At 39.5% G+C, this 288,358-nt stretch overlaps 5 protein-coding genes across 23 annotated transcripts; 3 read left to right on the forward strand and 2 right to left on the reverse strand.

Moving 5' to 3' along the window:
• Positions 1-3,986: 3,986 nt before the first annotated feature.
• On the reverse strand, positions 3,987-11,101 carry RPS7 (ribosomal protein S7). The gene is made up of 7 exons (XM_054819262.1): positions 11,029-11,101; positions 10,330-10,411; positions 9,938-10,009; positions 8,211-8,354; positions 6,580-6,644; positions 4,733-4,883; positions 3,987-4,104 (listed from the first exon to the last, which is right to left on the reverse strand). The coding sequence occupies exons 2-7, from the start codon at positions 10,402-10,404 to the stop codon at positions 4,027-4,029; spliced, it is 585 nt and encodes a 194-aa protein (XP_054675237.1). The 5' UTR covers positions 10,405-10,411; positions 11,029-11,101; the 3' UTR covers positions 3,987-4,026.
• A 7,075-nt stretch (positions 11,102-18,176) lies between these two features.
• On the forward strand, positions 18,177-27,144 carry RNASEH1 (ribonuclease H1). 4 transcript variants are annotated; one of them, XM_054819254.1, is made up of 9 exons: positions 18,177-18,234; positions 18,348-18,406; positions 18,490-18,614; positions 19,123-19,317; positions 19,895-19,994; positions 20,425-20,479; positions 21,577-21,661; positions 24,289-24,413; positions 26,687-27,144. In XM_054819254.1, the coding sequence occupies exons 2-9, from the start codon at positions 18,357-18,359 to the stop codon at positions 26,771-26,773; spliced, it is 822 nt and encodes a 273-aa protein (XP_054675229.1). In that variant the 5' UTR covers positions 18,177-18,234; positions 18,348-18,356; the 3' UTR covers positions 26,774-27,144. The 4 variants fall into 4 exon arrangements, with proteins under 4 accessions (XP_054675229.1, XP_054675227.1, XP_054675228.1 ...); XM_054819252.1 differs by lacking the exon at positions 18,177-18,234 and having other exon boundaries at positions 18,248-18,406; XM_054819253.1 differs by lacking the exon at positions 18,177-18,234 and having other exon boundaries at positions 18,248-18,406; positions 19,126-19,317.
• A 152-nt stretch (positions 27,145-27,296) lies between these two features.
• ADI1 (acireductone dioxygenase 1) lies at positions 27,297-35,178 on the forward strand. Of its 3 annotated transcripts, XR_008576265.1 has the most exons (5): positions 27,297-29,686; positions 30,167-30,286; positions 31,900-32,079; positions 32,250-32,570; positions 33,536-35,178. XR_008576265.1 is itself a non-coding variant. In XM_054819261.1 (4 exons), exons 1-4 carry the CDS (start codon positions 29,450-29,452, stop codon positions 32,280-32,282), a joined length of 570 nt encoding a protein of 189 aa, XP_054675236.1. In that variant the 5' UTR covers positions 27,297-29,449; the 3' UTR covers positions 32,283-35,178. The 3 variants fall into 3 exon arrangements, 2 of the variants coding, with proteins under 2 accessions (XP_054675236.1, XP_054675235.1); XM_054819261.1 differs by having other exon boundaries at positions 32,250-35,178; XM_054819260.1 differs by lacking the exon at positions 32,250-32,570 and having other exon boundaries at positions 33,800-35,178.
• Positions 35,179-47,781: 12,603 nt separating this feature from the next.
• TRAPPC12 (trafficking protein particle complex subunit 12) lies at positions 47,782-108,644 on the reverse strand. 3 transcript variants are annotated; one of them, XM_054819249.1, is made up of 12 exons: positions 108,563-108,644; positions 106,640-107,856; positions 102,080-102,196; positions 91,796-91,909; positions 90,812-90,950; positions 78,861-78,973; positions 70,968-71,040; positions 63,213-63,286; positions 55,813-55,911; positions 50,413-50,513; positions 49,523-49,610; positions 47,782-48,081 (listed from the first exon to the last, which is right to left on the reverse strand). In XM_054819249.1, exons 2-12 carry the CDS (start codon positions 107,849-107,851, stop codon positions 47,887-47,889), a joined length of 2,325 nt encoding a protein of 774 aa, XP_054675224.1. In that variant the 5' UTR covers positions 107,852-107,856; positions 108,563-108,644; the 3' UTR covers positions 47,782-47,886. The 3 variants fall into 3 exon arrangements, 2 of the variants coding, with proteins under 2 accessions (XP_054675224.1, XP_054675223.1); XM_054819248.1 differs by having other exon boundaries at positions 47,782-48,129; XR_008576253.1 differs by lacking the exons at positions 47,782-48,081; positions 63,213-63,286.
• Positions 108,631-235,329, forward strand: EIPR1 (EARP complex and GARP complex interacting protein 1). Of its 12 annotated transcripts, XR_008576261.1 has the most exons (13): positions 108,646-108,801; positions 122,188-122,271; positions 128,321-128,453; positions 156,072-156,228; positions 170,289-170,388; positions 181,328-181,464; positions 184,841-185,008; positions 186,228-186,395; positions 196,727-196,946; positions 201,688-202,448; positions 204,690-204,765; positions 205,261-205,410; positions 215,985-218,730. XR_008576261.1 is itself a non-coding variant. In XM_054819251.1 (10 exons), the coding sequence occupies exons 1-9, from the start codon at positions 108,760-108,762 to the stop codon at positions 196,899-196,901; spliced, it is 1,164 nt and encodes a 387-aa protein (XP_054675226.1). In that variant the 5' UTR covers positions 108,646-108,759; the 3' UTR covers positions 196,902-196,946; positions 201,688-206,743. The 12 variants fall into 12 exon arrangements, 2 of the variants coding, with proteins under 2 accessions (XP_054675225.1, XP_054675226.1); XR_008576258.1 differs by having other exon boundaries at positions 201,688-204,765; positions 215,985-218,737; XR_008576255.1 differs by having other exon boundaries at positions 204,690-205,410; positions 215,985-218,731.
• Positions 235,330-288,358: the final 53,029 nt, after the last annotated feature.

Here is a 288,358-nt window from a genome sequence, read left to right on the forward strand (position 1 = left end):
CACTAACCTTTTTTTGCATGGAATTTCTGAGCAGCATTCACTGCAGCAGCAGTACAGAAAATTCTTTTTCTGTTACTTCCCATCTCTAAAGTTGGCATAATCTCTTCAGTGCCTGGCTTTAATTTTATCTTTGCTGCTTCAGGGACAGATCAAAACTGAGCCAGACATGTCAGCACAATATCCAATGATGAAAAACATTAGCTATTAATCATTTAGCAACACCTAGCAGCAATTGCTCATTGCTAAGCCTACAAATCATTTTCCTGAAAAAGAGTAACTGGAGGGTAGAGGAGGGATACCTGCAGACTGTAACAAATCCAACAAACTTTCTCTGCTTGATCACAAGACATAAATAAGAACCTTTACATGTAACTCTCTGTAGGGAACAGAGCACTAGTACAAAGAGACACTTGTGTCACTTCTTTCTCTTGCTCTCAGCAGAGCACAGGTTTTCCACACAAGCACTCTTAAGGCAGGCAGCAAAGCCACTTCATTATAAAGGGGTCAGCCATTCACACTGATCAATGCTGCAACCAGGCCTGTGTGGAGGACGGGAAAACTCACGCTCCCTCAGCCTAACCATAAGACTTCTTTTTATGAGACTTCATGACTTTCTGTAATCAATATCTTTTTTTCTGTCATCATGATACACCTCTAGAGACCTAGAAAGCACATCCCACAAAGAGGAAAAGGTCTAGCCTTTTAGCATTGCTCTAGCTTTTTGATATAACAGAGAATCAAACTCAGGCCTCACACTTAGAATTTAGGAAAAATGAAGGCATAGGAAATAGATTTCTCCAGTCGGTAACACGGGAGTGATAGGATTTCCTTTTAACACTGCTCAGTATGAGGATCACTACATTAAAACTAGCCATGTATACTCAAGAGGGGCTAATCAGACATGACGTTATCATGCATCAAATTATCATATTAATACAAGACAGGTCAAGCACTTACCACCCAAAACTTTAAGCAAGTCCTGCCACACTAGAATTGTAACATATCTATACACCTTTTCAAAGGGAAATCAACAGGGAGCAGCCTTCCTCATTTAAAAAAAAAAAATGTATTTGAAGAAATTTGTGAAAGGATTCGTATGGAATAAACAACGAAAGCTCTAATATCAGGTGCAAGTCTCAAGAGCACCTAACAGATGTAAAGCCCTTGCTTCTTATTGTGGGCTACTGCAGGAAAAAATTGGTCTTTTCATACCCTTCAGTATGTGAGTGCCTCTTCACATTGACACTACCCACGTCCCTGACTGCACAGGGTCTTGGTACAGAATGCCCCATCACTTTTTTGCGGACCAGCTGGTAAACTCCTGAGGAACCACGTGTTCAGAGTTCAACTGCACCAGCACATGAAAGGCATAGGAAAAGTCTACCATCATCTCATATGGAGTCTGTTTAGGTTAAGGTAACTTTTGACACCAATATTCCTGCAGCCTCATTAGCACTTGACCAGATGGCATCAACTGACTTTCCAGATTGCAGGCATACACTTGATAGGCTTGTCAAGGGACAAAGGGAGTTGTCTGCCTGTATCCCTGACACTAACACACAAGGGAGCCTGTGAATAAAGGTAAACTAGGACTAAAGTCTTTTGCAAAGCACACAGCCTGGTATTTTTATGCCACAAAAATCCACCTTTACTTGCAGCTTAGTTGACATAAGAACCATAAATGGGTTTGACAGCATTATCCTTTCACTCAAAGAATTTGCTTATGGGGCCACCATGGGCCTTTGCATTTCATGTAGTTCAAAGGGCTCGCAACAAGAGCCAAGAAAAATCTATAGCCAGCTGGCAATGCCTGGGAACATTTGCAATCTTCACATTCAGTTTACTAGATCTCTCCTCCCCCGCTTACCCCCCTCCCAGCACTTCAAAACTAGAAACACTACTGACATTTTTATTACAATGAAGAAATCAAACCTGAGCTACTTTTTACCATGAAACAGGAAATGCTGTCTACTGAAGTCTGCTGTCTGAGCCTCACCTCTCCTTGCAGATGTTACACAGCCCCAGCAGACTCACCAACCTCTAACTAAAGGTAGTTAACATCTGGTAAGTCTCCAAATACTCCCCAGACTGCTTCTTCCAACACACACCAGCAAGTATCTATTTGCACAGGCTACCATCTGTGATTGTTGTAGCAGGAAGTTTACTAACATGTCTGACTTTAGACTAGTTATTTTGCAGGGGCTGGGGTGTATGTATGTGCTTCCAGCCTGAGTAATGCCCAGTTCTGGCGCTCCTTTTGCTATAAGATCTTTTGTGACTACTCTCCACACAAGCAGCCAGGGTTCAGGGTTACTAAATATCTACAACTCCCCTCATCTAACTCTAAGGGAAGTTGATGAATTCACTTCTGTTGAATCATCCAAGACGAACAATAAATCATCAAGGAATAAATAAGGAATGAAGTTATACTTCAGAGACAGAAATTTGAAAAGGAGAGAAATGGGCCTTAAGGTAAGCCAACTTCTTCAAAGATACAGCCTGATTTTTGTGCAAAAAACTGCACAAGTGTTGTCAGTAAGCAGCAGGAAATTAACTACTAATTGCAACAGGGCACATGTGTTTTCCTTGTTCTCTTTGCATTGCCTGCACCAAAACTAATGGCATACAGCTATCTGTCCTGCCCTACTAAACAGAAGTTATGGCATGACTTAAAAACCTTCCCTTTTTCAACGCAAAAACAATGCAGAACCTGTTTTAACCTTTTAGTTTTTCACAACTAAAGAAAAGAGCTATCAAATGGGAAGCAACTAAAACCACAGTAAATGGGAAAAGGAAGGTACAAAGACCCTCAATAAGTGGCACTTGTCCTTCATCTACTCTCCATTAGGAAGATGGAAGTTATCAAGAGCTCCTGGTACATAGGCTGTTACCTACTTAGCTCTCCACCTAATAGGCTGTCTCCATAATTAGATGCCTTTTACTGTATTAAGCACTTACTCCTAAGTAACAGAATAGCCTGTTCAGTACAGTGAAGTACTAAATTCATATAAATTGCTCAGAACATTTACATGCCCAACTCCATGCTCCTCCTCCCGAGCTGGAGAAAATATTACTTGCTTAAAGTGTTTCTAAACATAGATACCCAAGTCAAAAATGTAGTGTTTTCAGGACACAAACATGCAGCTGTGACACAGCTAGTCCTCCCCCACCTCTCCCCGTATCACCAAGCATGTACTGAAGTATGTTAAAACACCATCAGACAAAACCCCAAACATTCCAGCAGTCATTGCTTCACCCTGGCGTATCTATCCCTGCCTTCAGTTATTAACCATGAGGAAGGTTACCCCAACACTGATACAGACATACATACTGCTAATATACGGAGATACAAAAATTCATCATTTCTGAAAGCAAGATCAGTACCTAAAAAACTGTAGGTTTTGTCCAGCAAGGTAGGCAAGCACTCAGAAGTGAAAGTGTCCCCCCATTTCCTTCTGATAAACGTGAGACACTGTAGGACCTGCCTTTTGGTAAGAACTGGTATGTAATTTTGCCACCTAAAGAGCAAGAAAGTTACCTCAAATTCAAACTATACTTCCCCCAACATTTCCCCAAAATTCAAACCCCGTGTTCAGACGTCATTGCTCCATGTTTCAGAGGTCACACCACCTGCTATGTAGACTTCTTCCAGTGTCAGGAATACATAGGTGTCCAACTGGTATTCTTGTGGGCAAAACTTGGGAGTTCCACTGCTCTACAGTAATTCTCCACATTCTCCCCAAAAGGTGAGTCTCAGTACACTGCAGTTTATTTTTCAATGCCAATTCTTTTTGCAGACACTGGACTCTTTTGTCTAGTTGTGTTGCAACAGTGTCAAGAACAACCTAAGAGGGCAATCATTAAAACACTGGTGACTTAATACTTCAATACACAAATGTCACTCATCCAGACAGTGGAGTAGTCCCATGAACCAGTTAATCCCTACCTATATTTATGGAATTCAAAATTTAAATGAAATTACTCTGTTATATGAACAGTTGTTTATTCAGCCATTTTTTTTGCACTTTACAGCTGGAATTCTGGAAATTCAAACACCACATCTTTGCCTGTGAGCTTCTTGTAGACACCAGAAAATGTTTCCACCTGTGAAGACAAACAATCTTGTTTATACATTCTGTGTAAGGAAGTAAAATCTATGTTAACATACTCTAGGTACTACACTATTTCCCCCTGCATCTTCACTCTGAAGTGAACTCTGAGGCCAATTATTTTCTTCTAGATTAAGGTAGCTAAGCATTTACACAAAAGACACATTTTCTGGAGAATATTTGGAACCTCTTTGATTTGCAACTGTAGGAAACCCAGAGAGCTGAGCCGTCCTAAACATGTCCCCACAGAAAAAAACTAAGCAAAGTGATGGGGAACTTCTGGCTGTACCAAGCATATCTGTTTAAGGTCAACACTAAGTGCTTCACTTGCACAAAAAAACACCTCCAAACCCCCCAAGCAAGAAAACCCCAACAAAACTCTATCTGTTCCCATGAGGGAACCAATATAGCTACTTTACAATCCAGGGCTTTTGGCAAGTTGAACTAGAGTTGTAGTTCAAAACTGCCTTGCCTCATCTTCAGCATGTTACTCCAAGTGCAAACAGAAGCACCTACATCGCCACAAGCCAAAAGGCAGTGTTTGGCTGGATCACATAAGCAGCCACTTAGCTATGTCAGAATGCCACCCCATCCTGTTTGAGAAAGTAAAGTTTTTCGTTTACCTTGTGTTCAACATTGTTCTGTTGTGCTTTGTCCAAATGGACTTTTATGAGCCTGCTGCCGTCCAGTTTTACGCGGATTCTCTTACCCACGATTTCACTTGGGAAGACCAGGTCTTCAAGAATGGCATCGTGCACTGCAGTAAGTGTACGGCTGAAATACCACATTTCTATCATTAAAACATGTCCTCTAGCCAAGTTTTCCAGTTTGCCAAGGCTTAAACTTTCCACAGCATGCTTTAGCTGAAAATTCAGTGGTGTTTTGTTGTGGGGGTTTTTTTAATGCTGCAGTGTGACAATACCACACTTTTCACAGGTTATGCAAAAATAAAAGCTAAATTTTACACTGAGTGCAGAAACTTAATGACTGCACGAGGGCAAAAAGTCAGTAGCGAAGTTTCTGACCTTTTAGATCACATGTTGCTTTGCAGCAACGGCCCTGAAATATTCTCTTATTTCTAAACATTTAAGGAAGATTTTGTTTAAATCAGAACCAAGTTGTCCCATCTGCATTTTTGCCAGAGACACTTACTGGAAGAGTTTAAGTGTGTGAGTATCTTCAACTACGCAGACTATGTTCATAGGAGACACAGGTTTGAAAACAATCATTTGTTCATCTGCCTAAATCCAAGCAGCTTAAAACACCAATGTATTACAGGAAAAGTGTAGCTGGTAAGTTTAGTTCATGCTTAGAAGACTGATGTTTACATTTGTGTTCTTGAACTATCTGCAAGTGAGCCAAAATGAGAAATATTAATCCAGGTTATTTTGTGTATGAGTCTAGATGACCAGTAAGATTTCCAGCTTCCCAATCTGCAGTTTCAAGGCAGTATCACTAGTAACTAAGACCTGTGTCTACAGCAGCATTTCAAACTTGGAAACACTGGGATAGCTAAGGCAGACAAACATCAATCACATTTCTATGCTTTGCAGTTTTACAACACTATCTAGTCTCAGACTGAGAAAGGGATACTCCTGCACTTTCCTTCCCTCATGCTGGAAGCGGCAGCATGCTAATGACATACAGAGGTGCCACCTTCTCTATCCACTGTGCAATACTAATTTTAATATAACACAGAGTCCTCCAAAGGCAGGACTGCAGCTAGATGAGTACTATGAAACTGCACTTTTAAAATCCACATCTGAAGATTTCAAAATACAGTAATAGATATGACACAGGTATAATGCTGGGGCTGGAAGAAGTTACAGTAACATGCTACGTGTCATAAAGACAAACATTTAAGACGTGGACTACATAATGATACAGAAAGATAGAGAACGGTACGAAGAAGTATTGACATCCACATAGACGTAGTGTTGCATGTCTAGCAGTAAAGAGACTAGATGAGAGCAGGGAGGCCATTTAACATAAATGACTATACTACTGCTGTTAAATTCAAACCCAGAGGGACTACTCATACCCACCACCCCTCCTTAACCACTCTCTCCCTCATTGCACCCCTTCAGTGTGCCAGCCCTGCCTTCTGTACAGCCTAATGTGATGTGGCTCTTCCTACAGCTTAAAAAGAATAAAATAATTCTTATCAGCGCACTGTGGTAACAGAGACAGCGGGTTGGGGTTTCTTAAACCAGTATGGCTGGCTAGAAATTGGCTGCAGCTGGAAATAAAGATGGAGTTCTAAGAAATGCAACACAGTGCCCCAAGATGAGCTTTTTACTGCACCCTTTAGCAGTCAAACAGCAGACACTATTTCAAGCAGCATGAGAAAGGACAAGACCACCCAATCACTTGAATGACTTCTCAAAAACTCAACTGAGCATTACTTGACTAGACAGACTACCAAGTTACAAAAGAAGGCTGTCATATTCAATCAATATTATTTACTTACCTCCTGGGACGCTTTTGCTTGTTTTTTGTGCGACTTTTTCTTGTTGGCTTGGGTAGAATCCTTCTCTGTTAAGGGAGGAAAAAAAAGAAAAAAGACATTTCTCAGTATCTGGTGTTTACAATCATCTAAAGAAAAGAAAAAAAAAAAACAACAAAACAATGTATGCACTTTTTTCCCCACACTAGAAACAGATGCATGAAACACCAAAAAGGAAGACTTAAGTACGCCCAAAGCTACACCAGCATTAGAACCCAGTATTACTTGCAGAAGCTGAAGTACTGATATTGCTTTATATTTCATCTACTGACCCTGTATTAAGTGCACTGAAATAAAAGATTTGTATTTCATATCCCCCTCTCCCCCATGAATACAACCAGGGTAGTTTACTGTGTTGTATTAGCAATCTGAATACACTTCTTTGGGAACAGAAATCTCAAATTTTACAGTTTCTGTTAGATTGAGCCTCTGGTGTGAAGCAGAGTAGTACGCTATCTCAGTCCCACAGACAGCTAGGTGACATCCGAAATCAAAATGCTAGTTTCAATAATGAGCTCTATTACACAATCCAGATCAAACTTTATTTTAAATGCAATCTGTTCCAAAAGCAGCATATTTATATTTATTGGATCAGGAAAGCAGAAAATAAGTTTTACTATCTGCAACAGTAGATGTTTTAAAATATTGAGTTTTATATGCAGTTGTAGCCACATGCAGTATTTTCTACCAACACATCACAGCTACTCCATGACTGTACTCATGATGGGGTTACTGCAATCCAAACCGCGTTGTATCATATTCAAAAGCAACAACAATTTACCTACAGCAGAACTGCATGCATTCCCTTCTAAAATATGGATTACTAAACTGACAGGGAATTCTCAAGCACTTAAACTAAGTGAGCCAGAGGCACTTCATTAAAAGAAGTCTTCTTGGCCACATAAAGATTCAAGGTAAGGCACTCTGGCTCTTGAAATTATGTTACAAAGAATTTTCACTAAAAAGAGCTTCAGTCTAACAATTGTCCACTCTGCAGACAGATCTCCAGAGCTTGTCCACCCCTTAGTACTGCCCAGAGAGCCCTCTATCATCTTTTCATGGCTTAGCTCCTTCCATAAATTCAGAACTTGAGTCAGGTTTTTCTTCCTCTCCTATGAACTTGAATTTTAAGTGCTTAGATTATGTAAGGGTAGTAAAGCTCCTATTAATATCCGCTCAGTTTTACTTTCAAGCTTTGCTTCTCAAACTTCTGAACGACTAAGAGAGGCCAGAACAAGAAAGTTATATCCTCCTCCAAAAAGCTTCACATCTCACCAAGTTTACATAGCCTTGGCTGCTAGGTGAAATCATTTTAGCGTACATCCACGGAAGGACATTCAATTACATTTCCTGCTGGCACAAAAATATGCATTATATCATTGTTACCTTGAACAGAAAAGACAAGAAGGGTAGTGCAGCACTGGAACACGCTATCCAGAAGCTGTGGAATCTCCATCCTTGGATGTTTTCAAGCCTCAGCTAGACAAAACCATGACTGACCTGATCTAATGTTGGCAACGGTCCTGCTTCACGCGCAAGGCTGGACCTCCAGGAATCCCTTCAAATCGACATTTTTATGATTCTAAGTGTTTTACCTGAGCAATGAAGACCACATGCTTTCCGCTGAATTTCTTCTCCAGCTCACGAACTAGCCGCACCTGAATCTTCTGGAAGGATTTCAGCTGAGGAACTGGTACGAAGATAATGATGGCTTTTCTGCCACCACCCACTTCAATTTCCTGAAACAGAAGGTAAACATTATCTAGGGGTCGAGAAGCAATGTTTGGTTTGATCATGAATCCTCTGGACACAGGTATTTGGTAGTCTTGCTTAAAACTTTGGGAGGGGAAAAAAAATCATCAGAGAGCAGTACCTGTTTCAATGCATGTAAGAGCAAGCATTAAACACAAAAACCTCTGTCAGAGCACTTGTTTTGCCCTAAGGGAGTGATTGGGCAATAAATCCCACCACTCTTTTCAGAGTCTCATCCTCTGAATAGCAAAGCTCATTCTTTCTGCAGGATGGGACTCAGATGCTAGAATCCTAACTACACTGAATGCTTATCATCACATCTGCAGTGGTACTTACATGCTGACAGAAAGTTTCAAAAATTATTTGCCTCTAATGCAGAATATTGACAAATTTTACAATAATCAATCTCCTATTTTTAAGCTACTACTTCATAGAATTATCTTCTGTCCACCACTTGCCAAGGCCCACATCAGTGGCCAAACAAAACATTTCCTTCTCCTCCAAATGCCAGCAGGTTTACATTACACCAGCATGGATTACTTTTCCCCTGGTTTGCTTCTCCAACAGTTGATCAAAACCAAAGTCTGTAGAGGCTTACAAGGCACTTCTCCCATGAACCTAACTGCAGAGACATCCTCATTCTCCAACAGAATGGAAAACTGAATTGGTTTTCACTGACTACATTCCCACATGAGCTAACTCAGATGCCCACAAGATATTTCTCACAAGTAAAACCAAGTAGCCAAGTAAACAAGAGACACATTTTTAAAACCTCATCGAGAACAGTACGCATTGCTGTACTTCAGCAGTGAAGCAGTTCTCTGAAGGGTCCTCACCTCATCTAGTAAGCAGACTTCTGCATTCCCAGATTCTTTAAGCAGTCATGCAGCTGTGTCTGTATTGGTGGGCCTTGGCAAGAACCAAAAAGCAACCCAGTTCAGTTTTTGGTTGCAGCAACCAGTTTCAGAAGTTCCATCCACTCTCCAAGGCTGACAAATTCTAACACTGATTTTCTTCCTCTTTTTCCACTAATTTTCTTCTTGCTTTTCTGTCTTAAGGTTTCAGTCGCCTATATAAACTAAATTTCACAAACAGGGTAACCAACGTGTTCAAGTCAGTCTATTATCTCAATCCACCTCTTATCTATTACCTGGTACATAAAATTGGGTTATAAATCCTCTTTTACAAAGAGTATTACAGTTTACGTTCCTGACAAAGATTCTGCAACGCCTACGTTGCAAGCCAATATCCACACACAAAAGCTTCAGACCTCAAGCCCAGTTTGCAGAGACAGAAAGTACCATAAACACCAAACTGCTATTTGAGTTTTAACAATGACTTTTCAGTCCAGTTACTAAAAAAAACCCACCAAACAAACCAACAAACCCACTATTACAAAACTCTATGTGTTAACAGCAAATGCCAGAAGATAAACCACAACAGCATACAGTAAAACAACCACAGGCCATAAAAAACAGCTGAAGACACCATTCACCTAGTACGCTAACATTCACAAAAATTAAACACACAAGCAACTCATCAAGCAATTTTGCGTGGAGGTCTAGCCTACCTTAGCTGCTGTGATGTTCAACTCCCGCAGCTGAGCCTTTAAGTCAGAGTTCATTTCCAACTCCAGCAGAGCCTAGAAAAGTTGCAAAATAATCCATTACATACAGTTCAATTCATAAGAACTCTTGAGACTGAAGTCTGTCCACAGTGCCAGCGAGCAGCTATATACTTTTTTACCACAATCAATATCAAAGATTTAACTTCCTTTAAGTCACACTGACAAACATAACAAGTTCAACTGGTGGGAACACAGGCTAACTGCCCTGGTTCCTAAGTAAAACTCGGAAAGAGTACACATTCAGACAGCATCACCCTCGAAGTTTAAGCTCTGTCACAACACCGCTTCCATAACTTGCAGTCAGTTACCAAACACCAGAAGGAAAAGACACGTACCTGGGATATACCAGACTCGAACTCATCTGGCTTCTCGCCATTAGGCTTTACAATCTTTGCACTAGAGCTGAACATGGCCTTTCTGCAACGCAAAAGAACACCTCAGTTGCCACCAGGAACACGTCTTCTGCTACAAACACAGCGAGACTCTGCAATCCGGCTACTCGGCCACATGCTTCAAAGCGAAACCAGAGTGCCTGCCCCACGGGCCGCGCAAGACCCAGCACGTCGCTCCAGGGGATGCCGGCCACAAGGGAAAACCGTCCCGGGGAACGAGGGGCCTGCCCACCACGGCGCCCCGCGTGTGCGCTAAGGCGCCGGCAGCGGCGAGGCCCCAGGAGAACCGGGGACGCTGCCCGGCCGCTCACGGAGCTCCACGTGCCGCGGGCAGTCCCTCCCGGCTCGCGGGGCTCCGCGCCCGGCCCCGGCCCCCTCCTCCCGCCCGGCGACCTACTGCCCCACCGCAGCGGCCTCCCTCGGGGTGCCGCCAGGGGAGGGCGGAGGAAAACCCCGCCAGCTCCCCTCCCCCAGCACCGGGCGCCCCGGCGACCATCGGGCCTCGGACAGGCGGTAATCGGGGGTATCCCCACCCCAGGGCTGCCCCGGGGCGCGCCGCTCGGGGCTCGGCTCCGTATTGCGGCGGCGGCTGGGGAAAAGGCGGCGCCGCCACCGAGGCCCGCGCAGGGCCCGGGCACCCACCTCTCTCAGCGCCGGCCTAGGAAAAGGGAGAGCTCTCGCGAGCGCGGCTCAGATCGCGGCCCGGGAAGGCGCTCGCCCCGCCCACGCAGGGGTGAAGCCAGACCCGGAAGAAGGGCAGAACGGATACTTGCGTGCGCCGCGAGCCGACAGCAGCTTCCGCCAAAGCGAAGCCCGAGCGGATGCTGAGAGTCCTGGCACGGCGCACGCGGATGAAGTCATCACCAGCTGCAGGGCGCCGCGCCGCGGGGAGGGGGCAGGAGCCGCGGTATGGCACGTGGGCGTTGCCGGTGGCAGGGGGGTGGCGGGAGCTGCCCCCACGCGCTGCCCTCACGCGCTGCCCTCACGCGCTGCCTGCGGGACGGGCGCTCCTTTCCCGCCGCTGTCCCTCTCCCGAGGGAGCGCTGTCTGCGGCGGCGAGGGAAGGAGAAAGAAGGGCCCGCTCCGCTCTGGCCCTCGATGTTAGCCAAGACTTCGCCGCCACTTGCTTCTCCGTGGGCCCGGGTGGCATGAGGCAGGCCCTGCCACCCCGCTCACCTCAGGGGCTCCCGGCAGCTGCCCTCACAGGCTGAAGTTCTCAGCCTCTGGTGTCGAAATGCTTCTTCTGTAAATAGTCACCAGGATCTCGGCCGTGGCAGTGCAGCACGGCTTGGTTCGCTCCAGCAATGGCAGGGCCCATAGATGAAGCGTGTGTCTGCCTGTCTCTCTTGCGGAGCTCCCTCACCCACGCCGAGTGCCCTGTGAAACAGCAGCAGCCACCATCTTTAAAAACAGAGTAGGACAGTGGATGGTCTTTTTCCTCCCCTCTCTGTTTCATTTCTCCACATTAATTATTGGGCTGGGAGTTCACCCGTGATGTTCGGCCCTTTCCAGGCAGAAGAGACCTGCCTTGGCACACAGCCACCCCTGACCTGCGGCAAGGCGTTGTGCCAGAGATGCGGCCAAAACCACACCAGGGACCCTGCTGACAACCAGAGAGGACAGGCAATCGCGTGCCTGCTCAGATCCGCGCCTCAGCTTTGTTTTGTGTACCTCTATAAACATGACGTCTCACTTCTGCTGAGACAATGTCACAGCCATCAGAGTTACTAAGCTGTCATTAGACTATAAGTAATGTACGAGGCTTCAGCTGTGTTCAGCTACTAACTCCAGATACGAGAGTCCTGGGCTCCACATGTTCTCTCATCACTGGAAGAACTTTTTATTATATATTGTGTTACTATCTAACAAAGAAGGCACTATTAACACTTCATTTAGTTGCACGCGGATAAAAAGAACAAGCTGTACTCTAGTTTTGAAAGAAGTGACTTGCATGTTTATTCAGGTGAAAGTGCCTGTCTATGTGTCTAAAGTTTTTCCTGCCTTGACAAAACGTCTGCCCCTTGACATTTCCTGCTTGGCTAGTGTAGAGAGATTCCCTGTGCAAGGGAAAGTCCCACCCAGAGGCAGGTGTGCAGCTCTTGGCAAATGCTGGCCAGGGAGGCTCAGAGCACTGGTTCTGTGCTCAGATTCACTGAATAAGGGAATAAGCTCCTGTTGTAAAGAAAAAAACTGACAAGGACACCACACCCCACAACCTAAACAACCTTAGCATCTGCAGAAGGCAGCCTGTCATGTTTTCTAACATTTGTGGGCTTTTTGCTAAATTTATGACAACCAGAAAAGCAGATCAGTTTCCATTTTTCTCCCAAGTCTCTCCTCTTTCTTTGCATGAATTCAACGAATGGAAGAAACTGCTTAGCTCATCCTGATGGCTAAGACTAGTATTTGTAGAGATTTGAAATTATCTAAACAATAGTGATGAGGATCTGATTGAAGAGTAAAAAAAAAAAAGATAACAAGTAATTATCTCAGCAGTCTACTAGTCCCATTCAGTTTATAATGTGAAATCCTTTATGAGAGGGAGGAGGAATAGGTGGGGTGCAAGCAGATCAAAATTGGACTGTTCAGAGCGCTAATGAGGAAATAAAGATGCAATGTGACCATCTACAGCTTCCCATCCCCATGCTATTACTGCTACTGAATCGACCAGGTTGCTACATAAGAGCAACGAGAGAAGAAAATGTAGAGATATGTTTCCTTTCTGACACTGACCGTGCATTAGGGGAAGGATGCAGAGTGTTGAGATCTATGTGGGTTTTACCCAGTTGATAATGCCTGGTATCCAAAGCTGACAGGTTTTCAAGAATCACCGTGAACATGGGATCTTTAAAAGAAGTTATGTCATTACAAAGTAATATAACTAATCAGGTTCTTACGCCATGCAGACTCAGAATGGGCGGGGTGAAGAAGGGGAAGGAATACATTAGTTAGGTGTGTTACAAAAGTATACCAACAGCAAGAGAACAAGGTGTCATGATGCTATGAATAACATGATTTGATATAGTGGAAGAAACAGAGACAAAAGGCAAGACTTGTCAGGGTCATAGCTAACTCCAGAATCAGAAGCAAAACTGGGTCTATTACTAGTTCACTTCTCTGAAAGAGGCTTGTGTAACCCCACCAAAGTTTCAAAGCTCATGGGTAGGCTGTTCTTCTAAGGTCAACTGAAGCTAGGGGATTACTACTTTGTAGCTTCAGTGGCACACAGTTTTACACTGAAGGCAAGTTTTTTGTTCTACGAAATCTCAGTGCTGAGAAGGAAGATAAAACACCTCCTTTTCCTGTCTTATAATAAAGGTAATGAGATGGCAATAATTTACACTTGCAGGGTAAGCTAGATAAAGTGACTACCTAGTGAACTACCTATCTAAAAGCTCAGGTTTAAATGAGAAATGCTTGATTCAAGTCACATCAAATTTTGCTCTAACAGCTTATGTGGGGAACCACATTATGGTTAAACATGTTTCAAGCTGAAATGTTTATCAAAGAAGATTAAAATGCTTAGCTAATATGTACATTACATGCATTAATGTGAGACAAAGTAATCAGTTAACATTTACAGTGAGTTTAAGTAAAAATGTCCTACAGACACATGCCCTTACTTAAGTGATGACTGTACTTTTTGTATACATATGCTAAGTCCTAATGTTTTCTGCAGACTATCAGTTATAAATACAGAAATGGCTGCCAAGAAAATATATTAATAAATTAAGAAACAAATTTTGGTTTTAGTGGAGGGGAAACATGGGACCCCTTATAAGCTGAATATAGGCAGCAGTAAAACAGCTGAATTTATAGTACAACATGTTGAGAGGAGCGTTCACAATCAGGCCATGGCTCAATGACGACTCTCACAGAATCATAGAATCACAGACTGGTAGGGGTTGGAAGGGACCTCTGGGGATCATCTAGTCCATCCCCCCTGCTAGAGTAGGATCACCTAGAGCAGGTTGCACAGGATCGCATCCAGGTGGGTTTTGAATATCTCCAGAGAAGGAGAGTCCACAGCCTCTCTGGGGAGCCTGCTCCAGTGCTCGGTCAGCCTCAGAGTGAAGAACTTTTTCCTCATATGCAGCTGGAACTTCCTGTGTTCTAGTTTGTGCCTGTTGCCCCTTGTCCTGTCACTGGGCACCATTAAGAAGAGTCTGGGCCCCTCCTCTAGACACCCACCTATTTATAAGCATTGATAAGATCCCCTCTCAGTCTTCTCTTCTCCAGACTAAACAGACCCAGCTCTCTCAGCCTTTCCTCGTAAGAGAGATGCTCAAGTCCCCTAATCATCCTCGTAGCCATCTCATTCAACATGGTGCCACCATATTTCCACTGAAACAGGAGGGCTTGCTCTCCTCTTTTTTCCCCTAGCCGCTCACTCCCAATACCTCAGCTGTGGTAGCACAAGTGCTCATGCAAGCTTTGATTTGGCAAAAATTGGCCTGACCGGCTTATTCTATGGTGGCTACACAGGGTTACTGTGTGTCACTGTGGCATTGATTACAAGTATTAAATCATTTATGAAACCCCCTTAAAGTCCTATCCATATGTACATTTACATTATTCTGTCTTCAGATGAGAAGAACTTTTGTGACTGGATCCTTCAGCTTTGCAGGTGGGGACTAAATGGTTCACTTCATGGTGAGTCTTCACACTCACTCCACAAAACTGTGAGTTACGGACCCCAACATGTCCCCTCTGCCCTGGGCTGACTGAAAAACCCCACAAATCCGCTAGTACTACAGAACCAGAGGACAAGTACCACGAAGCAAGCACAGGTATCACTTAGCCTAGCCATGCTAAATGCCACAGTAGTAAAAATGCCAGCTGTCACATGAGGAAAGGGATCCGTCCGTCCCGCCACTGCAGCTCAACAGCACGGAAAAATCAGCAACGGAGATGCAGCAGTAAAGGTAGGGCTGGCTGATTATATGCGGCCTCAGTTTTATCAACTGGCAGAAGCAGCAATGAAGGTAATGTGTATGGTGCTCAGTGGACTTCAAAAGTAATTTTTTTTCTGAGCTCTGTATGTTGGTCATGACAGCAGGAGAGTTACTGTTCAGTCCTTGCATGTAAATTGGATATATGAATCTGTCTGTTCAGACAGAGAATTAATGAGCGTAATAGAAGGTCTTTTCTTTCCCCATCACTTACTGCTCATTGCTCTTTTGTTATGTCTTGCCCAAAGAAGACTATGAGTATTATAAATATGTAAACCTGTACGGAATAAGAAATCCATCTGCTATAGAAAACCATAATTAAAAGAAAAGCTAACCAAGAGCAATAAAATAAAAATACCATAGGCAGAAAGTAGTGAAAAGCCTGAGAGTCTCAGTGGAAACCTTTAGTGAGATAATTAATGTAAACAATCTTGATCTGAGGAAATCAGACATAAGCATTTTGTAAGTATGAGTAATATGTGGTCTCGTGAATATGTTGGAAGAAGCAAGAAAAATTCAGTAACTATATTCTGATACAACCCTGACCAAATTGTTTTTGTATTCCACCAAGGCCTGTCAAATGCAGAAGCTCTTTGTTTTGTTTTGTTTTGTTTTGTTTTGTTTTTAAAGAGAGGTGTCATATAAGTGTAATGTTGAACCTATCACTGCTTTTGCAATGGAAGGCAAAATTAATGTCAGTGTTTCACATTCTTGGCATTTTACTACGCTGCCCTTGTAAATCTGACTACAATGCTCTATGGCTCTGGCAGCTTGAGGTTGGTGTTGTCATAATACATCTGTATTAGAGCTACAAGGGAAATCCAGCGGCTGAAAATGCAGCAGCGTATATACATTGGTCTGTTTCTGGAGGCTGTCGTAGCTGTTCTCCCATCTTCTGTACTTCCATCTTATAGGAGTCTGAGTTGAGGCACTGAATTCAGCCATGCCTAGACCTCTCAGCTTTGGTCTCTCAGTACACGACACTCCTGATATGAAGATATGTGACAGTAGGTTGCGGCTGGCAACAATTTGGACTTTAGCCTGCTTGGGCCGTGTGGTCCTCATCACTTCAGAGGCCATCACGGTGGAGCAGTGTATTGGGTTTGCAAGGTTTTGGTAATGGGGAGCTACAGGGGTGGCTTCTGAGAGAAGCTGCTAGAAGCTTCCCCCATATCTGACAAAGCCAATACCTGCCGGCTCCAAAATGGACCCACTGCTGGCCAAGGCTGAATCCGTCAGCAATGGCGGTAGTGCCTCTGGGATATCATAGCTAAGAAGGAACAAAAACCCTAGGAGCAGCATTTTGCAGCCACAGAGAGGAATGAGAATATGTGAGAGGAGCAGCTCTGCAGACACTCAGGTCAGTGCAGAAGGAGGGGGAGGAGGTGCTCCAGGCATTGGAGCAGAGATTCCCCTGCAGCCCATGGAGAAGACCATGGTGAGGCAGGCTGTCCCCCTGCAGCACATGGAGGTTAACAGTGGAGCAGATATCCACCTGCAGCCCGTGGAGGACCCCACACCAGAGCAGGTGGAGGCACATGAAGGAGGCTGTGACCCCATGGGAAGCCCATGCTGGAGCAAGTTCCTGGCAGGACCTGTGGCCCCATGGAGAGAGGAGCCCATGCCAGAGCAGGTTTGCTGGCAGGACTTGTGACCCTGTAGGGGACCCATGCTGGAGCAGTCTGTTCCTGAAGGTCTGCACCCCGTGGAAGGCACCCATGCTGGAGCAGTTCGTGAAGGACTGTAGCCCGTGGGACGGACCCATGTTGGAGAAGTTGGTGGAGGACTGTCTCCTGTGGGAGAAGAGTGTGAGGAGTCCTCCCCCTGAGGAGGAAGGAGCGGCAGAGACGACGTGTGATGAACTGACCGCAACCCCCATTCCCCGTGCCCCTGTGCTACTGGCGGGGAGGAAGGAGAGAAATGGGGAGTGAAGTTGAGCCTGTGAAGAAGGGAGAGGTGGGAGGAGGTGTTTTAAGCTTTGGGTTTATTTCTCATTACTCTGATTTGTTTAGTAATAAATTAGATTAATTTTTCTTAGTTGTGTCTGTTTTGCCCGTGACAGTAACTGGTGAGTGATCTCTCCCTGTCCTTATCTCGACCCATGAACCTTTTGTTATATTTTCTCTGCCCTGCCCAGCTGAGGAGTGCAGTGATAGAGCAGCTTGGGTGGGCACCTGGCCTCCAGCCTGGGTCAGCCCACCACAGGCGTTCAGCTGGAACACGCTTACCAGCAGCCCTTGATTTAAATAGGAGTATGAGAACCAGTTTAATGACCTTCTTCAGCTCCGGACTTTTGGATGTATTAAATATGTGGATGCTCGCGCCATCTTTCAGTGACAATCCTTCCTCGGGTGCTCGCCAGGCGGAGGAGGGCAAGCAGGGACAGTGCAGCAGGTTGTAGGGTGCGTTCACTCCTGGGTGTGCTCTGTGCGTTTTAATCACTCGTCAGGAACCAAGAGGCCGCCAGAGCTGATCGCAGGGCCAGGACAGTTATTTGGGCTGGCAGGGGACAACTTTGGCTGGCGGGCACCTGTGAGATTTCATTTGTCTTTTAATAACTGGGGCTTTCAGAGCGAGGAGTTTGTGTAAACTGCTGTGATCTCATACATCATGTGCCCCCCAAAGCAAAAGCTGATTTAGATGGCTTTTAAAATACAATTATTGTGGGGAAAAAAATCGAAAACACCACCACAAAACAAAACAAAACAAAAAACAACAAAGACCCCCCAAACGCTGGACTTTTCCAGTACTTTTGTCCCCTCTCGCGGCTCGTACGGAAGCCCTCAGCGCGCCCCCGTTCCGTTACCCCGCCGGCCGCCACGCATGCGCAGGACGGGGCGGAGGCTGAGGGCGTGTGCCGGGCGCATGCGCGGCGGCGAGCGGCAGCGGCGGCGGGGTGTGGTGGCCGGGGCGGGGGGGGCCGCGGGGCGGCGGGGCGGATGGCGGCGGGGCTGCGCCATGTTGCGGTGGCTCGTGGCGGTGCTCAGTCACTCCTGTTTTGTCTCCAAGGGCGACAGCATGTTCTACGCGGTGCGCAGGGGCCGGCGGACGGGCGTCTACCGCACCTGGTAAGGGCCGCGGCCGGGGCAGCGCGGGGAGCCGCCGCTGGGCCGGCCTCGAGCCAGCCTCACCCCCGCCCCCTGTGTTGCAGGGCGGAGTGTCAGGAGCAGGTGAATAAGTTTCCCTCCGCCAGCTTCAAGAAGTTCGTCACCGAGAAGGACGCCTGGGCCTTCGTGGGCGCCGGCCTTCCGGGGCAGGAGCAGCCCGAGCCAGCAGGTAGCTCTTCCTCCCCTCGCCTCCCGCCTCGCCTCCGCCCGGGGAACGGGGGGGGGGGGCGGGAAGCGGCCGCGCTGTGCAGTGCAGTGCAATGCAGTGCACGGGCACAGCCTGCCTGGTTTCTGCGCGGTGTCTGTGTAAGCAGTGCGGATTCTGGCCAAACATGGGCAGCAGCTTCTGTTCATCCTCCGGTGGCCCTGCCCTCCGGACACAGCCGTGTCCGCGTCTCTGCAGTGAAAATATTTCTGCAGGTGCTTGGAGAACAGTGCTTGTACCGTGTCTGTTTTAAGGGCTGTTATGTGTGTGTCTCCACTTCGGTTTGATCTAGGATCAAGAATGACTGGTGCATGCTATAATGCTTTTTGCATAATAGCTTGAAGGATGTCAGTTTAACAGACTAGCATTGCTAGACTGCTGTCTTTAGAAATGGTAGTTTCAAATAAGATTTGATCTTGTATGTAGTTTTGTATGTAGTTGAACTTTTTTTTTTTTTTTTTTTTATTGGAAGAAGCACATGGTCCTCTAGCTGTAACAAAGGTAGATGATAGCCAGAAAGAGGAGCCGGAAATAAACATCTTATGTTGCAATACATGCAAAAGGCCGTACGAACAGTCTACAAATGAAGAACACATTGCAAAGCGTGTGAAACACGATGAAGTATACTCAGTGCCAACAGTCAGTCAAGATAAATTTTCATATATGGGTAAGCTCTTTTGTTAGTCCTGTAATTCTTTTCAATTCTTTGTAGCCTTTCCTAAATAACAAGTGTAATTATTAGAAAGTTTATGGGGACATTTGTGCGTGGCAGCACCAGGCCTAGTGTAACATTGTTTCTTTTTAAAATGGAAACGCGAGCCATGATGTACTTGTTCACATTGTCTTTCCGTGTAATATTAATTGGCTTTAGCTGGTATCAATGTGTAGCTGAATCTGGTTATTATAGGTGTGATTATATGTGTGTCCAGATTGGAGACTTTAAATACAGATGTAGCTGGGAAGTCTTAAAGTTGACTGAAGAAGGCAGGAACTGTAGTGAGAATACAGAACATGGGACGGAGATGCTTCTTGAGGCTGGCTGATTTGGGAGCAGTGAGGGTGTGAAGCTGCAGTGGGACTTCGGGTTTTCTGCATTACTAATTTACAGGGCATCTATAGTTAACATTTTGAAGAGCTGTCTCTCTTTGGGGGGTTAATGTGCTGGCAGACATTTCTTTCTGCTTGAGGAAACAATGTCCTTGAAAGGAGTGCTTGAACTTTTATTTTTGGTAATTCTTTTGTAGGCGACTTTGCAGTCGTTTATACAGATGGTTGTTGCTCGGGTAATGGACGTAACAGGGCACGTGCTGGAATAGGTGTCTACTGGGGACCAGGCCACCCTTTGTAAGTAACTGGGTGGATTCTTTTTTTAACATGTACTAATGTTTGGTTTATTTGAATTTACAATAACAGCCTCCTTTTGAATATGAAACCCTGCTATTGAGACTCTTAATGACTAGTGTGTTAGTGAGGGGAAAAGAGAAATCACCTTCTCTAGCAGCTAGAAATGTGGGGAAAATCAACTGGAAATAATATTTCTAGGGGCTGAACCTATAATTATTATAGGTATGCACAGAAGACAAGAAAAGCTGCATATTGTTGGCAGGTCCATATATGCAGGTTGCACTGTGCAGATGGAAGTTAGAGGTAGAATCTTCATTCATCCTCATTATAAAAACAAAATTAGCATTCTTTTATTTATTTTTCTAATATGTAGTCATTATGCATCACTCTGTTTTGAATTACTAATCTGCTATTCATTCCTTGGACACAGAAATACCAGTGAAAGACTTCCTGGACGGCAGACTAATCAACGAGCTGAAATACATGTAAGTAGTAAACATCTTAAACTGTTTCTGCATGTTAGACTGCAGTAGCACACTCATGATTATTTCAACTCTGGCTTTCAGAAACCAGTTATGGAGCTGTGAGGGAACAACATGAAATATCAGGAGTTATGACTTGAAATAAATTGTTCTTTTCAAGCTTATTGATCTTTATTGTTTTTGAACAAGGAGTAATTCACCTTGAGAATTCTCAAATATCATCAGGCTAAACACAGATATTTAAAACAGCCTTGCGTTAGGAAAGCCTGAATCTGTATAGTGTCCTTTGCATTTTTAATGTGTACATCTCAGACCTTGGGATGAGGGCTGCTGAGTTTAAGAGGAGAATCAGCTTCTTATTGCGATAGGATCAGAGTATTGTAAATATAACAAACAATTCTAGGCTCTCAGAGGTAACTTCTGTTGCTTTTGAAGTAAACTTCTGTTAGCAACAGCAGATTTAGTCTTCCCTTCTCACCCCATCTTAATTCTGGTACTGCTGCTATCCTGCACTGTGTTTGGAGATAAACTGAAATGGGGAATTGATCTGCTTAAAAACTACAGGAAGTTCTTTTCAGTGATGGACAAGCAGAGGTGATGCTGATGCGCCAAGGTCAAACTTGTCCCTAAAGAGCTTTTCAGCTCTATGACCAGACCCAGCCACTTCTGCCTCTTATTATATATCATAGCACAAAAAAATCCCAAAACCCTTTTAGGGGTTCCAGACTGTTGGAATTGATATGAATCCTTCCTCCTCAAAGTTGTGGAGAAAATGCCTAAAACTTGATGTGCAGTTGATAGAGGCTTTGATAGTTAGGAAATTGGGCAGAGAGCTGCTCCTGCAGTACAGAATTGAGCATCAGAATGTGGGTTTTGTTACCAGTGAAACTTAAGTGGTTTCCTGTTTGCCTGATTCATTAGGTGGTTGTCTGCGTGCATGATTTTGGGAACCTCTGCTCTCAGGCATGTTCATACTCATTGATGGAGAGATTACAGTAATGTTCTTTGCAGTTCTGTGTTGGCATCAGATACTTTGGTATTTTAATTGCATGTATTCAAAATCCTGTTCTTAACTGTGATTCTATTGAAATGTCCCTAAGGCAGCCTGCAAAGCAATAGAGCAAGCAAAGAGTCAAAACATCAAGAAACTAATTATCTACACTGATAGCAAGTTCACTATTAATGGTAAGTTAATGATTTTAGTTTTCCTGATTCTTAAAGACATACTGCACACTATTTCATTACATAAGGCGCACGGAACTTACTGAGGCTTGGGGAGAGGGTTATAAGGAAGAGAATGTGTAACTTTTTTCAGTACTCATGACTGCTTGGGGAAAAACTTCAGTATATTGCAGGGATTACCTGCTAGCCAGAGAAAGTACAAGGAGATACAAAGTGCCTACCACAGTAAAGAATGACAGAAGCAACTAAAGGATTTTTATCTTAAGCCATTCATGACACAAAGTCTAGAAAAAATGTTGTTTGTGTATACTCTGTTAAGGATGTAGGTGGGAAAGTACTTGGAAGTTGGTGTAGTGACCCTGTAGGGGTTTGTTTGGATTGGAGAGGCTGTCTTAATACACAAAGTTGAAGTATATTCAAGTTTCCTTACTTTTTACATGTAGGCCACACTTCCAAACTTTCAGGCTGGACTAGAAGACTAGCCAGAGATGATACATGCTCAGAGCGTGTATTGAAGGTTTCATCTTCATCCAAAGATTTGCAAAATTTAATTTTATTTCCTAGAAATACCATGTAAAGCAGCAAGTAGGACTTAATTTCTGAATACTTCTTCCCCTTTCCCCCAGATCTTTAGATCTTACTCCTGTGATAATTCTGAACTGCATAAGTATTTCTTTGTATTTCACACTTTTTTACAAAGGGAGTAGATGTTAGATATTTCCAAACCACTTTGAAGGGTTTTTTGAAATGACATTAAACAAAAACTTACTGAAACTTTTGATAATTAAATGTTGCTCTTTCATGCTTCAGCAATTTTTTTTTTGGGGGGGGGGGGGGGGGGGTGGGGAGATGTATCTTGCTTTTAGGATAACTTTCTATACTTGAGCGCTAACACTGAAAGTAGTTATTTGTTTCATGACTTGTTATTAATAAAGCAAATAAATGGTTTGTATGTTAAAAATCTGTATCTTTTACTCCAAATAAGCCATTCTGCTTTCCAGAAGCCCCCTCCTGATTTCTGAAAATGGAGGAGTATGGAGGAAGAGCATCAGTTTTTTGTTTTCTTTTTTCAAGTGGCTCATGTTTAGAAGTAAAATAAAACTTACCTTGAAAAACTCTGATGTCATCTTCGATAGCAATACCCTAGAAAGGACAGAAAGCTACTGAGAGGAACAAGTGACTGCTAGTCAAGGAAGGAGTTGCTGGAGTTGTCGCTTGCTGTTTGTTTCAAGTTCTGTTAGCTTGCATGTGCATGAAAGAGGTTCTGTCCAGAAGTGAAAAGTGTCAAGGACTTGTGCTCTGTCCTCCTGATTCTAGCTTGTAAGTTGAGGAAGAGACAGTAAATGTTAAGAAACAACTTAAAGGAATTTTCCATTGTTTCTCCCTAAGGACCATCTTGTAAATCTCTCCTTTTAGTAGCTTATTTTCCCCAAAAGATTTAGGTATAGCATTTCCTGTGGGAGCAGAAAGTGTGTGTTTTGGGTTTTCTTTTCTCGGTTTTTTTTTTTTTTTTTTAGTCTGTGCCGGAAGCATTCTGAAAAAGGGAAGAGTAAATGGAAGAGACTACTCAGGACTAGATGTTGCATGCTGATCAGTAGAATCCAAGTGCATAATTTGTTGCAAGAAGCAAGTTGTTTGAAGCATTAAAAAGCAAAGGAACATCTCTGCAATTCTTAGCTTTCTGGGAGAAAAGTCATACTGTCTTTTCTGTGGAAACTGATGTTATGAAGGAGGAAAAAACACTGTGTGGAATAAAACTCCTGTTAAATTTAGGTATGAGACTTAAGCATGAGGGAGGAAAATAAGAACCTTTAGGTGCAGTGTCTTACTGTGTTTTTGCTTGCAGTTTGCTCTTGAATTTTGGGTCACTGAGGTGCAGGTTCCGCTCTTGTTTCTGAAAATGTGTCTAGAAGTTATTTTTTAAAATACCAGAGAAGGAGGCTTGCAGTTAAGTACACATGGATATGGTTTGGTTTGCTTTTAGGAGGTTTTGTGTGCAAGATTGGCGATTCTGTATTCAGGTCGGGTCTGCGTGTCATGATATCAGTAAGGATGTCTTACACTGTTGAGACCAGCAAAGATTTTTCTTTTTTTTTTTTTTTTTAAATAACTATTTAAGGAGTAATATAGTGAACTTTCTGGCCAGAAAGGGATGGCCACTATGTTAAATCTTGTTCTGTAGAAATCTGCTTATGCGGTCTTTATCTGAAGGATTCTGTTTAGTGTGCAAAGTCATAAGACAGGTGGCCATCTGGTTTTCCTCTATGCATGTGTGTCTCCTCAATTTCTCAAAACAAATAAATAGATTTGTTCTGGCTTTGTGTATCATCAGGCAAATCCTTAGCTTCAGGTTATTGAAGTTCATGTTGTAATTTTGCATGTAATGAGTATATAAGATTGTAATCTTTAAATACTTGTTCAGGAAAACATGGTTGGGTAATTCAAGTAATAATGGAAGAATACAGTCCTGAAAGACAGCAGTAGAGAACCAAACAAGAATATCTTCTATCTCCATGTCTTTGCCTGAGACTTTGTACAGAGTTAATGTCTTGTTAAAAGGTCTTTTACTCCATCTTGATCCTTGCTGGCTTTTTTAATAGTGTTTTTATGGTAATGCTCCCTTTGCATAGGTATTACAAGCTGGGTTGACAACTGGAAAACAAATGGCTGGAGAACAAGTTCAGGAGGAAGCGTAATAAATAAAGAAGATTTTCAAAGACTTGATAATCTATCAAAAGGCATAGAAATTCAGTGGGTGAGCACCTTGTTTCTTACTCTTAATGACATCTTAAACATGCTTCTTGTAAAAACTTACAAGTGTGACCACAACTGAGACTTCTATAGAGCATAATGTTATTGTATATCCATAAATAAAACCATAAATGCAGACAAGCAGCTTGTTTTATTTAAAGCAAATAAGCAATGTAACGTAAGCTCTTGGAACCAGTATTTAATTTATTAAAATACATGTTTATATTGGTTTGCTGCCTCTTGTTACTACTTAAAAAATACCTGCAATAATTATTTTTAGTTTGTTAGTACTGTTAGTAGATGGAATTTCTGTTCCTGGAAATCTAAGCGTAAAACATGACTGTATCTTTTTGAGTCATAGCTCAGTTTCAGGATTTGCTTTTCAGGCCTCTTAAGATGCTGGTTCGTTAGTATAACTTAATCATATGAGTGTCTTTAAACTGGGAAAACTAAGACAGTATAACCTCATGTAAACTACTGGTAGTTTTCTGTACCAGAACTGTGTTTCTTACAAGAAAACTGGGCACAGAAAGGTCTTTACCCATTTTTAAATTGTTTAGCTCTCCAGTAAAGAAGTAAAAAAACCTTCTATTCAGGTATTCGTGGTAAAATGTCTTTTTCTGTAACATCAGTGCTAAACATTGTAGAGGATATCTTGCCTCCTCCCTTCTAAATTTTACTGTAATAGTGGTATAAGACTACTGTTTCTAGAAATAAATCTCTGTACCATTGAGTTTGTGGCTGCTAATGGCATATTTGCCATATTATATGCCACATGGCATATAATGGCACATGGTCTAGTGGAGGGTGTCCCTGCCCGTAGCAGGGGGGTTGGAACTAGATGATCTTTGAGGTCCCTTCCAACCCAAACCATTCTATGATTCTATGATTTATGGGGCTTCTGTCTTCACTGTAGAAAACAGGATGGTGTAGATCTTTTAATGTGCACTGTTTGGGAAATCTATTGCAGATATTCTTCTATTCATGTTGTTCTGTGTTCCAGAGTTGGCAACTCTACTTTAAAGGCTGGCTAGATTTTGTATAACTACTCCTCTTGTCTATTGAGAGGAAGAAAGTGTAAAAATTTAAAACTAAGACCAAAGTTCAGCTGTCCTTAGAGTATTTTGCATAATTTAAAAAAAAATATATATTGTTGCTTTATGCGCACTTATTACATCTGAATCTCTTACACTTGGGAAGATGTTTTACTCCAGGAGGAGAAATGTATGCAGGCACTTTATTATGGTAATCTGCCTGCTGATGTGTGGGGTCCTCCATGGGCTGCAGGGGGACAGCCTGCCTCGCCATGATCTTGTCCCCAGGCTGCAGGGGAATCTCTGCTCTGGTGCCTGGAGCACCTCCTCCCCCTCCTTCTGCAATGACCTTGGTGTCTGCAGAGCTGTTCCTCTCACATATTCTCACTCCTCTCTCTCACAGCTGCTGTGCAGCATTTTTGACCCTTTCTTAAATATGTTATCATAGAGGAGCTGCCAGCTTTGCTGATGGGCTCAGCTGTGTCCTGCAGTGGGTCCGTTTCGGAGCCGGCTGGAATTGGTTCTTTCTGACGCGGGGGCAGCCCCTGGTGTCTTCTCACAGAGACCACCTCTGCAGCCCCTGACCCAGTACCAAGATCTTGCCATGTAAGCCTAATACCATCTCGCATGCACTTCGTGCTTCTCCCCTCTCAGATCTTGTCATATAGCAAGCTTGATTTTCTTCCTCCCTCCCCCACACTCCTCCATCCTTGCTTCTGACAAGAAAGGGCTTAGAGTTGAAAGTGCTTTCAGTTACTAATTGTTGAAGGATGGATAGTCAAGACATCTGAAAATCAAGAGACTCCTTTCATACCCTGTTCTTGTATCCTAAGTGAGTGCTATAACCACCAAGGCTGTTAATGGCAGAGAATTTTCTGGCTTTCTGGGAAAAGATTAACTTAGTTTAAGCACTGAATGCAGAGAGGTTTTTCTCTGCCCTCTGAAAGTGGGAATTTTGAGTTGGAGCTGTTCTTTTTATTTCTCAAAGGCTGGGTTAGGTGGTCCTTAGCCAGTTCACTACTTCTTATAAAGATGATTTTCACAATTTGGCAAGACTTTCCTAGAGGAAGGGAGACTATAGACGCTCCTAGGAAGAAGACATAAGGACTAAATGTGAAGAGGGTGCCTCTACGGAGGTGCTGCTGTACTATGAATGAAAGGGTGCTGCATGATCAGACTTCGTGTAGGTACTTTTTTCTTGATTTCTTGCATATCTAACACTGCTATGCTTTTGTCCTAACAGATGCATATTCCCGGTCATGCTGGCTTCCAAGGAAATGAAGAAGCCGATAGACTAGCAAGAGAAGGAGCTTGTAAACAAAAGTCTTGACATACTGGGACTAGAGACTGTTGCAGTGGGAGGAAAAGGACTTGACAACTTGAACTGCTGTAATTGTTTCGGAGTTGAACTTTGAACTGTACTTCTGTCTGGCCTGAAGTGTTAAACATATACCAACTTCTGGGGAGAAAAAACCCACATTTTCTTCTATAGCATTTCTTTTACAATCAAGTCAATATTTAGTTGATCATAGTGTTTGCTTTTTGTCCATCTTACTGAAGGGCCGTGGTCAGTGGTTTTAGCTGTCTTGTAGACTTCTGAATTCACCGTAAAGACAGGCTTCTGAAGAAGTAATATTAGATCTTTATCCTAAGTGTTCTGTATTTTCCTCTTAGTGAAATAAATTAAATTTTTGTACAGAGGTATATGTTAACAGCCCAAAATAGTTGGGGTGTGGTTGGTTTGGTAAGAGGTCGGTGACCTAATGTGGAGGTGTCCATTAACATGCTTTGGCATTCTGGTACTAGCAATAACCGCTCTATAGATGGGCTTGTGACGCTCGCCTGTGCCTCACAGTATCATCAGTTACAGCATCTGTAGATTTCTTTGTAATGTTACTTACTTTGCAAGGGAGAACAAACTAGCTAAAAAGCCTGGTCACAAGAAAATTTGAACAATGAATTTTTACCGTTTCCCTCTCTCTAGCTGCCTAATGTCCAAGCTCTTTGTTTCTGGCTTCCTGTTGCCATTAATTTTTTATGCATACTGGTTCTCATTAGCATTGTTAGTTCCTCTTCAGTGTTGTCCCAAAGGTAATAATTGGCCATTTTATCTGAAATGGAACTAGAAGATGATCAGCTTCTCCAGTTCTTCCGGATGTCAAGTGTTTGACTTCATTTTTTCCAGTCAATGATGAGATTAATGGCATGGCTAATGTGCACTTGAATTAGAGAGTAATTACCAGTAATCAACAGAGTTTTATTTTCTATGCTTCTGTATAGGAAGTGCAAACAGGTTTGGTGTGTTATCTTTGTCAACTTCTTTGTAAGATACCTTCATACCATTGAATAGTAGGGCTTAAGCCTAGAAGTCACTGAATTGTTTTTGTATTTGTTAATGGCTATACAGAGTTGTAGAGCTGCTGAAGCTTGATTTCTTAATGCATTTCTTCATGCATTAGAATACCTTTACTGAGGCAAAGTATGAGCTCGTATGTATTTAGTTACATGAATTGTGATAGAATGAGAAAACTGGCTAGCTAGTAGTTAATAGATGAGTGAGGTTTTTTATTTTTCTGTCACCCAAACCTGCACAGTAAAGCTCACCTCAGGGGTAGGGTAGTGCACTGGTCAGATTTTCCCCTCCGCTTCTTTAGTATATATGCACACAATTATCCATCCATTTATTTTAGAAGTTTGGCTTGAAGGAAAACACCCCATTGTCCCCAATCGGATTCTGTAGTTGAGGCAGAACAGTGTGACAAACAATGCACTGAGGAGGTGGCATCTAATAATATGCCTATCCTACATCTCCAGTTAAACACGTAGATCCTATTTACTGTAGGCAAATCTGTATATTTTCTTCAAGCAGCAGCTTTGAGGGGAAAAAAAGCATAGATAATAGGTAAATCATAACTTCAGTGTAATACTGAATTTAAGCAACTTTGCTACCTGAATCTAATAGGTAGATTATGATAGGAAATCTTGTAGGAGTAAGAGTTTTAAGTTAATTTGATGTGTTTGTCATTCTTACTCTGGAAATTCAGGACAAAAGAAAGCTGAGAGGACAGTTAGAAGATTAAGGCTGATTAAAGGATGGAAAGCAAATAATACTTCTCAGCAGGACTTACAGGGGTTTGAGGACCCACAGAGGACGTTTGCTGCCTGAGTCGTCATTGTCAGGGAACTGACACTTCAGGAGGGTGTTGGCGTTGAGCAGACATGATGCTCAGTGGAGAGGGGCATTGAACTTCTGGCTGGGTTTGTATGTGCTTCCAAAAATGTGGGCAATACCAGTGTTAGACTGGCTTACCTGTAATGTTATGGGACTTGCAATTAAATTTTATCCAGAATCGATGACCAGTAGTGCTTATAAACTGAACACTGTACATTAAAGGGATCTGGTAACATTGCTAAGAATCTGAGAAATAGTGGTTAAGACATTTGGTAAGTATAAAACACTTCTTAGGAAGGAAAAACTTCCAAGGAGGGTTTGTTTTTCAGTTGTTTCTCCATCCTTACATTATGTGTAGCTGGCTGTTGGTTTATTTACTGTATAGAATCACAGAACTGGAGGCAGGAGGGGACCGCTGGAGTTGATCTTCTCCACCGCAGCTAGGCAGGTCACCTGGAGCAGGTCGCACAGGATGTGACCACAGGCAGTGAGTGTCTCCATGGATGAAGACAACACAAGCTTTCTGGGCAGCATGTTTTATCACCTTTTTTCCCCCCCCCCACCTAATTTATTTTTTATTTCTCCGTATTGTGGTGTTGCAATGCAGGTCTTTGAGGCTGAGACTTGTCGGTAAATTCAGCCAGATCATTACTGCCACGGCAAACTCGGTGTAAACACAACTGCTGTGAGGTTTGGTGTAAGGAGGGCTATAACCAGCTTGTAGCCAAGAGGGCCAGTGCGAAGCCCCTTCGCCAGCAGCTCTCATTACCTCTGCCGTTACCTACACGCTAAGCCGAAAGCTGTGTGTGCTGCACAGTACGCCCTGTTCGGCACATGGCGGGTTGCAAACCGTGCCCCTTTAAGCCTCTCCCCACAGGCCGCCTCTGCGGGGCTGATCCCCGGCCCCTCCCGCCCCGCCTGGCCCAGCGCTGCGGAGCGCCCGGCGGCGGCATGGTGGAGGCCTGGTACATGGACGAGTCCCAGGAGGACCAGCGGGCCCCCCACCGCCTGCGGCCCAACCGCGCCGTCGGCCTGGAGCAGCTGCGCCGCCTCGGCGTCATCTACCGCAAAGTAAGCGGCGGGGGTCGGGGGGCGGGCGGAGCCGCCACGGGCGGTCTGAGTCGCGGCAGGCCTCGCCGCTCGGCAGGGCCCGGCGCCGGCAGGGGCCGTGCGGGGCCTCGGGGGGCCTGGAGGCGGCGGCGGCTCGGGCCTGCCGCGACTTCCGGCGGGACGGGGAGAGCCTTGCGGGGCGTGAGCAGCGCCGGGGCGGTGCTGGCCCCAGGAGCCTGGCGGCTGGTGCCGGCCATGTCCGTGCCTGCCGGCGCTGCCGAGCGCGGAGAGGGGGAGGCAGCAGGGGGGCCCAGGCAGTGTCAGTGCGGGTAGATCTAGCGAGGCTGGCGCACCTAGTGCACCTGTGGCAGCTGACTGAGCGACCTGCCCCTCCACCCGCTCCCCTGACAGCTCAGGCTTTTCCTCCGTAGTGCCCTGAATTGCGTCTTAAGCAATTGTGCCTGAATACCTTTTTTTTTTCCCCCCATGCCTAATTTTTAGTTGGATGCTGATAACTATGAGACTGATCCATGTCTGAAAGAGATTCGGAGAGCAGAAAATTATTCTTGGATGGATATAGTAACCATACATAAAGACAAGCTTCCAAATTACGAGGAAAAGGTATGTGAGTCTTTTGCTTTAAATAAGGATCTACACGCAGAAGTCTACCGCTAGAGTGTGCAGCTGGCTTCTCAACACCTGCACACCCTGAGATGTGATTTCCATGTGTAAAATACATCCTGTACTGAAGTCCTTAACGTTAAAAAAGCAGTTTTGATATTATTTTAAAAATAGCAGAGGCCTTTTGCTTCTGTAGGTTGTCTTCAAAGGTTTTAAGGATAGTTTCCATTACTGTGTCACTTCAAATCTAAGATTCCTGCCAGCAGAGCCCTGCCGATGCTGACCTGTCCTCGGAGAGCCTCCCCGGGATGAAGGCAGGCGGTTGCCAGCTGGGCACGGGCTTTGAAGGCTGGAACATCCTAATGGCTGCTTGCAAAATATGTCTTTTCAAAGCAAATGTTAACCTCGTGGAATCAGAGGGGTGCGTTCCCCGTACGAGAAGGTTGGTTTTTTTTGGTTTTTTTTTTTTACCTTGGGAAGCTGGCACCTTGGCTGTTTCGTAACAGCTGAATGCAAATGGTGCCAGGCTCTCAGATTAGCCTCCTAGAAGGAATTTTCTCCTCCTGGCCTCCAGGTGCTGGTGTGCTGCTCTGACCTGAGGACAGCAGCCCAGTGGCACTTCCATATTTTCGTTAAATTTCCATTTACCAGTTTGTTTTAAGCCCATTGTGTTATATTGGTTTTAAACTGATGATAAGGTGAATCAGGCAGTAACTCCAGTTGCCTGGGTGGGCTCTGCCGGACACAGAGACAGGCTGTTATTGACAGGACATACGGACTTTTGCTCATCGTGCTGTGCTGCCTCAGCACTGGCTGAGGGACACCTGCGCTAGCATGGCTGAACAGTATCCAGGCCTGAGCAGGTGACAGTAGCTGGCATCACACTACTCTCTGTGTGCTAACCGGCTCAGTTCTCTGCTAATTGAACCTTTAAAGCATGTTTTGTTCTGTGCTGTGAAACGTACAAAGAATTCACCGTTCTGGAAAAAATGAGCACCTTGCTGCTGCTGCTCGGGAGGAGAGAGCCCGGAGCTGGGGCTTACTGTGTGGGGGCAGGCATGGCATGCTGTTTACATCAGATTGCTGTAGATGGGCCATGTTTGGCAATAACTGCATTTTCACATGGAGTTGTAGTAGCCTGTGGGGCTAATTCAACTCTACACCAGCGTAAAAGAGGGGAGATAATCCGTAGCTCTATTTTGTTTTTTTATTTATTTTATTTTTACATGTCAGGGAAAAAAAAGGGCACAAAATGATTAAACTGCACAACTGTGAGGACCAAATCCTGCAGTGGGAAGCTTTACGTGCCCCTCTCTCAAACAGGTGTAAGCATTACCATTATTCAGAGACTGGTTACGTGCAGCTATAGCTGCTGTTTCTCATCAGAGAAATTCCTGTCTTCCAAAGGAAATGTAGCAGCCTGCTTAGAAGTGTCCTGAGATAGGGTCTGGCTGGCTGTATTGGCCATTTTAACCACTTTGGTCTCATCTGTTAGTTAAATCACTGCGCAGTTACCCTTTGAAAGCCTTTGTCTGCTTTGCCACGTGTTTGTACCAGATTTCTTTGCAGTTTTTCTGTGCTCAGTAGTTTCAAGAGATACTTGCTCTTTCTAGATAAAAACATTTTATGAAGAACATTTACACCTAGATGATGAAATACGCTACATCTTGGATGGATCTGGCTATTTTGATGTTCGAGACAAGGATGACAAATGGATCCGGATTTCCATGGAAAAAGGAGACATGATAACCCTCCCTGCCGGCATTTATCACCGATTTACTCTGGATGAGAACGTATGTTGTTATAGATTACTAAAATTTTGATGACAAATCCATGTGAGTATATATCACATTAGTAGCTACATGCCCTGAGACTTGCAGTTCATTAGCAAAACATATTAAATATGAAGTAGGAATATGAAAAATACTAAATAATTCACAGCATCTGAACCTTTCATCTCCAGGTCACAAATCCAGCTTCCTCTCGTCAGCTCTAACTGCAAGTCATTGCCACATGATATCCATAGCACCTCTTCTGTGACAGCTGCGTGAGAGCCAAGCCCTGCAGCTGTCCCTCACGGAATTGCCCCCACCGTCGGTTGAGGTGGAGATGGATCCTTCCGTGTTGCCTTACTGTGTATCTTCGTGGTGATAGAGCATATCTGTGTCCAGCAGTGGCATTTTTCATGGGGGCTTAATTCACCTTCAGGGAAAGAAGGATTTAAGGGTCCAGAGCCACTACTTGCATCTAGTGTGTGCTAGACTGGATGCTGGCTTCACAGGAGGTGACCTGCTTTTGGAGGGTGTTTTTGGCAATGGGATTGTGAGACTGGCATGTGGAGTCCTGATCTGTGTGTCCATCCTCGTGGGCTTTTATAAATATGTTTGTAACCTCAGTGTTACCCCTGGAAAATGGGGAAATGTGTGCTGTGTCCTGTGTGGCAAAATCCCATCTCTGGCATAGTCTTGAGAATGGTATGATTTTGAATCAGCTGTCCAGATAGCAGTTACTGGATCTGTAAAAAAGGGATATGCTGCTTTGGTGAAAAACGTGACTTTTCATGTCTGCATTTTGAGATCCAGAGTGAATCAGCTACAATTGCTAGTTTAAGACTTTTTCTTTTCATAGACAAAATGTCAGGGGCTATGGGTTGAATCCACAAGAAGTCTTATCTTTGCCCACTTCAGGAACTTTAGTACAGAAGTGCCATCTTCAAAGTAAAATCTTTAGGTTATCCTAGACCCTTGCATTTTGCAGCTACGTTCTTAAGGTACCTAACTTTTTCTTGACATTGCTGAGCACCTGTGTGCAAGGTAAGCACTTGGCAGTGTTTACAAAATAGGCAGGGTCTAAACCTGTAGCATAGTTGACAGGAGAGGAGAGTTCCCCGTAACTCAGTGGTTGGAGCATTTCTGCAGGATGCAAAATCCCATTCTCTGCTGCCACAGCTGGACCTTTGCACTTGGTTTTCTTTTGGTTAGCTGGTGGCAGGGCCTGTTCCTTTTCAAATCTGGGGACGTTTAGTTTGCCATAGCATTATTTTTTGGCTAGTTTATGCACGTACAGCTTTTATGGCTCTCACTTTGATGCCTCTGGTATTCCTCAAAAGCACTTTGTAGCCATCTTGGGTATTCTGATTGCTCTTGTTTAACTAAGCAAGTAGGAATTAGATGCTGCATTGCTTGGTATTGTGGATCCAGTGCAAAATGATTTGCATAAGACAGGATTTTGTTGGTTTCTTTGAAACAGGGAGAAGTACTGTCTCTGCCTGACCTGGAGGCATGGGTTGTGACACAATATATCACTGCATAGGTGCAGAATCTCCCACTGCAGTAGCTGGGAGCAGGAACAACAGCGCAGTGGTACAATTTTCTGGAACATGTGAAGCTGTCAGTCCATTTTGAAATAGTTTCAAAAATTGCTACAGAAGTGCAAATAAAACCATGAACATCGGAATTAAGATCCAATGGAAAGGAGCTCTTAAATTACTTGTGACTTCTTATTCTTTGACAGAATTATGTGAAGGCCATGAGGCTATTCGTTGGAGAACCCGTCTGGACAGCATACAACAGGCCGGCTGATGATTTTCCTGCTCGGAAACAGTATGTGAAGTTTTTGGCTGAAGAAGCACAGTAATGATGTCTAAGACCTGACAGGTGGAACAGCCCAGAGCCCTGTCAGAATAAATGTGACTGGCGGCTTTTCACTGATTGTGTATATTTACATATAGGCTTAGAATCACAGAATCATAGAAGAATTTACGTTGAAAGGTCATTTGGAGGTCACCTACTCAAACCCCCTGTGAAGTACCAGGCCAACTTTGAAGCTAGACAGTTACTCGAGACCTTGAGGTTTGGAAGCCTCCAGTGGTAAAGGTTGCACAGCCTGTCTGGGTGCCCATTCCAGCACTTAGCTGCTCTCATGGCCAAGCATTTGTTCTTCATGGCCAAATCCCTGGTCGCAGCTTGCAGTTGTTGTCTCTTGCCCTTTCAGTGAATGCCTGAGAAGAGTCTGGCTCTGTCTTCTCCACAGTCCCTTCTGTAGTAGAAACTGCAGTTCGGTCTCCTTTCAGCCTTCTCTTCTCCAGGATAGACAAACTGGTGTCCTTATCTGGGCTCTCTGCACCCCAAGTTGTTAAGGAAGATGTTCAACATGACTACTAAGGAATGTCACTTGTGACCACTTGACAGTTAGCCTTGAACCACTGACTGTTTTGAGCCGATGGTCCACAAGGTTTTCCACCCGCGTTGTAGTTCACCTCCTCAGTCCGAATACGAGGCTAGTGTGGGGGACACTGTTGAAAGCCTTGCTGTGCTGAGGGTGAATGACATCTGCTGGGTGTTCCCCATCACCTGGTGTTTCATGTGCCTGGAATGGCTTCTATGATAGCTTATTCCATAATTTTCCTGGGGACTGAAGTGAGGCTGGCCAGCCTGTAGTTCCCCAGATTCTCTTTCTTGCCTTTTTGAAGGTGGCTGTATTGTTTGCCTTTTTCTGGTCAAAAAGATTTCCTTGATCACTGTGACCTTTCAAAGATGCCAGCAGCCTTACAGTGACTTTAGCCACTTGCCTTTACAGTTGCTCAGGAATCCATTTTCTAACCCTTTTTTCCTTGATATTTCTGGCAGGTAGAATTGGGAGAGGTGGGCTACATTAATATTCATTCTGCTCTGAATCCATGCTAATGAACTACGTAGGATTCTGTTTTTAATTAAAGAAAATAAACCTTGCTTCATTCTTGTCTAAAAATGTTCATAAGATAAATTTGCATAATCGGCATTTTAGTATGCATCTTCCCTAGTTCTGCCCTCGTACATAAAGCTCTGGTTTTCTTTCACTAAAATGTAGCAATTTGCTCTTGTGAGTTATTAATAAAATTACTTTGACTTGGGTGTGGGCTTTTTTTTTCTTGTGCTGACATTAAGGACATGTTGAACAATAGTGTTACTGTAATTGTTAATCAGCTTTTATTCCTTGTGCTGCAATGACTTTGTAACACAGGAAAAATCGTTAACTGTGTGCCTCGGTTTCTTTAGCCGTGAGATGCAGAAGAGTAGACTTAGACACGCTGGTCCAGTTTCAGTAAACGCCTTGCGGTTACGCAGGACAAGCAGCTCCCCAGCAATGGGCACTGAAGCATTTTGGTATGAATTTGCTCTTTACAATGACAAAGGTGTCAGCAGGGCCGATGTACTGTGTGCTCCATGGATGATGAGAGCGTGGGCTCTATGCTGGCTGCAGCCTGTGTGCTGATTGCAGCCAGATACAATACAAGCTCCTGCCTTGCAGTTTCCCGAATAAACATGACTCTAGAAAGAAGTTAAAACTGGGCTTACACAAACTTTCCTAATATAGCAGATGGTGGATGATCGAACTTTCGCACCGTCCTTCCCTGTGGGTGGGCGCATGTCCCTTCTTCAGCAGGCAACAATGTTTTCCTCGCATTGTGGCAGCATTACTTCTAACCATTTCGAGATGCTTTAGTTCTTTAAGTGTTTCCGAAAACAAAGTTACAATTTTGAACTGAAGTTGTACTAGCCTTTATCTTAAAAGTTGGAAGGGGTGAATAAAAAAGGCGCATGTTTCCTGCCTTAGGGTCTTGGGCTGCAAGCGAGCTGAGATGCAGGGACACAGCTGACCCTTCGTTCTGCCAGCGGGGGCTCGATTTGTGGGAGGGGGTGCAGGCACAACCCACACTCACAAAATGCAAGCCCAGCTGGCGCTCCATTCAGCCTGTACTGGCTTTTGTGCAGTGGCTGAAAAATCACTGCTGCTAGCAAATACGAAGTTTAACTATGTCCAGACACGCCTCGGGCAGGCTCGCACAGACGCTGTGCTGTGTCATGTGCCTCATCGGTTCAGGGATTTGTGCGCCACTTGCCTGGAAGGGGCACTTGAGTGTCCTCTTGCACAGCACACTGGGGCATCCTGGTCCCGGAATAAACTTTGGGGATTTTTCAAGGTACAGCTACCGGAATAAATGACAGTTACTGCCTGCGGCAAGTTTTATTCCTTTGACTTATGTGCCACAGAAAATTGTGTTTCCGAATGTAAAGTAAAATGACTGCTTTCTCCTGGTGCTGGCATCAGTCCCTGGTATCCAATCTAATTCATCCTCTTTCTGCTTTTGTTTTCTTTTTTTTTTTTTTTTTTAAGCAGAAGTCACCATGAAACTGTGCATTTCTCCTATGGGCCTTTCTGTTTTTCTCTCGCTCTCTCTCTCTGCAGAAGAAGTGGATGCAGCAGCGTGGGCTCTCAGGAACCCCCGTTCACAGCACAGCCATCCCGTAGCAGACTGGGGGAGCAGCTGGGGAGAGAGAGCAGGTAACGCACTCTCCTCGGGAGAGATTTACAGTTTGGAGACAGTGATGAGGGACGGACAGTAAAGCAGCTGCCCGCAGCGATCGCTTTCAACAGCTCACTGATGTAGGATGTGACCTGGGAAGCAGGACTGAACCACCTTGTTTTGTTGCCTCTCTGGAGGAATATATACACCTGGTACAGCTCCCATCTCCTGGCTGTCAAGAATAACACACGATCGCCTTGCTGAAGATCGTTCATCATTTTCATAGCACAATGCATTCTGCCACTGAGAGGTGGTGGGGGCTGTGGGGGTCTTACTGTCAGCGCTTTTGAGTCCATGCCCTTTAGGTGTCTTTGAAAGGGTGAAAGCTTTGCTCCCCAAAAGTAGTTTAGTTTTTTTTGGGGGGGGTTGTTGGTTTTTTGGGGTTTTTTTGTCAGGTAGGAAAAAAGCAATTTGGGGCTGTTATAAAGATTCTACACCTGTGAAGAGATTGCATGGGAGATTACACAGGGAGGAAACAGCTGGGCAGAAAAAAACATTAATATTAATAGAAAACACTCCAGAGAGTGAAGAGGAGGGAGGGAGGACATACCATTCCTTCAGATGAAAAACGCAGTTTATTTTCATGGTGATTTTTTGTGTTTGGGGGTGGGGTGGGGGGGTGTTTCTCCCTCACATACCATGTATCTAAAAGTGCAAAGTGAGATTGATTTTTGGTCCAAAAACATGAGTCTGTTTTACTGCAGCTAGTGGAAAATCTTGGTGCATTGATGTAGTATGAAAATTTATGTAAGTGGTTCCAGTAACATCATGTTGGCAGCATTAACTCAGGCAAGGGGAATATTTCAAGTCCTGCAGGATTAAAGTTTAAAAAAGAGGTAGGAGAAATGGTACTGAATTGAGGGCTTGGAAAATAGTTTTTTTGGTACCTATGTATTATTTTCCACTTTAATCCAAACTTTTCCCATGTGGTGCATACCTGTTTCTTCACAGCCAGCTTAAGAGAGCAGTGGCCTTGTTTTCTGCAAGACTCCGAGCAAACTGTGCATGGTCAGTGGGCTTTCTAATAAATTAGGTGGGCAACCAGATGGCTGCAAAATCTGTGATGCTGCCTTCCCTTGTTATGTGTCCTTTGGCTGGATATCTTAATGCAAAGACATTTCACAGCCAGTTAGTAGTTAACTAATAACATCCGCACCAGGCACTTTGGGGTGCCTACAAATCAAGGGAAGTGCGGATGGTGAGGGGGGGTCTCGCCCTGGGCTGCGGAGAGCAGGGGCTGTGCTGCTTCCCAGTGGCTGCAGGAGCTGGTAGCTGTCCGTCCTGGTTGCTGAACTTGACAAGTACAAAATCTTCATGTGCTCAGAGCATCAGGTCCTACTGGCAGAACAGGTACTGTCCTGCCTGGTTTCTGACTCCAGGATTTAGCCTGAACTAGGAACGTACGAGAAGGGGGAGTTTCCTGACAAAGGCAATCGTTCCCCAGCAGCCAGCAGACGCCACTGCACATAAAGACTGTGGTGGCAGCTGAGCACTGCTTTGAAGAATACCCCTAGTAGCCAAACAGTGGATTTAGATACTTGGCCAGGCAGAGGCTGTGGGCCTGACCTGTGCTATGCTCAAAAATGACATCATCTTTTTGGGAGTCTTCCCTGTGAAAATGATAGAAATTCTCAGGTTCCCTTCCCTCTCCCTGAAATAGGGTCAACGCCAGCTGTCTTCTATTTCCCGAAGCCAAATAAATATATCAGCTCACTGGGGGATGAATTAGTGTTACAATTTAAATATTCCTGGCTGAAAGGTCCAGAATTGATCTGATTTGCTGCACTTTTTGTGACTTTACAGCTTGATTCCCAGAACATTTTGTATGTTTGCAAAAAGGTACTCCGCTATACTTGCAATTTGAAAAAAACTATTTTTTCTGCAACTGAGTCACTACCTTTCATTTTTTATTAACTGTATAAATATTCAGATAAGACAAGAAGCAACGTTTCAAAACCCCAAATGCTTGGGGAAAGATTCAGTATTTAAAAGGCTGTGGATCTCTTCCAATGCTGGTTTCCCTTACTGCAGTTCTCGCTGGGATACCTGCACTAATTTTGAAAAGTGCCCCTGTGTTTTGTTGCCTTCTATGATGCTTCTCAGGGTACCGATTAATAACTGTTGTGCCTGTGAACGAGCCGCATGGGCCGATAGAAAACTGGGCTGGGTGTGCTCCGTGCCCCTGTGATGCTCCGGGGTTGCCGGTGTTGGCAGACACGTCCCTCAGCAGCCAGGCTGAGCTCTGGGCTCTGGTTTCCCCTGTGCTCACAGGCATTTGAGATGGAGAATTTGATTTGGGTCCACCCTCAGGTTTTTTGTTTGTTTGTTTGTTTGTTTTTTCCCCCCAAATGATTCAGGCAAGTTAAAGCTGACCCAGTGTTGGTGGGAAAGAGGGAAGCTGTTCTCGGTGATGCTCCAGCAAGGGGACACAAAGCGGTGGCTGGGTTAGGCACAGGCTGCTACTGCAGCGCCGGGCTGGGGCTCAGTCCTGCTGCCTGCCACTGCAGCATGTGCCAGCGTCTGAAGTACTTGCTCATGCCCTGTGCTGCAAATAGTGGATTATTTTATAAACAGCTCTGGTAATTCTATTCTGCAGCTTTTTACTTCAGTAGTTTCAGCTTAGCACTGACAGTTTTGACAGTTTTTCAAAGCCAGAGAGGAACCTTCTCCCTCCTTCCTTCCCTGTGTCAAGCAGGTAACATCCCATTTTTTCCCCCTCTTTGTGGGTAAATTACAAGCCATTATTGCTGGCTTTCAGTGGATTCATTTTAATTACTCTCCTTTATAATAAACATCTGCAAATGGCTGCCCAGAGCTAGGACAGGATCGGATGTTGATCCAGAACAACTTGGATAAGGCGGCACCTGTGTCCTCCTCCCCACCCCAGCTTTCTGTTCCTCCCTACCACCAAGGTTAGATTGTGTCACACACCCCTTGAAGATGAGAATCTCTAAATCTGTAATTCCTAAGCTGACTAGGAGAACTAAGGAGGAAGGCAGCTTTCCACTATTGTTGCCTGAAAGTTAGTGCTGGAACTAGTTTGCATTCAGTGCTACTGAGCTACTGTTCATATGCTAAAAACTCTGTGCAAGTTCCTGCAATGTTACGTACCTGACTGCTAAAATACATTTTTCCCGGATGTTTTATTAAGTGGCTAGAAAGCAGGGTGGAAGGGGTGTACAGCATCTTCCTTTGAGCTTGCATTATAGGTATGAGCTGACAGATAAAATCCACCTAACAAATCCACCACAAACAGAGATGTTCTAACATCTTTGGTTTCCCCAGCCTTGGCTCAGGACACCAGCAATCGGGGTTGCTACCGGAGCAGCCTCAGGGAGGTTGACTCTGGCTGCTGTGGTTCTACCTATCTGGCATAAATTTAAATCTGTATTTGATGCTTTAGTCCTGTTTTCACACATTTCTTGATTACAAATTGAAGCGGAGAGGGAATATATGCTTCTCACTACAGCTGAATATGACTGGACATGGGAGTACCATGTATCTTGCAATCTTCCGTTGGATGACTACAAGGCGTGCAGTTGATTAAGTGCATCAGCTGCTACACAAATAAGAGCGACGTGACTTAGCTATGCACGCAGACTATACCCCGCTTATTCGCTTCCCCAGTTTGATTTGCAAGACACCCACAGCAAAGGCTTCAGAAAAGGATCGTCTGTCTACCACTTCTCAGGCCACCGCAGCACAGACAAGCCAGCAGCCTACCCAGGCGGGTGGTTGTTCCCAGCACACCCTTCTGTTGAAAGCCTCAGGATGAAGATGGATCTGAAGAGGGTTGTTTGCTGGCTCGGTGAGTTTTTCTGGTGGGTCAGTGAGCTCATCCAGCTTGCGCACGGCTGCATGAGTGCTCTTGCTGACATGAAGGATGGGGTAGGTGAAGGAATGATCATCCTTTCCAGTACGCCGGCTGAAGCCTGCTGTGGAGTCTCAGGAAAGTCTGCACATGCCTTTTGGGGGACATTTAATGGGTCCAGTCCAAAACTGCGGCCCCAGGAAAATAGAAATGACCAGCTGGTTAGGGGATGCCATTATCACCTGAACTGCAGTTAGGTACTAGAAATGGCAGAGAGATGCTTAAGTCCTTTTGAGGATCAGGGTCTCTGTGCATAATGTGATTATCTGAATGTCTGAAGTACAGCTTCTTTGCTCCTCTTTTAATAAAAGAGGAAATTTAAATGCAAAACTTCTGTTAAGGCACATTAAGCTTTAAGACTTGAATACAACAATCAGCTCATCCAGGCTATACTTTCCACAGCTTTTCTCACTTAGCCAGATGACACATGCATGCTGTGTTTTAGAGCTGAGCTCTGCCCTCATTTACACCAGGAACCCTCATTAAATTCAGCTGAATTCATTGAATTTAACAGGATTGCCTGGTGTAATTAATGTTTTAAGGACAAATTTTGTCCTAAGCTTTAATGCTTTAACACCATATACAGCATTCAGATGTGTAACTGGCCGCATATAGGAAATTCAAACACTCCACTTGTATATATCTTACATCCAAACCATCAAGTGACATTGACACTCTTTCTTGCATTTTATAAACAGTTAACAATTTGCATACATCCAGCAGTGATAATATGCCTTTGCATTTAAATTTTAATTATTCTGCAAGTCTACCAGGATGTCACTTGTTTAATGGCTCACTGAGCTTAGAGGTCACCCAGTCCAAGTCTCTCCTCTACCGGCGTTTTTATCCAACTCAAAGCTTCTACTAGTAAGAACGCAGCAAACATAGTGAAGTGAGACCTGTGTAGTAATACATATGAATTAGAATTTAGAGAAACTTGGAGAACAGGGGATTATGTTTTCAGAGTGTTTCTTTTTTAATGGTTGACTCTGACTGGGATCATAAATTTTTATTCTCTGCTGATCAGAATGCAGGCTGTTGTTTACACGTGCAGTGAATATACGGCATTACTGATCAAAAAAGGAAGCATTTTACTCCTCAGTTGTAAAGAGGCAAGTGGCTTCAGCATGCTGGATGGTGATGGATCATGCTACTTGCACTTAGAAATGGACCCGGAGCGTGGTGAACAGACCGGGCAAACAGAGCGTGGCGCGTCAGCCAGGGCGTGGCGCGGCAGTTTGCGCGGCAGTTTGCACGGCAGTTCGCGCAGCAGTTCGCGCAGGCAGGGCACGTGAGTAGGGCGTAGTCAGTCTACCTGCTTGAGGGGAGTCCACTGGTGGTCATCACTCTCTCACAGAAGGAGTTCAGCCATGGCACCCACCAGGCAGAAAGCCCTAAGCTCTGTGCTCGCCAGAAGGCACGTGGCAACACAGACGGAGCTGCCGCAGAAGCATGCAGCCGCCCGGCTCTCAGGCTGCTGGGAGTGTCTGAGCTTGGCACTGGCAGGGGAAGGCACTAGTGAGATTGGCTGCCTGAGGTGTGACCAGGTGGACGATCTGCTCAGTCTGGTGGCAGAATTATGTGAAGAAGTGGAGAGGTTAAGGAGCATCAGAGAGGCTGACAGAGAGATAGACTGGTGGAGCCAAGCTCTACCCTCCCTGAGGCAGAAACAGGGACAGCTAACAGATCAAAGCTAAAGTGAAGGGGACCCTGGATCCTCCCCTTGCCAGGCAGAAGGCAGCAGCCTCAAAGAGGGGAGTGAATGGAAACAAGTCCACGCTCAGCATGGCAGGCGAACCTTCTCCTCCTCACCCACCTCGCCTTCCCACGTACCCCTGTGCAACAGGTACGAGGCTCTGGCTGTGGAAGGCCACTCGAGCAAGGATATGGATGACAGTCAAGCTACACCAGAGGTAGCACCTAAGCCCAAAAGGCCCATGCCTCGGGTCATGACCACCCCCACAAAGAAGAAAAGGAGGGTTATAGTTGTAGGGGACTCCCTTCTGAAGGGTACAGAGGGCCCAATATGCAAGGCAGACTCTCCTCTCAGAGAAGTCTGCTTCCTCCCCAGGGCCCACGTCAAGGACATCACTAGGAAACTCCCCAGCCTGGTACAGCCCTCTGACTATTACCCACTGCTTCTCCTACATGTGGGTGGGGATGAAGCAGAGACATGCACCATGAAAGCAATCAAAAGGGACTTTAGGCTCTTAGGACAGTCACTGAAGGATTCGGGGGCACAGGTAATATTCTCCTCCCTCCTTCCAGTTAAGGGCAGCAATGTTGGGTGGAACAGGTGGACGCAGTCCATAAATGCATGGCTCCGTGGCTGGTGTCAATGCCACAACTTTGGGTTCTTTGACAATGGGGCGGCCTACATGGCACCAGACCTGATGAACCCTGATGGGATTCATCTCTCTCAAAGGGGGAAGAGGATCTTTGCCCAGGAACTAGCGGGGCTCATGGATAGAGCTTTAAACTAGGCTCAAAGGGGGAGGGGGATAACATCAGGCTTGCCAGCGACATGTTGTGGGATGATGTGCCCAGGTTGGAGGGACGGTGAGCTGACGAGGGCCCTCAGCCTACTGTTCAGAGACGTGCTGGATGCATTACAGCACACTCGAAGCCTAGAGGAGATGAGCCAGGGGCTCTGGATGCAACAGGAACCAATGGGGTAACACTAGGAAGATACATCAAAAGAATCCCAGCCACCCCAGCCAATAAGTCAGCCTCATCGGGGGCACAACTGAAATGCCTCTACGCGAATGCACGGAGCATGGGGAATAAACAAGAGGAGCTGGAGACGTGTGTGCACCTGCAAGGCTATGACATTATTGGCATTACAGAGACGTGGTGGGATAGCTCCTATGACTGGAGTGTTGGGACGGAAGGGTACAGGCTCTTTAGGAAGGACAGGCAGGGCAGGCAAGGAGGGGGCGTTGCCCTCTACATCAGTGACCAGCTGGAGTACATGGAGCTCCACCTGGGGATGGATGAGGAGCTGACTGAGAGCCTATGGGTCAGGATTAAAGGGAGCACTGGGGCAGGGGACATCACAGCGGGGGTCTGCTACAGGCCACCTGACCAGGGGGACTGAGCAGATGAAGCCCTCTATAGGAAGATAGGAGCAGCCTCACACTCACAAGCCCTGGTCCTTATGGGGGACTTCAGCCACCCCAACATCTGTTAGAGAGACAATGCGGCTGAGTGCAAGCAATCCAGGAAGTTCCTGGAATGTGTTGATGACAACTTTGTCTTCCAAGTGACAGAGGAGCTCATGAGGAAAGGTGCCATGCTGGACCTTATTCTCACCAATAAGGAGGGCCTGGTAGGGGATGTCAAGCTCAAGGGCAGCCTTGGCTGCAGTGACCACAAAATGGTGGAGTTCAAGATCCTCAGGGCAGCGAGGAGGGCGCGCAGCAAGCTCACTACCCTGGACTTCAGCAGAGCAGACTTTGGCCTCTTCAGGGATCTGCTTGCTAGAATACCATGGGACAAAGCCCTGGAAGGAAGAGGGGCCCAAGGCAGCTGGCTAATATTCAAGGGTCACCTCCTCCAAGCTCAGGAGCGATGCATCCCAACAAAGAGCAAGTCAAGCAAAAACACCAAGAGGCCCCCGTGGATGAACAAGGAGCTCCTGGGCAAAGTCAAACACAGAAAGGAAGCCTACAGAGGGTGGAAGCAAGGACAGGTAGCCTGGGAAGAATACAGAGAAACTGTCCGAGCAGCCAGGGAGCAGGTTAGGAAAGCCCAAGCCCTGATAGAAATTAGTCTGGCCAGGGATGTTAAGGACAAGAAGAAAAGCTTCTACAGGGATGTTAGTGATAAAAGGAGGATGAGGGAAAATGTGGGTCCCCTCCGGAATGAAACGGGTGACCTGGTTACCCAGGATGTGGAGAAGGCTGAGGGACTCAATGACTTCTTTGCCTCAGTCTTCACTGAAAAATGCTTGAGCCACACTGCCCAGGGCACAGAAGGCAGGGACTGGGAGAATGCAGAACTGCCCACTGCAGGAGAAGATCAGGTTGGAGAATATCTAAGGAACCTGAAGGTGCACAAGGCCATGGGACCTGATGAGATGCATCTGCGGGTCTTGAGGGAACTGCCGGATGAAGTGGCCAGGCCACTCGCCATCATATTTGAGAAGTCCTGGCAGTCCGGTGAAGTTCCCACCAACTGGAAAAGGGGAAACAGAACCCCCATTTTTAAGAAGGGTAAAAAGGAAGACCCAGGGAGCTACAGGCCGGTCAGTCTCACCTCCATGCCTGGCAAGATTATGGAGCAGACTCTCCTGGAGACTATGCTCAGGCACATGGAAAATAAGGAGATAATTGGTGACAGCCAACACGGCTTCACTAAGGGCAAATTGTGCCTGACAAATTTGGTGGCCTTCTATGATGGGGTTGCAGCGTTGCTGGATAAGGGAAGAGTGACAGATGTCATCTACCTGGACTTGTGCAAAGCATTTGATACTGTCCCACATGACATCCTTGTCTCTAAATTGGAGAGACATGGATTAGATGGATGGACCACTCAGTGGATAAGGAATTGGCTGGATGGTCACACTCAAAGAGTTGTGTCAATGGCTCAATGGCCAAGTGGAGAACAGTGACGAGTGGCGTTCTATGATTCTATAAAAGACAAATCAAGCTTCCTGAAAGTGTAGATGATAGTGCAACAATATAACATGACACCTGACCTTCAGCTAAATGCATGGGAATCTTTGTTATAACATTAATTTACATATCATTGTAAAATTTAACTAGAATCCTAGAATCACAGAACGGTTTGGGTTGGAAGGGACCTCAAATATCATCTAGTTCCAACCCCCCTGCCATGGGCAGGGACACCCTCCACTAGACCAGGTTGCCCAAAGCCTCATCCAACCTGGCCTTGAACAATTCCAGGGAGGGGGCATCCACAACCTCTCTGGGCAACCTCCTCCAGTGCCTCACCACCCTCATAGTGAAGAATTTCTTCACAATATCCAATCTAAATCTACCCTCATTTAGTTTAAACCCATTGCCCCTTGTCCTATCACTACATGCCCTGGTAAATTGTTCAGTGCTCTCAAAGTCTTTGAGAACAACAGTGGTTACATACCAGGATTTCTATCTCCTAAGAAACCCCATGCACAAGAAAAGTGACCTGTGCCGGAGAAAACATACTACTAAAATGACTTACAGTGAGTACAGTGAGTATCATACAAGATCAGATTAATAGTTGTGACAAACTGAAAACTACACTGATTTCAATTCAAGTTATGACAACGTAAACTGAGAATTTGTCCAATTACTGTTAAATCCCATCTAAAATCATAGCAATATTTAAAGCAAATGTAAAGCCTCATAAAGAGTAACTACTTTTATTTCACTCTGTTTTAATATTCACTAAAGATACGTAAATGGTGCTTAAATCCAACTGAAGCAGGTGGTGCTGAATCTTTGATTTTTTAGTTCAGTAGTGGTACCTTAGGACAAGTTGCTGCACAAGTTTAATTCAGACACAGCTGCGGAACCTAGAAATACCAAATGATTTAATTTTTTCAGTTCATTGGTACATACCTAGCCTTTGTTTCAGTGCACAAGTATGACCCATAAAACCATACATATCCTGTAAAAATGGAACAAATTCTGTCTTTGTATGAGAAAAGCTGGAGGCTTACGTCTTTAGAGGTGACTAGTGAGTTTTAGTCATAATTTTTTTTTGCATGTCCAGCTTGCAGCAGTTTTCAAACCACGTGATTTTTGAGGACAATTCTTTGGTCCCTGTACAGTATCTCCAGCTGGACAAGCATAAGAGTTATTAATCACTTAAAACTACAGGTGGAGGTATTTAAAGACAGTGAGAATTAACTGATGGATGTGGTATAAAAGATGTAACAAATACAGTTACAGAATTGTCCCATGGCAGTGATTTATGACAAGAAGCTACTCCAATTGCTAAACATTAAATCTCAAAACAACAAAACTCCCACAATAAACAGGTGTGTATGTTCTATTTGTGTACAAGGAATGGGAGTATCTGTATAGAATCTTTTCAGTACAGATGAAGGGAGGAACGTGGGCAGAGAAGTAAAACAGACTGATACCACAGTGGTACTGTGATTCCAAAAATCTCTGTTCCAAGGGATGCCAAAATCACTGTCGCATCAATGATACCTGCCCTGTGTCCTGCTCTGCATCACCCCCTTTGCTTCCACTCTGGCCTAACCCTCAGATACCTCTGCCTCAGTCTCTCCATCCTTTTGTCTGGGAAATATTTTCTTCTGCATGGTGTTTTCACGTGATAACGGGGAGGAACTGAGCTGAAATGGGTTGTGTTTCCATTCTGCCTAACTAGCCGTGCTCCTTTCTCTACCCAGCAGAACACCAGCATGGAGCAGCTATGCCTGTCTACACTGAGAGGGATCCACAGGCTCTAGGGTAGGCACGAGGAAGACAACTGTAGTATAACAAGAGTTGAAATACACACACACAAGTTAAGGGAGTCCTAAAACAACCTTGTGGCATCTGCTGGTGACATCCAAGTGGACATGTTGGCCAGAGCATGGGATAGAGCAAGTATTGGTTTGGGAATAGAGAAATCCTCTACTCCCTCCCACAGCTTTCCCAAATCCAAATGCTTTAATCTGAAAGATTTAATGGCATCACAAACCCAAGAAAGTATACAGAACATTTAGTATTGTTCTGATGATACAGTCCCTCATACTGTGGGGGATGGTATGACTGCCTCAGGTGCCATCTGGACATGGTCCTGGGTAACCTGCTGTAGGTGGCCCTGCTTGACTGGAGGGTTGGAGCAGATGACCTCCAGCGGTCCCTTCCAACCTCAGCCATGTTGTGATTCTGTACGGTGGTTACCAAGCAGCCGCTTTCGAGAGCAGTGGACATGCAGAGGTATAATACTTAATAGACTCATGGGGGCAAAATGAGACACACGCAGTAGGAGCAAGTGAAGAGAAGTGCATTCAGAATTTCATTTCTGTAATACACATACTGACATTCTGTCAATAATTCTTAGCTTATGAAATCAGCTCATGTGATTTGCTCACTAATTACTGAAAAACTGTAACAATTATCAAAACAATACAAGGTCAAATTCAGTTTTTCTTATAAAAAGAATGTGAGTAATTGACTGTATATATAGAGAGAGTACACTGTAATGAAGAATAACTGAACAGTAATAGACTTGTAGGGACGAAGCTGGCTCTAGGTCAGCACAAAGCCTTCACAATGGTCGGGCTGTTAGAGACAACAGATTCTGTAGTAATGCCACTGAATATTCATAATTGAATAGATTTTATTTCACATTTACACATTAGCAAGAATATATACAATTTAAAAAAATCAGCCTTGCTGGAAAAAATCAGTTGGAAATGATCTATCCTAACTTGAGACACTGAGTATTAAAGCTATCGCCCTCTTTGATAGCTACAGCCTCTAAAAGTGCCTGCTTCTTCTGCATACTGCGAGATGACTCCAGTTCATACATAGTTGTCAAGTTGAAGAGAACACTCTCATGTAGGTAGTGTTTCGGGTCCTGCTGAACCATTCCTTCCAATTGCCGGAGGGAATCCTTCAGTTTTCCCAGATAAAGAAGACAAACAGCAGCATTGTTATTAGCCTAGAGAAAAATATATTGTAAATAAGTAACTAAATAAGTATATATATATGTATGTATGTATGTATTTACAAGTGATGAGAGAGAAGGGAAAAAAAAAGAAGTCTAGCATCTGGAGTTAGAAGAGATTTACTACACTAAGAATTACCATTTTGTGTGTGTGTGCAACTAAAATACATTATCAATCATACAATCCAATCCTTTTCTTGTTATTCTCAAGATTTATCCCATGCCAGTAGGACCTGCTGACTTCTAAGAGCTGACACTCTAAAAGACAGAGTCTAAAATGAAATAATAAATAGTATAGGACATTAGTCAGTTAATTTTGAAAGGCAATTGAAACAGATTTCAGAAACTATATGAGCCTCTGCATGCTGTCATTTTCATAGGGGTTTTTTAATGACTTCACTATAATTTCAGAAGTGTTTTTCTCTAGGGCTTACATATAGAAGATCCACATAAGCAACAGGAAGAAATTATCTTATTGCAAAGGCATCAACAACTGACCAGGTAAATTCAGCAGATAGGGCAGTCTAAATACATCATAAATGATCAAGTCAGGTCCATTTTCTTTTCCACACAAACCAGGTTTTTATGAGTTACCGAAAGATTCCCACAGTACAAAGTCATATAACACGTTTAGCAGCAGAAACTTTCACACTTTCTGAAAGCTGCAGATAAAGGAAGAACACAGCCTTTTTTAACAAATTCTTTTTCTCTCCCTTCAGGAAACCTTACTGATCTCGTGTGATTTATAATACACACTGTTTTACTACCTACAAAATGATGCAATTGATGTATTTCTTAAACTCAGTCCCCTCAGTCTTTAAATGGCCTTGGATCAGGCTATTGGGGGTAAGCTGTCTCTGTTCTCAGGAACATTTTTATATGACCATGCACTGAAAGCTGCCAAATGTAGAAACCCCAAAAGCAAGTGAAAAAGCTCTTCTTTGATCTCTTCTTGTGATGGGAATCCAAGGCTCTGATACGCAACGTGTTAAAAACATCATGTTTAAAATTACAATATCCCTTCAATGTTGTGTGAAATCAAGTTAATCTTATATACGTTGGCAGCTGCCACTTCTTTTTCTGACATGCACGTCTACACTAAAAACAGTGAATGCAAAAGAAAGTGCTTTTGCGAAGATCCTGTAAAACATAATGTTTTGGAATTTCTACATGCATGCCTAAGTATTCATGCCCTTCATACAGACTGGCTCTTAATTTCCCATCCCATTTTGTATCTTATCCTTACTAAAACCCCTTTGGCACACATGCCACATCCAATTTTTCTATAAAGCTCTAAGCATACTCTGGGTACTAATTAAATCCACGCATGAAGCATTACGAGAATAATTTAGGTGTTCATTATAAATGTAGCAATTTGGAGATTTACCACAGCATTTGATGAGTCGATCCTTAAAATTTCTGTGAAAAATCGATGAGCTTCTGCAAAATTATTCTGACCAAGGTGGAGAAATGCTCTAGAAAGTAAGTGACATATGAATGAGTTCTCCTCAAAAACCCAAGGTGATAATATATTTTAAAAAGAATGGATACCATTTTTTATTTTTCCTGTTATAGATGTGAGAGTTTCTGACATTTGCTCTTCACGGTGTAATTACAACCAGCAAGGAGACACTGATTTACAGACAAATGGAATGACAACTTGGATCATTTGGCTATTATATATTCTGCCTACCAAAGCAACAGTCTTCACTGTGTTCTTATTAATTTAAATGCAGATACTCTCTTCCCAGAATTATTTCTCTTCATGAAATTAGCCACGCTATATAATTTTCAGAGCACTTTTGAATAGTATTTTCTAAATATATTAAGCCAATGTGCTAACCATTACAAACTGAGTCCCCCATCATGCAGCTCGATTTACTACAATGTATTCCAGCATTTTTTGAAACTACCAGGTGGTAACTTTACTAGCAGATCTGATTGTAGGGTGAGGGCCCAAAATAGCTTCTCCTCTCCTAAGAGTTATTTATGCAAATGTGTATTGAAAAAGCAGAGTGAAAATACACAATGCCTGGAAGAATGAGAAAAAGCTTTGTAAAATCAACTGAAGGATCACAATTTCAATCCAGGATAATACGACTGTACCAAGTAATACGGATCTCCTGGGTCTATATGCCATTCAGTCTCACTTATGACAGATGTAGTTACATAAAAGAGAGAAAGAGAACAGGATTGTCTCAAGGGTAGTTTAATGCTCACAATGCATACTTTGCAAAAATGTATTTTAAAGTTTCATTTAGCTATTAAATTATCTACCTGTTCATTAAAACCATAATTTGGCTCTGTAGTCCATCCAATTTGTGAGTCACTTTCTCAACGTCTTGAAAATATTTTTCTGCGGTTTTTATGTCTCCAATCTAGACAGTAAAATCATAAGAAAGTTAGCACAATAAAAAGAAAAGACCTCCAGCCTGATTATATCTGTTAGAAAGGATAAGAACATGAAAACATATCAAAGTCTACTATCTAATTGTTTGGCACGAAGCTGAGTGGGTAACATCTGTTATCAAACAAGGTATTTGAAGAGCCATGTTAAGGTCATGAAAAGATCCCCAAAGGCAGGTGCAGTTTTATCTAAAGGCAGTGTTTCTCAGCTGTGGGTTGTGGAGCAGTCATGGATTGGATGGCAGGGCTGCCCCACCTCCTCATTTTGTTGTAACTCACTCCAGAGTTTATAAAAATTCGCTGAAAAGGAGAAAAGGTCAAAATTACTTCCAGTGAGACAGGGCGTTACTCTGCAGGAAGCAGAGAGACACTGCCCACAGGCAGGAGAACTGGAATACAGTAGCTGGTAGCTAGCGTAGGACCCATACTTGGTTAACCCACAGCTTACGGGTCATAGCCAGGGACCACAGGATGACTTCAGCGCATGAGAGCGAAACATGTCAAAAAACAATCCCCATGCAATGGGTCACTGAGGATACCGGGGAGACCATCCATTTGCAGACTGGAAGTGGCAAGTGGATCGTGCAGGCTGAAGGAACAGGGGATTTGAAAGCTGGCGTAAAGAGGAACAGATTTTATGGGAGAGGGGGGACGGGGAAGAGGATTCCTAGAAAGGAAAGGATATTTCACCTAAGGGTATGGCACATACATTGCTATTTGAGATGGAAAAAAAAAATCTTTGAAGAAGGCCCCTTTGGTAAATAAGTTTGGTTACATTTGGTAAATGTATGTTTCACAGAAGGATACGCTCATACTTTTGGTAAGATTTCACAGTAATTTCAGGCTGGAGAGATGGAAGGAGAAGAAAACTTATTACTGGGTAAAATAAATCTATCAAAAGGAGTAAACCTAAACTAGTTCAGGAGTGTAAAGCCATGGAAACCAGGCAGCCCTCAGGTGGGGAGATTCAGGGGACCCTCAAGAGATCACCTGTTTGTTCAAGGAGAGGATCAACATGACCAAAAATGTTTGTGACAAACGTGTTGAAGTCTTCTTAAAGCTCTCAGATAGGAAACTTATTCCAGAATTCTTACACACCCATAGTATTAAAAAATACACTCTAAGACTATCTTGCTGCATTTTTTACCCCAACTTTTTGTCCTAGCCATAGTGGTCAGCAAGAATACTACAACCCCTGTTTTTTAACAGCTTCTTACATACTTGAAAATTTTTATTGCACTTTCTCCTATGTTTCTTCTTCTAGAATGAGAATCAATTTTCAAGCGAATCAGTGTTCACCCCTTTCTCATAGCTAATGCTTTCTGGATTCTCTGATCATTCATGCTGTTCTTCTCTGAACTCTCTCCTGTTACTTCACATCCTCCCCAAGTGCCTGCTGATCTCCAACTAATCTCTCACCACCAGTGAGAATGGAAGAGTTACTTTATGTTTCACATATGAATATGAGGTTTGCTTTTATGACACAGTATTTTGGAAGTGTGATTTGTTTACCCATGTGTAGTTTGCTTACCCTTAGCCTAATTCCTTTCTACAGAACAGTATCTCGTTAGTTGCTTCCCATTTTATATTTGTGTATTACTCCCAGTCTTTGGTAGTATTTTGCCTTTGCTGTTTGAATCACAGCCAATTTAACATTTCAGTTTCTCAACTTGTCAAGATTATTTTGCATTCTGATCCTGCCCTTCATAGTGTCTGTACCACTCCCAGCTCGGTACATTTTACAAGCACATTTCTAATTTCATCGTACAAGCACCTAACTGAAAAATAAAAACACTGCAAACCCCAAAGGGATCCTTGTGGAAAAGATCATCTAGCAAGTCTTTCTAGGCTTCCAGTGAATGACTTTCCCAGTGCACTTTTCAGACACGGCAAACGTCCATTTTAAAGTTTCATTTAGATTTCTTCCCAATTTGCTTATGGGAGTATCATAGTGGCAGTATCCTGGTACTGCTTTACCTCTAACCACAAGACCACTTCCTTGATAACATAAAGAAATTATTATTCTTTACATTTAGGGGATGATTAAAATTGCACTCAAAGATGCAACTGTCTACCAAAGCATTTATGGAATACCCACTAATACTCCAGCTAATTAAACAGATGCATTTCTCCCATATGTACATAACTGGACTCAAACAAAACAAACATTTTTCATTGTAAAAACTTATACATTCAGTTATAATGACACAAGTTACAATCTTTCCATACATAAAGGTGTAAACCACCAAGAAAATAGTTCCTTTTAGCTACAGGATAATGCTGGCTCAAGCGCAAATTAATCTGACCTTGAATATTTTTAGCCTGGAAACTAGAAGGAAGCCCCTAACCATGAGAATAATCCACTTCTAAAGCAAACTACCAGTTTGCTCCACTGGGAGCTTGATGAGTCTAAATCTAATATGCTTTGAAATTAACCACACCCTATTTGTGACCATGAAGAGTTCTCATTTCTTAGCAGCATCTTGTATCTTCTCAGCAAAGATGCCAAACTTCTAATTCTCATTTTTCCCACTAAGGGGAAACCGTTTACATTTTTTTTTGGCAGAACATTTAAAAGAAATAATTAGTTTTAATTAGTCATTAAAATATTAAATATTTAAAGTGGTGGTCTTCACTTAATTTTATTTAACTTAGTTCAGAAAACATGACTTCAGTATCTAACAATAATTAGCACTTTGAACAGAAATGAAAATTCCTCTGTTAACCTCAAATAATCATATCTTCTAACAAGGACCCTCCAATATTATATGTGCTTTATTTTACTGTTTGTCTGGCAACCAAAATTATTTTTCTTAAGTACTCCTAGGGTTTATTTATTGCTTTTAATTCTTTTTTTGCAGCAATCTATTGCAGAGGGTAACGTCAGACAGCTTTCCGCTTTCTAAATTCTTTGATGTAGTTATTTAAATGGTGATTTTAGATAGGTCAGCCAGCAAGCAGAGTCTATTAGCAACATACAATAATATCCTCCAGACTAAACTGTATTCATTGTTTTCCCATTTCATGTGAATTTCTGTTTTACAGGTCAGGTGATTGCTGACAGAATTACAGGGCTTCTGAAAATTTATCTGCGATAAACTCTGTCTTTTCCTGCATTCTCCATTTCTCTCACCCTCATTTCCCACTTACGTTAAGGTAACAGCTAAAGGCCGTACATCAGATCTAGGCCTTTTTATGTCCCACTATACGTGAAGATAAAGAAGACCTGGTGTCTTAAAATAGTAAGCTCAATTTAACTAAGAAAAATATCACATACAAAGTAAGGTTTTATATGTTGAAAAAGGGTACCTTTTTTTCTATTTAACTCCTGAACTTACACTTCATTCTACATTATTGCCGTGTTTCATATGCATGATGTCTATTGTCAAACAGTATCTGTGACTGATAAGCAGCTAAAACCTGGCTCCTGTGTGCCTCTCTTGGATAATGTTCAAAGTTAAGAGAACAGTCTGTGATTATTTGGGAACCACTACCTCTTTTTGAGAAGCTGTGACATTTGAATACGAGAAAATTGCTTTCCCATTTTACCTGGTTTATTTTTTTCAGAGCGCCTCATCAACAGTGCACACATACCGCACAGTGGTCTTACCGAAATGATGATGCCCTGCCCTACAACACATTTCTCTTTCTTTGATTTGAACTTCTTGGTTCTGTTTGCCTGCACAGTGATTATTTCTCTTAATACATCAAAATGGTGCATCTATTGCAACAGTACCATCCAGACAGAGCTGAAGATTTGTCACAAAAAAAAGACAATGTGCCAGACAATAAAAATTTATCTACTTAAGGTGCTAGAGGAAAGGAAAACATTTGAATTTAGAAGTGACGCTTTTTAGTAACTACTATCTAGGATCACATGAAAATATCAAGGGCTCCTCATACTCCCTTTTTCTATGTCCGGTTCTGACAGTAAAACCACTAAATACTAAAGTCCTGTTGTCACAGCCAACACTGTGGAGGTCAATGACTTCAAATGACTCTGAACGGAGCCTGCAAACACCACTTTTGAAATTGGGTGGACGTAATTCTTTCCAAAGTTAGGAGAAGCTTTCCTCCTGAGAGTGAAAATTTTTCTATAGCAAACTGAGCTACTAACAGACTGGAGAGTGCAACACTAGGGCAGACACCCTTGTCAGCAAGGCAGTACCAGTAACGTACCCAGTCATTTTCCCAGTAAGACCAGAACTATTAATAACTTGTATTTCCAATAGTATGATGCATCTTTACAGTACCATTCTTTAATATGCATTATTGCTAGCTTGCCTATTTAGGAAATAATTAATGCACATAGCCAATATCAGAAAATTGCTCTACAGTGATGGAGATCCGCTTTAAATCAGAGACTTTCGAAGACAAACATCTCTACCACACCATGGAAACACATTCCTGCTGAGAACCAAAAATCCATAACTGAGTTTGAATGACATTCTATGATTTCAAGCAAACAATATTAATGATTTAATTATCTATCAAGAGTAAATTATTCCATTTCAATATAATTTTATAACATGAATGCCATAAATAAGATTGTTTATAAATACTTGACAACTCAAAATTAGATTTATAATAAATAATAAAAGGAAGTAGATAAAAAAGGAAAAGTTTGAAATAACAGTATCAGAAATATGAACTGCAAAAAACTGAGATACTAAAAATTAAAACAAGCAGATACTAATTATTTAGAAGCATCATTTTCTGATAAAGTTTTACTGTACTTTTTTACTTAATGTGGTAAGTATATAGCTACATGGAAATATATTATACTTGTGCAGTCCTGTTTTTTCTTTTAATGTGCCCTCCCCTGTCTTCTTGGGGATATAACCTGGACAAAAGAAGGAAACTCTCAATTTTTTTCAAGATGAAGATGGCAGACATACAGTGTGACTGAGAGCTGCATGCAGTTTGAGGCAGTGGGAAATGAGATTTTTAGTGAAATTCTGGCTCACTGAAGTCAATGGCAGCTTTACCATTAGTTTTAGAGAAAGCAGAATGTTGCTCTTTGATTAAATCATTAGCATAATTTTCTACGGCATGTTCTTTGTTCGCTAATGTAAATGCAAGTACTTTTAATATTATAGGTGCTTTATATCCTAACTTTATCTAGTATCACGTGGAACAAAGGGGTTTTTTATGACCATTGCCTCTACAGTTTGATACATGCCCTACAAAAACAGCTATAGTTTTAAATGCAACAATTATTCACTACATAGCTGTCAATATTACCTAGCAGATATAGAATAAAATGCATACCTGAAGGAAAATCCTTCCAATTCCACTCAACAGCTGAGGCTCTTGCTGTGGGTAATATTTGATGACGGTGTGATAAGCATCTACAGCAAGCACGTAGTCCTAAGGGGTGAAAAGAACGTGTCCAGATATTTAAGCTCAGCATTCCTCAGCCTATAGATTGCTTTCTTTTTAAAGACATATTCAAGCAGAATTAAAGTAATTGCAACTTGTCAATGGGACAGAATTTCTACCTATCACCCTAGGCACTAGTAGCTGACTATATTGGTCTTTTCTCAGTTATACTGGAACTGCATACACAGGGAATCTTCCTTTTTTTTTTTTTCTTGCAAACTAGATCATATTCTGTTTGTAGCTAAATGCCAAGAACAAAAAATGTGAACACTTACTCTTTAGCACAGATTATAAAAGCCTTCTGTGTGACTGGGGTATACATACTTGAGAAGCATCTCATGTTTCAAATATTGTATCATTTACTTGGTTTAACAAACTATGTTCTGAAGCTTGTGCACATGCTCTTAATATGTGAAAAATACAGTGTGTCAGAAGCTGCAATTCATGCACGTTTTCAGATGACAAACTAGCACTACTGCCAAGGGAAGCACCACCTTTTCCATCCTTCCACCCAAACCCTCATTCCCTTCTACCATACCGCATAAAAGCAAAATGAACAGGTAATCTAAATAGAAAACTGATTTGGGCTAAAACTAAGTAAGGGGTGGGCTGGTTCTGAACTCCAGGAAGCTTTGCAAGTGATCTTCCCCCCCCCTCCGCCCTCCCCCCCCCCCCCCCCCAAAGATCGTGCTGGCAAGTGGCAGCTCTGAGATCTGCCTGCTCAAGATGCAGTGCAACCGTACCCTCCAGATACTGACCAGTGACAGAGGATTAAACAAAATCACGGTCTCATTTCTCACAGGAAAGGAATGCCTATGTGAGTGGTTACTGCAGTTGAGCTGTTAAACAGCAATAATTCAATGACTTTTAGAGCCTGGCTACATGGCGTTTGGCAGGCATACAGGAGAAACTCTGCCCGTGCTGTAAGCTGAGTGGCAGACAGGCAGTACGGACATTCACAGGGCACAGGGTTGCGCCAGCCTCAGCTATACTGTCTGGGAGCGATCCAGGGCAGAGGCAGAGAAAGCTTGCATTTCCTTGTAAAAGCCAGGCGAAGACAGAAGACTCTCTGTGCTGTACTTATTTGGTGATTCCTGACAGTCCTGCCCTTCAGCTTAACAGAAGAATTTGTGGTGGGTGTTAGGAAGCAAAAGACATCAAAGAATAATCTTTCAAAACTGCACAGACACCTTGGGATACTCTCTACCCTACCATTTTTCTTGGTCAAATTACAGTACTCATTTAATTTGTCACTAATGTGATCACAGCTACTGGTAAAGGTACTTTTTCTTCATCTCCTGCTTAGTCTGAGGCAGCAATGTGCCCCAGGTACAATTAATTTCTTTTCCTGAGGTCACACTTAAAACGATTGAACCCTACTTGACCTGCGCACCAGGTCCCCATTTAGAACATACTAATTGTTTCATATGCACAAAAAAATCCAGAGGTGTCTTTGGAGTCTGATCTGTATATGAGAAAATTACATGTCCTATAATAGTAGAGGCCGACTTACACAGCCTGGGAGGCACCCTGCAAGACCCTTCTTTTGCAAACAACTTGTATACTGTGGGTATAATGATTAATTCTGAACAGTTAATGATTAACATTTAGAGTTTATTCCAATTCTAATATGCCATGCCATGCCATGCTCATGCTTATTATTGGTAATGGAAAGAGTTGAGAGCAAAGACAACAGACCATATACACAAAAATATATTTATTTAAATTCCGATTTATTTAGCATTCAGAACTCAAATGTGAGGAAATTTATGCTACCAAAATTTTTCATAAATTTAAGATTTAGGAAAATTTCACTTTTCACTGTAACAGTTCTCACTAAAGGACTTCACTGATCATGGAGTCTCACTGTGTTAGGCAGGCATAAAAAACTTGGAATAGGGACCCTCTGAACTGGGTCCTTAGAGGAAGCCCAGCCACACTTGTATTAGCTATTAATACCTGCAAGAATGTCATTTATAAAATCTGAAGGATTGTCTATGACTGTGAATTTTATCGCTTTAAGCATAAAATGTGCTCACTGGAGAAATATTTTTTTTATATTAAATTCTAGCTTTTGTGCTCAGTATCTTCCATTCTGTGGTCTAAAGCTGCCCCTTACCCAGCGCTCAGTCTCATGCTACACAACAAGGATGTGTAGCACAACCACGAGGGATGGAGGCTTTAGTCGCATCCCCAAACTGATGTAGAAACAACTCCCAGGAGATCATGCAGTTAAGCTGATAGAAAAGTGCTTCTGTCAGCTTAGTTTACAGCTTAGCATGATTTGACTGCAGAAAAGTCTCGGCCAGAAGCAGCTGCACGAGGGGGCACTGTTTGCACAATTATAACACCACGAGCTCCCTAGTGCAGGTAGTAGCCAGCCTTGGTAGGAACAAGCAGCCAAATAATGTCTTGGAGGTCCACTTCAGAGGGGCTTCATGCCTAGTCAGGCAAACATACCCTCCTCCCCTTTTGCATTCCTATCAAGTGACTGTACATCACCATATGCGTTGTAACTAGGAGTATGTAAACATTCACACCTCCTAAAATGTGAGAGTGGAGGTGAAGCATTAAGAGTACACACTGTATTCGTGGATATGGCACCCTGTTTCCATATGACAGCACAGTACATAGCATCTGTGCTCATCTACCCCATGCCTTGCAGTACCTATCACAGGAATGGGACCCATTTCTTCCAGATGACGACAAGAGACTAAGTTACAGACGTCCAAAGCCACCCTAAGCATAGGCAAGGATGGCCCCAGGATGAAACTGTAAAACATCATCACAATATCCAGGCTTGCTTCTAAATACAACCTCATTTTGTAGTTACTCCAGGATCCCACAGTGAGTTTTATATGCATTTACTCTTCCCCTCACACTATCATGGAAGCAGTAGTAGACTTCTAGAGTATCCTACATGTGATACAGAATGATACTATGCCATAATAGGTTATGAAAGCATCTTATCTGACAGTTTCTTCTGAAGGAGCATATTGTAAAGTAGATGAAATTTGCTCTCATTTACTAAAGACTTTGTTTTCATTCCCAGCTTTGCTAATGTGACACGGTAAAGAAAAATTGTCTGCGAAAATGATAAATAGGCACTCTCCCAGAGGAGCAAAGTCTTGGTTGACAGAGGTTGTGGTTGTGAGGAGTAAGACATATTAGGTACTGCCAGTAAAAACCCAGCTTTGGGTTTACAGCTTGTGATCTTAAGACTTAAAGGATGGGGTTGATGTATTGTCTTGGTCTTTAATTTCTAAAGATTGCGAGCCTTCAGATTTTCCACAACTTCACAAAAAAATCCCAAAAGAAGGACTGAAGTTACACAATCCAGGATATGAATAAGAGTTGGTCCATTGTTTTATAATTCAGTATCTCTTTTACTAGGAAAATTTGGAGCTAACATTAAATATATTCATCCAAAATACTTCTAGTAAGACATTGGATCTACCTGCACAACAATGGCAAGTGGGGTTTGTTTTTCCTTTGCTGCACTGCAGTATAACTGTATTTCCCTTAATAATCACTGCATTATACATCTTCATGTTTCACTCACCACCACCTTAAGTACTTAAAATATTAATTATGAGATATTTAGAAATAAGCATAAATGACCATGATGTATAGAATGCTGGGAGTAGGTTCAATAAATCCTAGAGTAAAATCAGCTATAGTTACACAAAGTGTATAGCTCGTAAATACTGTATTTTGGGAAGAGAGGACAGAGATATCTAGTGCACTTGTGGAATGGTTACGAAAGCAGAGATTCACAGTGTTACGAATCCATAAGAGCAGTACTGCAGCACAGTTAGGCAAAGGACAGGATGATTCATGCAGCCTTTCTCCTTTAAATTATAGTGGAACCAAAGTCCTTAGGCATCAGTCGCTTGCTTCATTAGCACAAGCTGTTGCCTCCTTCTTTGTACAGTTTTAATTGTATTAGACCTAAATTAAAATAAATTCTAATGCTTTTGTTTTTACAAAGGACAAGTTCTACAAAAGCTAAGACAACACTGAAAAAAGAAAAATCTAAAAAGTGCAAAATGTGCCTTTAATTAGAGTGCATTTATAATATATATGGAAAGTACTTAAGTGTTTATTCCTCAGAGAGGTAAAAGTCTGGTAAGATAATGTCAAAAGCGATTTTAGCTCAGATGAAAAGAACTTAAAAAGTTTTCAAGACACTTCCATGGTGATTTAGTAAAATGACAGACATTTTGCAATTAGATTGCTGAAATGAAGCAATGCACATCATCAGTTGCATTTTAAATGAATATTCATTCCCTCATGCTGCTATATTCAGGGTACGCTTCCACAGTGACTTAAGCCCACAGTTCTTGTAAATAGAAGTCTACAGTGACACATTACGTGGTCTCCCCTTCCCTTCCTGCTGTATTTCCACCTCCTCCCTCAAGTTGTCCTTGTTCACGTGAAATGGGAAAAGCCGATACAGTTGATATGACTGAGATCCACCATTTCTTTGTTTCTGTCACTTGGTTAAGTCCAAAAGTGGTACACAGAAGGAAACTAGAATACATTTAAGAAAGGTTGCACAAAGAAAAGACCATATAATAAGACTGCCTTAAACTGCAACTGAACTGTGTCATCGCTCACACAGATAAAGGGACACAGCAGGCAGGATTCTGTACCTAGGAAAGATAGTCCCTGGGTAAATGAGATGTGTGATTAATTTCCTGTTCCACTATATGCTTCCTGTGCAAGTCTGGGTGAATCACTTCTTTGCACCTCACTCACTACCTCCAAAACAATATACCCTTCTACCTCAAAAATGTAATGAGATGTTTAGTTATGAAACTAGTGAGGCCATATTTAAAAAGACAAAAATCACTGAGCTACATAAACAGAATTCCTTGAGTCGGAGAAGTAATGCAGAGGAGAGATGACATGGAATAAACCTAATTAGAGTTGAGGATAACTGAAGTAGATTTAAATAGTTATAGGCCCAACATCTAATCAAAGTCCTTTTTATTTTCAAGAGTCAATCCTGACAAGATTGTTCCCTATTAAATACTACTGAAGTTTTTTGGCCAAAGAGAGAGGTTAGTAAAAATAAGATTAACAGTTCTTCTTTTTTTATACCAATGTCACACAGTTTTACTTTAATCAATGATTATTATTATTTACTAATAGCACAAGCTATTATTCCATTCACCTAATAGTACTTGGGGACCAAATATGACCATATTGCAATATTGTAAATGTTCACTAGATGGCAACAGATGGCACTGACTTAGAGAATGAAATCAGCTGGGTTTTTTTTTAAAATTACATACACTTGAAATACTTGAATAAAAACAAATGCAGTTTTAAAAGTGTATTACACAACAGCAAAAAATTATAAATATGTGGAATTCTGTTCAGTTAATATAATTGTTGGTAGGAGAATTAACAAAAGTGTGTTTTAAAAATTATTTGAAGAAATAGTTTCATACTGAATACTCTAGAAGGTGGAGAAGATAATTATAGCATTGCTGCATGTTAGAACAGTCTTAAAATTTATTAAATTTATAAATAACCAATATAACTCTCTCACAGATGATCTGTCACATAAGCAGAAAAATTAACTTCATGTACTACTCTGATTTTACTGCAACATGACTATGTTTGATAAATCTTTCTTAAAAACTCTCTACTCCTCCATATAGGGATATTTCTGAAAACTGAGACTCACAACTACACCATAGCCAATGCACTGAAATGCAAATTTCAGATGGAAGTAATTACGCATTAACATGCAGTTGTGAGTAACCTGGAAGTTATTGTGAACTATATATTTCTAACTTAACAGCTCTGAGACCGGCTCTAAATACAATTGGTCTTAAGAAATATCTGAGCTGCAGTATTTCTGAAGTACCATTTCCAAAAAGGTGATAATCTCTATACACAAATCTATTACTAGAAGAAAATAGCACTAAGAGGACCAAACCAAAAGAAAGGTGAGAACTGTGCACGCGTGTGGATTTGTGTGTACACGACAAGAAAAACACTGAAAGTGTTAGAAGTGAACTTCTTGGAAAAAATATATTGCCAGCATTTTTTAATTTATATATTCTACTTTGTGTGGGATGGCAACTCATGCTTTTCTCCACTTGCTTTTGGAAAAAGAAAGTTCCTTAAAAACTGAACCTACATCAAGTACCTACTTTAAAACACAAATGCTAATACTAATTCTTAAAAATACCTCATAATTTAATGGACAACTATTTCTATTCAAGACAGAAATGTTCTGATCGCAGTATCACTATGAATAAAAATTTCTGTTTTCCCTAATTCTCATAAAAAGGATATTCCATTTCATGTAAAGCAGTATTTGGATAACGATCTTATCTAAAAAATGCATGCTTTTTCAGGTATTGTAATATTAAAAATGGAGCCCCATTTGGGAAGTAGCTTAGGGAACATCAGAGGGTCAGGTTTGTCATGACCTTGGGCAAAGAGCAGGGAGGAGGGAGTGCAAATCTGCACTGGCCTGTGCAGATTATACTGCTGGCAGCTCTGCTCTGTGGCTGTTGCTACTAATTGATTTGTGAAGTACAGTTAAGCTCAGGCTAACAGCAGTTTGTTGCAAGCTCAGAATGGCAATACCCCTATTTCCCTGACCGTGAGGTGAACGGCAGAAGTTTTATTTCTACTTCCTGAACACAAGGAGAAGCTAAGACTGTTGCACCAAAATGGAGTAGGATTGCTTAAAAAGCAAGGAGGAAACAAGGGAAAAAAAATCAACAGTGGAAGCTAGTTACTTTTGCTTTTATTCCTTTATCTTCCCCCCCCTACCCACTAGTGAGGATTTAAACTTGAAAGATGGTATCTTACAATTGAGATAAGTTGACAAGGGAGGATGTATTTAGATGTTCTGGATCTTCATCATATACAAAGGCTACAGTATTATTAATCCTCAGAAACAGAGCAACATTTCTAGTGCACAGTTTGAAAAAGACAGAGCACATAATTGCTTTTAATTACAGCATTTAGTTAAGTGTTTGAAAAATTCAATTTAAAAATGCAAATTCTGTATTGTTATTGCATGTTCTCCAGGATGATTTGGGGAGAAATAAGTACAGATATGTTCCCAAAGAACATTACTGCAAATGGTTATCTATTAAATAAGACATTATTAAGTCTAATTAATTCTTCACTAAGCAAAACCTCCATGTACAGTCAGGTAGTCTTCCCTTATCTATGCACCAGTAATTCTCTTGCACTTTCTCTGACATTCTATTCTGAAATATACGGTACCTCTGCAGTTGCTGCCACCCACGTACCTTCATCATTAGCAGACAGTTTGCCATGGAGTACATCACCCGGCCCAGACGTGACCTCCACAGCTGAACAGAGGCTGCAAAATAAGAGCAGCTTGTGAATTTGCACAAATAAATTAGAGGTTCGTTCTTGCCACCAATTATTGGTCCTATGAATTACGATTTTGAAAGATCCCCCTCGTTAACACCACCGGGTTTTAGCCCAGAATTTTTAATTCTCAGCCATGCTGCACCATGAGACAGAAAATTCTGCATCTCTCTGAGGGAACTGCTTGAACAGCTCTAGGGACCATACACGATGCAACAACGCAGAGAAATAGACAGCCACTCAGCTTTGAGCTCAGGCCAAATATTAAATGCTAAAAGAAGCCACACATTTTCCAATATCAGAACAAAAGGTGCATAAAAAGATTCAAGTGATAACAAGCATCAGTTTAAAAACATGTAATCTACAGCATTAAATGTGATAAACTCAAAAAAATCAAACATAGCTAAAATGTCATTTCAGAGCCAAAACATGCAGGGTGAGAACTGTCTGAGCCTGGGACTGTTCGTGCTTGCCTCTGGCTTAGAGATACGCTGGAAAAATCTGCCAAGCCTGTCTGCTTTCCCCATGCTCCTGGAGCTTGCAGGCATTAAAAGCTGCAGCAGCAGATCTCTCTCTTGCTTTGCAGACAGACTCCTGATGTTGTAAGAGAATGGTTCACACAGATCCTTATTTCCTCTTGCGTTACAGTACCATAGATCAGAGCTAGAAATATTCCTCTAATCCTCAAAAGTAAACATTAGGAGTATTAATTTAATACATTTGGAAAATAAATGTATCTCAGTCAATCAGCTGTCAAGGTCAGTGTAATGATTTGAGAAGGGGAGAGAAAAGGGAGAAGAGGCAATTTCAATGAGATTGTGATAACTGAGACCACTTATTTGTATCAATAATGTAGTCTCTGATGAAAGCATGGCAGGTCACATAGGTAATACTTTCAGCACACTAAAGGCCATTACAAGTAAGAGAGCTTGGTGAAATGTCTACTCCCCTTCCTAAAAAGAAAAAACCCTTCAATCCTCTCCAACAACAAAAAATAAAAAGCAAAAGTCCTTCAATCCTCTCCAACAACAAAACAAAAAATATTTGGGAATATTCCCAAATTATCTTTGCCAAAAGAGGGGCATAATGTGGGGCCCAAGACTGAACCCAGTATCTCATACACCGTACGTTAAAATCATTCATTACTTCTAGCTTTTGTTTTAAAATTTCCCCCTTGACCACACATCCCTACTGCTATTAATGGAGAGGATGATGTAAACCATGGGCAAATATGTTATGATACTTTTCTGTTTTTCTTTGTGGGTGTCTGTAAAACCTGGACATAATTATAGAGAATGATAGAATTGTTTAGCTTGGAAAAGACCTTTAAGATCATCAAGTCCAACCGTTAACCTGGCACTGCCAACTCCACCACTAAACCATGTCCCTAAGCACCACATCTACACATCTTTTAAATACCTCCCAGGGATGGTAACTCAACCACTTCCCTGGGCAGCCTGTTCCAGTGACTGACAATCCTAATATCCAATCTAAACCTCCCCTGGCATAACTTGAGGCCATTTCCTCTTGTCCTGTCGCTTGTTACTTGAGAGAAGAGACCAACACCCACCTGGCTACAACCTCCTTTCAGGTAGTTGTAGAGGGCGATAAGGTCTCCCCTCAGCCTCCTCTTCTCCAGGCTAAACAACCCCAGTTCCCTCAGACGCTCCTCATAAGACTTGTGCTCTAGACCCTTCACCAACTTCATTGCCCTTCTCTTGGACACGCTCCAGCACCTCAATGTCCTTCTTGTAGTGAGGGGCCCAAAACTGAACACAGCACTCAAGGTGTGGCCTCACCAGTGCCGAGTACAGGGGGACAATCACTTCCCTAGTCCTGCTGGCCACACTATTGCTGATACAAGCCAGGATGCTGCTGGCCTTCTTGGCCACCTGGGCACACTGCTGGCTCATATTCATCCGGCTGTCAACCAGCACCCCCAGGTCCTTTTCTGCCAGGCAGCTTTCCAGCCACTCATCCCCAAGCCTGTAGCGTTGCCTGGGGTTGTTGTGACCCAAGTGCAGGACCCGGCACTTGACCTCGTTGAACCTCATACCGTTGGCTTCGGCCCATCGATCCAGCCTGTGCAGATCCCTCTGTAGACCCTTCCTACTCTCAAGCAGATCAACACTCCCACCCAACTTGGTGTTGCCTACAAACTTACTGAGGCTGCACTCAACCCCCTTGTCCAGATCACTGATGAAGATATCAAAGATAACTGGCCCCAGTACTGAGCCCTGGGGAACACGACTTGTGACTGGCTGCCAACTGGATTTAACTCCATTCACCACAACTCTTTGGGCCTGGCTATCCAGCCAGTTTCTACAGGACAGTGCTGTGGGAAACAGTGTCAAAGGCTTTACTAAAGTCTGGGTAGACAACATCCAGAGCCTTTCCCTCACCTTGTCATAGAAGGAGATCAGGCTAGTCAAGCAGGACCTGCCCTTCATGAACCCATGCTGACTGGGTCTGACCCCCTGCTTGTCCCGTACATGCCACATGATGGCACTCAAGATGATCTGCTCCATAACCTTCCCTGGCACCGAGGTCAGACTGACAGACCTGCAGTTCCCCAGATCCTCCTTCTGGCCCTTCTTGCGGATGGACAACACATTGGCTAACCTCCAGTCAACTGAGACCTCCCTGGTTAGCCAGGACTGCTGGTAAATGATGGAAAGTGGCTTGGTGAGCTCTTCTCCCAGCTCCCTCAGTACCCTTGGGTGGATCCCATCTGGTCCCATAGATCTGTGTGTGTCTGAGTGGTGTAGCAGGTCACTAACCAGTTCTCCTTGGATTATAGGGGCTTCATTCTACTCCCTTTCCCTGTCTTCCAGTGCAGGGAGTTGGGTATCCAGAGAACAACTGGTCTTACTGCTAAAGACTGAGGCAAAGAAGGCATCAAGTACATCAGCACTTTCCTCAGCCTTTGTCACTATGTTTCCCCCCCACATCCAATAAAGGAAGGAGATTCTCCTTAGTCCTCCTTTTGCTGCTAATGTATTTATAGAAACATTTATTATTGTCTTTTATGACAGTAGCCAGATTAAGTTTCAGCTGGACTTCTAATTTTCTCCCTGCATAATCTCATGACATCCTTGTAGTCCTCCTGAGTTGCCCACCCTTTCTTCCAAAGTCCATAAGCTCTCCTTTTTTTCCCGAGTTCCAGCCAAACCTCTCTGTTCAGCCAGGCCAGTGGTCTTCCCTGCTGGCTCATCTTTTGGCGCATGGGAACGGTCTGCTCCTGCGCCTTTAAGATTGCTTTCTTTAAGAATGTCCATCCTTCCTGGACTCCTTTGCCCTTCAGCACTGCCTCCCATGGCACTCTGTCAACCAGGCTCCTGAACAGGTTAAAGTCTGCCCTCCAGAGGTCCAAGGTGGCAGTTCTGCTGACCCCCCCTCCTTACTTCTCCAAGAATCAAAAACTATTGTTTCATGATAACTATGCCCAAGACAGCCCCCAACCATCACATCACCCACAAGTCCTTCCCTCTTCGTGAACAAAAGGTCCAGCAGGACGCCTTCCTTAGTTGACTCACACACTCTTATCTTCCTCACACTCCAGCAAGCTGGAACCTGCCACATGGATCTCCATCCCCTATCTCCACTGAGACAGCAGACTGAAGGACCTCACTAGCACACCATCCTTCACACATTGGTGTCCTGCCCCCATGCTTATCTCTAGCAGCCTGGTTTTACCCCTTTCCTCCTTCAAATCTAGTTTAAAGCTCTTTCAATAAGCACTGCTAACTCCTGTGCAAAGATCTTTTTCCCTCTTTGAAACAGTTGTACCCTGGCAACCTGGCTGCCAGCAGGCCTGGTGTCATGTACACCAATCCATGATCAAAAACCCCAAAATTCTGCCAGTGACACCAGGCTCAGAGCCAGATATTGAACTGCTAGCTCTTCTTGTTTCTCCCTTCATCATTCCCTGCAACTGGAAGGACAGAGGAGAACACTACTTGTGCTCCTGATCCTTTAACCAGTCGTCCCAAGGCCCTGAAGTCTCTCTTGATTGCTCTGACTTCTTGTTGCAACTTCATCACTGCCTAAATAACTCTCCTGTATTATTTCACTTATGTTAATCTCTCCTTTTTGCATGTACTTATAGTTTGGTAACCACGTTCAGCTTTTTAAGACTTAGGTGACAACAAATTAGATGCTGATTTCTGAAGTGGAGACATCTAGGTTTCCTGTTAACAATCCAATAGCACCAGCTACGGTTCTGAAAAAGGACTGCAAAGATGACAGACGTGATGTCTTCAGTCTGTGCTATAAACTGAACAGGAACCTGAACTGGAAATTGGGTAGCCCTGTGGGATGAAGCTTCTTAGCACTGGCAGAAAAGGGTTAAAGAAAAACTGCAAGGCAGTAAACCAAATCGAAAACCCAGCAGCTGATCACTGTATGTTACTGAAATGCCTGAAACTCACTCTGCAGGCCAACACAGCTATGCTTCCGCTCTAAGCATTTGTTTTCCCTTGTTATTTATCAAGGACTCCATACTCCACACCGCTATTCATTTCAATAGGAGCTCTGTGCACTGAGAAGTTGCAAATTTGGCATCTTATAGAATGCATTACCAGGCAAGTGGTGCAATGCTAAACCTCTCTGCCTATTGAAAAACTGGCAAATGAGGCACTCTGTTCCAGACTAAAGGAGATGTACATGATAAGTCGATCAGTGTGGCACCTTCTTACACCGGCAATAAGGAAATTACATACTAAGCATAATCCCCATAATGAATTAAGGCTGTCTTCACATAAAGTTAATAAGGTTTGCTTCAGCTAGTCTAACATGAAAAAAAACCCAACAAACCCATTATCAGCCTCCTGGAGCTCCAAATGCAGCGAAGACGCAGACAGGGAGCAGACCTGGCTGACCTCCACAGACAATAGCAGTCAACAGTCTGCAAAAGTCCCACAGGCTTTTTGGCAGTCTTAAACCTACAGGCAGCTGCACAGTAGACATATGAAGATCTCTCCAAATTTTCAGCAGCCTTGTTCCTTGGTAACTACTAGCTGCTGCTTTTCTAACTACGCCTCCTCCTGAGCTCAGCTCAGCTCTAAAGCAGCAGCAGAGAGGAAAAGCAAGGAGCCATAAACACGAGTGAGGCAGACTGCAGGACACAGGATTATGACAGCTAGGAAAAAGTCCTTGTACCTTAAAGGAGAATCAGTGTCTTGGTTTTAAAGGGGTAAAAAGAATGTGGGGATAATAAAGACAAAAATGAGGGTAGAAAGGGGATAACAGGGTATGTTGGGTTTGCATGGCAAGGTTTTGGTAGCGGGGGGCAGGGAGGGCCTACAGGGGTGGCTTCTGTGAGAAGCTGCTAGAAGCTCCCCCTGTGTCTGATAGAGCCAATGCCAGCCGGCTCCAAGACGGACCTGCCGCTGGCCAAGGCCAAGCCAATCAGCACCTCTGTGATAACATATTTAAGAAGAAGAAAAAACCAGTTAGAGAGAGCTTTTGCAGCCGGAGAGAGGAGTGAGAAGATGTGAGAAACTCTGCAGACACCAAGGTCAGTGAAGATGGAGGGGGAGGAGGAGCTCCAGGTGCCGGAGCAGAGATCCCCCTGCAGCCCGTGGTGAAGGCCATGGTGAAGCAGGCTGTCCCCCTGCAGCCCATGGAGGAAGGATGAGGGGGTGTAGAGATTCCACCTGCAGCCCATGGAGGACCCCACACCAGAGCAGGTGGAGGCACCTGGAGGAGGCTGTGGCCTGTGGGAAGCCCATGCTGGAGCAAGCTCATGGCGGGACCTGTGGACCCATGGAGAGAGGAGCCCACACCAGAGCAGGTTTGCTGGCAGGACTTGTGACCCCGTGGGGGACCCACACTGGAGCAGTTTGCTCCTGAAGGTCTGCACCCCATGGAAGAGACCACGCTGGAGCAGTTCGTGAAGGACTGTAGCCCGTGGGAGAGACTCACGTTGCAGAAGTTCATGAAGGACTGTCTCCCATGAGAGGGACTCCATGCTGGAGCAGGGGAACCCTCCCCCTGAGGATGAAGAAGCGGCAGAAACACCGTGTGATGAACTGACCATAACCCCCATTCCCCGTCCCCCTGTGCTGCTGAGGGGGGGCAGAGGTTGAAGCTGGGAGTGAAGTTGAGCCTGGGAAGATGGGAGGGGTGGGGGGAGGTGTTTTAAGAGTTGATTTTATTTCTCATTCCTCTACTTTGTTTTGCTTAGTAATAAATTAGATGAATTCCCTCTCTAAGTTCGGTCTGTTTTGCTCGTGACGATAATTAGTGAGTGATCTCTCCCTGTCCTTATCTCGACCCACAAGCTTTTCGTTACACTTTTTCTCCCCTGTCTAGTGAATGAGGGGAGTGAGAGAGCGGCTCTGGTGGGCACCTGGCCCCCAGCCAGGGTCAACCCACCACACAGGGAAAAGTAGGTAGGAGAACAGAAGCAAGAAAAATAGTAGATAGAAGGACAGAAGAACAGAAACTCCTGGAACGCTGTGGATAAATCTTCAATATCAGATTATTTATCTTCTTCCTAACGCCTTTGAGAAAAGCAGTAAATGAATTCATTTAATTGTATTTGCAAATGCCTTTATGGTATATGCTGCTCACACGTGTGTAAATTTTTTAGGTCCTATCTAGATGGTGTATTAAGTAAAGTACAATAACACATTAAAGTTGCTTTACATCCTGTTAATTTGAAGATCAAGCAGAAGAGTTCAGACAGATGTGCATCCTTCCATATAGACGCTGTTTTAGGGAATTGTTTATAAAAACTTTTTAACTCTGCTAACAACTCTACCCAGCCTTTTCCTACCTCAGAGGCAGACTCTTACTTCCCACAGGCTCTAGGTTACTGTTATCCTAGAAAAAAGTTGGCAAGATTTCCTTAGAGTGTTAGCTGATGCTGAAAGGTTTTTGTTTTCTTGGTGTGATGTTTTTAACTTGCTAGGCACCATGAGTGGTTCATATAATCCATAACAATGCAATCACCTCTTCTCCAATTCTTAAGTGTACTCAAATGACCTCATTAGTATAAATTTCATTAAAAAAATAAAAAAAGACGCTTGGACAACTAATTTGTCCTGATGACCCTTCTTTATGCAGTAATGTATCCTATAGTATTGAAGTTAAACAACTACGGTAGAAGGAACAGGAAAAAAACAGAATTGCATATAAAATCATGAAAATGATGAATATAATTTAAATCTTATTCTAAAAAGTGACTTAGGTATTTCAGGAGTCTAAGTACCATGCAGCTACAGCAAGACTCAGCCATCTATGTAGAAGGATCCTAGGCCAGCGTAGCCCTTGCATGATGGCAGTTCAATCTAAAGAAAGTTAGTGTATTTTACATGTGAGGACTGAGAGGAGCCAGTGAGCCAAGGCTTAAGATGAAACATCCATCTAGCTGCAACAGCAATACACTTATATATTCGTCATTACAGGATAGCAGCCATGTTCTTTGTTTCTTCTAAGTAGGAAAAAAAAATGATTTAGTGCATCAGTTTGATCAAGGGCAAAACTGTGAAATTAATTCCAGCCAATAAAAGTACAAGGTATATCATTTCAGAGGCTGAGTAGGCTATGAGATTACAAAAATACTGTTTTAACAACTCTGGGGCAGTCTTGTGAAAACTTCTGGCATACTTAGGCAAGCGATAAAAACACACTGCCTGTGAAAAAAATGTTTAAAGAATACCTACCTTGTCTGTTCTCCTGTGTAATGTTAGTCATACTTCCATCTTCAGCTAAGCCTTGTTCCAAATTTTCTAGTATCTGTAGTAAATTTTTTAAAGTAACCAACATGAGTTTAAACAGCACTACACATTAAATGCAAATTATCTACAACTGACAGTTTATATGAAAACCATTTCAGGCAGGAATGCTTCACCTAGGTACAGTTCAAAATTACTGATTATCACCATAGCTAGATCAATTGCATAAAGTAAGAAAGCCATTGTAGGGTAGAAGGATGTTAGAGTTCAGGTTTATGATACTTACAGAACATTAAATGTCAGCACACTCTAGGGACATACACATTTTGTTAAGCAAAACATGAAATATGCTTCACCAGGGAATGAATGTTAATGAGCACAAAGAAAGTCAAACTGATTTTTCATTGAAAGCCACTGCCTCTTGACTCTCCCACCCTAAGTATGGGCTCTGGTTTCATCCTTTTGTCCTTAATGAAGTACTCCTCCTAGTCTTACTGCTATTTCCTTCTCAAAGTTTGGGGTTTATTGCTTCTTTTTATTTATTATAGATTTTAAATCATGTAAATTGTTGACTAAATGAAACCTTTGTTGTATTATTGGAAAAATGAAAATGTATATTTAATGAAGCTTGTGTCTTAAGCACTTTTAAAATATGTATGTAAGGCTCCATCTGAAATGGAAGTAAACTTTTCTTTTTCTAATCCCATTACAGTTTCTCCAAATTTGTTTTCTGATTCCCACAGATCACCCTATTTTTCCTGTTAGAGATTTATAAATTTGGTTGTAGAACACTGCTTGAGATTTCCTTCCAAAAACCATTAATGCCACTTGCTCTTTAATCAGCTGCTGTGGTTAGCCAATTAGGGAAATACAAGGTGCTTCCTCTTCCGGGGACTGAGTGCACTGCCGAACACAGAGCTCTCAGCTTCTGTCAGTATAAGAAGAATTATTTTTTTTCCTACACCAGCAAAGCATTCCAACTGTGCTCAGTGCTTTGTAAGCAAACACTTAAAAAACAACACACGAAATCCTCCAAAGCAAAGACAAGTAGAATTAAACTGGCCTCAGACAGCATGCTGGTGCCTTCTACAGCCAATGAAGAGCAATCAGTACCTCCAGGAAGCAAGTTCATGCCACCTATTTCAGACATCCTAAGGTGGAAGGAATTGCCCTAAGAGATACCAATCTCTTTTCACAGACTACAGTGAAAGCCTGAAGTTACGTGCCATAAATTTTGCTATAAGGAACGTAAGAGCAAGGAGAGACGTATGATGAAATGACTGCAGTTACCACATGCCAGCTGAGTCAGGGTAATTTTCCTGATAAGAATTGTTAGCCATGACGAATACAAGGTAATATGATTTAGTGTAAACCTTGTTCACAGAGGGCTAGGCTAAGTTGCCTTACCTCAAATTCTGAGAGGTTGTGAGCGTACACCATAGATACTGCAGCTTAGTTGATAGGTGGCCATTAATGAGATCGCAGTGGCATGCCTGCAAGACTGAATCTCAGTTCCACTTTCAAAAGCAGTGTAGCCACTTAGCAATCCCTTAGAAACCAAAGCATCACACTGAAGTGTTAAATGCCCGGTGTATAATGAGGCACCTTGTCCAAGGAAAAAACAAACTCTGCTCTCTCAGAAACACCTTAATGTCTATTTTCTCTACAGTCTAAAAACCATGACCTTTTTCTTCCCTGGAAAACACCTAATGATCACTTCTCATTCTCAATAAGGCTGAGTTCTTACTCTTGAAATGGTCTAAACGCAAGGTGCCTTCACCAATGAGACATGCGGTTTTGTTTAAAAAGTCAACACATTTGTTTGACAAAGTCGTTCTCTGAAAATGTGTTCACTAACATCATCAACAAAAGAATGAATTAGATATTAGCATACAATTAGAGTATTACAGTAACCATTCTGTGACATTACTTGGGGCTATCTAGCCATCACCTCAAGCTCAACGTAATTAAAATAGAACTTGGTGCTGATTTGAGGCTAATTGTTTTATTCCCTAGGTTTATCTCCTTTTGCTCTTCTTAAGTATAGGAACATCGTCTGCAGTTTTTCAGTATTTGGGCATTTTCCCAGTTTTCCAAGAATTGTTTAATAATAACATCAATGATTCAGGTAGTTCCTCAGTGTAAGCTAACTAACTGGGTTAGTTGACATGAAATGTTTAATTTTAGCAAATTCCCTCATCCCACTTTTCTACAGATGGTAAACTGTTTATTGTAGTAGTATCACACAGAATAGCTCTAAACATCCTAGTTTCTATTATAAAGAGAAATATGATTGAACACTTCTACCATTCACTTAAACATGCTTTACATATTACTTATGCTTTTTCATTTAGCATATTTAAAAATGCACACTCATGAGTTTCACTGACTAGTATTACTTCACTGATTCATTCCCTACCAATCAGTTTCATTCCCTATCAATCGCCTGTATACTGTAATTACTAACCTATGCACACCACCATTTGCATTCCTAGTTTCCTATCCTTACATATCTCTTTTTACTACTTTATTTCTTCTTCCACAACTTTTCACCAGCATTAGCTTCTTACTCAAAATAACCTTTTTTGGTGCTTCTGGAATTGTGGCTTTTTGGGTACTCAGACTGGTGCAGGGTCAGCATCATTTCTACAAACTCATCAAACAAGGTGTCGGGACAAATACTCCCTAGACTGAAGTAACATATGAGAAACAGAATACTTATGTGACCTTAGTAACTGAGCCAGAACTGGAAGTTGAATGAAAATAAAAACCAAAACCAATCAGTCGTTGAGAGACTGAAAAGTTCATCAATTTGGAAGTAAAACAGAAGACCAGGAGATGAAGAGTGTGTATGGAAGGGCCGGGGAGGAACGTAACTACTCATGAAGAAGCATGGTGGAACTACAGAGGGAGTGGCTGATGGACAAACAGCACAAAGTATTTTTAGAAAAGTTTTGCAGACATAACACTTGCAGAGGCTTTTTTAGGAAGCAAGACTGTTAACCCACTTGCCACTGCTCCACCCACCTCGTAGAAGAGCCCAATACAGCTCTGCCACTTGACGGATCAGGGTTAAAAAGTGAAATAAACTGCACTATGAGATGTGTGCATTTCCAGGAGCGCTGCCTCAATCAGCTAGGAAGCTTTGGTACAAACAAGAGAGGAGTTCAGTTTAAGCCTGTGTGTTGGGTTTGCATGGCAAGGTTTTGGTGGCGGGGGGGCTACAGGGGTGGCTTCTGTGAGAAGCTGCTAGAAGCTCCCCCTGTGTCTGACAGAGCCAATGCCAGCCAGCTCTAAGACGGGCCCGCCGCTGGCCAAGGCCAAGCCAATCAGCGCCTCTGTGATAACATATTTAAGAAGTAGAAAAACACTTAGAGAGAGAGAGCTTTTGCAGCCGGAGAGAGGAGTGAGAAGATGTAAGAAACTCTGCAGACACCAAGGTCAGTGCAGAAGGAGGGGCAGGAGGAGCTCCAGGCGCCGGAGCAGAGATCCCCCTGCAGCCCGTGGTGAAGACCATGGTGAAGCAGGCTGTCCCCCTGCAGCCCATGGAGGAAGGATGAGGGGGTGTAGAGATTCCACCTGCAGCCTGTGGAGGACCCCACGCCGGAGCAGGTGGAGGCACCTGAAGGAGGCTGTGGCCCGTGGGAAGCCCATGCTGGAGCAAGTTCCTGGCCGGACCGGTGGACCCGTGAAGAGGGGAGCCCACGCCAGGGCAGGTTTGCTGGCAGGACTTGTGACCCCGTGGGGGACCCCACGCTGGAGCAGTTTGCTCCTGAAGGTCTGCACCCCGTGAGAGGGACTCCATGCTGGAGCAGGGGAACGATGAGAGGAGTCCTCCCCCTGAGGATGAAGAGGCGGCAGAAACAACGTGTGATGAACTGACCGTAACCCCCATTCCCCGTCCCCCTGTGCCGCTGAGGGGGGGAAGGTTGAAGCCGGGAGTGAAGTTGAGCCCGGGAAGATGGGAGGGGTGAGGGGAAGTGTTTTAAGAGTTGATTTTATTTTCTCATTCCTCTACTCTGTTTTGCCTAGTAATAAATTAGATGAATCTCCTCTCTAAGTTTGGTCTGTTTTGCTCGTGACAACAATTAGAGAGTGATCTCTCCCTGTCCTTATCTCGACTTACAATCATTTCATTATGCCTTTTCTCCCCTGTTTAGTGAATAAGGGGAGTGAGAGAGCGGCTCTGGTGGGCACCTGGCCTCCAGCCAGGGTCAACCCACCACAGCCTGACTGTTGTTCTTTTCACATTTTGGTCTCCAGGTAAGCATTTATTAGCGTGTCCTCAGCATTATTAGCACTAAAGTGATCACGCTTGTTTTAAATGAATACTTGAACAAACACTTTTGTGATTTGAATCACTCTTACTGTTTGGAGACCATTTATTTCAAGGGAGACTTATAAGGGCAACAACTCATTGAGGCAATTCATGTTAGGAAGACCAGCAATAACACAGAGACAGTAACAATTTCATTGGATTCCTCCCCCCAAGCTACAATAGGCATTTAGCACTACAGATTATTTCTTTCCCAAATGTTGTACCTATAGACAGAGATGTAAAATACCTGACTAGATCTTGATCACAAATTTGCAGGAATACTGGAAAATGTAAAAACATTATTGCCTATACAGGGAAAATGAAAACTATGGTTTTGCCCTGAACCTCCATTCCTGCTTCAGGTACCAGAAATATGTAAGTAGATAGAGGATGAAGAGCCTGAGTTACCAAAACAGTGACAAAGTAAACATGGTTAGATCTTTAAGTAGAATGGCTAATCCAAAGTTGACAAGTGTCTGGAGAATGCATACAACAAAAAGCAAGAGGGAATTTAGCAGGTTAAAAGGAGATATCAGATAGGAAAAAAACCCACAATTACATTAAGGAAGAGAAACAAAACAGGAAGACAAATTTTCATGTGATAAGAATGCATTAGCATTAGCCTGGAATAGCCTCCCAGGGGATGTGGCCCCAGCTCCATAGGCTGGCTCATTAAAAACTAGAAAACAACCTCGCGTTGCAGAGACAGACTAGGTGAGCTAATAGGTCTTTTCTCTCTTCTAGCTTTTATGATTCCAAGATCATCTCATTTACATAATGACTATTCGTATGCCCTTCTGTAAATATGAATGACCAAAGATTATTTTCCCACTTTTTAAAATAGGGAAGTAAAACACTAGAGGCTTTTGGTTGAAAGCTCCCCAATTAATTCTGTTATAAATAAAATGGTTCCCAAGTGTCATACAAATATTAAGACTAATGACTGTACATCCTTTATGTTATTTTCATGGTTATGCCATGAGTTTTCATAAGTAGTATGTACTTTATTCTTGAACATTCCAGGTAAGATCGAGATTAGTAGACTAACAGCATTCTATACAAAAAATTAAAACATATCTAAACAATGTTTCTGTCAGCCAACCCTGACTTCAAATGGTTAAATTATCACCAATTTACAACTATCTTTTAAAAACATATTTATCTTTACAAGCTATCCTTTTTCACACTCCTGTTTCTATAGTTGTCTTTGAATTGCTCCAAAAGACAAGGTATTTAATTGAATGCAAACAAATGAAGTAATCTGCAATAAGGTGTCTAGAATAACTAATCAGAAATACTCCCTTGAGAAGGATGGTATGTTTTATGTGTTAGTTTGTAGTTTTCTGTGTACTTTAAAAAGGAACTTTAAAATGGTACTTGAAAAAGGAACATCCATCCGCACAGACAACAGCTTGTCCTCGCTACTGTATCCTGGCTCTGGTGGAAGCCGTCAGAAGCAAAGGGAGACCGTTTTCTTTCTGACCTCAAGTGAACATACTAATCCAGAAGAACCTTTGCCAATTCAACACAGAAGGGCAGAGTGAAAGAGATGGCGATCTGTGAACCAACAGCAAGTGCAGAGAACGGGGTACTCCTCAGAAGAGCTAGGCCCAGATGTACAGCCAGCCTCAAAGAAACTTTCCCCAAGGGATCACACAGAATTTGCAGTGATCTAAGCCACTGGAGGCTGAAGGAGTGAGAACATGAGTAAACAGACCTGTTCTTTCAGAACTTGCAGGGAAATATGTGTATTTTAATTTGTAAATCTCCTTTATTTCTATTTCATCTTCTCCAGCAGAAGTTTCCCTTATTTAAAGAAATAATCAGCCTAGTTCATGTTCAAAAAAAATCTTGCATTAGAGTTTAAAAGCTTCCTTGGTAGACTGGATATGCTTTAAGGATATGCACTTCAAGGAAAAGAACGCAGGGAGAGCCACCTCAAGGTTGTAGATGACTTAAAGGTCTTGTAAAGGAGGGGGAGTTAATTTCCTTTTCTTTCATTCCTCTATTGACCGATAATCTTTAATCTGTGGAGAATCGCGGCTGATCACACTGTAACTGAGGTATGGCCATTTCAATAAAGTTAGCCACATGGCTGATGAACGCCCTGCTCGGCCGTCACTTTGTCATTCACATTCATACAATTTTCTCCCTCTATTACAAGAAAAAGCAACTTAGAAACCAGTTAAGTTTTTTGGAATCTAGTGGCACCTTCATGACTGAGAGCAGACAACGCAGCCCTTAATACTGGATCACATAAAAACAAGATATGAAACAGCTGATTTGCTGCAGACCAGCGTAGGCAAATGTCAGTAGAAGCACTGTGAAATCCTGCAACAGCAGAGTATGACATTTCCTAGAAGAAAAAAAATTACTTCAAATTAAGGAGGACTGTTTATGAAGGAAAAGGCTGGAGAGAACAGTCTGGCAGTAATATTATTAGATGAGATGATCATGAACAGGTAATAGCATTTGTGAAGTGCTAAAAAGTAGCACTTCTTGGCCAAATTAGGTATATCTCTCAACTATTTCCAAATCAAATCTTTCCAACTCTGTAACAAATGCCACATTCATCTCTTACTACCTAAACCTTTCATCTTTTTCCCTCATAATACGAAGAACTTTTTTTTTCCTGTAAACGTTTGGTTATCCCAGTAACTACTCTGCTAGAAGCAAGGTGATTTTATACACATAAGCCCATTATAGCTATACAATTGGCAATATCAAATCTTTTCATTTCTGTTATCCAAGTTATTTTCAGGAGTAAATACAGGAAACTTTCAAGGAATACTGAAAATAAAAATTAATCACACTTATTTATCTTATATACAGTTTTGAACTTTCAAAGGTCACAGATAAAACAATAACGCTGCATTTCTTCTAGAGTTTACCACATTGTAACATTCATAGTCACTGTTGCAATAGACTACTTGGGAAAGATTTCTGTAAAAAACATTTAAAGATGAATGCTTAACAGTCAGGGTGTTGGATTTAGTGGATAAGGTTAGTATTCACAACCCCATCACTCAGCAATGACAAATCCCATATTATAATTTAGGCCATGATTTTGTATTATGGCACTTGACAAAACAAAACAAAAACTCCGAAGCAAACTCAGCAAGTTGTATTTATATTCCCAAATGACCGCTGTTTCCAAAACCAGCTATTCAGACTATTTCTGAAGGTTCGAGACTACTTTTGAAGGATCAAGACCATTAAGAACTGTGTTTTGAGCTAGCTGGATGCAGCTGAGCGAGGGAAGAAAGCTCTCCTACTTGCCCTGAAACACATCCGCTTACTGTCCTCTGTGACTTGTCTGCAAAAGCATGAAAGCAAGAGAAGTATGCTGTCCACTGTTCTATTCATTTAGTCAGAGCTACCACAGAGGAGAGACGGATGGATCCTAAAATAGAAGAGGCACTTAATTACTTCTTTTAGTGAGTTCCTTACAGGTATCAAGATGGAGTAAAAAATGTCATCGTTGAAACTTAGATTTCTTTATAAGGACAGTAAAATTTATTTCTTAAACATTAAGAAATGTTAGTGCACAGAGAAGCTGTTACCTTGGTGCATATTATCTTCATATTATGCAGTCTGTCAAGTGATTCCTGAGGATTACCTAAGTACTGAGGAAGTTCAGCATGTAAAATCCGCATGGAGAAAGGCACCATGGAACCTAGAAACAGAATTAATTTTATTAAATGTGTTTGCTATAATGATCAGTTTGTGATTTGCCTACATTACACAAGGTATTTCTCACTAATATATATAACACAAAAGCCCATTTTACCTTGGTATCTTTTTCTTCTCCTCCTGAAAGATGTGAAAGATGAGAAAACAGCAAACTTTTTCTCAGTTATAACATGTAACATATTGTAAAAGGTTTTAAATAGGTAAACATATGTAACCATAACCAAGAAGGCAAGAAAAAGGTGCACCTCATTCAAATGTTCAAAAAAAAGTTGTGCATGGAAGGACAACGTTGCATTAAAGATTTTTAATAACTAATTAAAATGAAGGATTAAAAAAATGGCGGTTGCAGCTACAACATTACTCCTAACATTTAATAATTATGCATATTTTACAATAAATGCAGAAGAAATAATATGAAATTATTGGCTTTGAAAGCATGCTTGTGAAAAAGTTAAATAACCAGGGCATGCAAAACCACTTCTATGTAATCCTTTTCCAAATAAGCAGAAAGTTGATATGAAGGGCCCCTATACTACAGAAAAAAAAAAAAAAGTAAGAACAGAAAACCAGCATGAGTCGAAAGAAATAAAAAATAAAAACGGTGTAATGGAGAACAAAAATAATACTATAACAGACACATTAAATCTAAAAATATTTTAAGTCCTCCAGGAAATTAAAATATACAAAATATTTTATTTCTTTTTTTCTATCAATATCCATAGGTTTGTGTAAAGGTCTGAGTCCATTATGCTGATCAGAGACCATTCCATTGCTCTGAAGATGACGTTTAGTCCGAGTTACTTCATTAATGTTAGCTCTTCCACAGAGAGTTACTACATGACTCTCTACTGAGACTGACTCTTCATAAAGACTGTGTATTTTGTGTACTTTCTGGTTTACTGAAAATATCAAAGAATAAGGAAAGAATTTTGATCAATATTTGGGGAGAAAAAAATGTCTTCTTTTTCATATTAGTTTATTTGTATGTATATTATTATTATATTTACCAAAGACCCGATCCTCTAAGATTATGAGCATCCTGGCTGACTTCAAGGGCAGTTTCAGGAACCTTAGGGAATCCTAGGGTGTGCAACATCTTGCTTTCAGATAACTGCATATCCTGATATATAGACAATAATACTGAACATAAACTAAATGCTATTATTAAAACCAAATCAGATCTAGCATAATGGATACATAGGCCTTGCAAAACACCATGCTATGGTTCCAATATTTTAATATAATATATTTGCTTACTTTAGACATATTCTGAGGAGATATTCCTCTCAAGTCACCTCTTGATTCATCTTATCTCAAAAATAGGACTCAGAAGCTTTTTAGACAGATTTTTTGCACCTGTTCTTAACACGCTCATATGTCAACGAGGTAAATGCTATATACAATGAGTCACTGCCTCTAGACTTTTTTTTAAAGGTTGACAAAATTTTAATCACAAAACTCACTAATTATGACCTTCAGAGTAAGCCACTTACATCTACATAAATTCTTTTTTGCCAATGCTAACTATTCCCCATGGCTTCCATGACTGCTATGTTCCCGTAACGGATGTACACACAAGTTTCATGCATCATCATATGTGGAATAGAGATTAACAGAAAACCCCCTGCCTTTGAAATTCTATTAAGAGAAGCGTAAAAGGTTATTTTGACAGTAACAAAAGATGTGAAATATTTTATGCATGCATCCTGACTAGTATCTAGCATGACACAAGTGAAGATACACAGTCAGAGCGCTGGGGGTGAACAACAATGAAAAGGACGGCGAAAATAATTTAAGAGTAAATTCTGTGCAGAACACTACAGAAAAATTGCTTTGTAGACACACTGTGAATTTAAAAATCGGCACTGCAAACCTATGGAAGCAAATGTGACCTGCCCACACCTATGGTGACCAAGTTCTAACTCCACCATCCAATGGTAATCCTGCCAAAAAAAGCAGTTCCTAAAAACAGCTAGTTTGGTACTATTCTTTTGGAGAAAGTGGTCTTAATTTACTGCTAATACATAAACCACGCACCTACTGCTGCACTCAACAGGGTTTCTGAGGCAAAGGTAAAAAAAGGAAGAGTTTTGTTCATGACTAAAGCTTTGGAAAATCTGAGATATAAAGCAAAAGGAGTCTAAAGTTTTAGCAATATTTTCGGTTAATGACTGTGTTCTGGCATTTTCAAGTCTGTATCATTACATTCTCTTGTAAAATGCGGCAAAAGGTCAACTCAATAAATACTCATACAGAATATCTGAATTGGTAACAGGACAACTCAACATACAGATAGACGGGTATTTAATGGAGCGCAGATGAAATGTCTCACGTTATCCATTTTTATAAAATTTATATAATGTTTTGTAAAACACTTTTTGGGATTGCATATTGTATAAAGTATTGATTTATATATTGCTGAATTACACTATTACAATCCATGTGAGGGGAAGGAATAACCCATTACCAATCTATATAATCAGAAGTGGTGTCAGAAGATGTCAGAATGATGAACGTGACTCCCGGCCAACTTAGACTCCATAAAAATCTGATTTATTTCCTATCACAACTAAGACCTCATTGTAATAGGCATTCAGAACTATATGACTTCAAAATGTACTTTATTAATGTATTATTTCTCAACCACTTAGTACTTCCTTCATAGCATGTGCCAGTGTGATGACAGATCTCTTGAACAAAACCAGAAGTAAGTTGACCCACGGTGTAAGGGTAGTCAGTGTAATGACTTTTCAAACCAGAATTGTTATTACTGTTTCACACAGGACTATCTAAAACTCTAGCATCTGTTTCTCCTCTTTCATTATGAAACTCATCACATAACTAGTATCCTGCAAGAAATTTTACTGTAAACATCCAGCAAAGCCATCCAGTGAATTTCTGCTACTTCTGTTATTTTCTGTTACTTACTGCTTATTAAACAGGCTGCTAACTTTATTTAAGATCTCAGAAACATCAACTGTTTCTGCCCTCTTCCTCAGTTTCCCTGTAATCCTTCTGAATACCAGAAGATTTTTTTTTTTTTGAAGAAAGCACAAAACCTTACACATGCTCTCACACAAATGTGGCAACAGGGGAAAACAGAAAAGAGCTTTTACCACTGATAAAGCTGTCTTACCACTCCATGTAAACAGTATTTTGTAACTTCAAGTCAAATCGGATGAGCAAATTGCTCATAAAAAACCTGCAGCACTTATCCAAGCCACTCATTCAAACATATTCCTTAAATACTCTGTTTATAAAAAAAAACCCACTGTGATTTTTGTTAAGTACATGTTCCTGTCTCCAAGTAAGCTTCTTTTTAGTTAAATGATATGAGGTATGGATAATATATCTAATTCAGCTCCTACATTAATAAACTGATTTTCTGGTTAAAAAAAAGACCATAAATTTACTTTAGATTTGGTAAAGCTTTCAATGAGTGCTACTTATATGAAGTGCTAATACAATTTACATACACTTCTCAGGAAGCAACATATGGCAGTAATAGAAAATGCATGTGAAAAGATCTTTTCACCAAAATAATTCTGTAACTCCTGGTTAACAAGCGTGTAAAATCTGATGCCCCCCCGCCCCCAGTTCTCTATTACTGTATTGTCTCCAGCATCCAAAATCTGAATCTATAATTTTCTCAATCTAAGAAAATGGAACAATCATCTTTGAACTTGTCTGAAACAAAAATGTCAAGAGTGAGCCTGAGAGAAGGAACAAGTTACTAGAAGTCTTTTCACAGGGTGGATGGTTACAAGGCTTTGTTCTCACAGGACTCAGCAAGGTGACCTGCATACACACCATGGTGGAAGAGAACATTGTGAGCACAATGGGTTTGAAATTCAGCCCAGCTGAGCTTCATGGGGTGAACGGGAGATGAAAAAGGCAAAGGCAAACCGTAATATAACACTTGTGAATCTTCATCAAAGCCACATCAGTTCAGTGATAAAAAGGTAAAAAGCAAAAAATAAAAGAATCACAGAAAGTGCTGTCTTGGAACAGTTAACTCTGAGCTCACTACAAATTTTGGTCTGCACAACACGACATGGATTTGTTGTTCTAGGACATTACCATATCATGTTGCATCAAAGGCTCACCATTCAGCCTTTTTCAGCTGAAAGAACAACGGTGCGGAGGAGCCCATTCCTGTTGTTAAAGATGTATGACAAAAAAAGAAACTCCACAGAAATATACAATAACACAGCTTCCACTCTGTCTTGCAAAGCACAGAAGTTGAGCCTTCTGATAAGATGGAGATGGTGACAAATGAAAAAGAGTTGAGACCTAAAAAAGGCACGCCTGAGATTTTTAGAAAACACTGTAATTTTTATTTCACGTTGCCTAGGTTAACAAGAAAACAATTGGGAAGAGGTAAATGACATCTGTTGATGACTCTAGCAGATCAATAATAGTAGTGTTATGAAGCTCTGAAAGGCAGGTTGTAGAATTCAGAGTACAAAATTTAATTAAAAAGCAGATTAACAGCAGGGAAATAACTATACTTGCCTCAATAAACACAGTTACATTGGGGAAAAAAAACAAAACAAGAAAGTCAGATTGACTACATTAACACTAAACTGTAACCGAAATACATGTGCTTGTTAGATTAAGAATGACATCATATCATCTGAAAGGTTTCATCTACTTGTTTACACTTAGGGCACATATTTAAGGCACACAGTGTAACACACATTTCTTTGTAATAGGTTCCCATACAAGTGGGCATATATATTCCTGTGATATCCCACTAGGGATAAGAGAATATTATATAAACACTGGATTTTGGCATGTGCTGCCTTCTGCAAAGCTGTTTGGAATCAAACCCATAGTCCTCTATTGTGTTTCACTCACTACTGAATCTAACAAGGCAACATGTCAAGGAAATGTTTAAAACAAGCAGCATATCCTGTAATTAAAATATTTACTTAAGAGCACAGGAGAATGGATTTTGCTCTCTACTTCATGCTTCAGATTTCTAAAGAAGTAATGCTATCTTACACAGCAAAACCATGTCAACTAAACTTAGATGATTTCAAAAAAAGGCAATACCCTACAATTACTGCTATATATTGAAATTTTATTAAGTCTTATTGTAGCTTGATGTTTTACAGTTTACTTCTGTTGCTCCTCTTTAGGAGTTTCATAAGAATTTTATCTATTAAAAATTCATAATGGAAAAAAGGTTTAAATTTAAGACAATTATTTTCTTAGCTATAGCTTTTAAATGCAGTGGAGAATTTTTTTCAAACAATATGATTTTTGATTGTCACTTTGGCATGAAATAATCTCATTCATATATATATTATCAGCATACAAACGGCAAAACTACAAAGTGAAAAAAGGTTTGCTGAAAGGAAAATGAATACTCCAAAAGCATGGGAACAGATGGAATAAATAGTAAGATCAGGTAGAATTTTCTAAGACTACAGATTTCAATTTCTATTTCTTTATGAACAGCTGCACATTTTCATAACTGTCATAATATAAACATCACCTCATGTCAATCAAATTCAAACTGCAGCCCTCATCTGCAGCCCTCTTAGAGCAGAAAAAAGAGGATTCCAATGGCTAAACATTTTAACTTTGTATTTTCTTGTTGCAAAATTAGTAACCAGAATTGCCTTCTGATCTGCCTTCTACAGCTTATTCAACAAATCTTAAATACCAAAAAGTAGTAGTAGGGCAAATTATCATTTATTGAAAGTATAAAGTGGGATCTTAATGACAGTAAAAAAACCCAACAAAAAAAAGAAACAAACGTTTCCTTCACTGGGTGAAATAGAAATACAGAGAATCTAGTTTCAGAAAGATACTCTGCTTTATACATACATATACACAAAGAGATGTATATCTTTGCATTTATATGCACGCACACAATTCTACATACCTCTACAACCGCATATTTGTATAATTTATAAAAGCGATGATGTAGTAACTTTGAATCCTAGTCTATCAGTTAAAAGCACACTTAAAAATCCAGATTCAACAGACTAGTTTCCAAGCTTTTGTTTATTACTTTCATTCCAGAGAGACTGAAGAAGAGATAGGAGCCTAAATGTTTGTAACCATTGAAAGAAAAGGTTTTGAATTTTTTTTCTGATACTGCACATTTCCATATACTTCACAATTTATTGCCCGGGACCTAAGAACACAGATATTCTGATTTAAGATCTGGTTTTGAAAGGTTTCAAAAATACTTTTTCAGTCATTTGGAGTTATTTGCATTGAAGCAAGGAAAACGTAAGAGAAAGAATGCAGAAAAATCCAACAATTGCCCTACCACAAAGAGATCACCATAAATCTTACCTACTGATAACTTTAAAATTAGACATACATTTCTTAACTAAAATATCTGTATTATTTTAGAAAAATTTGTATTTGCAAGTCTGACTACTCTGAATAGCCAGCTGGCACCACAACACTTGAGTGGTATTTATTCAAGTTGTATTAGCTGATTTCATAGGTAGAAGGTAGCTCTGAAGCAACAGAACAGATAGTGAATTTAGAGACACAATAGAGATGTACACAGTGTTATAAATAAAGTAATTGGCAAACCAGTTCCTCTAGAGGCTTTAATATGTTTTTTACTGTCAACATGAGCTTGATTGAAGAACTCTTTTGAGCAACTGCCAAGACTGAAGCAGCCTGACATGGGAGCGTAAGTTCAGGCACAGCAGTATTTGTGGTAACATATGAGAAAACCAATACCACATATAACAATGATTGGAGTCTTTTTTTCTTCTGTTTCCCTGCAAAATCTATTAACAGATAGCAACACTCCATATGGTACAATTTCTTTAGCCTGTACATTTCTTCTCTTATGTATGTTTTCACCTTGATTAGTCCCTTTTGCCTCCCCACCCATCACAACTGTTTTTTTTTCTTCCCCACACCACTTCCCATTCTGCTACAGTTCTCCCACTAACCAGAAGTTGAAGAGGATGAAAAAAAAAAAAAAAAAGGACATTTCATTTAGAGTATCATCCAAAACTATGCTGAGAAAAAAGGAAAGGAAGCTTCAGCAAGGCTGCCTCCTACTAGCCTAGACGAGGAGAGAAGAGAAGAAGAAAGGAAGATGGTAAACTTAAAATGGTCAAATGTCACTGTAGAGGCATCGCTACGTTTAACTGTGAAAGCTTATAGGAGATAATTTTGCAAATCCCTGCCTGTCCTTCCTTATGGCATAGGCTGACATTCAGAAGCAGGACCAAGCTTGAGAGAGCAGGTAGACCCTGGAGCTGTACACAGTCCTCTGCACTACATACAGTCCAGTTGCCTGTAAAATGCCTTCTGTGGGTATTAGGGAAAAATTCTGGATGTTTTCACAGTAAGTGTAATGTCTCTGTGTCAACAGACATATGACACGTAACAAGTTTCCTATTACAACTTCTATTGCTCTTTACAACTACCTGAAAGGAGGTTGTAGCCAGGTGGGTGTTGGTCTCTTCTCCCAAGTAACAAGCGACAGGACAAGAGGAAATGGCCTCAAGTTGTGCCAGGGGAGGTTTAGATTGGATATTAGGAAACGTTTATTCACCAAAAGGATTGTCAGTCACTGGAACAGGCTGCCCAGGGAAGTGGTTGTGTTACCATCCCTGGGAGGTATTTAAAAGACGTGTAGATGTGGTGCTTAGGGACATGGTTTAGTGGTGAACTTGGCAATGCTAGGTTAATGGTTGGACCTGATGACCTTAAAGGTCTTTTCCAACCAAAACAATTCTATGACTCTAAATATAATAATTTATTACATTTCACCTTAGACATCAGCACTGAAAACTTGTTTACAACTTGAGTTTGAATGACAGTTCTAGACCACATATTATAGGATTCCTTTTGGGGGATCTGAATTTCAAAACTGAATAAAAGAAACAAATTAAGAGCACTGCTTGAGTAAATAAAGACATCTAAAAAAAAAAAGAAATCTCACACAGCCAACTATTTTTTATATCAGTTTTTTCATGTATTTCTGCTAAAAATTCTAACTACAGTAGATATTAGTGAAGTCACAAAAGTCATATAGACTTAGTGAAATATGCTAAAACAATAGCTGTGATGTCTAGACTCAAACTACTTTGAGAGAAATATTTTTTTTTTTAATCTGTCACTTTCCATCTGAAAGTGTCATCATACTGCAGCACACAATAATGTATCCCTATGGTCACAACACAGCCACACTGTTTTTAGCAATGTTACTTATTTAGGTACTTTCCACCAGACAACACAAGACTGATTTCATGTTAGAGGAATACAGATGCTGCTGTATCATCACAAGGAGAACGAAAAGAGGAAAGGGAAAAAACCGCCCCTATCTGTATAAACTTCTGGTTAGGGGAATAGAAGTCCTATTTTTACTTGTGCATTTTGTCCCCCCTTCTTTGTAATTCAAAATAAATTATTCTCAATTATTGTAGCTTTAGAACACTGATTTTGGTAGCATTAACTTTTCTGTAACTTACTGGTCTATTAACCAGAAACAAGATCAATTGTCTCATAAAAGACTGAAATAGCATTTTAATGTTCCATTTTAATTGTTGGCTCTCACTTTTTCAGAAACACATAGGAATTACCAATGGAAAGTATATCTCTGGATAGCCAATCTAGCATAGGAGAGAGTTTATGAAGTATCATGAGGAACACAAAAACACTATGAATAGAAGTGGGTCAGACTGTGTAAATATAAAATCAAAACCCTAAAAAGAAAAAAAAAATCCTGAAATTTATTAGTCATGAGAATGATGACCAAAAAATCAGCCTTGTATACCCCACAGACTACAATGGAGATGTGCAGGAAGCAATCTGTAACAGAGCTCCTGACCTAAGTACCTACCTATTAAAAACCAAAAAAATTATATATTAAATTGGATTTTTTGGCTCCACAGATGAATTTAGAAGAAATAAATCCATAACAGAATAATTTTAAGATTTTAGTAGAAAATGAGAATGGTTTGCTCTCTGTCTCTTATCAAACGGGAATGATCAAAGAGTGACTTAACTAATTTCACTGGCTGATACAAGGATCCCAGCAGATTCCACCTCCTAGATGGTGCGCACCTACAAGTAATGGAGATGACCGACAAAAGAGATAGCAGAAAGCAGGAAAGGAAGATTTCAGAAAGCTTAGATCTTACAGCCACTATGAAGACAACACTAATGGGATCCATGCACAGCATGGCTGCAAACGCTATACAAAATCTCAAGATTAAACAGAGATTAGTAGCGTTACCGAGAGGGAAAGAGCCTTGGGAAAGCTTCAGAGGAACATTAAGATGACTGGATTGGCCATGTTAAGTTAAATTAATTGAAAAAACATCTTCCACTCCTCATACATTCACTTGGAATTTAAATTATTTGAGGTACATTTCTCAGAGATTAATGGATGATAGACTATCCTCACTGCTGTAAAAAGCTCAAGTATAGAAACTTTCCTTACTTCAAGCATAGAAAACACAGAAAACTTTCTATTTATTACATTTCTTCTTATGAATATTTTGAATACAAAGAAATGATGCAAAATATTATATGTATTACAATTAATGTGTACATTATTTATATCTATACTCTCATTTCTTAAATTGATTTTTAAGTGCTTCCTCCATTTATATACCATGAATCAAAATTAAAATGTTGAAACAAAACTCTTCCTTTTATGCTTGTTACACCACAAAATGATACGTAAAATTACCAAACAGCAATGGATTCTGGATTCATACTAATACATTTCAACCAAAATCTACAAATGATTTATATCTATTTTATTATTTAAATTAGCTGGCTAACGCATGTATACTAAATTTCTTTATCCATAATACAACACTGCGTAGTTTAATGGTAGCAAGAAGAGAATTGCTTGTTCTCTCCTATATGCCTGCAAATAGCATATCTCTCTCTCCCTCTCCTCAAAACTACATAAGGAAGGTTTGATAGCTGTTCCCAGATCTTCATCACACTGTATTTATATGAAATATCTACACTCAGGAGGTCAGCTCCATTCAACTTTGATCTTATTTTCCTTACAGATAATCAGATTGTGGTCCCGGTTGGTATGTTCAGCTGTTAAAAATGAACTGAGGCATATAATCACGAAATAGAATATTTTTCTTATGCTCACCTTTTTACCATAAATACCTTCATAATTTGTATGAAATAACTGCAGCGGTTGAATGGTTGCTGCAAAGAGTTTGGATCCAAAGTTCAGTCACAGGACTGGTGCCTGCAACAGCTGGCCAGACTGTCCAGAACTGTTGCTACCTGTATGCTCTGTAGCACGAGGACTGAAATGCCTCAAATATTGACATGACCTGCAAGGATTCTTTCCTTGGGCAAAATAACTTATTTTTAATACTGGAAAAAGGTGTGGAAACATACATATGGCCTGGGGAAGACTAGTACTCCTGTGCAGCACTGCATCATGTGAAAAGCTGTCAAAATATAACCAGATCCAAAGAGCTGTCCAGCCTGATGGCCAAAACATCTCTCACTCTTAAAAATAACACAGTTACTTCTCAGTGGATTGAATATATTCAAGGCAAACCAGGAATTTTTTGCCTGTGATTGCCTGAAAGATGATGAGTAAGGCCAGAGGGACTTGTTCTAGGCAGTCCACCTTGGCCCTGCTGGGCTACAACTGATCCTTTGCCTCACTGAACAGACGAAACAATCTTCTGCAAAAGATCCTTTCTTGATACCAACTTCCCTTCTTCAGCAACCTCAAAATCTCTGTGTCTTTCTAGATTTCCTCATTGAAACTACCAGCACCTTATGTAAAATGGACTATATTTTTTCAGAGAGTCGCACTGCCTACTACAACTGTTACAAGCATTTTATTATACATTGTGGTTCAAATAGGAAAGCCAAAGAACAGCAAGATCGTTCAACAGTGTACTTGCACCAGAGAGTTATTTACTTGTAAATAACAGATTTGGAAAAAAAATAAAAATTTCAAAACAGTCTGAACAGGAGTGATATTGCTTTTAAAAATAGCTGTTTTTCAAATCCAGACTCCTGGAGGACTAGACTACCCTGGGTAGTGGAACTATTTGGTTAACCTATGGGCTATTGGGAGCAGTGGGAAAAGGGTAGAGATAAACTGCTTATAAAGAATTGAGGCTGGTGGTGTCTGTCTTCCTCTTCAACAATGGGATACACAGTAAATTACTGATTTTTATTTAGTTTCAACTACTAAGCAAATAATATTACACTGAACCAGTAAATTTTTTATTAAGGAAAATTATCAAATTAGCTCTAAATTTAATTTTTTTAAAAAATTCCTAGAAACCAGGAAACCTAAGAAAATAACACCTGCATTAGCACGTGTGCATGGACATGCAAGTGTTAAAAACAGCATATTGATAGTACTTGGATGAATTTAAGAGGAAAAGCTTATAGATTCTGTTTCTACAAACTCTCTTATCACCTTTCACAGCCTGTTTCTAGCTAAAATGAACTATTAAAGTTTGGGGTTTTTTAATTTCAATACCCTAGAACTAAACTATTACATTTACTTGTTAAAAATGTTCCTCTTTCAAATGAATGCTGTATCAGCATCAGAAAATACATTGCCTACCTATATTGTGATGGACTAGTTTTATCCCTTATTGTTATCCCTTATCACTACCTCTATAATGCAAACAATACTTTAACCATAGTTAATGCTTTAACCATAATTAATCATATTATTCTATGGGTGGGAAAAAAAAAGAAATAATCCAAAGTTCACCAATGCTTCAGAATTACAAAAAAATGAATCCATTATTTTATAGTGACTGGTAAAAATGGCAAAAATAAAAAGCATTTTATAAAACAAGTACCTTACCTTTTCGTCCAGGGTATACATGAGGATAATATTCATAATAAAGATCAGGCTGGTCTAAATTTCCAAATGGTTCAAATTCCACTTCTGCATTTTGGAATAGATTCAGTTTTACCAGCAGTGCTAGTCTCACAAACCACAGCTAAAAATTAATACATACACAAAAAGAAAGGAAAAGACAAGATCTGTTATTAGTTTCAATCACAAGCCACATGCAAATACAACTGCAACTTTCTAAGTTTTTCTGACAAAGTTGAGTAAAGAGTTTCTATGTTACTTACTAATAAGAATATAGAATATTTTTCATAAGATCATCTAAAGAAAACACAGATGACTGATGTTTTAATTGTTTGTAAAGGTATTGAGATTTTGAAGATAAAATTTAAAAACTAGCCTGCTTCGGAATTATAACATCTCTCTTTAAATTGAGTTAGCATGCAATAATCCTTAATACCATTTAAATTGTTTTTCCAATTTTATGCAATTCATAAAATCTGTTATGATTTTGGTGAAATTCCATGACCTTTACAGTTACTAGGGCCAGAACCATGCGTCGTCATCTGGTCACACTTTGTTCAGTAAAATACTTGTAATGTTTCACAAGCCTTGTTAATTTGGGTTCTTATTTTCTTATCATCATGAAACACACTTCTAACATGTGAAATCCTACTACAAAGTTCACATTCTAGATAGTAGTGTCCATGAACTTTAGCACAGTGAGTCTTCCAAGATAGGAAGACATTCCTTTTTACTACTGTGATTACCTTTAATAACATACAATTAAGACAGAATTTTACTTTTAAAAAAATATTTTGTTTTAAATGAAGACCTACTTTACATAAGCAAACAGAAAATGTGACTTGATACAATGCTTTAATAAGCTTAGTTTTTAGGTAACAATTGGGAAAAGAAGTTTGATTGTGTTAAAAAAATTGCCACAGTGAATACTGTTGGAAAAAAGTGACAAGGTTGTATCTTTAAACATACTTGTAAAGAATCTGTTGTATGGTTAGTAGGTAGTCCACTTTTTTTATAGCCTTGACCATGTGCAGTTAGAAGCCGCCCACACAAGTCAACTGCTGCCCTCCAGTTTTTACTGCTCTGGGAAGAAGAAAAGAGTAAGTAGCAAAATCATAAAGTCCCTAAAACGCACACCTGCTTATTTTGCCTGAAGCAGCTACATCTACCCATCAGTAACAATGACAAGGTCAGGACAGCTGGCCGGTGAGCAGCAGAGTGTCATTTGTCAAAGCTGCACATCTAATTAGAGGCAGAAAGTGAAATCAAGCATTAATATTATCAGATCACTAAAACAGAAGAATATACACCCCCATATGGGATTCTAAGCTTAAAGTTGTACCATGTTTGCTAATATACTTGAATATACTACAATATTCAAAATTTTGTTTTCTCCTCAAAAGGACAAAAAAATTGCCAGCCATATTTCAATAATCACATCCAAGTTACTCTACTGTTGTAAAAGTATTTAATGCCTATTCCTACCTCACTGACTTCAGTATTTCCCATTATTGCCCCTAGTGCAGTTCATTTAATGGAAACAGACTTTCTTAATATTGCCCAGAAAACAGAATTCCTATCAATTAAGAACAAAGGACAAGAAACAATGCAATGCATAAAATTCTAAATTCAGAACAACATTGTTTCACCTATACAATGTAAACATCTGAATTTCCATTGCATGGCTAACTTCAAAATATTCTTAAATATATATTTTCTATTCATAAAACAAAATCATTCCTAGTTAGCAAGTCAAAATGCCTTGTCATTCTGTCATCCTATTAATGTTTCTGCCTTCTATACACTAATGCAGCCACGTCAATAGCTAACACTACCAAAAACTTGACACACAGACTAATGCTTCACAGGTTTTAAGCTATTATACTTTTCTATAGAGGGTTTTTCAAGACACATGTATCCAGCAGGTCATTATAAAACAAATACATCTTGTTCCTGAAAATCTTTTTTCAAATAGTTTCTTAAATACATAAAAAAATAATGATAAATATAATAGAAAACTGGCATGTCATCTAATGAAACGTAAAGGAATAGAATATATCTATATCAATGCTTGCAAAGTTCATGTACTCACCCTGAATTAGCATTTTATTAAATTCTCTCCAAAGTTTAGGCTTTAGAAAACATGTCAATACAGCAAACAGTTACATAGAAAAACTAGTAGTAACAGCTGAAGTGTTTTCATACTCTCTAGTCCCCATTTTGCAGTGATATAGTTCAAATGGGCACTACAGAGATCACCGTGCACTGACCGCCTCATCTCTTTCCCCTGCATTGTCAAAATCCAGGTAAAAATTTGATTTCCACTGGAAATACAGAAGTTGGCTGACAGCAAGACCACGAAGCAACATAGCTGCTTCTGAGAAGTCTACGCTCTCATGGAAGAGAAGGAATTGATAATGCATTTATAACATCTTTCAACATATATCTGTATCAATTTAGAAAAGCAGAAAGATGCTGACATGGATTACCTGAAATGTATTCCTGTTGTGCCGAGACGAATTAATTTCTTATTATCCTTAGAACAGAAGCGGACACAGACTCTAAAAACCACACAACTCTGCCCAAGTGAGAGTTAGGATCCAAAAATAATAACGGAACATTTATGACAAACTTAGGTGCTACAATTTTTAAAATTCTATTTCAGGCATGGACAAAAAATACTTTATAGAACAAGACAGCCAGGAAAAGCAAGTCTGATAACCACTGTAAAAACAGTCTTTGCTGGAAAATGAAACATAATATTCATCATGATTTCAAAATTAGAGCTGCCTGCTGGTCACGGAGCAGAATACTCTGCAGAAGCTTAATATAAGGCTGCTGGCAGTGTAACTCAATTTGAAATTCGCAGGACACATTACTGTCTCTGGCAAATTGTACCAGACTTACAGTTGCCAGAGTTGCCAGTCCACCAGAAATCTTTATCCAGTTACCTCAAACACCCCCCAAAACCTTGCAGGTCAGTCTCTTTCACATTTTCTGTAGTCTACAGCCACACAGTCCTTACAACCCGGGTCCCTTGTTCCTGAAAGTAATAGAGATGAATTTTGTTTGTAAGTCCTAAGTAGAGGCTTAAAGCAAATGTGGATACCACAGCTTTGATTATAGCATCAAAAATACTGAAAAATATTCTCAAAGAATAAAATAATTTTTCTACGATGATCAGGACTTCGTCCTCCAGCAGCAATTGTGTGAAAACATTTTCTCCTAGAGAAAATACTGTCAAGCAATTATTATTGCCAAATAGTGCACTAACACAGTATCGGCCTGGCAGAAGAGAACTTCTCATCTGATAATCAGAAGGCTGGAGCACCTCTCCTATGAGGACATGCTGCAAGAGTTGGGCTTGTTCAGCTTGGAGAAGGCAGCAGCTCCAGGGAGACCTAATGTCAGCGTTCCAGTGCCTGAAGGGGGCCTACAGGAAAGCTGGAGAGGGACTGTTTACAAGGGCATGGAGTGACAGGACAAGGGGCAATGGCTTTAAACTAAGAGGGTAGATTTAGATTAGATATTGCGAAGAAATTCTTCACGATGAGGGTGGTGAGGCACTGGAACAGGTTGCTCAGAGAAGATGTGGATGCCCCATCTCTGAAAGCGTTCAAGGCCAGGTTGGATGGGGCTTTGGGCAACCTGGTCTAGTGGAGGGTGTCCCTGCCTATGGCAGGGGGGTTAGAACTAGATGATCTTTTAAGGTCCCTTCCAACCCAACCCATTCTGTGATTTTGTCCACACATGACCTTAGCAAATCTTTTTTTCACAAAAGAATATTAAGCTGTTGTTCTTTTAATGAAAGCTACCAGTTTGTATGATTTATGTGCTTTTTACACACTACTGGCCCAGATGTTTAACTTATGAAGGGATTTTTTTTGTGCATATAACATAACCAAAAATTAAAAAAACCCAAAACGTGTCAGTACTGACTGCTGTACATGCACCACAAGCAGATTAGCCACCCAACAATGTGATTGCATTATTCCTTGCAGAACTCCTCTGTTCTTTGCAAAATCAGAAGAGGTCCTGAGGGAGGTTTACATACAGATGGGGAAACTGCATAGTAAACCAGATTTCAAATAAAAAGGAATTATTTTTTTCTTTAAGAAAGACAGAACCAGACCAATATTTTTTTCTTTTCATTGAACTTCTTAAGTTGTCTGAGATTTGAATACAATGACTCTAGGTTTAAATTAAAAAAAAAAAAAAAGTAGACAGTAGTGCCAGGATTTTGTCAAGCCACTACCCCAGAGGTAGGAACTGAAAGTTTTATGCAGCTTGACGTGATAGTCTTGTGTGCTACAGAGCACCCCCTCCACCTACTCTTTTTTTTCCCCCCTCTCTTCAATGCAAGCTTACCTTGCACAAAAATCTAACATGCTTGTTTTTGAAAAAAAATACCAGATGTTTATTGTCCTATGGCTTCTTTTGATTGCACCTCCAACCTAATTAAATACTGTATCTGCAGCTTTAAGAGATAAAAATAACAGTGTAAGGTGACCACCTCTCCACTCCTCATTTTACTGACTTACATTCCACTGTTTTCGAAATAAGAACCCAAAAAAGGCTATCATGATCCCCTTTTATTAAAAGCAATAAAAGGAAACAGCCTAAAAACCCATCTGAAATGGAGTCAACAATGTGAGTTATAAACTCTGATAAATCCACATCTAAAGATCTGGTAATGCTTCTAGTCCATTTGGTCAAAGTTAAAAGTAACTGAGATATTCTGTACATCCCAGTTTTCAATAAGCCTAGTTTCTGCAAAGAGCAATGAAGTAATGGGATGTAAGGTAGAAAAGAATTCCAGTGACTAAAATTAGAATGTTATTAGTTCAAATACAAGAATAGTACTGAAGATGACGTATTTTTTAGATTCAGAAACGAAGAAAACTTCCAATTAAGTAAAATGACCCAATACAAGCCAAAACTGTAGTCTGTCTGGAAAAACATTTTTTACATTTCTTCCTTTTATAATAAAGTGTCATAAGAACTTTAATTATCAGAATTTTCACTGTATCTGAAAGACTTTTGTCTGAAAGAATTTTCATTCTATTATGAAGATATTTACTGATTTTGACAGAGAAAGTAGTACTAAATAACAGTACCGCAGTCTCTCATAAATAACTTCCTTTGAAGTCTCCTTGTGCAGGTCAATTTTGCTTGATTTTTTAATTATGGTTGAACAAAGACCGTAGACATATGACTGCAGAAGTGTTCGTGTTTCTCCTTTGAATACAATCTTAGATGTTGTTTTCCTGAATGAAAGCAGTGAAGCTCAGGTGATGCAACAAATACAGCTAATACCCAGGTGGAATTCTTCTGTCAAGCAAAGAGATGCATGCAGACTGGACGTCTACAGAAAACATGTTCAATGAAAAGGGAACTCATCTGACATGTGAAGACAATTTATAACATTATTCAGTCTCTCAGGAAAACAATTTTGGTTCAGAGGTAAGACACTGAAATTTTATCCAATAAATTGATGCTTTTTGGTGTAGAAATGCAACTTCCCCCACAAGTTTCAATTACTGTTTGTGCTACTTGTGTCTCCCATCCTCTCTCAAATCAGCTACAAAAATGTTGGAAATTGCTCACTGATTTAGAAATAAAGGAACACTCCCCCCATATTTTTAAGGATAATTTCTAAAGTGAGTATGTATTCCATACCACTGTGCCCAAGTTTGTTATATTCGAAAATATATGCAAGAACACAACATTAATCATGTGCAAAAGTAACAGTATATGATTTTTTTTTTAAATAGACTCAAAGGGAGTCATTAACTCTACATGTAACACTATTAAAGTGATTAAAATGTCCTCCTCCACTAGCTATGACATTCTTCTCCCCTGTAAATTACATTGGTAGAGCACTTTCACATCAGTTAAGAAAATGTAGTTAGTAACCCTTTCCTGGTCTAGGAGCTTGAAGAAATGATCACATACTTAGAGCAAACATTACTTATTTATAGTGGCAAGATACAATAGTCATCTTTTATAGGTATAACAACTATCAAAGACATAATTTTCCTATGGCTGCAAACACCTTACAACTCAAAATATCAGAAAGTCTCCAGTAAGAAATATTGTGCTATTTGTCCAAATGAGGGAAAACAATTAATCTAAAATATGGAATAACAGGAACTAACATAATTGCAGCTTGCACCTTGCATTTACAATTTTTATTTGCTGCTGTAGAACAAAGCAATGCTGTGAAGACAAGCCTCCGCTTACATTTATTTGCTCTAGAGGTAAATGCACGTCCCTATACCAGATTAACAGAACTTTTCAGAAACCGAAAACTCAGATTTTCTGTTTCCAGTTGAAACATATAAACTGTTAGCCTCTACAGATGTGAAACTCTATTTACAAGTTATCTCAATGATAAGCACAGACTTATAGCTTTACTTTGCTCCAGCACTCCTATAGCTCTTAAAAGCCTCAAAGTTGTACAACTGCACAACCTCCCCATCACTATCTTACTAGTAAAGCATTTCCAATTCACTGTTACCCATTCCATAGCAGAAATTTAAATTGTGAAAGTGCAGTTGTTCAATAAACCATCTTTGGGTTATCAGTACAAATCTCACTCAAATCAACTAGTGACCACATTCATGCTGAACAAACAATATTGTTAGCTGAGTTTAACAATCTGAGTTCAGTTCCCAGTCAACAAGTATTTGTCTTAGAAGTGACATTGCTATTGGTGAACCTTTGGAAGTTCAGCTTACTACCTTCTTGATAACATTTGTCTTCTGACAACTAATTGTATTTGAGGAAACTTTTGCAGACTGTTTGCACTATGATCCCCCAAAAAGGACTTCAGTCTCCAACATTCTTTGCTGCAAGCACTAACTTCATCTTATTCACAGAACTGTCTTTTAATTTGTATAAGTAAATGATTTTTACTGGAACTTTTATAAGGAAGGTGAGAAGTTACTACTCAAGGATGTACACTGAAATCAATCCAATTTAAGATATTCTTTTGTGACCTTGGTGACCAGAGCTGGTATCTGCAGTTATAGATGTAATCTAGGAAGTATTGTCAATATATGTAAGGACCACATCACCAAGCAAAAAAATCAGATTATTTAGAATATCAGAATAATAGAAAAGGTAAAATACAATCATTAACATGGAAGGTTATGTAACTTAGAATATAATGTGTTGAGTCCTAGACAGTGAAAATAAAAAGATGTTAGCTTAAATTGGAACAAATTCTGAGTAGAGCTACTAGGATGATTATGAAGACATCCATGATGAGATGACTAGAAGAGTTATTTTTGCCTTTAAAAAGAAGATCTGGGAAGTGGAAATATCACTGCTATCTACCCATACAAAGCAGAAGGCGAGAGGAAGCAAATATTGAGAAAAGAAAATGACTTAAAAAGCAACGTAAGATCAAAACATTTAAATCATTGTAAAAAACTTTATTTTTGATTAGAAAGAAGATTTTGAGAGAGGACTGATTAGCATTCCTTTGATTAGCCACCAAAGGAAGGAAAGTTCTGGAATAGCCTTTGAAAATAGTAGCAATGTATCTATATTTGTTAAAATAGCCAAATAAGCTAAGAAAAGCAATTGCATGGTAGAATAAAGGAGCTCCAGAGTTGCAGGTGAAGACCTGTCTATGAAGATTTGGGATACCATGAGCCGATTGGTGTGCTTTTCCCATCTACACAGGATTAAAACAGCAACCAGATACAAATGAAGCATTTTCTTCTGGAGCAGACAGGCTTGGAACACTGCTCCCCCCGCCTTTTCTTCCTTCCTTCCCTCCCATAATAAGATGGAGTTTACCCGTCTGAGAATTTTAACCTAACAAATTTCTTCATAACAGGACTTAACATTCACTTTTGGTTTCAGCTGCCACTGGTGCCTTCCTACAGCCTGTGATAGTTCTTGAGACTTTTAGATGGGATCCCAGATTTATACATCTAAATTTAGATGTGATCAGTAACTGTACTGATTAGATTTCTTTTGACTTGAGAGTTCAGACAGCAGCTCATGTGTAAACACCTAAATAATAGGTATCACTCTGAAGCTGAAGTTTATCCTAATTCTATGTATTTCTCTTCTGTACTGTGGACCCCTTTGAAATAGACTCTTTTAAGTGGTTGTCCATTGCTGAAAGGGATAGAATTGGGTGACTGAAATTATCTTATTAATGCTCATGTTCACATGGATACCAAACAAGGAAAAAAAATCTTAACTTCACAGAAACTGCATAGCAACACTCGCAACTTTCATCAGTTTTTGTCTATATGTTAATGAAAATATTCCCTCTAAGTGGCCCTCTGCATGAAAAAAATATATTCACTGAATATATTTGGTCAGGACTTCACTCAAAGAAAGCAGAATTGATGGTTGGTAACTGAGCACTTATTATACGTTATTCTGGCCTACTGTGTATGTAAAAAGCACACTTTTTAATTAATATAATCTATCATAGGATTGTAATGTTTAAGTCTGAAATACCTTTTAAGACTGTTGACAATCAGAAAAAAATTCTCCACATTAAGAAATTCAGAAAAAAACAAAATCAAAAAACTAATTCTTATCATAGAATGGTTTGGGTTGGAAGGGACCTTAAAGATCATCTAGTTCCAACCCCCCTGCTGTGGGCCTCCACTAGACCAGGTTGCCCAAAGCCCCATCCAACCTGGCCTTCAACACTTCCAGGGAGGAGACATCCACAACCTCTCTGGGCAACCTGTGCCAGTGCCTCACCACTCTCACGGTGAAGAATTTCTTTCTAACATCTAATTTAAATCGACCCTCCTTCAGCTTAAACCCATTACCCCTTGTCCTGTCCCGTCACTCCCTGATAAACAGTCCCTCTCCAGCTTTCCTGTAGGTCCCTTCAGGTACTGGAAGGCCACAATTAGATCTCCCTGGAGCCTTCTCTTCTCCAGGCTGAACAATCCCAACTGTCTCAGCCTGTCCTCATAGGAGAGGTGCTCCAGCCCTCTGATCAGCTTCGTGGCTGTCCTCTGGACTCACTCCAACAGCTCCATGTCTCTCCTGTACTGGGGCCCCCAGAGCTGGACGCAGTACTCCAGGTGGGGTCTCACAAGAGCCAAGTAGAGGGGCAGGATCACCTCCCTCGACCTGCTGGTCACACCTCTTTTGATGCAGCCCAGGACATGGTTGGCTTTCTGGGCTGGAAGTGCACACTGCCAGCTCATGTTGAGCTTCTCATCAATCAATACTCCCAAGTCCTTCTCCTCAGAGCTGCTCTCAATCCATTCCTCGCCCAGCCTATAGTCGTGCTTGGGATTGCGCTGACCCATGTGCAGGACGTTGCACTTGGCCTTGCTGAACTTCATGTGGTTCGCACGGACCCACTTCTCAAGCCTGTCAAGGTCCCTCTGGATGGCTTCCCTTCCCTCCAGCGTGTCAACCACACCACACAGCTTGGTGTCATCGGCAAACTTGCTGAGGGTGCACTCGATCCCATTGTCCACGTTGCCGACAAAGATGTTAAACAGTGGCGGTCCCAGTAACGATCCCTGAGGAACGCCACTCGTCACCATTCTCCACTTGGACATTGAGCCGTTGACCACAACTCTTTGACTGTGACCATCCAGCCAATTCCTTATCCACCGAGTGGTCCATCCATTGAATCCATGTCTCTCTAGGGATATGGATGTCATGCGGGACAGTGTCAAATGCCTTGCACAAGTCCCGGTAGATGACGTCTGTCGCTCTTCCCTTGTCCACCAATGCCGTAACCCCATCATAGAAGGCCACCAAGTTTGTCAGGCATGATTTGCCCTTAGTGAAGCCATGTTGGCTGTCACCGGTCACATAACCATTTCTCAGTTTTGTGAGTTATCTTGCATACTCATGACTGGAAGAATTGAAAGCTGAAGAACATCCTGACTTCTAGCTGAATGGTTGCAATTTTACCAAAAAAAGTCACTTTCTAATAAGACAAATTTAAAAAAAAAAATCTGCTACAGTTAGAAAAAAAGCTGACGGCTGCAGATTGCCTACTATCTTCTCTGCTTTGATCCTAAAAGCCTGAACACTGCTCTTCTAGAGCTTAAGAGCACCCTCAAAGCTAAAACAGTATCAGTGGCAGCATTGTATTTAAGGAACAAGATGGTCTGCAGCACAGAACATTTTGCACGGATGCAGCTACCAGAGCAAACAGAAAAAGATTTCCCATATGTCAAAGCTCCTCTTCTGGAAGAGGGAAAGGAAGTGCTGAAAAAGGCTTTTTCTACTTAGACACTCATGGGGACAAGATTTTTAGTAAGATTTTTTTTTTCCTCTCCAAGTTAAGTAAAACATTGAGACTAATAGAAAAATATCTATTTTCAGGATGGAGATCACCATCTTTTTTTTCACATTTAATTTCAAAAATTACATCTCAACTCCTTTAACAAGACTTGAGGAGACCACCTAGAGTTTTCCCGACACGACAAAAAGCCTGTTTTGGAGCTTTACATGTAACGTAACACAATTAAATTAAAATATGTTAAATACTAAATACAGACTGTCCTAACACTTATAATTCTTCACTGCTTTTCCTCAGTAATTTTTCATCCATTGTTTTCAAAAATAAAATAAGCCTAAAATATTTTGACATTTCAACAGATTAAGTAAACCCCAGTCATGTAATAGTAATGAGTTTCATACAGGAACACAATGGTTGAAAGAAGGCGGCGAGATTCATAAGGCTGGTAGATGCAACTATTTCCAGGTCTGAAATATTTACATTAAGGAAAGGATTTTAACTTAGAGAAAATTAAGCTTTCATTTGGAAGTAATTTAGTTTAGTTTTCCTGCACTGAAATAAAAAAATTAAAACAGTTGAAATTACCTCATCAGCTTTGCTTACCATTTACAACAACTGGTATGTCTTATCTTTTGTAAAACACTAAGGTGAAAACATAAACAATACGTATGCAGATAAAAAAAAAGCTATTAAAATCTGTTTTGCAACCATTTACATTACATAAAATTAACAGCTGATAAAATTTACAGTAACTTAAAATTACCTTTTTCCTAACTTTTGCATATAAAAAAATGTTTACTACGTCATTTAAAACCCAATATTTGAAACCTAGTGTCACTCCCACTAAGAGCCAGTGTACTTTGGCTAGTACTTTTGCAAGATCATGAACAGACTGATATGCAGACTTTTTTTTTTTCTCCTCACAGTTAGTAGCTCCCAGTTATCTTGAGGGAAGCATGGTATTTAATATATATTGAATTACAAAGATTGTTACTTACGATTAGCTGTTTCAAGCCTACAAATGACTGTTCTACAGAGTTGGCATTTAAAACTTGTCTCTTCACTGCAGCTTGCTCCCCCAAGAAGCGAAGCATTAAATCTTTTACTGCATCTCCCTTGGTGTTCATGGAACAGAAAAAGAAGAAACATAACAAGACACTTTTAAACATTATTTTAGCAAAATAAAATGCTGAATTAAAGCTGAGCAACATAGTTTTTTTCCCCCTTGAGAAATGCTTATTTTCCAGTATTTTTTGTGTGAAATGAATATAAATGCATATATATTTATAGCATTTTAATAAAAATGTCTAGATTTACTCCATATTATTTGCTATATTATTTTTTTCAATGTTTAGGCTTCAGTTAGCATGGAAACATTCAGGCTTATTTGCTTCTCGTATTATTACCCTTCAAAGATCTTACAAAACACAGTTAAGTTTTAATATCCATTATGAAAATTGAAAAACATTGAAAGGTGCAATCTACTTATTGAAGATAAACGTGCACATGATAAGCTAGACTTAAGTATCCACAGAAAATAAACTTTGAGAGATCATAAAACCAGGTAAACAGCAGCCCTTCAACAAGTACTCTTAATTTCAAAAGAATTAACTGCCAAAATCAGTCAGAGAAATTGATTTATCTGAGCTCAGTAATTTGAAGACTAGTTGAGACATAGATACTTGAAATAGATTTCTCAAGTTAGACAAGATGAATTCTGCATTTTATGACATGGAGCAGCTAAGAGAAAGAGCGTCCAAATCCAGGTTCTAGTTCCAGCTTTGCTAGTAATAAACTGAATAAGTCTGTATATGGCATCCTCTGTGCCTCAATTCCCCCTTCTAATCTTTGTTCAACTATCGATTTCTGTGCTTCCCATCTGTCAGCTGTCATTCTTGTGGTTCTGTGTACCAGAGATTTTCAACAGGTAATTAAGCAATTCAAGCTTAACATCAAGCAGCTACTGAAAACCTGTGGACCACACATCAGCAGACGTTGAAAACTCTGCTACTACTGTCTGCACACTCTTCAGGTACCACGTCTGCCAATACAGAGTGTAGGACAGGGCTCCGGAGGGGTCCTAGTTGTTGGGCCTGTACACATTACTACATACAGGAGAATTCACCATAGAATTCACCACATGCCACAAGCACATACAGAAATTACTTCTGTAAGATTTTTGCCAATCTTATGTTTTTATACATATGTAATCTAGAAAAGTAAACATCTGAAAAGGAAAATTATCAGCAATATATTAACAATATATTTATATTTTTGTTTTTAAACAGAAAGCAACTTATAACCCACATTCAGCCAGGGTAAAGATCTGTCTGGTTCACTATCCTGTCGGTGAATAGCAGATGTTTGCAGAAACAGTGTAAGAAACAGAATATGCTCATAGTAGTTTTTCCCAATTTAAGGCAGCCAGAACTTTATGGTCCACCTGTGCCAGGGGACATATTTGCCTACCATTTTTAAACACCCACTAACAGACATACCCCCATGACATTTCTCTTGTTCATTTTTCAGTCTGTTTTTCTCAACGAAAGTACATCTGAGGGCAATGAATTCTATAACTTTAAATCAGTTACATGAGTTGCAGAACAGTAACTCCTTTTGTTATGCTTATTACTCAACAGTTCCTTTGCCATAAAACCCAGCAAATAATAATCCTCTATTTACCTTAGTTCTTTTATGAATTTTAGATCATTATTGTTCTTGCAAGCCAAAAAGGTTCTCTTCATTTTAGCATGCAATATTTAAGATGTTAAAGCAGAAAGTGACTATGCAAAAATGTAAGCATACAAAGGATTATTTCCCAAAATCCCTCTAAAGGAACGTGAAAGCATTCACTTGAAGAACTGAGGTAGGAAGGTATTAGCACAGAGAGCTGGAAGCAAGCCACAAAGCCTTTGCCTAAAAAAAGGTGAACTGCATAAAATACAGTAAAGCTTAGCTATGATAAAGATAATTGTTATTAAATGTTTTCACTTTCCCCATGGACACTGATGGGAAATATGTTTGTGTTTTCTGTCTAGTTTCTTGAGGAACGAGACTGCAACTACTGTTTTACTACAAGGAAAATTTTTTACTTCTAATGCTGTCACCTATTGTATGAGTAAACAAGATTTCCATCTTTCGGACGGAAAAGTCTGAAGGATTAAGAAAAGAGAGTGTGTGTAAAATTACATAAATACAAAAGAATTTTTAATCCCTCTCAACAGTACTTTGGAGGAGGAAATATTACATATGAACGTAATGAAACAAAGGACTTCATGACAGTAGACAGTAACTGATGAAGAAAGGCATAATGGAAAGAGCGTAAAAAGCAGTATTCCAACTTGTTCCCAAAATCAGAGAGCACAGGTACAGATAATCTGTACCATATGTAATCCAAGACAGTTTAAAAAATAATGTTTCTTGAACAATCAGCAAAATGTAGCACACAGTTGGAAATGAGAACATCGAGTATTTTTCTTTGTGTGACTTACCCATTTAATTTTTAAGACAACACACTTGTAATCAGAACAAACACTTTCTGAGTGAGCAGGGAAAAAAAAATGAGTGCCAAACTCTTCAATACTGGTCCTACAAAATTTCAGTCCTTTCCTGAAGGATGCTTATAGTTCACTTTTCAACTAACTTCAGCAACCGCACGCAGCCAGGTTTAACATCTTGCATTAACACTTAGCATTAGCAAATTGTTCATATCAGTGCTTTAATGAACATTGTTAGAAGCTGATTTAGCATTGAAAACATGCCTCCCACAACATTTCAGTTGACATTTCAAGTACTCTACAATTATAGTTTCAGTTAAATACACAATTTGCAGTACTAGAAGCACATGGAACAATGATACCAAACTAGGGGATGTCAGGTCAGTCAAGATGTGCACTCAGGCCACTGAAAAGCAGTAACTGGAAGTGAGGAAAGTTGTATAAACATAAAGCACTTCAAAACTTGTCCCTGCTGACATGCCTTTGTGACTGCTTATAAATTACAATCAATGAAGAAAGCAGCAGGAACCCTCTTTAATTCCACTGATGATTGTACATCAGGTCTTACTGTAGAAATATATCACATGGACATTGCCATAATGTCATTTTCAATTACGTGCTAAATGGTAGATCTGCATACATGCACGTGCCCAGATTCAGGGAACCATCAGCACAAACAAGCCTTTAATCCTTGACTGGACTGAGGAAGATCAGAGAACTATTGTAAAAAAGGAGGTTCACAATAAGGAGGACCTCATCCTTGGGGCCTGCAGAAGGGATCGTTCCTTCTGTCCATCCCATTAGCTGTCAGGAGAGAAATACTACACACTCTGGAATTACTCATCAAGGTCTAAGGGAATTTTTGGGGAAGGTAGGAAGGAGCCTTCCATTTTTTTTGGAAGGAGTGGAGAAGGAGTAGCTTCCTACTACAGTGTTTTCTTTCATGCTAATTATTGGGCTCTGTGACGACAAACAAATGTTTTAAAAAGTGGCAGCAGCATGGTGTATGTCTAAAACCAGTATAATTTGTTGTTTGTGACAGAAACCTAAAATTTGTCAGATAATTCAGCTACAAATCTGGACCTGCTTAATTCCAGAAACTATTCTGATAGTTCCTGCAGATTGGGAAGTTATTGCAGACTGCTCTCTGCTTGTATTTGACTATTGACTGATAATCTTTGCTATGCTGCAATTAAGGATTAAAGTATCCAAATCCTCAACACCATCTCTCTAGACAAAAATTCTATCATCCAGAGAAAGACATGAAAGAGTAGGATAAGCCTATTTCAAGAAAAAAAACCCATTATGCTCGTTAGCCTTAGCTGAGCAGCCAGGATAAAATTGCTTCATGAGAAATACTGCATAGATCTGAGTGAAATTTCTCAAATTCTGAAAAAGGTGCTTTACGCCTTCTCACCAGTTGGGAACTCTCATAGAAGAGAAGGAAATGAGTTTCCACTACTATGTCTTTCTCTTCATGATCTCATCTGCAGTTTTCTCTTTAATTTTAGTGTTATCCCGTCCCAGTAGTTTGTTCCAGCACTCAATCTTTCCTACAGGTTATACCTTTCCACTGCTTAGGGAAGACACAAAAGACGCATTTCAGTCAGTGTTAACATTATTAAGAGCACTGTGAACATCAGTGAAAAATGTTATTACCCACTTGCTTGCAACAGTGAATTCCACAAGCAAAGCTGTCCGCTTTCAGACCTTGTAGTACAGAATATTGATTTTGTATATATTCCAAATACGAGCACTATCTTTCTAACTAGAAGGACCAGAAACTAAGCGAAACTACTTAAAAATACAACAAGCTTTGGATTCTATGGAAACTATCAACACTGTTTTCAACATACCCAACAAATTTCACTATGAATAAATCAGATCTGGTTTTAGCCCCTTCACAAATGAGTAGGCAGTGACATTAAATTTTCTAATAAGGACTGAGGGAATACATACAAAGTGACCATCAGCAACAACATGAAGCACTATGATATACGGATTATTGGACAATATTTATAAAATATAATCATACACTAAGATAGAATAACAGACTCTTACCTGGATATTGTCAAATTTTAATCCAGGCATTGTGAGATTCTCTTTATCTATGAACACGGTGCTGTATTGTTGTGTGGCAACCGAAATTAGAACATTTCTGGTTTCCTCACTAGGAAGCCAAGCATCATTTCTTCTATCTAGTTCACTCATATTTAAGGCTGTGGCAAAAGGGTCATCACTCCCAGCAAAAACAGCCTGGATTTGTGAGAATGGCTTGGGGGACTGAGTTATTCCTAGAGATGATGGAGAACCACCTGCTTCAGGTCTCCCATTTCCCACAGAGAAAGTAGGATTAGATGAAGCAGAAGAACTGTCTCCACCATTGGAAAGAGAGGACATTTGTTCTGGAACTGAAGAGCTTGCATTGGGATTACTAACAGAAATAAAATTAGACGTGGTAAATGAATCAAAAAAATCAGAAGCTAAAGTATTAGTGTTAACAGTGTCACCAAAGAACTTGCTTAGACTAGGACTTGGTTGAACCACCTGTGGATTAGACTTCACAGGAGTCTCAATTATACTACTAAAACTGGGAGATTTTACCATCTGAGGCTCAAAACCGTCAGGTAGGAACAACTGTGGCTGGGTATTAACATTGTTTGCTTGGCTGAAAATGGTACACACAGGAATAGGCTCAGCCTCAGAAGAAGGTTTGCTAGTACTAGGTGATGACATCTGGTCCTTAGGTTTGGTTTCATCAATATTATTTGGTTTTGTTTCAACAGGAATATTGTTTCCCAACTTTGGTTCCTCCTTCACTGCTTCCTGAATTGATTCTTCTTTTAAAGATGCCTGATCATCTGTTCCAATCTCAGAAACGTCTTTGGGTGTTTCTTCATGTTCAGTTTCACTCTCATTACTTAAAAACTCTTCTTTATCCACTTCTGCTTGTGTTTTTTGATTATCTTTAGCTTCTATTTGTTCTACAATCTCTTGCAGACAACCAAGTTCACCTGTGTCATCTTCACTGTTGTTTGGAGAATCTGAAATAATGACGCTCTCCATCATTTGTTCGTTAAGTTTATCTACAAAATTATTTGAATCTTCTGATACAGTTTCATTCCCTTCAGATTCAAATTCATCTCCACCGAGATCAATGGTTTCCTCATGAAAGAGAATTTCTTCCTGAGCTTTCTGTTGAACTATGTCTCCACTGTCATCTTCATCTGAGGTGCTCTTCGCATCCTTAGCATTACTTGCATTATTCTCCATGGTAGCTGAAGAGGGAAAAATCCCCACCAGAACAAGTATCAGTTTTATTACTCAGGTATTGCTCAAGTGCCCAAGTACCACGCAAATACTGAAAATCTTACTTTAAAAATATAGCCATTTCACTATTTGACATCTTTCATTTAACATCCACCCACAAAATAAATTAATTCTGAAAAAAAGCCTATCTGTTTTGCAAGTCACAAAAATATTGGGATTAAGGAGCAACTGCCTCCCAGTAAACACAGACAAATGGGTATTTGCTTTCCTGCTCGCAAAGACCACCTCGGGGCCCATTTAAGAAAAGGAACGGGTGGGTTCAATCCCACGCAGTCACGCTGTCACCAGCGCAGGCTGTAGAGCCGGAGGTCGGTCGCGCAGGAGGAGCGCCCGGCGGCGCCCGCGCAAAGTGCGAGGCGGCTACGCTGCTTCCGTCTCCCCCAGCCGCCGCCCGTCCCGCAGCCACGGCCCCGAGCTCCCGGAGATCGGCCCTGCCTCCAGCGGCACCGCAGGGCCCCGCGACCCTGACTGCCCCGCAGTGGGGTGGGTGCGGCCTCCCCCCACAGCCTCCGCCTGGCGCAACCCAGAGGGGCCCTGCCACCCTCCCTCAGGGCCGGGGCCGCACGGCCGCCTCAGCGCCCGCCCACCCGGACCCCCCCTCGACCGGCGCAAAAGCCGCAAAGGCCGCCCTCGGCGTGCCTCTCCTCTCCTCACCTCCGCGCCGCGACACCGACCCCCCCCCCGGCTCCGCCACCGCACCAAGCACCGCTCCCCACTGCGCCTGCGCCGCAGGCCGGGGCGGGCGGGAGTGCGCATGCGCAAACTCACATCCCGGAAGCGGCAAGCGACGGACAGCACCGAGGGTCAGAAAGGCCGGCAGGCAGCAGGCTGTGTTGGGCTGTGCGGCCGCGATGGAGGACGATGCGCCGGTGATTTACGGGCTGGAGTTCCAGGTGGGGTGCTGAAGGAGACTGAAGAAGAGCTGGCAGGTGTCGGTTCTGTCTTCAGGAAGGCAGTAGCTGTGGGGCTGGGGGTGTGTGTAGTGTGGTAGGGGAGTGCTGGGGCGGGCTGTGGGGCTTGCTCATGGGGAGACCCTCGTCCCTCTGGGTCGGTACCGGTGGCACCGCTGGCTTTTGGTGGTTCTGGGTACATGCCTGTCGCGTTGGGCTTTTTAAAGGTGGGTGAGCACGGGGCAGGAGTTTGTCCCTGCTCCAAAACTTGCTGTTTCCAGGGCAGATGTGCCAGTGAGAGTGCAGGGGCTGAGGACAGGGCTTGTTTCCCTCATGGGCAGCCTGGCTGGTAGGGCTCCTGCACTGTCACTGCTCCCTGGTCCAACCCTGGAGAACTCTTTGCCTTGCTCTGGAGTGGCAGGAAAATGCCATCAGTCTCAAAGAAATTCCTGTAGTTGTTTCTTCCTTTCCTCGTTTTTTTTTAATAATATTTTTGTGAGGAGATGGTGTGAAACTGTTTCTGATATATTGCAAATTTTAGTTGGTTATACCCAACTGTAAAGCTACTTGATGTTTGTGGGGTCTCTTGCTGTGGGTTCCATGTCTGCATTTGTCCCATAAGACAGATCTGTCCATCTTATTGGTGTTTATGGCTATAAGGAAATGGGAATGTTATTGGACTGTCTGTTTTAAGAACTTATTGATCATCTTCATAGAGGAATGCAGGGCTGGCGTTTAATAAAGTTTTTACAAGTTCTGGGAAAATAAACAGCTAGGTAGCTGGATGGGTGAAAGGGACTGTAATTTATAATTCTTTACCACAATAAGGGTTTTACTCAGCTGTTATGTGTTCACTTTGGCAACAGCTGGCTTATCATCGTTGCCATTATAGCAGTAATAGGAGGTGCTATGTTTCTTCTGCAGCTCACAGAACAATGTTTTCATTCTACAGTAGATGTAGTAATATAAATATATACATATGCACTTTTTCTTAGGCACCTTTACCGAAGTGCGTATGAAAAGTAATATATGGAAGTTCTTTGTAATAGGTTTGGGTGTCCTGACTACTGAGTTGTGTGCTCTGTAACCCTCACTATACCAATAGATCTCCTTAGCAAATTGTGTATATGTTTGGTTTTCCTCTTGTATAGGAGCTGGTGTGTAATATTCACCTGTACTAAATGTTAAATCTATGGAAGTCTGATAATATGCTATCATTTTATGATTGACTAGAGATGGCTGTAATGTACTTCAAAATTAATAAAACTTAAACTTACACAAATCTTTTGCAGAATAGAATATACGTCCTGTACTTAATAGAATTCATAGTTTCTTTCTAGTAGGTCATGTATAATAAGTCTTCCAGAAATCCTGGAAAGCTAGCCTGTGTGTTGTCTGGGACCCCCATGGACCTGTGCCCCTCACCTCCCCAAATCATACATCTCCTATGGACCTTTTCTCTTCTTCTCTAAAGTATGTAACATGGCTGTCTGGCAGAAGGATAAAGCAAAAGGACTAAGAAGCTGGCTGCAATCAAAGGGAATTACAGTTAATACAGATTACTTAGAAGGTAGGGAAAGAAAAGATGATTTATGGCTAAATTGAAAAAGGAGCGTAGAGGTGAAGGTTCTATTTCTGATCTCCATTAAGTGCCAGTATGGCTTTAAAACAAAATGCATCTCTGAGCTTTTTTTCTTTTTCTCAGAAAGCTCTGATGGAGAGACTTAAACCTAAAACTGGTATGGTTTTTCCAACTTGCACCTCCAGGTATAAAATAAGAAAGATTATTCTTCTTTTTAAGCCTGGTATCTTCTATGTTGCTAGATAATAATGGCTAGCTGCATCATCACAACTACAGTTTCTTTCCAGCATGTGTCAGAAGCACTGTGACTGAAAGCATCTCTTCAGACAAATTTTTCATCCCGGTTTAAAGAATTTTGTTGTTGTTTCTTTTGTGTGGGTTTGTTTTTTTCTTTGTTATTTCCAATCTTCAACTCTGTGACAAGTTTATTCAAAGTTGAGATTTGAAATTATAAAGTATTAAAAGGAGGGAGGGATCTTCTTACTCTTGTTTTGAATAAAAAATATATGTCATGAACCCATGACATCTGGAAGCTACACAAGGGATTGCAGACTAAGAAGTTACATGTGGCTCCAGCAATCAGTAAGAATCTGTCTTTGACCACTGCCAGAGAAAATGTAGTTGTGCAGATAAGCCTTTCATCCAATCCAATGTGGCCAGGTTTATAAGAAAATAAAGCTGATTTCTCCTAGGGTGTTATCCATCAACTAACTTAAAATTGTTTCTGCACAATTTATGTTCATTTTTATGTGCAAAATGTGTTTTGATGTATAGGCATAAGTAAGGTAACTTTGAATAATGAACAAATATGTATTTCTCTTTTTTGAATCTAGTTTTCATCAAAAAAAGGCTTAGTGGAACAGGGAAGTCTTACTTGGAACTGCAACATTACTCACAGTTCTGACACATGAGGATGGACACTAAAGATATGATACAAATCCTGAGCCCTTATACAACTGTGTGTAGTTACTTAGCATGTGTGATAACTGCAAAAAGTTTTACCAAGTCACAGTGAGAAATAGTAGTTTGTTTTTTTTTCTGGGGTGGAGGGGGAAAGGTAAACATCTAGCAGCAAAACAAGATTAAAACTAGTGAGGAATTCAGTTTTCTGCATGATTAGTTAAATTTTTGACCAGATTAGTTCCCTCTGATTTACTAGACTCTTTCTTTTTGTGTTGTTTATGATGTTCATGTAACCTAAAAAGTGTCACTTCCCAGAGTGGGTTTTTTGTCTCTTCAGGCTGTGTGATTCTTTTTGTGACTCCTTTTTTAAGACAAAAATCCCACCATAGTTGCTCTGATCATCATTTCAGTATGGAAAAGTTGTTCTTCTAAAAGGAACCTTGGTAGACTTCACCAATACTCTGAATTATGAGAATGGGGTCTCAAGGGTATCGCTAAGTGCTACTTTTTTGTCAGTGAAATTATGTGCTTCTTACTTGTCCAGGGTAGAGTTAACCTATGTTTACTTTCTAGGCTGGATGTGCACCTGGTATGTTTACTCTGTGTTGAATAGGCTTAATTTTCAGGGATTCACAATTTTCCCCATCCTACTCTTTGAGCGTTTACACCTACTCAAACCACCATTGTTTATAAGCACTACTGAATGTCTCGAAATACTCTGTTGGCCTTAGTTTAAAGTTGACTTGATGATGCTTATACCCCTGGAAATGAGCTGTGTGGAGGGGTGCTTTTCCAGGATAGGTATTTGGCTCAGATGCAATGCCAGCTGTGATTCTTGGGGGGACAGCCTACATCTCGCTTGTTTAAAAGTATGCAGAAACTAGCCAGCATCACGGAGGGAGGGAGGAGGAACGTTATTTTGTGTCAGATAGTGGTAATTATGGAGCGTGTGTTTGGCACATTTGAATGGATTTTGGGGAATACCACAATACTAAGCTGAATTTCAGCATGCCAGATACAACTACTGCATGTTACATGTCAAAAGTACATAGACTTACAAGGGAGAAGCATAATGGGCAGGAGGGAAGGACAGTAGAAAGCCTGCTGGCTGACTGCAGGGCTGTACTACACAAGGGCAACTCCAGCTGCATACTGAGATGGGGTTTGGTTGAAGCAGGCTTAAAAAAGTGCATTACTGCTTTTTCAGAGTTTGTGTACTGCATTGTGGTCCTGTTGTGCTTCTTGAATAAGCAATACTTTGCCCATGTTTATTGTCAGTTTTTAACGGATTTTATGGATCTGAACAGAGACTAATAATTTTTAGAACTCTTGCCTGTTTGCAACAGTAGGATGAAACTTAATTTCCCTAGAGCCAAATGTTGTTACTTAGAATAAGACTCTTAAAGCAGTGCAAAATACCAACTGAAATAGACTGGTCACAGGTCTCTTACAATGTGTGTATATGTATATCAGTAGGTATTGAGACTAGCTCAACTGACTTTCCTTTGATGGAGTAGAAGGCGGGTGTAGATTTATTAGAGGGAGGAGGAAAGGGGACTTTTTAGGAAGATGTGTGTCGCTTGTGCAGTACCCAGGGAAACTTGTGCTGACTCTCAGGCTCTGCTGTGCTCCCACTATGGAAGTGGAGCAGGTACGGAGCCTATAGCTCCGATTGGCAGTGGAGTTCTCTTGCCTGGGAGAGCTTTTGTGGTCTCTTGTGGGATGAGAGAATGGCCTAAACAGAATGTAGATAATAACTTTGATACAGGTTTAGAGATGTTTTTGGAGGATTTATTTTGAAAACTGAATCAGTTCAGGAAACTGCATGATAATGTTGTAGTGAAATTCCTAGTTTTTGTCTCAGGCCTCTTTCTTTTCTAAAATTACTTGCCTTATGAGTGCCAATCCTGTATGTTTAGTCCAGACTGAATGTGTCTTCTCTCACTTGTTTTGCTATCTCCGTTTCCCTTCAAGACCCTTCTTGAGAGCAGCATTTCAGTTCGCAGAATCACAGATTGGTAGGTGTTGGAAGGGACCTCTGGGGATCATCTAGTCCAACCCCCCTGCTAGAGCAGGATCACCTAGAGCAGGTTGCGCAGGATCGCATCCAGGCGAGTTTTGAATATCTCCAGAGAAGGAGAGTCCACAACCTCTCTGGGGAGCCTGCTCCAGTGCTCGGTCACCCTCAGAGTGAAGAACTTTTTCCTCATATGCAGATGGAACTTCCCGTGTTCTAGTTTGTGCCCATTGCCCCTTGTCCTGTCACTGGGCACCATTGAGAAGAGTCTGGCCTCATCCTCTTGTTATCTGCTCTTTAGATATTTATAAGCATTGATCAGATCCCCTCTCAGTCTTCTCTTCTCCAGACTAAACAGACCCAGCTCTCTCAGCCTTTCCTCATACGAGAGATGCTCCAGTCCCCTTATGATCCTTGTAGCCCTCCGCTGGACTCTTTGCAGTAGTTCCCTGTCTTTCTTGGGCTGGGGAGCCCAGAACTGGACATGATATTCCAGATGTGGCCTTCACCAGGGCAGAGTAGAGGGGGAGGATAACCTCCCTCAACATGCTGGCCATGCTCTTCTGAATGCACCCCAGGATACTGTTGGCCACAAGGGCACAAGTTGGGAGGACTTCTTGTGGAACTTCAATCTAACATACTGGTAGGTTTAAAGTTTTGCTGGGGGGGAGGGGGCGGAAGTAGGTAAGTGGCAAAACTCTCTTTACTAATCCCACAAAGATCTTCATAATGCATGAACTGGATCAGGTGGAAACTATTTGTTTTAGGTTAGCAAGGTTTTGATAATATTGAGTATAGTACAGACTAATGGCTATGAACATAGAGTTATGTGAACTTGAAGGAACTATTAAAAGATGAATTACCATTATGGTTCATGATAAATCAACAGTTACAGCATGAAAGCGGGATTTCTAAGGATGATTGTGCTATGCAAGGCTTTGTGTGAGGGTTGCTTTTGTTGTTGTGAGGGTTCACAGAATCTGTCAGTTTTTGGAGTAGGGTCAATGCACGAAATACGTCAGTGGTGGGAATTCTTGTGCTGTGAAAGACTTGGAGAGAGCAGCTGAGAGCACTAAAGGTCACCTGGGCATGTGTGCTGCTAGCCTCTTCATTGATAGAGTCACTGCAGCTTATCACAGTTGAGGATAGAGGGTCTTCTACTGTGGTGGGGAAACAAGGCTGTCCTAACTAAATAAAGATCAAACTGTACCTACTTGAAAATTGAAATTATGCCAGAATGCAGAAATAATATTCATGACATTATCAGCCTAGGGCTTCTCTAGGGGGGGGGGGGGGGGAAGCTTTGTATTTTGCCTCCAGAATGAGTCATCAGTAAAGCAAGCCCTCTCCCACTTCCCTTCTCTGTTCCCATCCTCCCAAGTAGCAGTATAGTATTACTGGTTTTGGGCATAAGCAGATGACCAAATAACTTTAAATTCAGATTTGGGGACCGTAAGCCAAATACGGTGTCCTTTATATTTTTGTATTGCAAGTTCAGTGCCTGTTAGTACAGATTGATTGTATGAATTTCAAATGACACATGGTTGCAGAAATTCTTTTGATTGTATTACACTTAATGCAAATACTCAAATGTTGGGGTCAGTGTGTGTTTTCTTGTTTGCTGACACCAAACCAGTGCAGTGCATCAGCAAGACAAAATATATGTTGAAGAAGTACTGATCCTTTTTTCTTTGCTCATTAATGCCCTAAATAGTAACAGTCTAATTAAAAAGGTAATTTTGTGTATTTGGCTGGTATTTCAAAAGACATGGAGAAGAGAGTGTTTCAGGAGAAACTCAAAGTTGAATAAGATAGGTAATTTATTAAGGTGACAGATATGAAAAGTTTGGAATTACCATTGATAAATACACTTATGCGGTAGTGCTAATATATGGTGATACTGCTAGCAAAATGCTGTCCTGGGTATTTTTCACCGGAAGTTGAAGGCTCAGTGCTTACCCAGAAGGTGTCCCCATCTTGGGTGGAGGAGAAGGAGCACAGCCCGTTTGACTGCCTCTTCTGGGTCTTCAATCTCCTCTCTCCCCCTGGCGGAGTATGTTCCTCAATATCCTTTCTACTGTAACCTTAGCTGTTCCCCTCCCCGGGGTGATGTTTAACGTGACTTGGGTGGACAGTCAAGTATTATAGTCGTATATGTTTAGCATGTACTGCTTTTAGCTTATTATCATATTTAGGGATGGCAACTTTAATATTCATTTCACAGATAATTAAACAAAAGGCACCATGGCCTTCAAGATTCTGTATAGAAACTGTTTATCTGTTTATTCCGCATTCTTTAGCCAAAATGGGAGACCATCCTGCTGCTGTAAGACTGCCTCTTTCGACTGCTTCTCTTGCTGACCTTGTGGATCTCCATCCACAGTGTTTGCACAAGAGCTAAGTGGACACCAGTGTTTTTAACCTCTTACGTGTACGTCTCACAAGAACTTATGAACACAGCGTAGAGATTCAGTCCATTACGGTTCCACAAAGCACTTAGTTTAAACCAACCTTCTTTATCTTTTTGAGATTTGTCATTGTGATCCTCTGGATCATCTCTTGCTGTTGTCAAGGTCCATTCTCTCTGCAGGCTCTGTTCTATTTCTTTCCCTCAGAGGCTTTTATTATTCTGCAGATGGTCTAAATTGTCATGGTAAGGTAAAAGGTGGTCTTTGCCCAACATCACACCGAGCTTGGTGTAGGCATGGACAGCATGCGCAGTGTCCAGTTAGTGTGTTCTGCATTCTGGCACAATGATTGCCGTTTCTCCTGCTTTATCTTTACACTGCTGTTTGTCACACTTGCATTCTAAGTTTTTGCATGCCCTTTGCATTGCATTAATAAATATATCTTTTTGCAGTGGATTTGCAGTTTCAGTCGTTGTTGTCCTTTTCCTTTACATGTAATGCGTTTTGGGATCTGTTTCTAAGACAAGGGAGCAACTAGCTTACATGGTGGCAAAGCTGCGTCTTAATTCAGGGTGAGCCTGTTAGTCTGTTGACCATAATTACTATGTATGCAGTGGAATCTGTTAAGCATGTGTGCCTGAATGCAGCAGTACACAGTCATGTTTCCATATCTCGAATTAATCCCTCAATGCATTTAGTAAAGGAAGGACCTGTCTTCTGGCAATGGGGTAGGTGATGTTTGCTTTCTAGTTACATGTGCACTAGCTACAGTTTCCATGATAGGAGTAGTGCTAGGATAGAAAGTTTTCTATATCATTTATTACTTAAATATTTGCATATGGAGAGGTGGTGTGAAGTCTTAAATCTGAAATGTTCTATCTCCAGTGGGAAATGCTAACACAGGATTTCAATCATGTATAAAACTAAAAAAAAATTTATGTTTTTGCTTTCTTCTCTAGTAAAACCTCCTACACTCAGCTTTAAATGACTCATTACCACCCCCACCCTGTCTTTTTGATCTCTGTTCCTCCAAGGTGGTGGTGGTCTTCACTATGGGCTTAGTTTTACTTTTTCTGCTGTGGTAGAAGTATAGCATGTTCAAAGTTCATGCAGAATTTGTGGTTCTGCTACTTAAAGTGTAGCAGCTGTATTACCTTAGGAACAGATGATGCATTATGAACGCTTTTATAATTTTTATTTTTGCACACATGCATATGGTTATTCCACTCCAGGTGTGTAATTTATGGCTCTCTGGGGTACTTCAGGATGCAGTAAATGAAAATGCCAGTTTGCTAGGTTTGCTGAACTAGATTCTGTCTCCCTGACCAGTATTGAACTTCAGTGTGACTGTTGCCATAGGCTATTCAGTTTTATACTTCTGCTTAAGTATGAATTCACACCTTGTTTTAGAAAATTAAAAAAAGGAGTATATGAGTTTTAACTGTACTATAGGAGGCTACAATGCTCTCTTTAAAAAAAAAAAAAGAAAAAAGTCTCGAATATGGCATGTGGAACCTAGTTTTTATCATTAACACTTTAAATAATGTATTTAAGTACCTGCAATATTCCTTACACTGGAGTCCTAAGATTGATTTTTTTTTTTTGTTTTGTTTTTTTGTTTTCCTCTCCTTTCTACCTCAGCCTTACTTTTCCTCCAAATTGATTTTGGCACCTTGAAAGATTCTGGGTGGGCACGAGTGCCTAGCCCTGTGATGCACAGAGTACTAGTCAGGAATGCCTTTGGAGCGTGCTGATGCCATTCCCTTCATCTCTGTAAGAGTTGCTCAGCCATACAGAATTTTTTTTTCCCCTCTCTGAAAATGCAGGGATAAATTGATAATTGTTACATTCCTTTGGTTTTCTGTTTTGTGATTGTGTGCAACCCTTAATTTAGTGGAATAAATGAGAATTAGGGAGGCTACAGACTACTATGCAAAATAAATGCATAGACTTTGAAAAGCCTCTAAGGAGGGATGGTTCGTTCAGGTTCCTTGGCAGACTTGCGTGACATTGAGAAGTCTTTGGTGTTTGCTTTCCAAAGGCAGGATCTCCTTTGTGTTAGCTGAGTGGAATTTTGACTGCATATTTATAAACTTCCTTCTAGACTGTTAAAATACTTGGTTAGAGCGTCTATCACAAGCAAGTTGCCTCTATATCACCTCTGTTTTATAAATCTTTACCTGCTTTAAACCATGCACATTTCTTCATAGAGCTGTTGGTGAATATGAAGTTTGGACATGTAACCAAAAGGTTCTTTGTGGTTCATGATGGTTTAATCTTTGCTTGATAACAATTTTTTCCTAGTCTTAGGCCTTCTTTAAAAATGAAATGATCCAATTATATATGTTGTTGCATTGTCTAGAAGCATCAGTTAGGTGTAGCTTTGCTGTGACAGTGTGTGAAAGGATGACTTGTTTTCTCACTGTTTGCATCTTTCAGTTTTGTGTTCTGGGTATTTTCCATGCAACGTGGCAATTTTCTTAGTAAATAATACTTTAATATCTTAGGTAGTAAACTCTTTGGGGCTATATACAGTTTAGTGTTCTGTGGATGCTGACTTCATAAAAATAATAAGCTCTATTGGTTTAGGTTACAGAATCACAGATTGGTAGGTGTTGGAAGGGACCTCTGGGGATCATCTAGTCCAACCCCCCTGCTAGAGCAGGATCACCTAGAGCAGGTTGCGCAGGATCGCATCCAGGCGGGTTTTGAATATCTCCAGAGAAGGAGAGTCCACAACCTCTCTGGGGAGCCTGCTCCAGTGCTCAGTCACCCTCAGAGTGAAGAACTTTTTCCTCATATGCAGATGGAACTTCCCGTGTTCTAGTTTGTGCCCATTGCCCCTTGTCCTGTCACTGGGCACCATTGAGAAGAGTCTGGCCTCATCCTCTTGTTATCTGCTCTTTAGATATTTATAAGCATTGATCAGATCCCCTCTCAGTCTTCTCTTCTCCAGACTAAACAGACCCAGCTCTCTCAGCCTTTCCTCATACGAGAGATGCTCCAGTCCCCTTATGATCCTTGTAGCCCTCCGCTGGACTCTTTGCAGTAGTTCCCTGTCTTTCTTGGGCTGGGGAGCCCAGAACTGGACATGATATTCCAGATGTGGCCTTCACCAGGGCAGAGTAGACGGAAAGGATAACCTCCCTCAACATGCTGGCCATACTCTTCTTAGGGCAGCCCAGGACACCATTGGCCTTCTTGGCCACAAGGGCACATTGCTGGTTCATGCTTAACTTGTTGTCCACCAGCACTCCCAGGTCCTTCTCAGCAGTGCTGCTTCCCAGCAGGTCTACCCCCTAGCCTGGACTGGTGCATGGGGTTATTCCTCCCTACGTGCAGGACCCTACACTTGCGATTGTTGAATTTCATTTGGTTCCTCTCTGCACAACTCTCCAGCCTGTCCGGGTCTTGCTGAATGGCAGCGCAGCCTTCTGGTGTGTCGGCCACTCCTCCCAGTTTTGTTTCATCAGCAAACTTGCTGAGGGTACACTCTGTGCCCTCATCCAGGTCATGGATGAATATGTTGAACAAGACTGGACCCAATACTGACCCCTGGGGCACACCACTAGCTACAGGCCTCCAACTAGACTCTGTGCCACTTATCACAACCCTCTGAGTCCTGCCATTCAGCCAGTTCTTAACCCACCTCACTGACCCCTCATGAAACCCACGCTTCCTAAGCTTGCTTATGAGGATGTTATGAGAGACAGTGCCAAAAGCCTCACCGAAGTCAAGGCAGACAACACCCACTGCTGTCCCCTCATCTACCCGGCCAGTCATGCCATCATAGAAGGCTATCAGATTGGTCAAGCATGATTTCCCCTTGGTGAACCCATGTTGACCACTCTCGATAACCTGCTTTTCCTCCATATGCTTATTAATGACCCTCAGAATGAGCTGTTCCATCGCCTTTCCAGGGATGAAGGAGAGGCTGACTTGGCCTGTAGTTTCACGGGTCCTCTTGCCCTTTTTGAAGACCACAGTGATGTTGGCTTTCCTCCAGATTAATTGATATTAATTATATTATGCTTTTTGTTTATTTTCTATCTAGTAGTTGCAGTCATGAGGCAGGATGCTTTTGTGAAAGATGTTATTCGCAACCTGCTCTGACAGGTTACAGTGCAATATGACAAACTTAAGGCACTCTTCTTGATCTTGACAGCACTCCAAATTCAGTTATGTTGTTCATCACAAGGGTTTCTCAGTGTCTTCATCATCTGTTGAAATAACTTTTGTTTCTCTAAAAATAACTCAGAGTAGACAAAATTAGACATATCTTTGTGCAGGCGAGAACTAAAACTCCATTGTATTGTTATTTCTGTTATGAATCAGATCTTCCTGATTTTTGAATGATTGATGAATTTGAACCTTGCATTCTATGAATGTTGTAGTCTTTTATGACAGAGAATAAACAGTACTGAATTTCTTGTTGTGAAATGTATTTAAATATTTTTCTCAGGCCTTTTTATTTCTGCAAAACAGGAAATAATTTAAAAATATTTTGAAGAAGGGATAGAGAAGCTGATGACAAATGTTACCATCTATTGACATAATTTTATTTTGGGCACTTTGTGTCTAACCTCATGCATTTTTGAAAGCAGCATAATAAGACATACTCAAAAGGCTTTAAAAGGGGTGAAAACCCCTCTTTATTTTATTGAAGATCTTGGAGGGATCTTCTTCTGTTTGACTTACAGAAAGAACAGAAGCTTGCTTGATTGAAAGAGATACATAGCTGTTGGCTTATTTCTAGTGTTTTCTTCAAAATAATTGAAAACAGATCTGAAATGAAAAGGAGCTCTTGCCAAAGATCTGCAAATGTAAATTCTGTTCAAGACAAAAGGAAAGCTTCTCTGCAATCTTCTTGGTGAACTTTAGTCGTTTCTGTCAATCAGAAACACTGTCTAGGCTTGTTGTAGGTAAGTGCTGCGTAAATAGGAGAGTACAAACATTGGTATGGATTCACACTGATCTCTGATCTGCATTTGAGTATGTTTTGAACACAAGCTACTCACTGGATCATATTCTCTAGTGCTTTATATAGAAAGAAATGTTACACTACTAGCGTATACTTATGAAGCTCATTGCATTTTTTAACTTTTTATGCTCAATCTTAAGCAAAATATTATACTAAATCACACATTTTAGATGCAAGATAAGAAGTATCTACTCAGTAGGAGTTCAGGGCTTATTCTGAAAAATGAGTTGGTTCTTATTGTGCCTGCCAGACAAGGGCTAGTATTGTTTTGCCTTATTTAAGAAAAATCAAATCTCTTCAAGTTGCTATTCTAGAATTCAATTATTCTAAGTTTATATATTGTGATATAATGTTATTTTAAATATTCCCTTCTAAACCTCTAGGCATCTTTCTGATAGTAATTTAAAAATAAGTTTTAAACAGGACTATATTGAAGCTAAGTGTTCCTGAATCCAGAATGTAATCATTAGGTAGTTGCACAAGGGGATGGCAGAAGGAAGGGCCATTCAGCAGTTAATTGAATCCTTCTGAAGTATTAGTTTGCAATACAGGCTTTAGAAGAGATTAAGAGACTATTTTATGCCAAATGCGATGTGAATTGTAAAGGTTTGTTTTTCTGTTTTGACAAAAAAATCATATTGAACAATATTATTAGAGTATCTTCTGCATGGCAAGTAGTGGGTATTCCTCACAGTTTACTTATGGTTGCTGAAAGTGCCTTTGACTTTAGTTTACTTTCCATTTCCTCAAAATTAGCTAGGAGAGTCTCCACTAATGACTAGTGCAAACTGGCAATTGTGGTTTTAGTTCAAGCTATACGTTATTTCTCAATGTTTCCCATAGCTCTTAACTGTTTTGTTTTCCTTCCTCCAAGACTGTGGTTGGTGCAAGTTGAAGTAAGGCAGAGAGTCTAGCAGTCTCATCAGCAGTAATACAACAATAAGATTATGACAAAATTTTAATAGGTAAATAGCAAATTATTTCTCCTATGATTCAGACAGTTCTTATCTCTAGTGGCCTGGAGTGGAAAAGAAGGGCTTTGTTTTTTAACTTTCTTCTAAACTTGGTGGTTAATGGTGAAAAAGGAATTCATTTTTATGCAGGCATCTTCAGTCTGAATGGTTTGAAAACTTCTGCGAGAACAACCTCTTTCTTAGATATTGTAGCTAACATATTTAAGAATTGTCCATTGTTCTATAAAATTTTTTCAATTGATACAGAAGAATTAGTTTGGAAAAGCTGCTATAATATTGATTATTATCTGGCCTTCACTGTAACAGCGATAATGTATTTAACACTTGTATGTTACACACTTCTCTCAAATGTGAGAAACTGCACAAAAAATGCATCAACCAAAATAGACATAAAGGGCAGGAAAGTCTGCAGATTGTAAGAATGTAATGCTTAAAATTATAATTGATATGTAAGCTTCAAACTTTTTCATGAAATTAATGTATTGCATTAATTGGACTTTTCTAATGGCTTTCTTCTTCCCTAGGCACGAGCTTTAACACCTCAGACAGCAGAAACAGATGCAATCAGATTCTTGGTTGGAACACAGTCTCTTAGATATGATAATCAGGTAATTTTTCTGTCAAATGTCAGTTGTAATTTTTTTCCTTTTTTTTAACATTGTTCCAATATCGTTTATCTTCCTTTTTCCCTCTGTTGAATTTGAACATTAAGTGATAGTCAAGTTGAAGACTTATGTGAGTAGAATGTGAAGATATTGGTAAGAAATGTAGGTGAATGAAAACTGTGTAAGTTTTCTGAAAATTAAATTACTCTTCTAAATTGTATGACTAAGACTAGTAAAGGAACTGCCATATTGTTGTTAATTGAAATCTATAGATTCTCTGGAGCCATCTTTAAACCACAGAAGAGATGCAAAGTAAAACAAAAGTCTTTAAGCCTTGATTGCCTCTAATGGGACTCGTGGTTCATGCACAATTCTGTGTACGTGAAGCTTCATAAACTGGATTTTTCATTATTAATTATTGGCAATCGGCTATATCCTTTCTTATAATAAATTTAAAAGCAGTTTAAACTAAAATTTGAGTGACTTTCATGGCTCAATTTCTATTGGGCTGTTTCCTCTGCAGTTAAGAGTACGATACTTGTGATTGTACAGCCATTTTAATTTTTGTGACTGAATTTCAGTAAATGCCTTCATTCTGAAAGAAGATCTTGAGGCTCGAAGAATTAAAAGCTGTACTGAGTGCAAGTGGCAAGGCTTTGGTAGCAGGGGAACTGCAGTGGTGACTTCTGTGAGAAGAGGCCAGGGGTTGCCCGTGCTAGACATGGCAGGTTCCAGTGAACCCACCACAGGACACAGCTAAGCTGGGCAGCCTGGTGGCACCTCTGTTAAAATACTTAGGAAAGGAGAGAGAATGCTGGATGGAAAGAGCAGGAAGGAACAAAGACTGAGAAACAGCAGAGGTAAGACCAAGGTCAGGAGGAACAGAAGGTGCTCCATAGTGGAGCAGGTATCCACTGCAGCCTGTGGAGCACCTGTGCCACAGCAGGTGCATGTTCTTGAAGGAACCATGACCCATGAAGACCCTGTGCTGGAACAGAGTGAAAGCATATCAGAGAGAAAATGCTATGTACTGACCATAACCACTATTGCCCCACACCCCCCTGTGCTGCTTGAAGGGAGTTAGAGCAGTCTGGAGTGAAGTTAAGCCTGGGAAAGGGGGGGAAAGAATGGGCCAGTTTAAGTTTTATCTTTTTCTTTCCCACTACCCAAATTAGTAATTACATTTTAATTTTAATTGGCAATAAATTTAATTAGTTTACCCAAGTCAAGTTTGTTTATTACACTTACCAATTACTGCAGCAGTGATCTCCCTGTCTTTAGCTTGGCCCACGAGCTTTCTCATTCTTATTCTTCCTATTTTCTCCCCCTGTCCTGCTTGCAGAGAGGAAGCGGCTGGGTGGGAATCTGGCTGTTAGCCAAGGCTGACACCCCACAGAAACTCCTAGTATGGAGACAGTCACCAACTCTTCTGGAAGTGGTCTGTAATGCACTGTACAAAACCAACTTGGAACCATAGCTCTGGAAGATGTGAGCTGTCAATTCCCAGTGAGGTTTTGAGTTTGTTACTCAATGATAATACTGGATAAAGTTAAAGGAAAAAATATTCAAACATATAAGGGGGATGGAGCATTCAATTTCTTTACATTGTGGGTAATGCTTGTGAGACCAGTAACAAAAGAAGTGGCAGGACAAACTTAGTTAAAAATAAATACACAAAATCATTTTTCATTGTGCTGTCTCAGATGGTCTTCGTACATTTGGTTATAATGTGTTCTCTATGTTATTTTTTACTTTTTGGTTCAACTAATTAAATCCTGATACAAAATTGTAGTTGGAGAATGATTCTCACTTGTCAATTGATATCCAGCAGATATTCAGTAATTTAAATGTTTTGATTCAGGTAAGTTGATTGGGCATATACTCTGTATTTTAGAAATATCTCTATATACACATATTTCAACTTTATTGAGTATACTTTTCTTTTTCCAATGAATAACACTAATAATGGAAATGCAGGATGCTTCCTAGGGTATTAACAAATGTTTAGGGGTTAGTGGCCTTTAGCTGTGCCTCAGGCCATCAGCTTCTCTCAGCTAGTTGCTAATCCCCAAGAAGTGCCCTAGGCCTCAAGTCATTATTGCTTAATTCAGCACTAGGCTCTCTAGATTTGCTTAAAAACTTTTTTTTTAGTTACCTAACCTAACTTACAAGCTGTCTTGCAACCTCTAGTGCTTGAGCAAGTGCAGCACAGTGAGAGGTTTCTTATGCAGTGCCATTATGTGCAGAATATTTCTTCCCTTCTGGTCATGGACAGGTGTAGTGCGAATAAAAGAGCAGTAGTTGTACAGCTGGCATGGCAACTTCTGCCTCATAGAGGTTTATTGCTGTATGAAGCAATTTAGGCATTCATAGGAGATCTGGTGAAAATATTTTGCTATTAATACTGCTATTTCAAAGCAAAGGAAAATGTTTGTAAGACTTTGTATTCTGTCAATATTTGATATATTAACAGTGTGTAGTCCTTAGCATTTGGTCCTCATAACTTGCTGGAAATTGTTTAAGCAGTTTTTTTGATGCAAGAGATGTGTTCTACACAGTGTAGTTTTAGAACTTTTGTCCTCAGTACTGGCTTTTTATTCTGTTCTTTGATGCATTTACTGTATGCTTTGGAAGCATAAAAAGGAAGTATACATCACTTATTCTTTTCTGATCTCTCTCAGAACTCTCCAAGTTATTTCAGTCTTGTGTTTTAGAACCTAAAATACTTATTTTTGTGGGTTACCTTAATGCATGGTGTCATGTAGTCACAAAGCAGGGCATTGGCCGAACTAAAACAGTTCCCCAGTCTCTCATGACCATGAGTGCCTGATGAAAGAAAATGAATTATGGAGATTGCATAATTGAAGAAAAAGAGATATTTTGAGTTGAAATTAGTTAGTTTTAGTCTCCCTTCCTTGGCAATTTCCTTAGCAATTAATAATTCCTCCAGATTTTGAGAAGAACTAAATAGTTATTTGTTCTCATTCAAATCTCACTACTTTTTTCCTCAATACTTAGATTTGTATTCAGTGGGAATTTTTCCCAGTGTAATTACAGCAGATTAGTAACTCGTGTGTGTAGTTACTGGTAGTAGAATCAGTCACTTCTAAGAGGTGTTTTCCACAAGGATCGTGTTCCACAAGAGCTATGATTACACTTACCATTAACCATTACACTACAGTCATGTTTAGAAAGTTCTCTATATGGACTTAGATGTTTTCTGTTTCCTCATCTATGGTGTCCATATGCTGCACTAACTCATCCATGGTAAAGCTCATTTCCACACTCCAACAAGAAAAGTTAGAAAGATCATGATTCAAGAAATGAAGGATAACACCCCACAGAACTGAAGCTTGTCCAGGTCTGTCAGTTATTATAGGTGATGATTTCTTCAAATATTTGTCTTCATGGCACCACACTGGTACAGTATTTGGTACTAGTACATTTTCTATGAAAATTCTTTTGTCCTTAGGATTTAGCAAAATCACTGTTCTATATGATAAATACTATTTAGCATGTATTCAAATCAACATGATTAAGAAGATCATTAGCAGAAAAACATTGGGGGAACTTTTGCAGTCCTTTCTGTTAAGCTGATCAACTTTTTCTGGTAGATTGTGTTGCTTGGCATAGCTGTGAAAGATGTAATTTTTCAACTCAAAAGGGTATAAACAATATTCTTGCATAAGAATTAAATTTCAGATTTCCTAAAAGTCTCAGTCTGGACCTTTAATCGGTTAACTGTGTGTTCCAACAGAGTTTCCAGCTATCCGTGATGTCAGCTGAAGCTGAAACATAACAGCAGAGGAGAAATTGGTTATTTGTGCCTTCAAAGGGCTTCACACGGGGTAAAGAGTGCTCCCTTAGCTTATGTGCTGAGTGACCCTGTTAACCTGGTTACTGTGGGTAAAGAATGTGTGTGACTGCGGTAAATGGGATTTAGATTTGTGGTTTACCTGCAGGGACTTGGGTTGAGCTGCCAGAGGAGGCTCCAGTGACCCCAAGGGAAGGTTGCCTTCCCCTGCTATTCTTTTTTTTTTTTTTTTTTTTTTTGAGACAGCTGAAAACAAGCACATTTAGCAGGTCTGATTGTGCCTTACATGGGAATAACTTATATAATACAATAACTTTTAATTTTTGAACTATGACACATCTTCACATATTTCACACTGTTTCTCTGTTAAATACCCGATTCAGTAAACTTCAGAGATCCTCTTCTTTATGCTAAAGTCAATTACCAGTATTTTGCTGTATAAAATTAACAACTTCTTGCCATGAGTCTGTTGAAAATGTTTTACCTTAGAGTTGTGAATATGTTGCTGTTCTTTACCTTCCAGTTCTGTGCTTGTAAAGTAGCTGTTAAACTTACAACTCAAACTGTTGACAAGTCAATTCAGAAAATCAAAATGTATCTGATTAGAGTAGCATAGAAGGCTGAATAGATGAGGTCTTTCAATTTTTATTTAAAAAAACCCCAACAAACCAAGGGATGAGATTAAACTGATCTTTAATGATGAAATGAGCAAGAGCTTTCTGTTAGACAGAAGCTCTTGAATCGAGATACAGAGAGTAGATCAGAGAAAGCATGTACAGAAAGGCAAAGTAAAGTGAAATGATAGATAAGTCTAAGTGATATTACTCTGGGGAGTTTTGAAAGGCAAGAGGGTCACTCTTTAGGTTGGACTTGAAGGTGGTTATGCAGTTGGTGGGACAGATGGATTGTGTCCTGATTCCTAGGTAGATTTCTAGGTTCAGGGCAACAAATGAAGTCTGAAAAGACAACTTGCTAATCAGCTGCAGAGGTGCTTACATGCCTTGGATGATAGAGTGGAAGAACAATACGATGAGTGTCCAGCATTATATTTGAAGGAGGAGTTGCTGATGACGGTGTTTGGAAGAGAAAGGAAAAGGTAACATGTAAATTCAGCCCTTTGAAAAAAACAAAAGTATATAATATTACCAATTTAGACTAAGTTGAGACCTATTTAGCAGCTTCTGTATTTGAAGAAAATTTCCTGTAGTATTGTGTAGCTAAGATTTTTGCAGTGATTCAGTAGTTAATTCAGTAGACAGACTGAATTCAGTCATTATGATAGGATGTCTCTTCTTTCTCTTTGTTGTTCACCCAACTTTGCTAATGAATTTTTAATGAGAATACAATTCTCTAAAAATTGTGGGTCTTCTACAATTTATTTTTTCACTGTTGAGCTTAGTAGAATTGGTCCCATGAGTAAAGTTACTTGTGTATGTTGTGCCAGGCTAGAATCTTTCTCAATTTCTTCTATTTCTGAGGCAACTGTAGAAGAACAACTAACTAAAAATAGGGAGGAAAAATGAGAGTAATGTAGGCCTATTGAAAAAACTAAAACCAAACCAAAAACCAAACAAAAACCTTGGAACAAACAAAAATCAAAATCACAAAAAGCAAACCTAGCTGTATGTCTTTTAAAAGTCTTATCTATATATTTAAAAATTACTGTTTTTCTTCATCTTTCAGTTCAACACTTTCCATGTAGTATAAGAAGTATTGTAGATTTATATATTGGTACAGATACGTGATTGCTGAAGTGAACTCTCAAAAATTTCTTACTGAATTTACAGTATTTGTTTCAAATGAGAGTCCTTTCCCTCTCTCCCCTTCTTTCTTTGTAGGATGTTTGCATTCAATGATTTGGATACAAAATTGGTGCAGACATTTAGACTAAGGATAGTAATGTTGTTTCTGTTTATTGCTATCAGAAATGTTGAATTGCAATACAAGTGGCTTATTTACTATTTGCCATAAAATGAAAAATCACCTTCAAGCTTTAAGCTGTAAAATTGAGAAGAATAAACATGGTGTTTCCTCAAAACAGGGCAATTGCTTGTGTTTTTCTAGAAAATTATATCCTGCATGAAATCAATGATATACTAAATTGTTAGTATAACAATTAATTAAAGTAGATATCGGTTATAAAATTCTCATTAAATTGTTCTGTGCAGTCATCGTGTATAATTAAGACCCACAGGAAAACATTTGAAACTCTAATGTTCTCTTTTATTGTATTTGCAGATTCACATCATAGATTTTGATGATGAAAATAACATTATAAACAAAAACGTTCTCCTTCATCAAGTGGGTGAAATTTGGCACATTAGTACCAGTCCTGCAGATAAAGGTGTACTAGCAACCTGCTACAATAAAAGTAAGTCCTTTCTAACCTTGTTAAACTTGTTTAAGTGTTTTGATATTTTTGAATGTGCAAAGACTATCTAGCTATGTGTAAACACTCTAAGTTGGAGTGTTACAACTTACACAGGTATTTTTCAAAAAATCTTCTGTACCTTTACCTGTTCCTCATTTGTCTCTCATCCTTAGGTCATCTTGGTTAGAAGTCTACTTTTTCATTCATGTCAAGGAAAGCAGCAAAATAAAAGCATTGCTTGCCTGATTAATGCAAAGCACGGCAAATAAAACGTATTCCTGTTATTTTAGGCTTCATTCTTTTTATTGTTTTATATGTTTGCTTTTGACAGTGGAAGTAAATGTCTTTCAAAACAGCATCAGGTCAGCATCAAGCTCTCTTTAAAAATGCAGGTGAAGTTTATATACAATGTTATTTGTTATATGTTTAATGCAGATATGCCCACAAAGAACTATAAATTCTTATTTAAATATCTCATCAGAAACAGTAGGAATGCCCCTTGTGTAACCTAACACAAAGGGCACAGCTATTGAAATTAAGGATCTGTGTGCATTTCCTAGGTGAGACAGGTGTGAAGATTCTCTGTATAAGGCTTGAAAAATCCACTTGCATCACTTGGGAAAGGGAGTACTTTTCTCTCTGACAAGCAAGAAATTGGAATAAATATTATTTCTTCTGGGAAATATTAGTCCATTCTTTCATGGAAATACAGTCCAAGAATATGAGAATAAGGTAGTGATTTTCAGATTTTGTGCATGTGTGGACAGCTGTAGAGATGTGAATTCCTGCTGCTCAACCTTGTGCCTCTGTTAGAGAGAAGGTTCCAGGATTGCTCAGTTCTCCTAGTTCTTCTGGATTGAAATAAAAGCACTAAAATTTTAATTTCCTTCACAAATTTTATGTGAATATTTTAAAAACAATTCTAGAAGATAGAGTAATAAAGAGCTTTTTCTGTTTTCTAAACTGAAAATGATTATATTTTGATTAAAAGAGAACACTAAAATGGTATTGGCCTGTTCTTTGATTACTTTTTACTCTCTGGTTGACTTACTAGAGGTAACTTCCTCACCTTGCCAGTGATCTGTGGAGAAAATGAGAAAGCAGTAATCGGTCCTGAAATTCTAAAGTCGTCTTAGTAATTTTGTGGCTAGTTTCAGAGGAGAATCTGAGAAAGTTGTCTGAAGTCTCCTTTAAAGAAAATTAAAACAAGTTTCTAATTTTGTTTCTCTAGCCTTTGAGTTGATTGCAGGTTTTTTTTCTTAAATAATATTGTACTGCATGGAATAGTGTGAAATATTTTAAAGAATTTACCTCTTTTCCCCTACATAATTGAATAGCAAGGTGATACGAGATAGCTTATCAAGTCCAGTATTTCATGTATGTACTGTACCATTTAATGTTAACCAGTCTTAATTTATTCAATTTGTATCTATTTTTGAGCTGAAGTGCTGTTCTAGAAAGTATGGTTAAAACAAATAATTTTATACTCTCTTCTCAAAGGTCTATATTTTAAGTTTTCTGTTCCTGATAGCATGTTATAGCAATATGCGTATTAATTGAAAATCCTCTTTGGAAGAGAGCTTACTGAGATTGTTTGGATGGATGCTCAATTCTGTCTCTGTGAGGTTTCTGATTTTCATTATTGGACCTATTAATTCATATGCATGTTTTCTATTCTAGCTTCTTTGTGTTCTAGATTTAGTTTACCTAGTTTCTGAACACCAAGCTTTATTGTTTGTACTTCATGCATCTTCACTTAGAATCATCAGTCATAAACTTTCTGCAGAAGACAAGATCTGATTCTTAAATGATTATTGACAACTCTAACAGCGTATAGAACAGAAAGCACACAGCATGGGGTTCTAATAAGGAATACTAAGTTTAGCAGACAACTTATTTCAAGTAGTAATGCAACCAAATTAAGCAATCGAAACCTTTAAAACACTTTTATGTATTGCATTTGTTTTGTTATTTTAAAAAGACTCTTAACTATTTTCCTCATTGAAGTACCAGTCAAATGAGATGATGCTGTCAGGAACAGTCATAGATATTGTGACCGTCTCTTGTGTCTGAGCCCGGTATTTCTGGCAAATCTTGACTGTTGTTGAACTGGAAGATTGAAGAAATGTGATGTGTGTCCATTATAAATAGCTATTTTTTAAAAAAGTTGCTGAAGTGGTGAAATGTGGCATTGAAGAAAAGTGGAATCATGCATTTTACGTTTCATAGCTCATTGAGGTAAGCTGATGGAATAGGGTGAAGCACTCACAAAAAAAACTTGGAAATTTCTTCTTTTATGTAGGGAGAGATACTGAGTTTTCTGCTACTTTCTCACACTTACAGATCATTAGCATAACCAAGATATGAATAAGGTCTTATGTTGCTTCATGAAAAAAAGATGTAGTAGGTGCAAACAGAAGAGCGCTATTTTCACAGCTCTCTTGTTCTTTGTTTTTTGTCTAAGAGGAGAAGTATGCCTTTCATATAGGAAGTCTGGGGAATATAATAATGGTTGAACTGAAAGAGTACCACTGTGTACCTACTTTGAAGAGAGAGGCTTCGTTAACTTTTTAAAAGCATTTTGCAGCTAGTGATAGAGAAAAATATTGATTCCTGAATAATTTCCTTGTTTGTTTTAGCGTTTCAGTCATCTGGACTTGCTGTTCTTCAGAGTGCATATTAATTCTTTTTCTAGAGCTGACATGCAAGATACAAGATTTCTTTTTAAACATACTTACCCTAGATTTTATCTACTCTTCCTTTTTTGAAATCATACCATATTTTTAAAATGCAGTGAAAAATCTTTCTGCAGTTGTTATCTCCTGTAATATTATTGAGAAATTAAAACTCTTTTTTTACTTGAATACTTGACAGTTAATACTACTGCCTCAAAAAGTCAAAGATGACGCTAGCAGTCTTGCTGTATGTTTTGAAATACAAGGGATCTGATGTGACTTGCTTCTCTCTTCTCTTGTAGTGATAAAACTTAGCAAAATAATGTAATACGCCTAGTTTTTTGTTAATATCTGCTGTGTGCTAAGAATGGCATGAAGGGAACCAATACTCATATTCAGCTGGTAACGGTACATTATTTGTGGGGTCAAGAATGAAATGGACAGTTGCAAGCTCTCTGTGTGTGTTTGAGAAGTATGCTGATATAATAATGTTCTGAAGTTTTTACTTTTCTGGTTGAGAGAGGCCTTGAATTGGTGTAACAAGGCTCTTAATCAAAAGTTGAACAATCCTCTTGGATGGGAAAGTTCCTATGTTTGGGTTTTGGTTTTTTTGGTTGGCTGTTTTTTTTCTTTCTTCAAAGAAGGCATTTTAGCTACTTCTAAGCATGATGGTGTGGGATTTTACAGATCTGAAGCTTTTTTCATGCGTGTTGGATATGTATGTATGTTTGGGGGTTTTTTTGGTTTGTGGTTGTTTTCTGTTTGGCTTTTTGTTTGTTTTTTTCCTGTAATGTATATACATCATCTGCCTGCAAAGTCATAGTTATGAGACTTTTTTCCCTGAATCATATGGGTAGGAAACCTCCTTCAAAAGGAATGATACTAATGTAGAAACAATCCACCCCCATCACTCTCTGGGGGGTTTACAAATATGTTTTTTTCCTGCTTCATGGATATGTGAAATCTTTTTACTTGTCCTTGACACGTGTAAATGAAAGAGGCATAAGGAGGTAGATCTTCAAATGTAGATGACGATGATGATGATTACACCTACTGAAAAGTCATGTGAAAAGCATTAACATAATAGCTAGGCTTCCATGTCAGTGAAAATTAATTTCCTTGTTGTCCACTAGGTTATTTTTTTAAGTGCTGACTCCTGATAAATTCAGGGTTTGTTTTTTTTTTTTTTTTTCCCCATGAATGGCTAAACTTGCAAGTGACCACAATTCAATCATCATTTTGAAATGAGCTTCTATTTTTTAGAAACTCTAGGTAAGATCTGCCAAAAGTGCCAAATACAGTGTACTTCAACAATTGGAGACAGACTCTCAACTCTTATTTTTAGCAGACAGGTCAAATAAGAGTTACTGCCCTTTTACATGAACCCCATCAGAATATTTACTGGTATATTGATTCTGCAATCTCTTTAAATTCATATGCTTTCGAGAAAAGTAACTTCCCTAAAAAGTAAAATAAGGTGGCTTAGATAACTTTCTTCTCAAGAAGTCACAGAGAAATTTAAATCCTTGCTGAATATGCAGTTTGGGAGCTATGTTCTCTAAATAATGAATAAAATTAATTTAAATGCTCTGTATTCTTTTGTTCAAGGTATTTTACTAGGGTATTGTTATATAAGTAGGTTTTAAAAAGAAAAAAAAAATTCCTTTCAAGTCAAAACCCAGGAAAACTCATTTTCTTGTTAGCATCAGTATTTACTACTCTGATTTCTAATTTTGACATTGCATCATTAATAAAGACTTGTATCTTTTCATTCTGGATGGTGGTATCAACTAGAATAATACTGGTTCCAATGGCATTGGAACAAATACATCTTTGGATATTAACCAGAAATTTCATGTTCTGGGCCATTTTGTCTTAAAATAAAGACAAAACTGTGTAACTGTCTTCCACCCCTCCCCATGCACACACATTAAAAATACCGATTTAGAAAAATTACATAATTGCCAAGGGAAAACTTACTCTACTCAGTTCCTGTCTTGATTGCAGTGGTCCCCCCTCCCACCAATAACGGATATATCACTTAGGGAATTTTATACTATTACTACTGATGTTATAGGAAGATGATTTTATTATCAAGTGATAGACTTACTAGTTATATGTAATCTGATCTTTGCTGAAAGTTAGGCAAGAAATTTACTATGCTGGAGGCATAGTACTGGCCTATACTACACGTTTCCAGTATACTTGGCACTGTTGTATGCTAGAAATGTATTAAGGCCATTTCTGTGTAACTGGCATTGCTACAAGATGTGTAGTTGGTAGACCTAGTAATTGATCAGAGGTAATGTTGTTCTCTGCTTTTTTGTCGTTAATTGCTACCTTTGCCATTAAAAACTGCTTGTTTCATATTCAAATGGTAGTCTGGATATAGCCAAAGCATGATAAAACAACAAATGTTTTTTGATATACATTAAAACCAATTTAGTAACAGGTAACACTTTGTAAGTTTAATTTTGCATCTCTGTTTTAATAAATAAGTAAGATTTCTAGGGTTTTTAAACATGGTGGTGGTGAAGGAGAGAACAGTATAGTAACCTGTGAACCTAGTGGCTTTCTTATGTTTTAGAAACACAACTGGATCCTTCAGATCCACGGTTTAAAATAAATAAATGAAAATCCCTGACATGAGCTACCTATTTTGGGCAGTCATTACACCAATAGGTAACTTTTTGGGGGGGCAACTGTATTTGGCAGACATTTGGTATTGTGAGCTTTGTAAGAATTAGGAATGCTGTATTTTATCCCAGATTCCCTAACTGAAGGGAGAAAAATAAATAAATATGTGAAAGAAGCTAGGTAGAAGACGGGATTAAAATATTAATATCTTGGGGACAAGGGAAGAAGCCTTTGTAAAATTAATCCTTGAAATAGCTAGATGAATTTATGCATTATTAGTCAGTTTTGGGACATATTGATGCATCATTTTTCCGCTCTATTAAGGCAAGTCAACTGAATTAAAATAAGGGGTGGGCTTTTTTCTTGATCAGGCTGAGATTGCTACTGATAGCTTTAAAGTAGGTAAGAATTAAGGGGAAAAATTAATTTGCTAGTCTTCTAGCTTTAGAAGTTAAATTAGATTGTTAAAGTTCAGTATGGTACAGATTAGGTTAAAAAAAAGCTACAAGGATGGATTGTTGAGGGAAGGGTGCAATGTACAGAGGGGTTTGGGTGATGATAATAAAGGTGGCAATAAGCTAGAGTGCTACAGTTGCATTTTAATTGGATAATGCTTAATTTCTGAAAAGTTACATTGGCTTATTTGCCTCTGATATTTATTAATATCTTAAAGTTATGTTCAACAAAGCAGAAATCAAATAACTTGCTTCACAGTGGTCCAGAAATAAAAAGGAGAATGCTGTATTTAGTGGAAAATCCCTGTCAGAACAATTCTACCTTCCTTTTTGCTATTCTGACTAGCTGTAGTCAATTGACTATTCATTTTTTACTTTCTTTAAAATGTGACAGGAGTGACACTTTTAAAAATGTGAATAAGAAAGGTGACAATGTAATTAAGGAGATTATAGCATCTTAGTAGAAATGCACTTTTAAATAGCAGAATAGAATAATGATGGGGTGGGGTGAGGGTCAAGAATGTACGCTCCAAATAATGATAGAAACCAATGAGAATAATGGTACTCTAAATATAATAATAAGTTTAAAAATGAAGATAAATTAGTCTTCAAATGTGCAAGAAATTGGTAGCCATCCAAGAGCTCTATTCACCTGTTAAGGGGAAAGTTATTTCACATGTGTATCACTACTTAAAGTTTGAAAGAAGCCTTGCTTCACTATTCAAAAGAGCATCCTAGCCAACCCAGGATAAATGTTTCATTGTGATGAGGTGAAATGCTAAAGCCCTGTAGATTGAGCTAGAGCGGAGTCTCTCAGAAACCAGAACAATGAAAACCTGACAAAGCCTCCGGACTATGTCCCGTATACCATCTTGGTATTGCTTAAAGTTTCAGACTACAGGAAGGGAAATAGGAAAGCCATTTGAATGGACTTCTGAGGCAGGGAGAAATACCAACAGATTAGAAGGTGTCTAGCTTCATTTTTGTATGTCAAGTAGGTGATGGAAGCCTCAGATCTAGGGTTGGCTGAAAAAAGTGGGATCCCTGTGTGAAGACCTTAACCCAGGGAATACTTGGAAATATGTCAATTCCTGAATGATGCTGTCATTGTCAGTCCGGTTTGTAATACACTGTCAGTGGGTGATTGAAAAATTTACAGATTAGGTGGATGCACGGGGATGAGTACAGGTCCTATGTGGTTTTTGTGAGTGTGTGTCTTGCAGATGCTTTGTTTCCTATAGAACTTCATTTTGATCTGCTCTCCTGTTTATACATCCCTCCCCTCCTCTGACCTGCCGTTTCAGAATACTGTTAAAATGGAGGCGGACTATTTCCTAAGGACTTAAAGTACTGTAGAAAGTAAATTTCAGCTACACTATTAAAGGAAGAGGGAATGCAGAGGGATTTTTCTGTAGGCCATTTGAAGAGTTTTGCATCCATGCCAGTTTTGCCAACAATGGATGGCTCCTTGCTGAATGGCTTGGATGTCATCTCTGCATGGCAGAGTATTTGTAAAGGGGGTGAATGGTCATGATGATGTGTTTGGGGAAAACTATAATTCTAAAATAATAATTTTGACAAGTATAAAGGGAATTCTTAGTCCAATAGTTTCTTCTTATATTTAGGTTTTGCAGAGAATAAACTTTGGTTGTATCCCGTAAGCTAGAATAAAAGCTCAGATGTATGCATTGGTCTGCTCTCATCTCTTTAGAATGCCAGTGAGAAAGTAGTGGTTTGTTTAAATTTTGATACTATGTAATGGCTAGTTACTTGTGTAGTTACTGTGTTCTGATAAGTGTTCTACAGAAGCTTAGAAGAGATGTTAAAACTGAGAAGTCAAGGGCGTAAGGCAAACTGGTGGGTTTACATGAAGTGATGGGGAGATACAGGGGAGGAAATAGAGAAGTGATCCAGACTAAGAATTCTGCATTGGTGGAAAATACAGTTTGCCTGCTGAACCCCTAGTTGGATCTAGGTAGTTATCTCCGTTCCTGTAAAAGTGAGTCTTGAAGTGATTAAAAGCAGCTACTTTGGTGTTTCTCCTGCATGCAGGTGAAGTATGTACTTTGGGGGACTACAGTAGATGACCATATCTCAGGAGCATAACTATAGGCAATGCCAATGTACTGTTAACTGTCACACATCTGATAGGAAAACGCTTGCTGAAAGGTGAAGGAGTGAAGGAAATGTTAAAATTGAAGAAATAAGGAAATCTTGAAGGAAGGAGTTCTCAAAAGTAAAATAGGGATATGTCATTTAAAGGACAAGTGTATGCCTGCACTGTTTGCGAGAAAGCAAGAAGGTACAAAGTCATATGCAGCCTTGGGACGATCGGTTCTGTGGAAGGCTGTAGAAATGTTAACAAAGTAAGATAGGGCCCCTAGATGTTAGCATTTTGTGTTTTCTTTACCATTTAGTGTCTGTCAGTGGAAAAATCGATTATTGTGACTTACTGTCTGCCTCTTCTTTTGGGTTTTGTGTTTTGTTTTGTTTTTTGATTAGTGGTTTCTATTTTGCATTTTCTTTCCTCTTTACCTATGGCAACTCCCTCTACTTTCCTGAGACCTTATGTTCGTCTTCCTTTCCATGCTACCTACTGAAATGATTGTGAAATAATTTGTTGATTCATAAGTTGTTGAGTCTAATTTGTAGCTTTGATCCCACTATAAGATGAACTGCGGTCTGGAGACTTCGACTTCTCCTTTTATTGTTTCAAACTGTGCTGGCAAACTAAACAAGATGTTTATGCTGATTGTTTATGCAAGTGTGAATTGGGTTGCAAGAGTATTTTCTCAGCTGCAAGAGTACCTTTATGTAATTGAAAACATGAAAATTAGAATGTGACATAACAGGCCACAAAAAATAACAGCATTAAAGTCTGATGTTTGGAATGACTTACTTTAATGATGTCAAGCAGGATGGGAGCAGGTGTGGAAAGTGTGTGTGCATGAGCTATATCAACACTGAAAATGATTTAGGAACAAAACAACTGTTACCTGCTAGCTTGTGAGGGATAAAACCTGCTGACTGTAAGAATTTTAACATTGAATAATCAGATTTTGATATCAGACAGCTGGCTGATCTTGGTCTTACTGATTTCATCAGTATTGCTATAATGATGATTTTTTTTTTTTTTGAAACTGTAACTCCTAGAGTAAAATAAATAGTCTCAGGATATTAGACTGACATTTTTAAGGTTATGTATGTATTCCAGTAATCTGAACAGAGCCATGGCATCGACATAGGGACTGACTTGCAATAGTGCATACTGTTAAAACTGCTAGGGTGCTCCCTGCACAGTTTTGGTGTGGGCCACCTAGCCCTTTCAGGCAATGATGCCCAGAGGTAGTCCAAGAACATCATGAGCAGTTTGAGTGTAGCCTGAGTTTAATTACTAGGTATTAGGTGCACACATTCATTGAGGCAAGATATTTGTCTAACAATGATAGTTGTCTAATTTATCTTGGAGTTCTTGCTTCTGAAAAGGGTACTTCTTTTCTAGCTGCTTTCAGATGCCAAATTCTGAATTAGACAGTGGACCAGAGCTCTTTGCCAGCATGGTAATTTCTGAATTTATAGAAAGGTTCTGAGTAATCTGAGGTCTAAGAAATGTTCATGACTTGACTAATTAAAATGGAATAATTCAAACTCTTAAATATAAATTTCAACAAATTATATAGACTATACTGAAAAATTGCTTTTGGAGTTGCTTGTGATTCTCTCACCAACACTTTTGAGAATTGAATGATTGTCAGCAGAACTTCAAGAGAAATAGTTCTTTTTTTTTTTTTTTTTTAAACCACTGACATCTCTTGTTTGAGACATATGTCTGAATACAGACGTATCTTACCAAGCATTTGACTTAGGATTTTTATTCCTAGCTTTCCCTGTCTTGCATTTGTAATACTTATTCTACCTGTATTTGTTATAATTTACTAAAAAAAAAAAAGTAATATCTTCTGAAACATTTTTATTTCTGAATTTACATAAGATTAGTTTATTCCTATGGAGCTCTAGAAATGTATTAAATTTTTTATTTGTTAAACTTTTATTACCAATTTTAGCAGTTTAAACAACCAAAAAGCATTAGTGATTTTAAATTCAATTTTCTGACTTGTGAAATAAAATTGTTTACAACCAAGAAAATGACTTCCCAAGAAGGCCTAAGCCCTGATGTTATAAGGCCGAGGGTTTTGATATATTCAGCACTGCAAATAAGAGTTCCTTCAAACTTGGTGCATCTTGGTTATATCCCATTTTCACCGATGTGAAGCAAATTACTTCAATTATTTTGAAATTTTTAAAAAATATGAAGTAGGCAAGCCATATGATCATTTTTTTATTCATTTGTACTTTGAGCAGTAGACATGTATGCTTATGTAAATGAAAATTTATTACATACTATTGCAGATTTTTAGGGCAGACGTGTTACATTGATAAGCATCTATTGTCCTGATGGCATCAGTATGTGCCATTGTATCTGTTCTGACTGCTGTTTATTACTAATGAATCAGAGATTTCTTTCAAAGGAGGGAAATGTGATTGCAGTCATCAACTGCAGAACTGTTTAAAATCTAAAACAGCTGTCTGAAGGTCTCATATCTATAAATGCAAAAAACTTGAAAATCAGTTTGTGAAAGGAAAAAGAGGGTCATCATTTTTTTTTTCCCCTTCCATTCCCTTCACAAATGCAAGCAACCCAAATATATGTTTTGCTCATATCCTTTCAACATTTCCTCCCGACATCAGATCTTCTTATCTTGATTACTAGATAACCGGTGACACTGGCATCCCAGGATTCGTGTGCTGATGAAGGAAGGGCTATTGATCAGTCTGTTTTCAGACTTCCATTTTTATTGAGCAGCTATTTAGCTTCAATGACTAAAAAAAACTTGGAGGAATTTTAATTAAAGTACACTTTTCCATAAAAATTTGCAGTTTGCAGTGCACGGGCAATATTCTCCATCTTGCGCTCCTCCATAATAATGGGATTATTTGCTGTTCACCTGAATGTAGTAATAAGATTACTTGAACTGTTGGGAAAGGTAAGAATGTCTTTGGTGTTATAAATTAATCCCTGTGTGTCTCATTCCCTGTCTGTGTCTTCCTTTTGTTTTGAAATATGGCTCATTTAAGAATTGGTTATCACAAAACCTAGTACTAATTCCTGACAATTTCTGCTTTGGGGGTTGAGAGGAGCAGATGAAGAGATACTGAGCTACCATTCCTACTTATTTCCCAAATAGATCAGGAGGAAAGGGAACCTAGTTGTCCTGATTTGATTTTTCAGGACAACCTTTGCCTGTATAGAATTAAAAGTTTTCTTGGACATAACTATCAGTTCTGGTGGAAAACCTATAGAGGTGGGGTAAAAAAAGGAATGACACAACCTTCTCTTGTTTGTTAGTGTGAACTGATGTTGGTATGGAGTGGATTGGTGAGATGCAGCAAGGCATTTTATCTTCACGCTGCTATTTCTGTGAAAATTAACCTTAGAGGTAGTTCTTATGTACTTATCTTTTCCTTCCAAATGGAATAGTGCCAACCTGTTGATCAGACCAATGATTGGTTCATCTGTACCAGTATCATGACTCCTGCAGCAGCAACAGGAGATCCTACGTAGAACAGTGTAGACAGGCTTATAGACAGGTCACTAATCCTTTTTTTGAACTAGTTGAGACTGCCTTCTGCCACAGACTTTTGTAACATCAATTTTCAGTCTGCTACTCACTGGCCAAACTCCCCACCCTTTCTTTTTAAACTTAGCTTGTAGTATTTCAGTGAGTGCCACTTAGTTCTAAGATTGCAAAATTTGGCTTGTAATAGCAATTCTTTCACCTTGCCACTGCTTTTCTGTTTCTGTAAACTTAGGTCATGTTCTTCCTAAGTTGTTTTCCTTCTAAATTAAATAGTCTCAATCTTTTGAACATCTAAGAAGAGAGTTGTTCCGTCATTTTCATTTAAGTTGCCCTTCTCCAACTCTGCTATGCCCTTCTTTAGATGCAAACACCAGAATTGCACTCTCCATTTGAGATAAGGGCCTATCAAGTTTTTATGGGGCTGTGAAACAATTCCTTCTATTTTATTCTCAGTGCCCTTTGTAAGGATGCCTAATGTTTTGCTGACTTCCATAGCTACTGCTGTGCATTAGGTCAAGAGAACTGTCAGTCTTGACACACAGAGCTTTTTTCTGAGTTATAACTGCTGGTTCTGACTGCAGCATCACATTGGGATGGCTTAAATTATTTTTCTCTACATGTATTAACTAACCTTTGTATACAGAGAAGCTCATCTGTCACTTTTTTTGACCACCAAGTTTTCTGGGGTCCTTCAGTTGTTCTCACCTTTGGCATGGCATGGAATTACCTGAAAATGTCAGCTCCTATAAGACTAGGAGTTGACACTGTGACACTAATAACAGTATTTGGGGAGCTCACAGTAGAATGCCTCTTCTGTTTTTAACTTTAGGCTTTCAGATAAATCCTTGGTTTAAATCCATGGGATAAAGCCAGATGAATTCTTCTCACTAGGAAGAGGAAAAATGAAATTTAAAAGCAAAATGTCTATCAAGCGTAACAATATTGAGATTTTTTTTAAGTCAGGTTGTTACCACTGCAACAAAAATAGATTCTATGTGTAAAATGGGTGACTAATGAAAGCAGCACTCAAAGTTGGTTAAAAAGGTTTTCCCAGACCATCTTGAAATTAAATACTCGAAAAATAATTTCCTATGTTGCTGTCTTGTGTGTTTGTGCTTGCCACTGCTTCTCTTAAGAATTCAATTTCTTATTCACATCCATTGAAATATATGTGGAAACCGATTTATTTTCCCAGTGCAAATGTGTTTTTCAACTCCTACAAAAATAGGTTCTGCACTTCCATTATGCCACTAGAGGGCAAAAGAAAGTGCGGATGGAGAAGCCTGTTATTCGCAACTTCACGCAGGCTGGCAGGCACTTGTGCAAACACCTATCTTGGTTTTCTGTTTTCTTTTTCCAGACAAGATGGGTGCCACTGCGCAGCGGTTCTGAAGACTCAGTATAAGTAGCTTGGGTTTGTAGATCCAGAACATCAGGACATACAAGCACAAAACTGTTGTTTAATTTTGATGAAAAGGAAAAGAAAGTTTGTATTTAAAATCCATTAATTTAAAACATTAAATCTGCTGTGAGTTATGGCTGTCTAGTGCATTGCACTTATCACACAGTAAACTTGTGTATTAAAAAACTTCCTGCAGAGAAAATTAATCAATAAGAGTATTGGAAATAATGCTGCTGGTGATGCTCTCAACTGCTTAATATTGAAGACAGCAGGTGACACTTCACTGGTTTCACTTTCCTTTGCTCTAGTGAAAACATTCCATGTAGGGTAATCATATAGAATGGTTTGGGTTCGAAGGGACCTTAAAAATCATCTGGTTCCAACCCCTCTGCCATGGGCAGAGACACCGTCCACTAGACCAGGTTGTTCAAAGCCCCTCAAATCATTGGCACAGCCATGTGATATGCTGCAGTCATCAAAATGGGGAGGGAAGTTGAATGCATCTCTTGAAATATTCCCCAGTGTTCTTCTTAGGAGAAATGGCAGGATGTACAGAAGAAAGGTTATTCCCATAGTTGGCGGGAAGAAGTAAATGTGCTTGGTGTTCTCCTTGTGTTCTTTGTAGGTTGTACCTGTTGTTTTTCTAGCAGTTCTAGCTGCTACGTGTAACTTGTAGCATTCCTTTCAAATTACTCTTCAATAAGGTTTTAAGTGAGATGATTGACTATCTAATCCATGTGATGGAAAATCACTACAAAAGTGGTGAGGGGCTTGAGAAATTGTTCCATGTTGATTGCTGTTCAAGTTTGAAGGCCTCTGTGTGTAAATGTATGTTGAGTTTGGTCCAAATGAAAAGTAACATAGCTGTATTTTCTTAGCGTGTGCTACAATCTTATTCATATGTTAGACTGCTGTAGGAGTCAAGCTCAGTAGTATCTCAGCCAATGTGTAGGAGCAGATACATAGGGAAAAGTATAAGAATTGGGAGAGCGTATATAATATAATTAACTTGAAGCACAGATGCTTGTTATCCCTTGATTTAGGATTTCATCTTTATTTGACAACTGTTATCAGGATAATTGTAACGTTTGTCCTATGAAGCAAAATAGAACTAATGTCAGAAAAAAGAGGGAGGAGAGAGAATGATTGAAATTGAAGTATTACAGGATGGTCATGATATTGAAAAGAATGCTTCTGAAATACAGCAAGTGGATACAATGCTTCTGAATTAGAACTGTCACTGGGAGAGAATCTGTAGAATTATCAGGCTGCTCTATCCTTCAGCGTTAGAAGGTTTCATTCTCCTCCTCCCTTTTTCTGAGATTAGAACAAGAAAAATGTTTTTTTCTTCAATTTCAAATAGCTTTCTAACTCAAAAATTTCAAATATTGAACTGAACTAGCATAATAAACTGAAAGAAAATGTATTCTTTCTCCACCTCCAGTCAATGCTACTGTTGCAGTAAATAACATTTTGCAGATACACATAAGGTCTTACAGTATGTGTTTAGGCATTCTGGTCCAACTAGCTTGTTAAATAAGTGAAATTTAGAAGCTTGCTTTTCTTTGGTTTTTATTAGACTTCAGAGTTATTCACGAATCATGTTAAGTGAAATCAAGTATAGTGTGCAAGTTCCTTCCAGTAAACATTTAGACATTTTGGAACTCTACCTTTTTCACATTCCATTTTCTGTGACACTCTTTCCACCACAGAAAGATAGCCTGCTTTAGCTTCCCTGTTTTGCATCTTGGAAAGCTGGAGAGGTTGAAGGAGAGTCATTTGCTTGATTCTCAAAGGCAATTTATTTATGTATTTATTTATTTTTTCTTCTGCTGACTTATATCCATACCCCAATGCAAGTCCAAACCATGTCTTAAATGTTTAGCCAGTTAATAATTTTTTGATAATGCAGGAGATCTAGAGTTCAATCTAGTCATCTGATAAGACTAAATCTGTACTCTATTCTCTACAGTCCTTATATGAAAATATGTTAAAATGTTTTGAAATATTATAATTTGAGGGTTTTTTCCTAATTTTAGGTAATAGTTTAAAACCTCAATTATTGTAACTTATGTGGGTGTTTAGAAGGAAGCTGTTCTCCAGCTGGTCAGCCCCCACAGTGTACTGGAGCATAAGGTTATTCTTCCCCAGGTGCAAGGCCTTGCATTTCATTCTGTTGAACTTCATAAGGTTCCTGTTGGTCCATTTCTTTAGACTGCTGCGGTTCATCTGAGGTACCCTGAGGTCATTAATGAAGATGCCAAACAGTATTGGCCCCACTGTCAGTCCCTGGGATACACCTCATGCCACTGATTGCAACCCTTTAAGAGTGGCAGTTCAGCCACTTTTCAGCCCACCATGTTGTTGGCTTATATGTAGTCTGTACTTCATCAGCTTGTCTGTGAGGATGTTATGGGAGGCTGCACCAAAGGCTTGTTAAAGTGAAGATACATATCAACTACTCTCCCCATGTTTACTGAGCCTGTATTTTCAATTTAATTTTCATTGCAGAATGCAATCGTATTGGTCAGGTATGATGTTCCCTTCATAAATCTATGCTGAGTACTCCCAGTCATCTTATGTTTGGAAGTGTTTTCCAGGTTCACTTAATCTATCACCTTCCTAGGGACTGAGGGGAGGCTGTAGATCTTCCTTCTTGTCCATCTTATAGATAGATATGACATTTACTTTCTTAAAGTCCTCAGGAACCTCTCCCCATCACTATGATCTTTCAAAGATAATTGAAAGTGGCTTCATAATTACATTGGCCAGGTTCCTCAGCTCTTGTGGATGCATCCACTCAGGTCCCATTTGTTTAAATACTCCCTAACGTCTCTATGGAGAGTGAGTCTTTATTGCTCCAGACTTTCCCACTGGTCTTGGGGACCTGGGATCCCTGAATCTCGTGGACAGTAAAAAAACCAGGGGGAAGAAAACATTCAGTACTTTGGATTTTTCTGTGTTCTGTTATCACGTCCCCTGCCCCATTCAGCAGTGGGCCCACATTTTCTCTGGTCTTCCCTTTGCTGCTGATGTATCTGTAGAAGCCCTTCTTGTTGACCTTTGGCTCTTGCCAGATTCAACTCCAGATGAGCTTTAGTTTCCTTAGCACATGCTTGTGTGGGGACATACTGTTCCTTCCAAGTCACCTGTCCCTTCTTTGACCTCTTGTACACTTTCTTTTTATTTTCGAATTTAGTCAGGAAGTCCTTGTTCACCTGTGCAAACCTCCTGCCACTTTTTTTGCTTCCTGCTCATCTGGATGTACCATTCTTGAGCTTGGAGGAGCTAAACCTTGAAAATCAGCCTGCTCCCCTGGATCCCTTTTCTCTCCAGGACTGTCTTCTGTGGGATTCTTCAGAGCTGATCCATGATGAGGCCAGCGTCTGCTCTCCTTAAGCCCAGGCATGTGTGATTCTGCTATTTGCCTTGTTTCTTCATGTCAAGGAATAAGATGAACTCCTCCGTCTCATGATCTTTGTAGCCCAGGCTTCCCCCAGCCTTCACATCTCTGACTGGTTCTTTGATATTTGTAACTGTGAGGTGCAGGGGAACAAGGTATCTCATGGATCACCAGTGTTAGTTATTATCAATGCATTGTAGAAACCTGCTGTATCCTACTACATTTACCTTCAGTAGACATTGAGGTGGTTAAAAGTCCCACATGAAGAGCAGGACCTATGAATATGAAGCTCCTTATTGTTGTTTGAAGGTTGTCTTATCTTTTACTTTATCCTTCCTGTAGCAGATACCCACTGCAATATTGCCATGTTGGTCTACCTGCTAATCCTAAACCATAAACTCTCAGTTGGCTCTTATCCGTCCCTCCACAGAGCTCCATACATTTTAGTTGCAGTCATTCATAAAGACAATTCTTCCCTTTCACCTTCCTCATCCGTCCTTCCTAAAGAGTCTGTATTCATCCATGCCTCTGATCCCAGTGAGATCGTACGTCCCAATAAGACTGTACATTTGGAATAAACTTAAGGCATATTTCGTCGATACTAGCAAAGAGATTGTGTCCTATCTCTGAGCAGAAGATTTCACTGTGGGATGGCTTAGGGCTTAAAAAAACCCCCACAACCAAGGCTTTTATGATTCTATTTGATTATATTTTAATGTTTTTTCTTTTTAGATTTTAAGCTTTTAGGGAAGAGCTATATGTCTTTCTGTACTCTAGTTCAATAAAAAACTTATGATGGGGTTTCTGTCCTATGAGCACTTCTGAGCTGTAAACAAATGAGAACTGAATTAGTCATTAGCAGCTGACTGCCAACAACATGTATTGTTTGAATGCCCCAAGCTGAGAAAACTGGTGACTAGTATAGGGCAATATTCATTCTTTTTCTTTCTCTGGACTTCTGGGTGTACCAGCTATTGACACCTCAAGATACCAGGTAAGTGGAATTCAACTTAAAAAAAAAAATGAGTAACTTACATTTCTTCTATTAGTAAAACCAGCTTTCTTATCATAGCATTTGTAACTGACTTCATGAACAGAACAAGAAACGGTATTGTATCTACCTACTAATTGTTTATAATTATTATTTTCTTCCATTAATTATTTGTGGTTGATGTGCTCACACATCTGAAAGTTAGCAACCCAAATTGACCAGATAATGTAAAGATTTAAGCAGTTTATGACTCAGATCTAAGCTCTGAATCACAAGTCACTGCTGGAAGAAAGTTTGTTTGTCAATAGAGTGGCCACACATCTGTGCGTCTGTTGAGGTAAAGTACAAAGTGGAGACTTATCAGGGGGAGCGAACCCATCTTTTCAAATCAAGCTAGTAGTTAGAACTTGACCCAGTAAACTTGGGGCAGCCACATAAGCTGCTCAAGTTGGGTATAGTGACATTTGTCCTGTTTGAAGTAGACTTCTGTGAGCTGTCAAGTCATTATATTTGTCTTTGGAACTCCCATGGAGGAGAATGGGAATGCTAAAGGTTATTTAAATAGAACATTGAATGTGCGACTGTCTAGTGAGGTGCCTGACGCAATTGGGGGTAAGTGCTTTGCAACTCCCATGAAGTTCTTAAGGAGTATAGTGGTTTAATATCTCGTGGAACATCAAGTGGGAACCTTAGTGCATTGCTGTTGTCGATCCCTACTTAAGTGACAGCTGCCATGGCTTTCTTGGTGATGGAAGTGAGTGCCTCCATGAGACTCCTGCTTTCTCTTTGCCCTTTTTTTGTGTGTATTATCAATGTTGATAATGGTGTTCAGCTTCACTAGCCTGAGTGATGATGGAAGCCAACATGTAAATATGGTTCATTGGCTTTTATTGGTGTATTGTGCCGTTCTTCTCAGCACAGGGTTAAATCTCACTATGTTTTTTATGTGGCCAGCTGATACCTTGCTTTTTGTATGGCTCCCACTGTTGCACTTACAGTGTGCTGGTAGTAACAATAGAAGGAAGATTACCACAAACAAACAAAAGCATATAGTTAGTGTCTCCATTCTTTTCTATTCTGTTAAAATACCTAGAGAGATATATCTGAAGTATCAAACAAGCCATAAGTCATTGTTGTGACTTATGAGATCTGGTCACATGAAGTGTCAGAAAGAAAGCATGCCTATTTATGCTGCTGAGCAGCTTTTACAGTGTTGCAGCCAAATTCTGCAAATTATTGAAGAGCAAAGTTCAGCTCATCAATATAGTGATGGTTGCAGTTCTTCACTTGGGCTGTCCCCATGTGGCAGAGTTCCAGACATGCAGTCAGTAAATTTTGAGCTCCCTCAAATAGGTATATATCTGCAGAGCATATCCCCCCCAAAAAAGTATGTGCTAGAACATTGTCTCAAATCATCTCTGGATAGCATAAGAAACATCAGACTATAAAAAAGTGCAATTTATGCCTTCTCCAGTTTTTCAGCCTGCTGACTGCCTGCTTTCTATGGGTTCTGTCTCCTGTTTCCATACAACATGATGGGTTTACCTGTCTCTCCATGTCATACCCCATGGCTTTGCACAATCTTAGATTGTTATTCTCTCTGTGTTACTGTTCAGCATGCAAGGTTTTTAAAACCTCCTTAAACATCTGTATATACAATGCAAACATAGGAACCTGTTGTCTAGAGACATAAGCCGTATGTGTGTTGTATCAGTGTGCAGTAAATGTGAATTTATGGTCACCTATGATCTGCATGCTAACAAGAAGGCTGCTGTTTATGCAGTGCTTTCCACATAGTTGGAGTAATGAGACAACAGTTAAGTATGGAAGATGTCCTGTGTATGAATACGTCTGGACTGTTGCATGTTACTGTTTTTCTACTAATTATTTCTACTTTCAGCTCCCCTTGAAAATGTACTTCTATTAGGATACAGAGTGAGCTGCTGTGTTACATTTCTGCCCTGTTTCCATATTTATCTTTTTTCAAAAAATTCAAAGGCTGTCTTTTGATAGCTAAAAAGTGTATCTAAGTGATGGAAAGAAACATTAAACTGCCTACAACTCTTTATTTCTACATATATCTCACCCCATGTATTTCAGAAAAATGTAAAATGAAAGACTATGCAGGCTTTAAGCACAAAAAATTAAATTCTTAACCCAGAAAAATGTGTTGTTTCCCCCCCTTCTTTTTTAGCCTGTGAAGGACATGTTGTCAAATAAATGGAATACACTTTATCTCTTTATGAATTGACTAAAAAGGTTACAAGGTTATTCTTTTAAAAAAGATGAATACTTGTTTCAGTTTTTATTTCTTAATTTTATTAAACTAGGAGAAGCATGTTTACATTCATTAATAAGGAAGAGTGATAACTCTGTTTGTCAATAGTAAGAAGGAGGCTTCTGAACACTAGCTGCTTGTTCCTGTCATACCGAGAGCATTAATGGGCACCAGCTGGGCTGTAGCTATAGCAGCTTCACCACTTCAGCCTTGCACAGCAAGAACTGCTGTGGCAATGCTGCAGAAGGGCCTCCTGTGCAGATTTAGGAAGTATACACTTCAGTTGTTGTTCCCTGGGCAACAGAGTAACTGCAGCCAGCTGGCTTTGCACCACCTGAGCTGATCAAAGAGCAAACCCTGTCAGGCACTGATACTTCAGCTCCTCCGGCTTCAGTGTGAATGTCTGCATGCAGTGATGTAGGAAGCATTGTCATTCAGGTTTCAAGGTTAAACACTGGGGAATGAAGCAGAGTGACAGCAGAAAGTAACATGAAAACATTGTTCCTGTAGATTCTACCATCTGATGTGTATAGCTGTTGATTATAGAAAACTAATTTAAAAATACTGAATTATTAGCGTACAGATAAAATGTGTTTCAAAATGATGCAAAAAGAGAACAGGAGACTAGCAGTAACTGGCTTGAATATATTCTGTTGGGAGAAGAAAAAACAATCAAGAATGATTTATCATATGTGTTTAGTTAAGAGACTGTAAAGAATGATTGGAGACAAAGATTAAAATGCTTTGTAAAATGATATAATTAGTTAGGACTGAGTAGAGGTGGATCTAAGTCTGCTTTGGGTAACTGCTGTAAGCTTCTGACAGGTCAAGGCTGCAGTTGTTATATGTGTCAGAACATACTTCGGTGGTATGGGAGGTTTTATTCAGCAAGTGGCGCCAGAAGAATGAAAAGTAGATGATTGAACAGCAACGAACTGTAATGTTGGCTGATGTGGACTCATGTAATTGGGATCAGAATCCACTTGAGTCTGGGGGTGGGAGGGGCAGGTGATAATATTTCTTGTATGTCTATTCTTGCACTTTTCCCTTTATATTATGGCAACACCTACTTAACGCTTTGCTTAAGAGGGGGGGTTAATGTCTTAAAATCCTGTTTTAAACTTTGTTATCAAATAAATAAAAATTGATATTATTTTTAATAACTCCTCTTAAAATTTCTCCTTTATTTTTTCTAATGTTTCTATTTACAACCTGTAAAAGGTACTAACCTCACTTTTGGAGAAATTACTCCAGTGGGTGAACTGGTGGCAGGCAGAACATGGATAAGTTATAGTATTTACTGGTTTTATCAAGTTCAGGGTGTGCCTCAATCCACACCTGAAAGAGGAAGGCAAATGGAGCTCGTGGGTTTCTGCATGTACTCAGACCTCTTATTTGCTCAAACTGCAGGTTATTGATTAGTATCCACACTTCTGATGAGGATTTGGTTTTTATATTCCATATATTCGTTTGGTTTTTCTATTTCATATTTGGTTTAGTTATATTTGACTGATGGAAGTGTCTTCAAAGTAGTTGCAGGTGTTTTGTTTGTTTGGTTTGTTAAAACTGAAACCATTAAGCTTTTAAGTAGAATAGTTTCTTTCTCTAGCTCACTTCCAAAAAAACATATTTGGGGAGGGAGAATTTCAGTAAAGGGATTCAGTCTGAGAAAACAATGAAATTACTGGGTTGTTTTCAATTGGAAAATCACTTACAGCTCCAACATTACAAGTATGGCTTTTTGTTCTCAATAATATAAAACCAAATAGAGGTCTAAGTGAGAACACTTAGTCTCTACAGTGACAAACTAGACTGCATCTTTCTTGTACATCTATTCTGATTTATTGCATCAGTTGTCCAGATACCAATTGGTTTCTTAGTATGTTTACTGGAGTCGCATGTGTCCTTCTTAAAGCTGTTATTTATTAAAGAGAATAAACTGTGTCTTTCAAGAAGTCTGTATAAACAGATTTTTATGACACCTGATGTTCTGTTGAATTCTTTGTAGTTTTTCAGTCTATGGCATTTTCTGAAGGAATCTTTATAATAATTCTGAATTACTTAAAATTTTAGGTTCTTTTCTCTAAATCTGGATGCGTGTCAGAGCTCACTTCTTTCATTATGTAAGTCTTTAACTGTAAGAGTTGCTGAAGCAAACTCAAGGGTTGTATGAAGTGCATAGACAAACCCTTCTAGCTTAAAAATCTGTAAATTCATTAAAAATTGTAATTTTCCACAAGGGCAGGAATGACTTTCAGTGTCCTGAGCAAATGTATTGCATCTGGAATCAGCAGTCTGGTTTCTTATATCCACATTTTTCTTTTTGCATCTAGTTCTGAAATGATTGTATAGTTGTTAAGGAATGTCTGCTGGCTACTGCGTTCCAGCAGCAACAGTACAGTGAATTGATCTGTTGGAGTGACATAACTCTATAAAGGAGTAACAAGTACTTGTAGTTAATGTTACATATGTGTTTCTTTCCAAATTCTCATTAATAATTTCCTCTTATGTTTACCTTTCAGGCAAACTGGTGTGTGGTTTTGTTTTTTTTTTTTCCCAGGCTATTTCTTTCTCAGAGGCTATTGCTATAAGCTGGAGCAACTCTCCAAGGGCAACAGTGTTTGGAGGAAGACAAACAGGATGCTTTGCCTGTCTACAACTTTTACTTTTTTTTTTTCTGTTGAAACAGTTGGTAGTGGAAAGCTGAAAACTGTCATGGAAATAGCCCTCATTGAGAAGTCCTTTTGAGTGCTGCAGTGAAAATTGCTATTGATCTGACCAAGTTGTGACCCTTTGCAAATTGCACACTCTGCATGCAGAGAGTTTTCTCACTTGCTCAACTTGTAAAGTAGGCATCTAAAGATGGCCTTGTACTCACTAGCTGTGGTTATCTCTCTTAGGCTTTGGCTGGACTTGCCACAGTTTATTTCCTGTGGTTGGTTACTGCACCCTGATTGCTGCCAGCATCATGTGTGGTTGCTTCCTATCTCAGTGTTGTCAAAATGTGGGATTATTTGCTTATTCCTTGAATTTTAGTTTGCTTATTTCTAGGCCTGGATCATTTCAGCAGAACCAGGTAGATGAAATTGTGTACAGTCACTTTAATAGACGGTATCCTCTGCCCACAAGATAGTATTGATGACTCTGGGGAAACAGTGCCTACCAGGGACTTGTTGCAGTTGGAATAGTATGTCTAGCTCCATCCTTAGCAAAAGGTATACTGAAGATGGGTGATGAATTTGACAAGGGATTTCTCCTCAATGAGGAGGAACAAATGTGACAAAGATTAAGCAGTTCATTGTTTCATTCCTGGATAATTTTATGTGAACAGTGCTTTAAGAATACACTGGGACTCCCTTCTGCAAACCTTTCACTTGTTCTCTATGAAAGTGTAACATTCAGGTTCACAAGACAGGTTCAACAGTGCTTAAACCCACTAACATTTTTCTTAATGTGCTCAGTGGTGGGGGTACAACAGAGACTCACGTAACCTTATCCATTCTCTTCTGCATTGGTGCTGTGACATAAGTAAAAATTTTTGTTTCAATATGAGGTAGGGATGGAAAACTGGTTTCCAACTATGTAAATAGCTTTAAGAAAGGTGTAGAAGCATGACTTAAATAGACACTATGTGTTTTGCTTGCTTTTTTTGCTTTTATAGAATAATTGGCAATGTCATTTAAATATTGCATTCATATTAGTCCCTTAATATTTTTAAGAGATAATACCAGAGGTGGTAGATACAAATACAAAATGACTATGTTTTTATGTGCAGTAGGGTGATGTGAAGATAGTAAAAGAAGGGAAAATCTGGAGTTTCTCTTTGCCTGTAGGTATTATAGGTAAGCAATGGCACTGCAGAGGTGGTAGTGAAATTACTTAGTATTACTGGCTTTTTAAATTTTAATGTGATCACTTGGGAAATAAGGCTATATGGGTAATTCAATAAATACTGTGTACTGCTAGTGAGCTTGTCATACAGCTGTGAGAAGCTTGTTGTGGGACTTGGATTTCTATGCAATGAGAATTATCATGTGTCTGTGGGTTCCTGTAGGTTTGTTGCTAGAGGTTATTTGATTAAGAGGAATCATGACCCACAGAAAAGCTCCACTTCATGTGTCCTAACAGCGACACTTTCACTCAGCACTAGCATCTGCCCTCTCTTTTACCAGGGAGAAAATGGTATCTTTTAAGAAGTTCCTTATATAAAGGGAAATTAAGCCTTGCTTAAGGCCACCCATATCTCAAATTACTTCCATGGGAGGCCATGGCAATTCCATTTTGGTTTCACGCATCTGGGAATTAATAAAGTGTCAGAACTGTAGATAGGTACATAAAAAGTGCAAGGAGAAATTAATAGTGCTCTAAATCAAGTCTCTGCTCTACAGATTTCAGCCATGTATCTAATTCCAGAATTTGTCCAAAGTTTAAAATTAGAATCTGAAGATTTGCAATGCACATACGGTTGTTGATGATGGATGGTCATTCAACAGCTGGAAAGGGATCTGTCATTTTCCATGAGCATCTTCAAACCCAGCTGAAAGCAGAGGAGAATGTCTGTTCTGAGCGTTGAGAGGTTTTGTGTCTGTTGGCTTTTAGTGTTGTCCCTTTCTGATGCACAATGAATTTTATCTACGCTGCTAGTCCCAATGAAGTGAAGCAGACATGGAATGGCACAGAATTCTACATGTGTAATTCTGCACCAACCTGCATTTCAGACCCTTTTACTGTTACCAGTTGCTTACAGGAATATAAATGTTATGAGGAAGCAGAGGTAATAAACTTATTTTATACATGCATGATGGTAATGTGAGAAGAAACTTTTAGTAAATACCAAAATGTAATTAATGTAGTCATGAGAAGGAAGTAAATTTTTTTTGAGTGAAAAGAAGTGACAGCTCCCTCACTGAGTCTTTCTTAATGTTAATTAAAAATAGGTATCTATTTTTGTATTTCTCTTTCTGTAAACATGGATAGAAGAAAATAGCTAATTCTACTATTTGAGAAAGAATGAATAACTACTGTGATGTTGGGATCCCTATTAAGTTTGATAGATATTTTTAAGTTTAGAATTGTATTTTAAAGATATGTGCTAATATAGAAAACAGAGCAGATTTTTTTAATGAGAAAAGTTTAATATTGAAAAAATAATTGCCTAACACACTCAATAATAACAGCCAGTCATACAACAATCTACTGTGGTCAAATTACATTTCAAAAAGATAAGCTTCTGTCACGTTCTGGAAGAGCAAATGGCATCTGATACACATCGTATCATCAGAGCGGCTGAACAGCTTTCCTGAGAGGACATTATATGCTGGACTCCAAGGAATGGCATAGATAGGTCTGCAAAATGTGGAAATCTGATAAACTTGTTTTCACTACTCAAGCAAATCTCTTCTGCCTGGAGTATCAAGATACATTTCAATCTTGCTCCCTAGCAGCATTTGTAATAATAATTTGAAAACAACTATAAAATCTATGTGGAATTGCTGCACACATTAAAAATTCAAGCAGATTCATTTCAATGGTGGCTTTTGACAATTTACAAAACACCAAAGTGTTATAGGAGGCTGGGTCACATCAAGTTTCAGAGGGACTTCAATATAGATATATACACACACATGCTTTTTTTTTTTTTTTTTTTTTTTTTTTTTTTTTTTCCCCTCTTCCTTCAGCCTCCCTCAATCTTCAAACCAGTGCTTGTTTCAGATTTTTGATCTGGAAATCTGATTGTGTAAGAAACTAAATCTTTTTTTAAAAAAGTTATTCATAGGAACATACCATCAGAATTTCTAATTGTTCCAGTTTTAAGAAGTTAAAATGACATATTAAGGCTGTCTTAAGACTCATGGTGCTGTGCTAAGAGGAAGGATGGTTTGAGAAATGTGTCTTTGTTTTCCATTATTTGCTTTTCTGGTTGTCTGTATAGATCTTGATGATAGTGGAAAAGCCAGCACTTGATATGCATGGTACAGACCTTTCAGTAATTAACATCTACCAGAAACTTCTCTGTGGTGTTCTTTGATGTTCTGTCACATATTGATATTGAGGCAAAACATTTGATAAATCTCACCTTCTTGAACTATATTGCATTTTCAGTATAGGTTATTTATTATTTGTATGGTGTACAATGTATGCTGTGTGTTGATTTGCCCTTTGCTAAAGAAAGGTAGCCATCTGCTGCTGCTTCCTTCTCTTCTTTCAGTGGCATGTGGATTTAGAGTAAAGAGCTTGCCCCAAATGATTTGGAAATAGCTGTTTAGTTAGCATGCACTACAACTAGTAAAAGTTCAATTAAGTGTTAATAAATAAGGGATTATCCATCATCTTTAGATGTATGGTCTTCTGATACCGTATTCAACTTGTATATGCCGAATTACTGTAGAACAGTTATCTGCATCATACACATTTTATATTTAGTACAATCTATCAAATACCCAGTGCTTGTGTGTTCTGAATTCTGTGCTTGAATTTAAAATCATCTTCCTACCCTTGTCTCCTTCTCACGGAAATGGCCTTTTTCTCTTATTGGTTTGACCTAACCACCCAGGGGTTTTATTTCATATGGCTACTTTCTAAACATATCTGCATTCTTGCATTTTGGGTTTATTTACTATGTATTGCTATATATCAATTGGGTTTTGTCCTATTCTCTGTTGTTTGGGTGCCTTTTTTGCATATAGAATATCCTGATTGGCAACCTTTATAACAGAGACTTTTTTTCACTGCTGTTAATGTCATTTTAGCCTAAGAAGGCCTTTTTCAGGGTTACCATCCTTCCTCTTGAAAATACTCTCATTACAATTGTTCCTGTTTTCTTTCCACTGATGGAAGTTGGTCATGTCTGCTCATGGCTCTGTAATCAGGCATTCTGCATTAAAATCAACTAATATATATATGGAGTCAGAACTGTGAGGAAGAGGCATGCAAAATGACCTCAGAACAGAAAATGGTGTTCATTACTGCTTGTCCTCTGGACTTCTTGTTTAACACATCCTCCAGCAGGTAGTTGCAACCCCTGTTTTTGCCTCGCATCACTGTGGCCCGTTTATTTGTTCCTACTGTAGTGGATCATAGAATGGTTTGGGTTGGAAGGGACCTTAAAGATCATCCAGTTCCAACCCCCCTGCTGAGGGCAAGGACACCCTCCACTAGACCAGGTTGCCCAAAGCCCCGTCCAACCTGGCCTTGAACACTTCCAGGGAGGGGGCATCCACAGCTTCTCTGGGCAACCTGTTCCAGTGCCTCATCACCCTCACAGTGAAGAATTTCTTCCTAACATCTAATCTAAATTGACCCTCCTTCAGCTTAAACCCATTACCCCTTGTCCTGTCACTACACTCCCTGATCAACAGTCCCTGTCCAGCTTTTTCTGTAGGCCCCTGACCTATTCATCTTCTGTGAATCCTGGACCAGCGGCTGGAGCAACATGAACACATGCAATGCTGCTCTGATCTCCTCCCATTTTGCACTGCTACAAAATGCTATAGTGGGTGATGGGCGATGCCATATGTACATAGACCATATAGTGTTTTCTCCTCAATCTACAGTTGGCTTGTTCATGCATTGTAATACTTTGCTATATGTGTCTAAGTTCAGTTTGTCTTTCAGAAGGTGGTTTTATTTGGTAGAGTTAGACAAGTGTACTTACATGGCAAACTTAATTTTGCAATAAACAGTTACTGGTAGTAAAGGATATGACATAATGCTATAGATTCAACTGAAGATAGCCCTGAAAAGGAAAATGTTAAAACAATGTTTGAATCCTTATTGTTAACAAATTGAGCAATGTAACTTATGAGTTCATGTCTTCATTAACATCAATATGGGGAATGAAGCTTGGAAAACTTGCCTCCCCAAGAGTTACGTTTTCATGAGCACTGAATTTTGCCTTTAGACAGGGAGAAGCACATTAAATGTGTACTAATTATGAGTTTTGCAGCAACTTGACTGCGAACTTGAGGTCTGTGCCTGTATCCATATTCTGCATTCTTTGAATTCATCTTGGTATAATATTTTTAAATATTTTAAACAGCAGATGTGCATTGCTTATAGATTTGTGTAAATGTTGATGCACTGTATACAAAATATGTCTCCCATACAATGATCTGTTGACATTATTCTCTGTTGCTTAGCTTCAGACAGTAAAGTCATGACATGTGCTGCTGTTTGGAGGATGCCGAAGGAATTGGAATCAGGCAGTCATGAATCCCCTGATGATTCATCAAGCAACACTCAAACCCTGGAGCTACTCTGTCACCTTGACAACACAGCCCATGGCAATATGGCCTGGTAGGATTCTGCATATTTTATACTCCTAGAAAAAGCCTAAAGGATAGACCTGTGCTGTTAGATTTGTGCAGATTTATATTATAGAAGCTATGCTATACACTTTTAAAAACTATTCCATCTTTAAAAAAAAAAAGGTACAAATTGGATTTTTAGTTCCAGATGTTTCATAGATTAAAAACATTTATTATAGTCCTGCAAACACATATGGAGTAACAGCCTGTGTACTGTTTTAATGTGTTTCTGCCCACCTGCCCCCATCTAAAACCTTTGTTGCTCAAAGGTATAATACTTAGCATTTCAATATTTTATAGAATATAAATTTGATGGTGCACTGCAGTCTTTGTTTTTCAGTCTTAACTGATTTGGCATAAATACAAGTAATTTATTATTTGTTAAGGATAAGAATTCATTACATTATATGATGCCCGTTTAACTACTCTTCTGTTGCCTAAGAAAAGACAAGGAGAGCTGCAGTACTGCAGAGGGTATTACAGAGGTTTGTTTCCCCTTCCCCTCTGTTATTTAAAAGAAAGTTAGATTTGTTGGTTGTGTATTTGCAAGTTCTTTGCTTTGTGGGTATATACATGACATGTTCCCACTGCTGCTGAACAGATGCAGGGCAAAGAAATGTTAATACACTCAGTCTATATTTTAGCAAGTACAATGTTGTTTGACATAATTTTGGAACCACCTGACCATCTTCCACTGGCAGGAAAAGTTGAAACCATAAGAATATGGTCTGCTGTAGTCCCAGGAATGTCTGTCTGTCAGAAAGAGTGCAGAGTAGGAGGTGATCATGCAAGTTGTACAGTCCCTTTCACAATTGTCAGAGAACTTTAAGAAAAAAATGTGGAATAAACCAGCAGATTTTTGTAAATGAAATGTGACAACTCTGAACTGAAACTGAACAAGGATAATGCAACATCAATGTCGGATATTGCTGTAAGTGTCTTAGATGAGAGTGGAAAAGGCCTTGTTGGTTTCTGTATTCAGACACCTGCTGTGGAAGGTATCCATCATAATCTCATTATACTTAAATATATTCTAGTAGGAGTAATTTTAAATTATATCAAAAGGGAACAATACTTAAAATCAGTCTCAGTTCCTTTTCAAAATCTGGCCACATAAAAATTTCTATTCATTAGCTAGCTAGTAAAAACTTGAGAAGTGATAGTTAATTCAGTTGATTTTAAATTGTCATATGTTGTACCGTAAGTTTTAAGCATCTGTTTCTAGCCATTGATTTCTAGTTTAAGCCTTGTAGATTAAATCTTGACTTAAAAAAAAAAAAGTAAATAGAAGGTAATATTTATGAGGTGCTTCTTGGACAAGATTGCACATATCTGTGTATTCAAACGTGTGTTGTCTAGGCTATTTTTTTTCTCTAAAATCTCTACTTCCTGAGTGTTAAATTTCTTCATGGTAGTATCTTTTAGTTCTTTGCTACTCATTTTCATATGAATACTTCTCTTTATAACTCTTTGATTATATTAAACAATTTCCTTTTTATTGTTGAAACGTTTTGATAATTAGTTTCCGATATAGTTGGGAATATTATTTTTTGTTTGTTTTAATCTTCACCTTTTACCCCTTAAGATTTGTACTTTTTGTCTTTGAATTTTCCATAATCTGTTTCTGTGTAATGCTGGGATGCCAGAACTCTGTGTGGTAGCCTGATCACTAGAGCAGGAATAGGGGGCATATCACTGCTTTATATCAGGATGTGAATTTATGTGAATGCCAAAAATCATTTTTTTCCTCAAATATAGCTTGTAGCAAGCTGATGTGCAATTTTCTGTCTCCTGTTGTCTGATTTTGTTCAGTACTAGTCCTCACAAATATCTACTACCACATAATACCCATTATCTATGTATGTGTATATATATGTACAAGTAAAGATTTCAAAATGTCCTGTGTTATAGAGGGATAAAAGGTATACATGGAATACTTGGCATTAGTATCCCTCATGTCATCTCAGGCAAGCACAGCTGACTTAGAGGATCTTGTTCTAGAGCAGGCGTTTCTATTTCTGCCTCAATCATAGTGGAAACAGCTCACATGAATGAGTAAAATAAATGTTTTATTACAAATGTGTGTCACTTAACAGGCCATGTCCCACTGAGTGTTGTGCTGACTATGAATAGCAACTTAAATATTCTTTTCTTTACACATTTCAGATGTTTAGAAAAATATGAAACTACTTGAGACTCTTCTGGTACAATTGTTGTTAGAACCAACCGCAAATCAGAAAAGCAATTTTCCTCAATGCAAAGTGTCAATACTTTTCAAACTTCAATGTAATAACAACATTCTGGTGTACACAATTGCTTTGTATGAGATCAGTGGTGGTCTGGCATCATACACTCACCGTAAGAAGCGCAAGGCTTATTCTGGCTCTGTCACTTGCTTTGCCGTTAGAGCATACTCTTGTGCACTTTACTTGCAAAACACAGGTCGAACAGTGAACCCGGGGGTTCAATGTGACGATGTGCACTTTAAGCAGGCTGTTTAATCCACAGAGCACAGTAGAGCAATGTACCACAAGCACCACCCTCGTTGAGGGTGTGTCCTGGTTTTGGCTGAGATAAAGATAATTTTCTTTCTAGTAGGTGGTATAGTGCTGTGTTTTGGATTTAGGGTGAGACTAATGTTGATAACACTCTGATGGTTTTAGTTGTTGCTAGGTAGTTGTAGGGTTTACACTAAGTCAAGGACTTTTCAGCTTCTCACTGTGCCCTGTCAGGTGCACAAGAAGCTGGGAGAGCACAGCCAGGACACCTGGCCCAGACTGGCCAAAGGGACATTCCCTGCCATAGAACGTCGTGCTCCACATAGAACTGGGGAAGCTGCCTGGGAGGTGGGATCACTGCTTGGAAACAGACTGGGCATCAAGTTATTTGGGTCTTTTTTCTTCCCCCTTTTGCATGTGGTGAGCAATTGCATTTGTGCATCACTTGGTTTATTAATTATTGTTATTACTATTGTAATAATCTTCCTTTGTTATCCTATTAACTGTGTTTATCTCAGCCTACGAGTTTTTTTTTCCATTTTCCTCCTCGTCCCCTTGGGGGAGGTGTGAGTGAGCAACTGCGTGGTGCTCAGTTACCAGCTGAGGTTAAATCACGACAGGGTGGAAGAGTTTTTAAGTCCCGATAGCTTTTGAAATGATACAGTTTTAGATTTGATAAAGACTTAATTTTTAAAAATTAATTTTGAAAATAATTAGTCAGAATACATGCTTAAAATAATAGTAAAAAACCCAGTAAAAACATGAACTGGGCTTTCATCACAGCTTCACATGCTAAACAGAAAAAGTGCCATAGTTGACAGCAGAGTTTAGAGATGCAGGGTTTAATGGTGATCTTGGCCTTTGTGGCACTTAGTGTGAACTTCTGTGATTCCATATAGTAGCTCACAGGAAGGTATTCTGTGTGTCTTGGCATCCATAGCACAGGTGCTTCACAATATTCATGAATCTGGGTTGCAGATCATAAGTAATTGAGATTTGACTGTAAAAGAAAAAAAAAAACCACCAAAACTATTGAAAATGCAACTGGTTATGCACTCTGGCATCACTGCCTGCATCAAGGCTTTTTTTGCTTGTACATTTGTTTGTATTTCCCCTGCTCTGCTTTATTTCTTAACTTCTTTTCATTAAGGTTTATCCTCTTGCATTGTTTTTCTTTTCCATTAAGATAGACTTATAATTGAAAATTTACCTCACAGATTTTTCTGTTTCTAGTGTCATGCACTAGGGAATGCAAGGGAACGTTTTTTCCAAGTTTGGTGTGTCAGGTATTGGTTTTGCTCAATTGTTTACTGGTGTTAAGAACTAATCCTGTGTTTTGTTACGTTTATCTCATCTCCTTTAGTGAATTCTGTTCTCAAATGTCTCTGAAATTTCTTATTAAAACCAAGCAGGGACATATTTAATACCAGTTCTCTTCTGTGAACCAAGACCAAAAGAACATTTCCAATCAATTGTGACTAAAATCCTAAACTTTCTTCACTTGTGTCTGAACACTGTGCCCCTCATGTTCAAGATCTTCTGAAATAATTTCCTAGTCTTGACAAAACCTTTGACAAAAGTCTGATATCCAGGACATCACAGGCAAGTGAAAAAGATGTGATTTTCTACAGTTTATTTTGTCTCAATTGCATGAGTTACTGTGTTTAAAACTTAAGCATAACTATTCACTTTCAGTTACTGAGATGTGTTTACTGCCTTTAAGCTTTGATTCTGGGACCCATCAGAATTTTTACTCAAACTCTTGTATGGCATAGAGTTCAGAAAATTAAGCAGATGCTTAACTTAGGCAAACAAATAGGACTGTTAATTGCTCTATTTGGTTTAAGACTAAGACTTTTTTCATCCTCTACCGACTGTTTCTCATGTGAGCCAAAATGCAAATATTTCAAGTGCAAAATTCCCAAGTGAATTAATTCCAGAGTGAAAAACTTGAGATACATGGGAATTTGTGTGTGGGTGGTTTTTTTTTTTTTTTTTTTTTTAAAAAAAAACCTTTTCCATAAACTCATTTTGTAGATAAATGTATGTATTCACACAGCGTACACATACATAACCATAGGTATGTTGCTCTACGGAATCATTTATGATTCAGTAATTTAAGGAACTTGCCATTGAATATCTTGCAAGAAGTAGTCTAAGGTACGGTCTGGATAGGAGAGGCAAAGGAAATAGGTCAGCAATTAATGACCACAGCTTGAAGGAATCCCTAAAAATGTGTCAGTTAAAATCCTGAAGACTTATGTTTTAGGAGTAACTGGCTGTTTCACTTCTTCCTCAGTTTTCCTACAGAGTATTTTGATAGAAGACTTGATAGAATAGTCCTCAGAGAAGGAGGCCATGAGAGAAAGTGTAATCTGTGAGATCTTGAATTTGGACCTCAGCAGAGACTTTTTTTTTTCTTTTGTCAGAAGTGCAAAGCCAGAGTTTCTCCCCTGACATCTGCTGGAAGCAGGCTTGCCTATATCTGCTTAACATCCTACTTTTTGCTTTCTAAATCTGGCAGGTATAAAAAATAGGGTAGATGCTGCTTGATAGCAAGCTGTGTGCTTCTAAATAGAGAGGAGGAACAAGTGAACTGTGTTGGATAGGGGTCCATGGAGTAAATTTGGAATAAGATGAAAGCAAAACAAATAAGGGGAAAGTGTTAGATAGACAAGGTAGGTACACCTGTAAAGGCAAAATGGATGGAGATCAGACAAGAAAAGTGGGAGCTCAATTGTGGGACGCCTGAAAGGTGAGGAATGAAGAATTCACATTTTATATGGAAAACAATAGTCAGCTGCTAAAACAAGTTGGAAAGGGATAAATATATTAGGAATAATGATAGATTACTTCATTAAGCTTCTCTCCTTGCTGAATTTGAATTGTTTTGTGTATCCCACTCAATCCTACATATGGACTTGCAGATATTACCCAATCTAAGAGAAATTAGGAAGACAAATTATAATTTTTTTTATAAAGTTACAGATGTTTCAAGAACTCAGGGATGTTTCTCACTACAATATTAAACTTGAATTTTGAATTAACAAAGGAGAAAGTTACTATAAATGAGCTATTCCCACAGACTTTTTTTTAAGTATTTTAGTGTTTTATTTGGTATTTAATCTAAAGTCTCCCAACAGAGTACTGACATCTCTTCTTTGGCTGTGATTACGCAGTGTGGGGCAACGTCATTAAGGTCTGCTTTCTACAAAAGTACAAAGTTGCTTTAACTTTCATTCAACTTGAATGGAAGTTTACTTTAAGATATATAAGATACTATATGTAATATATTATTGCTTTGATTTCATCATGTCACTGCATTAATGAACACAGTCACCTGACAAAAGTTAAGCACATTTGTAATGTGCTGAAGACAGGTGAGTAAGTGCATTCTGGAAGTAAGATCCAGAAGTGTTTTACTTATTCTTTTTGGTCTTTAAAATAGCTTTAAGAAAACCCACAACAAACCATGCCAACATTGTCTCAAGGAAAAAAGCCAAGAAGTAAGAGAATCTGAAACTCAAAAGAAAAGTGAAAATGGTGGTTTTAATAGCTCTGACACTTTCACGTTGCATTCAGGTAGCACTTCTGTTTCCTGTCATAATGTTGGTAAAGTTAATTCTTCTATAATATCCCTCTATGTTAGGAAGCAGGATATACATGTTAAAATTCTACCTTAGTGTTTCATTAAAAAAACCCCAAACAATTTAATGATCTATATCTAATGAATTTAAACCCAAAAGTAACACTTCTTTTAGGAGGATCATATAGTCTTGAATATATGGTATATTAACTGTTATATGTGCTTTACAGCAAAGGCATGTAATAAATGCAATCATAACTTTTTTTGGTATGAAAACCTTATCTTATTTTAACACTTCATATGTCCCAGTACCAGAAATATAGTTGTGAGGAAGGCGTTCCCTCTGCTATTTGTATAGCAGCTCCTTTGAGAGCATCAGGAGTGCCAGTTGCATGGGCTGGGGAAAGAACTGAACTCCAGGGTGTTTTAGGTTTTTTGTAACAGCTGCCCAGCTGATATGAATTGTTTGTATCATAGGCCTTTCAATTTCTTCACGTATTGCACAAAATTTCAGAGCTATCAGGAGACAAGTATCGGTGAAGCTGATTAATTACAGACAGATTCAAAAAATTATCAACATTTAAGAATAATTTTTCCACATCTGGTTTATTCCACACATTTGCATTCTCCATCACCCACCTCTGATATTACAAAGATGAAGGATAGAGAAAGTTGGGTTTTTTTAAAAAACTTACTATATGATGAGTGTTTTCATTGGGAATGTAACTTACAGCTGCTTTTCAGTACTGTTACTTTCCCCTTTGTATTCTGATCCTTTATAAGTGATAAAAATTTAACTGTATTTTATGTTCTACTTCTCTCTCCCTTCTTCCTTAATTCCGTGTGATATCCTGAATTCCTTACAGGATTTTGGTCTCTTGAATCTTTGATTATTCTTTATTGTAAATAAACCCATGTATTATATATAAATCCAAATGTTCAATCATTTTTTCTTTCTCGCATTTTCTCTCTCATTTTCCGCTTTTCTCATCCTCTAAAACGTGTCCAGAACCAGTATAGTACTTCATAACACTCAAGACTCTCTTTCATTCCTTTGAATGGTTTTTGGTAATTTTGAGTGTTAGTATTGTGCAAGTTTAAAACTTTATATGCTTACATTGAATAGCTTATATTAGGGAATAATTGTGATTCATCAATTGGATAGTGAAATAAAAAACCATTGTGTTATGTGCCCAGTTTATTATGTTAATTTTTGATCAGAATTTATTTGACTCCAGTATTGTAAAGCTGAGGGAAACTTAATGAAAGTAAAATCTTACATTGAAGCAAATACTAAGGGAAAGATATGCCCTTATGTATGTGAACTTGCTCCAGATATTCAGTTAACTTACAACCACTTCTGATAACTTCAATAGATGTTATCTGCTTAAAATGCAAATTAGTTTTGCCAAAGTCTTTGCAGTTGTTTGTGTTTACCTTGGATTTGTAAATCATGATACAGAAGGTAGTACGGAAATTGTGTTACTCTGCAAGTAAAAAGTGATGGGTGTGTAGAGTACTATTTCACTTCTTCCCAACTTGAAAGTAGGTTTTTGCTTCAGTTCTCACTCTGCTGTCATATTCCCTAGTTTTACTGCCAAATTGGTTGAGATTTTTCCCCACTGAAAGAAAATTAAGATATTTTTTAAAGGAGTTTTTTTCCTATTTATAATGCCACTTTAGCTATTCTTAGTGCTAAAAAAATTAGGGTTGTAGTCTGCCCCAACTGGTTTTGCAGATTAAATAGATACCAGGTGGTTTTATTTTCAGGTTTTATTGAATTGCTTAAAAGGTTGGGTTAAAAAAAAATGATGTTGCAGAACTGGAGAAGAAATTAGTTATGCAGGAGAACTTTAAATGTTCATGAGGAACTAGCTTTGAACAGGTGTCCCTGGTTTCTTGGTCTCAGACTCTAGTTTGCTCTCCAAAAGCCCATTAAGCATTTACTATTTAGAATATTTGTTTGTCAAAATAGAATTCTTTCCTAACACAATATTTTGGGATGATTATGGAAGAAGTGCTGACCCTTGCTTACACAGTAGTTAAAAATTCAGGGCTTTGAAATGTCTTGAATGTCTGTTGGATGAAAAAATGGGTCCTTGTACACTTGTAATTAAGCGCATCTATTTGGTAAAAGGTATGTGAGAACTTAAGGGGTGCCCTGTAGCCTCAAACAGTCCATCCAGCCCAGTGTTTAGTCTCAGGCAACGGTGATGGAGAGGTTATTTAGTGAGAGAACACAAGCTTGAGTCTCACCGCTTCTTGCAGTTTATCACCTCAAATTCCTCCACCCCATTGGATTAGGGGTGTTAGAGGGTACATCTATGTCAGGTCTGTGTAAAACTTTATCATCCTTGTGTTTGCTGTCCTTTTGAACAGGAGGAGTGGTGATTTTCCTCAACTATCAATGCAGATTCTAGGCAATCATAATCTTCTTGGGCACATGTTTCAAATCATTGGAGAAATGTACTCAGATGAATATGCTGTTTTGTTGGGGTTTTTCCCCCGTCCAACCATACAGATGGCCTGTCCGTTACAAGCAGCGATAAATTAGCAAGGATATGCTATAAGCATGTTGCCATATTTTGAAAAATCCCACATGAAAATACTCAAATTCTGTGCCCCCCGAAAGTAGATGCGTGTTTCCTCGAAAATGAGTCTGCAGAGATTGCTTTTGCCCATTCCAGCTGTTTCACAAATAAGCTTGTTTCAGCCCTTAATCTTTACATTAGTACATGGAAAAAAATGTTGGCATTGTGTGGCCTCCAGAGGCCAGGCAGGACTTTTACCTGACAGCTCCCTATGTGCTTTCCTGCCAGGCATTCATACTATTAAAAAGTTTTTTCCTAGCTTGACCACCTTACTGATCTTTGACATACAGACAAGCTAGTTATTTGTCGCTTTCATCACATATTACATATTTATAATATTCATTTTGAGGGTTTTTAAGCCCTGTTCAAGCAACAGGTATTGATTCCCATCTATAACGATTCATGACTTGAAATGTTACCAGTGACAGTTTTTGTCAGTTTAGTTCATATATAGAGTCTGTATAATCAATTTGCATGATTTTGCTTTGCTGTTTTAAGTGTTACTAATATGTAAGGCCATGGCCAAACAGACAGAAGTCCGAGATTGTTAATGAATGATGGAGGTGTTCACCTGTTGGTCATCACTTTAAATCATGAATAGCTCAACCGGAATTTAATAGTTGTTTCTACAAAATGGATATTTAGGAGCTCCTACTCAAAATCAATGAGTCCTCTATCTTGCTTTCACGTAACAAATTCACTAGCGTGGTTTCTGTTAGATTGTGAACTCCTAGGATGCAATCTGGCTTTGTTATATTTATATGTACATAAATACCTTTTCAATGATGAAGTTGATTAGGCCCATAAAGCAAGAATTATTTTTTTTCTCACTTGTTTAATTGCAGCTGCAGTAGACAAGGGGATGCAGTGAAGTAAATACAGATATTAAGGATGACCCTTTATTATTTTGCATTCTGCATTATTTTTTCAAAAAGACTTTGAGGTTTCCAACACTGTAGTGTGAAAATTTAAGAAAAAAACATTAAAAACATGTTAGAGTCAAGCGCTTTTTCTGTGTCACCTCTTTGTTGGGATATTCTTGTATTCATTTGTACAACAGTTATTTGTTTTTTCCGAATGTAAAAATAATTTAAAAGCCAGAATAAAGCCCAGCTGTATGTGGGATTCTTGTCCAAAATAATCTTTAATTTCATTTCTCATTCTTCTCAGCAGCTTCTTAGCCAAAAAGGCACCTAAAATAAATTCACCTTGTCTTAACTTTCAGGTTTTTTAGGAAGCTATGGTTCTTGTTTTACTATGTCTTGAAGAGTTGAACACCAAAACATATTTCAGTGGCTGAGAATTTTGAGAAACAGCATAACTTACGTGTGCTTCCAACAGCATGCACTTCAATACACTACAAAATAGCCAGAACTGTTTTGATTCAGAAATGTGACCACTCTGTAGAGCACTTGGGTAAGGAGTAAGAATTGTGGGGTCCAGACTGTTCTCAGTCTGATCTCCTTACTCTTAGAATAATGTCCTAATCACCAGATTAACAGAGTTGTCTTTAAATTTGAATCACTTTACTACAAAGAAGGCAGGATATTTGGGCTCATAACACATGAGTTTTTCTGATGGGCTTCACTGAGGCTGCAGGATGTTCTGCTGAGTTACCAAACGTTTGGGTGTATTTTCTGTTTTGCAGTGTACGAGAGTTTTCAGTCTAGCAAAATTTTTCCACTTATAGAAATAAATGGTTGTCACTTCTGTAATTATGGGGAAGCAGTAGTTAATGCTTGCTTTGTCCAACACGTTGTGGCTGACTGCAGTTCACATCTATGCAAGTGTTTGCATGTTGCTTTATTCTTATTTAGTCTATCATGGAGAACTTTGAATTGTTCATTTATAAATGCTCGGTACATTAATAAATGGTGTTAACTATCTTTTCAGCATAAACCACAGATAATAGAGTCCTTTCATGTGCATTTGAGTGAATATTTTACATTTTCTTTTTTTCTTCACTAGGAAAACATTCTCTGTAGGATTTAATTTTTTTACCAAAAACTACTAGCTAGAAGCTAATTTTGAAGCATCAGGAGTCAGATGATAACAAAATAGGGTAAAAGGCAACAAATATAATTGCTTGTCTGCTGTTTATAGATTATCTAAAGAGCAGCCCTGAAGTTGACACTCAGTTTCTGAGTGGCAGCTGTGAATTTGACAATTATCTTGTCCGTTTCTGAAAACTGTAAGCATCAGCAACTGTTGGCACACTCAGGAAAATGGTATTGCCTGGTTTATCTGTTTTCCTTTTTAAAGATTATCACCACCTCTGCTGTGTCTGAAAATTGTTCTTAGTAAAAACTTCAGTTTTTCTAAAATTTATATCTTCGAAAGTCAGTTTTTCACTCAGCAATATTTTTTCCTCCTTCAAGTTATTTCATATTTAACATTCAGTCATGACTACAGAACACAACTGAATGTTACAAGGAGTGATTTGAGTAACCTTTGCTTAGATTATAAAATCTGAATAATCACTACAACCACACCCATAAAACAATGAACTTTCATAAAAGATAAATTCAATAGAAGGAAAATGGGCATCTCACAAGCACAGCATGAATGTGGAGAGACCTTTTCCTTCCCAGGTATGTCAGCTGGGTTATAATTGGCTTTAATTAGCACACTGTATTCAGCTGTAAAAATTCTTTACCTTGAAGCTTAGTGACACTCAAAGATGTGAAATTTCTTCCTACCTTTGAAAACATCAGAGAAAGTGCTTCCAATCTAGCTTTTACAACTGAAAGTTCAGTGATCAGTGCAGGAAAGGGGCAAATATATCAACAGGCATAAAGAATATTGATCTCTGGCTGGAAGAACTCTTAAAGAGTTAATTGGTCCAACCATATTTCATTGTCTATAATTAAAAATATGTCTACATATATCAATACCAAATGCCAGTTATACTTTCAGCAATATGTAAGAAAAACGATGGACTTAAATAAATGTGATCAGAATCAATTTGAAGATTTCTTAGTTACCCATTCAGTTGTGTGATCATCCTGATGTCTTTCACTTTGGAAAACTGGATTGTGGAAGGTTAGCTGTGATCGCATGCAGGTTATAGTGCATTAACTTTTTAATCCTATTATATGTGTTCATAAAATATTTTCATCTCTTTGAAGGATCTAATTGACATATCTGTGCAGCAGAACTGTATGAAAATCTGAAATACCCATGCTAGTGCCAGTTGGTTACTTCTCGTTATTATGGGCAAAATGATGGTCAAGCGTGTAATTAAAACTGCTTCATAATTTTTATTATCAACACTCATTTTCAGTTGCTTATAAGATTTTCCAAGTTGTACCATACAATTTTAATAAGAAACACTTTTGAAAATAAAATTGGCAATACTACAGTCAAAACAACCTAATTTAAAGCAAATCATGGAATCATTCTAGTTCGATGTCCTTGTTAAAACACATTTAGAAGCACGATGGTAGCTTAATGTGATAAATGAAGTGATTTTGTCCTAATACAAGAGACCTCATTACAAATGAACTTTTTAAAGTAGTTAATTTCCATGGATTGACAACATAATAAGGATGTGGGTCATGGTTCCAGCGGAAGCTAGATGCAGAAGCTAGTCCTTTCGTTGATCTGCTAGGTTTCCTTAGGGAAAAGTTCAGTGGTTGAGGAGTCAGCCAACACACCTTTTTAGTTACAGTTCCAGCTTTTTCATCTATTTGGTGTTAATTTTATTTTTTGGCTTAGTTCTATTTTCTCTGCATAGTCTGGCTTCTCTATAACAGCAAACACGTGCAGTCATCTGCCTGTATCTAATGTTTGTTTTGCTAAAAGTGCAGAGTGAAAAGCAATGAAACTATTCACGGAAGAAGCAAGAGGATTTTGAGAGGAAGGTATCAGCTGAGAATAACTGAGGTTGTGTTTCACTTATGTTGTGAAAAAATGACACTGTGTCACTACTTTGTTACTTACAACTTCCTATTTTCTTTTCCTTGTGTTTTATACCATAAGATTAGATGGAGTTCCATGGCTTAGATCTGGGGCCAACCAGGTCATATCCACTGTCGTAGAAAGGCAGGAGTAATGCAAAACTGGGGGTAAAATAGGAGCACGCATAGCGTGCAGCGCTGAGTTAGGAAGGTAGCTAGTGGCTGCCTAATGTAGGGCTCACTTGCTCAAGGCTACATCTACTTATTCAACCTTCTTTTGTCTCTTCAATCCAGATACTGAATTGATTCATGCAAAAAGCTAAACAGACTAGAAAACTTATGTCTAGCGATGGACTCTTGACAAGCCTCAAGAGGTACTCTTCATATATGCACTAAGGATGAGAACAGCATAGCGAATGCCTTTGAATAACTGAAGTTTTTGTCTAGAGATGGGAAGAAGTTTCCTCATGTAGCTATTGATACTAAAGTTGTGATCTCTGCCTTCAGCTATATTGTGTCACTATAAGATGATTGGGAGGTTGCACAACTTTCTTTTCAAAGTGTTGGGTAAGGAAGCCTATTCTCATCAAATGATACATATTATTCTTTTAACCTTACTCTTATCTCCAGCAAATTTATTAGGGTCACAGTGCATATACGTAGCTGTGCTGCCCATACTGACTAGCATGAATATGCTGCTTCTCACAGGCAGAACTAGAGATGAGGACTGATTTCTTGTATTCCTTCATGTATAGCACGAAAGTGGGGAATCACAGGTAAAAAGTATATGTTGATTGAGTCATGATGACAGCTGCTGAACTCGAAGAGGTTTGCATCAAAGCTCTGAGGCTTATGATTTTTGGTGCATCTTCAAAAAGGATGCACATCACTACATATGAAAAACTTTCTGGTTTCAAGCTAAAGCACTGAAAATGTATGTCAAGGTCTCTGTTTTGTTCTTTTTCTGTGTATGTATGCAGAATGACTGCTACAATGACATAATCACTGTTTTGCATGATGGCTGTATGATTCAATATGCAGAATGGACAACAAATGGAGTAAGGATTTCGAGAGGTCTCTTTTTAAAGTTAGGCTAGCATCTAGGGAAGCTGAATGACTTTCCTTTTTCTGACAGATTTGGATGGGATGTCAAAGGGCAAAAGAAAAGGATGTGTACATTAGCACTGACTAAAAGATTCCATAAGCCAGCCTAAGTTTGGTATCACATAGCTTTTAAGTAACTGATGCTGCAATAATGTTCATCTAGTATGTGTAAAAGTTGCCGGGTTGCTAGTTAATGGCAGATTTTGCATCTAAAATATGGGAGGAATTTCAGCTGAAGGAAACCATAAGGAATATGGTTTAATATGTTTTGGAATAGATTAGATCCACAGAGTTAAAACGGCTTTCTAGTGCAAATTCTGATTGGTTTTAATGTTAGGTTGTTGTTTTCACTTTCTTTTTCTGTTTTACAGTGTTATGTGGGAACCAATGGGAGATGGTAAAAAGATTATTTCGCTGGCTGATAATAACATATTATTGTGGGATTTGCAGGAAAGTTCAGCCAAAGCTGCGGTAAGAAATTTTTTTTAACAAATCATGATATACTTGAATATAGTACAAACAGCATTCCCTAGCCTAGAATTTGCTAATCTTTTAACTACTCAGAAATGCCTTGTTGCCTTTAATGTGGGTGGGGGAATGAATACTCAATCGGTTGTCTTGAATACAAGTGTTTAAGAGTAGGCAACTTGGTGGTTTTGGATCTGTTGCTAGTGGTTAAATATTTTCCTTATTCTAGAGTTGCCGTTACTTTCCTACTGGTTTTATGGTGAATAATCTAAACTAAAGCAATGCTAATTTGATAAATGTGTACGAGAGAAAAATTGGTGATCAGTAAAGCCAAAGATTATTGAATTCAGATAATAGTATATTAACTCATCTTGGTTAATACCATGCAGCCCTCTAATTGATAACCCTTGTTGTATGTATATATGTCTCTATTTACCATGCGCTGCTTTGAGTCCTCAGTATTAATTCAATCTACTACCATACTGTCTATTCAGATTATTACACTCATTATTAGAACTATCTTATTAAGAAACATATATAAAAAGGTGCCATTGCCATAGATTTCTATCTGATTATGCTACCTATTATAGACAAACAAGTCTTATTTAGGTATAATGACATAGATAGCATATAGAAAACTTTGAATGTTTCTGGATAGAGTCATTTAGGTCAGTGTCTGTCCTTAAAAATGGAAACTGATTATGTCAAGGACATTATTATTCAGTTGATCTGTTGCTACTTCTTGAATTAACTCCTCAGTTTGAGTTGTTCAGGGTTAGTTTCTTTTCTTGGATGCTACAGAATCAGATTTTTCATTTGGCAAATGCTTAAAGAGTCAAGACGTTGTGTCTATAAACTCTTCCCTGTTGTACCATCTGACTGTGTGCAAATAGATGAAGTATTGAGTTACTATTTTGCTAGATTTTGTGTAGTATCAACATAATGTAATATAGTTTAATCCTTTATGTTCATAATTAAGCCCTTTGAGTTCCTTCACTACACGAGGAAACTTCAGGTTTTTTTCACCTGGAACTTCAATCAGTGAAGTTTTTTTTTATTACCTTCCAAGGCTTCTTCAGCGTAGTGTTTATTTTTATCAAACTGATGATGAGAGTTTCTGCAGGCTGGCCTCCAGGAACTTGTCTGTAGCCTTGTATCCGCTGGATTTGCATTACTCTTATGTTAGTATTTCTTTTCTAATGCCCACATAACACACGGACTTTTTTGGAATGCCTTCTTTAAACCTGTGAAAAAACTACCTTTTGGGGGTAGTTCTACTTCCATGCTATAGGTCTTCATGTCTCTTTGAAGTGCTGGGGCTACCAGACTACTTAGCATTTTCCCCTTCTCCTTTCTTTGGGCAGCTCTGTCCTCTCTTGCTAAAGTTTTTTTGAATAGTTTTTTCACTGTCCCAGCCACTTTCTCATAACTGTTTCAAATTTCTTCCTTATCCTAATCTCTCTGAAATTTTATTTCCTTTGGGAGGCTGTCTAGTGTGTTACCAGTCTCTCTATGTGTGTGAATCTGATAATGAATGGCCAACTCTTTTTTTTTTTTTTTTTCCCCCTCATTTTATTTTTCTTGGGATTTATTTACTAAAATTTTGCATGTTGTGTCTTCCTTTTCCTTTCCTGAAAACTACCCCCCTCACTGTCACTCAAATATTTGTGAATATAACGATGATTTCCATTTTCTTTTCCTTCCATTGCTAGAATTGGATCTGCATAGTTTTGGAGAGGGCTAGACTCTTCAATAAGCTATATAATTTCAGCATGGTTTTGGAAATCAGTATTTCTGTTCTCCAAGCACTATTCAGCTTGCTGATCCCTTCAGTATTTCAATTAGTGTTCCTTCCTTAGAATATCTTTTTTTTCTGTTACTTTTAAAATATGCCTGTACTGTATCAAATATTGATGGCAAAATAAGGACTCCAGAAGGCAAAATGATAGATGAACTAAGGGGATTTAACCTGTGACATTTATTGTATGCTTATATCTGATAAAAGAAAACAAGAAAAATGAAAAGTGAAGTTCTGCATGAAAAACCTGCTTCATCTAATGAAGCTAAGACTATGAAAGTAGGTAGATCAACTTTGACTGACATCTTCAGATAGGACCATTTTGAAATGTCTGTTAAAAACCTTAGTTTGCAGAAGTTAGGAGTGTCATTTAGATTTTACACTCGGGCTCTCAGGAGACCTGATGTAGAATTTGCCTGATCCTCTATATTTCTGTTTATAATCATCTAGTATCTCATCTGAGTGCACTGTAAATTAGAACTGCTTGTGATTAAAATATTACCTAGAAATAACTGTTTACCATTATCAGTCTTCTCCCCCATCAATTTTGAGTTACTTTTAGATGATATTGGCTTCATCACTGAGTCAATGACCACTTTTAAAGTGAAGTTTATTAGTGTAAGTCTATGGAAACTTGACTCTAAGAAAACACATTTCCAGGCATCTAAATCTTAAGCCAGGTGAATCTTTTCTAAGATGACTCGTATTGTTGTATTGCTGTTGATTTTTTGTCTGCAACAGATTTGTCTCAAACATGTCTGTGGGCTCCTGAGTTAACCAGAGTCCAGCTGAACAAGATTCTGTAGAAAGAATAAGCATCTGTTTAAAATGCCTACCATAGACTTTCTAGTAATTAAAATGATGACAACTTAAAGTCCAGAATCATAGGCTTTTTCAGGCCTAGAATCAACTGCTGTGTATTTCTGAAATCTTTGAAGATTAACCTTTTTCCTAAGAGGTTAACTCTCTGTTAGAATCTGTGGAAGATTGAAAAACTGTAACTGTTATTCTGTGGCAATTTTATATTTACAAAAAATTACATAGGACTGACAGTTACAGGGAGGAATGAGGAAAAATAAGAAATGTTGCATTACTGAGGTGGCTTTCTGTTTAAAAAAACAAGCAAAACCAAAAAATTAACATCCCATCCTATCTTTTGCTGCTGTAGTATATAGAATGTGAGAGAGAAATCTGTGAGAACAAGTTGGTTAGAAGACAGATGGCGTTGGTAGGGGTAAACAATAAATATGTTTTCCATTTGGTTATCATCATGTACAAGGAGTGTTTGTAGGCCAATAACCTGTGGGTGAAATAGTGATTTCTTTCTGTGTATATCCTGTTTGTAAGGGGTTGTTGAATGCAAAATATGTTGTAACCCTAAAAAGCACATGATTTGTATTTTAATGCGTTTTGGTCAGAGTGTAAAAACAGGCTTTTCTGGGATATTAATAAAAAGAGGTTTTTGGACCTTGAAAACAGGTGCAGAATAGCCTACAGTAAAAAAAAAAAAAAAAATCAACTCTCACCAGCATTAAAAAGGGGGCACATATTTAAAAAAAAAAAAAAAAAAGGAGGCGGGGAGGCTCTGAACAGAAACTGTAGAAACCGTTCACAGGTCCTTTGGAGGTTATAGCTGATTATACAAGGAGTCACTTGGAGCCATGTTGCCAGGAAGTCCACATTTGGTTTATATGCAGATAAACAGGGAGATTATTTAAAAAATAAGAAACATTATGTTTATTGTTCCTTAGAATAAAAGGTTGCCCAGTTTTGGCATGTCTTATGACCTAACATACTGTTTCGTTCTAGCAGACCGTGACAAAGCAGTAAGTAGCTAGTAAACTTATATATTCTGTAGGGACTCTTGAAGGGAAAAAAATCTTTATAAAATATTCCCGTTATATTGACTTGTAAGTGAAATAACCATGTACATGGGTGTGTACATTATTTTAACTGAATAAATCAATAGTCTAGAATTAAGATAATAAAAATGTCAATGTGTTTGAATCTTTTTCCTTTTTTTCAAAAGCATGATGATATTCCAGTTGAATGACATCATCATAATTAACTGAAAGTAAGATCTGGTCCACTGTATCTATATCAGGTAATAGAAGTAAAGAGGTATTCAGTACACTGGTGCAGCGCTGGTCTTCCTGTTTTGAGAACACGTTTCAATTGTTTCCTTTTTGGATAGGTATGCATTATAGGTAAAATTAATTTTGATGGCAAGAGGTAAACCCAATGCTACTCTTTATGGACTTTTTATGTTTGTGAAAAAGTTCATCTAAAACTCAGGTGTAATATTGGTGAAAACCTGAAAATGTACATGTCTGCATAGGCCAAAATTTCTGCTTGCCTATACTGATCAAAAATTCAGTCTTTTATTGGGTGCATCTCCTCTGTCTGCCTGGGAGTTACAAGTCACATTGTCTGCTTAGAATTAGCCTGAAGAATTTTAGGGTTTCTAATATTTTCAGAACTTCTTTATAATAAAATGACTTGTATGTTCATTCTCTGAATTATCTGGTCAACCTGTCATAGGAAACATTTAACCTTAATAGTTAACCATAACTTACTATACTGTTCTGTGGGTTTGGGGTGTTTTTTCCCCTTTCAACATTTTTTGCTAACTTGTTTCTTCATTACAGTATTTAATACAGGAATATTTGCCTGTATTTGCATTAAGACAAGCTTCTCCTGTCCTTTTGATCACTCCCTTTATTATTGTTTTGAGGACATTACCTTCTGGGGTGAAACTAATCTTAAACTCACTGCATCATTACCTTTTGCAATTAAATTAGCTATTCTTTGCCATTTATAATCATTAGCTGAACCCAAGAGAAGCCCAACTAATCCACAAGGTCTGGGTAGATCCTGCTGAAAAGATGACAGTTAATATTTCTGTGTACAGACTTCGGGTCAGATGTCACCAAATCACTAAAACTCTTCCTTGGGCAAATGCAGTATGTTTGGAATGGCAGATAATTGCAAGAGAATGAAATGGAGATGTTAGAAAAATATATTTTTCTGTTTACCTTATGTTTTCACAAAGGGGGGAAGCAGAGGTGTGGCTTCGATAATTTTTATCCAAATCTTTAATTTAGATTCCTTTTAGATTTCTCGGCCCTTCTAGGTTCTTTAATAGCATTTTAACATATAGGTGATCTTAATTCAGAACAATAGAAAATATTTGGCAGTGGCATTCCAGGCAAGAAGGAAGATTTGTGGGGAAGATTTCACAGTCAATCTGGGTAAAAGAAACCTATCCAAATATAAAAGGATGTTAGGAATAAGCATGAGATGCTTTCTTGGCAAGAGGGCTGCTGTTCCTCAAGGCAGGAGATACATTGTGGACTTTAGTGGAGAACTTTGTAGTGTGCCCCATAATTACTGCAACTAGAATAAACATAGATTAATTAAAGGAGGGCAAAAAAACTGTCTGAAGAAAAATGAAAGAGAAATTACTGGATCAGATTATAGAAGACCAGTTCTTAAAGAGTTGATGTTAGAATCAATTTTGTTTAATGATCTCCTTAACAATAGCATAGAATTAGGAGGGAAATGATGAAAATAGCTAATGACAGAAACTTGGAACATATCATCAGTATATAGGAGTAACAATATATTTCAGAGGATGAACTAGCTGCTCTTGATGCTTCGTTTAATTTTTGTAATATAAAGCAGAAAACTTGTATTTAAGGAATAAAATATTTTCGTGCTGTGAGGTAGAAACTCAGCATATAAAAATATGTAGATTCTGTTACTTAGTTATTCTGAGAATGACTGAGCTGCCAGTATGATGAGGCTTTTTCAAAAGGCAAATGATTGTAAGATAGTTCAGGAGAAAAGAACAGTTATGAGAGGACTATGGGATGTGGTTGTCTACAACAGGAGGAATTGAACTCAATGAATTTAGTCCTCATCAGTATTTCTGTTTCTGTCAATAACAAGCCAGAGCAACACTCATCCCTTCTTAATGTGCATCTCAAAATAGTCTTTCAATGTCTTTGTTACTGTTGTTATTACAAGGATGTCTTCTTGAGATCTCCACACAACCTTGAGCATGCACAAAATTGTGGCCCATTTCCAGTTGATGAGGGTATGGTTAAAAAGCAAAAAGATTACATCGTGTGTGATTTATCTCAATGAGTTTAGTAATCGCTACCATGAGTTAACTTCTTTCAGTTGATATTCTTTCGAAATTCTAAATATTTATGGATTTAATTGTTTAAGATGTCTTCACTGAGGAGACAGTCAAGATCAAATAAGCATGTGCAGCGTAAGCCTATGAATAATTCATAAATGGAATAATGGCTTCTCTAGTGGTTTTGTCTAGAATGTGCTTGAAGATCCATCAGATTTTTAGTCTTACGATCTCTCGACTAAGATGTGAGAGTTCCTTAATGTTCACTTCTTCTATGGGTTTTTTTGTGATTTATTCTGTTTAAAGCACAGCTGCTGCTGTAGGGGTAAGAAAACTAAAGTTACTAAATAAACATTTATTTAAAAAAACATTCAGAAGTCAAAAGGCATGTTTTCTCATTTATCAAGTAAAAGATTTCTGTTTTTTATCTTTCCAGTAATTTCTGTGTTTAAAAAAACCCCACAACTTAATATATTTTACGTACTTCAAATTGCAAAGGGTATTTTTGTCAAGAAAGAAAAACAAGGTGATTTTCTTAAAGAAAATGCAGGATATCAATGTATTGATAACTATTTAGTAGATTGCTGCACTTGTTAAGCCTTACATAGAAATTCACATCTTTTGCTCTCCCTATGTATGACTGATAAACCCGTTTTTTCAAATGAGAAAATTCTGAAACTAAGATAGTAATCTGCGTGCCAATATTACACACTCTATCAAGTGGATTGATTTTAATTAACAGAAAAGAACACTTCATAATTCTAACATTTTTATGCTAGCCTTTGTTTTCTTATAAGAATATTGCTTGAGTGTCACTGGTAACCACTCACACATACTAAGAAATGTAGCATTTACTTTAATTTGGTACTTTTTTTGTGAACCAGAAACATGTATGTATTTCTAAATTAATCATATAGAGCATTGGAACATTCTCTGTTTTAGGAGATATTTTCTAATGGTTTGTGTCAAAGTCTGTTTGAGGGGAAAAATCCCTGATGTTCCAGATGGATGACGTATTTATTAATTTTTAGTCATTCTACCTTAGAATTAGTTCATACATTAACAAAAAGCCAACAAAGTTGTGCATATAAAAACTTATTTATTAGATGAATATAGCATAGTAAGGGAACAGAATTGCATGTTTCCAGGTACCATTTAATTCAAAAGTTTATAGAACTTCAGAACTGATAATCTCAAATTGTTTTTCAGAATATGTTGTGAGAGAGGAAAAGTATAGCCCCCTCAGCAGCAAAGTTGATAAACTCTGCCATTTATCTGCTTCATGCTGCTCAGTTCTAAGAGTGGTTAGACTGGTCCACATCTGACTCCACCCAGCCTCAGTATTCTGCTTGAAACAGTGGCCGTAGCAGACTCCAAGGAAAATTTCAGTGGAGCAAATGTATTGGATACTTTACCCTTTAACACTCGGACAGTCTTCTACACTTTTCAGTCCAAGGATTTTTCTGAGCCTTGTTGGGTTTATCTACTTAGTAACCCTCAATAGATCTTTCTGCCAAGTGCTTTCCTATTCTGTTCTTGGACATAAGTAAGCTTTATGTATTCAAGTGTCTTTTATCAAGGAGTCTATTGGATGGAGAGCCACTTTCTTGTTTACTGTTGAATCTGACTTCTACGGGCTTCATTTGATGGCCCATAGCTCTTGTTTTAGAAGAGAGCATGAACAATTGGTTCACTTCTCCATGCTGCTTGTGATTTTTCTAGATAACTTCCATGCCTCCCTAGAGGTTAATATATGATAGGAGTTGTTTTTAAGGATACTGCCCACCCTTTCTTCTTTCTAGGTCAGTCCTTATGAGATCAAAATTCGAAGCAGAAAGAGGCATTTCGGTCCCTAACTGATGTTGTGATACAAATAAGTTGGACTAATGGATGTTTTCATTTGAATACACAGAAATTAATCCTTCAAAGCTAGGATAGACTTTTTCATATTTCAGATACTTTTGCAAAGCCCATTCCTTCACTGAGGATAATAACATCTGATCATACTACATTGCTTAATTTTTTTCAGAACTTTTTATTTTGATTTCAAATCATTGCTCTCATGCAATTCTGGTATGTTACCATACTGCTATTTTACTATTGTTCTTATGTCATCAGCTTTAGGCACTGATCCGCTTAACCACTTGTGAACAGTGTTAAATCCATCCATATTCTGATAACCATTTTACACTGTAAAAGATTTCATTTTGTCCAGACTTTTTTTTTTTAAGTCAATGTGTGGGTTTTGCACAAAGGCAGAACAATAGCTCGTTCTATTGTCTAAAAGTAGACATTGGATCTTACTCCCTTTTTTTTATTTCCCCCCTCCTCTTTTCTCCTTACTGTAAGTCACATTTTGTGTTTATAAAATATTGCCATGAATTGTTTTCCTTCAGTATTTCATGAGCCCCTCAGAGCTGTGTGTCTTCATCTGGGCAGCACAAATCGAAATCCTTATGTGAGATTCATCCCTACAATATGCCTTCATCCTGTTTTCCTTTCCTTTTGCAGTCCACTTCTCTGCCTTTAAAGGAGTGAAAGGAAGAGTTCAAGATTAAAAAAAAAATCAAAACACCAAAAAACAAACCACTGAACAAAAAGCTTGCCTACCTACCTGTCCATATAATTAGGTATCAATTAAAGCTAGAAGTTTTTTTGGTTTGTTTGGTTGGTTTTTTTAACCTGCATTTCTGATGCCAAACTGCCAGCTTTGTTTTCTTTAAGCTCATTTCTTGGATTTCCAGGAAGGAGACTTGCAGACTTCCTTCTGTTACATCAGGATTCCTTCTTCTCTATGAACATTTCCCTCCCTTACCTCTGAGCTGTCCTTTAAATCCATGCAGTTCCTTTCTGGCTCATAGAAGACATGCACAAGAACATTGAACAAAACTTATTCAGTAACTTCTGGGATTTCATTTTATTAACAGAAGTCTACCATGAGTTGATTGGGAACTTGGCTGTATACATAGTTGGACATCCGTAGGAGGAAAGATGTCATTTAATTCCTGCAAATACTTAAGGATTGCTTGAGAAGGCAAGGATGACTTGGCCAATCTTACATGTATGTGATTTTTTTTTTCCATATGTGTTATTAAGAAATAGTTCAGGATGTGCGTGCTGGCCTCACCCCTAAACTTATGGCTGAAAAGAAAAAAATGTTTATCTTTTTATAATAGTTTAAATGATAAAAGTTGAACTAAAGACTTAAAAAATAAATGGCTTGAATGCTGGAGGAAGTATTATCTAGTGCTGACAAACACCACCTACCCTGAGTCTTATTCTGGATCTGTAATGCTTTCTGTCTCAAGAACAGATTTTGAAAATACTTAATAAGATAGACTCTTCTTGTTGGTATTCTCTTACTGTCAGTGTTAACATTTGCTTCTCTCCTCTTTCCCGACTCTGAGCTTTGTTTGGCCAAGGCTGCTTACTAAAGCAACTTAGTTTAATTTTTTAAATGACCCACTCAAGCTCTGCATATTCTCTTCTGCTTGGAATCTAGTATGCGTCAAAAAATAAACCTTGCAGTTTAGTTTATTATCCTGCGTCCAGTATCCTGTGCAGTGTTTTTCTTTATATTAATAACCTGGAAGTTGTAGAAAGGCTTTCAGACAGTATTTGTGCTTGAGGAGGAATGGTACTAACAGTGTTGTTTTGCTTATTCACACATGAGAAATATATGACCTTGCATGCTAGGAATGCTACGTTGTTTAAAAAAAAAAATCTGAGAAGTTTTTGGAAGACAACACATCATGGGTAGCACAGACTTCAGTGATGGAAGAGTTGTAACTTCTAGATTGTTAATCTGAACGCTAAATAAATATATTCTTGGTGGAATTGTAATAGTGAAAAAGTTAGCAAAATACAGAAATGGACATTGGTGTCATATACAAATAGATTTAAGCAGTCTTGTTTTAACAGCATCTTTTTCTATTGATGTCACTTAAAGTTTACGTACGCAGTATGTATGTTTGAGTCTTTTTTTCATCCATCAAAGTGTAATATTTCTGCTGAGAAATCTTCTATTTAACGGAATATTTTATGATATGTTAGGATTTAGGTAAAGGAGAAAAGTGATCCAACAAGATCCAGCACAGTAATCTGTTTTTGTGAAATCCCTCTTAATGAAATATTTTGAAATGACAAAATAAGTCCACTGTCTTCCTAGCCGCTTGAAAACTGTATAAATTTTATATCTGATTAAAATGCAAGTGTTTTGGTTTTCCTCCCCCCCTTTAGATATTAAACAATCAGTTTCAATAAGTGATTAGAAGTAAAAGCAATTTGCAGTGTCTGCAGCTTCATTTTTCCCGATGTTCATGTAGAATTGGAGGATAACTGTACAACTTCAAAGGGAAAGTTGATTACTTTGTGCCTTCTTTTCATTAACTATTGAGATGCAGAGCTGTCTGCTCAATGACGTGCAAGCCTGGTTTTGGAACTGAAACCTTTAATTCTTCCAGACTGTAGATTACTGATCTAGTACCTGCTGTTATTTTAATAGGCATGTATGTGGGGCACCTGGGCCTTGATTTTTTTTTTCAATTATTTTTAAAAGCTGCTATACATTTATTGAAGAGTCTTTGACACTATAATTCTGTTTCTGCAGATAAAATTTGGCATTTTGACATGGAAAAACAGTCTTGTAAGGCTGTTCGTGAAATGGGTGTGTTTATTTGTCTGAGGCAGCTACAATATGTGCATATTGTCTATCTACTGTTTCAACAAATGATCTGAAACTGTGTTTATGTTAGTTTATAAAGTAGTATAGTACCTCTAATATTTCTGAATACATTACACTGCATAAGCCTTTCTAAAAATTACTTTGTGAGACACAAAATCAGCTCTAGCTTTTAATTTTTTCCAATTTTTATCCTAGGATTTTGGTAGTCTGTTACACTTGGAACAGTAGACCGTTGTGCAGTTCTTGTCTTCAGTGGAACTAATTTCATTTGAGCTTTACATTTAGAAACATTGCTAGCTTTGTTTCATTATTTTAGCTCTCTAGTTCTGCAGCCTTGGAAGGGAAAGGACAATTAAAATTTACTTCTGGAAGATGGAGTCCACACCACAATTGTACACAGATTGCAACAGCCAATGATACCACTGTTCGAGGATGGGATACACGAAGCATGAGGTAATGAGAAATTGCAGTCTTGTTCTCTAAAAAAGACAATCTCCTTTGGAGATGGATTTTTCATCGCTCCTAACATAATTTTCTTTTCTTTTTTTTTTTTTTTTAAAGATTAGAAATGTGGCAAAGCTATCGCTTACAAAAGGAATGATTGCGCTTGCATAGCTGATATACGCACAATTTAGTAAAAGGTTTTCTGTTTTTTCCCCTCTGTTTCAATTCTAACTTATGTATTGAGTTTTACTGAACTATGTACTAGCCTCACAATGATTTGTTCAATACATAGGCATTACCTCAATTAAACTGTTCTGTATTTCAACCTGAAAATGATTTAACATCAGTCCTGACTATGCTATGAACTGTCTTCATAGCATACCATTTAAAGGTAACTTTAATCTCAGAAGGTAATTCATAGGGTAAGTTCACTCTTCACTTTTCTGTTTTTAGCAAATATTATACCATACCATATTAAAGATTGTAGCATGCTAGTTGTGTGAAACTACTGAATTTATCAAAATCATTTCCGAATCAATTAAGGCTTTGAATATACCTAATAAGGTGTTTTCCCCCCTGCTCAGTTGTGATTTTGATAAGCAAAGGAGTGATGTTGTGCACATCTGTTGCCATGACTACTAAAGCCTGTGCAAGCTTTTTTAAGATACGCTTTATCCCCTTAGCACACAGTAATTTATCACTAAACCGAGAAGACTGATGTCTTGTAATAACTTTTGTTGCCTTAAAGGGGGATGACTTTAAATTTAGTTCTATGGTTCCTGCCAGCTCAGGGGTGTAGCAATAAATCCCCATGTTTGCCAGCCTTGTGTGTTTTTGCCAAAAAGATTTATTTAATTTAATAAAAGCTAAAAATACAAATATAATAATTAAAAGTTACTTCCTGTATGTTTGTCATCAGATTTGAAACTCCTGTTCTTTGTGGTCTAAAAAGATGTATAAAAATCTAACTTCATATATATGTGTATACTTTCATTTATGAAGATTCATTTAAATGAATCATACAAGAGAGGAAAGAAAGGTCAATGGAGAAAGGGTTTTTTATGTTGCTGCTTTTTTTGCAATGTTTTTGTAAACATCCTGTTTTTAACATATAGCATGGAGGCTTTAAGATTAAAGCCTGCTTCTAAGTAAAAAATGTTAAATATTGTGAAGTCTGCTTCATTCTCTGTCTCATTGGAAAAAGCCTTTCTATGTTGCATTAAATGAATACTCTGAGTAACTTTTATGAAAGATAGATGGTCCAGATATTAATAAGATCCTCAATGAAAGGGTAGCTTGGTTAACAAAAGCAAACCCCACAATTCTAATTACTTCAAGTGAAGCTCAAATTAGATGGTCCTTGAACCAATTTACGAGTACTAGACTATGCCAAAGAGCTGTTTGCAATGTACTTGAAAAATATGTGCAAGAATAAGTCTCATCTGCAATTACACTGTAAATATGTCTAGAATGATGTGAATATTTGATAATGACTAGTTAGGCTACAGGTAGGAGTTTAAAGTCAGGGTAGTATAAACTATGGCAGTATAAGAAGCCAAAAAAGGGGGAGGAGGGCGCGCAGAATTAAGGACAGACAACTGCTATACCAGCAAAGAATAAGAGAGGAGAGATAGTAAAGAAGTAGCTAGAGTAGCTAATTCCGCAAAGTGTGATTATGATAGGTGTAACATAGAGGGAGTGAATAAGTCTCTTCTCAGCCTGGAGAAGAGAAGGCTCCAGGGAGACCTAATTGCGGCCTTCCAGTACCTGAAGGGGCCTACAGGAAAGCTGGCGAGGGACTGTTTATCAGGGAGTGTAGTGATAGGACAAGGGGTAATGGGTTTAGACTGAAGGATGGTCGATTTAGATGAGATGTTAGAAAGAAATTCTTGACTTTGTGGGTGGTGGGGCACTGGAACAGGTTGCCCAGAGAAACTGTGGATGCCCCCTCCCTGGAAGTGTTCAAGGCCAGGTTGGATGGGGCTTTGGGCAACCTGGTCTAGTGGAGGGTGTCCCTGCCAATGGCAGAGGGGTTGGATCTTTGACGTCCCTTCCAACCCAAACCATTCTATGATTTTGGACACAGCAAACAAAGAAGCGGTAAAGAGATTGGCAGGAAGGTTCCTAGACTGGACTAGGAAGCAATCTTAGAAAAGAGCTTGTGAAGCAGAGAAGACAGACACTAGGCTGAATGGATTTAGAGAGAGAATTGTATCAGAAAAATTCGGACTCCAAGAATAAATTCTAAAAAACATGAAAGAAAAAGAATATGAGAAGGTGGAGCCAGTAGCTTGAGAAAATGTTCACGTGGTCTGGCCTCAATCTATCATGTAAGTGGGAAATTCAGTGTAGGTAATAATGTTGTAGGTAGGATGATAGAGTGAAAGAAAGGAATATTCATATTTGGGCAGGAAAGAGATCAAGTGGTCAGAATAATAGTGAAGTTGTTATACTACTAAACCACAGTATTTTCAGATAAGAGTGGACAGTGTATTTCTTTTTAAGCCCATATATATACATCTCCTTGAGCAATGCAAAAACTGCAAGAAAAGTGAAAGGTGCAATAAGGAAGTGTTTTATTGCTGCAAGCATGCTTGAGATTTAAAAATTTTCACATAAAGTTTTTTCAAGAAATTAAGAGGAAATGTTGAATTCAGATCCCAGAATTTTGGTAGGTGGTGGCTTTGAGAATGGACATGGGAACAGATACAGCCTTTTCTTAAAAGTGGTAATGCAATAGCGGAAACAAACAAAAATCCCAAGTTTAAGAGGCAAGGTAGGGAGACAAACTGATGGAGCATGATGTTTTGAATAAGGATGCTAGGTTGTTAGCAGTACTACAGATGTTTTCTGAAGTGGTCCAGGTGGATGAGTAGTTTAAGGGTCGCATGTAAATTAATGAGAAATGCCAGAGCTCAATAAGGTAAGTTCAAAATATAGCAATAATAAGCTGTTGTTCATATCTACTGCCTTCCTTTCATCTCAGCTTTTTCATATAGGGAGAACTAGATGTCAAAAATACAGAACTGGTATAACTACTTAGGGGTGAAGAAGCTCTTACCTGAAAATGTTGTGGTTTAGTAGCAGACATTTCATAACAGTTGGTAGGGAGCTGAGCTAGAATCATCTGGAACTACTATTTCCTTTTAGTTCCAGATGATCCTAATGCAAACAAGGAAAGAGCAAAGCTTCAAAGCAAGCTGAGAAATCTATGCAAGTCACTGTTGTTAACAGCTGGGATTTTCCTAAACTATGCACTAGCAATGGGAACTCTTGGTCTGTGGGTGCTAAGGGGATTATGCAAGTTTCCAGGGAAACAGATTCCTGTCAGTGGAATGCAGTTAGCTTTTTATAGACCATTTAATTTTTTTAATGTGTTTTACAGACAGATATATTGCATAGAAAATGCACACGGACAGCTGGTACGAGACCTAGACTTTAATCCCAATAAACAGTACTACCTGGCTAGCTGTGGAGATGACTGCAAGGTGAAATTCTGGGACACAAGAAATGTCACTGAACCAGTGAAGACGCTAGAGGAGCATTCCCACTGGTAGAACAAATTATCTGCATGCTGTTTTGTGGGTGGATGGCTTATGTAATTTATTCAGCTAATTATTTTACTGTTTAGGAACAATGCAAACTAACTATGTTTGTGCTACTGTGAATAATCATTTTTCTGCACCGAGGAAAGGTTTCAACATGTGAATGTTCCTTGTGTGATTGTAAATTAAGATTTTAGACAATGTTAGTCTAATTGCTGAGAAATTGTTGTTAACATTGTTGGGAGATAGGGTACACCTTTGAGAAGCACAACACAGAACTTGGCTTGTAGGGGCCAGCTGGGACACAGGTGTGCATTCCCAAATGGAGCCTGATCTGCTGCACCTGATGTGCAGAAAAGCCCTTGAGCTGTTTTGGTTACAGCAGCTGCCATCTATCCTTCTGTTGTCCAATGGTGGAAGTGCTCGATAATTCAGCCCCACTTTTTTCATGCTCTTCACAGCCCTTAAGCCAGAATATGCAAGTGAGTCATTTTATTCTCTGAGAGACTCTTTAGAGCCTGTATCTACTGCTCTGGCCTGTGGCTGGAGCAAGGAGAGAATCTTGTCTGACATTTGCAGACTTCAGTGGTAAGAAAACATGAGCAGTTCATATTTTATAAAATTTCAGTTGGAATAATTCTTGCAAAATAAATCTGGACCCTGAAGCTACTTTGAGGGGAATGAAGATGTGAATTAACAGAAGCAGCATTTCTACTACTTTTTTTTTTTTCCAGAAGATTAAAAGAAAAAGAATAAAACAAGAACCATAAGACATTTGGTATTAACTTGATATGTAAAATATAAAAATTGAAGAGAAATATAATGCTACTTTTGTTTTAGGGTCTGTTTTAAACTTTACTGTAAGAATGTTGTGAGATTTTTGTTCAACAGGTTATTTTTAATCTGTATTTTGCTTTGGGGAAATTTTTATATTTAGAGCTTAAATATTTATCTGACTTACTAAACAGTGAATTGGCACGTACCCTCAAGGCATGATACCACTGAATGGTCTGTTTTGTTTTTTGGATTTTTTTTTTTTCCAAAACTTATTTGTTGAATTTCAAAGCTTAAGAGCCAAATGGAGAGGCATGTCACTTCTATGCATACTTACAACGTTTAAGTCAAAGATCAATTTTTAGTGCTGTCTACAAAAAAATAAAAAATCAGTAACGTTAATGTACTACCTGCAAAGACTAGCCTCTTGTTCTTTCTGATTTCATTTTTTAGGGTCTGGAATGTCAGATACAATCATTCTCATGATCAGCTGATCCTTACAGGAAGCAGTGATAGCAGAGTTATCCTGTCTAATATGGTATCAATTTCTTCTGAACCATTTGGGCATATGGTAGATGATGATGACCTAAGTGATCAAGAGGACCAGCATCAAGAAGAGAAGTATGAAGTTTCCTGAGTTTTATGCAGATGTGTATAGTTTGTCTTTTCATTGTAATGCTTAACATGCTATTTTTTTACTGACTAGGATTTTTGTATACAGGCCTTTCACGTAAGTAGTTCTAACTCCTACTTCATTCTTCTTGACTCTGAGTCTTGGGTGGAATACACTCTTTAAATCTGATTGGCACAGTCACTGTACGTTCACTAGTAGGAAGGGGATGGTGATGCTGAGGGCCAGTCCTAAAGTCCACTGGATCAGTGAAAGATTCACTTTAAGGGAGCTCTGGATCAAGTCAAGCACATACAATAATCTAGGTTAAGTGAGAGTTGAAAAAATCTGCTTTTTGCATTTTCTGTGTATGTGTTCTAACCTTTAGGAAATGTTACCAGTGTAACGGTGAGCTTCTGCACAGGTGGAAGAAAGGAAGTATAAATACATTAATTTTGGTAAATTTACCTTTTAATATTGCTGGCTGCTCTAGAAACCAATAACTCATTAGACCTACTTCAAAGAAAACAGAAGTTTGTTTTTGACTCTCTTGGTAGAGAATAATGCATGTTATCGCAAGCTTTTGTAAACACCGTTCCACTTGAGTGTGTGAAGAATCACATATTTTGCATGTGAATTTTGGAGGGATGAGTTTTTTAGTAAAGAGTTAACTGAAATGCCAAAATAATAATTTTTCATCCTCCATTTTGTCTGCTTTCAACTTTTTCATTGTGCAATATGTGATGCCTGTTTTCCTCTCTGTATTTCCTTATGAATATATATATATGTATATAGGGAGTTCCATAGACTTAGTGTGGGCTGAGGCTTTCTAATTTTGCAACTAGCTTACATGGTGATTTTCAGCAAACTCTTCCTTTAAAAAGTGAAGATAATGATACTGAAACTCATGTACAATATTTTGAGACCAACAGGCTTTAGTCTATATTCTTCTATTTGCAACTATGAATATCCATGTTCTACATGTCTGCACTGAGCAGTTGTTTTGTTATGTTTGTTAATTTATTTTAATACACAAAACTGTCTGCTATGAAATAGGCAGATTACCTCCTGTACTATCTTTTTAAATGAAAAATAGTCAGATGGGATGAGGAACAAGGAAATTACAAAAAAGATCCCAGTTATTCAGCAGTGTTTGCTAGATCTTTCAGTTAAAATTCTAAATAAAGTTTAGATTACTTCTCTAATTGGATTTTTAAGGTTGCTTTTTCACCTATATTATATTAATAAAGTTGTAGTTTTGCTCCAAATAGTTTTAACATTTTGGCTTTACAATAAAGGACTTTGGAAACCATTTTTAATATTAAATAAGGATGATACCCCATGTATAGAACTGGTTAATTTTAAATGTACAAAATGTCTCTAGAAGCAGTAGGTGATTGTAAGTGTCTGAAAAATCAAGGTATTAAGTACCTAAAGAGTTGCTCACATCAATAGTGCATACTTACTTTTTAGAATGTAACTAAACTACAGCATTTTAAATATGATGTACCTTTTGGTTCCTCACCTTTATCTGGGCGCTGCAATTTATTCTGTTCAGGGTGGAATATAAATAGCATTAATGGAAGTGAGAAAGAGACTACAGTTTCCTGTGTGTATATGGTGGGAACGTGATAATATAAATACCATTGCAAGTAAATAGTGTTCCAAAAGATGATGTACAGTAGGTTATCTGGAGGTCTGAATTTTTCTTGATTGTAGACAGTGTAGGTTGCCTCATTAAAACACAAGTGATTATTTCTAGAATAGGAATTTCTGAAACCAAGAATATGCAAAGCAATACAACAAATTAATGCATTTTTTCTTTTGGCTATGGGATGGCTATAAACCACATCATGACTTATGTATTAATGATGTAGAGCCCTTGCCTGTTCCCTACAAGGCTACAAGAGTATCAATACTGCCTTTGCTTTTTAAATATGCTTTTCAGCTGCTCATCTGTTCTCTATAAAACCTGGGAAAGCACATTAGCTTTTGTAACATTTGCTTGGTACTGTGAAAGTCTTGTTTTGTTGTGGTTCTTCCCCCCGCCCTCCCCCCACCCTTGTTAGGAGGTGAGCTGGAAAGATGTTTGCAAGGTGCTCACCAGCCTTGAGCTGTTGCCAGATGACTGTCACGAATGTCTGTTTAGCTCTGAGCGCACTAATGAAGCAGGGCATAATAGTTGTTGGGAATATTTCTTGTTAGTCAACCACTGGTGCCAAGTATTTAGGCTTTAGTACCCATTTCCCTCCTGGAGACCTCTTCAAAGAGTCAGCTGCACCATTCTATGAGTACTCTCTCTTCTGTAAAACACAGGGGTTTATTGTACATTGTGGCGGCGGGTATGTTTGTTCTTTTGCTTGGGTATGTTCTAGACTTTCAAGAAAGTGTTATGTTTTCATGGGGTTCGTTTTTATCCTGTTTTGGAGGACATGTGGCTTCTATACCTCAGGAAAAGCAGGTGTCTATAGAACTAATTTCTCCAGTCAGTCACCTTCAGGCTAAGTGACCAAATATCTCCCAAAAGAAGGTTGAAATATCAAGTGGAAAGAAGGAAAAAGTCTCTTTCCTCATGGGCTACCTATTTTTCATGTTCTGAATAAAATAACTTGTAAAACTACTCCTTGGATTAAATATAAAAATGAAGAGTATGTACTGGCTGTATCTACAAAGTGGGGTTTTTTTCTACTTAGCAAAAATCACTGTATTTTAAAAATGTTGACTTGTAATACTGTTCTACACAGCTGAGACTTCTGAGGTCTTTAAGACTCATTAATTTTTAGTATATTTTGGAGTAAAATTTCTAATTTTTATTGTATTTCTGGACTGGAGACAAAAGCAAGTAATATGTCACTCTAACCTTTCATTCTTCAACCATGTAGAACTATGCATGAGTCTACCCACTCAAAGTTGCTGTTTTCTGTTCTTACTATGGAATTATTCTTGCAGGTTTCTCTTTTGGGTGTTTGTCCATGTATGTGTTGACATCTTGGGAGTATACATGCTCCCATCTCGGAGAGCAGAAGACGCTTGCGTAAGCAATATAACTAGGACTGTTGCACAAGGATCTGTCTCTTGTCACAATTGAGTGACCTTCAGTTCCTCTTGACTGCTGATTCAGATCAGAACAACTAGTTTGCTGTATCTTCCGTACTTTTTAACTGCTATTGTTATTGTTTTCTCTCAGCAATCATAAAAATATAAGAGCAGCCGCCTTGTATCATATCAAAGGTCTCCCTGTATCATGTCTCTGACAGTGGCCGAGAGGAAAGATTATAAAAACAGGAAAAGGAGATGATACTTCCCCTGGGTATGCTTCTAGCCCCTGACTATTTGCAGCTCAGGGACCTTTACTGCCTTCTGAATCATCTTTGGAGTCTTCTGATTCTTCCCTTTAGGATTTTCTTTTGCCATCAGCCTTATTCTTGAGTTTATTTCTTCTCGCTAACTGTGGTTTTGTTTGTTCCAAAACATGATAGCTGTACATGCGGTGCCTTTGTGAAATGCGTCTAGGAGAAATACGCCAACTGCGTTTGTTTTCTTGCAGTGAATAAGGAAAGGCTTCGGTGCTTTTTGTCTGAGAAGCGCAAAGCCTCTGTCAAAAGTAGGTGGTCTAAAAAGAGGATCAAGCTGTCCACAGAGAGGAGGTATAGGCATGTGGCCAGAGGAGAGCTGTAACATATTCTGGTCAAGTCCCTGGTCTGGATAATTTAATGCACAGTTCAAATATGGTGGAGAAAAAAAAAAAAAGCTGAGAAATGGGGAATGAAATGCTGTACTCCTAGCTTAATTTCTAGAACCTTGATCCGGAGCTGGAAAAAAGTATACAAAACAAATGAAAACAGAACAGATGAGGTAAGTATTTGGGGTGCGTTTAGTTTTCATCCCCCAAAACAAAGCTGGCATGCCTGGATAAGATCATAGGAAGCGCTTTTTGATGCCTCAGTTTCAACAAAACATTTAAAACATGGGGTCATTCCATATCTATGGATGCAACCAATTAAGGCAGGCTTCTCCTTGGTCTCTCCTTCTTTAATGGTTTTGCACTCTGGTGTTGCAAGGACTTACTCCCTGCAACCCTGAACTTGCATTAATTCCAAAGCTTCTGAAGGTGTCTGTCAGTTCCCTTTTCGATATCTGCAGAGCACTGAGAACTTCCCCCAAAGGGTGGTGGTGGTGTCTTATATTCTTTCTTCATTCTTTTGTCATCCAAATACTTATGTTAGTGAGTGAGCCTGTATTTGGTTGTATTAAACCAGCCTGACAGTCACTTTAGTTCTACATTGCTATTTCTAAAAATAAACAAAAACTACCAGGCTCTTAGTGTGCCCACCTTTACTCACCAGTCAGGATTCCTTTTCTTTAGTTATTGCTTTATATTTATTTGCCTTATAAGTTTGAATTTTAAACTCTGTAGGTCTCTGTTTGGTATGTTGATATGCAGCGTGGGAAGACCATTTGCTACCTTAGGAGCACCAATAGCAAGGTACATGCTGCATCTACAGCAGTGTTTTCATTCTTCATGACTTCTATGGCCAGAACTTCGTGACAAGGCTCAATTGATAATTGAGAACTTGCTTTTTAAGAGAAAAAGCCTTTTCTGTATCCATACCAATGAAAAGATTTATATGGTCAATACCATTTTGAGCTTATACATCAGTCCTGAAAAGGAAGCCATCCTTAAACTTTAATTTTGCAGAATGAGCTACCAGCTCCCTTAGCTCTCTTTGAGGTTTACAGGCTTAGGATGTCTGCTGTGTTTTCACTGGCAGAACTGATTGCTAAGGTCAGTATGCTGTCTTCTCCCTCATGCTATGTTTTTTGACAATGTGTTCTAAGCTTATCCTTATCTTTGTTAGTATTGAAGATTGTACGAAAAATTCATGTTAGAAAATACCTTTTTTTAGTGTTTTTCCTGAAGTCTTATATTTCCACCTTTTTCACCATAGATGTTAGCCACACTGTCCTTTGATACAAACAGAACGAGATCTAACACAAGCACTTCTCACCATGTTGCATTTAAAGCCGAGATATGTGAAGGATTGGTCCTTCCAGTACAGACTATCTCTTTGAGATAGTGAAGTTTTTAATGAGACTTAAAGTGTAGGAACATCTTCAGCAATTGGAGTGGACCAGAGAAAAAATGGTGGCTGGCCTCTCTGTAGAAAGAGATTTCCTTCAAAATTCCATGTATAGGAGGTGGTGGTTCCTACTTTTTGTGATAGAAATGTGGTTTGGAGCTTTTTGAATAGTAAATCCTGTGGTGTGACGATAACATGTGTGAACTGTGTGATCTAATGTAACACCTTTGTATACGCATCTGTGACTTCAGGAGAGTGAATTGTCAACATTGATATTTTGACAAGTATTTGCCAAACATTCATGGTAAAGCAGACTTTTAGGGCATTTTCACACAGCTGCCAGTAGTGTTAATTTTGATGATATTTAGCTTGTGGTATTTATATGTCAGAGAAATCTAGAAATCATAGGATTATGCTATGGCATCAGCCAAGAGACTCAATTAATTAAAACAGCTTAAATAGTTTCTGTTTTGAGGAATGTCAGTATTCAGGACTTTACTTGATTGGATGTGTAAGAAGCTGGGCCAAAGCTAGTGCAGCAGCACTTTCCAATTCCTAGACTATTTGGCTTTAAAAACATGTGTTTTTTCTGTGCTATTTCTTTTTTTAAGCCCCATCAGCAGATATATCCTCCTTAATTTATTTTGCATATTAGGACAACTATGAAACCTGTTATACTAAAATATGCATTTCCTGTTTTTAAAGATGGCATTTTCCTGTAGAAGCAGTTCAGAAGGCTGGTTTTGAGTAAAAAAAAAAAAAAAATAGTTTACAATAGCACGAATGGCCAATTATTATATATAAAAATTGTGTTCCAGTATAAACATCCTTGAATTCTGTTTTCCTTAAGAGTGAAAAACTAGTGTGTTGTCTAAGCTTACCAGAAACACAACCTAAGTTTTGCTAAGTTTTCTCCTGCAGTTAATGGGAAAGAGCATCCACAGGGCTTATTCTGGAATCCACTGGCATGCTTTTCAGGATTCATTTTGGACACTGCAGTACATGTTGCTGCTCTTTTGAGTCACATCTATTTCATAGTAATTTTTAGATTAAAGAGGATTTAATTTTGACTGTGATAAGGAGTTAATGATTTTGGTGACTCTCAGAAACATATTGTATTGAACATTGTGGTGACAAAATAGAATCGCAAGCACTGCGAACTTAAGTGGTTGTTAGCATGGGAAGTAATTGGAAATAACAGCTCTCTACATGAAAACAATTATCCAAGGTTTAACAGGCTTCTCTCTCAAGTCTGTAACACAATTAACCTCAAAGTTATCTAGTAAAATGAAAGCTCTTCTCCTTTCATAGGAGAAACTGGTAGGGGTTGTGCTATGTGAATAAGACAACAAAGAGAAACCAGTCAAGTTTCAGCTCTCTGTGGCACAGGTCTTAAGTTTATGCAGAATGTAGGGGGAGATTACACATTTCCTACTATGAGTTCTTGATGACATAAGAGTTTGATACCTTGTCAGTTGATACAATGCAAGAACATATATAAGGAGAGAAAAGTGTATTTTAGTCTGGCCAGAACAAGTATTTAAAATAGTACAGGAAAAAGAGAAACTAAAGCAACTTTTTAAGGGACAGGGAGGTTTAGGACAAGAAAGAAAATAGTTTGCTAAGCTTGCCAGGCATAACAAGTGATTACCAAGTATGCTTATCGAATATAGTCTAGTCAGACAGCTCTATCAAGGGATTGGCAGGCCAAGCACCTAACACTCGTGGTACTCTGAACTAGCTATAGCATAGCAACTACGTTTTTACACCCGTAACCTGCAGCTTTTAAGTAAAAACAGAAATCTCTCTTTTGGCAACAACCTGAATTATATATATTAAAATAGCATAGAAGAAAGTTTACTTCATATCCACCTCTGTACGGTATTCTTCCTGATTCTGAACTTCTCTTACTGGGAAGAAATTTAAGGTCCTGAACTCTCCTCCCTGTTCCAAAACCTGCCAAAGATCTGCTGACTATCCCAGTATCAAGTCCATTTTGAATGCTCTCCTCTTCTGTGTCCGGTGTTATGCATCTAAGGCAGCAAATAACCTGGGCATTGTCATCAGAAGTTGGTAACTATGAAATGGAAAGTTTCTGAGCTAAGAAAAATGCACTTGAAAGTATACCAGTATTCTTTTAATTACTGCTACATTATGAATAGAGTATTAGAAAAAAAATACACTCATCAGTGCTATGACATGTTAGGCTCTGAAATTACCTACTGTATGTTAAGGAGAAATAAAATTGTAGCAACTGATAAAAACAGAAGGATAATTAAAATATCTAAATAGACAAAAACATCTTAAGTACAAGTTGTTTCGTATGTGTTCCACTAGTATGTGCTGTGACCAAAATAATCTTTTTTCATAGACTCTCTCTATATATATTTAAAAGGTATTTGTTACCTTGCTTAAATAAATGTCAGCATCATAACTGTTAAGTCTGTAACTTCTTGCATTAACCAAATTATATTTAATTTCTGGGGAGTTAGGAGAGTCTAAGCTGATTCTTTAATGAATAAAAATGTGTAAAAGCTGCAAAAAATTTCAGTGAGAGTAAATAGTTTGTTGTGGGACTCAGAAACTGAACATTTGTAAGTATCCTAGATTCATATAGGTTCAAAAATAGTATCCTCAGCCTATTCTTGGATTACCAAAAACTGCACACACATAGCCAAAATGCAGACAAATCTGAGGTGTTTTCTTGGAAGTCTCTTAGCATGGGGTAAAGTGATCTGTCTCCAAGAGATTCCTGTTGTGAAGAAAAGCACCCACCACAAACAGCCTTGCCTCTTCTGGTTTTTTACTTCTTTTGAACAATATTTCACATACACAAAATAAATTGTTCTTTGTTCCACTAGCAGAATCCTTCTGGGCTCATTATCCATTACATAATTTAAAGGCTAATCTGTTGTCATTCATAGTGTTTGTAAAGGGTGCTCATGGACAGTTTCTTTTGGTTCTTCTGTATTGTTCCTGAAACACATGTCATTCTGAGACGATTTTTTTTTTCCCCACCCTGATTATCTTGTATCTAGATCTTTTACACCAAGTGATCACTTCTGTAAGGATTTTCTCGGATTCTCAATAACTGTCTCAAGGCTATGCCATTCTTATGCACAAGTAGTTTATACATAATGTTATTACAGATCTGTGCTATTTAAAACAAACAAAAAAACCCCACCAAAAACTGAACTCATGTGGCCTGAAGAACCACATGGAATAGCATGCTTTCTTTTTCTGGGAAGGCGCAAAATTACTTCCATGCCCAAGAAGAAATGCAGTGTATAGACAACAATAAAAGACAGTTAAAAATTGTAGTTATAAATGGAAATGCCAAACAGACATTCATCTACAGGCTTCTTTCCTGAACACTCATTCCCCTATGACTTCTGTAAATTAAATTAGATGAACTGTGTTATTTAAATGAAACACTGAAACAACTCTGAGCATACTGAAAATAGTATAATCTAGAAGCTTATTTGTCCTTGTTTATCCAACCTTTGGTTAACTGAGACTCCTGGTTAACTGAAAGTCGGTCGTGTCCCCTGACAGCCATGTGCACTGTGCATTACTCCCCTGCTTATCCAGAGAGACATTTGAAACCTTCAGAATAATGGAGTTGTGGGTAAGTGGGTGAGCACTGCGTGAAGCACATTGCTGTCTAGGGACATGACCAACTTTCACTTAACCAGGCATGTCAGTTAACAGAAAGTTAGAAAAACACATTGCAGGAGGTGAAGTGTCTGTGTGCGTGCGTGTTTATTAGCTCTCTGCTGTTAGATGGTTTGTATCAAAGTACATATTCAGGAGAATTGCAAAATAAGCCTGCTCTTTGCGATTAACCGGGGCTGCGTGTTGTTTGTGCTATGACCTTTTTTTGTTAGTTGACCTTAAACATAGCATAAGTAAATGATGAAAGTCCTTGAAACTAAATATCTGAAGCTATTCTGCAGTATCAGACTGCTTTTGGTTTATTCATTAAATTCAATTGAATTTTAATTGTGATGTTAGATTCACAGCTGGTTAGGCTGGCTAGGTGGAGCAGCGATACCCTGCAAGTGATTCAAATGTGATACCATATACGCTTTGTGATCATAGAGACGCATGCTTTCAGAGAGCAGTGGTAAAGGGCAAAGATGGCCAATAACAACACTTCATTTCTGTAGTAGCAGCATCTGTTTGAATGACTGAGTGGCATTCACAAGGCTTTTTGGCTTTGCTTTCTGTTAGGAGGATTGCAGCTGTAATACAAGGCTGTTTCTGGGAGGCAGGGGGATGCTCCTGAAAGGCTGACTGATTCCTGTCAGGCAGAGGTGATCCTCTGTGGGTGAAGGAGCTCTAAGGTCATACTCTGAAAACTCACCTATCCTGTAGCTACAGAGTAATGTGCTGCGGTATTGCTCTGAGAAGAGGGACTGTCTCTGTGAGTGGAGGGAAGACGGGCTGTTCTCAGCCAGCAGAGCACAATCGGTGACTCTTGGGTGGTTTGGACTTCAGAGAATAGCCTGAATCTGTTCCTAATATATTTGCAATGCAAAAGAGCATCTGTCTGTCTGTCTGTCATGATATAGGTGACCAGGAGCTTGGGTGTTGGAGTGAAAGGTGAGGTATACAATAACAGATGAGAATCCAGTGTTGGTATAACTCTAGGAATGGGAGATAAAAATTAAAGTGTTCAGAGTGGTGCCTCTGTGTCCCTTCCATTAGTCTTGAGAGAATGGGTCCAGGATGCCAGCACAGGAGAAACTGTGATGTTAAGGACTGCAACTTCTTATCTGCCTACGCATTTCTATTAAGATTATATATTATTTTAAGAATTCAGTTAACAACAACGGGGGAAAGGAAGGGATGGACCATGGTGAGAGAGAAAAGGTGTTGATAAAAATGTATGTTTCAGTGCATTTCAATCATACCCTGTAGCTTACCTTGCTTTAGGGAGAGAGAGGTGCGTAGTGTAGGGTATGAGAGACTTGGAAATGCACTGAAGCTGAGATTAAGAGGTACTTTGTCCCTGCAAATGGGGTCTTTAACTTGAGTCTGCTGTGTTATCTAAAACATAGGTACATGCAGATATCTGGTATAAAATATTTCCTTAGAGCCTACTACTGCATTTTTATACTTTAAATGGGAGGTTGTGTATCTAAATGTTAATGACACTTAATATTGTCTTTTAAATCAAGTGTGTTCACAGATCCTTAGTATTTTCTTTTTTTTTTTTTTTTTTTCTTTTTCTTCCCCCCCTCTCCCTTCAATTTTAGGATTAAAGAGCCCCTTCAGGACAGTGTAATAGCTACCTATGAAGAACATGAAGATAGCGTATATGCAGTTGAATGGTCCTCAGCAGACCCGTGGCTGTTTGCCTCTTTGAGTTATGATGGGAGACTTGTTATTAACAGGGTTCCCAGAGCTCTTAAATATCACATACTGTTATAATTTGTTTGGATTATGGTGGAGTTCTTATCTTGATGTACACAATTGGTAGGTATTGTTTAGGTTTTTTTCAGGATCTATTTTTATTGAGTATAATGTTAAAATTTTGTTAAGAATATCCGTACTAATAGAGACACTTTTAATTTGTCTTTTGTATTTGCCTTGGAAAACTATGATGCATTTTCTGAAAGCTGTACTAGTTAGATTTTTTTTTTGAGGGGCTAATGTCTTTATAATTCACAAAGTTTCAGAGATATTGAGTACTTTCCATACTATTGCTTTATTCCTTCAGGTTTATGCAAATATAGTGGATTACAGAGGTGTTGTTATGCTGATATAAAACTGGGACAATGTAGGGTGCATGTAGCAGAAGCGATCTACTCGTTTACAAGAATAATATTTTATCTTTCTGATATAATGACCCTTCTGCTCTTAGCTAGGGCCACATTCTGCTAACTATTCTGGTCATTCTTCAATATTTATAGATGCAGTTGGGACTGGTCTTAAAAGGCTTTCTTAATTCAGTCTATTTTAAACACTTTTTTCCCATTTTGTGTATCCTAAGAAGAAATGTTAATTGTGAAGGTGAAACCTTCAAAATATATTTTTCATTTAAGCCTTATGGTAGTATCAACAGAGTACCATCCTGTAATTTGCAAACTAAATGCAATTTTGAGTTATGTGTTATTGGAAACACAATACTAGTCTTTACCGAAATCTCTTATATTCTCATGTAATGTATTATCCCATGTTTATAGTACTTAGTTGTGCTGTAGTATATTTTGAGGGACTCTGGAGCTATGCCATTGTTAACCTGAAAAATCTCTTTAATATTTGTAAGTAGTATCTCCTTCTTATCCTTTTGGCTCTGTGCCATTCTGCAGTATGCTGACGTGATGTAGCAGGCTTTCAGCTAAGCACAAAACATCCTTTGCTATATCCTACTCTTTGCAATACCTGACCTAGGCATCGGTTACTCTCTTGTTACAAATGCTGAGAACAGGCAGATGCTGCCCTGCAGGAGAACGCACAGAAAACTTGAAATGTAGATGGAAGGCATGGTGAAACATGCCTGGACGTACTGACACCCCCCCACTTCCCCTTGCATAGCTTGTGTTAAGATGAAAATTCTGCTGCCTGTTCTTTGTGTGCTCAGACTAACCGCAGCAGTGATTATTCCCTGTTACCTTTCCATCGCTATTATTTCCCATTAACTTCAGAGCCTGGGTATGTGCAATGATGTTGGTTGTGGTAGCTTTGTGTAAGACCACTCTGAAGAAATGGCAAGAACACAGGACGGAAAGATCAATACCAGCCTCTTCCCGTGATTCTTCCCGTTGCTACGGCAACCATTGGTGTTAGTGTTGAGGGACAGCCTGCTGCTCACCTCTGCTTGTCCTTACCCGCTCTTGGATCGAAACATGTCCAAATGTGATTTGTTGTGTATACACAGCTGCTACTGTGAGAACACGCTTTGAGAGCATGACTGACTGCCATAGGCCAAAACATCCAGGAAAGATGAAAGTTGAATTCTATTTCTGCCTTTCTTAAAGACCTTGCTTGGAAGAATTCATAGGAGTGAAGTAATCAAATTAATTCATCTGTACTATTGTTTGTATTTGTGTTATGATGCTGCCTGTCTGCTCCAGAATGAATGCTTCATTGGAAATTCTGATGGTCTGATTTTGTGCGTTAAGATTTTAAACTTGTGCTATTTCAAATTGTCTCAATCTGTAATTAGGGATGAGCTATTCACCTGTATACTGTAAGAAAAATTACATTTCCAAATCAGTAGTGCTTCAGTTGTCTGAATATCAAAATCCTTGGTTGGGCTGCAGCTTTATATGTGGAGCTTTCAATCTTCAGATGCAAAACCTTGTTGGGTCATGTCATGTGTGTCTTCCCTGCTCCCCCCAAAAAACCCCACCCTGCAGTACATCTTTAGTATGCAGCAGAGCTCTTTAAAACTTTCTTCACATTAGCAATAAAGGTCTAATGAAACTTTATTGTCTGTTAATGTATATGGCTTGCAGTGTGAACGTGATGGGGAAATTATGAAACAGTATGTGGGATTTGATTTTTACCATGTAATAAATGCAGGACAGATTGCAGACTAATTTTTATGTGGCTGTATTTCCTTTAATATTGTAAGCTGATACAAGCTGGAAAGCTCTGTAAACAAATAATATCAACAAATGTTTTCTTTTGGTTTAGTTTTGTTAAATGTGTGTATCACTCAATAGGGAAGAAGAGAGGGGATGTACCCTGGGAAGGAAGGGAGGAGCAGGTCAAATTTGAATGAAACGCATTACGGTAGAATCAAGAGAGCAGGAAGGGTCAAGTTTTAATCATTCTCAGTTGTCTGTAAAGCGGGATCTGAACTACATGTACAGCACTGGCGGCAATATGGAAATGACCTTCAGAAAGTGAAGGCTTTTGACAAGATTTTGTCCCAGGCTGTTAGCAAGCTGCTGTAGGGTAAGAGGAAAGGTTCAAAGATGGTTAAATAACTGGTTAAAAAATAGGAAATAGGAAGCAGGAATAAATCCTCACATTTCATGGCCAAAAGAAATTACTAATGAAGTCTGCAAGGATCTGTGCCTAGGCCTGTGCTTAACAGTATTCTCATGGCCTTTTTGGAAAAAGGGCTGCATAGAAAGATGGCAAAACTTGCAGATACTGTTCAGAGTAGTAAAGATGACTGAAGAATTATGGAAGGGCCTTACCTCACAGAGTGACTGGATGATAAAATGGTAGATGAAATTCAGTGCAGGAAATGTGAAGTAATGGATATGGGAGAAAACAGTCATTTTACATAAGTCCTGGGGACCACCAATATATGGTTATTACTTGGAAGTAAGATCTTAGGGTTTTCATGGACCTTTAAATGCATCAGCTTAATAGAGGTTAAAATTTTTAATTAAAATGTTTGGAATTACTAGAAAGCAAATAGAGAACAAAATAAAGCATTGTGGACCCATTAAATAATACATATTTATAAATCTATGGGATGTGTGCATCTTGAATACCATGTGTAGTTCTGGTTTCTTCCATCTCAAACCCCGTGTAGTAAAACTGGGAAAGATTTGAGAGGAGGGTGACAGGAATGACGAATAGCATGCAACACCTGTATGAGGATAACTAAATAGACCAAAAGGCAGATGTTTGAGAGGGAATGATAAAAGTCCATAAAATCACAAGTGGCAGAAGGAGAGGATGAATAGGAAGTGATTGTTCACTGTCTCTCCTGATACCAGCACTAGAGGTTATTAAATGGAATCTGCAGGTGGTGGCTCAAAGCGTACAAAATGAGGTGGTCTCCACAGGCGTGCAGGTGAGCTATGGCACTCCTCTTTAACAACCCCTTCCCCTTGATTAAAAAAAAAACCAAAAACCCAACAAACAAACAAGCAAAAACCAAAACCAAAAAAACCCCAAACACCTGAAGAAACAAAAAAAAAATCTCATTACTAGTTCAGTCATGTAAACTTTAACATTACTTGAAAGATTAATCCATTAAAGGCTGCTAAATATAAAGGCAGCATCTCTGGCTTAGAAAATACTTTTGAACCATGAATTGCTGGACACTATAAAGAGTACTGGCAGAGAATCCCTGTGTGCTTGTCTAGTCTTCACTTACCTTCCACTACCAGTTACCTTCACTTACATGTGCTAATTGCCAATAAAGGTAGAAAATGCAAGTTAAAAATAACAACTTATTCTCTAAAGCTTTGTCTGTAGTGCTGAGACAGCACGTTGCTCCTGCATGTTTCTCTCTCACAACTGTTTACTTTGGTCATAAGTTGTGCGTGTTAAGGGATTTCAGAAAACACTCATGTCTCAGATGAATTTCTTACAGAATACAAGTATTTCTGGAAACTACCTTGTTGCAAAGGTAGTAAGACTGTGGAGGCAAGGTGATTTCTGTGCAGCAAGGAGTCCATCACTGCTTCAGAGATTCAAATCATGGTCTAACTCATCTCACAGCACAGGGTTGTTTCAATGTCTCATAGAGAATGCTGTTTATCAGCACATAATTGTTGTGTTTTCAAACAAACACCTCTTAAATTATTTTTTCTTTCTTTGCAGACTGCATACAGGTAAGAAGCTTTAATAGATTTTGAAAAAGTGAATTATGGTATTCCTTAAAAATGTCAGATTGTCAATGTTGCCGTCTAAAAGCTTCTTTTATTCCAGATTTGGTGCTGAAAAGCATTTCTTTGTCACCAGTCTAGTTTGTGTCTGGTATGGAATTACAAAAATGCTTGAGATACAGTATTTTTATCCCACAGAAAGTGAATTATTAAAGGAGAAAGGAATTGGTAATATTTTAAAAAAGGTTTTGAGCGTGATCTAAATGAAGCTAACCAAAGTCAATACAAGTCTTGGCCATTTAATGAGAAGCTTGAAATAACAATCTGTTTCGCTTGAACTAAACCTGGTGCTAACTTCAAATTAAAAAATAACACTACCCTAAATGCCAAAAAGCAAAACCCCTCAGTACTGACCTAGACTTTGTCTGTGGTGTCAGCGCTAAAATTAGCCTGACCTGTACTGAAGCCCATGAAGTTAATGAACTGCTTGTCAACATTAGAATTAATGAAGAACATGTACTGGATGGCACAGGTAGACTTGATGCTTACTCTAGACCAGTTCTCCTTACCTCATACCTTTTCATTTCTCAAAGGTGAGTGGAAATAAGAAGCCATATGATCTGGACTATGTTCAACACTCAGTTTAAAACTGTGCTTCGTAAAGAATTAAGCTGCCTGACTATTGTATTTTCCAGCTGACAACAGAAAGCATTAGTTCTGCGTTTGTCTTTTCATTCGGAATTCCCAAATCTTACAGCCTGGAACCTGTTGCAGTATGTGAGACTGAAATTCTGCAGCGTGTTTGAGATGGCCTTCAAGAGTATCGTCTGACATGGTAAGACACCATGAGGTAGGTATGCCTTTGACATAACTGAAGCAATGAAAGGTAGGTAATGATAACTCTTAAGATCAGTATTTGGATACAAGTTTATAATGCTATAGAGCTGCTGTTTGGCTTCACAGAGGATGTCGAGGGGTTTTTTTGTTTTGTCTTTTTTTTTTTTTTTTTTCTTGGGGATATGAAGAAAGTCCTTAAAAGTTTTGTTGTGGAGCCTGTGGTATGAATGCCATTCTGAGGCTGCAGAAAGCCCATGATTTCTGGAATAGCAAGTGAAGTGACTGAAAGAAAAGTGCAAATCAGTTTTTAGAAAAGCCTAGCCTTCCCATAAAAGGAGCTGCTGGGTGTGAAGCCGCAGATACTCTCCAGAACAATTTGCACATTGCTCCTGCTCATTCCACCTGCCACATTGGTCAGTGAGGAGCTAGCGAAGTGAGAAGGAAATGACACAGAGACTTGGAGAGAAAGACAAAGAAGAAGAAGTAAAAGGAAGACTGACAAATACAGAGTGAAAAGTGAATTGAAAAAGACAAGATCAAGGAAAGATCAGTTTGGAAAACAGAAATAGGAAAGATGGAAGAAATTGGCAGTAAATGAAGTAAAGAAAAAGATAAAGGGGTAAGGAGTGGGAAAAAAAAGAATATTTGTTTCCTTTTCTTTTGGCTATGATGTTAAAGGTCCTTCAATTTTTTTCTTGTTAATCTCCCTATGTTAACTGATTTCAGTGCTAGAGAATTGCCATTTTATATTGCAGCATTTTAGTTCTGATATTGGAGATGGTTCATGCATGATAATTGCTGTCAAGTTCTTGGTTGATCCGTAAGTTACTAGTTCAAACTTGTAGGTTTTAAGGGGTCAGTGTTTTTAGCTGGTCACTATTCTTTTCAGAGATCAGGTTGCAACTGCACGTGTGAGCAGTTGTAGGCCGTTTCAGTGCAAAGTTATCAGATTGGGTAATCAAAGGGGAGCAGTACCCTGAGAGGCAGGAAGAAAATTTCACGTGGACTATTTCTTGAGTCGTGCTAGTTAGATCTGCAAAAGCATCTGTTTATGGCAGACACTGTTTATCTCCATTTATGGCTTCAGGGGAGTGTCCTAGTGAGAACAACTCAAGACATTAAATGTGATTAATGAAGTATCTGAGACACATCCTCCCTTCCACACTGACTTACTTTACAGTAAAAGAATTTTGAGCTATTCTTGAGAAAATCCCCCCTGTTTTGATTCTACAGCTTTTGGTGCTACAACAGCCCCAACTTCATAAAGGGGTTTTAGTGCTCCACCACAGAAGATAGCTTTGGGGAGAAAGAGATGAATGAATCTTACTGAATCCAGGAGCCAGGCTCCCCGTGTGGAGATGCATGGCAGATATGTGGGTTGCTATTGCCCTGGAGCTGTAGTAACAGCTGCCAAGCAGCTGAGCTGAGCGGGGAGGACCTCTAATGTACCTTCTCAGCAAATTGTCCATTTATTCTGATGCTGCCCCGAGTTCAGGATTTTGGCAGGAGGAACTATGGAAAAGCTTTTAAGCAGAATGTATTTAGAAGAGTGTGGGGAACCTTCGAAAACCCAAAGATACCACATACTAATCAGCAAGTCTAGATGAGCTGAGTCCTGGGGTGGTAACAGACTTGGCAGACAAATTCTCTGAACCACTGCCAGTTTCTAAAAAATTTGCGGAGGACTGAGAAGACAAGAAAGACTGGAAAATAGCAGAAATGGTATTGATATTTGGAGCTATGTGGAACAGCAGTGCATAGAGTTGGACAAGGAAATGTGTTTCAGAGTGAGGAAATTTTAGCCAAATTATGAATGTTTTATTTGGTTTTCCTTTTTTTACTTAGGTTTTTTTTTTTAATAAACATACAGTCAAAATACTAGCAAATATCAGAAATTACGTGATCACGTCCATGCAACAAAGTGTGGATTATCCATTGTGTTACACAGAATAGCCAGAATTATAATCTGAATGTTTGTATGATTTCCCTTATACCTCTCTGTTTTCCAAAGAGGATGGGTGAAAGGTAGTATATAACAGTAAATTTAACTTGTCTTCAAACACACATGAAAAAACAAACGAACATACTCTCTTAGTTTCTTATAATAGGAAAGAGTTTCTGCTAAAGTAAGTAATGAACCATCCTTTCACTCTGTGCCTGGAAATTGGGGTGGGGGGCAGAGAGAATACCTGGAACTTGACTTTACAGAGATTGTGAACAAGAATGATCTGTTTTCCAGCATGCAGCTGGTGGGGTAAAACCCTCGAGTACTTTCAGCTGTGTCTCAATATACACAGTATTTTCAGTATTTTAAGCTGAAGTTACCTACCTAAAACTGTTTCCAAAAAAGGAGTCCAGCTGCTCAGGATGGTGATATATGAGCACAAACAGGAAAGCATCTTCTTAAAATTAAGAATGTTTCCTTATCTTTAGGAGAGTAGCTGTGTAACATGTTTATTTGCAACTACAAAAGAGTTAGGCTTGGGTGCGTACACGTCTGCTGATAGCAGCTGGTAGGTAGATGGAGCCATAGATACTTTGATACTGTTGCTTTTTGCTATAAGTCAATCTGGGTAAAATGGGAGAAATCTGGTAGATACATTATTATTGGAAAGTCTGTTAGAAGCTTCATCACAATGGGAGCTGTTTAATCCTTCGCAAAGCAAATACCAGAGAGCTTCAACAACTGTTCTGACCATCCTGTTAGATGTGAGTGACAGTTACTTGGATTCAGTTTCCTAGATAGATGCATATTTCTGATCTGTGTTTTAATCATCTATTTCAGTGTTAATACGGTTTGAATATCTTCAGTCTATTGTTTGAATGACTTGGCTAAATGCTGTATAATTTTCTGTTGCAGTTCGTAGGCACTTCTTGTAAGACAGAAGGAAAAGCTGCTTTTGTTTCTAAGTCTCTTCATGCTGCTGTATCGGGAGGTATTCTGGTTGCTATTCCTGTGTCCTATACCTCAGGGCTCAAATCACAATTTAAATTCTACAGGTTTTGGACTGGTCATTGCTGAGGGCTGAGAAGAGCTGTGGATGAAGGCTGAGCATGACTGATGTGTTCATATTCATCAGAAAACAGAGTCAGCTGGAAAGAAAGAGGGAGTAATTGTTGCAGTGCTCCCTCCCTCACTGCTTGTGCAGAAACACATAGGCTGCAGGGAGGAAGCTACCTGAGGTTATTAAGATTAATACTGCTAGAAATTCCAATCAACTCACACAAGGCTGCTCCTCAAGGCTGTCAGATACCTACTGCCTTCTCTGATTCAGGCGGGGCCACATCAATTTTGAATTTCCCAACAGAGATTGCTATGATTTATGAGTTTAGGAGGCTGATAAATGTGGTTAGTTGAAGTGTTCATGAAATAATTGAATCAGAATAATTTCAGTCAGCTGTGCTCAATTTATTTTCTCCAATAACCACAGGAGGGTGTAATTTTTGGACTGGGAGCTTCATCTCAAGGATTCCTATCACAGGAAAGACATTGTGGAACCTGGAATGAGAGCAACTTAATTTTGCTGCCAGGCCTGTATGACAGCCTTATGAGCTGACTTAAAACCCATCAGAACTGGAGAGTAAGTACCCTGAGCTCTTCTGGTATTACCCATAACAGCGGCTGAGTCAGTTCTGTTTTACACATTGTGGGATAATGTCTGCTGGGAAGGATAATGAGACTTTTACTATTTGGTGTTTGAAAACCACTTTACTGTTCAGTTGGGAGGGTGTTGTTCTTTACACTTGTTTGTAGCAAATTATTTTCAGATGACAAGTTTTATGAATATTTCACTTTTGGGTTTTGTGAATTTTTCTGAGTGGTGATCAGCATCAGTTCTGTCCTTACAGCAAAGGGAGCACCCATGCATCCCTGAAGAATGTTATATGAAAGTCTTAAAAATTAATTTGTCCCTACTAGTTTATTGTTTGTCTGCTGTAACTTTCCCATATAGCCAAAAAAGAATGACATTTTGGGTGAATTGTCCTGGAAAGAGTACTGAATGTAAGGGGCGCTGTAAAAAAGGCAGGTGAACAGGTTGCAGTGTTGTGATGACTGGCTGAGGTTGGTAGAGAATGGGAAAGTCTAGCAAGTGGAGGTAGGGAGCAAGTGTGTTGCAGACAAGTATCTTCCTGTTGTCACAAACAAGGTATTTATAATAATCTGAGAGCTGCAAGCGAGGAGGGTATGTGGGAAAAAGCAGTGGCTTGTGTCTGTCTGTGCTAGTCAGTTCAGGTATCTTTTGAAATGTGCAAAGAGACTCTGCAAGTAGGATATAGGCAAAAAGTTAAACGGGCTACTGGTCTAGCATGAGTGTATTCCCCATGTCTGGTAAGACACCTGAACTGAATTTTGCTGACCAGGAAGGTGTCAGTAGACTGGGGAAGGGTTGTCCTCTGTGCTGCTTGGAACAGAGTTGTAGAGTTGTCATCTTCCAGCTCCATTTATCACATTAGGATTATATACCTTTGCATTTTGGTGTCATTTCCCTACTGAGTTCTTGAGCTGCTAATGTTTCCCACCGCAACAGTATTATCTCTGTCTGCAATTTTATGTTTATCACATGTGGCTTTTCCCCATAGACTTTCATACAGCCTTTTCTCACAACTCATCAGCTTTCTCAGAAGTCCTAACCAAAGCAGGGCAGCATGCCATAGACGACAAAGGGTTGCTGAGAGAGCAGCTTTCCCAAGAGTCCTAATCTGTTGTGGTGGGTTGACCCTGGCTGGAGGCCAGGTGCCCACCAGAGCCGCTCTCTCACTCTCCTCGTTCACTAGACAGGGGAGAAAAGGTGTAACGAAACGCTTGTGGGTCGAGATAAGGACAGGGAGAGATCACTCACTAATTGTTGTCACGAGCAAAACAGACCGAACTTAGAGAGGGAATTCATCTAATTTATTACTAAGCAAAACAGAGTAGAGGAATGAGAAATAAAATCAACTCTTAAAACACCTCCCCCCACCCCTCCCATCTTCCCGGGCTCGACTTCACTCCCAGCTTCAACCTCCTCCCCCCTTAGCGGCACAGGGGGACGGGGAATGGGGGTTATGGTCAGTTCATCACACGTTGTTTCTGCCGCCTCTTCATCCTCAGGGGGAGGACTCCTCTCATCGTTCCCCTGCTCCAGCATGGAGTCCCTCTCATGGGGTGCAGACCTTCAGGAGCAAACTGCTCCAGCGTGGGGTCCCCCACGGGGTCACAAGTCCTGCCAGCAAACCTGCCCTGGCGTGGGCTCCCCTCTTCACGGGTCCACAGGTCCTGCCAGGAGCTTGCTCCAGCGTGGGCTTCCCATGGGGCCACAGCCTCCTTCAGGTGCCTCCAGCTGCTCCGGCGTGGGGTCCTCCACGTGCTGCAGGTGGAATCGCTACACCCCCTCATCCTTCCTCCATGGGCTGCAGGGGGACAGCCTGCTTCACCATGGTCTTCACCACGGGCTGCAGGGGGATCTCTGCTCCGGCGCCTGGGGCACCTCGTGCCCCTCCATCTGCACTGACCTTGGTGTCTGTAGAGTTTCTTACATCTTCTCACTCCTCTCTCCGGCTGCAAAAGCTCTCTCTAACTGTTTTTTTTTCCCCTTCTTAAATATGTTATCACAGAGGCGCTGATGGGCTTGGCCTTGGCCAGCGGCAGGTCCGTCTTGGAGCCGGCTGGCATTGGCTCTGTCAGACACAGGGGGAGCTTCTAGCAGCTTCTCACAGAAGCCACCCCTGTAGCCTCCCCCTCCGCTACCAAAACCTTGCCATGCAAACCCAACACATCTGTGTGAGGTAAAAATGGACAGGTTTATTCTATGGTAAGCCGGGAATGTAGGCTGCCACTAGAGATCATGTGTTACCCCAGATGGTTGTATCAGCATGGATATACCGACAATCTTATGACATAACCTGGCCTGCATATGAACTATTCTCTGGTCACCCATGGCTGAAGAGCTGTGCAGTAGGTCCTTTCACCATGTGGTGAAGAACAGCCCAATGCTTGCACAGGCAGAAAAAAATCTCTCTCTGACCTATTATTCTCCAAAGTTCCCTTGCCTTGGAACATTTTAATTTAAACATTTTAGGATTTTTCATGAACTTAAGGTTTATTTTCATTTTTTATGTTCTGTCCATGATCTTCAGTTTGAGGGGGCGGTGTCAGAATATGGAGGCACCAGTAGGATTTGGGGTGAGGTATTCCGACTGCATAGAAAGATTTGTGACCCTAATGTAAAGTGGTGCACGCTTTAGAGCCCTTTAAGGCAATCTGTGTGGTGGTGTAGATCAGGCACATCGAGCAGCTGTATTGAAGAAGAATCTGGTGCGCTCAGTTTGTATTGCAAAATAAGTGATATTCTGAATAAAGAAGTCCGCTAAAATTCAGCTACCCAAGTGTGGTGACTTTTTTGTGACTACATGTTAATTTCTGGAATTAATTCGTGATGTTTTTTTTGTCTCTAGTTGTGGTTCATTTTGTCTCCAGGTAATTTAGTACCATTCCTGCCTGCTGTAATTTGTATCTGTAGATTGTATGGATGCCTGTTTTGTATTGTTTAATGAATGTCCTATGGGGTGCAGGATCTCTTAGTGACATTGTTCTCAGTATTGTGGCAGCACCATCCTACCCAGGAGTGCAGTAGAAGTAAGTTAACTTGAGAAAAACATTTGCTAAGGTTTTACCTACTTCCCTTTTTCACTGCTCAGCAGTTAGGAAGATGGTTCCCTGAATAACTCTTACTGAATCTCCTTGCTGAGGTCTCCTTGCCATGAAGTGCATGCTGCGTGTCAGAGAATGGTGGGGAGGCCATTGTGAAAAATCTGCTGCTTAGTCAGGATGTGGATATAAACCACAGAACGTTTTCCAAATCAAATTTGGATTTGGGACTTAGCATAAAATCAGGGCACAAAATAGCTACATTCTGTGCAGAAAATGTTAATAGAAAGTCAGGATTACAGTAATGCATTCTGCGTGGTCTTCGGTGAGTAGAGAACAGCAGAAGGGCATGTGGCAGGACTGTCTCACTTGTGTTTTTGCTTCTACTGCTGTGAAAAGCATTTTCAATACTTGCATAATTTAAAGCATGACATTATGATTTTCAAAGCTTCAAATTGGAGTAAAGCATTTACATAATCTAATTAAATCATGTAAATGTTTTATGATAATATTCAAGTAAGTGCAAAACTTGTTCCGCAGATGCATCCCATTCTTAGGCCATTGGGGAAACCCAATTTACTCATGCAGATGTATGTTTCTAACCCTGCATGCTCTGGGAGGTCAACAGAGTGCTTACTGAATGCTCTGTTCTTAGTATAACCTCCGAAGCCTGCTTCGCAGAGCATCGTCTTTCCAAGAAGCTTGAAGGTAGGCTGGTACCAGAGGGAAAGGCAAAGCAGATTTAAAAGGCTACTTGCAACCTCTTATAATTTGAATGAAAGCAATGCTACTGCAGTATGTAATAAATTGCTTCCATTTCAGTGAACATTAAAATAATCCCATGGTGACCCTCTTAGCAGCAGCCCTGCCACATGTAGTATCAGATCTCACAAAGCATGCAGTGTACTTGGATAGGAAGCTACCAGGGGAAGCCCCACAAATCCTCCTGGTGACTGTTGGGTTTGTTTTTGCCTCTGGCTGCACTAACTCACAAAATATTGGAAGCACTTGGCCAGCATCCATGATGAGAGATGCTGTCTTGTAGTGAGATTATTTAAATAATATTTTTTATCAGCGAATTCTCACTAAGCTGTCTTCGACAGTAGTTCTTAGTGAATCCTGTCTTCACTAGGCCATACTACTGCAATAAGCAAGTAAATTGAATCCTGATTTTCCAAATGTAGCCAAGCTAATGCTAAGCTAGTACCAACGAGATTCTTTTAGAAAATACAGCACTGCTTTGCTAAAATTAGTTTATGCAATTGGCAGAGGTAGGTTCTTCAAGACCAGGTCCCTGTCTGTTTTAAATAAGCTCATTGCCATTGACTTTTATCAGTGCCATGCTGATTTGCTCTAACGGATGACAGAAATGTTTGTGTATACACTGCCAGGTGTTCTGTAATTATAATGGTTAGGAAGCACTTGGACGTTTTCTGTGCCAGGCTGTTGATGAAGCCCGTGTGCTGTTAGAAACACAGGACTGACTGCACACACCGTGTTGACCTGGTTTGTGCATATACCGTGACTGCGGCAAGCCCAGCAGCTCTGATTTTTATCTGAAAATGTGGGTGTTTTGAAGGAAGCCTGGATCTGACATACCTCTGAATCTGGGGATTCCATTATTTACTGTCACAGTACGTAATAATAATAATATCCAAAGTTTGTAAATTAGTTTGGAGCTCAGTGGTATGGAAAGCTCTGAATATGTGAAAGTCATTACTAAAGTAGCTCACAGAAAGGTGAAGTATATCAGTAGTGAATTAAGTCTTCACTAATTAGACAAAGAAATCTAATTACTTGGCAAATTTTTCATCTAATTTTTAAGGGAGTGAAGCTAGTGTAAATTTAAAATGGAAGCCGAGATGTTCAGCACATAGTGTTAACTGCCAAGGAGAACAACACGGTGACCTTATTTGCAGCTGCACATGCATCATGTGTAGGAATGCCTGTCATAGCCATAATGATTTAACATCAGGGCAGGCCAATATTTCTTGGTTCTTCCTCCGCAGTGTAGGCAGTTTCCTTTATAGGTGGAATGGGAACCTGTAGGTGTTTCTGGTGAAAAATGGTAATGCTGGAGAGGTGCCCTTTACTACAAATCCAGCACCATTTGCTTTAGTTCACCTCCTGAGAAAGAATTTGCAAAGTCACAGCCTGGGGAATGAAGTCACAGCTGGGTGAAGTTTAAGTTTTGGCATGGTTGGATTCTGCTGTTTTGGATTACTCAGCTGTTGATTATACGTTTAAGCATAGTAGGTGACATTGGGGAATTTTAAAGCTGCTGATTTTTTTTTTTTTAAGGTGCCAAGACTATTTCATTGCAGAAAAGAATGCTTTTAGTTTTAAAACCTGCAATATTTTGGTCATAGTAGATACTTTACATTTAGACATGAAAGCTCGTAGAGTTAACTTCAACTCCCAACACTAAGACATTTACCATCATACAGCTATTCGTACTTAAGGCATTTTGTAAGAGCACAAGTATTAACTGCCACTAAATATCCTCTGTGAATTGCTCTTAATAGTTCCATAATAAAATCCCTTTCAATTACCTTTCAATACTATATCAACTTTGAGCCTGATATATCACCTATTTAAACTCTCCTAAAGGACCTCAGGTGGCAATTTTTAAAAATGTGTGGGCACTTACCCATGAGGCTTTGTAAGCACCTGATCCGCAAGCATCCATGGTCACTGGATCACTTCTGAAGACTACAGCTACTGCTCTGTTGAACTCTTCATGGTTTATGTTCCTATCACTACTCCTCAACTGAGGCATCCACATTGCAACAGGAGGCAGAGCATTTAAGTCAGCTTATTTAAATTGCTAAAAATTGTAATTTAGGTTGCAGATTGGTGATGTTTGTCAATTCTTGTTTCCAAATTATTATAATTTTGAGAAGAATTTGATCTGAAAAGTTTGGGAGAAGGTAGAATAAACAGAAGAACGGCTAAAACAAACTTTAATCCTCTCTACACACATACAGAAAACTTTTTCAACCTTAGCAATATCCCCAGGTGTATATTGATTATCTCCGCAACTATGAGATGCAGCTTATAGAATAGAATTATTTTAAGAGAAATAAATGCTGGGGAGTAAAATGAACATTGAGGAGTCTTTCTCTGTTTCTTACAATGCATCCACTGAAAATACAAGGTAGCAAATTTAAAACAAGAAAATACATTTTCTCATAGCAGATAATTTTAATGGTGGAACTCACCAATGATAGAGTGAAAACCAAAGGAAGAAAGAAATTTAAAAAGGCTTAGGCATTTTTGTGGACAATAGTTCAAGGGTGGCTATCATAGTAACTAGTCCCCACATAACTTTTGCCTTCAAAGTCTTTACTCTGGATTGCTGGTAACCGAACTGGTGATACTGCTGAACTGGCTGTGTTCTTTCATGCTCTTGAAGCATTTCTACTGGCCTGTCATGGAGGTAGGGTATGGGTTAGATGTCTTTAATATGATGTAGTACAGCAATGATCTGTCTTCCCTAGGAGTGCAATCTGACCTCCATAAATAACCATTTCCTTACTTAGAGCTATGCTCTTCTCCACATTTTAAATAATTTTTGAGAGACTTATTGAATGTGTGTGCACATGTGTATTTAGATCAGGAAACTAATACACGCCTGCCTGGGGCATGTATGAAAACTACCATCACCGTATAAGTACAACCATGGCAAGGTAAGCCTCATACAAAGGTCACTGATCATGACGAAACCTTTGCCGTGGCTGCAGTATTGTTTGGTTAGTTACAATAGTTGTAAAATAGTTATGTCTCTTCTAGCAAGGTGTACAAGCAGAGGTTTGTACTTGTAGAGTCGATGAACCCATGAGACTAGGTAGGATTGTGTTTAAGTATTTGGAGAATCATCATTAACATTGTCTGTTTAAATAGAAAAGAATACCCAACCAAATATTAATAGTGGGTGAGTAAGAGTACTTAATTTTTTTCTTGTACTTCTGTATGTTTCATAACAAAAATCTGAACGTTGTGTCTTGCCAAAATTTAGAAAATTATTCTTAAATATCCTGTGTACCAAAAGGCAATCTTTCTCAGTATTCAATTTCTTTGAGTTTGGTTTAAAAAAACTTCTACAGCATGGGGGATAGAAATTCTCCTTTTGGTGCAGGGCCATGAGATTCTGTTACTCTGAATTTCTGCGATTTCAAAACCAGCCCAACCAAGGCTGTTCACACTTGGGGGGGGGAGAAGGAAGAAGTTTTTTTTACTAAGCAGCAGCATTATTATTAATCTTATTATTTTCTAAAGTGTGAGAAACTTTTATTACTACATATTATTGATCCTGTTCTTTTCTAGATTGTGTGGGCTATCGTTGAAGCTTTTGAGCATTGAACGCATTCCGTGTTCAAACAGGAAGGACTCTGACAATCGAGTATAAAATATGAAAGGTCTGACAGTTTTCAGATCAACTTTAAAAGGATAATAAATTGATTTTAAGAAAATACATGCTAACCCAGACTCATGGCCCCATCTGATGTAAATCTGTATAGATACAATGACTTTGAATGATTTGCCGTTTCTTTCAATTCTTTCTCTTGCTTCCCCCTCCATCTGCTCCAGTCCATCACTGCAGATAACATGTTTACTTCTCGTAAGAATATGGCCTCTGTTGCAAGGGAACAAATTTGAGGTTTAATTTAGTTTTCTAGTCTTTTAATCTTTTTATGTATAATCTTGCAAATGAGACTGACGTTTCCATGGGGCAAGAAGAATTCAGTTGACTCTTACCCCAAAAATGATAGTGAACCCAACGCTAGTGTCTCTGGCTATGTACCTGCAACTGCTTAAGAGAGTTAAGAAGTCACATGGAAATCTTGCAATGAAGTTGAATATCATAGCAGTACTTGATAACTCTTAAAACTTTCTGGAGGAGAGTATAAATTGATTTGTATTTAAAAATTTCTGTGATTCTTCAGTTCTGGTTTGTTGCTACCAATTATTTTTAACCATGACAATTCCAAAATGTAAAAAAACCCAACTCGATCACGTTATTGCCATAGTCTGTATTTGCCTTTGTACATTGCTCCCAGCAGAAGAGAGCCTGGTTACAAAAGAAAAAAGTAGTTCTGTCTTGCTAGAGGCTGGCATAGGTTCAATTCAGTATTTTTTCAGAAGTTTTTGATACATTTGTTAATGCAACCTTAGCATGTTCACTACAGCTTTTTAGCATATTCACTACTTTTCCTTTTGCTGCTCTCTTTTAAGATGGTTTTACAAATGCCATAGTTAGTGTCACTGCCAGCATACTTAACACGAATAAAACAAGAGGGCATGGTCTAGTCTTCAACAAACCCTGAGTCTAACATGACTCTTCTCTTGTTCTTGATCAAACTGATTGGCATGTTATTCTAGTTGGCCGTAGCTTAAAATGATAACTGTATATTGTATCTTGGGAATGCTCTGGGTCCTGTTAATCTTGGTATTCTGAATATAGAATCTGTTTTGTCCTCTACAACTACAGTGTCTGTACACATAATATGATTAATTTTATTTGCATAATATACAACCGTAACAGAGAGAAAGAAGAATCCCCATTGTAATAACAGGAAACAAAGGCACAAGGTGTTTTAAGTGATTTACTCAGGTAAATCAAATAGAAGGTGTCTATGGATGTGCCTGAAAACGTACCCCAGGATCTTGAGATTCTGTCCAGAAACTCAGTTTTTAGATCATCCTTTTTAGCATTATAGAAACATTACATTCTGTTGATATTTATTAACAGCATCGTGATTCCAGGAAACGCCTGTTGGTACAGTTTTATGGTGGATAAATGTATAATTGGAAGAGAGTGGTTAGATGGTTAGTGCTCAGATGTTACTTTTAAATGTCTGAATCAGTTCAGCAGCCAAGATCATGTCCACAAGAACATCTTACCAAAGCACAATGTCTGTTTAGAGATGGAAACAAGCTGTCTTGTGTGCTCCATAGCTGGTTGTAGGCCATGGAGCTGTTTGCCATGCTCTATCATCACAGTCCTGTCAGTTTTTCTTCACCCTTGGAGAACACAATCATCAGCTGAAATGAACAGAACAGCAGCAATGCATTATAAGAATAAAACCTCTGCACTGTAATTCAGAATTAAATACTCTTTCATGATCTACTCTTGCAAAGTATGGTCAGTTACTGCTCTGCTGTGATGGCATGTGATCTTAAGTGCTGGGAAGGGAGTTTAATTAAAAAAAAAAAAACCTACTTCAGTGCATCTGGCAATGGAAAAAAAATTAATTTTGTTTAATTTTTAATCAGACAGTCTGAGACAACCACTGAGCACTACTTGATAATTAGAATGCTAATGAACTGCACACTGGGTTAGCCTGTTTTTAAAGGACAGCAAATAATGCACTCAGAGTTGAGGGATTCTATTTCGTTCCAGTCAAGTCCTCACATATTTGCCTTCTCACTTTGTAAGAATTCAGGAAATGTTTGCCTTCTTGTCTTATTTAAAAATCCCACCCCATGGTTAATTATTTTTCAAATGCAAAAAGCACAGAAAGTGGTAAGTGGCTTTCTTGAAAGGATTCTTCAAAAATATATAAACAATGTAAAATATTAATCCTCCCTGTTTGGTGCACCTTCAGTGCCTTAAGTGTTTTCTTTTTGTTTGTTTGTTTTCATTCTTCCTCTAGCATATTTGCAACTCTCTACTATTCTGCAACAGTTTGAAGTCTTTGGTTTTCATGCTTTCTATGGATATTGTAGTTATTCCTTTATAGCGTGCAATTTCACAAAAGATAGTCAGGTTGAAGGAAAAAATAAATTGCCTATGCCTAAAGTGTTTATTTCTTATAACCTTTATAAGCAGCTATCTTAGCAAGGCTGAATATAGTAGGAAATTCTTAATGAATTCAGATGAGTTCTGAAACATAAATTAAGTAGCCTAACCATCCATAGTAGCTATGTCATACCAACCTCACTGTGAAATGGATATTTTATTGCCCCCTCTATGTCACATTGTCAAGCAGAATGATATAATTATACCCTAGCTGGGATGAAGGATTCGCACTAGCTCACATTAGAGTCTCTTCCAGTTCCAGCTTTAAAAGTTTGTGGAGGCTGCAGCTGACTGTTCTGGGATGTCATCCTTTTGGATGTAGTCATTTTGTTTGCTCTTCTGGCATGTGACTGCTGAAATCTGAGCAGTGGCACTTCGCTTGAGGGCCTGACGCAAGGTTTGGCTTTAGGCACGTCAGGTGTTGAGGCAAGGTCTGGGGCAGATGTTTGCTGAGGGTGGCAAAATGGCTTAGGGGGGGCTGATAGCTTTGTGTAGTCCAGTGCCCGAGAAAGCCAGGCTTGCTGCATCTCCTCTCAGCAGCAGAAGCTGAGTTGAGGCAAGTCCGTTATCACTGAGAGGAGGGAGGGCAGTGTTACCCAAAGTAGAATCATTGGCCTGCATCCCTCATGCTTCCAGCGGGGAGCAGAGCGACAAGTCTGACTCTTTAGGGCTTTTGGTCTTCTTTTCAATTAGCATTTCATTCTCCCCTCCTCCTCTTCTCACAGCAGGAGCCGTCAGTAACCAGCACCTCAGGCTTCCGAGGCAAAACTCAGTTCTTCCTACACTGCTGAGCTCTGCAGATTCCTGGTTTACCCTGATCCACGTGCTCGTGGCCCTGCATTTGCCGTACCGGTTTGGTCCCACTCCAGCCTAATCCACTCCAGCTCTGAAGGTGTTGCTGTGGGAGGCAGAGCCAAGTCTACAACAGGGAGTACCATTTCCCTAACTGGTTCAAAAGGACACCAGCTAGGGATGGAAACACAAAACAAGCTGACGTGTCCCGCCTTACGCGAGAGCTATACTACGGCTGTTGAGAAAGAGGCATGCCTGAACTTTTGATAATGCAAGTAAACTTTGGTTCCAATACCTAGCAAACAAGCTGAAGCCCAAATCATCCAGGTCAAACTGCAGTATACCAAGGCAACCACTGTCGGTCTTAAAGGAGATTTTGCTCACCGGCTGTGAATTTGCGTATGAGACAATGTATAGGGAAGTTTTCTGTTAAAAAAGATCTGCTTAAATTTGATTTCTTTGTAAGATTGTTTCAATCTTGCCTCTATCTACTTTGCAAAAAAAGTGTGGGAAAATTCTGATCCATATCCTTATTCTGATATTTTTTCCATACTACTGTGCTGAACTAAAAAAAATTTAGTAAATGAGAGCAGGAGTTTTGATTTTTTTAGGGTTTTCTGTAAAACCTAAGGTTTATAACTTTAAAAATTGAGCAGAAGAGTGGAAATCAAACTGCAAAATTAAATTTGTGAAAACAACACAGGTCAATTTCTATCATGCCAGTATGTAAAAACAATCTGGCTTATATCTTTCTGCACATTGTTCCTCCATTAAAAAAATAAAACTTTCATTTAACAGCTTACATTGTCTTACATATGGATTCCTCGTGTCAAGGGGTTGAATTTCTGATAGCATTTCTCCCTGTACGATTCCTGATTCCAGGGGCTGCCACTGGTTTTCCTGCTTCTTTGGAACGCACAAAAACATCTGTCTTTGTGGACTGAGGGAGAATTGGCAGGGGGTACTTTTGCTGTAGATACTGGGTTAGTATTTCAAGAGGAGATGCATTTTTAACAGTTGGTTCAATGTGGAATCCAGATTGTGGTAAAATATGTATCAGTAGAAGCCTTTATTCTTTGGATGTCCATAAAAACTTTCTACCTTTGATTAGATAAATTTACCATTGTATTTTCATATTCTTCAGGTTTTTTGCCTCAGCTGTCATTACTTCAGGAATAGAAAGTTATATGAGTGGTCATATTACAGTAACAGTGTTATGTGCAGCTGGGTAAATTCTCATGCAACGAGGAATAGCTGTTGTTTTCTTTTAGTTGTGTGTACTAAACAATTAAAAAACGAACAGTTAACAGAGGAGAGACAGAATATTACCTAAATATGATAAGCACTCCTTTGGAATAGAGAAGCAGTTAGCCGTGTGTTGGAAATAAACTCTGCCTCACTTAAAGTGCCAGCACCAGTAAACGTAGACCACTGTGTGTGAAGAAGTATTTAATATGTAATACCAGGGAACTAAGATACTTAAGTGAGGAAACTTTCAAAGATCTTGCCTAGGATATGAGCAAGCCAGCAGCAAAAGTGGGAGGTAAGGAGTAAAGAAGAAGAAATTCTGAGAAGAATCTGGAGAATACCTTGTCTTCCAAAGAAGGCGTAGCAGCCCATGGATGACTGCGGAGGTTTTCATAGTGAACTGGGGTCAGATGAATAGGAAGCAATGCATTTTAAATAATAAAAGTTTATAAACAGAAACTCACTGGAATGAGAATAAGAACTTCATATTCTGTTCAATATCTTGGTTTTCTCCTGTAAAAGCCACTACATGGGATCTAGTGCATGATAAAGATGGAACCAGTGCCAAAGAGGTGGAAAAGGAAGAGGTGTGGCATCACGTCTAGGAGTTGCTTTCTCATGCAAAAGCAATGTTCAGCTCACTGCTATGTGAGATGGCTGCTTCTCCGGTGCAGGGATGTGAGGTGGGAACTGCTGTTTTTTCGGAAATCTACTGAGCAGCTATGTCTTGTCTCTGTGTGAGGCTGTAGCTCCTGCTAAAGTGCAGCTATTTGCCAGCGACAGTGAAAAATAACATAGGTACTAAAGAGCCGATCACATGGCGTATTGGCACGTGCTGCGTTACTGAGAGGCACAGAGCTCCCTGCCTGTTGTACAGCACTCAGGCTTCAGAGCACTGGTTGCTTATTTCTCAATGTGTAATTCTCAGTAGTAAATGGGTAGGCACTGAGTTTACATTAGACAGTGTGGGAATTGGGAATGATGTCCCTTGATGCTAGTTGTCTAAGCAGGCACTCTGGCTTCATTTGTTTTTTTAGCGAAGGTGTAATATTATGTTGAGGTACCACACCGGGCAAAGCAAGGCAAAGAAATAACATTTCCTTGTTTAGCAGGCTGAGACTGTCTTCAGCTAGGTAATAGAGACTTTTCCCCTTTTCCTTTCCCAACCTCTGCTGTCTTGGCCATCAAAGTTACAGTGAAAGCAATTGCATGTTTGTTACTGCCCTGACCGCTGTCCTGCTCTATGATGATTTGTACTGCTCTGTCATCATCATCTATTTTTCAGTGGTACTGCAGTATATGTGTATGAAAGCTGCCTGGCATGTCTGACAGTGCAGGACAAGCCAAAGGTCTTGTGATTTACAGGTGGCATTTTTTTAATGGCTCATCAGAAGACACTAAAAAAGATAACTTTTTATTTCTTAAAATGTACTAATCAGAGAAAGTGGAACAAAATAGTACAGCTCAGTGTTTTGTGCTAAAGGTGAGTAGTAGTAATCAAAAGTCAAATTCAGTTGCCTGACTCTAGATATAATCCTCTGAAGGGGATTTCCTTTCTTGGAGAAAAGGAATTCTAGTTACTTGTAGACAAGAAGTTCTAGGCTGATGTTTTACAGAAATCTGTGGTATTCACAATTAACAACATTAAAGCTGTATAACTGAAGTACCTGTCTCCTGTTTTGAAGGTGGTCGGCAGTTTTAAATGTCTCAACTTACCCGGTTTTTTTTTACATAAATAAACTGTCATGTGTTACATTAGCCTTTGGAAATCCGTCAGGAAAGAATTTGGTAGATTCCTCTTTTTACAGTTGAGGAAAGGTTTTCATAAATGTACTTAACGTACAAAATTAAGTAGGTATTTAAATTACTAGCTATCTTCACGTAAGTGATATTTTTCCTCATAGGTTCTTACAGTACTCTGTAATTTAATCCTCTCCTTAAGAGTTACCTATTATTGGTGGTCTCCTGTTTATGCAAATACATAAAAATTTGCCAGTGAGGAAATGCTCATTGTCACTTGGCATATAGTTCTTTCAAGGAGATAACATATATTGTAAGAATTTAAGTGTAGAAAAAATAAACCCATTATCTGTTGTCAACATTGTACAGGCTTTCTTGCTCAACAAATTTGTATTGTTTATGAGGACAAGCTTAAGTGAATCAGTTCCATATGTGGAAGTAAAGGTTTCTCAAGAAGTCCCAAGTGGACCTTGACTGGAATACAACTGATTTTATTCAAGAGAAAATGAACAAAATGAGAGGGACACTTTTTATAACCATGTCTCTCCAATATCCATTTTAAGGCATCGGTCAGGTTATCTTCTAAACTGAATAAAAAAACCTTGCACTACTGAGCAGCACAATCTACTCAAAAGTTCATTCAAATACATCCAACTAAGAAAGGGAGAGAAGTTATTATACCATATAAATATGATATAAATAATATAATATCACATTTGCTAATCACATCTCCAAATGTTATTTAGTACTTCTGAGTGAGATTATAGCCAGTAGTTTGAAGACTGAACCAATATTCTTCTGATATTGGGTTGGTTTAAGTTACTTTGCGTATTCCACAGATATGTTTTAACATACAGATTAGGAGAATGATGGATTTGTAACTAACATCTGGAAAATGCATGCCGCTGTCATAAAAATAGCTGGCTAGACATAAAAGACCTGATTAGCAAACTCCAAACATCCACCAGCTTCTTTTGACAAAAGCTCCATGATGCTATTAGAAAATGAGAGAGGGTGATTCTTCATTGTTTGGAAAAAAGAGCCAGGTCCGTTCATCGAGGAGAGTGAAACTGCAAGTTTCAGGCACGTCGAGCGCATTTTCAATGCAATCAAGCCTTGCATCCAGATACACGCGCAGAAATGTGGCTGCTATCTTTCCAGTGACTGAGGCAGTGATGTTAATAGGTTCCAAGCACAGACATGCACTATCTGTTTCCAGAAAAAAAGCACAGTAATTGGAAACAATTAGGAGAGTACACACTGAATACAAAATAAGTTGAATAGTTAGACTGCTGCCTGATCAGTTTAATATTGCTGTGAGACCTGGAGAGAGCGTATTCAGCCTGGCAAAATTCTCCTCAGGTGCTCGGGAGCGAAAGTTCCATCGCTTGACATCTTTGCTTCTTCCTTCTGACCCTAAAGGCAGCCAGGAGGATATTAGGAGGACGGAATGGGGGGAGATTTGCAAGCTGGCTCCTTTCCTGTTATCCCAGTGTGAGTATGTAACATGTTTCCCCCTCAGCCTGTTTTTCACCAGGCATGGGATGGTTGGGGACCTGAGGTTACCTCTGTCCTGTGAGCAGAATCCAGTAAATCAAGTGAACTTAAAGACATCCATTCCTTGGTCTCAGCGGGAAGCTCAGAGCAGACCTCCATTGATTTCAGTGTTAGGAATTTCAATTAACAATGTTTACGCCCAAAAGTAGTTTTAAATAGGAAACAGGGATTTAAAAGACAATCTCTAGTTCTGTAAACAGGCATGCTTAATAAACAAAAGTTATTCTGGAAAAGCTGTATAGGTACGTTTTGGAATTAACATTTTAGAGTACACTTCTTGTTCAAAAAGGCCTCATGCAGGACCGTTTCTAGACTTGGACCTTCTGTTTGTTGTGTATTTAGGTTTACACTTGTTTAGCTCAATAGTTGTTTGGTTTGGGGCTTTTTGCCATTTTCACTTGTGCCAGATTTATATAGCTGTCATAAAGAGCTGGACTCTTTCTAGCATATGTTTTGTTTTGTTACGATTCTGGTAGCAGTAACATGGCAATTTTACTCTGGACAATGACTAGGAGAAATAGTTTCTTGGTCATTTATTAATTGTTTATAAACCACTATCATCACATCATCTTTGTTATTACTTACACATCTGTGTCAAAGGCTGATTTCAAGATTACTTTGTGGGGCTAGGGATAATTGAGAAAGAAACCTTGCAATATGAAAACAGCCTTTTGGACGGAGGGTTTTTTATTTTTGTAGTTATTTGCTGGAGCAAAACCATATCTTAAGAGTGTTCAGGATTGTCAATAGTACATAACATTCACTGAGTTTGACAGTGTGAATGAAAAGTTTTTTGGGACCCAAGATGTGTTATAACCACTTCTCTATAAGTTGAATGAGAGGTTTTTTAAATTACGGCTTTGACTACATGCAAAAGCCCAGTTGTTCCATTTTAAACCAAAATGGAGAATAACTAGAGAGAATTCAGTTGTCATCAGCAAAACATAAAGCAAAAATCTTGGTGCCTAATGACATGGTTTTCAGAAGGCAGCTTGCTACTCAGGCCAGTGGTGGGAGGAAAAACTAGTATGAGAATATCTGTGTGTTTGTGACGGAGATGTTCTAGTCTGATATGTAAGGAAAATGTCGAGTAGCAATTCTTTTACCTTAGGACACTCGTGCTCTTCAGCAGCGCTTTTGGTGATGGGTGAATAACTGAGTGTAATTATTGTGGGTATCTGTCTGGGGGTTAGATTCCTCCTGTCATGTCTTCTCTGTAACTCATTTTTGCCTTTGTTTCTATTCTTATCTCACATTATTTTGAGCTGCCATGGTATTGCTTGCTTGTGATGTACTCAGTATGCATGCCACAATGCAGAATAGTGTGCCAAACCTCAACCAAATTAATTTAATTGGACATCTACCACAAATTTTGGGGGAGAGAAGTCTTGAGGCTTAACAAGGAATGGTATTGTATCTCCTTGATACTTAGAAATTATTTCATAACAATTTTAATGAAATAAGGAAGCTTTGATGGAGCATCATATCTTTGTCTACAAACTCCTTTGACTTTGATACATTCTGAGGATTGATGTTAACAGTTTCTGTCTTGAGTCTGTTGAGTTCTTAGTTTGTGTTTTTACTTGTAAACTGAATAAAGCATCTATATGTTTATAAGCTAAGCTACTATGGCCTTCAGCAAACATTGCAGTTGATTAAAACATTGGGCAGAGCAGGTTTATCTGACTCCAATTCATCAGCATCCAGGGGTTATGAACCTCAGCTTATTAGGGCTGTATTAATGATGTGATTAATGGTACAGTACTTCTTCCTTCCCATTTTGCTCTGGAGGTTGACTTCCATAGCAACAGGTCATCATCAGGGAAAATTCTGGGGTAAAGTCTACTAATGATTCCCATCTTAAGGCTAGAAACTCTGAATCATATTGGAGATTTGCACTTAGCAGTTAGAACCAAACCCTTACTAGAAAACACATTATTAGAAAGGGAAAAATGCATGGGGCATAAGTTTCATTCTGTTAAAAGAGCAAAACTGAAATGTGCCTGTCTTCTCCGTGTTTGTTTTTTGGGGTAGGGTTTTTTCCTACTTTTGCTTTCAAAGATGCAAACAGTGTTTGCCGGTATTTGGGACTACCACATCCATAAACCCACTCTTTTACAACAAAAAATATTGAATCAGTGTCCGTTATACAACAGATTGTGTTTCTACAGAGGAAACGTACGTGTGTTGCAGGATGCCCTTGTGAGAGGAGACAGTAGTTTATTGTCTTGGAAAACTGCCTTGGGACGAGAGTTGGAGAAGCCATCCTTGTGCCCCAAGTAGGATCAGATTGTCATTTCTATTTTGTAGATCATCAGGGATGGAAAACTCATAGCTTCCCTTGATGATCTTTTCTAGTGCTTTGTTATTATTCTCAATGGAGTGGTTTTCCTGAAGTCTGTCCTGGATTTTTCTTGTTGGCATTTGAACCTGTTACTACTTGTTCTGTCCATCACTGGTATAGAGAACAGATAATTTTCTTCATTTTTTTTTTCCTACTTTGTGGCTCAGTTTTTCCAGCTCTGCTAGTTCTTTAGTTCTTGTTGCTCTTTTTTTTAATGTCTCCTGTTTGCTCACATCTTCTTGACTCTCCAAAGCCATCGTGCAGTGTCATGCTTGTGATTCATAGATTGGAAATAACCCCAGGGAACACCTCCACCCCCTACCCCCACTTTTTTTTTTTTTTAACAGAACTGTTACTAACTAGTTTTTCCATATCTTATATTTGTGATGATAGAGTAATCACCATTTCTCTAGCTTGTCAAAACCTATTTGAATCTTTCTGCAGTCCTCCAACATACTTGCAATGCCTCTTACTGTTAGGAATATTTTCTTCTATCGATCATGGAGGTTGTTAAGAGAAACAGTGAAAAGGACTGGACCCAGGACAGACCCTTTGAAGCACCACTCAATACGTCTTTGTATTTGACAGTGAAACATTGGTCCTCCATGGGTACAGTCATCCAATTTCTGTTTTCAAATTTCATCACAACTTACTGAAGTCAAGATGTATGATAATTATTCCTCTTGTATTAAGAAGGTCTACTACCCACATACAGGAAGAAATTGGATTGTTCTGTCAGTTTGTTCTTAATAAATCTATATTGATTGCTCTTTATGTCTGTGTTATCATATAGCTGCACGCAATCATTTGCCATATCCAGAAATGTTCTTGAATCTGAAGTTCAGCTTGACTTGCCTGTGGTTTCCCAGCTCCTCTTTCCCCCCATTCTAAGCACGAGCAATATGCTTGCCCTTTCACCCATCTTCCATGAGACATCACAGAGCTGCTATCAGGTCTCATGTCTGTTCAACTATTTTTTTTTAATATATCTTATCTGGTGTTTGTCAGGCCAACAAAATTTGAAAATTGTAATTAATCTTAATAATCTCTGTTCTCAGTTGAGCTCTGACTGTTGTTGCTCTTAATTCAGCTTGACACCAATAGATCTCCTTCATGAAGACTAATGCAAAAAGTCATTAGACCCTCTGGCTTTCTCTGCATCATCTCTACATTCTCTCTGAATAGTTGGCTGATGTAACCTTTGTAGTTGTAAAGGCTGATATCTGCTTTATTTATTTGTTTACAGCTTAATGCATAGATACTTTGTTGTGTTTAATAGCTCGTATGGTTCCCTTCTTGTGGCTGCTTGTTTTTGCAATCATACGGATATCTCTGGAGAGGGAGACTGCTCCTTTCCCAAGAGCATGCTCTGGAGGGACGTGTTTCTGGAAGGTAGACTGTGACAGCTGGGTTTTAAAACAGCAGATTAGGAGAGTGAGAGACTTATGAGACAGGGAGGCAACAGACGAGGGCCAGGAGGAGGCTGGAGTATTTATACACCCAGAAGGGGCATAGTGACTGCTGGATTTAGAACAAGACAAGAGGAAAAACTTAGTCTGTAAGGATGTCGTAAGGAGAAAGAAGCTTCATTTTCAAAGCTTTTACATCTTTCTTATTTGACCAGTCTGAGACAATTTGCTATTTAAAAAATTACATTATTCTACTTCATGTTTAGAGATTGCAAGCACTTTGGTGTTTTGGAGCATCCACTTTAAAGGCAGGTTATGGTCAGATCTGCTTTAGAAGTACTCCTGACCTGGTCTCCGCTCAGCTGTGATCATAAGGTTCCTTTGTTTTTTATGGTCATGTTTTGTGTCTTGACCTTTTTGCTTGTGCTCCAGCTGCTTGTGCCGTTCTTTTATGCTCTTCTTAAGTGATCTGACCTAGTTGGTAAGCTTCCTTCCTGCTTTTGAGGTCAATGAGGAAGTCATGATTTAGCAAGGCTAGTCTTTTATAACACTTCTGTCCTTTTACATGGAGATGGGCAGAATTTATGTCCTCAGTTCTCTCCCATGCTGCCAACTCTATTTTACCTTTTTTTTTTTTTACACTGGGAACAGCAGTAATGCCTGATTTCAGAAATAGAAATCTTAATTTTAGATCTTAGATTAATTAATTTTAGATCTTTACTTTAGATCTTTAGATCTAATTTTAGATTTTAGATGTTAGGAAGAAATTCTTTACTGTTAAGAGTGGTGAGGTACTGGAACAGGTTGCCCAGAGAGGTTGTGGAGGCCCCATCCCTGGAAGTGTTTAAGGCCAGGTTGGATGAGGCTTTGGGCAACCTGGTCTAGTGGAGGGTGTCCCTGCCCATGGCAGGGGGTTTGGAACTAGATGATCTTTGAGGTCCCTTCCAACCCAAACCATTCTATGATTCTATGAAATGACAGGTCAGATACTTCCATAGGGTTCAGTCCCAGCTTTATCCAGGATAGAGTACTTACTCTTATTTTATCTTATGACTTCTGATTGTAACATTGGCCTTCTGCTGTTGTTTAGCCCCAGCCACCAGCTAAACACCACGTGGCCACAAGCTCACTCCTCCCCCGCTCCTGTGGGATGGGTGGGAGAATTGGAAGAAAAAGGTAAAACTAGTGGGTTGGGATAAGGACAGTTTAATAAGACAGCAAACGAAGAGGAAAATATCAACAACAATACTAATACAAGAATATACAAAGCAGGTGATACACAATGCAATTTGCTCACCACCCGGATCCTGATGCCCAGCCTGTCCCTGAGTAGTGATTCATCCTCCTCGGCCAGCTCCCCCCTTATGTACTGAGCATGATGTCATATGGTACCAAATATCCCTTTGGCTAGTTTGGGTCAACTGTCCTGGCTGTGTCCCCTCGCAGCTTCTTGTGAAAATTAACTCTATCCCAGCCAAACACCAGGACATCATCCACCCCTTGTACTACGCCATGTCCAGATCCTACACTTTTCAGTTAATCACCACCACTTTTTCTGTCTTTGAAATGCAGATATCATTCCCTTAGTGTATGGGCTATCCCTCTAAAATATTCTTTACTACTGTCTCATGTTCTGTATAGCTGTCCACGTTGTTTATTATTATTGCCTTTGTATCCTTTGGCATCCTTGTGATCACAGATGTATCTCTGACCATATCCATTGTAGCTCTCCTTCTTGCTTCATAAAAGTTTATACCAGTAGGTGTCATTGAACCAGACATCTCCTTCCCAGCCTTCACTGGAGCACAAATGTAAGTGTCTCTTCTGTCAGGTACAGCTCAGGACTACGGCCAAGGTATGTTTTTTTATATCCCCTCAGGAATGTCTCCTATTTATTGCACAAACGTATTGGGCAATGAAAAGTAGTAATAAGTTAGTGTTAGTTGCCAACTAGTGAATTTCCCATCTTCTCCACCTCTGAACACACAGCTCTTTTGTACTGAACCCTACTGGTTTGTATTTTCAAGAAGAAAGAATCTGGAGTAAAAGATAAGATCTGACTGTATCGGTGAAGAAGGACATAGAAGAGAAGACTCCTATTTAAAATTATGCATAATTAGACTACTATGTTCTGAATGTTCATGTATAATCTTAGAAGCGAACTGCCAGGCATAGAAGAACATATTTAGGCCTAGAACTGGGTTATGCGATAAGGAACTTTACTTCAGTTATCTATTACAAGACATTTAAGTGACACTTAACAGGCTTTTACTGTGCAAACTCTTCACTTGTTGAAAACAGTTTGGCTTCACTGTTGTGAAATGCAACATTATTTGGTAAATTACCAAGGATTTAGAAGGTACTCAAGATAATCTGAGGCAAATTTGGAAAAATAAGATAAAATATTCTACTGCTGTGAAGTTTTTTTAAAAGTATATTTATAGTTTATATTAGTAGTGTAACTTACTACAAGAAGGTATTGAAGCAGGGGTCAAAAAGCATATTATGTTGCTGTAGGAATAATGGGAACGTTCTCATTGGATAAATTCCTTTTCTTGTGTCAGGACAAAAACAACTATTGATTGGGCTTAAGACAAAATAAATGTACAATGTATAGGTTTGTTGTGTCCTCTGAATGTCTCACATCAGCTGATGTCCAAGACAGGATATTTAATTAGAAGAACCTTAGTTGTCATCTAGAATGACAGTCTGTGTATTTTGGTAGATATTTCCATAAATGTGTAGAGGAATTGGAAATTACATAAGTTTTGTCCCAATCCAAAATTTTACACAAATTTGGGTTTCTGGCTGTTTGGTTTTCTCCCATAAAAGATAGCTGTTCATATGAAATCCAAAGAAAGAAATTAGTAGGAGTTAACAGAAATCAGCAAAGTTGAACATTTTCATGGTAAATTTTTATGTGGCTATGAAAATGATGGATTTCATGGATTATTTTCTGTAGTGTAGGAACAGTACTAATTGTAGTTTGCCACCAGTGTTAAACTAGGATTTTGAATTTAGCCTGTGACAGTATAACAAGAACTTGTGCCAACTTGCAGCGCTGTGCAACTGCTGAAAACCCCCGCTCTAGCAAGAGCCTTGAAAATGTACGAATGCAGAGCATCAGCTCTGTTGATCTTCTTTGAAAGTCTTTGGAGCAGATTCTACTCAAACGTGTGCCAGTATAAACCCAGAACTACTTCCGTGATGACTATTGAACAGTTATCATCAATTAGTGGTTTTGTTCATTGAAACAGGCATGGATTTAGGCGGAAGGGAAGGACTAAGAAGGCTAAGCTGTCCAATTAGCATCAGACAGCCTGGCAGACTCCCTTTAAACTGAGGCTGCATCTGTCCCTGAGTGGCAGTAACCACTGTAGCAAGACTATAGTAAAGCAGAGGGTATAACTAAACCAAAATATGAAGGTCTTCACTTATGTTGGTAGATGTAGACATTTCTGCAACACTCAAACTGTCTTTGTTGGTTTTCAAAAGCAGCAAAGTAAATTAAGAAACTAGCTTAACTAAAAGTTGGGGTGGGGTTTTTTGTTTGTTTGGTTGGTTGTTTTTGGGGGGGTTTTTTTGTGGAGCTTCACTCTATAAATTGCTTAGGAACACTTTCAAAGTCCATTCTAAGTCACTATAATTCAGTTTGCCATTAAATTGTTAAGATAAAACATTTCAATGGTAGTATAGTTGATAAGCATAATACACCAAACATATCCCTGCTGTAATTCTGCTGAGGAAAACTGAAATTAAGTAATAACAAGGACTAACAGTCTTAGGAAATTTCCTAAGCGTGCACTGTGGGTTGCCTCTACTTGTATCATTGGTGAATTTAACTCTGAGAATTATTTTCAGGGCACACAAGGAAGATGTGCATGTTGTAGTTATGAATAGTTTGGCCTTATAATGTACTCATTGTTAACACTTCAGGAATGAAACCCACAACAGCCATGTAATGAAGAGGCTAGATATGGCTCCTGGATGGGGTTTGTGTTTCTCTGCCTCCTTCAGAGCTGTGTAAACAGGAGGGATGGAGAACCATATTCCAGCATGGAGTTACTGGTTCTTCCCTGGCCAGTAACTATGATGGGATTTCTGTCATTGAATTTGGTCTGTCTAAAAGCCAGACTTCTATAGAAGTAGTCATTTCTACCTTCTGTAGTCATCGCAGAGTAAGGGACAGCCAGAAAAAGCAAGTCATCCCATCAACCTAAGGTGCTGATGAATTTCCCTGTGAAAGTACTTGTTTCTCTCCAGTGATACTAGAGGAAAGTTAGGCAATAATCTCAGCCCATTAAAAATGGGTGAAATTAATCTCATTGTAATGGGAAGCTGTTAGTAATCAAGCCATTAGTCCCACCTGCCTATATGCAGGACTGCACTGATCCTAGAATTGCTTTGCATATTTCTCTTAAATGATTCAAAAGGATGTGTGACTCTGGATCTAAAAGCAGCACTTTGATAAGGCTTAAGATTATTGTAACTAGAATGACTTCCCTGTTTGGAGACCTCCATCTTTCACACCTGTTGGATAAGTTCCCCAGAAGGGAGCTCTAGAGGTCATCTAGCCTAACCTCCTGCCCAGAGCAGGACTAACTTCAAAGTTAGATGAGATTGCTGAGGTCCAGTGGAGTGTTGAATATCTCCAAAATGAGCCAGAAAAGTTGTCGTGTGTGGGATGTAGAAGTCAGCAATCCAAGTCTTCATTTTTTTCTTATCTTTTTTTTCTTTCCATCCTATGACAGTAAATCAGTTTCTGTTGAGTTCCCATTTTGGAATTACACTCTGAGCAGGCTGCAAACTCCCAAAGGCTACAATTCCAGTAGTCAGATCAGGTGCACCTCTGGGGTATAACGTAGCAGCGTTTGAGGGATGCCCTCCAAAAGCATTGCCAGCCAAGCATGTTTTGGTTTCTTGGGAAAGAATGCTTTTCATTACATTTTCCATTTCATTTTGGATTTAAACATCTCTGTAAAATGTATAGAGGTACAGAGCAGAGCTGTACGTTTTCTGTTTAGTTTCTGTTTCCAAGCAAGGTGTTTATCTTGGAGACCAATGACGGGCATTTGGAAAAAGCCAAAAGCAATACTTCAAGTGTGTCCGTTGGATAAGACAGATGACAGTAACAGAGAACTTAGATTTTCAACATATTCTTTCAACCTATTTTAGTCTTTAAAATGCAACACTGTAGTTTCAGATACTCAGCTAAATCTGAGGAAACGAATATTATGCTTCCTACAAACCTGAGAAAATACTCATTCTGGAATCAGTTATTTATCATTTCCAGGTGAAAGAGAAAGGTTGTTTCTTGCTATGCAGTCTTAGGTTTGCAGGTACTAATGTGAGTATCTTGGTGGCATTCTGTGGTTTAGCTTGCAATTTCAGCAAGTTTGATTCAAGGGGACTTTGTCACCTGAGCTTTGGTCAGTTTCAAACCCAGATTTTAGATTTTTTTGATAGTAGGAGAATTCCTGACTTTCAACCTGGTTTTGAGAACTGCAATTCTCAGGCATTCTTGCAGACTCTTCTTAGAGTCCTGAGTACTCTGCATTTCTCACGATTCAATTTTGCAAAGGCATCTACTGTGATTTTTTTTTTCCCTTGATATTAAGGCTACCCTATTCTGCCTCTGCTGCAGCACATTATAAATTGCTTTCATATAACCTGTGTTTCCCACTGAGGTGCAGACGCTTTGGATTCAAGAACAGCCCTGTAGAGATGAAGCTTTCCTAAGAATCTTTATTTCTATTAAAGCTTACAATGTTAATATTTTTAGCAAGGCTTTTCAACTTATGTTATAGAAGGTATGCTTTCCTGAGTAGATAAGGCATGTTATCTCTCTGTGGGAATCCTTCTCGTGTCATAACCAAAAATGGCAGTTTAAAATTTTCTATTTGGACTTTATTACATGAGGCAGAACCTTGCAGTGTGAAAACCCAGATGTTTTAATGCATAAAAAAAAAATACTCTGTTGCATGCACCTAGCCAAATTAATTATTCGGTAAAATGTTTGTGGTGAAGCAGCAGTTAATAGAAGAGTGGCAGATGTCATACACAGAAGTGTCCATTTCGCTGTGGTGCTTTATGGTCTGTTGTGACAGCTAAATGAAGCGGCTCAACAGCTGTCAGCATGTTAATGTTTTGGATTAAACAAACACACTTGGAAGAACTTTCCTCTGATTTTTAAGACGTAATGACTTCAAAGGCAGCCATGCTTCTTTGCAGATGAAGTTTGAAGTGTTTTGTAAGTGACGCCCGGATGAAATGAGGAGTAACATTGGACTGTAAAGCAGACCGGCATGTTTTAGTTTCTTTGGAGCTGTGCAACTCTGAACCTTAGCGGGGCTTAGAAATTCTTAGTCAGTCTAAACACCAGACTTAAAGAAGAGTTGCAGCGACATAGATACTCTTCTTCTTTTGCTTTATAATCTTAAATAAGCATGAGAAAAGAGAAGCTTTTAACTTTTGAAAAGTGAGGAGACAATTAAAAAAGCTGAACACATAAACATAAAGCAAATATAACTTCTGTCCATTTCTGTGAAATTTAATCCAGAAGACTCAGGGCTGAATACATGATCAGTTTAAAATATTTCTGGTTTGGTGATTGCTTTGTTTAATGTAGTCAACTGATTCTCCAAGAAATCTTCTGTTTTGCCTGAGCATTTTCTTGATTGCCTTCCTGACCTCAACTATTTTGGAGTTGCAGTGCTTGATGCGAGTGTAATACACGGACAGATTCTGCTGTGTGTAGCTGGCCAGTCCTTGATTGTTTTCAAGTAGCTTATCCATTTCAGAGGATCTGAGAGAGCATCCTTTATTGTTATGAAAAATACAGCTGGTGGGATTCTCTTTGGCATGATACTTTTCATGCGTGGCTGTCAAATTGAGTAGGGGCATATCTTGCAGCACCAAGGCTGCTGGAGAACAATGACATAAACTATCATCATCATTTTCTCCTCTCCACTTTGAGTTCCTGCTGCTTTTTTCTCTGAGTGTCTGCTTCTGACTGCGGCTGGCTGGCTTGTGTCACGAAACAAGAAACACAGGATGCCCAAGCTATAGACCATTCACCCAGGCTTGCAGGAATGAGTGAAGATTTACCATCATCAGAGCGTCTTAAAAGTTGGAAAAAAGCATTTGTGCTGGCACCTGAAGAACTGCAAGGGAGCTGCATCTTGAACTGTATCTGTGGATGCAGCAACCACCGCTTATTTCCTGAAACTCCCTGCCATTCCCAGTATCTATTTTTTAAAAAGTGCAAGCATGAGCAATTACTGAATGTCTTATCCTCCTGTTCTGTCCTCATTTGTTCAGCAAAGAGAGTGAAAGCTTAGTGAGCTCCTTTGAGAAATGCATCAGGACCATGGAAGACTGAAGAAGGGTCTTGCCTGGTAACTCTACCAAAAAAAGTAATTTTTGTAACTTTTTCTATATTAAGCCTGGGAGCTTTATCACATGGTTTTCTCTAGGAAAGGTAAAACCAGCAACAGACAGATAAGCCCACTCTTTTAATCTTTCTTTAAAAAAAAAAAAAAAAAGCAAATGCATGGATGACAATCAATGATATAAGATTACAAACATTTGTATAACGTAAGGGAAAATAAAGTGTAATGCTGTTGGAAACTGAGGGTTGCTGCAGCTTAAGTATAGAAGCTTGCAGACTTTTATTGCTTGGGTTTTTCATATGGTCGCTATTTCAGGAATCTTGGGGTTGAAATTGTGCAGCAGCCACCCCACGTTCAATCTGGAGGGATCATAGGGCAGCTCTTAATAGCCATTGCTTCAGAGCCCCGTGGGAACAAGTCTGGCAGACTTGTTTTCTGAAGTCTGCTGAGGCCATTGGATAGTGGCAGTATGCAGATGAAGCGAAAATATCTTTGCATTTCTCTATATTCACTTCTTTTCTCTCCTGAATTACTGTAGTACTCTCGGTGAGCTTTAAGCATGTATCTCTCCTCTCTCCTGTTTCTCAGTCCAGAGGTACTCACACATCTGTCCTTCCTTCTTTGTCTGACCAGGTGTGGCTGTTCTTAAATAATAAAAAGCACTTTTGAATAGTATGGAGAAGATGGAAAAGAAGCTGATCAACACCCAAGGTGGATGCCCTGACTGCGGGTCAGGTCAAGTATGTAGCTTTCCGAACAGTGCAGCATTGATAGGGCTAGAAAACTGTCCGTGCAGGTTCCCTGTAAGATATTCTCGGTTCTCTGGTGGGCTGCTCCTTTCAGAAGAGTTGTAAGGCAACCTGGTCGGCCCTAGTCATCTGCAAGCTGTTGAAGCATCAACTGGAGTTACACGGTAAAGGTACATTAGCGTGAAGTTTAGTAATCTAGTACTCAGGGACAGCATTACGCATCCTAAAAAGAATTCAGAGTATGTGTTGTCTTCCTCCGTTGTATTAAGAACAGAGTCAGACCAACACAGGACGCTTCAGTTAAATAGCTAGATAACAGGGTGGCTTGTTTGGTTTGTTTGTGGTTTGGGGTTTTTTGGGGGGTGGGGAGAAGGGGAGAGTGGTTTTTGATGGTGTTTGGCTTCTGGATTTTGTTTCATTTTCTTAGCAAGTTTGGACGTTCACAGCCATAACTGAAGTTGGTAAAATATGTGGAGGACTAAAATATCTAAAAATCAGATTCTTAGTCTGTTGTCACGACTGTCAAGACTTCTGAACTGTTTCTGATGCCACAGTAGAATAACAAATACATGACCATTAGTTACTTTTGGGCTTGGCAGCAGCTCTGATCACAGTAATTTTTTCACTAGCTTCTCTTTCATGCTCACCTTTAAATTTGCATTTAAACAAGAGCCTGGCATGTAGAAATTTTAATCTATATTTTTGAAACCTCCAAAAATCTGTTGCTTACAGCTTCTTTTTTCAACTCAATAAGCAGATTGCCCTTTGTTGCCCTTACTTTTCACCCATATGACAAATAAATGAGATTTAATTACTATTTTTGTAGGGATTGAATCTCTTTCAGGTTTTGACTTCTAATTTGAAATTGGGTAAATAAAATAAATGCGATCTCTATGTCAATAGAAGGCAAATAAAGTTAAAAAGTAAGGCGCTACTTCTGTAGCTTTACAACAATAGAATAAAAGTGGAATAATGAACTGTAAATGTATCTAATTACATAAATAATGCATTTGTGTAATTGTGTAGTAGGGGTGTGCTAAAGAATCAATTATTTTTAGTTGTAGGATGCTTGATTGTTTCAGAAATATAATTGATTGTAATCAAGAATCAATTAAATGTAGTAATTGTATTTATAAAATTTAATATATTATTACAGTTTAGAAACATTTTCCAAAAAGGAAGTATTTAAAGGATTATACTAGTGTTATGTGTTCATACCATTTTTCTGATGCGGTGGTGCTTGCTTAATAGTGCATGATAAAAAAGAAACATTTGTTTTCTTCTCATCTTTGTTTCCGATCTCATCTGATCTGTGAGGATAAACAAGGGTTCAGACTTGCTCAGTATTCGTAACTCTTAGCTTGCTGTATGAAGCAGGCTTCGATAGAAATCAAGTGCCCCCATGTGAGACTCTTTCAAGGGTGTGAAACTTGCAGGCCTGACCACGTCATAAAAATATTGCTCTGCGCAGGAGGGTGGTGTTGCGCGAGGAATTCATACCAGCCTGCCTTCCCCAAATGCCCTGGCAAGCAGTCAGCCCTAGATACGCCTTTTCTTCCGAACTGTTTCTGGGTTGTAGCATGTCATGTGGAACTGTTAGCTTTTACCCCAAACTAGTTACTATTCTTCTTGCAAATAAAACTTTAATAATTTTAATTTGAAGGAACTTCATGTACCTGATGTGTGCAGAAGAGACGTTTGGTCTGCCTTCCCATGGCTCTGCTGTCTGTACAAATACGAAGGACAAACAACTAAATGAAGTCAATACGACTCTAAATGGATAGTGAGCTGACCAGGTAAATGAAGAGGGCTCTGTTTTAACACGGGCCTCTTTCTGGTGTCGTACGCAGGTGTTTTGTTAATGCTGAACCTTTTTTTGGACTTTGTAGAAAGGGCCAATTTTGAGGCTTATTACATTGTGGATGGGAGGGTGAATTATCTATGGATTTGTCTGCATAAAGTACAGACCATATGTACAGTGCATGTTTCCATGGGTTTATGGGCCCTGATGAACATACTTGACCAGCTTGTGTGCCCAGGGAAAACCGAAATCTGCACTAAAGAGTAGGTAGAGCACAGAGCTCCACGCTAAGGGAAGCTGGTTTAGGACCTGTGATCTACTCCTACAGTTCCATGAGAAGAAGCATTTTTTGGCAAGCGTGCAAAATATGTAGATAGTAAATATAGAGAGTGCCATCTACTGACGTGTAAGGGGAGAACATATATGTGGCATTGTCCAGAAATGTGCCGACTCAATAAAGTTGTTGTTATGCTCCAAATGGTTTCCTGACTGTAGGTGCACGCGTGAGTCTAGTGTGGGCTTGTCTTTCCCCCGTAGCGCCATAAAGGGATCAGTCAAGCTGCCTGATGTAATCTTGCTATTTCTAAAAGCTTGTCCTCGTAACCAAAACCCCAAGATTGATGTGCAAAATTTCAATGGAAATGAGGAGGTTTTTTAATTATTATTTTTAAATCAGGTTGGGAAGAATCTAAACTGGTTATTTTCTGAAGCTTTTTTGGCCTGGTGTCACTGGAAACCTGGTGTAATCTGTGCCGTGTCCTTAGGTCTTTTGCTGGATGCGCTGTGGAGGACCTGCAGAAGTGGGAAGCTGGGTCACCTCCCCTTTGTTTTTTTTCCTCAGGAAATTGAGTGTTGAATTCTCATTTTACCACAGAAAAGTGCTCTCTCAGAAATATCTGACTATCACTATGAATTGCTCTTTACTTTGACAAAGAGAAATTATCAGAATTATTGCTTTCCTGCCTGCAGGGGCTAATTATTAAGTAGTGAGTTTCTGAACTTGAAAATGAAGAGAATAATTGACCTTTGGCTTGGTTTGTTTGGGTTGTTTGTTTGGGTTTTTTTTTGGGGGGGGGGTGGAAGTGGGGGGTTTTTTTGTTTGTTTGTGGTGGTTTTTTTTCTTTCTAGCACTGTTTTCTAAACGTAAAGGGTGTGTGGAAAAGAGAGCACAGTAGAGAAAAAGGAAATTTTACGCTTCCCCTCACCTTTGAAAACACCAACTTACTGCTCAGAAATGGTTAAAAAGACAAATCAAATGTTAGGAAGTATCAGGCTAAGAGTGAGGAGCAAAACAAAGAATCTCATTATTCCACTGTATAAATCTGTGATGCATTGTGTCTGGAATGCTGCATACGCAGCTTTGGTCTCCCTGCTTCAAAAGAGATGTTAAGCAAGCTAGAGGTGGGTAACAAAGATGATCAGGAGTTAAGGAGCTGCTACTGCACTTGAGAGGGTTCCACAAAAAACACAGAAGGGAGGAAATGGTTATTCTCTACTCACACTAGAAGAATTGAGAGGCAACCAAATTTAAAAAAATGTTACTGTGCACAGATGAAATTGTGGAACTTGGTGCCGTAGCATGATCTGAGAGCCAAAATAATGGGATTCATGAAGAATTCATGAAGAATACTTTGGCTGTTAAAACTTGCCGCAGTTGCGCCCTTTGACTCGGAAAGCCCTTTCCCTTCTAACTTGGGGCAATCAACACTGCATGTCCAGGAAGGATCACTTTATTCGCGTCCCATTTCTTATATTTTCCTCTAATTATGGCCTACTGGACCTAGCAGGAAATAGATTATTAAACCAGGTGGGTTTTTAGTCTAACCCAAAGCAGCAGGAGCCAGAAGGTAAGACCTCGCCTCTTACCCTGTGTCTGCAGAGTCATGCCCTATTTTCTGTCTGCTCTGTGGCTCAAAGAGCTGAATAATTTTTGCATGGGTGCCATTGGGTGTCATTTGGGATGACCGATAGGCTCTGCTCAGGGTATCCTTCAGGAAGGGACAGAGGTGTGCCCGGAACAGGATTCCTGACTCCACTTTCTGACACAGGTGCCTACAATAACTCAGGACTGCGGTGCCAATCTTTCAGATTTGCAAGGCATTTATTGGCTCTATCCCTTAATTACAAACCAAAGACAATATTCTTCAGTTCATCTGTAAATATCTTGAGGCCACTTGTCAAGAGAATTTCTTCTGGCTTTTCAACTCAAGAGAACTCTTTTGATTACAAGATAACATAAACATGTCACTAATCATGTGAACATATTTGTACGTAAGTATGGAACATAATTTCCATTAGATGTTTGAAGTGGAAAATAATGTACAAAAATTGCAGACTTCTGCAGCTGGAACTCATCTAGGTGTCCTCAGTTTCTTCCCAGGTACCTGCTTACCTTTCAGACATGGTAGGCCAGTTCCCACATTTCCATAAAAGCTTCGGTCATCAAAACAATTTTCCTTGTTAATCATTTTAACCATATAATTTGCCTCACATTGAATGTCAGCATTGGCCCACATCAAGAAATAACCATCAAAGGATTAAATAACTCTTTCCTTCTGTCTCCTTTATTGCTTGCTTTCCTTCAGTAATTCTTTACCATTGAGGTGATGCCAAAGGATGCTGACTGAGGAACAATATATATGTGCCATCTTCAAATATATGAAGAAAAAAAAAGAGAAAGGTCTTCATTCCAGTCACTTAGCAAACCTAGCAATCATGCCAGCTTCCTAAATTGGTTGCCAGTTATATTCTGTAATGTCTTTGCTTCCTATAATGTAAAAATGCTTGTCGCTAACCATGTTAGTAGGGTTCCTCATGTGGTCTTAACACCCGCATTTAATTTCTGGGATCATTCTTTTGAATTTTTATCCTGCTTGCATGTAAGCTAGTGTCAGAATGTCTGTTGAAGATGGTTTCGCTGGAGGCGGCTGTCTGGGAGGGTATTAATGTCCTGATGCAGCTGAGTCTTGTGAGTTTGCACCTGGAGATGGGAATGTTGCACCGATATCCTTTCGTGTTTTTTTGTTTGTTAAGTGACGGTGCATGTCTACTGTGAAGAAATGTTCTTAAGCAAAGTTAATTCTCCGTGATTGAAATCATTTGCTGGAGATTGGCAGTTGGATTAGAAATCTCAGTCCTTGCAGTGCTACAGTGCTACACCACTAGTCCAGGAGGTCACACTTTGGCAAACACAAAGCTCATGCATTTCTTTCAGTGATAATACTGTCAACTCCAATTTACAGCAGTCTGGTTTAATGCAGAGCTTACCAATAATTTGTAGTGATCAGAAGATCAATGAGATTTAGTGTTCACATTCTGAATGAACAAGTAAGGGTTAGGTGGCCTCCTGGGGGCTCCTTTCTCGTCTTTGGCTGTGACGGCTCAGAGTCCTCAAAGTTGAAGCCGTAATTCATTGATGTAATTTTAATTTTAGGATGTAAAAAACCCAAACACTTGTTTTTTTTTTTTAAAGTTAGCAACTCATGAAAGTTAAATCAGGGTGCTGTGTCTGTGATGGAATTTTATCCCCTTTTTTTTAGCCGCACAGGTGTAAGCAAACCCTGGCTAATGGCCTCTGTTGTTGGCAGCAGCCCGCTCTGACACAGCGGTGCAGTTGTGTAGCAATCATTCTTAAGGGCTTTCTTTCCCCCATGGGGTGACCTCTTTCCTGGCTCATTGAGATAAATTCTCCAAGATTCTTGACCTGATCTGATGGAGGCGGAAACTGAACTGCAGTTTTAAAAATCTGTAGTCTCCACATGAGCGCTGTGTCTAGGACATATTGTGCCTTTAAAATTGAAATAAATAGATGCCCTCCTTGCACCCAAACCCCAGCCATGGCTTTAGCATCTTCTGGCATAGAGGCATTTCATACAACCTGTTGAATTAAAGGGATTTTTTTTTTTCCCTCCCCATATCTACTTTTTATGTATACAACAGTGAACTTGTCCAAGGCTTACTCAAAGCAGCAAGGCATTAAGAATAAATTGCTGAGAGCTCCAGTGAGAAACATGTCATGTGAAATCACGGAGGAAAAAGAGCCAGCAGCTATTACTGTGTTACTAGGAGAAAAACCCTTTCACAGTGAAACACGTAAGACAGAGGGAAACATATTTTAGCTCTCCTAAGCTCTAGAGTTCCTTTTTTCTTTTTTTTTTTTCTTTTTTAATAAACCTGAAATCTGTTCTCTTATGTTGTCATCCACTGCAGCCCTCTCAGAAGGAAATCATTGAGATCTGAGATTGCACACTGGATATAAAGCCACTTTTGATTTAGAGGGGGAAAAAGAAGGGTATTAAAAAATAAGAGTTTGTCTGACAAGAAATGCAAATTACCTATAATACTTGTTGCTAGTTGTAGTCTTGTAGATTGATCAGTGTTAAATAACAAGATCAATCTGAATTTTGGCATATTTGCAAATATTTATTATGTTTCTTTCACACACATCAAATACCTATATATTAATGTATGTGTTTTTAAAATAAATTATACATCAACTGCAATTTCTAGTGTAAGAGTGATACAAAGACATTCTTATCCTTAAGCTTTTGTACTCAAGGGCAGTTAAGAAAGCCCAAACAACATCACGGTTAAAATTAGCAAATTTCTAAGATTTAGGGGTTTGTCAAGTTATTTTTGCCACACACAAATGACACTAGGTACGGAATAGTTACAGTGAATTTGGTAGGTTATTGCTCAGGATCCAGTATCTCCTAAATTCTAATGAGTACAGGCTCAGGATATGTGGATTTTATTAATATTCCTGAACTGAGTCATATAGGCATAAGTTATTTGAGGTGGCATTGCAATTTTTCCCTAGCTACTTAATACCTGCTCAGGAAAAACTATTCAGATTCTGCTCTTGCTGCTAGAGGAAGCTGGCACATTAATCCACTCTGCTTACTTTGCAGTTATTTAAATTTATTATTTGGGGGAGGATTTTTTCAGAACCTTGGCCTGAAATTGCTAAAAGCGCAGCTCTGGAGCAGCTTTTGTCATTGTTTCATCTGTATAGGAAGTGATAGTATAAAGGATTCTTTTGCTTCCACGTTTTATTTTAAGAGTCAGATAGCAAATGGCCTGAGCAGAGCAGGATTCTCCCAGACAACGTGGCCAGGATACATAGCTTGCCTATTGAGGGCTCTCTGCGTTCAGTATTTCTGAGTCTTTTCCTGTCCCTGCTATTTGTTGTGCTGATGATTTTCAAGTGCATAACTGCTCCCAGTAGCCTGTAATTGCAAGGTCAGTCTAAGGTGAAGCTATGCCTTGTTTAGGGAAAGACATGAACAGTCTGTTTAGGCCATATGTTGTTGCCTTGTCCTTTTCTTGAAACCTTTGGGTAGCTCAGCGTGTTACGTACAATGATTAGGAGCACCAAAATCTTTCAGAGTACACGACTGGGGCCAGCTTAGCTTCAGCGTAATAGGCAGCTTTGTGGAGTCTGTGTTTGAGTCTTAAATGGGCATAGCAAGAAAACTATTCTGGTCTGATATTTGAGGCTGAACTACTCCATATTCCTGGATTTTTTTTGCTATCTTGTACACTTTTATTGCAGAGAATGGAACACACCACGTATTTATTATTCTCATTTGTTTACAAAAGCATATTTTTTCCTATATCCTTAGATGTGACTGCTCTACATCAGCCAGCAGTTAGTGTCTGGAGGAAACTTTTTAAAAAAATTATTATTTTCTTTTTCAGAATTGAGACTTTCTTTGCCATGAATGGAAAAACAAGGAAAGGGTCAAACTATGTAAGGATGCTGCTTTGACAAGAAGCTTGCTTACGGCCTTCCATTGATGTTCAATCTAGACATTTGCTCTAGCTATTAATTTGGTTAGAAACACTTAAAGACAGGGATCTATTATTTCCTTGCTGAAAAAAAGCACAGGCTAAAGCTTTGTTTTAAAACCGATTATGGTTGCTAAGTAACAGTCTTCCCTAAATTGAGTGTCTTCCTCAACAACTAATCCCAAAGTCTTAAAAAGTGAGAAATTAAAGACGTGATAAATCTTACTCTGTCCATGTGATTAACAGACGTTTTGATTTAAACCTTGGTCCCATTGTTGTCAGTGGAGAAAGCTTCTACTGGCTCAATGACGTGAGTATTTCTCTGCTGATTCTCATCCAGAGTAGAGAAATTTGTAGTATAACATACCTATTTGGCAAATTCTGTTCTTTTTTAATGAACTAATTACTAGAATTTTCCACATTTCCTCCACCTTCTCACATCTGCAGTGGTTTTTTGTTTTGGTTTGGTTTTGTGGCAGCTGAAGAAATACTTAAATATAGGAATGAGATTGGATATTACAATTAAATCAAAAGGCGAATGTTTCAAGTTCAGCTAATGATGACTGTTTCCATCATTGAATATGTCCTTTTCCCCAGTGGGTTATGTTAGTTACATGGCTGTAACATAGCTCTGTTTCTTTTTCTTGCAATGCTCACAAAATCACAGGAAATCAGATTTAGGTTTTAGGTTGAGGTCCCCCAGCTGACCCAGGGAACTACAGGCTGGTCAGTCTCACCTCCATGCCTGGCAAGATCATGGAGCAGACTCTCCTGGAGACTATGCTCAGGCACATGGAAAATAAGGAGATAATTGGTGACAACCAACACGGCTTCACTAAGGGCAAATTGTGCCTGACAAATTTGGTGGCCTTCTATGATGGGGTTACAGCGTTGCTGGATAAGGGAAGAGTGACAGATGTCATCTACCTGGACTTGTGCAAAGCATTTGATACTGTCCCACATGACATCCTTGTCTCTAAATTGGAGAGACATGGATTTGATGGATGGACCACTTGGTGGATAAGGAATTGGCTGGATGGTCGCGCTCAACAAGTTGTGGTCAACGGCTCAGTGTCCCAGTGGAGAACAGCGATGAGTGGCGTTCCTCAGGGGTCATATTGGGACTGGCATTTTGTTGGTGATATGGACAGAGGGATCGAGTGCACCCTCAGCAAGTTTGCCAATGACACCAAGCTGTGTGGTGTGGTCGACACACTGGAGGGAAGGGATGCCATCCAGAGGGACCTTGACAGGCTGGAGAGGTGGGCCCATGCAAACCACATGAACTTCAGCAAGGCCAAATGCAAGGTCCTCCACATAGGTCAGCACATCCCCATACCTACAGGATGGGCACAGAATGGATTGAGAGCAGCCCTGAGGAGGACTGGGGTGTGCTGATTGACGAAAAGCCCCACACAAGCTGGCAGTGTGCACTAGCAGCCCAGAAAGCTAACCATGTCCTAGGCTGCATCAAAAGAGGTGTGACCAGCAGGTCGAGGGAGATGATCCTGCCCCTCTACTCTGCTCTTGTGAGACCCCCACCTGGAGTACTGCGTCCAGCTCTGGGGGCCCCAGTACAGGAGAGACATGGAGCTGTTGGAGGGAGTCCAGAGGAGGGCCACGAAGTTGATCAGAGGGCTGGAGCACCTCTCCTATGAGGTAAGGCTGAGAGAGTTGTTCAGCCTGGAGAAGAGAAGGCTCTGGGGAGACCTTATAGCAGCCTTCCAGTACCTGAAGGGGCCTACAGGAAAGATAGTGAGGGACTGTTTATCAGGGAGTGTAGTGACAGGACAAGGGGGAATGGGTTCAAGCTGAAGGAGGGTCGATTTAGATTAGATGTTAGAAAGAAATTCTTAACTATGAGGGTGGTGAGGCACTGGAACAGGTTGCCCAGAGAGGTTGTGGAGGCCCCATCCCTGGAAGTGTTCAAGGCCAGGTTGGATGGGGCTTTGGGCAATGTGGTCTAGTGGAGGGTGTCCCTGCCCATGGCAGGGGGAGTTGCAACTAGGTGATCTTTGAGGTCCCTTCCAACTCACACCATTCTGTGATTTCTATTCTACGACTGGAAGCACATCCTTCTGCTGCACAGATAGTGCTTAATACTGTAAGTCATGACACCTCTTGGTCAAGTCAACAAATCTCTTGCCATGCACAGACACACGGGGTAACGTCTGAGTTAGTGCCAGAAATGGAAGTGGAATAGGCATGTCAGTGTGGCTCTGCACCTGAGCTACTGAGCTCTGCCAAGGAGGTTTCTTAGGTCCAGCGAAGTGCTGCACTAATGCTTTTGGACTAGGCTTAGTTCACCTGTGTGATGCTGTGCTGAACAGAGTAAGTAAATGAGCGTAGTCAGGCACTTGCTTGGTTGTTGCACTATCCACCCACCTTGTAGACATGCCTTCCAGTAATTTTATTGGTGAACTTCTTGGTTATGCCATATGGTTTCTATCTATTTCTTACTCATTTGAAGATCTCAAAGCTGTTGACAGCTTACAGAAGTTGATAAATATTACTGCAGTTGAAATGACTTTTTTTTTTTCTCTGGAGAAGTTTGGGGAGATGATTAGACCTTGCAAACTGACTTAGAATGTGAATTTCTCACCCAAATATGTAGGACAGTTTCTCAAGTCTGTCAACATGATTAAATTTCTTCTCTGGTTTTCAAATGTAATTGTAAAAACAGTACCGATGGTGGCATACACAAGATTATTTTCTGTCTTTGCAATTAACTAGACAATACAGCAAAATTAATATTTTAAGCATAAGTTTCCCAACCAGTTGGTACTTCAGGCATCTGGACCTAGTGCACTGAGGGTTTTTTTGCCTTTGACATTGAGCTTTTGTGTTTGGCCTCCATACGTCGTCCATCCTGTACTCATTGTGCCATGCTTTTAGAGGTGCTCGGCTCTTTAGCACTCATGCCTGAACCACTATGAACTCCCGCCTCAGGATGGAGACTGGCTAGTTAGAGCATGTATCGTTGAACGGGAAGTCTGTGCAGAGCTGCGTTCTCAGCTGAAGAGCTCCTGGTTCTTCTGCAGTTGCCAAAAATACAGAAATAGGTAACCTGTGTTTCAGTGGAAGGCTCGAAGTGGGGGAATCCCCCTCCCAAAAAAAGGCATAGTACCCACAACATTACCAGCCTTGGGAAAATAGGAAACTCATGCAACTGCATTGTATAACAGGGACTATTAAGTTATCTTCCTCCCCCTTCAGATTTAAGTCACTGAAGGTTGTTTTGTCCTTGTCTGTCTAAATGCCTGTCTAAACATGCAGCTTGTTTTTTAAAATGAGGAAGAGAACCCTGTAAAACCAGATCCTCTCTGTCTCCTCAGCAAAAGGAACGAACTGAGAAAATCCTGTCTGGTAGGTGTAACCTGTGTTGTTTCTTCACAGAGGTTTATTTTTTTGTGTTAGGATCTATTTAAAGCATTTTTGTGTGTTGTGACCATTTAGCCAAGTGATTCAGATTGTTTGTAGCAGTAACCAGCTCCCTCATTACTCACTGCTCCATGAATCTTAGTCAACTAAAACACTTAACTGCCAAAGATTTTCTATTCTCATTCATCAAAAATATCCTCAGATCATCAATTAAATATATTGATGAGAATTAGACCAAAAATTATCTTTGAGGAATCTCACTGTTTAGTTGCCCAATTCATAAATATTTTCTCAGTCACTTTATTTTCAGATGTGTGGGGAAAGTAGTTTTTAATACCTTTAGGATTATTGCTACTTCCGTATATTGCCATTTTTAAAATGGTAAGATTTTAAAATCAAGATGTCACGTAGTACTAAGATTTTTTTTTTTAAACTCAAGTACTATATCAACAGAAATGTTTTTAACATCCAAACTTGTATCCTGTCAAAAAAGGTTAGTGATTCATATGACAAGACCTAGTTACCATGGAACTTGTTGACTGAAATTGTTTTATTTTTTTGGCATCTATTTTTTCTTTCTTGATAGTCTCTATTTTTGAATGATCTATTTAGATATCTTAGAAGCCATATCAGGTTACTTAAGCTCTTGTCCTGGTTTTGGCTGGGATAGAGTTAATTTTCTTCCTAGTAACTGGTATAGTGTTGTGTTTTGGATTTAGGATGAGAATAATGTTGACAACACACTGACGTTTTGGTTGTTGCTAGGCAATGTTTACACCAGTACAGCCCCACCAGCGAGTAGGCTGGGGGTGCACAAGAAGCTAGGAGGGGACACAGCCAGGACAGCTGACCCAAACTGGCCGAAGGGATATTCCATACCATATGATGTCATACTCAGTACATAACTTTGGGGAAGCTGGCTGAGGGCTGGGACCGTGGTTCAAAGCTAGCTGAGCATCAGTAGTCTGTGGGTGGTGAGCAATTGTGCTGTGCATCGCTTGTTTTGTATATTCCATTATTATTATCATCATCATCTTCTTTTTCTGTCATAATAAACTGTCTTTATCTCAACCCATGAGTTTTATTTTTTTCCCTGTTGTCTCCCTCATCCCACTGTGGGGAGGTGGGGGGAGTGAGCGAATGGCTGTGGTGTTGTTTTAGCTGCCTGCCGGGTTAAACGACAAGAATTCCAAATCCTTATCAACAACAGAATCAGAGAATGGTTTGAGTTGGAATGGAACTCAAAAATCATTTAGTTCCAACTACCCTGCCATGGGCAGGGACACCCTTCACTAGACCACGTTGCCCAAAGCCTCATCCAACCTGGTCTTGAACACTTCCAGGGATGGGGCCTCCACAGCCTCTCTGGGCAACCTGCTCCAGTGCCTCACCACCCTCATAGTGAAGAATTCCTTTCTAACATCCAATCTAAATCTACCCTCTCCTAGCTTAAACCCATTACCCCTTGTCCTGTCCCGTCACTCCCTGATAAACAGTCCCTCACCATCTTTCCTGTAGGCCCCTTCAGGTACTGGAAGGCCGCAATTAGATCTCCCTGGAGCCTTCTCATTTATGACATAACATTCCAGATACTCCCCTCCTTCAGCAACCTAAGGTCTTCCAGGATCAGTGGAACACAGGTTGGTAAGGGTTAGAGTACCAAAGAAGGTTACTGCCAGAGGAAGCACTTTTTATCACCTTTAATCTTTTACTTCTGGAAGGAAGAAAACTATCCTGCTTATAAAATGTCCTGATCATTCACATGCTCTGTGAACATTATCTCCACAAGAAGGCTTTCATAACCTTGTGGTAAGTCTGTGCATTTTGAGCTGGATGGTAGTTCAGTTCTTTCTTCCAGCTCCTTTTTCCTTCTGTTCAGATGCCTTCTTCAGCATATTGACGTACATACCTTAGGTACATCTGTGAAGATATACTTTCAGTCAGACAGCTTGCAAATAGACATTGCAATTGGGTACATTGATGAAATACATAACTTTAAGATGCGTATTCAGTCTTTTGCAGACTACAATTGCAATACTGTCTACCACTTTACATTGTCACCAACAATATGAACATGAACCAATTTTAAAAATTATGGAAGTAATAAATACGTTCATTAGTTTTTCCAAACTCATTTCTCACAAATTAATGATTTGCCTTTAGAAATAAAATTGCACTTATTTCTGCATGATTTCCAGAATTACCCTGAGAACATATAATTTTATAAGACAGATAAGAAGAGAAAAAACTTTACGAGAAAAAAGTAGTCCATCAGATATCAATTACATTGTATTCTATTACCTTAGACTTGCTATCTAGATATCTGGTGAACTTAAAACAAACTGCTAAGTAATTTCAGTAGGGATTTTCCCTTTATTTTCTCAGATTTGTGCTTTCCTTTCTTTTCTACTGTCACTCACCTTTAAACATCCACTTTTTATGTTTTGATCAAAGCCAGAAAGATCATTGTTTTTATTTGAAAAGAACTAGTACAACATGAATCTCTCTTCTCTTGTTACGATATGATTGTTGGTGATCTACTGTAATAATTTAGAAAGATGCTTATGAGAACCTATACTCGTGAGCATAAAACTGGCTAAACAGCAATTCCTGGTTATGTGAGAAAAGAACTTTCTTCCACTTAATTTAAGTACAATGTTGAGATGAAACATTAGTATAAAGAGATTTGAAGGTATTGTATCTTAGAGATCAAGTTATTGTGGTATTATGGTAATAATAAAATATTTTCATAGGTCATCAAGCTTATAAAGAAAAGGATTGATTAAGTTAGGGAACCTATACAAAAAATTAAGGCTATTTAAAGTATTAATGACACAGACCCCTGAAAATAACAAGTGCCTTATTAAGAAGTTCTGTTGCTAGGAGACAGTAACCACAGTGTCAGAATAACATGTTTTTATTTCATATAAGAAATGTTCATTAATGTACATAGTTAGATAATGAGCAAGGATAGCTGTGTGATGCAAAGGATTGGGTGAAATGCTTAATTTGTCAGATGGGAAGCCAATAAAAAGTGCAGTTCTTTAAAACCTACCTTAGTGTAGTGTGCCACAAGAACAGACTGGTGACCAAGATCTGTTTGAAGCTTGACTAGAAGTAGGTAGACACCCTGCTCCAAATTACTCAGACGAAGTAATTCCAGTTCATAAATCAAATAAGAATAAATAAAGATAATAAACAGCTTTAAATAATGGTGGGATAGTTCACGACTGGAATGCTGTCGTGGATGGCTACATACTTTTTAGGAAAGACAGGCCAGCAAGGTGAGGTGGTGGAGTTGCTCTTTATGTGAGAGAGCAACTGGAACGTATCAAGCTCTGCCTAGAGGTGGATGAAGAAGTAGTCAAGAGCTTATGGGTAAGGATTAAGGGGCAGGCTAATACGGGTGACACTGTTGTGGGTGTTTACTACAGGCCATCCGATCAGGAAGACGAAGTCAATGAGGCCTTCTACAGAAAGCTGGAAGTAGCCTCATGATCACAGACCCTGCTTCTCATGGGGGACTTCAACCACCCTGATATTTGCTGGAAAGGCAACACAGCTAGGCACACAGTCCAGGAGGTTCCTGCAGAGCACTGATGATAACATTTGACACAGGTGGTGGAGGAGCCCATGAGGAGAGGGGTGCTGCTGGACCTTGTACTAACAAATAAAGAAGGACTCATTGAGGATGTGAAGGCTGGGGGCAGCCTTAGCAGCAGTGACCATTAGATGGTGGAGTTCAGGATCCTGTGTGGAAGAGGTAGGGCAATAAGTAGGATTACAACCCTAGACTTCAGGAGAGTTAACTTTGGCATCTTCAAAGACCTACTTGGAAGAGTGCTATGGGTTAGGGCTCTAGGAGGTAGGGGGGTCCAAGAGAGCTGGTCAATATTCAAGCACCACTTCCTCTAAGCTCAAGATCGGTGCATCCCTATGAGTAAGAAATCAAGCAACGAAGGCAGCAGACCTGCATGGATGAGCAAGGAGCTTCTAGAAAAACTCAAAGGGAAGAAAGAAGTTTACAGAATGTCGAAAAAAGGACTGGCCACTTGGGAGGAATATAGGAATCTTGTCACAGTATGTAGGGATGCAACAAGGAAGGCTAAGGCCCACTTGGAATGAAATATGGCAAGGGAGGTCAAGGACAAGAAGAAAGGCTTTTTCAAGTACATTGAGAGAGCAAAAGGAAGACTAGGGAAAATGTGGGACTGCTGTTGAATGACGTGGGTGCCCTGGTGACAGAGGATACAGAGAAGACAGAGTTACTGAATGCCTTCTTTGCTTCAGTCTTTACTGTTAAGGCTGGCCCTCAGGAATCCCAGACCCTCGAGGTAAGAGAAAAAGTCTGGAGAAAGGAAGACTTTCCCTTGGTCGAGGAGGATCCAATTAGAGATCATTTAGGCAAACTCGACACCCACAAATCCATGGGCCCTGATGGGATGCACCCACAAGTGCTGAGGAAGCTGGCCGATGTTATTGCTAAGCCACTCTCCATCATCTCTGAAAGGTCATGGAAAACAGGAGAGGTGCCTGAGGACTGGAGGAAAGCAGATGTCACTCCAGTCTTCAAAAAGGGCAAGAAAGAGGACCTGTGAAACTACAGGCCAAGTCAGCCTCTCCTTCATCCCTGGAAAGGCGATGGAACAGCTCATTCTGAGGGTCATTAATAAGCATATGGAGGAAAAGCAGGTTATCGAGAGTGGTCAACATGGGTTCACCAAGGGGAAATCATGCTTGACCAATCTGATAGCCTTCTATGATGGCATGACTGGCCGGGTAGATGAGGGGACAGCAGTGGGTGTTGTCTGCCTTGACTTCGGTGAGGCTTTTGACACTGTCTCCCATAACATCCTCATAAGCAAGCTTAGGAAGTGTGGGTTTCATGAGGGGTCAGTGAAGTGGGTTAAGAACTGGCTGAATGGCAGGACTCGGAGGGTTGTGATAAGCAGCACAGAGTCTAGTTGGAGGCCTGTAGCTAGTGGTGTGCCCCAGGGGTCAGTACTGGGTCCAGTCTTGTTCAACATATTCATCAATGACCTGGATGAGGGCACAGAGTGTACCCTCAGCAAGTTTGCTGATGAAACAAAACTGGGAGGAGTGGCCGACACACCAGAAGGCTGCGCTGCCATTCAGCAAGACCCGGACAGGCTGGAGAGCTGGGCAGAGAGGAACCAAATGAAATTCAACAATCGCAAGTGTAGGGTCCTGCACGTAGGGAGGAATAACCCCATGCACCAGTCCAGGCTAGGGGGTAGACCTGCTGGGAAGCAGCACTGCTGAGAAGGACCTGGGAGTGCTGGTGGACAACAAGTTAAGCATGAACCAGCAATGTGCCCTTGTGGCCAAGAAGGCCAATGGTGTCCTGGGCTGCCCTAAGAAGAGTATGGCCAGCATGTTGAGGGAGGTTATCCTTTCCGTCTACTCTGCCCTGGTGAAGGCCACATCTGGAATATCATGTCCAGTTCTGGGCTCCCCAGCCCAAGAAAGACAGGGAACTACTGGAAAGAGTCCAGCGGAGGGCTACAAAGATGATGAGGGGACTGCAGCATCTCTCATATGGGGAAAGGCTGAGAGAGCTGGGTCTGTTTAGTCTGGAGAAGAGAAAACTGAGAGGGGATCTTATTAATGCTTGTAAATATCTAAAGAGCAGATAACAAGAGGATGAGGCCAGACTCTTCTCAATGGTGCCCAGTGACAGGACAAGGGGCAACAGGCACAAAGTGGAACCCAGGAAGCTTCATCTGCATATGAGGAAAAACTTCTTTACTGTGAGGGTGACCGAGCACTGGGACAGGCTGCCCAGAGAGGCTGTGGAGTCTCCTTCTCTGGAGATATTCAAAACCCGCCTGGATGTGATCCTGCGCAACCTGCTCTAGGTGATCCTGCTTGAGCAGGGGAGATGGACTAGATGATCCCCAGAGGTCCCTTGTAATCCCTACCAGTCTGTGAATTAAATGTTTATGGAGCTGTTTAATCTTTCTGGTACAGAATCAAGTTCAGCGTGGGATAGAATGGCGTGGTTCATAATGCCATATAATAAACTAACCTGTCTAAAAGCAAAGTTTCTAAAAGCATCAGGACTTTGGAGAGACAAGGAGGAGGATCTGTGTCACAAGCATGAATGCAGTACTGTATTCTAGGAGGTGCAAGGGAAGTTACCACAGCTAAAAAATATCAAAATAGCAGATTCTTTGTAGAAACAATTTCATAACTAATATCTACTAGCTGCCTTAACTAGGGAAATTCTGAAATAAGTATCTAAATATATGGATTGAAAGAATTTGATCTGGAAATCATCGTCCACATCACTAGTGTGGTGTTATAAAAGTGTGGCATGGGGCTGTCTTCTTGAACTCCAACAAGGCACATCATAAAGCTCACACCACGCTTTGGTTGTGTATGTATTGTCCATGGTGGTCCAGCTTTCCCAGTTTTGCTAGCTTTAGGGACTTTTAGAAGCCACGCTGACTGCTCTCAGCTAGACTGCAGGCAGATACAGAAGACATGGCCCTCTGACTCCACTGCCCTAGCTCCCCTTGGTATCAGTGCTTTAGGCTGGTAAGTATATAGGCTTTGGAATATAGGTTCTATGTGAAGGAGGAGATATTTCTTAATAGCAGCATCCTGTCATTCTCCCAACCAACTTTTCTACATCTTTTTCAAATGGAAGCAGCCTGCAAGCTAGATGTAGCCCCTAGGGTGCCAGTTCAGGCACACTGAACTGCTATTTAATTGTTCTTTCTTTGTTTCTTTCAAACTTTACTTTGATTAAAATGAAACATTTAAAAACGTGAATATGCATTTTAAGAAATATGGCCTTGCTAAGTTATTACTTTAATATTTGACTAGTGCTGATTTCATATTGTATCAAAACTTACCAGGACATCTGTGAGAAGTCGCGCTTGATTGTGATCAGTGGCTGACACAATGGCTTCTTCCCTTACAAATAAGGGAATGTGGGTGAACAGCATAAATATGCTTTCAGATATTTACTTGAATGCAATGTTCGTGCATCCTCCCTGCCTCCACCTACTTTGGACACTCTTCTGGAAAGTGCTTTTGTGAAAGGTGTTACTGGCAGAAACAGCAAATATTAAATACATATAAGGAAGTATTTGTAGAAATCAGTTTTTTATCTCTTTCAAATATAAAATTATTCTATTATGTTTAACCATTCAGGCAACAGAAAAAAAAAAAAATTGATATTTGCAGCCAATGAAAAGTAATAAAAGTGCACATTTTTAATGTAAACAATTTTTTTCAACTTGCTTAGGATCAGACTATTTGGGCCCAGGTCTGATTTACAGAAATTGCTCAATAAATAATGAATGCATTTGTGATTTATATGAAAACATAAAAATTGTAAGCTGCTCCTGGTTAATTCACAGAGAGAGGAAAACAACAAAATAGAAAGCTTAATTAATTTGAATAATTTATTTCTCTATAAAGTCAGTCATTCAACTTGTAATACATTTCCATCCCACTCCCCAGAGGCTATATGCCTCACACGTTTTGCACATGATCACAACTCTAGAAAATAGACCGGGGACAAATTCTAGTTTGACTGAATTCCCACCTGAGGACTCTACTGAGCACATCCTGCACGTTCTTTCTGGACAATGCTAGCAGCAAAACCAGGAACTTGCTCATTGTTCGGTGAAGCTTTGGGAAATTTTGTTATGATTTCAGTGTGTTTCAGATGATGCCTCAGAATGGATTCTTCCCGCAAGATTTTTTTCTTTTTTTTTTTTAAAGAAATCCAGCTTTTGCCCTATGCTCAATTAATCTCTAGAGCTGTTTATAGGCCTAGCAGTAGCAGATAACTGTAACAGATAAGAAAAATGCCTTTTATTTTTGTAGGTATTCTTAGAGAAGTTCTTGTCCACCTAGAATCCAATCACAGATTTCCCAATCCTTCATAAAATTCAGATATGTATATAATTCATACTGAAACAAGGAAATAATTGCAAGTTGTAAATTCAGATGTTTTCTTACATAGGTCTGAAATGATGCCATGATGCTGTTGCCTTGGCCTGTTCCCATTAAGAGTTCTCTCACGTACAGTTATCTATGTCTTTTCAATCCACTTTGCAAAGAATACATAGCGGTTTCCTGAGCAGAGCAGGAAAATACAGGCAGCAGTTTCCTATCCGAGTCTGCTTTGCTGCCAGTCCTGTGCTCATATGCTTTCTTCTTTTCTTTTCAAATGCTCCCTTGTTTTCTCCATGTTTTCTTCTGTGCTCAAATTTCTGTAATGCACAGAACATCTCAGGCTCCCCATTTGCAGTCTGTTTTCACGGTCACATAGCATAGCTTCTGCTCAGACCTTGCCATGCCTGTTTGTACCTGAAGCCATCAGTTCAGGTTCATGTTCCTCTGCAGATTCTTGCAAAACAAAATGAGATTTATTCTTTCCATTGTTTCAGCTATCACTAAATCTGAGGGAGTGTAGTTGCCATGTTTCGTTGGTACTCTTGCTGACCGAATTCAGGGTGGTTAAGGATGTTTCAGAAATGTCCACACATCATTAGCTATTCCAGGACAAGAATGGCACGAGGAGATCTGTGTTCTCTAACACGTATATAGAGCTTTAATTCATGATTAAGACTATATTGTACTGACAGAGCAGTTATACTTGGCAAATAATTTGTCAGGTTTGGGAAATAAATCCTTTGATGAATGAAACAGTATATTTTTATTTCACTAGGTTTTTTAAAAAATCTGTATGTTGGCTGTGCTTTTCACAAAAAAACTAGGTACGTAATGCAGGAACCAAGAATGGACGAATTAGAAGATCGGAAGACATTATATCTAAGTGGAATAGATAAGCAATGAAAACATATTTTCAAAAGAAACAACTAACTGAAAAAGTAGATGTATAGGTGCTGCTGTTTTTTTGGAGATGTTTTCTTTATTATAAATTAAGAATTTTTATTGAATTTTTTTATTTACTCTTGCTGGAACTAGACATATGGTTATGAAAAATAAAAAATAATGACCTAAATGTGTTGTCTTATGTTTCTTTATTCTGCTGAGGTCAAGTTTATTTTGCAGTGTGGTGCCTGTTTTTTCACAGTGCCACTGCCAAATGACATTAAAATTACAAATACAGAACTAGATTAAAAGAACATGATTAAGATTGCAAAGTCTGGGGAAAAAAAAATCATAATTAAGGTTGCCTGTGCAGTTTTAACTCAGTTTCTGTGCATACATCCATCCTGATAAGAGTATTTAATTACATAGTCATGGACATTTTTTTTTTTCACAGGGCACTTTCCCAATCAGTGAGCACCACCAGTCCTGTATGTGTGTAAAGTACCTATCCAAAAATCTTTTTCTCCCTGTTACATATTCCTAGGCCTCACTCAGTGGTGGCTAGCCAAATCTTGTTATGGAGACAATTATTAATTCTGTTACATCTCTTCAGTGGTATTTATCATTATTGTATGTTATGTGTCCTTCAAATAAGAATTCATGTATTTTCATGCGAGAAGTTGGTACTGTCATCTTTCTATAAGGGGGAATAGAGATAAATTGTTATCATTGAAGTCTGCTAATTTTGACCATCCAATTTGAAGTATCTACAAGCTGGTATTTGAGTCAACCACAATACTACTAAAGCCCACTGACTTCTGTGCAGCTCTTCCTTTGGACAGCTTCTCTTTGTCATCTGGGGTCAGCAATGAGGACACAGAGAGACAAGGTCTCTGCTCTCTGACCGGGACTTGAGATGTCCCATACTGGCCCGGAACTGTGATTACTGGGGAAACCTAAATCCAAAATGGATTTTTATATTCTGAGCCTTGAATTCTCTCCTGAAAATCTAGGTAGTGTACACACTTTCTGAAGGTGACAGATGCCGTCTTTCTATTGGGGGGGAATAGATACATCTCCTTTTCTATCCAGTATGCTAGACTGAGACATGGGCTCCTATTTTTCTTTCTCCCGGGGGTTTGCAATCCTATCTGATATCTCAGGGATTATCTCTATCCTATCAGCAGATTATGTTGGAGATGATAGAACATCTTACTGTCTCCTATTAAAATTGTTATATTTTCCTGGATAAGTATTATTATTTGGGTTTTTTTTTTAAAACTGGATTAGAGGGTGGAAGAGAACAGGGAATATGGTTCTTTCAGTTAAAGATCAGAACATTCATATGCTGAGAGTAGTATTTCACTGTATCATAGCTCATATAGGGCCAAAGGTCCTCAACAGGAACGAAATATCTGACAATACTCTTGACTGAACCACTCCCATGCCCTGTCTTCCCCAACCCCACAGAAGAATCCAACTTCAAGCCCAAATACCCAAGTATGGACAGATAAAAGCATCATGAAGCAGAAATAAGACAATGACATTTCAGATGGTTTTACGAAAGCCACAAACACCTGAAAATATAATTTTATGATGGAACTTTTTGGTGCTAGTTTGGTTGTCTCCTGTTCTAAGTTATCCTTATTTAAAATGCTACCATCTAACTGAGAAGTGAAAGGAAAGTTTCTGAATGTTTCTTTTCCTTATTGAAGCTATTTAAATTATTTCATTTTAAGAACCATGAAATTTTTAGTATTACTTTGTGTACATTGAGTTGGATCCCACTCATTCTGCCCTCCTTAAATAACAGGAATCTTAGCATAAGTTCACAATAGCTGTGAACAAATTTGCAAATAAGGAAATTATTTTATTTAAAATGTAATTTTGGAATAATAGGAGTTTGATTCTAATTTTGAAGGGGTTTTTTTGTATTTTGAAAAATTAAGAAATTAAATTGACTACAAAAACTGTAAGAGCAGATAACGTTAGAAAGGACTTAACCAGAAGGAATCAAAAAAGAAAACATAATTCACCAATTATAGTTTTCGTGGAACTTCCATTGACCTTATTGATGGGAGCCTTTTGAAGTTTCATCGGGACAAATGCGAAGCCCTGTACCTGGAAAGGAAGAACCTCTTGTAATAGCACAGGCTGGGGAACAGTTCTGGTGAAGAAATCTGATGGTCTTGGTGATCCGCAAGCTGAAACAAGCTTGAATGAAAGCATAATTGCAGGATTGATTCCCGTGGTATTGCTGTACCGGTGAATGTTTAGCACACTTGTATTTCTGGCCACATTTAGGACTTAAGAGTTCTGTAGTGAGAGGAACATGCAAAGAAAGCCCTAGCTGATGACCATTTTTTTGCAGACGTGGCCTACAAGCTTTGAGTAAAGCCTTCTGCTTCTGCAGTTTTGGTGATTGTGAACTTTAGCCTGGACTAACAGGCAGTTCCACGAACTGAATTGTCAAAAGAACAGATTCCCATGGGATAACCAATAAATTTGATCATGTCTCTCCATTATCACATCTGTGAGCCTGTTAAAGAAAAAAAACACAAAAACCACAACAAACCACAAAATCACCCCCTCCCCAAAAAAACCCCAAACCCAAACCATACCAGTTTTCAGACTGCAGAACTCCGAAAATGTCTGAATCAGAAGAATATCAGTAAAAATATTTCAAAGTGATAGTTCAGTTCTAGGGTTTTCTGTAATTTAATCCAGTATCTAGCTGTCATGTCCTGATGAAATAGTATCTGAGTAATTTCTCTAGCCTCATTTATATGCTTTATTCTTCAAAAGGATAGTTCAGAAGACATGACCACTGAAAAAAGCCAGGTTTACTCTATGAGGTTTACTGGCCTGGGCATAATGTGGTGCAGGCAATTAGCCTGACAGTGTATGTACTCAGGCTGGTTTGTAGCCAGCCAGGTAGGTGCATGTACAAGGGTTGCTCCTACCAGTCTGTACCTATCTGCAGAGCTGTGCCTGCAATTACCATATCTGACAGAATAAGCTGTGATTATAATATATGTGACACAGGAGGTCTTGAAATAAGCCTTCTTCTAGTGATTGGCAGGAGACACTGAGTGGCTTTAGCATAGAGTACTGAAGTGTATTTCTGAACTGGTTTCACCTTTACTTCAGAGAAACCAGAAGGGTAATAATTTCATAATTTTGTAAAAGTGTTATCAAGATCAGAGAAGAATGTCATTCATTTGAATTTGGAAGAGAATCCAAGTGACTGCTTTGCATCAGTAAACTTCAGAATGCTCTAGTAATTCATCATGCTCGACAGGAAGAAAACCAAATTGAAGGAAGTGGGTGTATAGTGCTCTTAGCACACTTTTGGATTTAGCTGAACTTTACTCTTCAGTTCACTGGCTTGCGTGACATTAAGAAGACAAGAAAGGTCAGTCAAATGGCAACATCAAAAAGGTTCTTAAATTTCAAGGATGGCTCTTGACTTTGGCCAGGCTGGTGAATCCTTAGCTAGTTATCATGGTATACCAGTAGACAAGCACTCTAGATGTAAAACTATATTCTTGTGATTTTCAAATAATGTGCAACGGTGTAACAACATTCCCAAGTTCCCACCACAATCAAACAGAAAATAGATTTTGCAGATGTGTTACTTTACACTTTTAACAGATTCTAAAAGATGGAGTCTTTGATTTATGTATAGATGTTTATGGTAATATTTGAGATTTGACCACTACCTTGATGCTATTGTAAGTGGGAGTATAATTAATATTTCTTCCTGGCACTAGGGCCAGCAGGTCAGTAGTTGCTCAGGAAAGGAAAAATGTTATATCTATGCCAAGTAGGAGCTCTACTTTTTGAAGTTCTGCTTGTACCAGGTGGGGTTTCAGTTTGGTAGATAAGGGAGCTGTAATCAAAACCTTGAAAGTGCAGAAATGAAGAACTGTTTGAATTACATTTGACCTACTTTTTTTTTTTTTTTTTTTAATTTCAGTGTACTTCCTGCATAGACTTGTAGCCAGTTTGGCATGCATTTATTCACTATACCCAATCCTTCTTCACATGAACAGTGTTGAAAATTGTAGTAAGGCTGGCAAGCTTCCAGAGTTAGCAAACCGTTGTAGAAGCACCTTCACTCTTTGAAGAGCGAACAGTAAAGAATAAATGAGTCTTTCTCAAATGTCCACAGATGGAAATTAGCCCTGATCATTTATGGATGAATGTTAGCAGAATAGTGGCATAAATTAAAAATACCAATAAAATACTATTCAAGTGATTTAATCGAAAGCATCAAGGCCAGCTAGTTCAAGAAAGAAAATGAAAAGGAATAATTCCAGAGATGACTGCTGATTTAACCTGTTGCAATTAATAGACTTCAGTGCCCTTGATATGCCGCTAGTTGATGAATGCAATGGTAATGACTACTGAATCCATCAAAAATAAACATATTCATTGTGGCTGACTTTTGAATTTAGAACAACCAGAACAGAAAGTTAAACCATTGGGCTAATTTGAGACACCTCATCACTGCAGTAGATGATAGTATCACCTACAGAGGTGATGAAACCTATCACTTAACAGAGAGTTTTCCCTAAGTTCCTAAGAGATATTTATGCATCAGTTCCTTTTCCAGGCTAAACACATTTTGCAACTGTGGGTGTGCGTGACCACTGAGATAAACTTTTCTGTGCATCAATACAGATTGATTGTTTCTAGATAGTGCACCGTGAACATTGCATTTGGTTCCCCAAGATAAAAAGCCAAGTTACTCCTTGGAACTACTTTTTGGATTCTGTTAAACAGCAGTTTCCTCTGCATTATAGCAATTCAAACAGCTGAATGGCCAGATCCTGACAAGACTGGCTAGTGCCTTTTAAAAAATTTGTGTGAACGCTAGGCTTAATTTTTGTTATGCAGGAGACTGGTAGGTTTCAATGCCTGTAGAATACCTGTGAATAGATGCCACTGTGGATGCAAACCACATCTTAATGCTGATAGTCCAGAACTCCAGATATTGAATCAATAGCAGTTTTACTGTTGATATCAACTGCAGTATAACTACATAGTGATAATAACAGGATTAAAATAACTGTTCTGATGAAAATTATAAAAATCTGAAAGCTAGATATGGAATAGAATATTTCAGTTGGAAGGGACCTCCAACAATCATCTAGTTCAACTGCCTGACAGCTTCAGGGCTGACCAAAAGTTAAAGCATGTTATTAGGGGCATTGTCCAAATGCCTCTTAAACCCTGACAGGCTTGGGGCATTGACCACCTCTCTGGGGTTGATATGCAATACAGAATCCATAAGATCTTTTATAGCTAACTGCACCTCAATCACATGGTTCCATTTTCTAAGGAAAGGCTCTGTAAAACATAACTTTAAATACTTTGTTGTAGTCAGTATTTATAACATAGTTGCTGGTTTTTATTTTCTGTGAAACATACTTATGTAGTTATATTTTTTGGGGGGGAAAGCCCCCCTTTTTGTCTATGTCATTGAAACCATCTTAATTTTAAGTTATAATGGGCAAATTCCCAACTTTCTAGTATTCTCTGTTAGAAGCCACTCCCAAGCCTGTCATCATGATGGTAAGGAACAGAGTCTTTGGAGAGGCAGCATCTCATTTGCAGTGAATTCCTGGATGGTTTTTCTTAAATTGGCTCTTACCCAGGAGTAGCTTAAATGTGGTTATTCATTTAAATAGTTTACTACTGGGAAAAAAAGCTCTATAAAGTACAAGATCTCATTTGCAAAGGGGGTCCTGGGGACTAAAAGTGGATATACACGTGCCATGTGTTGCAGTCTCCATCTTCTGCTTTTCCTGCTGTTAGGAAATAATTTGAAAGTTACCTAAAATAGGAACAATATATTCAATGGCTGAACAAAAGGCTCAGATGTGTCTCCATAGCAGAACCCACAGTGGTAGCCTTCAGCAGTAGTTCCCGTAGTCCACAGTGAAAAAAAAGTGAGTGGTTATTGGGAGGAACAGCACGGCTTCCTCCCAGGAGGGATGTCATAGACCCAAGGGCGGGCTTGACTGTGATGTGTGGGAGCTTCTGGGCATGACTATAGTAGTAAAAGGGACGTGCCTAGAACCATTCTTTAGTCATGAGAGCATCTAGCACATAACAGCTCATGTCCATGATTTAAAAAAAACCCCAACAAACAAACAAAAAGAGCTCTTGTGCTCTGAAACAGAGATGCTGCCTCAAAAATATCTTCGGAAATTATTTCCAGCTGATGTCAAGTCTTGAGTCATGCCTATGCTTAAAGTATATCAAGGATCAATCTGACAACAGCAAGAGTTATTGACTGTCAGTGCAACTTCTCTTTTCAGAGATCCCTTGGAATTGTAGAATGAAAGGTGTTTTCACCTAATTTAGGGGAAAAATAAACTAAATCCTTGGGTCATTCATGCTTATCAAAGAGCCCAAAGCATGGGTGATAAAAGCTTTAGGAAAACAATGTTTTTTTCATACATCTAAACTTTCTTCACATGAAATAGTTTCTTGGGTGACAGTATGTAGAATATCTGTCAGGAAATAGACTTTAAAACTGTCACAAGCACAATGAATTGCCCCTAAAATAATGGCTATCTTACTAATGACACTCCAGCACTGTCCCTTTTTATCTTATGCTTCCCTGAAACATAAGAAAATGTTTTAAACACTATCAGAAAGTCCCACAAAATTGAAAAATGGAACCTGGTACCAGTTGTAATTTTAGGTTTATTGTCCAACAGAATGAAAAAAAAAAAGTCTCAGAAACAATCCCCCCCTACTTTTGAGGGGATTTTTTTTAGATTTTACCCAATGCTTCATTCAAACCCTTGCGCAGTCTGTGTTTGGCTGAACTTTTTTTTGAGAATCTAAAAGATTTCAGAGACACTTCTAAAAGTGTTTACATTAACTACAGAGTGTAGAAAAGAAGAGGGGGAACTTTAAATTTGAATTTGATTCTCTTCTGTGCTGTAGTGTCTATAGACTGGAAACTGGCTTTAACAGTTGATGGTACATGCTTTTTTTTGGCATACTATTAGAGTTAAAATTTAATATCATATAGAAGATCATTTGTGCTATTGTATATAAATGAATCATAGAACCATAGAATCATTTAGGTTGGAAAAGACCTTTAAGATCATCAAGTCCAACCGTTAACCTGGCACTGCCAACTCCAACATTAAACCATGTCTCTAAGCACCACATCTACACATTTTTTAAATACCTCCCAGGGATGGTGACTCAACCACTTCTCTGGGCAGCCTGTTCCAATGCTTGACAACCCTTGTGGTGAATAAATTTTTCCTAATATCCAATCTAAACCTCCCCTGGCACAATGTGAGGCCATTTCCTCTTGTCCTATCGCTTGTTACTTGGAAGAAGAGACCAACACCCACCTGGCTACAACCTCCTTTGAAAGGAAGAAGACAAAACTATTTTTCAGCTAAAATACGTAACTTCAAAAAATGCATATTTCTCCTATATATTTCTCATTTTTTCTGCCATCTATTTTATCATAAACACAGAAACTACCTACAGTCCCCAAAGGAAGGAATTGAATTTAAGAATACAGATACCACTCAATTTTTCAGATTCTCTGAAAAACTGTGATATAGATTTTCTAAATGGAATCACAGTTATTAAATTCAAGACATGATTTTTATTTATTTTTAAGGGGATAACTAGGAGAAGTGAGCTGAAGTTTCATATAGTTCATAAAACTGGTATTTTATCATGTTGATATTTGTATTCTTCCCTGAACAAGAGTTTCTATTAGTGTCTTGTACAATTATGTCTGTTTGATTATTAACAGTTTCATGAAAATATTTTTTTTTAACCCTTTTTCTAATTTGTTGTTCATTCTGTCTGTGAAGGAGATTTTTCTCTAAAAAAAATCAAGGAGCTCAGTTGCCTGAATGTAATTGTATTCTCAGTTTATTTTAAGCAGAGATTTTTAGTTGATCTAAAGTAAAAAATTGTTGAGATTTTGCTGTAAGCCAGGTGAACAAAAGCTGTGCTTTCCCATTTTTTTCCTGACTTTATTACCTAATTGTTATTCTTATTACAAGGTGTCTGCCATTATTTTATTTATTTATTTTGCAGCAGGGTCTTTTCTCTTACATTTGTTCTAACTGGTAGTAAACCCTTAATGCCACAATGACCAATGGAAAACCACCGTGTCTGACACTAGGAGATAAAAGAAGCAGGAGGGATCTGTGAAAAATGCCTGCAAGAAGTGAAGCACAGTGTGGATGGAGATGATTCACGTCTCTGCAGTGATTCTTCAGTAAAAGGTAGCAGAGCAGAACCAAAGACCATTTTCACTTGTCTTGAATTCATTTCACCTGATCTCTAAAGTATTTCCCTGTTACCCACTGGAGCTTTGAAATGGGCTGCATGTCTGAGTACTGCTTTTTTTTTTTTTTTTTTTTAAATTTCAAAAAAAGTGAGAGTGAAAAAGGCAGCTAGCAGAGGGAGAAGCTGCAGGCAAGTAATGCAGAAAAGAAACCCATTCAGCCATCTGTCTGTCCATCCCTGGAAACTTTCACAGATTTTTGTGCAATATCTGATTTAAAATAAAAAGATTTTTTCAAAAGCATTTAATGCTCTTAAGTTCCTGAGTCACTTAAATGCTTTTGAAAATGTTGCTAGACATTGATGCATCTGTATTTAAACTAAGAAATATTTTCTATTTAACAAAGCTGCTGGTAATTTTTTATCTATTCTTATGGCTATTTTAGTTGCTTCCTTGAAAAATGAACATTTTTTTTCTCTTTTCCAAGTATTTTAATGACAATTTGATTTAGTAACTTAGGGCTATCTTATTCCTCTTCAAGTCTATGTAAATCTGCTGGATGCTTTTAATGGAGCAATCAAACCTGTTGCCCTTCATCCTGTAAAGCTATAGGCACATGCTTATGTGAGTTGCTCACAGACTCAAAATAAGTACTTTTAAGCTTGCACGGATAAAATGAGATGGGGCTGGGAGTGACCTCATGGATCACTGTGTTCCCTTCCAGCATGGACAACTGCAACCATCTGACAAGCTGATTTTCCTTGGGTTTAAACCAGTGATAGGGCTTGTCCTGTTAGTATGACTGAAAAGATGTTCTGAATTTTCCTGCCTTCATGGTTGAAAACTTTTCTGGCATTCCAGCTCATGTCTGCAGACACCTGAGATCCAAGTCTGAGTGCTTTCTGATTGACTTCAGCTGAAGCCGGAAAAAAATCAACAAAGATTTTGCCACTAGTGAAGTATTGAACCAGGATTCCTCAAACGTGCAAGTTTAAATTTAATTTCACTGGGAAGTGGCTTACCTTGTTAAATTCTTTGGGGAGCTGCCTGCATTTTTCCTAGCTGCTCAAGTTCCATATGTGTTACCTAGAGTCTTGCAGCTGAGACTTTCAGGACTTCATCACCCACACCCTCTCTGTTCCTTATGGGAACCATTTGCTGCTGCTCACTTTTGTGACTGAATTTTGGATCTTTCTAAAAAAAAAAAAAAATTACTTTTTCTAAAACTTCTGGCCATGTAGAAGTAATGCCATTGTTACTTGTGCACTACCACACTATGTAACCTTTATTATATGATTTAGGCTAATTGCACTGTTGAAAGTTTAAAAGGGAGCTGCTAAGGCTGGTGGATCTAAATCTTTGCTAAAGAAGCAGTAATTTACTACCCAGAAAGTGATAGACAATTAGGGCTGGCAATTGTAATGCCATAGGAAAGTAAAGAATGGCCCATTTCCTCTTGCACAAACAGGACATAATCTTTTTATGCTAAGTACTCTGCTTTGCAGACACACACAAGAGCCCCCATGCTTGCATCTTCAAAGCAGCAGCCTCGGATACAGTATACATTACGCTCATTGATGCTGTATACTGTAAGGTTTTTACTGTAGAAGTGCTTTTGCCTTGCCAGGGTTAGACAAATATCACATCAACCCTTTTATTTTGCTACCATCACTGATGTTGCAGGCCCTAATAGCTGGAGGTAGGTTTCACTATGTGTCAGGGTAACTGCAGAGAATATAGCACTCAGCCTGCTCTGTCTCAGATCTGCTCAGGGTGCGAGACAAAGGAAAAAGAGAGAGAAAGGGGTGTGTGTGTGTGTGTGTGTGTGTGCACATGTGTAGGCAGTTTTAGCAGAAGGGAATTAGCTGGCTCAGAGCTTTGGTTATCGAATACGGAGAATTTCAGCCCTGGTCTCTCGTCTGAATCAGTCAGATCCACAATATCCAAAAGTGGTTATCAGCTAGTGATTGATTGCCTATGAAGTCATTCAAACCAGACTCCCCCAGCAAGACTCACCTGGAGTTTGTACACCCTTTCTAGGTGCACCAGAGATCAATGCCTCCAGCCATCCCCCAGCTCCTTGTAACCATCCCTTTGCTGAAGTGAGGGCTACTTCTCCCACAAGCCGGCTGCCCAACTCCTGGTGTAATTGCTTCCAAACCCATCTCAGTCAAGATGAGCCAAATAACCTTAACAAGTTGAAATAATTTACCTCAGCTAAGCTGTCTGGTTTTGCCTGGGAAGGCTGGGAGGTGGCTGTACAAGCTGGAAGTGCTGGTGAGCTGCAGCAGCGGGACAGGCAGATGGGGCTGGGATGAGTAACCTCTACGGCCAGCATGGCTGTGACTGGAAGGGGATCTACAAATACTCAGCTGCTTTGTTCACTCTTGTGACAGCTCCAAACCTGTTCCCAGAGACTAAATTGGAGTAAGAAATCATCCACTTGGCCTTACTCGTCGTACTTTGATTTTTCTGTTATGTGTACCAGTCAGTTAATGATTGTGGCTTAACCTATTAAGACTAAACCTTGGTCCCATTACAAGAACAATCAAATAATCATTGCTTTCTGTGCAATCAGAGGTTAGTTCTTAATTGCAAGAGAGTTTGTAATTCTTTGATCTACAACAATGCCAAAGTGCTCAGTGCAGGGAACATAAACACTTGTCCTGGATCAGCCTGATAAACAACTACTCCTGGAGCTGTTCGTTACACCTGATCAAGAGTGGGATGGAGCATAGGAACTCCTGGTTGCTGCCAGTCCTGCAGCCAGGATGCCTGACCTAGGTGTAAAAGGGCTGCAATTCCAGTCATTTTGACAAGCACTGAATTCACCATTAAATATTTAAAAGGAGAGAGAGATAGAACTAGAGATTTTCTCTTGGCACAAGCAACATTTTTCAGATTGTAGTTTTGCACTGCTGTTGTATGATAAATCATTTACTGTAGTAATGGGATGAACTTAAATTTCTGTGTGAGGGAGCAACCGCTAACTGAGGGACAAGTATGAGGTGTGGCCCTGAGGTTTTCATTTCTGGAGCCACTTTTTCAGCATGAACTGTGGATAATAACCATGCAATGGAAGTTGTCACCTTTTGGTCTCTGCGCCTCTAACCCTCAAATAATGGCCAAAAATGTGAAGTCTTTAAAATTAAAAGTTTTACATCTGTCAAGCTGTAAATACACAGAAGAGCAGGGCTGTTATTCAGTCATGTTAAAAAGAAGTTGAAAAGCCTCTGAACTGGAGGATGGTCGCCATTATATAAGAATACATTTTTAAAGAGCGTGCTCTTATTTTAATAAAATCCTCAGTTTAACCATCATTTTTTCCTCTTATTATTTGACCTCAGTGCCATGGAAGGTTATGGAACAGTTCACCTTGGGTGCTCTCACCAGGCATGTGCAAGACAATCAGGGGATCATGTCCAACCAGCATGGGTTCAAGAAAGGCAGGTCCTGCCTGACCAACCTGATCTCCTTCTATGACCATGTGACCCACCTAGTGGATGAAGGAAAGGCTGTGGATGTTATCTACCTGGACTTCAGTAAAGCCTTTGACACGGTCTCCCACAGCATTCTCCTAGAAAACCTGGTGGCTCATGGCTTAGATGGGTGCACTCTTCACTGGGTAAAAAACTGGCTGGAAGGCTGAATCCAGAGAGTAGTGGTGAACGGAGTTAAATCCAGTTGGCGGCCGGTCACAAATGGTGTTCCCCAGGGCTCAGTACTGGGGCCGGTCTTGTTTAATATCTTTATCAATAATCTGGATGAGGGGATCGAGTGTGCCCTCAGTAAATTTGTGGATGACACTAAATTGGGAGGGAGTGTCGATCTGCTTGAGGATAGGAAGGGTCTACAGAGGGATCTGGACAGGCTGGATTGATGGGTCGAGGCCAACTGTATGAGGTTTAACAAGGCCAAGTGCTGGGTCCTGCACTTGGGTCACAACAACCCCAGGCAACGCTACAGGCTTGGGGATGAGTTGCTGGAAAGCTGCCTGGCAGAAAAGGACCTGGGGGTGTTGGTCAACAGCCGGATGAATATGAGCCAGCAGTGTGCCCAGGTGGCCAAGAATGCCAACAGCATCCTGGCTTGTATCAGAAACAGTGTGGCCAGCAGGACTAGGGAAGTGATTGTCCCCCTGTACTTGGCTCTGGTGAGGCCACGCCTTGAGTGCTGTGTTCAGTTTTGGGCCCCTCACTACAAGAAGGACATTGAGGTGCTGGAGCGTGTCCAAGAGAAGGGCAATGAAGTTGGTGAAGGGTCTAGAGCACAAGTCTTATGAGGAGCGTCTGAGGGAACTGGGGTTGTTTAGCCTGGAGAAGAGGAGGCTGAGGGGAGACATTATCACTCTCTACAACTACCTGAAAGGAGGCTGTAGGCAGGTGGGTGTTGGTCTCTTCTCCCAAGTAACAAGTGATAGGACAACAGGAAACAGCCTCAAATTTCTCTAGGGGACGTTTAGATTGGATATTAGGAGTCACCATCCCTGGAGGTGTTCTAAAAGCATGTGGACGTGGCACTTTGGGACATGGTCTAGTAGACATGTTGGTGTTGGGTTGACGGTTGGACTTGATGATCCTAGATGTCTTTTCCAACCTTAAAGATTCTATGATTCTATGATTCTAAGAGCAGCATATGTTAACTCCACTATCTCTCCCCTAGTCTGCTCACCTGTCGACAAGCTAGTTACCTCTAATGATCTGTTTAGTCACCTAGTTCCCATTATTTCAAGGTTTAATTTCTTTCCCTGACACCAACTGGTAATGTGAGTATGAAATGTTTCCTACTGGGCACCTCTTCTCTTCTGATTGATAGTGTTGGGCTGCAGCTGGCCCAGGTTGAGAGATGCAAGAGTGAGGGTAGCTGCCCAGGGTTGCACCGAGGTGTTGTCTGCACTTCTGGAAGGCGCATCAAACCCAGAATGGTGCCGGTTAAGCTAATGAGTCCTACAGACAGTGATGTACCTTTGCTGCATCAGATAGGCCATACAGGTCTGAAAAAGTGAATGATGGTATCCCTGCACAGCATTTTATTGGGCAGTCAGAGCAATTTACACACAACATGGAGTGATGAGCTAGCTGATGTTTGTTTTAATTGAAACTGTTCTCTGAAAGCATTACTTGGTACAGGTTCAGCAACCCCACCCTACCTGGTCCAACTAATTTACATTTGAAGTTTTGCATAAAGTCATGGCCAAACATGGCTATTCTGGCAGCGGCAGGGCTGGGTTAAGCAGTTCCTATCCAGCCTACCCTTTCCTGCCCATTTCTTCTCCTGGTACCAAAGCGTAAGTGTCACGGTTCTGCAGGCTTTACTGTTTGTCTGAGAGGTTTCTAAGCAGGGTGAGAGATGTTCCTATTTAAAAACCCTTAAGCTAGGACTGTGGAGAGAAGTCGGGAAAGGAGCAAAATCTGAGTTATAGCAGAGCTGATTATTCTGTCACGATGAGCATTTGCCAAAATTTGGAGATGTTGCTGTGTCAGTGTACTTTCTGAAGAAATGTTGTAGGACAATACCATCTGTCCAGGACCTGTAAAGTTCTTCATTGATTTACTAAAGTCAGAATTATTAAGGTTTTCTTTTCAAGTATTTATATTTATTTAAAGATGTATCTGCTTGTGAGTGTTCGCAATACTCTGTGCTTATTTATTTATTTATTTATTTATTTATTTATTTACTTATTTATTTCTGTTGACTCTGACTAGATAAAAGCATGGACCAACACTTACCAGGGCTGATATATAACATGGTGTTATTTTAGCACAAATGATTACTGTTCAGCACCTGCATAAGATCAGCCATGACAGCTGATGGTTTAAAATTTATGATGCATCATGTTGCCAATATGATTTCAGCTCCAAAAACATACAAACTCTACTTTAGTCTCCTTGTCTTTGCACATATATTTTTAAGTAAAGAGAGAACAACTCTGGGCTCTTCTGACAATTTTATATCTTATTGCATCATATACTGTGGATTATATACAGCAGAGACAGCTGAAAAGTACAGTTTCCCTGCAGACTCGGCCCTGACAGATTTGCAGTCTGCTGAATCCTGCAGAGAATTGAGGATATGCATTACAATGTGTTGTCTCCTGCAGGATGCCATGAACTTTCAAGTTGTTTTCACTGTGTAATTGCTACAGTTTTTAAAGTCAGGTAATAGCAGTGGAAGACTAAGAGATAGATGCAAAAAATACAATTTATGAGCAGTGTTTTCACATTTAGAGTAATACACATAGTAAATCAGATCATTGTCTAGTTTGCTAATACATAGCACATTGTACTGCAATGTAAAACTAGAGCAGAGCACTTACCACATCTGGAGTGCGATTACTTAATTGAATGCATATCATGTGCCCAAAAAAACGCAGCCGTAATATATATAAGAACAAAAGCGGAATAGGATGACGTTATGGAGAAAAGCACAATGCTTTTTGCTTTGACATCAGATGATGAAGTGCCCACAATCTATATATTTCAACTCTTGTCATTCACTTATTTCATGCCAGCAATGGTATTTATTAATTTATCTTCAGCATTAAAAAGATTAATATTATAACTTACAAATAATATAGCCTGGTGCAGAATTGTATATTCAAAATCAGTGGTGGGTTTATCACAACACTGCATTAAAGAAATCATGGCTTTGAGGTTTAAAAACAAATTAGTAATGAAGTAAAGAAATTGTTAGTGTACTGGTGTCAGATTTGTCAGGAGGTAGCAGAGCATTTTTGTAAATTGAACCCCTCCTCCACTAAGATTAGTAAGTTAACTGTTAGTAATTTGGTATGTACTACTTAATGAGCAAGGATTTAATCAAATACGAGACTTGCCACAGACATGAACAGGAGAGGCACTTGAGGACCGAAGGAAAGCCAATTTCACTCCAGTCTTCAAAAAGCATAAAAAGGAGAACCTGGGAAAATACAGACCAGTCAGCCTCACCTCCATCCCTGGAAAGGTGATGGAACAGCTCATTCTGAGGGTCATTAATAAGCATATGGAGGAAAAGCAGGTTATCGAGAGTGGTCAACATGGGTTCACCAAGGGGAAATCATGCTTGACCAATCTGATAGCCTTCTATGATGGCATGACTGGCTGGGTAGATGAGGGGACAGCAGTGGGTGTTGTCTGCCTTGACTTCGGTGAGGCTTTTGACACTGTCTCTCATAACATCCTCACAGGCAAACTTAGGAAGCGTGGGTTTCATGAGGTGGGTTGAGAACTGGCTGAATGGCAGGGCTCAGAGGGTTGTGATAAGTGGCGCAGAGTCTAGTTGGAGGCCTGTAGCTAGTGGTGTGCCCCAGGGGTCAGTACTGGGTCCAGTCTTGTTCAACATATTCATCAATGACCTGGATGAGGGGACAGAGTGTACCCTCAGCAAGTTTGCTGATGAAACAAAACTGGGAGGAGTGGCCGACACACCAGAAGGCTGCGCTGCCATTCAGCAAGACCCGGACAGGCTGGAGAGTTGTGCAGAGAGGAACCAAATGAAATTCAACAATCGCAAGTGTAGGGTCCTGCACGTAGGGAGGAATAACCCCATGCACCAGTCCAGGCTAGGGGCTTGACCGGCTGGGAAGCAGCACTGCTGAGAAGGACCTGGGAGTGCTGGTGGACAACAAGTTAAGCATGAACCAGCAATGTGCCCTTGTGGCCAAGAAGGCCAATGGTGTCCTGGGCTGCCCTAAGAAGAGTATGGCCAGCATGTTGAGGGAGGTTATCCTTTCCGTCTACTCTGCCCTGGTGAAGGCCACATCTGGAATATCATGTCCAGTTCTGGGCTCCCCAGCCCAAGAAAGACAGGGAACTACTGGAAAGAGTCCAGCGGAGGGCTACAACGATGATGAGGGGACTGCAGCATCTCTCATATGAGGAAAGGCTGAGAGAGCTGGGTCTGTTTAGTCTGGAGAAGAGAAAACTGAGAGGGGATCTTATTAATGCTTGTAAATATCTAAAGAGCAGATAACAAGAGGATGAGGCCAGACTCTTCTCAATGGTGCCCAGTGACAGGACAAGGGGCAACAGGCACAAAGTGGAACCCAGGAAGCTTCATCTGAATATGAGGAAAAACTTCTTTACTGTGAGGGTGACTGAGCACTGGACTCTCCTTCTCTGGAGATATTCAAAACCCGCCTGGATGTGATCCTGCGCAACCTGCTCTAGGTGATCCTGCTTGAGCAGGGGAGATGGACTAGATGATCCCCAGAGGTCCCTTGTAATCCCTACCAGTCTGTGATTCTATGATTCTGTGATTCTGTGATTTATTTCCCTGTTTATATTTATCCTCGGGAAAGCATAAATGATTATGCAAATGGTATCATCTTTGCTTCCTTCATCCACTCTGATTTGTCTATGCTTTTGCATGTTGACACCTACATTTTAGATATCCCTCTAATGCTTTATTTATTGATTTATAGCTGTCTCATCAAGAAAACACTTCCTTAGAGCTTATTTCTTTTCTACAAGCTGTTGGTAAAAAGCAACCTCTTACTGAGGCAGCTTTGGACTTGCTGTGCTTGGGTTTTAAATAACCTCACTTTCATGAGAAGCTGAGCCAAACCGTCCTTGTCATGTGGAGTGACCAAGCCAAGCAAATTTCCCTATGATGTAACGAAACAAGTGCAGTGAAGGGGCAAAAGCAGTAGTGATGACGAGAGCACACTTTCAGAAAACAAATACGACTAAACTGAATGTGAAGAAGCAAGAGCACTTGAGACCCTTCACAGTTGGAGGGCATGATTGCTGTAAGCCACTAGCCTGACTTCCCACCTCCCATCCCTGGCTGTCTTTTCATACCACTCTATGAAATTCAGGCAAGAGCTTTCATTTCTGTACCTCTTTGTAAACTCCCTAACGCAATTTTCAGAAGGGGAAAAAATGATACAGAAGTATTAAGACAGTATAAATAGTAGTGCTTGCATCATTCTTCTTTCTTTAGAAGCAAGCACTGATTTTTCCTTATGCTTATTTTCTAATCTGAAGATTATAAGAGAATAAAAAAAATAATAAAATAGTAAAAAAATAGGGCTTCTGATTTAGGTGGAACTTGCTGCAGAAGCTTCTGGAAAGCAGATGTAAATGTCCATTAACCATATACACAACAGAAAGGACTGGGCCTAAATTATTAATGCGGTGTGATCAGTGGGAGGGAGATAAGTGAAGCACAGACAACAGTTTTTGCTGTAGGATGGTGCCGAGCTTGTCACTGGCCCTGGTGTGAAGAAATACTACACAGAGGGCTTGCAGGCGAGCCTGTGCATGAGGGTCGAGGACGATGTATTTATTGTGAATGTTTATAATTTCTCTGATAATAGATTGTCATGTTCAGTGCAGAGAACAAAGAGCAACTCTCACCTCTCCTTCCCTTGAATATCAAGTCACCTTATCCTGTGATGTACAAGGCAAAGTAATTGCATCTCAAATGTGTGGTGCATTTTTGTTTAGAAGGTTAGTGCAAAATTGATTTATGAAACAATTTTCCCTGTTTATGTCAGAGAGGCCATTTTCTGGTGAATAATTAGATGTGGGTTTCTCCTGTATTGTGACATACACTTCTGTGAAGCTAGGTACAGTTGCTGCTTTTCATTATATAAAACTCAGAGGAAATCCTGTCTAGTCACTCATGAGAAATTTTTTTCCTGTGACATCATTTTAAAGATTGATTCTAGTTGATTTTGGAAGAGTAATTTTTTGAATTGTGTTTACCTGTGCTCACCGTGAGATGCAGTAAACAATGATCTTGTGCTGCTCTGGAGGTTACTTCCCCCTTTTCATCTCAAAATCAATTACTTGTTAATCTGGGATCAACGCATATGAGAATACCTGTACTGCATAATTACACTTGTCATGGTAAAAATTGTCTTCCTGGTCCTCAAACTACCACCTGGGCTTTCTTTTGGTTTGGTAGCAGACAGCTCAGGGCAAAAATATTCTCCTGACCTAGTGCCTTTATTTTATCACACTCATCTATCAGAAGTAACCAGGGTTTATGCATGCTGTTTGGGTTTGGGTTTTGGGGTTTTTTTCATCCTTTTACATGGAATTTTAGGTCATTTTTCAAATTTTGATACCTAAAGTTATGTACGTAAATTATTACTTGTTTTTTTCTGAGTATCCATTTTAATCATGTAAATACTGGATTAGATTCAGATGTCCAGTAGATTTAATTTCCTAAATTTGAAATAGTGCTCTGCTTCTTATTAGACATTGAATTGAACTGAATTTTTGAGGAAAGTTATAGAGTTTCCAACGAATTTCCTTAAAGCATAATTCAAATCTCATCAAGTTTATATAAGAAAATTAAATAAGAAGCATTAAATAAGTTATTCACTTTTTAGAGCCTTATATTTAATCTGGGAATACAACAGGCAAAAACTTATATATTTGGTATGTTATTGGCATATTAACACCAAAATTGAAAAAAAAAATATATTTATGAATTTGTTGGATTAACTGGATCTCTTTTAAATGTACTATATAGGAATAGAGTTATAATTCATTGAATAAACTGATGCTGGGAAAAATCAGACCAAAGAAACAGTGGTGTTTATACAAATCTAGAAGCATTGTCTCAAACACGTTTATTTTAATTTGTGGATATTTTAACTTTACTTCCTCCCTTCCTTAGTGTGGACTGAAAATGTACTTTTTTTTTTTTTTTTTTCCAGGGAAAATGATAATTCCTGATTCAGTTTGAAGTCTAATTCAGAATTTGGCTTTCATGTTACTGGAAGTAATTTTGACAGTACTTTAACACAATTGAAACTCATTTTATCTATGATAATTTGTTTTCTGTTTGTTGGGACAACAATGAAAGCACTTTTTTCTTCCTATTTAAATGTTCTAGCATGCATGCTCTTTTTTATTTATTTTTCTTTAAATACTGGTAAATAACTTAAATGCCTTTTACACTTGAAGAATTTCTATTTTTTGGCAAGCTTTAAGCTAGGATTCTTTGGAGGAGAGGAAGAGGAGATTTTGTTCCAGAATATTTTGAGTAGTAACACCATGGATTCTTTTCAGCTGGTTTTATAGTGTGTAATTTCTCTGATAAAAACAATGTACATATCGGGTTAAATGCCTAGAAGCAAACATCTCAATTGTGATTGTCTATTAGGCAGAATCTTGTATTGGAATTATGAAAAATGTAGCTTTTCCAAACAGGCAGAGAAGAGGGAAGTATTTTGAGTCCGACAAGTATATGGAGTATCAACAGAAAATTCTGCTATCAATATGAGGGCTTCTGTAAACCCAGAACACACCCAGAGTAACACAGAGTCAGCTCTGTAACAGGATGGGCAGTTTAAAACTCCTCAGGCAGATGATTTCTGACAAGGTAGTCCAGAATTTAAACTGCTGTGACCTTCTCCCAAACCTTAGATAACAAAGGCAGATTAGAAATAGTACTAACTGCGGTCATAAAAATCATCCACCCAGACTGAAATCTTCCTTAAAATAGAAGTTACAGCCTTCTTGGGAGGATCATTCCTAAAGATTAACAGAGCATTCACTACTTGTGGGAAAAAAATGGGCTTAAAATTGGAAGGCGTCATTTCATAAAGCAGACATGGCAGGACAGAGACAGTGAGTCGTGGCGAAGGGAAGCGAGGCCACCCCTAGCATCTCAGAGGAAGTAATTAAGATGAACTTAGTGTGGGGGAAAAAATCACCCTCTTGACATGAACATTACTAAGAGACCGGCAGGTCCCCACACTGGCTGGCTCTGGTGAGTGGAGGCTAGACAGATGCAGAACTCTGATTGTATTGATCTGGGTAATAAAAAATTTAAAAAGAATAAGAAAAAGTTGTTTGGGGTTTTTTTTTTTTTTTGGTAGAAGCAGAAATGAGCTAAATAACTGATTGCAGCATAGACTGGTAACTTATTGATCACAGCTGGAAGTGGAATAAAGGATCTAGGGAGAGGAAGGCTGGCAGCCACCTCACAAACAAACAGATGAATTCTGACTAGCATATGGGAAAACTGGGATCGAGATGCGTAACCTCTTAACTGTACTATGTGGCGGAAATTTAAATGAGAAGGAGAGATAGGAGATGTACCATCTTGTGAAGCTTGTAGTTACGCAAATTGCAGGACAGTCTTTCATTACAACTTTCTCCTCTGTCTTAAGTGGTTGGCCAGCCATTGTCCACTGCAATTCTTTTACACACATATTGACATAGAAAACCATATTGATAAGTAGATGGTTGAGATCAATAGACTTGTGGTGCCATTAACAGACATATAGCATACAGAGAATTGATTATTTATTCATACATAGAATAGTTCCCAATGGACTGGATGTTTTACAACCTATATGAAAAATAGGCTCAGTGAGATCAAAATATAAACGATATAACTCATGTGGGAAGGTTTGGAAAGGGAAGTGTGACTTTCTCATATATTTGCTCATTAAAAAGTATATTTCCATAACAAATTCAATACTGACAATGCCATGCTGTCCTCAGTTTCGGTGTTATTAATAAACTGATAGGCATGGCAGCAGACTGGCTTTAGTAAAGAGTATTGAAGGAGCCTTGTGGACTGCTCTAGAGGATGTTCTAGTTCAGATCGTGTCCTGGCTTACTCTTCTGGAGGATGCCAAATAGAATATGTACTCCACTCCATTACACCACTTATCACTGCGTGCTACAACCAGCATGCATTTCTGATGTTATTTAGAAATTTATGTTGAAAATGGCCCTAATTTGCTAACCTACTATTATTATGGAGTATTGTTCACAAACCAGGAACATCTTACAGGTTACTCAGCTAAATTGCTGCTTCTGCCTTTTCATTCCTAAATAACAGCAGTCCAGTGAATGACAATTTGAACAACCAATGTGTAAGTAACTTAATTTAATAGTATTAAAATGTAATACCACTTCACATATGATTTAAAACACAGTGAAAATATTGTTATCTTTTTGTATACAAGAAAACAAATTTCAGCTTTGCAAGTACTCTGGGCCTGTTATAGAAACACTGTAATAAAAGAGGTGGCCACCTCTTAATGTTTTTAGACTGGTGATGACATAAAATACTCCAAAGTAGGAGTAATTCATCTTTTAGGAATCTGAGCAAGAATTATTTCCAGTTGTATGCAACTACATATTAAACATTGGTGATGAATAACAATCTGTCTTTAACTTTAATGCACTACCTTTAGTAGTATCGGCTCTTCATATTTTCTATGAAGCTTTTCAATGCAGACTCAACTTCTTGTGTTTTCAGTTGGATCACAGTTACCGTTAGTGCTTGATTGTAGTGATGAAAGTTATCCATATAGCCTAGTAAGTTTATGCCCTGAATTAAGTGTTTCTTTTTTTCTTTTTCCTGCAGGGAATAGAATTCTTAACATAGGTCAGAGAACAATTTACAAAAGCTTTTATACAAAGTTTCATATATAAAGAGTGAATGAAGGAAAGCACTCATGTTTTGTTCCCCTCCAGTCTTCTCACTTAAATCTAGATTTATCTGCATATAAATATATAGAACATTTCCTATAATTGCTCTCCTAGCACAGAAGATGAGTTGTCAGTAGATAATAATATACTTAACACTTAAATAATTCTTTCATATGTACTATTAGAAAACATTTTACAAATACAGTCCCAGTAATGACCACTTTACACCTAGAGCAAGAAAAGAAATATTAATTGATTTGTTAAGAGCTAAGCAATGGATAAAAACAGGATCACTAATTCTTATGTTCTTTGTGTCCACACGAAGTTTGCTGTTCATTTTTGTGGAGCAACGATTTTATCCCACGTTTCCTACCTTATCTATTGGACAGCATAGCCTTGCACTCACTGCATTTACCTGCACATGAGATTATTGACCAAAGTTGTTAATTCTAAATATAACACCTTGATTTAAACTTTTATCCTAGTATGGACTTCTGTTCTCATGGACGAGATCATCTTATTTCAACCATCTGCAAGTAGAAATTTAAGCTTAAGCTGTTTTTCTGAGCTTCCTTTATTGTCAGTGAAGAAAAGAGTTGCAATTCCAGAATATGCTTCATTCCAGCTATCTGAAGGCAAAGATGAATTACCAGTTTAAGCTGGTCCTGCTGTCAGAAGAAGCAGTGCTGGAGTCTTCCCCCCTCTTCATGCATTCATCACAAGGTGTGAGATGCACTGTGTGTTGAGTGGATTTGAGCTGAAACTAACCTGGGGGAAAAATAAATACTTTTCAGGCAAATCATCTCCCTGAAACAATCTGCCATACAGTTCTACAAATGTTGGTATCAGCACAAGAGACAAATCTGTGCAAGACTGGGAATAAGTGAGTGTGAGTAAAAGTAGCGCAGGACTACTTTCTTTCTCTGGTAGAACCAGGTTAAAGGATCTATTGAACTCTAGTCTTAGCCACCTACCATATAAAGCAAGATTCATCTCACCTAGAGTTTATGTGCAATCAGTGCTACCTGTCATTAACCTTGTTGGCTGATGTTTAGTGTGATATCAGTACAAAAATGAGGCATTTTTAAACTCCACCTCCATGAAGAAATCTGACGTGGTTAAATAACAATTAGAGAAATACCATTATTGGAAGTGGAAATGCTGAGTTCTCTGTTTATTTCTAACATCTTACACACAAAGAGATTGTTTGCTTCCAGACGTTCTAATTATTAACATTTTAAGAAATACAAAATCGAAAAGGACTGAACAGGTTCACCCCATCCTCTGACTATATTTGATCTAGTTACAATTCTCTTAGATACTTATTTATTTTAGTGGGAAGGCAAGCCCAAAAGGATTAAACCTTGCCTGCAGCTTTGTTTTTGTGCAAAAGTCAATTACGGCTGGCTAAATATCCCTGAGGTAAACATGTGTGAGGTTGATAATGTGGTTAGAATAGCAACAGCAGTTGTAAAGGAAACACTGGTGTTCACGGAGTTAACACATTCCATATTGCTATCATGCAAAAAATTACGGACAGTTTCAGTCAGGGAGCATCAATCAATTTTTGTTAACTCTCAGAATTTTTTCTTCCTGATGGAGCTAATATTACATCTAAATATTATGTGTGCTGCATCTGTAAATTTCATCCCATTTGCTTAAGGAATCCTTTATGAAAGATGTGATTTAAAAACTATATTATTTACATGGTGCCACTGGATTGATTGTAGAATGGGTCAAATTCTGCCATTCTTAATGAGGAAAATATTGACTAATGGCTTAAGTAAATATTATCTGAATTCAATGAATGTTTAAGTCTCTTGTATTAAGTATTCAGAGGAGCAGAAACTGGTTCATAGCCTTTCCTCCTATGAGTGCACTTAACCAGCCATGCTCACTTACTATTTCCTTCTATATTTTGCCAATGAAAATGATGCAGCTTCAACAGCCAGTGTTACAAGCATTATACATCATGACATTGTGCAACCCCATAGTAGAAGAATTCACCTGGGAATTGCAAGTTCCTCACAGTTAGAGAAAGGAACTGAAAATATGTTCCTGCAGGCTAGCTGAGCTCTTTAACCACTGACATTGGGTAAAGGGAGGCAGGAGCTGCAATACAACTGTCTTCCAACTGTACCTTGGAGAAAAGGTTGGTTTTGCTCCAGGAGAAGGTAAAGGGACCATGACATGAAGGCAGAGAGAGAAAGAATAGCAGTCCTTCATCCCTAGAGAGGTGGGGCTTAGCACACCTCTGCAGCATCAGCTAGCTTGAAGTGAGTCTTGACTAGGACATTGACCCAATAAATTCCAGTGTGGGATTGCAGTCTCTTTCCATGCATCGTTTAGAAGCCTAATGCCAAACTTTGGTCTATGAATTTCCATGGGTGGTAGGGTACTGTGTTGGGGTTTGCGTGGCAAGGTTTTGGTAGCGGAGCGGGAGGCTACAGGGGTGGCTTCTGCAAGAAGCTGCTAGAAGCTCCCCCTGTGTCTGACAGAGCCAATGCCAGCTGGCTCCAAGATGGACTTGCCGCTGGCCAAGGCCAAGCCAATCAGCGCCTCTGTGATAACATATTTAAGAAGAAGAAAAACACTTAGAGAGAGCTTTTGCAGCCGGAGAGAGGAGTGAGAAGATGTAAGAAACTCTGCAGACACCAAGGTCAGTGCAGATGGAGGGGGAGGAGGAGCTCCAGGCGCCGGAGCAGAGATCCCCCTGCAGGCCATGGTGAAGGCCATGGTGAAGCAGGCTGTCCCCCTGCAGCCCATGGAGGAAGGATGAGGGGGTGTAGAGATTCCACCTGCAGCCCATGGAGGACCCCACGCCGGAGCAGGTGGAGGCACCTGAAGGAGGCTGTGGCCCGTGGGAAGCCCACGCTGGAGCAAGTTCCTGGCAGGACCTGTGGACCCATGGAGAGAGGAGCCCACACCAGAGCAGGTTTGCTGGCAGGACTTGTGGACCCGTGGGGGACCTATGCTGGAGCAGTTTGCTCCTGAAGGTCTGCACCCCATGGGAGAGACCACGCTGGAGCAGTTCGTGAAGGACTGTAGCCCGTGGGAGAGACTCACGTTGGAGAAGTTCATGAAGGACTGTCTCCTGTGAGAGGGACTCCATGCTGGAGCAGGGGAACGATGAGAGGAGTCCTCCCCCTGAGGATGAAGAAGCAGCAGAAACACCGTGAGATGAACTGACCGTAACCCCCATTCCCCGTCCCCCTGTGCCGCTGAGGGGAGGGAAGGTTGAAGCCGGGAGTGAAGTTGAGCCTGGGAAGATGGGAGGGGTGGGGGGAGGTGTTTTAAGATTTGATTTTATTTCTCATTCCTCTACTCTGTTTTGCTTAGTAATAAATTAGATGAATTCCCTCTCTAAGTTCGGTCTGTTTTGCTCGTGATGATAATTAGTGAGTGATCTCTCCCTGTCCTTATCTCAACCTGCAAGCGTTTCATTACACCTTTTCTCCCCTGTTTAGTGAATGAGGGGAGTGAGAGAGAGCGGCTCTGGTGGGCACCTGGCCCCCAGCCAGGGTCAACCCACCACAGGCACCTAACACCTTTGCCTCTGTAGTCTTCTCACTGTACTTTGTTGCCCAGTCTACAAAATGGAAATGTTTTTATCTGTTGGGATGTTGGGAGTAGAAGATTGCAAGACACTCAACTATTGACATGAGCCATAGCTAAAATACCCAGACATTGACACATAGCAAAAAGGTGCAGAAGAAACTTAAATTTTAAAATATTTGTGGCTGTATTATATCTATTTTGTTGAAATGTCTAGCCAGGAAAAGAAACAGTAAAAGTAACAGGGATAGATAATTTTACAACAGATACGGGTTTTTTTCTTGGCAATCAATGAAAAAGTATCCTTCAGGAAATAACCTGATTGCCACAGGCTGGGAGAGGATTCATTCCCTCTGGTTTATTAAGATATTTTGCATTTATTTACCAGGCTGTTAGGTGTTCCAGGTGGTCATTTTCCTTGATCTTCCACTTGCTTTCCTCTCCCCTCTGCCCTTCCAGAAGGCTTATGGTAACCAAAAAGGAAATTGGTGACTGATATGAAAAGATATTTGGCAACGTGTACTGATCTCACTGCATACAGAAAATAGATGTTCCCTCTCAAACATGGTCTTAAAGCCTAAGAGTAAGTTACTCATTCAAAATTAAAATGAAAAATAGCAACAAAAATTTAAAGGCACAAATCCTTTAAGTTATTCAGGTACAAAATCCCTGCAAAATTATTTCAATGAGAAGTAGGAACTAAAGTGCTTTTGAGGATCTGGACTATAGAGTTTCATTTTCTACTAAATTACACTATTCTACTTCTATTGGCATTAATATATTTCACCTATTTAATGGAGTACAAAAGCCTAATTTATCAATTTTCCTCTGGGCTGGCATTATTCATGTTATGATGGAATATATTTATCCCTATTGATTCAAAGCTGTTTAAGTTCCATGGCCAAAACATGATGAGTGCAGGACAATGAACATCAAAGAACTCTCAACTAATTTTGAGACGTAAGAGCATAGAGTTGAAATCCCCATCAATGGAAGAAAGTTGAATGCGTTGGACTCTGAATGAAATTACAAAAGTGGAATAAAACATTGTATAGCATTATGAAAGGTTACATTTGGAGAACTTCAGGACTGCAAAATAAAGAACACAAATGTTGGTAAATACTAGAAGTTGGTTTGTGTTTGCAATCTTAATATGACCCCTTTCAATGTACGTAATGTGAAAGTGTCTTTAATTACAAGATTATTTTTTTTTTGGTCCCCCATTTACTGTCTAATTTAACACCCTGAATGGTTAGTACCCACAAAAGGAGTAGTAATTTGATATTTACTTTTGTTTTCTTTGTTTCAGATGTGGCCCTCCCTTTTGTTTCCTTTGCAAAATTCAAACCTAATCCTGAATGTAGAAATAATGACCTTGTCATTATCTTTTCTATGGTACTCTTGCCTAGAGTCCTAGGGCTTCTTGGCTTTAATTAAACTTCAGTGTGTCCCTGTGTTAAAGCACGTTATTATCCTTGGTTTACAGACGGAAGAACTAAAGTAAAGACAGACTATTGTCAAGATTCCCAAACATGCTTAAAACAAGGTGGAGTGGTTTTTTTCACAGTTTATATTCATAGTACGATTTCACAATTTGTTTTCACAGTTTGTGTAAGCTGGTAGCAAAGATCCCATGGACTATGAGGAGAAACTCTGAGTGCTTGCCTCATCTATCAGATTCCATGGACCATGTGGGGACCATAAAATGAGCAGCACACAGTCACCTGGGAGAATAATTTAAGGCACTGTATACTGATAGTGTAACACAGAAACTCTGTAGCAGAAGTAAGGGTAAAACTTAACTCTTCAAGGTTATGCACACAGTATTACATTTCTTCCTTTGTGCTCCCTTGTCACACTCATTACACAGGTTTCAGCTTCGGCAGTGAGCGGTGTGACTGAGAGTCTGACTGACCCCGCAGCCCCAGCTTGTCCTTTGAACTGGTAAGAGGGTTGGCATTGAGTGAAGTGGAGGTGCCAACAGTGGGAAAAAGTGATGAATTTTTCTTTGTATGAAGTTCTTTATAATCCTTTGTAATATAACATAGTAATATCATGTGATTTTTAAAAATGTCTGTAAAAAAGCATAATTCATATGGAATTGTTTTATCCGAAGCAGGCAACATGAGCAGTGTCAGGGCTCTTTGAACCACAGCAGGAAGACAGCATGCCGATGGCAGAAACAGACTCTTGCCACGTCACTGGGGCTGGTAGGAAATGATCTTCATCCTTACCAGTGGGCTTCACAGCCAGTTGTTAGTAATGGGACAACGCTTGTAACTCTTCTAACTTGGTTATTTCAGGGTGCCTTTGTCTTTCTTTAGCCACTCTGTCCCCAACAGTAAAATGAAACCCCAGGTGTTATCCCACACCAGCGCTGCCTAAAATATCAGATGTCAGCCTTGATAATACCTTTATTTCATGTGCTCATATTTTTGTGATATGAAATACAATACACTAAAAAGATCATACCTGGATTGTTGCATTTAAAAGCTCTCAATACAAATCCCTAAATGAAAAGGTCCACAAAGTGAAGAGAATTCCAATATCTTGTCTTGTCCTTTGTTTACTCTAATTATGTAGATTACAAAATCAAACTTTTTTTTAAAAAAACACCTCTTTCTTGTCAGTGAAAATACTACACCTTTTCCATTTTGGCAAATATTTATTTAGGGTGTTCGAAGTGATCTGTGCACAGTTTAACTCCTTTTGGCAGTTAGTGCTTAGCTACACTCATAACGGGTATTCCAGATCTCTCATGTTATTTGATATGGATATAAAAACATATTGCATCTTCTGCCCTTATATGTTGGGAGAATTGGTAGCAGCTGATAAATATGCAGATATTAAATCTTTAATGGAATCAAAACATTTCTGTTAGAAGTACAAAGGAAAGACGTATGTTTTTCTTGCAAGTAAATGTAATAGGGATCTTTTTTTTTTTTTTTTCTTCCCCCAAATGTCTGTGCCTGTAACATACCATAAGGGATGAACTGCTGTTTTAACAACCTAGGGGGTTGCTTCTAGAAGTGGTTGCCCTTGGTGAAGAATATGTTTGCAAAGGATCTGAATGACCTTGTACTTTTGAGTCAGATCGGTGCTATTAGTATGTGATTTTGCTGAGAAAATCCTGAAGAGGCAGTGATATTGTCTGTTGCTGCAAATACAACAGCACTACAGGAATATCGAAAGATGGACATTGCACAAAAATAATACAACTGGTACTTGCAATATCATTGCATCAAAACTGCAGCGATTTTTACACTTCAGTGATACCACCAGGTTTCAAACACGCAAGTAGGGGTTTTTGTGCTCTCTTTCATTCAAAATAGCAGCACATGTGTGAATGCTGAGCTACACTCACAGCAGGTGTTCCAGGTCTCCTTGAAGACAAAAAGTATTGGTGTCCTTCCTTTTTCAGTTTGTGATCCCCTTAAATCACTGGCCTATTAGCTATGGAGGAGTACACAGAAAAATAAAGAAAAAAATAAAGATCTTGATTTCATCCGTAAAATGTGGAACCACTCTTGAAATCCTGAAGTTGTCAAGGGGCAGAGGAAGTTATTTCTCACCCAGATATACTAATGGTAGGTTCCTGATGACTCGTTACTTGTCATGCATCAGAAGCAGCAGTGACCTAAAGAATGAAGACTTTCAGAAAAACAAGGAACCTGGGTAATGCACTTCTCAGAGAGGAGTTTTAGGCACAACAAAACTGGAACTGGAGTTTTATTGCTGTTTGCTTCCACATTAAAAAAAAAGAAAATTAAAAACCCCGCTAAATCCTAAATAATCAGGAAGACTTGAATATAATGGGTGTGAATTTTGTTAAGGAGCAGGCTGTGAAAGGCATAAACTCACATGAGGTTTTATTCTACAAATTAATTATTTGGGACTGTCCCCCTTTCTGTGATGCATCTGTTCCTGACAGGAGCAGGAGTCCATAGTAGAAGGGACCATTCTCTGATCATAGGAAAACTATGTAATGTCTCAAGTGGTTATTGGCATTATAAGGCAGCAATCATCAATAATTTGGATATATCACATTAAAAAAAAATCCCTAAAAATCAATTTATCTAAGTTAAAGGAAAAAAAAAAACAAACCAAAATAAACAAAAAAACCCCCAACCAACCAAAAACCAAAGAAAACCACCTGTACAGCTGTCTGCAAGTTTCAGCTATATTTAGTTCAATTTCCTTTTGATGTTCATTTTGCCTTCTGCATTCTTGAGTTCATTCTCAGGACTGAGTTCTCACACAGGCTAAATTCCTGTTTCACTTAATATGCGTGCATGCCTGCATAGAAGGTCCAACCTTGTGCCCATCCAAACAATATTTGAATGTTCTTTTGAGACTGGTGGGAATTTCTCCTTCCTAAGTCATGCCTCTTTATAACAGCTGAAGTAAAGAACTTGTTTGATTCTTAAAGTCCTTTGCATCGAAGCATTTACTGTTTCGTATAGGGAAAAATATAAATCAAAAAAGTTGTAAGAAAGGGTCACCTCATCTTTTTTTTTTTTTTTTTTTACACACACACACATATATATATATAAAGCTGAACCTTCCATTTACTTTCTATTTGCAAGTTGGAACATATTTAAGCTGCTATGCAAGTGCAGAAGTGCTTTTTGGATAGTCAGCAAAGGCATTCCTGTTATCACTTCTATCTTGGACTTCTAGGGTTCCTGCATTATTAAAGCCTACCGAATGTGATCCTACAGGGTGCTCTACTTTGGCCTTGATCTACCAATGCACTTAAGCACATTGGTGAAATCTGTTCACCAATATCATTTACGTGCCAACAGACTAGGCTTTCCATAATTGTGAGCTGCAATTGACAGGGTGACAGAGCAATGTGAAGAAGCAGTTAGAGCCCAGGATCACCCCAGCAGTAAGGAAGAGAAACCTTCAGGGTTTTTTTTTTTTAAAACAATCTGACAGTTGTTTCGAAGGTTGCGCTATAATATAATCGAAAATCTGAAAGGATGAGGAATAGATCTTGTGAAAGGAAATCAATATTTAGGTGGGATTCGCTAATTATTTTTCAATGTTAATGGCTTTCAATTTTCTGTTATTGTAGACTGCTTTACTGTGTTGGAACAAGTGGTTTGCATAGGAAGGTAAGTGTCATTCTCCTCCTTTTACATTGGCACAGAGAGCTGAGATGACTTGACCAAGCTCACTTAACAGATCACGGCATAACCAGGCTTTGAATCCTAAGGAAAGGCCAGTGAATAATAGCTCTTGTGCGACAAACACGGTACGACCTAAACTAATGAGCATTTGTTGAATGATACCACAGATGGGTCTTGAGCAGAGCACAGGTACCTGGGTAAATTTAATGTTTTAGAAGACATACAGGTTATAAATATATAATTATATATTACCATACTATGTATACTATATATAATAACAAATACATTATTATTTATATGTCATCATATAAATATATATATATATACACACATAGTGTTTAGATTCTGTGGAAATCCTCGGTGATGCAGCCTGGGTAGGAGTTTTGAGCATCTTGGGCACAAGATGCCTGTGCCTGCCTCCGATTTGAAGAACTTATATGTTTTTGAGGAACTTGATTTTAGTTAATTATGTTAGAAAAGTTTACTAACCACTTGTAAAGCAATCACTTAAATTTAGCTAAATAATTCTGATGTCAAAAATAGTGTGATAGGTTGTTGCGTGAAGACTGCTTTAACATTTTATAATTGGCAGATGTTCTTAATTGTCCAGCATACTAACCAATCTCAGAGGATTTTTTAGGGCAAAAAAATCATTGGGGTTGCAATATCTATACTAATCATTTGTGTAACAGACAAGAATCTAAACAGCAGTGGTTAATTTACCTTTCTGTTCCTCCTGTGAATAGAGCTCATCATTAATTTTTAAATTTCTTTAAAAAAATGGAAATGCTTTTTTTATCTAAATCAAAATTAAAAATATTTCAACTTGTGAGTGAGAAAAGAAGTGGTGAGTGGGACTGACGTGGTCTCTGGGTTGAGTTAGTGATGCACATCAGGTAAAACAAGTGCCCTCATGATGTACCTGTTGCTATTGCAGACTATGCTTCCCTCACTATCGTCTATCAAAGCTGTTCTGTTCTGTGTTAATAAATATACATTAGGCTTTAGAGAGAGAGAGACTGAATCAGGCAATGCAAGGATGTAAGCTGTAGATCTGTCACATGCTATGTGAATGCCTTCTACTTGGGTTGAATACTCAAAACCCCAAGCCCCAAACTCAACCCCCTTTTTTGAATACTCAAAAACTGAAAGAAGAAAAATATGTGCTCCAAACCACAGGGAGCAGAATTTGTTAGGCTGTGCACTGTGGCAGTGACAAAAACAGGAGAGGGAGAGAAGAAGAATGGCAAAAGGAAAAGAAAGGCAATCGCTAACTTCAGTGCTAGACAAAGCAAAACAACAGGAACAGCAAGGCAAAGGGGGCAGAGGATTTGGAGAGCTTTATTGAAGGATGGAATTTTTTTCTGCCTCTTCCTCACACTGTGGTCCCCTGTGCCTCCCTCCTCTCTCTCTTGTGATATGGTTATTTCTCTTGTGTTTTCATCATGATGTGGCAACTACAGAGGGATCTTTCTACACTAGTTTACTACTTTTGCATGTTTAGCCCAATAAATACTCCTATGTCTTCTGCTGGCTATCTTGGTAAACCAGTTAGTGCTTGTTCAGTTGTACTGATCCCCATGCTTGTTGGTTTGTGGTTACATACTCTCAGACCCTAACATCTGACAAAAATCAAGGACAAGGACTGAAACAACTTTATTTCTGTTTTACCTGTCATTTGTGGGTTTAACTCTTAACATTTATATTCCATTAATATTGTAGTTTCTGGACTGAATAAATATGAAATCTAATCTGTGCTCTCCAGAGAAAATCACTGTAACACTTGAACATGTTACTGCTGAAAGGATTTGGGTCAAATATTGATTTTTTTTTCCCAGTATGCCAGTATCAATCAGTGTATTTTAATTTAATTCAAAAGACAAGAAACTGAGACTTCATGGAAACTTGAGTTATATCGAGGTGGACTTCATTTTCTCAGGGCTGCTATCTCTCAGTCTACTGACACAGTGAACAACAGAGATAATTCAGTACTTTAAGAAGCAGCTAGGCTGCTGGGTTGAGATAGTATTTATACTCATTCTGATAAAACTGAGAAGCAATCTGTTAACTGAAGTCTCTCCAAAGGAGTCTGAGCAAGATGGCCTTCACTGAGTAGTATTACAGCCAGAGGGACTGGGCTGGGGTGGTAGAACTGTGGAGGAGAACTGATTTAGTAGTGTATTACTGTGGTGCACAGTGAAAAAAAAGGTATATATCAGAACTTCCTAATCTAGAATATTTCTAGCAGTAAAACTTAGAAAATAGACTGGCCATGGCAAACTCTGGTTGTCAGTAGAGAATTAAAGCAAACAATATTGCTGAATGTGTATTCCTATCCAGACATTTAATACTCCAGTAGAACTACTGGGTTCACAGAAGTGATGGACTCCTCTAGACAGAGTGGAATGATGATGATTTTGGTATACTTACTATTGAGATTTCTAGACAGTACAGGGAGAAGGTTAGAGAGATGTGAGAATAGATTTCATTGATAGCTTACAGAGGAGAAATTAGGAAGTATGTCCCAAAATTGTAGATACACAAGTTTGAAAGTATTGAGCCATTATCTAAGATACAGTGGTTTGGTCTGAAAGAGGTGAAAGGAACCTCTGTGTTGGTTCACATATCTCCTGTGAACTTCTTGTTTCTGTAACTGAAACAGACTTCCTAGGGTCCAATGTTGTGCTGTATCCTCAGCACAGGGATTCTAATAATCCTGGCAGCAGACTGATTTTCAATAAATCGAGCTCAGATTATGAAATCCCTTCTCTTGCTGACGAACACCTGCTCTTGCAGACAGATTCATTGAGACTAGTGCAATTACTTATGAGACTGCTGTCTAATTTCGGTGAGACCTCCACAGTCTTGGTCCACTTTGGGAAGTTAGATTTAATTGTGTTTGAAAAGGAATGGAGCCAAAACAAAGTACAGGAGGAAAGAAATCTCAGTGTTTCCTGTGGATATGCCTTCACAGTAGATAAAATCCTCATTCTTATCTGAGATTTACTTCAAATCCGCCCCTGCTATTCACATCCCCTTAAATCCTTGCCTGTCTGTTGAATATTGACATATTTGCTCAGACAGAGCTATAGGGTAAAGTCTGTGCTATGCTTTAGGAATGGTTCTAACACATCTACTTTGCAGTGAGCATGTGGAAACTCACCTTGTTTCCCCAATTCTATTCTATATCTAAGAATTTCTGACCTTTTTCACTTCTCCTGCACCAGAAACTACACACATACGTGTTTGTGTATGGTTACATTTAAATCACCATTTCAGATGCTCTACATCATATCTGACCAGCAGAATCTGTCTCAGCACAGAAGTACAAAAACCAGAAAACAAATCTGTTTGAAGTTGGTGATAGGTGACTAGAGCACTGTTAAGTAAGTCATGATGATACTCACAGGTAGAGCATGTGAATGACTCTGCTCACCTCTGAAGGAAAGACAAAAATTGGTCTGTGCACTAGGCACACGTAAGCACATCTTGAAGTATCTTATTTGGGCCATCTAATTTAGAAAGCTGAGTTGGAAGCCTGGGTTCCCAAATGGAACATCCAGAAGGAGATGGGCAGCAAATGAGCCAGAGGCGGCGGGGGGAGAAAGTGAAAGGGAGGACAGGGGAAAAAAAGACTTCATGAGTAAAGGTAATTGTTGCCAATTACTCCCACACAGTATTTCATAAGGAAGTGTTTTCAGTTGTCTTCTGGACCCTCCACTGAGTCGTACAAGAGGCCAAGATTCCTAATTCAGGGATGTAGGGACTTGGGGCAAAAGCCTCTGTGCATCCTGCCATGGACTTCAAGACACCTCTGAAGAGGCCAGCACACTTTTCAGTAGCAACTCCTTATCAGTTGAATCATGACCCTGACATGGTTCTTGCAGCACAAGTTAATCTGCCACTCCAAGAAAAGCAGCAGCTCTCAAACTCCAGCCCAGAAGAAAAGCCATATAACACACATTTCTTCCCTCCCCACTGACTTACTACTGGATACTGATCCTCGTGGTCTGCTGTCTTCTGGTGTCCCTCCCACAGGAGACAGTCCTCCACCAACTTCTCCAACATGAGTCCTTCCCATGGGCTGCAGTTCTTCACGAACTGCTCCACTGTGGGTCCCTTACACAGGGTGCAGTCCTTCAGGAACAGACTGCTCCAGCATGGGTCTCCAATGGGGTCACAAGTCCTGCCACCAAACCTGCTCCAGCGTGGGCTCCTCTTTCCATGGGGCTACAGGTCCCGCCAGGAGCCTGCTCCAGCGCAGGCTTCCCACGGGGTCACAGCCTCCTTGGGATGCATCCACTGGCTCCAACATGGGGTCCTCCACGGGCTGCAGGTGGATATCTGCTTCATCATTAACCTCCATGGGCTGCAGGGGGACAACCTGTTTTACCATGCAATTCTCCACAGGCTGCAGGGGAATCTCTGCTTCGGTGCCTGGAGCACCTCCTCACCCTCCTTCTTCATCGACCTTGCTATCTGCAGAGTTGTTTGTCTCACACATTCTCACTCCTCTCTGTGACTGCAATTGCTCCTGGTGTTGCACAGGTTTTTTTCTCTCTTCTTAACTATGTTAGCCCAGAGGCACTACCACCATCACTGATGGGCTTGGCCTTGGCCAGCGGCGGGTCCGTCTTGGAGCCGGCTGGCATTGGCTCTGTCAGACACAGGGGGAGCTTCTAGCAGCTTCTCACAGAAGCCACCCCTGTAGCCCCCCCCTGCCCCAACTGCTACCAAAATCTTGCCACACAAAACCAACACACCTGATGACCTGGAATGGTGTGGGCAAGATCCTGAGGACCTACTGGAGATGAATCTATGGGAGAAAGAAGCAGCAGAGTCAAAGTCACAGAGCAGTAAATGGTGCCACTATCTTTGTGACTGTTACTGAAGAAACAGCAGCAAGAGCAGGAACATTTCCCCAATAGCAGTCGATACAATAAGTGCTAGAAAATCTATGGTACTGTTGTATTCTGGGTCACCTCAGATGGAGTTGCAGGGAGGTGCTAGGGGCTTTCCCTTTGACTCTTATTCATTGTCTGCCATGTATGATCCAAGACGGATTTACACATATGAAAAATTTAAGAGTGGAAGTAAAAGTTTCTTCCAGCTACATCTGAACAGATTATGAAGCTTGTGATCCACTTCTCTTGCATTTTTCTGTTCATAAATCTGTTATTTGGGCAGACTCTTGTGCTGTTACACTGACATTACCATTACATCACTATCCTAGACAATGCAAAAATCCCAGATACTGTACTAAATGAAAATGTTGCTTGTGTTTGTCATAATTCATATCCTTTTGTTTTCTGGCTATACAGCTGAGAAAAGGAGGAGATTATTGCTTGTAATTTCTCTTCATTAATTCAGCAACCTATTCATCTACATGCAATTTTTTCTGTTTTTTATTTGGCTATTGGTGCTTGATAATATTTTGTTTTATTTTATTTAGAAGGAACTGAAAACAAACAACAAGGTTCTTGGCTGAAAGAAGTTTACAACTCCAGTTGCTACCAGTCTTGCTCATTTGGTGGCAAGGGGCCGAATGAGCGAATCATGCAATTTTTCTCCCTCACATGTAGGTAACCAGTTTTCTAATGGGAGTTTGTAAAAATTACCCTTACACCAGACCTTATCTAATTTCCCTGCTGTGTCCACTTTTTCTCCTTCTTCTTCAACTCGTCTCTAATCTTT

Source organism: Grus americana, chromosome 3 (assembly GCF_028858705.1).
Source record: "Grus americana isolate bGruAme1 chromosome 3, bGruAme1.mat, whole genome shotgun sequence".
NCBI classification, from domain to species: Eukaryota; Metazoa; Chordata; class Aves; order Gruiformes; family Gruidae; genus Grus; species Grus americana.

Bases quoted from the DNA above. Each gene is read 5' to 3' on its own strand.
- TRAPPC12 (XM_054819248.1), bottom strand. From the start codon at position 107,851: ATGGAGAATAATGCAAGTAATGCTAAGGATGCGAAGAGCACCTCAGAT. The intron at 91,910-102,079 runs GTAAGTAACAAT...TCTTCTTCCCAG, and splicing joins TAGGCTTGAAACAGCTAATC to AGCAGTAAAAACTGGAGGGC. The intron at 50,514-55,812 runs GTATGCATTTTA...TTTACTGTCTAG, and splicing joins TTGGAAGGATTTTCCTTCAG to ATTGGAGACATAAAAACCGC.
- ADI1 (XM_054819260.1), top strand. From the start codon at position 29,450: ATGGCGGGTTGCAAACCGTGCCCCTTTAAGCCTCTCCCCACAGGCCGC. The intron at 29,687-30,166 runs GTAAGCGGCGGG...CCTAATTTTTAG, and splicing joins TCGGCGTCATCTACCGCAAA to TTGGATGCTGATAACTATGA. The intron at 30,287-31,899 runs GTATGTGAGTCT...TGCTCTTTCTAG, and splicing joins TTCCAAATTACGAGGAAAAG to ATAAAAACATTTTATGAAGA.
- RNASEH1 (XM_054819252.1), top strand. From the start codon at position 18,297: ATGTTGCGGTGGCTCGTGGCGGTGCTCAGTCACTCCTGTTTTGTCTCC. The intron at 18,407-18,489 runs GTAAGGGCCGCG...CCTGTGTTGCAG, and splicing joins ACGGGCGTCTACCGCACCTG to GGCGGAGTGTCAGGAGCAGG. The intron at 19,318-19,894 runs GTAAGCTCTTTT...ATTCTTTTGTAG, and splicing joins AGATAAATTTTCATATATGG to GCGACTTTGCAGTCGTTTAT.
- RPS7 (XM_054819262.1), bottom strand. From the start codon at position 10,404: ATGTTCAGCTCTAGTGCAAAGATTGTAAAGCCTAATGGCGAGAAGCCA. The intron at 4,884-6,579 runs GTAAGTAAATAA...GTGGTATTTCAG, and splicing joins AAGCAAAAGCGTCCCAGGAG to CCGTACACTTACTGCAGTGC. The intron at 4,105-4,732 runs GTAAACGAAAAA...TTGTCTTCACAG, and splicing joins AGAACAATGTTGAACACAAG to GTGGAAACATTTTCTGGTGT.
- EIPR1 (XM_054819250.1), top strand. From the start codon at position 108,760: ATGGAGGACGATGCGCCGGTGATTTACGGGCTGGAGTTCCAG. The intron at 170,389-181,327 runs GTAAGAAATTTT...TCATTATTTTAG, and splicing joins AAAGTTCAGCCAAAGCTGCG to CTCTCTAGTTCTGCAGCCTT. The intron at 186,396-196,726 runs GTATGAAGTTTC...CTTCAATTTTAG, and splicing joins GACCAGCATCAAGAAGAGAA to GATTAAAGAGCCCCTTCAGG.